This window comes from Gymnoscopelus braueri, assembly GCF_963280865.1.
Source record: "Gymnoscopelus braueri genome assembly, chromosome: 9".
In the NCBI taxonomy this organism is placed as follows: domain Eukaryota; kingdom Metazoa; phylum Chordata; class Actinopteri; order Myctophiformes; family Myctophidae; genus Gymnoscopelus; species Gymnoscopelus braueri.
The window spans coordinates 15,761,221-16,049,578 of record NC_137610.1 but is presented as its reverse complement, the minus strand read 5'-3'; the positions used below and the strand labels follow the sequence as shown (position 1 = coordinate 16,049,578).

Genomic DNA, 288,358 nt, shown 5'->3' with positions numbered 1-288,358 from the left:
AAGTGAAGTAGAAGAAGTTCGGTTATGTGGATTCTGTCTATACCTACAATTTCAGGAGTGTCTTTATGAATGTAAAACATACTGAAGATAACGTGTTAGAATTAATCTCACTGAACCAGTTCAAGGTACGTACAAGTCAGGCTACAGCTGAATGTGAAACCATTCACTAGTCATATTCAGCTATCAGACCAACATATCTGACTGAAATATCTCAATTAGACTTGGTGATGTCATAATAATAATCATTAGTTCACAGTAAAGTCTTCAGTGCTGATTTACCTCTGAGTGTACAAATGTAAGGGTCCATTTGGTTACATTTGTACACACTCTTGGAGTTACAAGTAATATGTTCCCTTCCCTCTTCTTTTTCTGAAAAAACGGACTCAAAACCACTTATGCTTCAAAAGCCATTATAGGCAGCAAAATGAGCATACATCTCAACTGCAGACACTATTTCATTTTACAAAAGTTTTTTTTTTTTTAATTTTTGTGTACATACATTTTGATTGGCGATTCATTTTACAGTGTATAGCAGAATAGTGCCCTACGTCATTGGAAGAACTGCCATCAATGTTCACAGTGTTAGATTAACATTTATACCATGGTAGGTAGGTACTGTAAGTGGAAACATGAAAGAAATGCCTTCATAAGAACAGTCTTTTGAAGGACATTTTCTTTTCATTTCCATTCATATCGATATATACATTTTTCCACTCTTGTTTATACCATGTTAAACAGAGAGTTAATTTGATCTATTAATCATATATTTATTTACAAACAATAAAATAATTTGACAAACATGTCTACAAATTACCACAATTTTTGTGAAAATACAGGGAAAGTGTTCCAAAATATATTTACAGCATTTAATACAGCTAATTCTGAATCTAACACAGCTATTGAATGAGGAAAAATAGATAAACTAAAGTAGATGAGGACAACCATGTCTTTTTGATCGACCAGAGGATCAGAATGGGCTATTGAGTCAATCAAAAACATCCATTCACACCGTACGACAAAACAATCACACTCAGGCTTGGCGGTTCACTGGTTTCAATGTGAAACCCAATGAATCATAGGGGAGTGGCGCAGCACAAATTAACATGAATGGCCCTGGCTGCATATCAATGGGATGTGTAACCTGTTGGCATACTGTCTTTATTAGGCTACTACTACTTTGAAACCATCGCTATTTATCTTTCTAGGTAAAGACATGCATGTGATGATCTACACACTAGTCATTCAAAGTCAAGCTGAAGATGAACTGTTCAACTGTTAATCAGTAACAGTTCTGAAATTGACTGACTTTTGGTTTTTGTTTCATTAATATTGAAGTCCAGTAATACCTGCTTGGATTATTTATTATATTTTATTAGCAGTGCAATATACAGTATTTATTCTGTGGTGTCATGTTGTCAAATAAACTGAGAATCTGTCCTCTTTCTTTAGTAATCTAGAATTTTAATATCAAGTAGCCAGTAGCCACATTTTGAATTGTATATGAAAGAATATAATGTGTTATCATCAGTATTTTTAAATGATTAATTATCTATCCCATTATTGTTTGACATGCATAACACTTTTCTCCTCAGATAGTCAGAATTTATCTCATATCTTTATTATTCATATTCAATTATTGTCTCATTATTATTCTAATTAGCAGTCTATAAGCCTGTTAGACAATGGGTGATCACACCAGCCCCGGAAAACAGTGATGTTGTGCCCAAAAAGGTTGCCCACCCCTGAACTAATGATGCCAACATTGGAGATGATGACAAAGGAATGTGGGTTATACTAAACACTTAACTAAACTAAGAAGTAATTTAAATTGCTCAGAAGAGACAAAACACTGCTATACTGTAATTCCAATGGCTATACATAATCACGATGATTACATTTCTATTTGTTATATACGTATATGAATATGTGATTCTATTCACTCTCCATGTAACTGTGCTGGTAACAGTATTCAATCCTCAGTGTCTGTGGCCTCCAGGAGGTTAACACTGTCCACAGGCACAGATGATGTCATGATCAAGAATCCGATACTAGATATCAGCAATGCAATCTGTAATTGAAAACACTGACCTTCCAGCTCTCTACCGTGGCAAAGTTGCACGTGACAAACAATAATAATTGTGTTGGCCAATATGAAAGATGCTGTAATGAGGGGCATCTTTGTCGTGTCATATATGGAGACTATAACCTATACCCAACCATCAGAGGCTGTGTGAGCATTATTATGGCAGCTTTGTAATTTGGAAGACCATAAAGTACCTCAACCTTGCCTATTATCAACATTAATTAATTATATATGTAATTGTGTGTGTGTGTGTGTGTGTGTGTGTGTGTGTGTGTGTGTGTGTGTGTGTGTGTGTGTGTGTGTGTGTGTGTGTGTGTGTGTGTGTGTGTGTGTGTGTGTGTGTGTGTGTGTGTGTGTGTGTGTGTGTGTGTTTGTTTCATTTAGGTGTGTTAACATGTGCAGAAACACCTGAATAAAACAAACCCACAAATAATGTTATCACCTTCAGCTGCATTTACCTGTCAATGTGGCCAGTGTGAAAATGGTTCTTTACTGACATGGAGTGTGACAACAATTCTACACTGAGTGTTCCAGTGGAAAAGGGGCTTTAGATAGTATCCTATGTGCCTATAGCCTACATAGTTTCGATAAAATTAAGTTCTTTGTGTCTCTTTTGAGAGAGACAGACACATACTTTAACAAAATAAAGAGTCACTCAAAGGGATTCATTCATATGAATATGATAGATAAAAACCTTACAAAAACAAACTTGAACAAAGTCTTCAATCAAACATTTTTTGTTAAGCTATCTACTAAGCTGTGGCATTCACACAATGTTAAACAAAGTGTGGGGACACTTTGTCCAGTCAATATGTGCACACAGTAGGCTGCCTATTGTGCCTGTTTCTGTTTTAGTCAGTTTACAACGTACAGATGCCATATCGTTTCTGGTTGATTCAAGACTCAAGATTCAAGAGGGTTTATTTGTCACTCACTCATACAGGTTCAAGCAGGGAAATGTTGTGGCATGTTCCATGTGGGAATTTAAATGAGGTTGTTATCTAAATGGGGTGATTTACATTTCTGAGCCATTTTTGTCAGATTTGTTATTTGTGGTCCTTTTGTATTTATTTATTTTGTGGCGGAAACTATTTTTTAAATTTTAAACAGTGTCAAAAGAGTCTGCTCTCCATAAAGACCAAAATCCCTATCATTGGTGAAAGTAAAGTAAAATAGTGTAGCAACACTGGTTGATTAGAAGCCAGGACATGATTTATGGAAGAACATATTGACCATTTACATGCAATTCAGTTTTCATTGTCTTGAGCTGAAATTTTGAAAGTGGGCTCTTGACATAAATGTCTGAAACTGCACCACATACAGATACAGATTGTAAATATCAGTGTCCCCATCGCATCACATCCCATCACATTCATTGTTGTTTAAAGACTATCAAGAAAGACTATGGGAAGATATTGGCTATAGCACCAGTTTTACTAGGCCTACGAGCAAGCTGTGCTAGGACGTGAATTATTTTTGGCAGGACCAGCAGGGCCAGCCCTATAGTATAGACGGCCATTTTAACTGACTGTGTGACCGACCGACTGACTGACTGACTGTGTGATGAAGTTACAGCATTGTCTTCTGATTACCCTAACAATGCACTAGCCAATTGCAGACCAATCATCACTCCAGGCTATGGGATGTAGTCTATCCTCGGTTGGTTAAACAACTGACTTGCTAATTCCAGATCAGTCGTCCCTCCAAATTCAATAATGTTTGATAGATTTTTATTTCCCATGAGCTAAATACAGATTGTGATTTCCTGCTGAAATCAATCAACCTGAATAAATTCCACACATATTAATACAAAACTACCTTGTTAGTTCAATTTTGTTGACAAAGACATCTATATGGAAATAACCCTAATGAAATGTAAACATGAATAACCCTAATAACCTTTAATAGACATTGACAGAGTGGTTTTGTAAAATTTGCATTACATTTAATCATTACATTAGGATTACATTTATTAATTTGAATACAGATACAATAATATAATGAAAAGAAAACAAGACAGGGAGGCCTTGAGGCTTGTGAGGTGTGCCTGGCCATGCCATTCACTAGGTGAGCGAGTGCCTGCTCACCTAGTGAGCGGGCTGATGGCCTTGCGGCTTGCGCATTAAAAAGCATGGCTTTTGAGTTGGCAAACTGTGGTGAATAGAATAGGTTATCACATGTTTCAAAATTGCGAGTGAAACAAAACGAGTACTCCCCTGTCCCCAACACAATCTTAAAAGACTAGGGTCCTAGAAATGTGGTCCTAAATTTGCAGCTGTTGCACGAACCCCCTACTCCTTCTATCACTATCAGTCTTCTTTTAGCTTAAATGTCAACAGGGCCATGAAACAGTCTGGGGTGTATTTGCCTGGGCTGTAGCTCTGCCTATGCTCCGGGTCTGTAGCCTCAGCTTAGCAGCTGGTCACATGTTGTAATGTACACACCAAGCTGCCACCTCTTCCTGTGGAAGTTATTTGGTGACTTCTCATTTGCAAGGAAACGTTCTATCTCCTGGTAGGAATGTTCCTTGATAGCAATGTTGTTAAGTTACAGTACATTTATTAAGTCAACCTACTGTAGAAATGTTGCATTTTGCATCATGTGACTAATTCCTACTGTACCGGAGGTGATTGTTCTGGGCATGAAAGTGCACATAGAACAGCGATTAGCTATTACTGCATTACAAAATATATAATGTTTGAATTTATTGTGAAGAAATAAATGGTTTTAAACAAATGCATGACTTTTTAAAGGCATGCAAGGGCAGGCAGGCCTGCCTTGTATTCAAGTGATTAAAAAAGACAGCAAGGCCTTGAGGCTTGTGAGGTGCTCCTGAGCAGCCAATGGCCTCGCACTTCCACAAGTGCGCTATTCGAGTTGGCAAGCAGTCGTGGGCAAAATAGGTTATCACCTGTTTCGAAATGTTACATGTGACACGAAACGAGTGCTCCCTTAACCCTAAACACAAAAATAAATGGGTCTACTCTGCAAGCCTGCAGATGGACCATACCCCCTTGGTCATCCACATCACTAGGTGGTGTTGGTGTCGCAAAAAAGTAGGGTCCTGGAAATGTGGTGCTAGGAGTGTGATGCTTAAACTGTGGTCTCCAATACTGCAAGAACCCCCTACTGCAAATTTGATGCAGCTTGTGCCTTCGAGCCTACATTCAACAAGTCTTTCACAAACGTGGCACCAATCAAGCCTCTTGTTCAACAAATGAACAGACCAACATGTTAACTTCGTGGATCATGTTTTTGAGTTTTTGTTTTCATTTTTTATTTGTTTTTATTTAGCTGAAGAAGGCTGAAGCCACGGCTAAGCAAGTTCAAATGAAATAAACCATTAAAATGATTTGGGATTTGATATGGGATATTCTACACACAGCCAAATGTTGATGCTACCTTGGAATTTTGCCAAATCAAGGTACCACATAACTAGAAAGGGTCGCTCAATGGAGTGCATATCTCAGCCAGCACCAGGCAGGGTGTAACTCAGTGTGGAATTCAATATTTTGGCAGGAGTGATGCATTCTGATTGGATCAGGCATGCTTTGATCTGATTTGGGAATTGGGAAAGACTGATGGTGGTTCAGCAGATCGGTGGGATAGTGATTCTGATATTACGAATTCACAAAATTTGAAAAAAAAAGAATATTTACACTGATTGGTGCAGTGGTTTGTGAAATTTGCCTTGGACAGACAGACAGACAGACAGACAGACAGACAGTTGAAAACATAATCTCCCTCAAAATGATGGTGCCTAAACTCACCCCTTAGGCACTACACGTTTTGATCTTATTGTTGTCTCCGCCAGGCCGAAAGGCATGGCGAGAGTATGTTTTACATCCGTCCGTGTGTCCGTGTGTCCGTCCGTCATTCTGTCATTTTGTGTACAGCTAATCTCTGGCACCGTTGGCTTGATCGCAGAGAAACTGTGCACACACACTCCCTGGATGCCAGAGCAGAACCTCTGCCCCAAATTTTTCACATGGGCCTGTTATAGCGCCACCAGGAGGCCGCTTTTTGCAATTTTGACAGTACTCCTACAGATTTTATCCAAACATCACGCAATTCAGTACACAGTATCTCTATAGTCATGTAATCAACACGGATCTGTCCAATTTTCCATATTCTATCCTGATTGGCTAAGGTTGGCTTCCAAAGTTTGCAGGATTGCTCCGTTTTCAACAAAATGCCTCAGATCATGAACGCAGCTTGCGATTTCCATGAGATTTCACACGCACATTCCCACTAGGCCGAGGAATAAATGCCACTTGAAATGTTTCAAATCAGCCTCATGGTGGCGCTATAAAAGGCCGATTTGTGTTTTGAACTATAGCTGCACCGATCTGCGTGAAACTTTGCACGCACACTCCCTAGAGGCCAAGGAAAAACATCTGCCCTGCTTTTTTCACATTTGCCTTTCGTAGCGCCACCAGGAGGCCGACTTATGTAAAACCAATGTTTTGATTTAATCCTTCAGAATGTATCCAAATTTCACGCAAAGCGGTACACATGATCTCTATAGTCATGTGATCAAGATGGATCTGTTTAATTTTTCATATTCCATCCTGATTGGCTAACATTGACATCTAAAGTTTGCAGGAGTGGCCCGTTTTGAACAAAATGCCACAAATCATGAACGCAGCGTCCGATTGCGGTGACACTTTGCACGCACATTCGCACTACGTTGAAGAACAAATAACACTCTTTTAACATTGCCCTATTATAGGGCCACCAGGAGGCCGATTTTTGCAACACTTTTCTTTTTTATATTACTCCTACAAATGTTATCTAATCATGCAAATCGGTACCCATTATCTCTATAGTCAAGTGATCAAGATGGTTCTGTCCGATTTTTCATATTCCATCCATCCTGATTGGCAAATTCTGAACATTGCTGCCCCACAATAACCTACCTGACCTGGCGGAGACCTGTGCTCCGAGGAGCACTTTTTCTAGTTTTTAATCTTTTTTAATCTTGTGTTATTTTCTTTTGTTGATCTTTTTTATGTAAAGCACTTTGGGTTGCATTTGATGTCATGAAAGGTGCTATAAAAATAATGTTTATTATTATCATTATTACAATGTAAAAAGGTACCCACCTAGGAAGTTTCCTTGCCAAAGACAGAGCCTTGGTATGCACCTGAGGCACCCAATATTGCCATTCTTTCCCCTTTTGACGAAAAGGAAAGGGGCTTTGGGTCTTTGGGCGGAGATATGCACTCCACTGGTTTGCCAATTGTTCAGTCCTTTTATGTGGATTATTGTAGAGACACAGCGCTGGACAGTTACTAGTTACATAGAGTAAGTAATCTTACCAAATTATTAATTTCCCCATTAAGCTGAAATGGGGTTTGATTGACTTCCCTAATTGGCTAACAAATGGACTGCACACTCACTGTCTGCTAGGTCTACTCTGATGCTTTGTGTAAAGTTATGATTAAAGATAACAGGCTTAGAATTTTTTATACTCGTGGGCCCATCACTTGTCACTAATGTCACTTTGATGTAATGACAGGGCATTACATCACTTTTTTAATGCCAACAGTTCCAAGACCGCCATTAGGGCAGGTACAATTGCCCTCCATGTTCCCACTGCTGAGACTACTGGTCACGACCGACTACTATATATGATGAATTCAATGAGATCTTACAGTATGCATATATATATCTTCTACGCCAAAATAACAAATGACCGCACACTCACTGTCTGCTATATACCCATACAGTGTATGTACAATATGTATACCCATACAGTGTATGTACAATATATATATATATAATATATATATATATATGTATGTATGTATGTATGTATGTATATATATATATATATATATATATATATATATATATATACACACACACACACGTATATATGTGTATGTGTATGTATATATGTGTATGCCCCCCAAACAAACCGTGCCCTAAAAATGTTGGCCTTGTGTGTGCCATTCTGCAATTGTGTTCAGAGGCAATTTGTTGGAATGGCCAGCCAGAGAGAGAGAGAGAGAGAGAGAGAGAGAGAGAGAGGAGAGAGAGAGAGAGAGAGAGAGAGAGAGAGAGAGAGAGAGAGAGAGAAGAGAGAGAGAGAGAGAGAGAGAGAGAGAGAGAGAGAGAGAGAGAGAGAGAGAGAGAGAGAGAGAGAGAGAGAGAGAGAGAGAGAGAGAGAGAGAGAGAGAGAGAGAGAGAGAGAGAGAGAGAGAGTGTGTGTGTGTGTGTGTGTGTGTGTGTGTGTGTGTGTGTGTGTGTGTGTGTGTGTGTGTGTGTGTGTGTGTGTGTGTGTGTGCGCGCGCTTACCTAACCCTGTTTTTGCCACCTTCCTAAAATCACAGATGTAATCACATGAACCTGGATTTAGGAATTGGAATTTCATGTAGTGTGAGGTTTAACATCCCCATCTCGTCTGGGAATTCTTCTGATTGAGGCTTCATTATTACAAGCTGTCAGAAACATTCCCAGCCTGCTGAAAATACATTTGTGGGGTGGTCACAGCTTTTGTACAGTTGTAGTTCTCATCCAGGACATATTTGATTGATTGATTGAAATTTTTATTAGGCAAAAGAATGTAAAACAACACAGTTACATTTATAATGCTTTTGTCTAAAAGGTCCGGCCAAAAAAGTCCTTGCGGACTTGTTTCCGTTGGGGTCCTTGAGTTAATTTCATAGACATATATAGTAGCAACCAAACAGTTCAAAAATCAACATGAAAATACAGATAATACAGAAAAAATACCACTATGTACCAAAAAAAAGCATTTAAAAAATACATGTACAAAAAAAGGGGGGGGAAGCATGGAAAAATAAAAATTATATACAAAAAAAGCATGAGGAAATACAAAATATGTACAAAAAAGAGGAGGGGGGGGGGTCGTCTGTCTACAGGGAAACTGGTACTAGCTCCTCTTTTGGCCTCCAGAAAGATGGGTTTTTAGGGCTGTTTTGAATGAGCCCAGCGAACTGCATTTTTTGAGGGATGGGGTTAGACTATTCCATTCCTTGGTGGCTGTGCTATAGAAGGAGAATTTGCCCATGTTTGTTTTATGGGTGGGTGGTACCAGATTGTTGTTTACGCTCCCTCTAGTTTCGTGGCTGTGGGTGTCACTAACTTTTTCGAGGTATTTATACAGATATGCGGGTATAGGGGGCATATCGGGCAAATCTGCATTTACAATTTTGAAGACCAGACCCATTTTTAGTTGTTTAACCCTGTCTTCCACCCTGAGCCAGCCTAGGCTGGCAAATTGAGTGGGAGAGAGGTGGGTCATGGGCCCCAGTCCCCATATACGATATGACGATATTCTCCAGATCAGTGGCAACGAATTCAAGACAAAAGTCTACTTTTAGGACAGATTCATTAGATTTTTAACCATACTATTAGCCAAAGCCAGCCCCATAGACCATATTCACACGGCGGCCATATTGCCATTAAGTCAATGAAATGCCACCCCAGTTGCCACCCCAGTTGCCACAGCAACGCAATGTTAAATTCCAAAATGACCGCTGTGTGAATATGGACTATATCGAGTGGTTTGCTGTTTACCAGTGTTGCCATGTCTGCTTATAATAAGCGACTTTGGGCTTGTTTCTAAAGTGTAGTTGCTTATTTGGACTTAACCTAATGTTTTTTAAACCAGTAGTTCCCACATCTTTCATGTCAAGTTCCCCCAGATTAATATGTATTTGTCTGCGGACCCCCATCTGAAAATACCCCCATACAAGATTTGTGTTAAAATGTTTCAAAACATATTCCATTTTTTTCCCCAATATATATTTAAAAAAAGCAGATCTACAAGCTCACAACATGTTGCGATGTGATGCGTTGCGTTGTGAGCTTGTAGATCTGCTATTTTCAAATATCCGCTGTAAAGTGGTAAAACCTAGCCTATAGTTGTTTCTTTTGGGCTTGTTTTCATAGACGTGGCCGCTTGTTTCTCTTGCAAAATCTGGCAACACACTGATTACCTGCATTACACCTGCAGCCTGCTATAGGGAGGAAGTGAACAGATATTGAACTAGAAAAAGTGCTCCTCGGAGCACAGGTCTCCGCCAGGTCAGGTAGGTTATTGTGGGCCAACAATGTTCGGAATTCGCCAATCAGTATGGAATATGAAAAATCGGACAGAACCATCTTGATCACTTGACTATAGAGATAATGGGTACCTATTTGCATGATGATTGGACAACATTTGTAGGAGTAATACAAAAAAGAAAAGTGTTGAAAAAATCGGCCTCCTGGTGGCGCTATAATAGGCCAATGTTAAAGGGTGGCATTTGTTCTTCAACATAGTGCGAATGTGCGTGCAAAGTGTCACCTCAATCGGACGCTGCATTCATGATTTGTGGCATTTTGTTCAAAACGGGCCACTTCTGCAAACTTTAGATGTCAATGTTAGCCAATCAGGATGAAATATGAAAAATCAAACAGTTCCATCTTGATCACATGACTATAGAGATCATGTGTACCGATTTGTGTGAAATTTGGATAAAATCTGAAGGCTTAATATCCAAAAATGTGTTTTACATAAGTTGGCCTCCTGGTGGCGCTATAAAAGGCAAATGTAAAAAATGCAGGGCAGATGTTTTTCCTTGGCCTCTAGGGAGTGTGCATGCAAAGTTTCACGCAGATCGGTGCAGTTATAGTTAAAAACACAAATCAGCCTTTATAGCGTCACCATGAGGCTGATTTGAAAAATGTCAAGTGGCATTTCTTCCTCGGCCTAGTGGGAATGTGTTTGTGAAATTTCACGGAAATCGCAAGCTGCGTTCATGATTTGAGGCATTGTGTTCAAAACGGACCAATCCTGCAAATTTTGGAAACCAACCTTAGCCAATGAGGATGGAATATGGCAAATCGGACAGATCCGTGTTGATCACATGACTATAGAGATACTGTGTACCGATTTGCATGACGTTTGGATAAAATCTGTAGGAATAATATTAAAAAATGGGTTTTGCACAAATCGGCCTCCAGGTGGCGCTATAACAGGCCCATGTGAAAAAATGGAGGCAGAGGTTCTGAATTGGCATCCAGGGAGTTTGTGTGCACAGTTTCGCAGCGACCGGGCCAACGGTGCCGGAGATGCTAACACACGGACAGGACACACACACGGACGGACGGACGGACGGACGGACAGGGGGTAAAACATACTCTCTCTGCCCTGGAGAAGGGCCAAGAATAAGGTGAATAAATAAAGTGTATTATTATTATACTGTATGTCTGAGTCATAGTGTTGGGGGCTTGGTCAGAGTACCCATTGTACCCGTCTGTCTGTGTCCCTTTTGTGCCCATATATGGAGATGTCTGTTTCTGTCTGTCTACGTCTACGTCTACCTGTGTCCCTTTTATGCTCATGGAGATATCTGTTTCTGTCAGTCCTTCGTGCTTGTACCTTTATGCCCATATATGGAGATCCCTGATGTCATCAGTATATGCCCATATTGGAATGCCCATATATGGGCATATTGGTTGGATCGGCGGTTCTGGACAACTGGATATCCGCACTACTCGACGGCGGGCACCGCACTATGCATGGGCATGCCTACCTTTTGTGCCCATATATGGAGCTGACTGATTTGTTTGCAGCTGATGCCATGACGACACATTGAGGTTAGACAACACACTCCAATTTCAATATAGGTAAATATAGATAAAATCAATCAAAACATTGGTAATCACGTGGTCTAGGTCTAGGACACTCCAAAATCGGATTGTATGGGATACCCAAAAATATGCCGTTGGTCGGGCTCAGCTTGAGGTTGCTTACTCATCCTCTTCCTAGCTAAGGTAGCCTCTTGTCAGAAAATCCATTGTCCAAAGAAGCAACAGCAGTGAGTCAGTCATTCTGACAAGCAGGTTCTAGCTGTCTGCAGGGAAGTAACATTAATTCAAGAGCAATATGCTGCCACAACTAAAGGTATAGTTCTGGTTTAAAAAAAAACAAACCTAAAAAAAAACCCCAACTATATATGATTGATCTTAAAACTTGTTTTAGTTCATCCAAAAAGCCCTTGTTCTTTTTGTGCTATCAGGGGAAAAAGCATTTGTCAAGCAATGCTAGTTCAAATCAATAGGGCTTAAAACGGTTTCTATTATACGTAAACGTTTTTCTGAGGGTTTGCATTAGCTGAGATCAAGTGTTAGCTAATAAATGTGTGAAAATGGCACACTGCCATTTTTTTTCTCTCTCAAAATGTTTAATTTAGGTTTCGAGACTAAATTACTTATGGATTATGTCAAATTGTCACGCAATAATTACAATTTGGCCTACAATATCTGGTTGAGAATGGATTGTTTATGAGGCATTAAGCTGTTAGAAAATGTTCTGGAAATTGTGTTTCAAGTGGACTTTTAGTTCTAATTAAATTATAGAATGCCTTAATTTACTTTCAGCTTCTTTTCTGGTTTGACACATTCATTGTAATTTTATGGTCAAAGCTTTAGGATAAAAATAGTCTTGACAGTCGCATAATTGACTGTATCGACTGTTATGGTTTAAAACCGCCGGTTGTCATCTAAAAACTAACCCGGATATGCAACTCCACTCATCAGAAATATGTTGTCAGTCATCACATTATGAAGTGTGTGTATTTTCCTTAAAAGCCTGTGAGTACCAATAACATCTGAAACGATGTACCTGTATCAAATGAGCACATTTGCCACATTTGCAAGCTATCCTGTATTAAAATTGGCAGGCGGGCGGGCGGACTGACCGCGGACTGACCACGGCCACTTCACTCTGACTCAGACATAACCATAAACAAACCCGATACAGCCATATATACTGTAGGCAGGACCACGGCCACGTCAATGACTCAGAAATAACATAAACAAACGTGATACGGTCATATGTCACTAAGACTCAGACATAACCAAATAAACCTGACACGGCCATATATATAGGCATATATGGAGATCCGGTTGTCCAGAACCACATATCTGACCGATATCTGATATATATATATATATATATATATATACACATACACACACACTGATCCAACGAATATGCCCATACGTATATGGGCATACTGATGACATCAGGGATCTCTGACTGACAGTTACAGAGATCAGGTTCATGATTAACCTGACTCCGTCAAATGGAAGAAGCTTGTGACACACATTTTGTTTCACAGCCTACTTCCATCTGAGACTCCGGTAGCAGAATCGATGACAAACAGCGTTTAATTTTTTCAAGATACTTTGCAGGTGATTGGATGATCCCGCCCCTAGCAGCCGCTGATTGGTTCGCAAACACAGCGACCGGGCAGCTCTACTCCCTGTGCAATCCCAGACTCCTTCCTGAAATCAAATGCAAATGAGATTTCCGGAGGGAGATTTGGGGGGTTTACCAGGCTAGTTCATGATGGCATTTTGTGCAAAACAGGCCACCCCCACAAACTTTGGAAGCCAATCATAGTCAATCGGAATGGAATATGAGAGATGTGACAGATACGGCTTGATCACATGACTGCATAGATAATGTATCATGGTGGTGCTATAACTGGCCGATTTGCCCCAAAAGATTTGGGTGGAGATTCTCCCTTGGCCTACTGGGAGTGTGCATGCAAAGTTTCCTGCCGATTGGTCCAGTGATGCTTGTAGCATGTCATGCAAAACGGGCCCCTCCAGCAAACTTTGAAAGCCTCGTGATAGAAGAATCTGATAAATCTGACAGATACAGGTCACATGATTACAGAGATAATGTGTACCAATTCGAGTGAGGTTTGGACAAAATCGGTAGGACTTTAGTAGCAAAAACTGTTTTGCAAAGAAAACGCAACAGGGCGGAAAACTTGTCAGGTGGGAATTTATGACCTATGGTTGTTGCTAAGTGTTATAGGCCAATTTGTATTTGAAAAATGTATGGTGTCATTTCTTCCTTGGCCTAGTGGGAATGTTCGTGCAAAGTTTCAAGGCAATCGGACACTACGCTGCGTTCATGATTTGAGGCATTTTGTTCAAAACGGGCCATTGCTGCAAACTTTGGAAGCCAATCTTAGACAATCAGGATGGAATATGAAAAATCGGGCCGATCCGTTTTGATCACATGACTATAGAGATATGTGTACAGATTTGCATAATGTTTGGACAAAATCTGTACGAGTAAAATCTAAATTTTTGTTTTGCAAAAATCTGCCTCCTGGTAGCGCTATAACAGGCTAATGCGAAACATTTGGGGCAGAGGTTCTGCCCTGACATCCAGGGAGTGTGTGGGCACAGTTTCGAGTCGGGCCAACGGTGCCGGAGATTAGCTGTATGCGCGCACGCACGCACGCACGCACGCACGCACACACACACACACACACACACACACACACACACACACACACACACACACACACACACACACACACACACACACACACACACACACACACACACACACACACACACACACACACACACACACACACACACACACACACACACACACACACACACACACACACACACACACACACAGGTCTCCGCCAGGTCAGGTAGGTTATTGTGGCCTCCTGGTGGCGCTATAATAGGCCAATGTGAAAAGGGTGGCATTTCTTCCTCGGCCTAGTGGGAATGTGCGTGCATTCATGATTTGAGGCATTTTGTTGCAAAAATGTGTTTTGCTAAAGTAGACCTGCTGGTGGCACTATAACAGGGCAATGTGAAAAGGGTGGCATTTCTTCCGCGGCCTAGTGGGAATGTGCGTGCAAATTTTCACGGAAATCGCAAGCTGCTTTCATGATTTGAGACATTTTGTTCAAAACTGACCAATCCTGCTAATTTTGGAAGCCAACCTTAGCCAATCAGGATGGAATATGAAATATCGGACAGATGCGTCTTGATCACATGACTATAGAGATACTGTGTACCGATTTGCGTGATGTTTGGATAAAATCTGAAGGATTAATATCCAAAAATGTTATTGACATAAGTCGGCCTCCTGGTGGCGCTGTAAAAAGCAGATGTGAAAAATGCAGTAAAGGTGTTTTTCCTTGGCCTCTAGGGAGTATGCGTGCAAAGTTTCACGCAGATCGGTGCAGTTATAGTAAAAAATGCAAATTGGCCTGTTATAGCGCCACCATGAGGCTGATTTGAAAAGTTTTAAGTGGCATTTCTTCCTCGGCCTAGTGGGAATGTGCGTGTGCAATTTTATGGAAATGGCAAGCTGCGTTCATGATTTGAGGCAGTTTGTTCAAAACTAACCAATCCTGCAAACTTTGGAAGCCAACCTTAGCCAATGAGAATGGAATATGGGAAATTGAACAGATCCGGGTTGATCACATGACTATAGAGATACTGTGTACCGATTTGCATGACGTTTAATTGAAAGCTGTAGGAGAAATGGGAAAAAAAATTGTTTTGCACACATCGGCCTCCAGGTGGTGCTATAACAGGCCCATGTGAAAAATGTGGGGCAGAGGTTCTGAATTGGCATCCAGGGAGTGTGTGTGCACAGTTGTGCAGCGACCGGGCCAACGGTGCCAGAGATTAGCTGCTAACACACAGACAGGACGGACACACACACACACACACACACACACACACACACACACACACACACACACACACACACACACACACACACACACACACACACACACACACACACACACACACGGACGGACAGGGGGCAAAACATACTCTCTCGCCATGCCTTTCGGCCTGGCGGAGACAACAAGAGACACCATCAATAAATATGAAATAACATGGTATAGGCTATGTTCTCTTATTTGATGTTTCAGACAATTAACCACATCATTTTATTTCATTTCTTTTACATAACACTTTTACAGAAACTTCATGTTAACCCATTTCATTGTGCAAAAGGTGTTTAGACTTAGGCCTATGTAGTAAAAGAAAATGTTGTTGTTTGCAGCCCTCTAGATGACCAGCCCATGACCCGCTTACAAATTCTCATTCCAGCAATTCTGCATAGTGTCTATCTCCATGCCAGTGGTTCTCAAATATTCTCATGTCAAGGACCCCCAATTAATACATATTCTGAAAATATTTTGTGCCAGGACCCCATACAAGATTTGTGTTCAGTTGTTTCCAAGATTTTTACAAGCTCACAAGTTCACAACATATCGCATTGCAAATTCGTGAGCTTAGATCTGCAAATTGCCTCTGTATTTAACGTTGAAGAGTTTCAACTGATTTTGATGATATATTAACTCATTTAGCTGGGGACCCCCTGGAACCTCCTCAAGGACCCCTGGGGGTCCCCTGACCCCACTTTGAGACCCCTTGCTCCATGAAATACATTCTCCTGCCAGAAGGGGGTACCGTGCACCCATTCCTGATTGGAAGAAATGTGCTGAAAATCATGAGCTATGTTAAAAAGTTGTCAAAATGTCCCATCTACCATTTTTATGCAAATTAGCGCTGCCATTATATTTTCTATTTTCACTATATCTCAACCAATATTGCACTTAACTGAACAAATTAGGTGTCTAGACCTAAGTTTTGAGGGTCAAGGATCATAATGAAACTATTCTTAAAGTGATCGCATGTACCTGTGGCATGTTGGTGTGCAAATCAGTGCTGCACATCAAATTAATAATTTCTTTCATACCAATTATTATTATGCAAATAGTTTTTTTCCTTCTGTAAAATAAATGTATTGCATGTTTTCTTACAATCATATGTACATCTCGATGCATTGATAAAGATCACAGAGACTATTCATGGGTTTTAAGATTTTCTATTTATTATTTGCAACTGTTAAATGATAAGTGATTGTTTGTCACCAATGCTGTAAAGGAGGGGGGTTTTGTCCATGTTTAAGAGTACTCTTGAGTTAAAATGTGAATGAATTGGCGCCTGGAAAATGTATTTGAATTTGTTGGTAAAGGATCATTTTTATGTAGGTAAATAACTCATGGGCCATGAGTAGCTTTGTGAGTTAATTGATTACCAATTACAGTTCATTTTCTAATGGTACGATCCACCTGGTATAAAGGGCAGGTTGGGATATGTGATGTTTAGATTTGAGTTTGGCTGGCAACAGACAACAGCCAGGGGAGAGAGCTGCAGGGCCTTGGTTAGAAGGTTAAACCTGGTAGCCTAAGCACTGCCTGAGTTTGTTTTTTCTTTTTGTCTGCAGTTTTCAAGTCTACATTTGGATGTCTTTTTTATTTTTTATTTTATTCGGTTAACCTATGAATTTTGCCTAGGCCTGCACTGTAAATACTGTACAGGATGTTGTTGTTTTTTGGGAGAAATAAATATACCCAAACTACATTCTGGACAACTTCACAATGAGCTGCTCTTGTCTGTGCATAGCAGGTCACCACTCACTATGAAGAGAGCATGTGGGTGGGAGGTGAACTTGTGCTGGTCAATGGCTTCTTTCAGATTGATTTCTGACCCTGATTGAGCAACAAGTAGTATTTGAGCAAACAGGGACCTGTCATCCTTCAATTACACCACCTGATCAACTTTTCCTGCACTCTTCACTCTTTCACATCTTCTGTGACAGAGGGAGGTTGACTGGAGCCAGTCACAACATGGGATCCCCCAGTCCTAGCCACCATTAAACAACTCATCAAATATGCCTGCAAGAAGACCTGTTCTTGGAGGTCTTAGAATCAACTGCTCTGAGATGTGCCTTTGTGGAGCAGATGGAAGAGGTGTGTGGAAATGTCAGCCAGGGACATCTGGTGGGCATCGATGATGACTAGGAAGATGGAGATGCATTTAATAGTACTTATTTTTGTTTGGATGTTGATAATTGGTCTTAATTTATTGTTTTCTTATATGCATACTATGGAGTTTATTGCTACTACAATGAAATTAATCAGTGACTATTTTTCACATTCTTTATTTTTCATCATTTTAATTTTTACATAATGGATACAAATGAGACAGAGTCTAAGATCATCTTGATGAGTTGAGGGAAAAAAAGTATATTTTGCATAATGTTTGCACATTATGCTAATGAGGAAAGGTTTCATGACTGCACCATGGTAATAGATACATTTTTGGACATCACAAACATGGACTTATACTCTTAGATCACCTTTCAAAGTTAATGCTATATATAGCCATTTGACTTTCTAGGAACCCCAAGAATGAAAATGTATCGCTCGACAAACATTTACAAAAGTTATGGCCACCACAATTTGATGGAGCCCGCCTGAAAAGTATGCATGACCAGGGAGTCATTTGTTACTAAAAAATCACACCCTGTGTGAAGTGGGCGGTGTCTTCCTAGCTAACCACAATACTGAATGGAGTCAACCAATGATGTACAAAAAATAAATAACTATATAACTAAATAACTATAAATATATTTATTGAAACACTCTTTATGAAAGTCATATTCCGATGTACAATGGTTAAAAATAATAATAATTAATTGTTATATATTTGCAGTCGATCAATCTGCAGTCTGCAATCTGCAGTCGATCAATCAATTTGCAGTCGATCAATCATGTACAAAGTACAAATAAATACATTTATTGAAACACTCTTTATGATGGACAAAACCATAACTTAAAAAAAACTGATTATGTTTTTTTTTAAGTTATGGTTGCTTATATAGGGCTATGCACATGTGTCATGTGACACTGGCCAATCACAGTCCTGAATAGATTGTGATTGGCCAATCACAGCGCAGGATAATTGTACAAATTTCCGAACCTCACTTTTAGGGGCGGTTTCACTGCCCAAGATATTTGTACATTTTTCCAAATCTCACTTATAGGGGCGGTTTCACCGCCCAAAACTAATAGTTGGAATGGATTTGTGGATTCCCCCAAAAACCCCTAATTAGACATCCCACAAGCTCATATTGGCCAATTTGTATTTTTCCAGTCTTTCGCTCACCCCACCCTCCTAATATGCGAGGGGACCGTGTTTTTTCGATCACTTTTTTCATTTATTTTTGGGCGGTGAAACCGCCCCTATATGTGAGGTTTGACATCGACATTCGCTGCACTGTGATTGGCCACCATACCCCCCCACCCATTGCACCCCCCCAACCCTGCGCTGTGATTGGCCACCATTGTACCCCCCTAACCCTGCACCGTGATTGGCCAATCACAGTCTATTCAGGACTGTGATTGGCTAGTGAAACATGACACATGTGCATAGCCCTATAAATAGGACTATGCACTTAAAAAAAACACATTTATGGTTTTTTTTAAGTTAGGGGTGTACTTTTTTCATTTATTTTTGGGCGGTGAAACCGCCCCTATATGTGAGGTTTGACATCGACATTCGCTGCACTGTGATTGGCCACCATACCCCCCCACCCATTGCACCCCCCCAACCCTGCGCTGTGATTGGCCACCATTGTACCCCCCTAACCCTGCACCGTGATTGGCCAATCACAGTCTATTCAGGACTGTGATTGGCTAGTGAAACATGACACATGTGCATAGCCCTATAAATAGGACTATGCACTTAAAAAAAACACATTTATGGTTTTTTTTAAGTTAGGGGTGTACAATGGTTGGTCCACAATATTACTTTTCTTTAAGTGAACTTCCAAGTGGGCGGTGTGGTCACATGACCACTGTGACCACACCGCCCAATTCACACTGGGTGTGATTTTTGGGCGGTGAAACCGGCCCTATATGTGAGGTTTGGACATCGACACCCATTGCACCCCCCCAACCCTGCGCTGTGATTGGCCACCAGTGTACCCCCCTAACCCTGCACCGTGATTGGCCAATCACAGTCTATTCAGGACTGTGATTGGCTAGTGAAACATGACACATGTGCATAGCCCTATAAATAGGACTATGCACTTAAAAAAACTGGGTTTTTGGGCGGTGAAACCGCCCCTATATATGTGAGGTTTGGATATTTGCACACCAAATCCTGCGCTGTGATTGGCCACCAGTGTACCCCCCTAACCCTGCACCGTGATTGGCCAATCACAGTCTATTCAGGACTGTGATTGGCTAGGGAAACATGACACATGTGCATACCACTTTAAAAAAACACATTTATGTTTTTTTTTTACTTTCTAGGAACCCCAAGAATGAAAAAAAACACATTTATGTTTTTTTTTAAGTGAATCACACATTGTGGGTGGAAAGGGTATTAAAAAAAACACATTATTCTTTTAAGTGAGCTTCCATCACCGTGATGACCACTGTTAAATAACAACAGTGACATAGTGCTCCAATTCCACATGCTGTGATTGGCTAGTGAGACATATGATGAAATTAATCTAAAACCACTTTGATGTGACACTAGTATATTTAACTTAGATGCTGTCCATTTCGTGAGAACAGTAAAAAAGAACTCAAAGATCACTATGGCTGAATGAGAAAAGGGAAAACCGATATTGAGAAGAAAATAGAAAGTCTTCCTAGAAATGGCCCTTTCAGATCAAAGGATATATCAGAAAAGGTTAAAGACAGAATTGTGACAAAGCACAGATCTGGCCAAGGTTACAAAAGAATTTCAGCTAAACTTAAGATTTCTAAGAACACAGTTACCAACATAATCCGTAAATGGAAGAGACGAGCCTTGGTGGGAAACGTAAAGAAGAACCCAAAAATCGCTATGTTTGAAATGGAAAAGATCAAAGGGTATTCCAGAAGAGCTCAAAGACAGAATTGTGGCAAAGCACAGATCTGGCCAAACTTACAAAAGAATTGCCGCTGCAGTTAAGATTTCTAAGAACACAGTGGCCACGATAATCCGTAAATGGAAGATGTTTGAGAAAAGCAAGAGTCTTCCTAGAAGTGGTGATTTGGACTTACACAACAACAGAGGCTAAAAAACTTCAAAACCACTGTCAAATATGGCCCAATATTTCCATGCTGCTGTTGTGAACAAATGATGTTTGACAAAGGAGTTTCCATATGTGAGGTTTGCACCCCCCAATCCTGCGCTGTGATTGGCCACCAGTGTACCCCCCTAACCCTGCACCGTGATTGGCCAATCACAGTCTATTCAGGACTGTGATTGGCTAGTGAAACATGACACATGTGCATAGTCCTATAAATAGGACTATGCACTTAAAAAAAACACATTTATGTTTTTTTTTTAGTGAATCACACATTGTGGATGGATTGGTTGAGTCCATTCAGTATTGTGATTAGCTAGCAAGACACCGCCCACTTCACACTGGGTGTGATTTTTTTTAAAGTTAGGGGTGTACAATGGTTGGTCCACAATATTACTTTTCTTTAAGTGAACTTCCATCACTGTGATGACCACTGTGGCCCACTTCACACTGGGTGTGATTTTTTATATTATTTTTGGAAAATGAAAACAATTAAATACAATAATTTGTTTTAATAAGATAAGTGAAAAAAAAAATATATATAATATAGATAATCGAAAAAAACACGGCCCCTCGCGTATTAGGAGGGCGGGGTGAGTCACCAGAACTAAGGACGGGTGTTTTTGATAAATCTAACATGGTTAAAATGGAGTTTGAAGTTATAATGGGTTTGTATAGGAAGGGGGCGTGTCTGATAAAATGAATATCATATATCTAAATACTGAATCAAGCAACTCTGGTCTGGGGGGCTCACAAAAGCCTGAGTAGATGATAAAATGACCCAAAGTTTTTTTGAAAGTGAAATATCCCTTTAAGTGAAATATTGTCTGAGATTTATTTAACATTGATTTGATTGATTTTCTATTAATATGCATACAAATGGTAGATGGCACATGTTGTCAACTTTTTAACATAGACATCATCATCATTCACCAATCATCATTTTAAGATTTCCCCCCCCCAATCAGAAAACAGTGAAACGCTGATTAGAAGTATATTTCCTGGAGGTGCATGATACCCCCTTCTTCCCACTAGACTATACTCATCATATTTCACTGCTTGCTCAATAGTGAGAATGTGTAGCTCCATTCAGCTGCAACACTCCTTGGCTCTAAATTGTTTTCAGGTATTGTATACAGTTCATTGTCAAATGCAGGTTCTTTCAAACCAGCCTTGAATCATTGTGTTACTGCTATAGACCATATTACCATTAGTATATTTGTTTGCACTGTGCTTTACAGTATATTTTTGCAAAGAAAATATTTGCACATCCACTTCGCTCAGATGCAGGTGCGTTGAACAGTGACAAATGAAGCAATCATGAACAAACATTCATGAACAAAAATCCCGCACTCTGCTCTTGCTCAGCAGCATCAGCTTTATTCAAATTGACACAACGTTTTGGTCCCTCTGGACCTTCATCAAGATTCAAGAGTGTCTTAAAGTGTCTTTGCTTGACAGTATATAAAATATAGCTTTAACCACTTAAACCCTACATATTTCATTGATCAGGGTGACAGGGTCTCTAGGGGTCTATACTGATCATCACCTCATTTCCTTCTCCGCAAATAGCCGATCAAGCTCACAATGCACAGTATTTCAATGCATTTTTTTGTGGAATTCTCACCTATTATGACATGCCCAGAGTCGGGGCACAAGGGTTCATGTGGATAACAACATTTACTATTACTGCTGAATGCTTTGATTAAAGGACCTGAAGTGTGTGATGGCTACTGTATGAGTGTTATAGTAACTTAAACTATTGTCTTTAACACTTTTATGAATGGAACAAATGGGCAGGAGCATTTATTGTTTTCGTCCCATTAAAAAGGCTTTAATGGGTTCATGTGTTCTTGTTATAGTAGTTTAAGAAGGAAGAACATAATGGAGTTCAAGCATTGTTATCTTGCATCTCTAAATTATTTTGTACACAGTGGTGATCTCATATGGAATCTAATGTTTTTTCTACGTTAAAATTATGTTTTGCTGCCTTTGCAGGTGGCCTAATTAGTTGACAATTAGCTCCTATACGTAGATGTAACACCCTAGATTTGAACCAAACATCTACGCAAGTCAAGAGGGAATTCCCCCTTTGCTTCAACTCCAACTTCAATTTCTTTATTATCACAGGTTTACAGGGGTAAAAAAGTGGGTGAAATTATTTTTCGTAGCTCCCATAATAGGCCAGGGGGATATTAGGAGGCTTTTGGGCTGAGCTTCAGGCTGAGCTACTCTGCTACAACAGTAATTGTTGACATTGAAGATGACATTCAGTCCAATTTGACTAATGATTTGTAATTCTGCTCCTACCTAGTGCATTTGTTTTATTCAAAAGCCTATGTCATCCATCACCAAAGATCTTAAAGGTTCTATGACATTCATTTTCACTTTTTTAATGTTTTTTTGGGGCTTTTATGACCTCAATTACACCCAAAAAACATTCAGTGGATTTTCTGTGGTCTGGGGTTTTCTGAATAATTAGGCTGAAAAGTAATCTGAGCTTGGCCCTTCGGCAGTGAAGTCACAGCCCATTAATCCCGCCCTCTCTCCTCCTAGCCCCTCCCCTCCCCTATCCTTTCCTTTGGGGGGGGGGGGGGCGGAGCAGAGGCGATGATTGACAGGCAAAATCCCTCAACAGCGACACCCGCAGGCAAAGATTTATTTTTTCATTGCAGTTGAAAAGGCTTTAGAAATGTGAGAGAAAAACACCTGCCATGGATCAATGGAGTGGAATTTTTTGTTAAAACTTTTTATACACGTATGAAGGACCATGACAAAGACTTTTAATGTGTGGTAAAACTGAACGTCATGAAACCTTTAAGAATAATATTATAGTTAACAGTTGGGTAACATTTATTCTTAAATGTGGGTAAAATACAAATTTTAAATGGGATTAATAATGTTGTCCTTAAATTAATCAATGATGTACCATACCAAATAAATCCCTCAGAGTTCACTTCTCATTAGACATGCAGAAACCCACCAACTTTTAAAGAGTTGAGGTCTTCTTCTCTGTTAAACCTCATCCTTACTGTACAACCCCAACTGCTGGCCAGCAAAGATGGATCAATAGGTTAACACAATTATGATTCTGTAGATAAATTATTTTCTTATAAATTGCATCTAGCAAGTGAAGTTTTTCCCTGTCCTCTCATTACCCAGAATTATTTGTACTGGAGCTCCACAGAGTTGTGTTTTGTCACCAATTGTATACACCCTGTAGTGTGCCCTAATAAATTATTAGCACTTGTGCTCCACAGGGTTGTGTGTTGTGGTTTCACCAATTGTATACACCCTGTAGTGTAAACTAATGAATGTCAAGACTCTGCCTTGGCCCATGCACTTCTTAAGTATATGGGTGACATTATGTGATGGCATTAGCGTTCCAAATTAAACATCCCTGACTGCTTTTGAGAGTGGTGCCACTGGTGCACTGCACAGGCAATTATCTGCAAGTGAATGTTAAAAACAAAACGAAAGAAATGGTCATAGGTTTTAGACGGAAAAGGTGAGATGTCCCTCTTACTCAGATCAATAATGAGCCAGTTAAAACAGTATCATTGTATACTGTATCTTGGTCATTGACAATCAACATATTTAACCGCATGAACCCAGTCTGGGGCCCATGGGCATATCATAATAGGTGAACATTTGGCAAAATAGCCAATCTACAAGTTATTTTCTGCGGATTTGGTGTACAGGTAAAAAAAAAAGAAAAAAGGATAGGGCCCAGTATAGGCCCAGTATAGACCACTGGTCAACAAAGTATAGGGTTTAGTGGTTAAGTGATTATGCAACAGATGAGGTAAAACAAATACAATGGCTGTTTTAGACAGAGCGAAGGATTTTAAAGTTGTTTTACTGTACATCCGTGCTACCTAGTGTTTTGTCCTTTTGCCTATGTGTACTTGGAAAGGACTGGCCGAGTTGCAGTGCATGATCGAAACAGCTAGCAAAATCATTGCCATTTATCAGTTATTAGCTACCAATCATTACCCTGCCTTGTTTTCAAATGATCAAATCCTTAATGACCAGCCTCATCCTCTCCACCAAAAAAAATCAGCTTAACATGGTGGTCAAGACTCAAGACTCAAGAGGTAGAATAATAGAGCAAAAAGTCAGAACAAGGTACCACAACTCATTGGTTCCCTCATCCATCAAATATCCAAATATTGGTTTACTGGATAATGGTGGTAGCTTAGACAGTGCAGTATTATAATTGGAAGAGTGCAATATTATAATGGTGGTGAAAGGATAGTGCAATATTTAGAATGAGAGAGTGCAATATCATGTACTAGACTGTTGCCAATCTCGTGTTTCAGGTAATATGTCTGTTGTGTTTACCAGCATGTTTTCCATGTTATGTTATCTGAGCTATTGATTGCTGTCTGCCATCATGTCCTATTTTAACTTCTCTTTGACCTCATGAATTTTCTCTTACGTGGGGATAATGAAGTTGATCTTGACTACATCAATTACTCAAAGTTTATGTTGCAGTAAGCCAGAATGTCTGACTAAGTGGTTCCCATTAAGTCCTTGAAAATGATGTTAACTGACTAGGTTGATTAATAGTAAGGTGAGGGGTGAGAGCATTGTGCCTCATGTTTCCTCCATTCCAAATCCCACAAGTTTTGATTATGACGTATCATTTGAAGGCCAAACCTGTTCCAAACAAGAAAGAAGTAGGGTTAAAATCTCACTTGGAGTGAGACACAGGGACATGACTAGCTACTCTCACTCCATAGTCTTCAATTTTTCATGCATGAAATCCCAAACTGGCGCTCGGGTGGGCACAGTGGCAAAGTGCCTGCCCACCACCACGGAGCTTGTGGGGTCAAATCCATCGTTTTGCATCCGGCTTTGTCGAGCGTCTACACGAACACAATTGGCCTGTGTTCGGGAAAGGGAAGCCGGACGGGATGGTTATAGGCTAATTGTCATTGCACGTAATCCTACGGGCTGGGGAGGCACCTGTCAGCAGGGAATGATTGGGCGGGAGGAGTAGGACGAAGGCTCTATGTCCTCCCGGTGGGGGCTCCTCACTGGTAGGTGAGTCAGTAGGTGACAACACACATGTGTGTGGGGAGGAATCAATTGGCATAACATAATAGTAGGGGAGAAAAAAGGGGTAAAAAAGCAAAAAATAAATCCCAAATCCCCCATCGAGAACTACATAGTTTAATTTATTTTGCATTTACCCTAGTGAGCTGCGGCGTTCCTCAAGGAAGCATACTGGGACCTTTATTGTTCCTAATATATGTGAACGACATGACATAAGGCATCAGCATGTGACTACAATTTGTTCTTGTTCACGGATGACTCTGCACTCCTGGTCTCTAGACTCTGGCAAGGATAAATTGCAGGTTGAAAAAGCCCTTAGCTCTGAGATCGGTAAAATCTGCACCTGGCTTGCTGATAACAAACTATCATTACACCTGGGTAAAACTGAATCCATTCTCTTTGGGTCCAGAATTTACCTCTGCAAAGCCAAAGACTTCACGGTCAAAGTGGGTGGCAATGTTATCACAAGAAAAGAAGAAATTACCTACCTGGGTTGTATTTTAGAGGAAAATCTTTCCAGTGAAAAAATGGCAACCAAAGTAATCAAGAAAGTCAACCAAAGAACAAGTTTTTTTAACAGGATCTCCTCGTTGGTCATTAGGAATACACTGAGGATATTAGCTGGAGCACTCATCCAACTTTGACCATGCATTTACCTCATGGTAGCACCACAAAGGCATTAAAAACAAGGCTTCAGACATCCCATCCCAAAACAGACAAGTCAGGTTACTAGACCTGCTTGGCCTCACACCTAGAAATCACCTAACCCCTGCTCATTATGTTAGGGTGGGATGGCTCAGGGTAGAGGACAAAGTACAGCAACTTGTAATGGGCCTGGTCTTCAAGATATACTACAGAGACACCCATGTACCTGTCAAACTACTTCAATAAGTTAAAGACAAACACCAGAGGGAGCTCCACTGATCTTGTTCAACCCAGATTCGGCACAAACAAGGGGTTAAATTAGTTATACATAGTATAGTATAGTAGCTATGCCACCAGTATGTGGAATGCCCAAACAGACATAAAAAAGTGTGACTCCTTCCTAACCCTCCTTCAAAACCGCCATAAAAGAGTACCTACAGTATCTGCAATTTGTAACTGGTCCCAGTAAAAAGTCTAAGCTTAACACCAGAAATGCCCCACCCCCACCCCTCAACTGTTTACTGTACATATCTTTCTTTTTTATTACTACTAGTAGCCTATTGATTATGTTTAGCACATACTTGTATATTATTGTTTCGTTTGTCTTAATCTTAATGTCTCGATGAATTGAATACACAGGACCACAATGGAAATAAGCCCATATGGGCTTTTTGTGTTATCCCTTTAGCACCATTTGTATAATCGTACCATTGTACCTTTTTCGCAAACTGTTAATAAAGTATCAATCAATCAAAAACCTTTTTGGTCTATTATTGGTCGATAGGTAGGCCTATATGATCTCAATCTCTAATGGAGAATCCTACAACTACACCCAGGTTTGAAAGAACACAACTTCTTTATATCACAAAGACACTCTGCATTGACATACATTACATAAACGTGTCATATGTTTTAGAATATGCGAAATTGGGTTGTACATTGACAGTTTGGGACAATGCAATAATTTGCGAATAAAGAACCAAAGAAACATTTTGGTGGGCCTCTCTGAACATGTATTTCATAAAGTGTCCATGAGATGGCACTAGTGCTTTGTTGAAAATATTGTAGACCACCCACATCATGTGCATTTGTGGGTGTGTGTATACTGTGTATAGTGATGTGTGTGCAAGCCTGTGAGAGTGCATGTGCCATACCCACTTCCCTCCTCTTATCTTAATAGGTTAATTAATTGGTGGTAAGTGGTACAGTCAGATCACTACAGGATTTCAAATGAGTTTTGGGGGTACTGTATCAAATGCCTAATTGGTGCTAAAAGTTTTCTTTTCCTTTTCCAAATATGTGAACTGTAAGCTTGTGAAATGTTATAGCCTAGCGCTATGGATCAGAGGGAGCTAGCCCTAGGCCTAGGGCCTAGGCTATTGACTTACTACAACTAAAACTATATTATAGTTATAAATGTTGGTATTTTGAGTGCTGTTGCTAAAGGCAGAATTAAAACTTTCACACGTACAGCCTACTATCCAGATTTTGCGAGTTTAATATCGACCTAGCTGTAGAATACAACTCTCGTAGACGTATTTATGATTCTGACGTTTTCAATCTACGAGAGTTTTGGGTTCACCCCATGGACACAGGAACTTTCAGCACTATACCCCGTAGACACTCCAAACATGTACAAATTGAAAATAAAGGTGCTTACCCCCAGGCCCAAAATGTTAACTCTCGCTACGGGGTAGTAGTTTAATGTAATAATCCATATCTTTCAATAAAGAAGTGTTTTAATACCGTCTATGGCCGAACGCCATTTTTTCACCCTCGTTTACTTCCTGTTTACATTGAGTGTAATTCCGGGTTTCACCAGATGGGCGCGTCACTACCGCCCATTGGGAACTTTGATTGATTGATTGAAAATTTTATTAGGCAAAAGAATGTAAAACAACACAGTTACATTTATAATGCTTTTGTCTAAAACTTCCGACAGAATCGGCCACAGAATCGGCCACAGACGGCATTAAAACACTTATTTATTGAAAGATAATAATATCGACGTCCTTGTTAAGGAGTCGAGAATGCAGGTGCACTGTCCTTAGCCCTAGAATGACTGTGATCTTACATACATTTCAAGTATTCCAAATACACAGTCATAGATCTCTCTCGGTCCGCCACTGTGTAGTGCCCATCTGCGCGGCCATAAAAGTGCTCTAAACTCCGTCTGTACTCACCCAATAATTAATTCCTAAGACGTCTAGTCATATTTTGTCCTCTACTTTCATATCCATGTGAAAGTTCTGCCAGAAAACGTGTGTTTAGTCAAATATCTCCACTTATTCACGAGCTGCACACGGACGAGTTCTGTGCGACGCGAGGGGCCAGGAATGATTGCAGCACTGAATATACGTAACTTCCATAAGGACGCACAAATGTTTGGGACACACAATTGGCAGGTGATGATTCATTACCCCGCACCAATCACAAGCACCTGTCAATTGTGTGTCCCAAACATTTGTGCGTCCTTATGGAAGTTACGTATATTCAGTGCTGCAATCATTTCTGGCCCCTCGCGTCGCACAGAACTCGTCCGTGTGCAGCTCGTGAATAAGTGGAGATATTTGACTAAACACACGTTTTCTGGCAGAACTTTCACATGGATATGAAAGTAGAGGACAAAATATGACTAGACGTCTTAGGAATTAATTATTGGGTGAGTACAGACGGAGTTTAGAGCACTTTTATGGCCGCGCAGATGGGCACTACACAGTGGCGGACCGAGAGAGATCTATGACTGTGTATTTGGAATACTTGAAATGTATGTAAGATCACAGTCATTCTAGGGCTACACTGTCCTGTAATTAAATGAAAAGGGTAATTCAACTACATTGTTCCCTTTCTGAAATAGGCTAATGAAAGGTGTTGGCTGTGCAGTGTTTCTGACAGTTAATTGTTTGTAGCCTAATCGGTGGCAGCTATTGTTGTAGGTCAGGTTATTGTGATATTCACTGTGTTGTCATTATGAACAAAACTCCATTTAAGGTATGGAAACCAGAGAGAAGTGGAAACACCTGTCTCCACTTAAGTGGAACTGACTTATAGCTTAAAGTAATGAGGCAATACGCACTGAACAACGAATCCATCTTTCTCGGACAGGTCCCAGAGATTGCCCTCTGTCTGAACTGGACTCAGATGACCACTAGAGGGAACCCTTACCCCCATCACAAGACAACATACAAGCTCATTTGAAGGTAATGCATCATCAGCTTACTCATTTCTCATACAGGCTAATCGACTCTGAATACAAGGAAACTGATGAAAGCATAATTTTGAATTAATATAATCGTGGGCAAAAATACTAAAATAGTCAAACTAGATATAGGCTACACATCTTTTTTCCCCTATGCCTATAGAAAACCATAGCACACCATGATTTGCAGTTTTTTGATCCCCCATGGTAAAAAAGGAAAAAAGAAAGAAAAAAATCACTGTATTACATGTAGTCTGTCCTGGATTAAAGCGTGGAAAAGTCAAGTCACAGCTTCACACTCGAATCATCCTAATCGATTTATCCACAATTCAAGGGCAGAGCATTACCGCTTTCCTCCAAATCTAGTGAGTCACAGAGCAGCTCTGTGGGTTTTATGATTGATGTGAGGGAGCAGACTTTGGTGTACATAAGATACTGTTGAGATGGACACTGAACAGATGAAGGCTGTTAGACGTAGAAAACCGCATTGGTCTCCCTTACACACGAGATAGATACCGCTTTCCATAAATGTGAAAATAAAACTTGATGGTAGAATAGGAGACATGAGATTTCTTTTTCTTTTTTGTGCTACAGAGTTCAAAGTGCAATGCATGCACTATGCAAACTACATACTCCTCCTGATGATAAAGCGCAAAGGAAATATTTAATATCGTCACTGTCAGGTAGAAACCTTGTATGTCCAAAAGGTTACGTTTACTCAGGAAATGGAAAAAATAAGCTGTGTTCCAATGGATCTAATGTAGTTATTGTTTAGTCCCCAGCTCTTGTTGTAAAAATAGCTGATCTACAAGCTGTACCTTGTAGATCGGCTATTTTTGCTACTTTTGTGTGACATTGTAGTATGAAGAATATGGCATTAATTTACAAAATAAATTTATATAATAAAAATTTGAAATGTGGAGAGATACAGGGTTTCCGCCCGACAGCAACTATATGCTACAAGGGCAAGCTGTCCATGTATTATCACCCATTTAATCCTCACTACTGGTCTGGGCCTGGGCTAATATTACTCACAACACGGCTGTCTGGGGATTGTGTTGTGCTGTGTGATGTCATGGCCCACAGCTCCCAGCTGTGCAGGTGTAGACCTGTCCTGGCTTGTGTTGTTGATTTACTCACATGTTCACTGGAGAACGTCAGGGTTAGAATCCACCAGCCTAGTGCACTGGTGTAAAGTAACTAAGTACATTTACTCAAGTACTGTACTTAAGTAAAATGTTTAGGTAAATTTTTACATACTTCTACTCCACTACATGCATCTCAGAGGCAAATATTGTACTTTTTACTCCACTACAAAACATTTTTAAACTTAAGTTACTAGATACTTTGCAGATTTAGATTATTACAAAACATACAGTTAAGCACGATTTTATGCTTCGGCTTTTCGAAAATAGCAGATCTACAAACTCATTTTTACTCAAGTAACGTTGAATGCAGGCCTTTCACTTGTAACTGATTTATATTGTGTTATTATTCCTACTTTCCTTAAGTAAAACATCTGAGTACTTCTTCCACCACTGGCCCAGTGCATTATTTATGAGCAGGGCCTTGGCTTTGAATACACACATGGGGGCTATAGGCTAATGAACCGGCAGGGGAAGTTGTTTGACTCAGGGGTAAAATAAACTTTAACCACTTAAGGCCTATAGATACGTTGTCATACAACAATAGTGAAAATAGCAGATCTACAAGCTCACATAATGACGCTGTGCGTTGCAATGCAATGCAATGCATTGTGAGCTTGTAGAATGGCATTTTTGTCTACGCCAGGCCGAAGGCTGGCCAAGACTATGTTTTGCTCCCTGTCCGTTCATCCGTGTGTCCGTCCGTCTGCGAGCAGCTAATCTCCAGCACCGTTGGCCCAATCGCAGCGAAACTGTGCACACACATTCCCTGCATGCCAGAATGTCTCAGATTGGCCTTTTATGGCGCCACCAGGAGGCCGATTTTTGCAAAACACATTCTTTGATATTACTCCTACAGATTCACGTTTTTACCTATAACTGCACCGATCTGCGACTGCGTGAAATTTTGCACGCACACTCCCTAGATGCCAAGGAAAAACCTCTGCCCTGCATTTTTCATTTATAGCGTTTTTCTAGCATGCACAATTTTCAAGTCAGCCTCACGGTGGCGCTATAACAGGCCGATTTTTGTTTTAACGTATAATTGCACCGATCTGTGTAATAATGTGTATGTGCATCTGCCTTTTATAGCGCCACCAGGAGGCCACCTTATGTAAAACAATTTTTAAAATATTACTCTTTCAGATTTTATCCAAATTTCACGCAAATCGGTACACATGATCTCTATAGTCATGTGATCAAGACGGGATCTTTCATATTCCATCGTTATTGGCTAAGATTGACATCTAAAGTTTGCAGGAGTGGCCCGTTTTGAACAAAATGCCACAAATCATGAACGCAGTGTCTGATTGTGGTGAAACTTTGCACGCACATTCGTACTACGCTGAGGAAAAAATGCCACCCTTTTAAAATTGCCCTATTATTGCGCCACCAGGAGGCCGTTTTTTGCAAAACCTTTTTAAAATATTACTCCTACAAATTTTGCATCTCAAATCATGCAATCTCAGGTGATCAAGATTTTTCATATACCATACTGATTGGCGAATTTCCAAATATTGCCCACAATGACCTACCTGACCTCAGTGACCTGGCAGAGACCTGTGCTCCGAGGAGCACTTTTTCTAGTTTTTCATGTAGAGAGGACAATTGTTTACTTTTCTGTTACCATTATTTATCTATTTTGTAGTTTTGTGGTAGTTCTTGTTTGTCCAAGCAGTAGTGGAGTAGAAATGAACAAATAAACGTAATGTATGTTCTATTTGACTCTGACCGAAACAGATTAGAATACAATATGAAGGAATATGAGGAATTGAAACAAATGCTATTTTAACTTCAAGTAATCAGACACAAATTAATTTTGGGTGGAACACCACTGGTTGGTTACCCTAAGATCCTTTGTGTCTGAATTCTATATTAGCATGCCTTGTTAGTTTTAGAAATAATTTTGAATTCTCCCAATTTGAGTCAGCCTGAGAAATATGCAAGTATGAGTCTGGTTGTATTTTCCAGGCTGGTAAAACAAAACGTCTGGATGAAAAATGTTAGCTTTTGTTTCCCATATGGTACCTGACTTTGGCTGGTGTACTCCTGTAATTAAATGGCAGAACATGGCACTTACACTGTCAGGATTAGTGTTTGTACCATGGGGCCACAACTTCTTTGCCCCTCTGGTATTGTATATCACTACTTTGGACAGGAGCACCCACAAAATAATCTTAGTATAGAGTTAAAAGCTTTGTTCACTGCTACCTTTGACCGCAGACAAGTCTTTACAGCTAAACTTCACCACAGTTTGAGAACAGCTGTCCTTCAGCATCTTACTGTGTGCATGTCTGTTTTTCAGGTATAACAGCTTTTCAGGTACACAAGACATTCTTTAGACTTCAAAATGGACCATCCTATAAATCTGTATGCTTTGTGAATTTTATATCATCTTATGCAAACCATGTGGTTTAGCCCACACTTTACAATGTACGGTGGTATCTGTTTTTAATCTTGCTTTGTCTTTTGGGTACATGTGTAAATTGAAGGTCATATAATAGTTTATGTAATTTGTGGATCAAGGGCTTGAAATCACCTAGGATATCTCAATTTATTGTTTTTGGGGCATGTTAATAGAAATGATTAATATTTTATTGCATTTACAGTTGTCTTTCAACACTCCTTGCTTTTATATGAAATGCAATTGCAAGGTCTCTCGTTACAAGCTTTGACTTGACTTCTGTGGTGACAAGCCAAGTAACAGACACTAAGCTTTTGTCTATACCCTTCTGATTTAATCTAGCACCTGTTTGCCTATGAAAAGCTTCAAGAAGGGCTCTTTGATATAGGGGCTGTGTGTGTGTGTGTGTGTGTGTGTGTGTGTGTGTGTGTGTGTGTGTGTGTGTGTGTGTGTGTGCGTGTGTGCGTGTGCGTGCAGCTCGCGTGCATGTCTCCGCTTAATCCACCATTGCTAGATCCCATGTTATCAGTTAAAGGATAGGCATCAACTAATCCATGCTACAGGGGTGGCCATTCGTCTTAGATTTTTTTGTGAATATATCACTTAAGATAGTATAGAATAGCTATAGGGACACTCAACATGGTTTAAGCGTGTCACCTCAAAGGCAGTTTTAAATTTCATTTCACTTTTTGCCTGTTTGCTATCGTTTTTAAATGTGATTTATAAAGAATAGACTATTTGACTATTTAGAGCCGCTGCCGTGCTAAAAGCATGCTTTTTTAGACTTTGAGTGCTCTCTGCATTTGTCACAGAGAGACTAGAAGATCCATACAGGGGCTAAATATAGAACAAAACCAACCATTGAGATCACATTATGTATGTGTCATGGTCCTTGACTTCTTTTTATTTCTCCTTTCCACATTAAATATTCCAGGCATCAGCGTTATTGAAGCCCTTTGTCAAAAAATCTGTCTTGTGAAAAGCCTTTGCCCTCGTGGATTGATTAGATCTGGATGAATTTTCACTTTATTTGGTTATATATAAAGCATACGCTTTATATATAACCAAATATGTTCCCATTGGGTTTTAATGCACAGTGCATATAGAAAAGGATTGTTGTGCTAGCCTGTAGCTCACTTTCCAACAACACTCACAGTGCTGTGCCATTGCAGCCTGTTTGCAGCAGGGTGTATGATAGAAGTGTGTGTGTGCATGGCATAGTGGAATAGTGCATTAGAATGATATGAGACTGCACATATAGCCTACAAAAGTGGGCGCAATGTGCTTGGGTGTGAGTCGCTGGCATTCTCTCTCAACTCACATTTTTCTCTTAGAACAACTTGAGCATGCTTAATTTGAACCTGCAGGTGTGAGCTTTGTGGGGACATGAAACCGTTAGAATCCTAATTGCTTGGAGTGTGCCACGGCATGGGTTAAGTACAGCTGGGCAATTAACCGAAAATATATCAAAACTGATATTTAGAACCAATAACCGACTTAGAATATCGTATATATTTTATATATAAACCAATTGACAATGCAGCACAATAATTTGATTTTTTTTTAAATAATCCATTAAATCGATCAGTATGAATGGTGGCGCACAGAAATTGTAAAAATAGTTAAAATGGTTAAATGGTTAAAATTTTCACTATTGCTTTTAAATAATCGTTCTTCAATCATAATTGAGGCAAAAGTAATCGTGATATTAAATTATATTTATATCGCCCACTGCCCAGCCCTAGGCTGAAGTATGTGTGTGCTATGTGCTTCAACTGATGTACAAATCTAAGTGCATGAAGATCATTTCCATGCAAGTACACGATAATTGGAAATCAGAATATATTCTGTAAATTTTTTGCACATGTCTCCAGTGATATTGCAATAAACCATTTCACTGGCTATCGATGTTGAGCACACAGGCGAGCTTTCCCTCCTTAAATAGATTAATCATAACTACTCTATAGGCTACAAATAGGCTGGCTCTCCAGTCTCCACATCAAAGGACAGGAGTTATATTACATATTTATCATTCTATTTGATCTTGCACTGGAAATTGCAATTCTAGCATGAACATACACTTTATATAGGAATATTTTCTCAAATGTTGTATTTTGCTTAAGATAAGAAACAGATCCTTGCTGGCTTGCATAGCAAATAAAAATAATTTGTGGCTATGTTTGTGGTTTTGCAACATGATTAGGGCTTGGCGATATGGACAAAATCTAATATCACTATAACTTTGACCAAATACTTATCGACATTGTGACAATAATATAAATTTTCTTTTTTCCCCCCAAACTTTTCAGGGTTGTTAGGGACAAATCTATTCTCTCTGTCAGGAGTAAGTAATGATTTTCTTCTCTGCAACGTACTAATGCTTAATTTAGGCCTTGTTTACAACTGTGCTGAGAAAAGCAGATCTACAAGTTTAGATTGGCTGGACTTTCAGTGTGCAATACCACTCTACGGTGAAGTATAAATCAGGCTTAAACCTTGTAGGTGTCTTCTCATCGTGAATGTTTTGTCTGAACTATGCTTTTCAGCTCTGTAGTGAAATATCAGCACGCAGTGGACAGTGCAGTTTAAGTGCAGAAACCGTCAGTATGTGGTGGTCTCATAGTGTGATCAGGGGCGTAGCCACGGGTGGGAATAGGTAGGCCTGGCCCACCCATTTGGTTTTTCTGCCCACCCCAAAAAAAAAATTAAAGAAAAAAATTATAACTTTAGGCTATTTTTTAGTTTAAATTTTTTTGCGCGCGCTGTACTGTGCGCTGTACTGTACTGTGCCCGGACACACATGCACACGCGCTGCACGCTACGCTAGCCGAGACCCAGCCTTGGCTAGCGCTCTGGCTACGCCACTGAGTGTGATGCTTTCTTGTCAGGGGTGTGACCGGGTAGGACATCTAGGTAGGTTAAATAACAGTCATACTGTAAACTAACTTACCGTTGCTGTCAGTCTACAGTACCTCAGTCTTAATTTAACCACTTAAGCCCTATTTCATACTTCATCTTGAGACTGTCTCTCTCAAAAATGGGAAAAATAGCAATTCAGGTGTCAGTAAGTAAGAGTAACAGTAAAGGCGGTTACGCACCGGCGAATGTGCGAATATACGCAAAATTCGGACTCGTTCCGAATAATTAAAAGACGCTTTTTCGCTTCGCTTTTCCGCTTTTTCGCGCCATGTACGCTTGCATTGACTTTATAAGGTTTTAAAAAAAAGCGTATTATTCGCACGAAAAAATCGCCCCGGTGTGTAAGGACCTTTAGAGTGAAACACAGGAGTGGTAAATGTACGTGTAAAGGTCCCCCCACTCCAGTAGTAGAACATGGGAGCGTTAAATGGATTAGCCACTATTCATTGTTGTTTTCAGAGCCCAGCTACAAAAACGTTTGTGCTTCAATTATGATCTAATTTGACATTGTTCTTGAGCAGGAGCAGAGCAAGGAATGTAATGAGTACTGAGATGGGCACAGTGACAGGTGTCGTGGAATTCTGGATCAATCAGCAATCGATGAGGCACATAGGAGTCGAGACAATATTCTAGGTGGTGATGGTTTATGCTTTATGTACATGAAATCATGGTCAGAAGTACATTAACACTCATGTCAGTGGTACGGTAGTTCTGCCTTGAGCACAGGGGACAGAGATCCTAGTCATACAAACTGAACCATAACAAGATAGGCTGTACCAAAACAATAGCTATTAGGCCTAGTGGAGACAAGCTCTTACAAGCTCTTACAAGCTGTCAAATATAATGTATTGTGGAAGTATTATAAGTGATGGTAAAATATAAAGGTTAGATATAAGCAGCCATATAATTTCTTCCTCACAGGGTTCAGTCTGGAGTGTCCCAGGTGAGGAAAGACCCCAACCAAAAGTCAAAAGAGATTCTTCTGGCTACTTTAAAAGTGTAAGAAATCAACTCAGACTCATGTTTTCTAACATACAAAACAACTCTAATATTGTGAAAATAAGACATTAACTGGCTGGCGTACTGTTCTGGGAGGAGGTGACCCCCAGAAAGGGGGTGGTGGTAAAAAAATAATTAATCTTATCAATTTCTCATAGTTTGGACAAAAATCCTACGGGAGTACACCTCGTACCGCACTATATGGTCATGAATTGTGGGTCATGACCGAAAATAATAAGATTGCTGATACAAGTGGCCAAAATTCGTTTTCTCAGATGGGTGGCCGGCCTCTCCCATGGAGATAGGTTGAGAAGTTCAGTCATCCGCGAGAGACTCGAAGTAGAACCGCTGCTCCTTCACTTGGAAAGGAGCCAACTTAGGTGGCTCGGGCATCTAGTACGGATGCCTCCCGAGTGTCTCCCTAGGGAGTTCCTCGCTGTACGTCCCACTGTGAAGAGACCCCCTGGCAGACCAAGGACCAGATGAGGGGGATTATATCTCCACAAGCTCTGGCCTTGGAACGCCCTCGGTCCCCCTGGAGGAAGTGGCTAATGTTGCTCGGGAAAGGGTCTGGAGCTCTCTGCTGGAACTGTTGCCCCCACGACCCGATTCTGGATAAGCGGTTGAAGATGGATTGATGGATAGAGCAGAGGTGTATGTTGGAGAATTTTGTCATATACTGTAGGCATATATGACATGCTAATGCAGCATTATCACCAGAGTGACGGGCAGGTGTGGCAGCTTAATACATAAAATGGCGACTGGGATGTTAGGACCATAAAACTCACAATACACAAGCACACCACCTGTGGCAGGATACTTGACTTTTGCCAGGTTGAGTGTGCCTGAGGTTTGGTCAGACAGAGAGTGCTGTCTGTTCTGATCTGAGCATAGCCCTGTAAATGGATATCTGCTTTAACCTATAGCAACCAGCCACTAAAAGGGGAATCCCTCCAAGTTTCTGCACTTCTACTGGTCTCAGTCTGACTGAAACCCCCATCACAAAGACCTTCCAGGTCAATGATACTCAACAGGCCTGCACTGTGCCACTTGTCAAGTTGTGCTGCAGGCCTAATTCTCTGCTTTGATGATATACTCCATCACTTCAAAAGATATCATTTTCATTCTTTGTAATGCGTGGTGCCTTAGCAAAATTCCTTTTTATTTGTAATTCACAGACTGCATTGTTCATCATCGCTTTGTATTTACCCTCCAGCAAAGACATGAATGTGTGTAATACCAAATACACATTTTGCATGCTTGAAAAACTAAATAGAACTGTCATGAAATTACAATAAAAGGATGACATTGTAGTAGATTTGGTTTTCGCCATGAAATGGCAATTCAGCATTTCTGTGAATGCTGAAAGGCCGCATGAAAATGGGCTATCGCATCCTTACCCTCAGTATGTTATTTTCCCCTCTTTGTCATGTCAGAATAAAGCATACAAAAGCATTAAAATGTAAAAAAAAAAAGAAGAAAAAAAAGACTGCACAAATGCTGAATCATCTCCCCACATGTTATATGAGTAGAACAACATGAAACAACCTTCTTGGATTTCTCGAGACTTAACTTTGATTGTAGTTGTAACCCAAGGTTACTCTGAGGTCAATGTCATCTGATAATGAGGTGTTGTATTTCACAGCCTACATGTCATGATTCTCCTGTGCCCGTATCTTGAAAGCAGGTCATGATGGATGTTGCTAAGTAAACAGGGGTTCTATGCACTGCTTTGGCTTTGAAGTGGGCTCCTCAGAAGCACTTATGTAGATGTTGTGTATCGTTATTACTTACACTCTCTTGATGCGTTTGTTTTATGGGTTTTGAGGGCTTTTCTGCTTACTTTTGTCATGTTGGTACTTTCTTTGTACTTATCTGTAGGTTGGTATTACCATGCTGGTAAACACCACCACTATGCACCGATGTGGAACCACAGCTCCACTCGATCTGGGCACTTAAAAAGATCATAACAGAAATAGTGCATAGATGCTGTATTGAACCTGTCACTGCTTTCTTTTAGGATATAAAACAACTCATTGTAACCCTGATTGGGTCATGCAGCTGGATGCTTACGTGGCCTTTAATGTATAGTCAACCATTGTGTACGATTGTCAGCTTGAGAGCCACTTAAGTCATAGAAGTGGCAACATCAAAGCTTTTAGAAATACTTGACTCACCTTCTGCTCACGTACTGTAAATAATTCTTCAAGTGGAGTAGTAGTATCAGCAAATCACACCAGAAACGTACTCCCTCATGTGCAGTGGAAAACGTCTTTGATTCTGTTGTTTCTTGTGCACATGGTGCTGTAAATATATGCGGCATGCCACATTGCTTCTGCCTTTGACTTACACCTCAATTTTTGGGGGGAAAGCAGTTTTAACCATACAATGAAATGTGCTGAAGTGCACACACCTTTAATGGCACTCATTTCCATCATGTCCAAGAGGAGTGATAGCACAGCAAACTATCAAACTCATTAATGTGTACAAGGCACTTTGCTGATTACAGAGAACTTTGAATTATAGCAATCAGAATTGTGGTATTGATGGATTAATCAAACTGAGCAGTGGTGTGGAGCGAACGCAGAACGCAGCACAAATCGTTAGCCTAACTGGTGATACAAACACAATTGACACAAGAAATGAATTGTCCCACTTCTCTCCATGCTCACAAAGGGTCGCAGCGTGACATGTTGTGAGCTTGTAGATCAGATATTTTCGGTGCGCACAGCATGCTCTACTCTACTGTGAAAGAGGCGACCCGCTTCTTTCCAAAACCACACGTCTAACAACCATAACAGCAGCAACCTTTTCTTAACATACTAGGATTAATGAAGGATTAAAGGTAGGGTAAGTGATATTTTTTGGTTAAAACAAAAAGTATTTTGTTAAACGGTTAAAGCACTATATTCTGATAGTAATCATTGCTATAGTGTGTTTGTTCAGTAACAGGAGTCTCCCCGTCTCTCCAGCTCTTTAATAAACAGAAAATACATTTTCCGGTAGGTGTCAAAATCTCAGGAGAAAGTACCCATTTTTAAGCTTCATTTTTATAGTGTTCCAGTTCCAATTTTGCCTGCTCATTTCTTAGTGTCATCACTTCCAATTTCACTTGATTAATCTATATCCTGATTGAGTTCTCTATCCTGATTGGATCAAATTCGAAATGAAACTGAAACGAAAATGCATTTTCTGTTTTATAAAGAACTGGAGAGACAAGGAGACTCCTTTTACTGAACAAACACTCTATAGCAATGAGTACTATCAGAATATAGAGCTATTTAACACTTATTTTAACCAAAGAAAATCACTTACCCTACCTTTAGTGCTTGAATGAAATGCCACCTCAATTGTTGAACATGAGTGTTCAGATCAAATGAATTTTGATTGCAATCAATGTGTTGATTATTTGTTTGGATTAGGCGCCTGGCTTCACAATGTGCTGCGCTTCCAAAATAACAAAAAACACCTGCGCTGCTGTCAATTTGCCCCAGTGCAACAGATAAGAAAAGCTCCAAGTTCGTCTTAAGTTGGATCGCAGAGTCTGTGTGGGAAGATAGCTTTGCGTATGTGCCCAGAACACGCCTCATATCAACACACCTCTACGCACAAACTCAGCACACAGCGGTATGTAGACAATCTAGATAACGCCGGCGCAAGACGCTATAATAAGTTCTAGCACATAGCGCCGGTCACAGAAGACGTATCCGAGTCTTGTAGAAATCGGGGGGGGGGGGGGGGGGGGGAGCGAGCCGCCGCGAGCATCCGTTCTATAGTAGTGGGCAGTTGAATGTAGGTGTTTTTGCCAAAAAGCAACAGAAACAGAGGAAAAGCCTTTCTTCCAGATCGAATTACAACGAAGAGAACAGGCTGTTTGTTTTGCGATCACGTGACCCGCTGCTCCTCTCCTTCTCTGGGAGCCAAACGGTGACCCATAGGCGAGCGAACAGCGCCATCTAGTGGAAAACCACTGAAAACACGAAATCTGGTCATTCTCGTCATTGGCAAGCTGCGCCTAAGCAAAATATGACATAATTGGCAGTCAAAGAGTTAAGTTACACCATTGGTCGGCCCGGCAGTGTGTTTATGTTTCCCCATTGGCTGTTGTTTTTTCAAAATGATTCCACGCAAACAGTTTCCTAAAAATCTGTTTATACTGACTCCACAATCTTCAATTATGCTTGCAGGGGTCTACATTACAGTACAATTGCATCATCAGAATCAGTTTATAGCGGTTCCACTCAGCTCATTCATTCCAAACTAAAACTATTCCACTAAGAACAGAATATATTTCAAATCTTCCATGGTGCCTCTGGCTTGGCCCGGGCGCTCCAACGAACACAATTGGTCATGTTCAAGTGTTGGAAGCTGGTTGGGGAGGGCGATCTCTGTTGCTTCACTAGTAGACTGAGAGAACGAGCCCAATCGATGGTCTTGAAGGGCGGATCCAAACCCAGCCGCCCGGATTCGTGCGGGGCTTCCTATTGCTTCACCAATCTATGTCCCCGCCTCCCCTCCCCTCCCCCCTCCCCCCTCCCCCCCCCCCGGCCTGTGCACGGAGCACGCTGACGTCACCAAATTTAGAGCGACGCCCCTCTGCACTCTGATTGGTTAGGAGATAACAAGGTCCTAAGACCATCGTTCCTGCATGGCTCTCCCAGGCTTTTTTTCTTTTGTAACAAAAAAAAAGCATGGGTTTCCGAGGCTACTTCAATAGTGACTCCTATACAGATTGTTTGGGGCACCAGCTCAGGAGGGAGCAGAAATGGTAAGGATTGCATGTTCCTCCATAGTAATTATGCCATGCAGTGGCATTATTGAACCCGCAGGGCTAAAGGGAGTGTGAAGATGGGGGAGCTCAACTTAGAAAGCATCACTGTGGAGTGTGGGCTCATCCAGACAGTCATCTCAGCTAATCCTAGCAGGTTGAGTCCTGCGTTGTCCAAATCCATTTTGATCCGTTGTCAAAATAAATTTTCTCAGATGATGCATCGTTGAGCGATTCCAGTAAACACCGGAGATGCTCAACACGGGAGGTGTTGAGCGTTGGACAAGGCCCTTGTCCAACAGATGGTCAGAAAATAGAGCGGCCAGCCTAGAGCTCATCATGCACCACTTTGACACATTCCTCTGTCTCTGTGTCAAAAAGCATTCATCTGATGAGTCACAGAGGTACAGTAGGCTTTGTTGTCATCTGATGTCTCTGAGGTCCTCCTGCATTGTCTTACATGACAAACAACAGTTCTGTAAACTATTTTGTTTGCAAACTGTAAATGGACATTGTATAACAGAAATAACAGTCCTTTCAAAAATCTTCACATGAGATTATCGATGTCAAATACTCAGTTCAATTTGATGGGCAACAGTTGTACCCATTGACAAAGTACCCATACCTGTCTGTCTGTCTGCGAAGTCACTCACTCACCAGGTTTCGTAAATTTATAGAAGGACAATATCACAATTTAGATGATCCGCTGTGGTGACCCCGGTGGGAATTAGCCGAAAGAAGAAGATATCACAATTTAACACTTTTATAAAAAAAATATGTTAACCACACATGTCATCATTATTTTGGACACATTAAAAAGAAAAAAAAATGCAGATATGCAAGCTCACAATGGATCACGACTTCTTGTCAGCTTGTAGATCGACTATTTTCGCTTCTTGTCTAGTATACAGGGCTTAATGGGTTAAATCAAACCAAATACTCAACGGTGCAAATACTCAAGAAATGGGTCTTAGTTACATTAATAGGTTCAGAATTTTCGTATTCAGTAACTGTCACGTAAGTCAACTCGGCTTATTATCCTGACCACATTATCAAGCTTGCTCAAGAAGAAGCACAAGGGTAGGCTCATATCACGTAGAGTGTAATCAATTGGCTTCAAAACGTCTGGTATTGTCCTCCCATGTGCCATTAAATTAATAAATATGTTGGGTTTTCAGGTAATAATGGGCTGAGTAATGTGCAGGTTCATATCATATTCCAGCTTGAAACCCCTAAATGCACACATACTGTAAGTGCATGTAGATGCATGTTTATGGGAGTTTGATAAAACCAGACAAACCATTGTCTAGTTTTGACAAACCCAGCCCTAACATTACACACCTGGTATATCTGCAGAGCAGAGTGTTTTTGTTTTCATTTGGAAGGAGGAAAGAAAAAAAGAAAGAAAGATATATTTAAAAAAACATTATTTGACATGTGCTCGTGTCAAATAATGCATCTGAAAAGTCTTTATAGCTCTACCACACATAAACTACTCTTCATAAATACGTATTGACTATATGGCATACAGGCATCTGAATGGCTCTTACTCCGCTGTTCTTATAGAATTGTATAAGTTATTTTTTGGGTTGTTTGTTTAATGGGCTGAAAAAAATAATGCACTCTTGGGCTGAACTTGAGACCAAACAATGCTCATCTTCGTGTTTTCCGTTTGTGGTATTGTTGTCAGTGGTACTTTATTGCAGTGTTCTACTGCACACTAATGAGCCTTCTTTTCCTCTCTGTAACCCTCTCATCTCTGTTACAGTTCTTTGAACAGACTCATTTGTTGCAGTCCAGCCTCGGTCCCTGAGTGAATGTCTCTATTTAAAAAGAAAACACTGAGAGGTCGGCCTTATGCCCTTGCATGTTTCTTGCAGCTGCATCTAGTTCTAAATGCTAAAAGGGAAGCTACAGGATTTGTTTTATTTATTCTTTGCTTTTATGCTCATTGTCAGTGGTCTCCGACTGATGAATACCGTATGTTGGCTTGGATGATCACATTTTATATTTGTCTTTGCTTCACAAAGACAAATTCAGGTGACTCAACTAACCGTGACAAGGTGTTCATCCTTTATAAGGCCTTTGACTGATTCAGATTGAACATTAACAATTGGCTATTTACTGTGTGAGTATATCTGGGCAGGTAAAGATAGATTGTGTAAGCTTTCTGTTTGTGCTAAAAAATTTGACTGCATTAATCTATGTGCATCACATTTATTTTGTCAGTGTCATACAGTCAGACCATCCAAAGAAATTGGTTTGATTTTTGCTAAGCTATTTGATTGCTTTGCCAAGACCAATAGTCTTATTGTTGGCTTATACAGCACAACGGCAAAAACTTTGCTGTCGTAGGACATGCACGTAAATTATAAGACGTGATAGTGAAGCCTTGAATTTTAAATAAACTAGAACCTGTAATAGCCTGTTTCCTCGCCCCTCCCGTTTGTATGCGCGAGCTGGCGAAAACTTCTGGGAACTCAGATTAGTAATAGCCTATTTCTTATGCATTATAAACTATTCACAGAATCATAAATACATTTCATACTAAGATACACAATATCTTAAAGTTTCATTCCGGTGGTTTTGTGTGTCATAAAGCTAAGCATTTTGTCAGAAGTTCAGAATACTTGTACTCAAGCCTTTAGCGAGCTTGTTTCATTACCACTACAGAATATGTAATATTTTTCATAAGCCCAGAGTGCCAATGACGTCGCCGACGTCATACTTCTTTTAATTTAAAAAAAAATGTTTTTTTTTTTTTTTTTTTTAACAAATGTTCAGAACCCAAGATATCATGATTTGAAGATTTGCTGCTCCATTCACTTCTTGTTTAACTTCTTACTGAAAAAGGCTGTATCTCGGCTCCTAAGCACTTTTTTTTTACAATGTATTTTTGGCCTTGGCACAGGGGTGATAAAGCCAGAAATAAGTTAGGCACTGAATGAGTTTTAATTTAAGATAAAGCTATATTTATATTGACAGCATCAGTCATATGTAAAAATGTTCTAAAATCCCTGCTGGTTCTGGCTATATGCCATTTATAACCGCATATGAATTTATCTAGGAAACAGCCAGTGAGCCATAGGCTAACACCATTGATATATTCAGTCACATTGCTTGTGCAGTGCCTGTACATGAGAGTGTCCAGTGCCAAAAGATGTGCCCCCTCTGTCACAGGGCTGCCAGTTTTGCTTAGTGCACATCACCCAATAACATGCCCCGCAGCTGGACGTGTGACTCAGAATGACAGGATCGATAATAAGCCCCTCTCGCTGTGTGAATTGCACGCCCGTTCTCTGCTAGTCAGAGGTCCAAGACGACACGCTAGAGGTCAGATCTGGATGTGACACGGGACCCATCTGTTTTCCAATGTGAGGAAGCGGACAGTGGTTTCTTTTAATGGCCGCATTGAGAAGAGCATGTCAGCTTAAATAAATCCCATCTTTGCATCGGACCGTGTGGTATGTGCCTTAGGAAGTAGGCTTAAACTATAGAAGTGTTCCCGCTTATTTAATGTCTCTGAAATTTCCTTCATTGTCTGGCATTGGGAAGGCCTTGGTAACAACTCAAACCTCTGGGGATTAAAACTGTTGTTGCGTCCCCCACACCGCCTGTGTAGTTGCCTGGGAATGTTAACAGTTGTCACGTACCTCCACACCCCTTTGAGGGTCTGCCACGCGACCTAGTGGCAGGTCCATGTTGTCTGATCTATAGCCTGCTTTCTGGGCTGAGCTAAGTTTAGAGATCTGCAGAGAGAAGTGACCTGAGAGGATTTCTGTGGCCGGTGCCAGAGAAATGGACGCCTCTGGTTTCTGTAGTGGCCGTGTCCCTTGCCTGCTCTGGTCAGTGTATTATTAGGCCTGGCACGGTACGAAAGTACACACACACACACACACACACACTCACACTCACACTCACACTCACACTCACACTCACACACACACTCACACTCACACACACACACACACACCCCTCAGACACACACACCCCTCAGTCCCAGGGTAAACCTCAGCTGACTGATGAGGACTGCTGTTGTTCTGGACACTGTAAGATCCTGTATTCATTAAAAAGTTGACCCTTACGAGTTAAATTAACACTCAGGATTAGTGATGTTTGGGTAAAGTTCCTGTCCATGGCTGGGTTTTTGATTCCTCTGCGTTGCCTCTGCCAGGTTCTCCAATGATCACAGTTGCCCATGATCACAATAGTGTGTTGCGTCACTGCACTAGCGACTCCTACAGGTTGGTCGGGCCGCCTGTTCAGCTGCATGGGAGCAGAACTGGGAGAGACGTGGTTGTCAACACTCTCCCCAGACCAAACAGTAGGGCTTGACCATGACAGGGACTATACAAACATTGGCAACAACTAAATTGGGGAGATTAAAAAATATAAATATATTGCAGACAGTGTATGCAGCATGAAAACAAGTCATCAGTCATCAGTTTATTTCTGGAGAGTTTATGGGAAGGGGAAATGTTATTTGAAAACTTGACTTGCTACAGCCATATGATTGTATCATATGGGAGATGTTACAATGTAGGTATTTAGCAGATACTCTTAAAATGCAGCAGTGTTAGGGCAAGCGGTCAAGTAGATGCCAAGAAAACAAGTAAAAATTTGCTAGTTTCTTGCCAAAGTAACTTGGATAGCAGCAGGTAAACCTAGCATCTGTCTAAATAACATACTTAGCATCTCTACAAGCAAAGTGACATACATAGCCTATTTGAACAAGTAACCAACATACGCACATCTGGATAACATAACTGGCACCTACAGTATCTAGGCAACAAGTACTGATAGAAGAGGTTCTAGGCCAGGGGTGAGATGGATAAAATAAGAAAATAAATTCAGGTGTCATAGCAGCAACCGAATAGAATGGACCTTAAATCCACAGACCCCCATGCACTGCTCCAAGCCGGGCGCTCCATTGCCGAGTCCCCATTCTGTGAATTTTTTTTTGTTTACAAACATTTACATTGTTCTCAATGCAGCCAGCCGCTTGCTGGGAGAGAGGCAAAAACACGTTCCAAAATAACTATATACAAAAAATACTATGCACGCAAACCGTCTGCCAAGCATGGCCAGGCGGTTAAGAGTTGTGTAGCCTGGTTCCAGACGAATCTGCCATTGCAAAAAAATTGCAGTGATATTGTCTGGCCATGCGAGGCTAGGAGTTGTGTAGGAGAAAAAGGAAAAGATTGAAATAAGAAGAAAAAGAAACCTGTCACGCTAACTCCAGCACGACAGCCTCTGAGGGTGCGTGTGTAGATGAACAAGTTTGAAACACAGGTGAGGCACGAGTAAGAGTAACAATCAAAAAAGTCAAACCAAATAAAACTCACACTGTCTATGACAACAGTCTGTCAACCTATTGGATGTGCTGGTGAGCACAACGAAGCTTGACCCCCATATCAGAGCTTAAAACTGGCACTGTCTGTTCTGTTCTTTTGGGATTACTGACTCCTGTTTTGAATCTGGCAAAACTGGCACTGTCTGTTCTTTTGGAATATAGACTCCGGCTTTTACTCTGGTGCACTTGCACATGGACTACTAAGATGTGCACTACAGAACCTTGACAGATACATGTTAAAGGAAAATGTTCTGTTTAATAAATCGATACAGTTGGATCGTTTCAAATCGATGCACCGATGCAATTACTGTATCATTATGGCACTAATGTTAACTCTTTCACTGCCAGACTTATTTCAGAATGTGTTGTCCCATTGCCAGGAAAAAGGTGCATTTTTCCTCTGTTTGTTTTTTAACATTGAAGTGAATGGAGCAGCAATTTTTTGGATAGCGTTATCTCCTAGTTCCTTTGAGATAAACCCCCCCAAAAAAATACCAAAAAAATCAGAAAAATTCAAAAAAAAAAAAATTCATTTTTTTTTTTTTTTCATATTTTCGTCTTTCCGTCATTGGCCATGATAGCCATAGAGCCATCGGACGGGAATTCCCGTCCGGGGCAGTCAAAGAGTTAAGGATAACTGATGAGAGACTTGTATTCATTCATACATTGCTGATAGACTGTATATTAATTAATATATTCATTGTTGATAGACTGTATGTGTAGTCATTCATACATTTTGAAGGCCTGTTTACACTGTACATATATTAATTTTCATGTTCACTGTTTATAGTCTCATACGTATATCGATTCATATATTCATAGGTGATAGATGCATATTAATGCATATATTCACTGCTGAGAGACATTTAGACTGTATTCTATATATTTATTGATAGACTGTACCATGTTAACTCATTCAGAGACCCAGTGCAGATGTCTAGTAGCAATCTATTACTGTGTTTCACTGTCACAGTGTTGCTGCTATGACACTTGATTTCCCCCCGGGATCAATAATGATTTATCTTAATGATTGTCTGAATGAATATACAGTATGTACAGTCTATCAACAATTAATATGTATGAATATAGTATGTACACTTGTACAGTCTCAACAGTTATCCTAACAAGCAATATGTCAATGTTAGGCATTCCACTTGTCTGTGTGCAAGAGTCCACATGCAGGAGTGCAACAGTCCACATCAACAAGGCAATAGTCAGTGGACACTGGACAGTGAAGGTTTTAAGTCTTACTGTAAGTTCTGGATCATATTTGCATGTAGGGGGTGCAATGTCCTTTGTCACCTTGTAGGTCATCACCACGAGCAGCATATATGGAAGCCAGTGGAGGGAGCACAGTATTGGGAAGACATGATGAACATTTTGGGTGGTTGAAGACCAGGCATGCTGCCACATTTTGCATCAGTTTTAGAGGTTTGAGAGCGCAGGCAGACCAGCAAGCAGAGTTGCAGAACCACGATCTGACCGATAAGCCCATATATAGGCATATGTGGAGATCCGGTCGTCCAGATCCACATACCCGACTGCTATGCCCATACAGTATATGGTCATGCGCATGTGTTGGACGGACCAACTTCAAACGCAGTGCGTGGATCAGCAAGGACTCGAGGAAGTGCGTTGCCCAGCGTTGAGTCGTTTGGATAAGCGGTTGTCCAGAACCACCGATCTGACCGATATCTCCATATATAGGCATATACTGTATGGAGATCCATGTGTCCAGAACCGCAGATCCAACTGATATGTCCATATATGGACATATCAGAGATCCAAACAGGGATCTCCTTATATGGGCATAAAAGGGACACAGACAGACAGATACAGAGATCTCCATATATGGGCACAAAAGGGACACGACAGACAGGTACAAGGGGTATTGCATAATAGGGTGTGGCATGCCAACTTGTATGGTTCCCAAGTAGATCGGTGCCGGTCTAGCATAATGAACAGGAATTAGGTGTTGTGTCTAAATCATGTCTCATCAATGTCTCCCCTTATGCATCAAAACAACATTTGCCTAGTACCTAGTCTCTATGGTGTGGCAGCAATACTTCAGGAAATGGGAAATTCGGCTGATGAAAACATCAATTTTCTGTGACAAATTATGACTCAGTCAGACAAGAGCTAAATGTAAAGTAACAAAATAGACCAAACTTAAGCACTCCTTTGACGCCTGGTGTCACTGGATGATAACTGCAGCTTTTACTTTAAACTCTGTTTGGTTCATTTTAGGACAGCACAGCATGGGAAAGAGCCCAGCAACGCACAACATACCCTCATCTCAACTCAGCCGTGGCTCCGAAACTAATCCTGAGTGACTACAGTATGTACTGGTGCCTGCACCGCTGCACTGTTGCATGCATCAAACACTGAAACTTTTATGAAATGACCTGGGATGGACCACTGACGAAAGTGTTATGCTAAAACGCAGTGATCCCATCTCAATTCTGACAGTTTCCTCCTACTGCTTACATGCTGCTTTTAAGAAGGTTCTGTCAGCGTTTCATATTTCCACAAACCACTAACAGATCACTGAATTTTATTTCCACAAACCACTAACGGATCACTGAATTGTATTCTCTTTATATTATTGTATAAAGAGCATTGACAGTGACCTATTGTAAATAGTCGTAGTTTGCACAGTTACTTTTAAATGCATTTTGAAAGTGTTCATATATTTTTATCAGTGGGGTGGCAGTAGCTGAGTGGGTCGAGAGGCACCAGAAGGCGTCCAGGCTGTATCAGAGTGTCCCTGAGCAAGACTCTTGAACCCGGCCTGCTCCCCGGCTGCTGTATTAATAGTGCCCACTGCTCCTAATCGTTAGGATGGTCAAATGTATAGTGACAAATATCCCAACAACAAAAAATTGACTAAATTATTATTTATGTTGTTTATATTAAATGGTGCATTTATATTTATTACTTTATATTACTGTCCTTTTGAAAATTACTAGACTACAGATACTCTAATCTTCAGTGAAGTATTTTTTATCCATGTTCATAATGTAGAGCTTTGACTTCTTAACAAATATAAAATATCACTTACACCTCCTTTAATTCATGTACTCCTTGTGAATCAAAAAACGTATGCCGCCTATGCTACGTATTTATAATTCATAGCATCCAAGCTTGTGTATGAAATGAGATGCGCTGGCATTTATTACCATGCTTAATCATATTTAGCTGAGTGCAGTAGACATGAAAATTGAGATTATGTCCCCAACTGATTGATTGTCTAACTGTGTCCCAGTGTTGCACTGGGAGATGTCACTCAGCATACCTTCCACTGCAGGGCTGGTAATGAAGCCCAGTCCTCTTCTAGTCCTCTGAGGACACTCATACATACGCAGCAGTATCCCTATGGGCAGGATCTGTCTTCATCATGCTCATACATACGTAATATTTAACAATACAGTATAGTATGGCTGGGCAATTAACCAAAATATATCAAAACCGACCTTCAGAACCAATAACCAACTCAATCTTAAATAATCGAGCTTTTTTTTCCTTATGTATCAGCAAATCAACACAAATAACATAATATAATAATAGTTAAAATAGTTGATCTGCAAGCTCACAACATGTCACTTCGCGACACGTTGTGAGCTTGTATATCGGCTATTTTCACTATTTAAAAAAAAGTTCATTAATTGTAATCGAGGCAAATAATCTTAATATTGATTTCAAGTCATATCGCCCCGCCCTACTAGCAAATATACATTAAGTGCCTGTGATATACTGTAGATCGGATGTCAGCCAGTTGGTATGGATACCTACAGTATGTGCCATGCGTACAAGCTCTCCTCCCCCTCCTTCCTGTCTCTCTCCAGTCTCTACTGTATCTGTCTCTAAAAGCAGAAACGACTTAAAATAATCTTAAAGCTACTGTGATACATGCAGAGATGTGTTCATGCTCAGCGCATGTGCCCTCGGATCTTTAGTGTGTCTAATCCTCAAGGTCGCATAGAGGGGGCTGATTATTCGTTATTTTATCAGAATCACAGCCTGTCATTAGAAGCGCGGCAGACAGGCGTGTGCAGCAAATAAACGGGTTGGCAATGTGCTTACAGTTCAGTGCGCCCCTTGGCATACCTGCTCTTTAACTCCAGCCCTCAAATTACCACTGCTCATCTTAGACAGAGACAAAAAAACAGAATAATGTGTAGTTTGGGGAAGGAGGTGTCATTGAGAAGAGCAGGCGAGGGCTGCTGCTGCATACAGAGGGGGGATGTTTTAATCTTACCTCGGGGACGACTGCACTCGCCTTAATACTGAGGTGAAATCAGGTGAAATGTACTCTCAGAAAGTGTTATATAAGTTATAAGTGAACTAAAGCCAGTCTGGTCTGTGTTGCTGGTTGAAGGACAAGTGTAACAGCAAATGTCATACTAGTATGAGCTTCTTTTCGTTGTTGCAAGGACAGGGTAACATAGCCACTGTATGAGTGAAGAAGATCTTCTCACATTCACATTACCCCCAAACTCCATACAGCATACATTTTTGGAAGCAGAAGTTATAAGATTAGTTTTTGGATTCGTTGGTGTTTAAATGCAAACTCAAATCGCCTGTGCTACAGGGACACTTGCAGCCCCGTGATGAAACTGAAACATTTTTATATTTGATATTTCCTCGTACGACGGAGCATAAATTGGGCACGACGGTGCTTATTGTAATGAGTCTCTCTTTTGTTTGCTCGGACTGTGGTGACAACCAGAGTGTTTCTTGGGGGGACGAGAGTGGTACCTGAATGGATAGGTGAACATAATCACCTTGTTGCCGGGTAACGTAGAACATGACACTACAGTGAGAGTGGGCGGGGGAGGTGACTGGACAGGTAGTGCAGTAACATAAGAGCCTACTGCAGATTACCTGTAGCTCAGCAGCAGAGGGGGAGGTGATAATGAGCTCATGTAGCTCCACAATAGAGTCATTATTTTCCACAAAGAGTAACAGTTATGTTGTTTTTTTCATGTGTCACGCCTGGGTTGAAAATGCATCTAAATACAAATTCTGCTGTTATTGCTGTGCTAACCTTGCCACTGATATATAAAGACTTTAGAAAACACTACGGGGTGGTGGAGAAGAGCTTTGAGGCCGTTTGGCATATCTAAAGAGGCTTTATGCATTCGACTAAAATGTAAAAGATCTTTATACATGCAGATTTGAGATACAATACTTCTCTTTTGCACACCTACTGAAATGGACAGGTGTGTCGGAGTAATGAATTTGAGAAGAGCAAAAAGGAGTCCCGCACACTGGCTTCACTTTAAAACAAAAATAGTTTAAAGGGTAAGACCACTTTGGTAGAGGTTTGGGTTGTGTATTTACCTTGCCATGATGGTGGACCAAAGGTGGACAAGAAATCAAAAATAATTGCTCCATTGATTAGAAATTGATAATTCAAAATATGCTCCTCATTGACTTACATTGTACGGTAAAACAGCTCTCAAAGTCACTCTTTTAGCACATAAACAAACACAAACAAAGTTGATTCAGACAATATAGAACATCACCAAACCCAGTACTGTTTGTTTTTTTAATAAAAATGTCAACTTCCTGTTGATTTTGCTATTTTTATTAAGAAGAAAACCCGGACTGGATCCGTGGATCCGGATCCGGATCTTCAAATAGTAAAATCAGCAGGAGGTTGACATTTTTATAAAAAAAATAAACAGTACTGGGTTTGGTGATGTTCTATATTGTCTGAATTAGCTTTGATTGTGTTCGTTTACGTGCTAAAATAGTGACTTTGAGAGCTGTTTCAGCGTACAATGTAAGTCAATGAGGAGCATACTTTGGAGTTACATCATGGCAAGGTAAATACACAACACAAACCTCTACCAAAGTGGTCTTGCCCTTTAACGCAGATACAATGTTTCGGTCGCTAGGACCTTCATCGGGCATGTTATCAATTTAAATGAAAAACTAACTTAACATGTAATCAGTTTTGTCTTATTGTCTCATTTATCAGAACAAATTATACTGCGCTGTGGTGCTGTGCGCACACCAGTGAGTGCTTGGAAATATCTGTCGTTAAGTCCTCTGGTTGGGGAGCGAGTTATTAATGTTTATTATGTGATATCTTTAGCTAGCCTACTGTAACACATGTCCAAATACCTCTGTACTATGAAGGGATTGTGAATGCCCTCCATTGCACCAGCACTTCTTCAGAGCAGCTGACTCCATGGTCCCTCAGATCTTCGGAGGCAACGGGGGGTCATGTCCGTTGCCTTTCATAGTACTCTTCACATTCTGACTGTGGTGAAAGGACTTTTAAGGCATGGTGCCAAGGGTGGGGCTCTGTTATCTCCCGGCTTAAGTCACAGCGTATGCTGGGGATTACGACTACCATTCCAAGGCAACGGCGGCAGTAAGGTGCAACTGCTGCCTTTTACTGACAGCAACATCTGCACCGAATGCCTTCCACTAAACTAGAGGGTATTAAATTAAAAGCAATAGCCAAATACATCCTTGATAACTTCGCATATCATGCCTTTTTTATTCATATTTATACTTTAGATACATTAAATAAACTAATATCCTTAGTTTAGGCAGTTGCAGGATACACAGTAACAACTATTTGATGTGCCTGAGAGCCAAGGTTCAGTAATGGCCCTGTTTCAAGCTAAATGACTACTGTATATGTGAGCGATTTAAAGAACAAGGGCATTCGAGCCCGAGGGACGGAGAATAACAATGCAATGGGTCATGGGTTACCAAGTATCTCACTAGGTCATATTTGAGTTGTCCGTGGCGCAAAAACACGTTTCCTTATCCCGTGATGAAGGTCAAATGTCTGTAGCTCTCTAACCCACTTGCATGTTCTCTGCATATCTGAAGTGGAAGTTAGCTCATTTAGGCCTAAGATTTATATCCAGCATTGTGGTGTTTTGACGTCGTCTTGGAACTACATGTTACTGGTATAATAGAAAGAACCCAGAAAAAGAGACCAGTTTATCAGTAATATATGTAGCTCAGTCTGTCTAATCTATGTAGCTGACAGAGCTAAAAGCATTATGCTCAAACCTCAACCAATTAACCCCCGTTACAGAACTTGGTCATATAATTGTGTGCTAAATATATTTAATGCATCGTATTGATGCTATTGCTGTCCGGCAGAAACCAGCTAACTCAATTTTTCCGCGTTTGCATTTTTTTGCTATTGAACACCCTTTACGTCTGTGTGTTGATTAAAAAAATATTGAACCAATGAAAAGTATTAAAAAGCGCTTCTGACAAAACCTGCTAACTCCATTGGATCCTCAAACTTTCTGCTAAACCAGCCCACCAAAGTCCACCAAAGGGGGTAGAGTTAGGTGGTTTTGCTGACTCCAGGCTCCATCCCCTTTTGACCTCCAACCTCATTGTGAGCTTGGAGGTCCATTCAGCTGTTCTTAATCAATGATGGACAAAACCTCCTAACTCCTCTTTTTGTTTTGTTTTTGTCATTTCCTGAAAAATGAACATTTTGGAGTTAGCTGGTTTCTGTCGGACAGCAGAGATATACTTTGTGTTTGTACACATCCCTCATCATTATTTTATATTTATTGGAGTGTCACCTATGCCCTAATATTATTTATATTTTAAGCCAATAATTATATTTTATCATTCATATGAATGTATCCTATAAAATGTTGTGTTTTAATTAAAAAAAAAAAAATATATATATATATATATATATATATATATATATATATATATTACATTTTTTATAATCACAAGGTTATATATCAATATAAAGACTATAAAAATATTACTAGCCAGAACAACATCATTTTATTTTGATATACCACATATTTGATTTGTCACGGGTACAACACAAACCTACTGCTATATATTGCCTTAATAAAGCTATGAAAATAGTTTTACTTCATCCTTTGAGATTTGTTTTTGCCCATCTTAGTCAACAAAACAAAGTTATTGTATTTAAAATATTTGCGTTACCCTGAATGACACATATCAGTATACAGCCCATAGATATTGATTAAATGTGATTCCTTCAGCAATAATAATTATGGGCCTATGAACTATTATTGTCTCCGCCAGGCCGAAAGGCATGGCGAGAGAGTATGTTTTGCCCCCTGTCCGTCCGTCCGTGTGTCCGTCCGTGTGTCCGTGTGTCCGTCATTCTGTCATTTTGTGTCCAGCTAATCTCCGGCACCGTTGGCTTGATCACAGCGAAACTGTGCACACACACTCCCTGGATGCCAGAGCAGAACCTCTGCCCCAAATCTTTCAAATTAGCCTTTTATAGCGCCACCAGGAGGCCGCTTTTTGCAAAACACATTTCTTGACAGTACTCTTACAGATTTTATCCAAACATCACGCAAATCAGTACACAGTATCTCTATAGTCATGTAATCAACACGGATCTGTCCAATTTTCCATATTTCATTCTGATTGGCTAAGGTTGGCTTCCAAAGTTTGCAGGATTGCTCCGTTTTCAACAAAATGCCTCAAATCATGAACGCAGGTTGCGATTTCCGTGAGATTTCACACGCACATTCCCACTAGGCCAAGGAAGAAATGGCACTTGAAAATGTTCAAATCAGCCTCATGGTGGCGCTATAAATGGACGATTTGTGTTTTTAACTATAACTGCACCGATCTGCATGAAACTTTGCACGCACACTCCCTAAAGGCCAAGGAAAAACAACTGCCCTGCATTTTTCACATTTGCCTTTCATAGCGCCACCAGGAGGCCGACTTATGTAAAACTATTTTTTTGATATTAAGCCTTCAGAATGTATCCAAATTTCACACACATCGATACACATGATCTCTATAGTCATGTGATCACGATGGATCTTTTAAAATTTTCATATTCCATCCTGATTGGCTAACATTGACATCTAAAGTTTGCAGGAGTGGCCCGTTTTGAACAAAATGCCACAAATCATGAATGCAGCGTCCGATTGTGGTGACACTTTGCACGCACATTCGCACTACATTGAAGAACAAATGCCACCCTTTTAACATTGCCCTATTATAGCGCCACCATGAGGCCAATTTTGCAACACTTTTCTTTTTTATATTGCTCCTACAAATTCAAACATCATGCAAATCGGTACACATATAGTCAAGTGATCAAGATGGTTCCGTCCAATTTTTCATATTCCATCCTGATTGGCTAATTCCGAACATTGCTGCCCCACAATAACCTACCTGACCTGGCGGAGACCTGTGCTCCGAGGAGCACTTTTTCTAGTTACTATTCTTTTTCTTTTACCTGTTAATCAGTTATGAAAATGTGCAAAATAACAGGATAAGATGTTCAAAATGTGCAGGCTAGCTGAACTTGCTTCCATACTAGAGAGAAATGGCCATACAATACACACATAATGGAGATGGGTTTGACTGCAATTGTCACTTGAGGAACAGTTTAATTCATATATGACCAGTATTAACTCGGCATTCAACATTTAGAACACATCATTAATTAAATAAATCCTCAAATATTGTGCAGAAAACTGTAGCTCATAATTGATCAAAACCTTGATAGGTTAAATCAAGTTTAAAATACTTAAATGTAAACTTGTAGAGAGACTTTTTTTTTCATGGTGCCCCAAATGTGAAGCAGCTATTAACTAGTTAATTTAGTAATCAGTTTGAATTCATAATTATTCCAATATAACTGTATCTTCAGCTTTGATTTAAAAGAACAGCGTTACACTATACAGTAACAGCAAAACAATGAGTGGGAAAAAAAACAAAGCCATACTGATAATACAATGTTGCATGTACAGTATTGCAACTGTAATGTCTTTGTCACCTGCACATCTGGTTCATCATGGGAGAAGATGTCATATCGAGGGTACATCAGCATGGTTGATTGTTCTTGTCTGCTCAAGGGCCCTGCCAATCACCTACTGTATGACCTTTTAATCAAGGAAATGTTCCCTGCGGTTCCACAGCTGGGATGCTATTGTCAAGTGTGATCAATCAGCGCCATGCATCATGGTTGAACACTTCTTACTCCATGTGTGAAATCTGGGGCACTCATTGACATTTAACCCCAAAGTCCTTATTTCAAAGTATTAGCCAAATAGATTGCTTCTGAAACACATACTTGTAAGCTAGGTTGTAATGTGTCACGGCTGAAAAGCTAAAACTATTTGTCTTTCAGCACCTATATTTATAAATATATTCCAAACTAGAAAATGCTCTCAGTAGAGACGAGGTGGACTTCTGCCAAAGAGACAGCTTGTCCGTAAAGTGTTGTGGTGCATTTAAAAGGTTACATTTAATATTATTATTATAATAAAACAAGATTTGTTCATGGGTTGAAATATTGTTATATCTGTTTATTAGAGTATTGAATTTAATATAATTATCATTCAAAGAAGTGTAAGGGGATTGACTGGCAAATCAGCGGCTATGGAGGACAATGTATGTGACCCTACATGGCCTAGTGCAGACATTTGAAAAAGCTGAAGTGGCCTTGACTGGGATGCAACTGTCCAAGTTCAATGACACTTCACATTGTGTGTGACCCTATATGGCCAAGAGCAGACATTTGCAAAAGCAGAAGTGGCCTTGAACTGTCCAAGTTCAATGACACTCCACAAGGCCCCCTTCAGGAATTGGAGTACTGGAAGTGGGGGTGATCCGGGGAGGTCGGCCGTCAGTCGATGTGAAAAGTTCATTAGTTTTTTACTTGTCCCGTCATAAAACCTTTCCTCCATATTCAGAAGTTTCTGTATGTGACTATCTGTGATGATAGGCCACTATCGAGACCCTTTTAGCCAGCTGTACTGAAAAGTTAATTGGGTCTTACTTGGCCCATAACAAATCTTTCCACAAAGATTTGTGCATATCCATTCATAACCTTTTTGAGCTATGCTACTAGCGGACAGACAAACGGACGGGGACAAAAACATTTACCTAGATAATAACACCTGAACATGGGCATTCATAAGATTTACATGGAACATTTTCATCTTTAATTTGGTTAAATATTGAAGTGTTAATATTTGTGTGGTAATATACTGTAGAAACAAATCCACCCTGAAATTGTTTTTGGAATTATATACTGTATCGAGCTGTGTTAAGTAACCTTACTTCTAATCATCTTCTCTACACTTGTACTTGCTTTATAGAGGATACATTACTGGTATTACATGTACTGTATGCATAATGAGAACATTCATGAATGTGTGTGTAGCTCTTTATCTCTTGCTCTGGATCTAAGGAAGCATTATACTGAAAGTTTCAAATGATCAAGTGTTACTACATTTTCATTTGATTCTTATAAAAGACTTAGCTTTAATATCACATTTATATTGTGTTGTATTGCTGTGGTTGTATGAAACAGCTGAAATGGCTTATTGTCCAAGTGCTGTGGCCTGTCTTCATTAGGATCTCATGTCAAGGTCATCTTCTCATCTTTCTCAATACAGTCATTGTTTTTTCTCTCTCTCTGTCCCTGCAATGACATACTGGAATCTATTTGCAACTTTGTAATTGAACAATTCCTTCAGAAAGAGATTTTATTGCTGTGGGAAATAGAATGAGAGACTGTACTGTAGCAATAATATTTCAATGCTGCTGTCCCCTGCGGTCATAAGGGTTCAACCAATTTGTATTAGCAAAGGTCAGGTCCATCTGGAGTGCTGTTTACATTCTGGGGTAGCCTCCCTCCTCTGCGGTTGTAACAGTGAAGAATAGAGTCACACACTGGAAATCTACAAGAACTGTGTGCATTCCAGACAACCTACAACACTGCATGTTTGGAATGTTCTATGTTCCGTGTTGCAAAATGTCATACAAAAGAGTTGTTGGATTGATTTTCTCCCTTGTCTGTCACACTTGTTACGTTTTTCACAGGGCACACAGCGCTCCTTTATTCCGTACCGTTCTGTATGGGCGGATTGCAACTGAGATGATAATGTTGCTGTGTTTGCAAAGATCACTTCTGTCACTTATTGTATGATGTTGGATCTGTATATGAACCCCTTAAGTTAATTAGTTGCTTTTTGTAGTCTAGTGTAGTAATACTAGTGTTGAAATGATGTCACAAGGCAATGAGATATGGCATTATTATTTTACAAAGGGGTGACTCTTTGTTTTTGGAGTTATACTGTAGGTTGCAAAGATGGCCATTGTCAGTTTTCTGTGATCATTTGAGGGTCGAGGATCAGTCCTGTAGCTTGTCATCAGGGCTACAATTAAAGGTCTGTGTACAGTCTCAAATTGCTGCACTCATAAACGGGTGGCTGCTGTTAACAAGACTGCATTTGAAACTGTTAACCTTCCATTTGGACTTGACTGACAAGACATGCTGTGACATCTGCCCTTCAAGCAGAGGGTAGCCCTCCAATTTCGTATGCATCTCTTGTCCACCCATGCTAGTCTGATTTACATTGGATACTTCTATCTGAAAACCTCTGTCAACCTGCATATTTTTGGAGGTTGACAAAAGTTAAATTAAAATATATATTTTATTAATAATTATAATAATATGTATTATTATTATTATTTATTATCATTATTAGTATTATTACCGGTACTTGTAGGGTAGTCTAACCTATTTGCTTTGTGTAACATGTAGCATATGAGGATGAGAATGCAATAGAGAGACAGTACCTTTACAAATGGCATTCAGACCTCATTAGATTTAAATGACATTTTGCACATACTGTAGATCTACAATGTAGCACAGGGTAACCCATGTTTTGAGCAAGAGGTTAGTTGCATACAGGTGAGTGGAGCGATGAGCACAGAACTTAACCACATGAACCCTAGCGTCCCTAATACTATTCTGGGCATGTCAGAATGTACATTCAGTGAAAATAGCTCATGAAGAGACTTGGTATGGAGGGGAAAAAGGAGGGGACCTAATATAGACCCTTGGGGGACAACAATGTGCATATGTTTTAACACCTACAGTAAGCCTTAACTTCTGTTCAAAGGTATTATCAGTCAGTCCCCCTAGTGAATCAGCGTGACAGGAATCGGAGGCCAATGCTTCTGTATCTTCGTGTGTGTGTGTGCGCGTGCGTGCGTGCGTAAGGACGTACAGTATGCACTCTGCCTATAACAGCTGGCTGTGACTGGGAGATGAAAAAAGCAGCTATTTTATGCCGCTTTGACTAAATGTGCTGTGTCAGGCCCTCCCCAACATGCACTCACCCTCCCTCTCAGTTTGGTTTTGTGAACATATCAGGCCAGTTCACTAAGGCGTGTCTCGAAGACTGCATGTATGTGCTTGGTGGTTGTGTGTATGCATTTGTGAGGCTCATGCTTAAGCTCCGGTGGTTCTGATTTCTCCTTGCTGCGGGCTTTGTTGACATTGTTGTCGGTGCCGGTGATCTGTGGTCTTTCAGTGTGTGGGTGGTAAAGAGCTGACCACTAGGAAAACAAAACTACCACGTCTGGCCCATTGTGGCTGGTCGCTCCGTCCCAGACAAAGTGGCAGACATAGGCCTATTTCTAGAGTGAACCTTATTATGACAGGCGGATTTAACTGTAATCGATTGATTCTCTATTAATTCTATAACGCTTTCTCAAACGCTGTAAGGGATCTGAATTGACCTTATTTAAAGGTTGAATATAAGCACGCTATATGAAGATATGTAAAGGTTGAATATAAGCACGCTATATGAAGATATGTAAAGGTTGAATATAAGCACGCTATATGAAGATATTTAAAGGTTGAATGTAAGCACGCTATATGAATATCAGTAAGCAAAGGCTCTGTCTCTCTATTTCTCTTTCTCACACACACACACACACACAAACACAAACTAGCTTTGCCCTTGGGACATTAGTCATTAGATCTCGTCCACATCATCATGCGAGTATCAATGGTGACATTAAGCCGCAGTGACGGTACAATGCTAGTAGCATTTAGGTTAATCATTAAGTGGGCTCAGCTGTAGCCACTGAGAGCATTTTACTATTATCAGATCATAAATATTGCACTCCTTCTTGTGTACACATTTCGGGGAGCTCATCGGTGACAGAGAGAGTGCTGTTATACGGAGCACCTCCCCTTCCCGGTTCATTCCTCTCACCCACCCTCTTCCACAGGAGAAGCCTATGATGTAATGTGCCTGCTGCTGATAGAGCAATCCCCCTCTCCTCCTTTTGATTCTTTCCCCTCCCCTTCCGACTTGCTATTGCTGCTGCTGCTGGTGGCAGTGGTAGTGGATGAGCCCATGTGTGTGTGTGTGCGAGAGTGTGTGTGTGAGTGTGTGTGTGTGTGTGTGTGTGTGAGTGTGTGTGAGTGTGTGTGAGTGAGCGTGTGTGGGGTGCTGCTACAGCTGCAACCCCGGGCATCTCTGGGATCCCTGCAGAGCTTCTGTTCTTCTGTCACCACTCGACTGAAGGCTGACGCTACTGAGCACCGCAAGACCTTGTCCTCTCTGCTGTTGAAGGTAATTCTACTGGCTTATGACAAAGGAGATGCATTGTAAAATAGGGATTAGAGAAGGGACAGCTAAATGGCAAGACAGAGAGGGAGAGAGGGAGAGAGAGGCTGAGTGTCCAAGATAGCTGCTGAGAGAATTGGTCTGGTCGTGTCGGTGAAAGCTTGTGGTCGCCACGGCGCTGGGAGTCATGGCAATAGATGAATTTGGCTTCCCGTGGCGAGTGTGAGTGTGTGCATGCAGCATGGTGTTGGTTTCCATGGTAAATATGGGATGGATTCCCGGGCTGGCTCAGGGGTAAATTCAACGCGTCTCATAGGGAGCTTCAGTCAGTGTTTCCTTTTCACCTAAGCAGATTTCATAGATTACAGGAAAAAAAAAATCCTGCTCAATTATGTTAAACATAATTACGTAATCGTTTTTTAAATTACCATTCTTGTCAGTTATTGTGTAACAATGTTATCTCACTTTCTTGATTACTCATTGGGATGTTTCACTTTCATTTCTGACTTCTGAGAAAACTGGGCGTGCACAAGGACGATGATGTAGCCTACTTCAGGAATACAGTGTGCATTACAGAATACAGATGTTTGACTATAAATATATATATTTTCTACGTTATTATTAGTATTTAGTTTTTTACAAAACATTATTTGACATGTGCTCATGTCAAATAATGCCTCTGAAAAGTATTTGTAGCTCTACCCTACATAACCTCACCTACATCATCTATTGTTTTTGCTTTGGATGAAATGGTTGCTTAACCTTAACTCTTGTACTTTGTCTGATGCTGGATTAATATTTTATGTCTGCCCCACATGCAGATGTGGTCATAACTAATTCATTTTGATTTCCCTGCCCAATACAGTATATTTAGTTTTTTTAAATCAAGAATGCCATCACTGACTTGCAACCATTCAGTGTCACATTTTATTACACCCATTCACCTCATTAAGGGCTTTTTTGTGAGGATGTTCCATGTATATGCTATGGAGCGCAACGTTTACCTCTGCTGTAACTGTGGGCAGATGAACTAACACATTCCCATTAGTCTCCAAGTGAACAGAAGGAAGGCGTGAATGTTGAAGCCCTTTGTGGTCTCGATTTATGGGGGGGAGAGCAACTGTCTGCTTTGATTGGTCAGGGAATACCATGTGATGCTTTAGGGTCATTTCATGATTTCCCCATAGGGAAGAGGTCATGTTTACAGTGAAGGTAATTGGCTCTTTGAGACACAGCAGACACAGTACATATTATCCTTGCAGCAATTTTTTCTTCTGTACTTGCTGGTGAGCAGACAAGCGAAGCCATGGCATGTGTTTAACAAATGTAAATTGCAAAGCTAAAATTAAAAAACAAGTCTCCCTGTTGGCATGTTGACCTTCAGAAGTGTTAGACAAAATGCCATTAACAGGATTACACCAAGAGTAACACATTCTCAAGCGAGGCAAGGACTAGGCTACAGTATTGTGGAAATATTCTACTGACACATTACTTGGTATGCAAGTTCTGAGGTCTTTGACACCTACAGTATTTGACACTTGCGTATCCTCAGAGATTTTCTAACCGGAAAGGTTTGCTCGCCATGGATTTCATCTGAATATACTGTAGTATATAGATGGAAATCATCTCTGGAATACAGAAATCAAGACTACATCTAGGCCTGTCTTGGAAACAGAATAAAATGTTTTGGTTTATTAAATTATTGTACAAACAGAACAAGGAGAGGCCACTTTGTTATACCTTGAATCATACAATTCCATTTTTGAATTTGCCGCCTCATTAACCAAAGTGAAAATAAGTCAATTACCACCTTATTTACTATATGTGGCTGGAAGTAGAGACTTCCATTTCCTGCAGAACAGCCAGGCAGGGTGTCTTAGGTAATCAGTCCTTCATAAGCGCTGACCTCATCTGATCACAGCGACACTAACCCTCACCTGAGAGTAAAGTCCCCCGAGAGAACTGTCTGGGAATAGGCCCTAGCAAGCAGTAATTGCATTGACAGGGAGAAAAGAAATCATTTCCTCTGAGTCACTGTTAAACACTTAAGCCCTATATACTTTGTCATATAGGACAAATTGTGAAAATAGCTTATCGAGATCTGCATTTGTGCTATTTTTACATTTTTTGAATATCGAACTTTTAAAAAATGTATACATTTCTTTTTCCTTTAATGGCAGACCCAAAATAGGGATGCCAGTTTAAAGTACCTTTTCTTGGAAAAGGTATACAGAACCACATTCATGTTACATCATTGATTTGAGCTCTTTCAGATGATGGACATTGCTGGACTGCAGTATCAAATTACAAACAATTTGCTTGATTGATTTCCCTCCCCTATTGGACAGAGGAGTCATGTGATACTGGCACCTGCTGATGGGAGGGGGAGGGAGAGGGATTGCCGCTGAAGTAGAACAGACATGAAAGTTGACGCCTTGCCATCTTCAACACGCACACAGGCAGGCCACCTGAGGAGCGTACGAGCTGTTCCCCCTCTCTGTAGCACAGCTGAATGTTAAACTGACTCACTTGACTTGGAGCTGTGCCTTTGGTTTGGCTCCGTTACGAGGATTTTTTTTCCTTTCCTCCCTGCAAATGTTAGGATTGGCTAGTCCTAAATGGTGGTACAAATAAATACTTCTGTTATTTAAACACACTGTAGAGGCAGAACAGATACGACGGCGACAGACAGGAAGAGATAACCGCAAATGAAGAACGGAAGTTACAAGGGAATGGTTCTGTGAATTCCTAGAGGACTGTAGACTGATGACATGACATATTCACTATTAGTCACGCTGGGTTGAAACAGAATGTAAGATTCAATGCGACCATCTGATGTAGTGAACACACATGACTGGCAAGTGCTGGGAAGTGCACTGTTGTGGTGAGTAATAGTAATTGGAGGGTTACAGTGGGACGAGTACACATACGCTAAGCACTCCAATGAAAAGGATGAGGCTGAGTCACAAACATTATCACAAAGTGCTCGTACACAGTCTCCTGGGATGGGGCATTGGCATCACACTGCCTTGCCAGAGGGCACACCGGTTCTGCCTTAAAGCCACAGCATCAGGGATACGGGATAATGCTTATGTCTTTAGAGAATATTTGTTCTGTATGCTGTTATTCCCAAGTCTAATTTATACATTGGCGTACGACTACGTCTCTCGTAAGCGCCTTTTCATTAAAACAAGACCTAGTATAATAATGTCGTGGCTTCCCTGTGGATCTCTTGACGTCAGGGGTGATACTAGAGTCTATGGGGGCCCTAGGTGAACATTTCCAGGGGGGACTTCAACTTGCGTGCTGAGCCTTTTGGGGCCCTTGAGGCCTTTCTGGGGGCCTTTTTTATACCAGAGGTTCGGGGCCCTCACACCTATGTTGCACTGCCGATCCGACCAATATGCCCATATATGGAGATATCTGTATCTGTCAGTCCATGTCCCTTTTATGCCCATATATGGAGATTGCTGATGTCATCAGTATATGCCCATATACGGGCATGCCCCCTTTTGTGCCCATATATGACTTATTTGTTTGCGCCTGATGCCATGACGACACATTGAGGTTAGACAACACACTCCATATTTGGGTGTAGCTGCTTTGGGAACTCCTTATATGGTTATGGCTGAGTCATAGTGACATGAGCGTGACGTGGTCCGCCGGTCCTCCCTTAAGCCAATTTTAATATAATATTATTGAGCGCGGTTATAACTTCGCACCAGAAAAGTATACATTAGATACATTAGCCTACATGTCTTATAACTGCCTGGTTTGCCTGCTGGGAATGAGCGACTCTACTTGACATCATTTTGATGATGTTAAATTGATTGCATCAGTAATTGCCCAAATATGGAGGGCAGGTGGTTCTGAGATTACAAATTCACAATATTCCCACGAAAAAAGTATTCACAATATCAATTACCCAGGTTGTACTTCCTTATCTTACTGGCAGCATGCCCAGGAAATGTAGTACTGATAAGTCCTGTGGTTTGCAAAATGAACCACAGACAGACAGACTGACACTCAAACAAATTCTTCGACCCAGGCGGCTCGCCCGATCCACGCTGTAGAAATGTAAATATACTGGTGAAGTACCGCGTTATCAGAGTACTTGGAGCGGAGGCCATTCTGGAGACATATGGTACTCCATATTCGGGACGGCTGACCTCTTCAGCCGTCGACAGCCAGTACCTGTTTGGGGAAGTGATGTCATATCAGTCATCTCCATATTTGGGCATAAAGAGAGAGATAAATACATAGATTATTGGAATTAATTCATTAATAAGTGAGGCAGTCATACAAAGGTCGGGCCAAAGACTGAATCTGACAAAGCACCGTGTCATCATTTCATCACCCAGACGGAACATTGACCTCTCCACTCCACCTGGTTGTCTGACTTCAGTCATCTGAGAAGGGCACTCTGGATCATGAGGGATGACGTAGGTGTACACCTCTCAGCATGCTCAACTTGTAGTTCTCTTTTGCCCCAAAAATGAGTCACTCTTGCTTCAACAGGGTGACACAATTCCACTCCTGCTGGTACTTTTCCGGACAGCTGATTCACCTGTCAGAGGTAATGAGCAATTTCACGTTGAATTTCTGAAGTGGTACCAATGATGATCGTTACCACTGGGGGGAGTGGGCGGGGGGGGGATAATCTTGCTTGATGTCTACAGTTTCTTGCATAGTCAAATTATTATACAGTCCAAGTCATAATATTTCTACTAACTGATGTATAGGAGTAGGCTAATAACCTCAAATTAGTTTCCGGGGCTGGAAGTGTTTGTCACATTGAGAGAATATAGACACATCTAACACAAGGGCAAGGACAAATCTACTGTAAGTACGAAGACATGGAGTGACCTTGACTTCTGACTATATGGTATCGCCTAAAGACTTAGGCGATACCAAACATAGATTTTGTTTTCCCAGTGTGTGTTTTCTTTTCCTTCTGAATGAATTTACTTGGAAGGTTGAAAAGAGTCCGTCACTGTGTAACTGGTATAATGTTGCTGGTACTATGTAACTGGTACTACTGTGTAGCTGGTATTAGTCTGTAACTGGTATTACTGTGTTGCTGGTAGGGCTGGGCGATATGACTTCAAATCAATTTCATTTAAAACATTTGCCTCGATTTCGATTAATTCATGTTTTTTTTTTTTAATAGTGTAAATACTGTAACAGATCTACAAGCTCACAACGCTATTTTCACTATTTTGGTAAGCCACCATTGTAGAACAAAGTATAACACAGGGTTAAGTAGTTAATCAGAATAATCAATTATTTACCAAAAGGGTAGCACTTTATATTAACTATACACTATAAAGCATTAGTTAAGCATTAGTAAATGCTTAATTCCTCATGAACTAATCATTAGTAAAGCATTATTCATACATTACTAAGCATTAGTAAACACAGTTATAAATGTTTCAACTATACACTATTAAGTATTAGTTAAGCACTAGTAAAACACTTAATTCATCATTAATTCATCATTTGTATAGCATTATTCATCCATTACTAAGCATTAGTAAACACAGTTATAAACCTTTCAACTATACACAATTTACAATTAGTTAAGCATTAGTAATTACTTAATTCATCATGAATTCATCATTTATATAGCATTAATAATACATTAATACGTGTTTGTAAACACAGTTATAAGCGTTTTATTGCCCATTGATAACCTAATCTTTAATGTGCTTAATGATTGTATTCTCATACTTTGTAAATGATAGATTCAACATTTATAAATAGGTATTATATCAATTTACAAACCAGTTATTTACGAGTTGTTAATGGTTCATACGATCATTTAGAAAGTCTAGGTAAACACCATATACAAACCACTTGGATGTATATTTATGCGGACATTTGTACATGGTTAATGAGTGTGTTAATAAATGTCTTATAAACACTTATTCATACTCAATGAATGATTTATTAAGGTAGTTACTACTTGTTAGTTAAGTATTTTGTGTGAGCCCATCTAAAGTGAGGACTATCTATGCCTTATAAAGCATTTATGAATGAGATAGCGTGAGCCCATCTAAAGTGAGGACTATCTATGCCTTATAAAGCGTTTATAAATTAGATAGAAGCAGTGATATAGAAAATGCCGATATTTATTGCAACAATTGAGACAGAACATGGCCCGTGCAGTGTAAAAATAAAATGAACATGCTTGTGCTGTATGAAAATAAACAATAAACAATCTGCTATGCAATAAACATGTAAACATGGCTGATAAATTAAATAAACATTTTACGTTATGAAAAGAAACAATCTGCTATGCTACAAACATGTAAACATGGCTGATGAATTAAATAAACATTGTACTTTATGAAAATAAACAATAAACAATCTGCTATGCAATAAACATGTAAACATGGCTGATAAATTAAATAAACATTTTACTTTATGAAAAGAAACAATCTGCTATGCTACAAACATGTAAACATGGCTGAAAAATGTAATAAACATTCTTGTACTGTATGAAAAAAAACATTCTGTGTTCTGCCTTCACTATGCATATAGCCACCCTTGCAGAGCTAGGCAGACAGTAAAAAAAAAAATCTGTTTGGAGGCAAAGTCTTGTTTTGGGTTTCTTCTTTAAATTATCTTCTTTGGTTTTTCTTATTTGTAGAACAGCAATGACATGGAAAACACATTGAATTGATTTGTTAAAATATGTACTGAATAATGTTTTCCACAGTAAATATGTTAACTTTTTAACAATGCTTTAAAAGAAATTAATTAACTTGCAAACATGAATTAAGCAGCTAAACATTCACACAGTTGCAATGATATGAAATTAACATGTACATAAACACATCCCTGATTGTGCTGGAAATAATAATATGCAAATCTCTCCCAATATGCACAAATAAATCACTTGAGTGAAAATAAAAAGACAACATTGCTCCCTATAATGGCATTACAGCATTAGCTCAGAGCAGAATAGCCTATAAGCTAAGATGACACACAACAGCCTGCATCCTAATGGCTAACAGGCTAACAGGCTAGGCCATATGACTGGTACTGATTAGCAACAAACATGACGTTTTTACCACAGACAGAATACACAGTTGGGCTGTGAAAAAGGTACTAGCAGTCATGTTTCATCATTACTGAGACAATACATCACAAGGACAGTACTTACAGACACAGCTGCACATAGCTTTGCTGTATGCTAAACAGGAAGTGAATGCATACTGCAGGTGTTGCCAGATTTTGCAAAAAAAAACAAGCGGCTAAGTCTTTGAAAAAAAGCAAGCAACTAGGCTCAGTTTTACCACTTTACATCTGCAATTTGAAAATAGCAGATCAACAAGCTCACAATGTGTCTCATCAAGACCCGTTGTGAGCTTCTAGGCCACACCATGAATTTTCATGATTTTTTTTTTGGGGTGGGGGGTATTTTTTGGGCTCCCCAGTGTCTCTTGTACCCCAAAAAATATTTTTTTTTAACATTCAGTCATTCATTCTCATTTCAGAGATTTTCAGAATGGGCGTGTCTGAACAGGCCATTTCAGAATGGCAAGGCAAGTGACATCACTTGCCTTGCCATTGCATTGATGATGGCCAGACAGAATTGCTCAGTAGCCCCCCCCCTGCCCAAAAGGACATTTTGGTATTGCAGCTGAAAAAGCTTGGAATGACAGACTGTCAGATTGTGAGAAAAAATATCTGGATGTTTTTTAGGCTTACAACCTGTTTAAAACGTATTAGGGGGCAATATTTATATATAATATATATTTTTTAAATTCATGGTGTGGCCCCTTTAAAAAAAACATTAGAAAGCAAGCCCAATTAAGCAACTACACTTAAAAAAAAAAGCCCCAAATTGTTTATTATAAGCAGACATGGCAACACTGGTAAACAGGAAACTCATTGATATGGGGCTCCCCAACTCCCTACTCCCCTACCTGGCCACGCCCACAGTGGACAATGTAATAAACAATTTGGGGCTTTTTTAAAAATGTAGTTGCTTAATTGGGCTTGCTTTCTAATGTTTTTTTTTTAAATCAGTGGTTCCCATATTTTTTCATGGAAAGGAAAAATATTTTTTGAAAATATTTTACTTTTTTTCCCAATATTTTTTGAAAATTACAGATCTACAAGCTCACAACGTGTCATGATGTGACACATTGTGTGCTTGTTGATCTGCTATTTTCAAATGGCCGATAGTTGGTAAAACTGAGCCTAGTTGCTTGCTTCTTTTGGGCTTGTTTTCAAAGACCTGGCCGCTTGTTTTTTTTGCTAAATCTGGCAACACCTGCACTATGCATTCACTTCCTGTTTAGCATACAGCAAAGCTATGTGCAGCTGTGTCTGTAAGTACTGTCCTTGTGATGTATTGTCTCAGTAATGATGAAACATGATTGCTAGTACCTTTTTCACAGCCCAACTGTGTATTCTGTCTGTGGTAAAAACGTCATGTTTGTTGCTAATCAGTACCAGTCAGCCTGTTAGCCTGTTAGCCATTAGGCTGCAGGCTGCTGTGTGTCATGTTAGCTTATAGGCTATTCTGCTCTGAGCTAATGCTGTAATGCCATTATAGGGAGCAATGTTGTCTTTTTATTTTCACTCAAGTGATTTATTTGTGAATATTGGGAGAGATTTGCATATCATTATTTCCAGCAAAATCAGGGATGTGTTTATGTACATGTACATGTTAATTTCATATCATTGCAACTGTGTGAATGTTTAGCTGCTTAAGTCATGTTTGCAAGTTAATTCATTTCTTTAAAAGCATTGTTAAAAAGTTAAAATATTTACTGTGGAAACCCTATTCAGTACACATTTTAACAAATCCATTCTATGTGCATTTCATGTCATTGCTGTTCTACAAATAAGAAAAACCAAAGAAGATAATTTAAAGAAGAAACCCAAAACAAGCCTTTTTTTTAACCTTCTGATGTTAACTGTCTGCCTAGCTCTGCAAGGGTGGCTATACCCATAGCGAAGGCAGAACCCAGATTTATTTTTTCATACAGTACAAGAATGTTTATTACATTTTTCAGCCATGTTTACATGTTTATAGCATAGCAGATTCTGTATGGTTTATTTTCATAAAGTACAATAATGTTTACTTAATGTATCAGCCATGTTTACATGTTTATAGCATAGCAGATTGTTTATTGTTTATTTTCATAAAGTACAATGTTTATTTAATTCATCAGCCATGTTTACATGTTTATAGCATAGCAGATTGTTTATCGTTTATTTTCATAAAGTACAATGTTTATTTAATTTATGAGACATGTTTACATGTTTATAGCATAGCAGATTGTTTATTGTTTATTTTCATGAAGTCAAATGTTTATTTAATTTATCAGCCATGTGTACACGTTTATAGCATTGCATATTGTTTGTTTATTTTCATACAGCACAATAATGTTAATTTTATTTTTACACTGCAAGGGCCATGTTCTGTCTCAATTGTTGCAATAAATATTGGCATTTTCTATATCACTGCTTCTATCTCATTTATAAATGCTTTATAAGGCATAGATAGTCCTCACTTTAGATGGGCTCACGCTATCTCATTTATAAATGCTTTATAAGGCATAGATAGCCCTCACTTTAGATGGGCTCACGCAAAATACTTAACTAACAAGTAGTAACTACCTTAATAAATCATTCATTGAGTATGAATAAGTGTTTATAAGACATTTATTAACACTCACTAATCATGTACAAATGTCCGCATAAATATACAACCAAGTGGTTTGTATATGGTGTTTACTTAGACTTTCTAAATGATCGTATGAACCATTAACAACTCATAAATAACTGGTTTGTAAATTGATATAATACCTATTTATAAATGTTGAATCTATCATTTACAAAGTATGAGAATACAATCATTAAGCACATTAAAGATTAGGTTATCAATGGGCAAAAAAACGCTTATAACTGTGTTTACAAACGCTTATTAATGTATTATTAATGCTATGTAAATGATGAATTCATGATGAATAAAGTACTTACTTGCTATATAAATGATGAATTCATGATGAATTAAGTACTTACTAATGCTTAACTAATTGTAAATCGTGTTTAGTTGAAAGGTTTATAACTGTGTTTACTAATACTTAGTAATGTATGAATAATGTTATACAAATGATGAATTAATGATGAATTACGTTTTTTACTAGTGCTTAACTAATACTTAATAGTGTATAGTTGCAACATTTATAACTGTGTTTACTAATGCTTGGTAATGTATGAATAATGCTTTACTAATGATGAGTTCATGAGGAATTAAGCATTTACTAATGCTTAACTAATGCTTTATAGTGTATAGTTATTATAAAGTGCTACCAAAAAAAGGTGTGTTTTCTTGTCGATATTGATTGTATATAAAATAATTATTGGTAAAATATCGGTTTTGATATATTTTCGGATAATTGCCCAACCCTAGTTGTTGGTATTGTGTAACTCAGTAACTGGACTGTGTAAATGGAACTAATGTGTAACTGGTATTGTGTAACTGGTACTACACAGTGTAGCTTCTTCTTTTTTAACCATTTGCAGAACTGAAACGTGCACTGCTGACCATGGCTGTTAACTCTCCTACAATTCACAGTCTGTTTGAGGATGGCTGTATTTTTAACATCTAGTGCTCGCTGCCCTTAGCACTGTAAACATACCAAGCACTCAGCGCCGTCTGGAACATGCAACAGTGTTTCCTCTGCTTCTGGATAGAGAGAAAAGAGATCCAGTGTTCTACAGAGAGGTGTAGTTATTCTGTAGACCAGTGGCTCTCAAACATGTCAAGGACCCCCAAATTGATACTGTATGTATCTGATATGCAGACGCCCATCTAAGAATACTTTGTGCAAGGGACCCCTACAAGAGAAGATTAAAATGTTCAACATTTTTCTAACTTTTTCAAGATTTGTAAAAAAAAAAAGCATCTTAAATAGCAGATCTAGTTCACAACGCGTCACAAATCCTGACTGTTAATTTATAAATGAACACTGAGATTTTACTGTGACATGAGCTGCTGCAGGAAGGGAGTGAGTCTGAGGTTTGTTTACCTTCTAGCACATTTGCAGTTCAATATGAAAAAATAAGATCAAATAGTTTGACTGACAGGGTCAATGTGTTACAGTAGGTACAATGTTAATGTGGGAATTATTGCATACTGATGACATAGCAAAATAGCCATTTGAGCACAGAAGTGATAACATTAAGCAGCAAGCGGAGCTCAATTATTGTCTTATTGGCACTGTCAACCTCAGCTATTCTAAGTAGCAAAGCCTTGCTATCTTGTGTGTCCATTAAGCTAACATGTTTAACATGAGGGCTTATCTCAGCACAGTAATTCCTAGACTGTCCCCATTTATATAGAAGGACCTGTCAGCGCTTCTGGTGGTGGCTGTGTGTGAGTAAAGCCTGATTTATACTTCGTCGCATGACAAGTGTCGCTCACCGAACATGGCTGTGTCATTTTGAGACCGGTCATATATTATGGGGTCACAAGCAATAAAGAGAGACCGGTCTTCCTCTGTTTGACTAGTCTGAGCCATGTGTTTAGATGTGAGAGGTTCACTGTGCTCTATGGACTGTTTACACAGTGTCGTCTGCATGGCATTTGGCAGGTGGCCTGACTCAACGAGAGAATGGTTTACCGATACAAGACAGTGGGTTTCCGATGGGGACAGGGCAGTCTGGACTGCAGAATGTCAGAACTTGGCTAAGGAGGCTCTGTGAGGCCTCGGTGTGCGGATCTCGGGTGACAGTCCGCAAAGAATCTCGACTCCATACTCCCTCACCCAGATGCTGCGAGTCGACATTCCGATTCCCGACACCTCAAAACGTGGCATTCCGTCTCTGCCTCTTTAGCTGTGCCTAGCTGTGACGTATATAATTAGCACCTGCTATTTTAGAGAGAGGCGTCCCCGTCTCACATCCCTGCTCTCATCACACCCCTTTCTCGTGGTACCGTGATGATCTTTCTTTGAAAAAGCATATTCAGTTATATTCTAATTCCATATCATGACCATTATGATGCAGTCATAATATGCCATTGCATCATGGCCCATTCACAATTGCAAACATCCTACACTATCCTGGGATAGTGTACACTGTTTTAAACCAAAATACATTAGTATATAGGATTATGGTGCTTTATATTATAATGACCCATACAAATGGTTACGGATAAATGTTAATACAGTAGATGTAAATTAAAGTGCACTTGTGTAAATGAACTGGTTCTTGCCAGCCCGTGTGTGTCACACACCTTCAGGTTCTGCATATACAGTATTAGCTAGCAGGTTGAAGGTATGTGTGTTATAGGGAGGTAATGAATGAATGCCCCCAGAGCTAAATACACAGCAACATCTTCTGTGTTAACTCTCAGCTATACAGATAGTTAGATTTGTGTATAGACATAAGTAAACTTCCCGCGGTTGTATATCCACATCTGCCTAACTGCCTTAATTGCTCTCGCTCACCCCCTTTCCTTCTCTCCCCCCCCTCCCTCTCTCTCTCTCTCTCTCTCTCTCTCTCTGTGTGTGTGTGTATGTGTGTGTGTGAGGGGTGGGGCTAGACAGCAGAGAGTGGCCAGAGGCAAGCAGCACTATGACAGTGTGTCAGAGCGAGCTAGAGAGAGAGAGCGGACTCACACACGCACAGTGCAGGCAGCGAGAGCTTTAAAAGCTGTCACCTCTATTTTGGATAAGCAACTGGCTCTTTTTGGGAGGGAATATTCCATCTCAAGTCGTACAAAAGGAAAGATTGTTTAATGGCATATCTGAAGAGAATTCTGTCTTGAACCTGTGCGGGACAGACTGAGTAAGTACTCCCGGTATAGAAGCTACCCTTGTGTTCATTATCTATGCTGTGCCTTGGCTATTATTAATCATTGATGTGATGGCGTTGGAGTTCTGGTTACCTAGTGAAAATCATGCTACTGTGGTCTCTCATTTTGCTGTTGAAATATGCTAAACTTTTTCTTATGGCTAAAGGCAGTATGAGGTTTGTTGTTGATCTTTCTAAACCAGGGCAGAGTGTGTGAGTTCATGTGAGACAGCCCTCCTTTCTCTCTCCCTCTAAGTCTTTATCACAAGGTGATACCAGGCAGGGGGGTGATTAAATACTGTGTGTGTGTGTGTGTGTGTGTGTGTGTGTGTGTGTGTGTGTGTGTGTGTGTGTGTGTGTGTGTGTGTGTGTGTGTGTGTGTGTGTGTGTGTGTGTGTGTGTGTGTGTGTGTGTGTGTGTGTGTGTGTGTGTGTGTGTGTGTGAGAGTGTGAGAGTGAGAGAGAGAGAGAGAGACAGCTTGTGAGTGCGTGTAGCTACCCTTGCATTAAGAGATATTGGCTTTGGACTTATTTTCTGTGGAAACACAGCTATTTACCTGGGTGTGTGCACACTTTAAGACCTGCTGGCTTGTGTGTGAGGCTGAGCACCTCTGCTAATACAGAATAGCAGTGGCTTTTCCAACTGAATCTGACGTCTCATTCTGCAGCTCATTTAAGCCAGTGCACGACCCATGAGCAATGAGCGTGAGTGCCTGGGGCCTCTCCGTCCACACACAGGAGTGAACCAATGTGGCAGCCAGTGCACGCACATCCTATCCAGTGTTATCTGCTTATTATAACTGACTTTGCGCTTGTTTTTTCTGTAAAGTCGCTTGTAAATATTGGTAGCTGCGGGTTGTGTTTTTTTAGTTTTTTTTGGCTTGTTTTTAAAGTGTAGTTGCTTATTTGGGCTTGCTTCCTAATGTTGTTTAAACCAGTGGTAACCATATTTCTTCATGTCAAGGACCCCCAGATTAAATATGTAATTGTCCACAGACCCCCCCTCATCTGAAAATATGTTGTGCCAGGGACCTCCATACAAGATTTGTGTTGTTAAAATGTTTCAAAAAAATATTCAAAATGTTTTTTCAAGATTCTTTGGAAAATAGCAGATCTACAAGCTCACCCGATGCATTTAGGTTCAAAGTGCTCGTTTGGCCTAATATTTGCTTCTTTTGGGCTTGTTTTCACAGACCTGGTTGCTTATTTCTCTCGCTTCTCAATCTGGCGCACTGATCCTATCCCAGCTAGGAAACTTTCCATGAACTCTGAAGCCTGAACTAATCATACTTTGTCGCACGACTGTGCTTGCTTGCTGAAAATAACACATTTTTCGTGTCCTGTTTTTACCTTGAAAATCTAATTTGTTTTGGCAAGGAGATATACATTATGCTTTAGGTTTGCAGTTTGAAGTTGGATTCAAAATCAATTTACTTCTCTTGGCAATTGGCTGTGTGCAGCTTTATGAGTGAACCTGCGGTGAAGGTTTGTGATTGCGATGCTAGCAAAGGGTTGATGATGTGAGTCTGGCGGTGGGGGCAGACGCAGGGCAAAAAGGCTTCAGGTGTCTGTGTGTGAAATTCAAACCTCCCACCCTCCTCTGCTGCCAACAGCATTGTGACCAATGCCTGCCAAAGATGTGTGGGAGGTAGTTACTCTATCAGTGGTTACTAAATAGAGACCATAATGGATACTGTATTAGGTTTATAAAGAGTTCAGCAAAACATTATTGTCCCATTTGTTTTGTGATTCGATAGGATTTGACTTAACAGCTTTTACTTGCTTTCTCCTCAGCATAGTATGTATGATACAGTATGCACCGCACGATGATTGAATATGTTTTCTCTTTTATTGCCTCATTACAATAATAATAAGGTTTTATCATTTGATTGTTTTATGTTGTCCATTCAGAGGCACCTGTCAGTACTGTATGTCAAGTGGGCAATCAAAGTCATTGTCTTATATGACCCCAGGAACGTGAAGGCCAGCCTATCTGATACTGTGGGTGTTGTCTATCCTGTCTAGCGTGCAGTCGGACAGCTGGATGTGAGAGATAACCCTCCCAACCAAGCTTTAACACACACACACACACACACACACACACACACACACACACACACACACACACACACACACACACACATTTAGCTGATCAACAAACACCCATTTATTACAACATTGTAATAAAGAGGAGCTTTCATGGGTTATGCATTATTTATTTATTTCCCCCGTAAAAGAGCGGGACTTTCTCTCCAAGTAAGGAGGCGGAATAATGGACAGTTCTATCTCAGAGAGAATCTCGGAAAGAACAGAGACAATACTGTTTTTAGACTTTGTTACATACATGGTGATTCCTCTCTCTGTTGTAGATTTCCAAGGAGAAAAGCCTGGCTTTTGCTGATGACCTTGCTCCGGTGTTTTCTTTTGGTTTGATCCACAAAGAAAACAGCTGGCTACAGCATTCTGGGTAGCGGGGCCTTGACAATGAGCTGCCTGTATGATGCTGTCAGAATGAGTTTGGCGTGTTGGTAAAGGATGGTGCCTATTATATCAATAGCTGAAATCCAGACCCCATCAAGATAATATTAACAGTCATGAGAGGGAAATGAAAATATCCCGTTTATGATGCGTCATGACCTGGAAAAGGTACTTCCGTTGGATTTGTTGAGTTGTTGTAGGAAACGTCTAGTCTGATTAATGTGCACCAAGTTTGGCATAAGCAACCTTGATGCCTTGTCTGCATTCCATGTCATTGTTTGTAGATAATACCTTCAGGGAAGCCTAATTAGCACTGCTGCTTAACTAATTTCACCACCACTGAATCACTGCCTCTCAATGAAACACAATGTCACTGTTGTACTGCTGTGAATGATATATCACCACTGTTGAGAAAGATCAGCAAAGAGAAACTATGCTTCTGGGTTATGAAGCAAGAGTCCGAGTGAAAGCAACAGACAACCTGACTTGACTTTTTCTAAAGAAAAGAAAGAGAAAGAAAGAAAGAAAGAAAGAAAGAAAGAAAGAAGAGAACAAATGCATGACACTGCTGTATCACAGCATAATCCCTTACCCTGGCCCCATGAGCACATGTTTCCAATCATTGTCAGCATAACCCAGGGGCATTTACTCCGCATTAGACTTCATCTGTTTATATAGGCAGGTTGACTAACCAATCCACCCCCCCCCACCCCACCCTAGTTGTGTGTTTGTGTGTGAGAGAGAGAGAGAGAGAGAAGTATTTGTAAACATGCTTGCTTGTACTTGCGTACAGTACATGTGTGCTAGCGATTATCCTCATAGGCTGGTTGTCTGATGTGTCATGTGTGCATTGCTGTCAATTAGATCACAATTCAGTCATGCAATACGTTCTGGTAGTGAAATCAAGGGATGTATATAAACTTCAGTAACAATAGCGTATCACCTCAAAAGACCCATTTGCTCAAGTTCATTGAAGTGCCAAAGTATGGCCAACTAAATTTTCCTGGCCCCAGATGTGAGATTTAAGTCCTAGTCATTCTGGAGAACACTGGCTTCAAAGGATGAACAGATTAGAGGAATAGATTGAAGAATCAGCTACTGTCAAATAAATAAAATAGAATCTAAATTTTGTATGGCTGTTTTATGCAGCCATAATGTGGTACATTTTGTTAAGTTGTGTTTAAAAGGTGTCTGTAAAATCTCATGTGATCACAGACAAAAAGGGTTTGCGGCAGTCATTATTTTATTCATAACATACCATTCATTGATGACGTCTTTTGAATCGACTGTCTACGCTGTGGCAGTGGAACTTAGCGTAGGGTCAGAGTGTCACATGCAGTGAGAGAGCTTTTGTGTCTCGGTGGCGACCAAAGCGAGTAAGAAAAGGGTTAATATTTGAGACGATAGGGTAGGGGGTGGGCGTGGGCTGTCCACTGGAGTGGCCAGCCACTTGTAACCTGAAGGTTAAACACAGGCCTTCAGGGAGTTCTTTTACTGTGTACTCACTGATGGGAACTCTGTAAACATGCATTCTGGGAGCACAGCAGTTGCCTATGTCTTTTCCCAGTCCAGCACAGTGCCATGACGTGGGAAATGACTGTGGACATGGAAGGGGGCCAGATCTTTGTGTTTGCTGTGGCGTCTCAAAGAGCCCTCACATCTGCCTTTTAGCCCCTATAAGACGTGCACAAAAACAGCACATACGTACAAGATGCCTCAGCAGCGTGCTTGACATTTTCTGCGCAGGTCCTTATTTTAACTGTACACAAGTCTGTGGAATGGCTTCGGGAAGACGTGGGGTATGTTTACACGCGCGTCAGCGTTTCTCATGTGCTCGGTGTGTGTGAGAACCGCAAGATTGTCTTTTTGGTGGAGGGCGCGGTGTTCGTCACCCTTTACTTCACACCTGTTCCTCTTGCATGTCCATGTTACGCGCATTATATACGCTTCTATTTTAAACAGTAGCCGACACTGGAATGTGGACATCCATCCACATGCCTCTTCCCAACGCTGGACCAGAGCTAAAAGAGGGTACGCGCCCCGTCACGTACCTCAGCGACTGTGTAGGAGGTTTTTCGTTAGCCGGCATGGATTTGTTTGTGTGCTTCCTGTCATGAGTAACGAGAGCAGGGCTGATTAATGGAATCAGCCTTCAGCCCAGCTTCAGTTAGCAGCCTGCCCCCCCCATCGCATGCCAGCCCACCCCCCCACCTCCCCCTGCTGTGATTTGATATCTCTGAGCATTCCAGGTTGTGCCCTTTACTCTACTAATGGCGCTACTGACCTGCTCAGACATTCCAACTGCAGGCCGCTGATCACACACTTCTAATTGCTTCACTACAAAAACAAGCCAAGCTTTCGTCTAGTCTCACTTGCATCATAAAGTGATGAACTTTCTGAATAGGGACATCCTGACATTTCATGGTGCGTGCGCATGCACACAGACACTGCACGCGCACACACACACACACACACACACACACACACACACACACACACACACACACACACACACACACACACACACACACACACACACACACAGAGTTTCATATTCAGCTGCTAGTGTAGGGTCCCCCCAACACATGGCACTCCGTTTACAGATACGCTTACTCTCAAAGGACAACAATGGAAATGAGCTCTTGAGCTTTATAGTTTTATCCTTGTGAAGTTGTGACAGATATACAGTTATGTAATTGTGCATATGCATTGTCTCAATAAAGATGTCAATCATTCAATCAATCAATCAATCAATCCTCCTATTGGCTTTGTACATGCATAGTGGAGAGTGTTGGGATGTATGTTTCTCCATTTAGCCTGCTGACAGTTGTAAATCAGAAATGTGCAAAGGAGGAATGAAAGATGCTGGTGTTTTACCACTTTCAACTTGGCATCCCTATTTTGGGCATGTCATTAAAGGATTTTTTTTTTTTTAGAATTAAAAAAAAATCCTAAATAGCGAAAATAGCTGATTTACAAGTTCACAACGTGTTGCATGGCATTGGTGACACATTGTGACGCATGACTTAAGTCATGCAAAGATAAAATCCAAAATCATTAGGTAGTGCAGGTAACTTACACTATATAGTGTGTGTAAGAGCAGGAGTGTGCAAGAGCAGGACTGTGCAGATTTTGTTCTCCCTGGCCACTTATTTTAATTGTCACCAAGTATGAAAACACAACATGTGCTTCTCTGCTTGTCTCTCCGGGTGAGCATGATGCGGGCCAGAGCTGGAATGTTTTACAACCGCTCGCCCCCAAAGTCAAAGGCTTTGCCAACTCTTCCTTTCTTATGGTAATGGGGGCAAGACTTGACTTTAGTTACCCTTGAGTTACTAGGTTATAGCATATGACAGCATATGACCCAGTTATAGCAATATAGTCTGCAGACGTTCGTCTTCCTGCACACCAAAAGATCTACTGAACCATTCTTCCCCCTACATTTACAGACTCATCTCTTCTTTCTTTTTTTTACGATTTGATAGCAGACTGTATCTTTTCGCTGATACTTGTGCTTCTAATGCCCGACATAAAGACAGAGAGGGAGGTTAAATGTAATAGGGCCCAGGGTAGGATAAGACAGCAGCGGTCCAAAGGCTTCCTGCAGCAGAGCACACTGTGTGCGCCAGGCCTAGCAGTAAGGCTGGCAGGGCAGATGTTTTTAGGTGAGAGGCACAGTAGATAGTGCAGTCTGAATAATTCATCAGGTTGGATCGAAGATGTGATATATTAAGACACAGGGCGAGACTTCCTGTGGCCCTTTCCCGTGCTTTCTCTGTGGTGTTGAGGGGCTGCAGGGCTCAAATCCCCGCGTCTTCCCTTTCTTCCTGGCACTCGTCCACCGGCATCTGGGCAGTCTGGAAGACGGTTATAGATACTCTGCTTCTGGGTCTATAGAGAGGGCCTCCAGACATCTGGAGGGGCCGAAGCTGCTTAGCATGCAGGTATCTGCTCACAGGAACTATCACCGTTGTTCCTTTGCTCTTTCTCTGTACGGCTTCCAGAGTCAACCTGGTCTAATTTGCTCAGGTAACAGGGTCCATTCATATCCAGGGATGCTGTAGCATGTGTTACTGTCTGTCAACATGAATATGTGCCATATGAAAGCCAGCCTTCCACAGACTAGTTGGAGGAGGTGTGATATGGTCCATTTCAAGTTCATTTGACAACAAACCACTTTTGACTAACTTCTCTGGAAAACATATTCAGACCGTTTTGGATGTCTTTGTGCAGAAGACGGTATTCATTCAGGCCAGTATGCAGAAGGACTCTATAATTGTGAGTACTTCATGAGGATACTTTGAGAGATTGTGATGTTTGTGTCTGAATCTTGTCCTTTTGAGATTCATATTTGCCTACTTTCGCTCCTGCCGATGAGTTGGTTTACTTTGGGTTAAGCACAAAGTCTGGTGTTTATTCAGAGCCCACTCAAGGCCCCACACAGTCTCCTTACATCTTTATAGCCATCAAATCCAGGAGAATTTAGTGTATTTGATGAATTAACCCATGATGAGTACAACGATAAATCATGTCTGGAATATATAAAGATTCTAAGAATAAGAGTAGAACTAGGATTAGTGACCAAGTCACTCAAGCACATAAACATTATGGTTTTAAGACATGAAGAGATATGAGGTCAAGCCCTCCTTCAATTTAACAGTTTCATATTGGAAAAAACTGCATGTTGGGGAATAGCATTGCATCAGCACACTGTGGCTCGACTTGCTCCTCCAGCCCCTAAGTTGTGAAAGTAGGTGAATGTGTGTGAGGCCACGCTATGTGGGCTCTGATATCACAATGAAGAGGCTCAGCTTTCCTCTTAACAGATCATTTCACCTCCATCGCTCTGTGACATCGGCACCCACCTACGCGCATCCAGCCGCAGGGACTGCTGCACTGTGTGGACATGTCAAGGCTCTGACTGGCTCTCGAAGTGCACTTGTGTGTGTGTGTGTGTGTGTGTGTGTGTGTGTGTGTGTGTGTGTGTGTGTGTGTGTGTGTGTGTGTGTGTGTGTGTGTGTGTGAGTATCTTTCACTGCATGAAAAGAGGTTATGAAGAAGTGCTTTATGGGTACTTTTGAAGATCACAGGTACATTAAATGCCTGATAGAAGAAAGCTGCCAAGCACTTGCCGTAATGAGATTTTTGCATTTTACCTCACACAAGCCTCACATACTAGAGTACTAATTCACCACGTCTTCATACTGATAGTTAAACAAAGCATGTGACATAAGATATCTGCCCGTATACCTGCAGCCAGCTGCACTGAACTCTGTCATCTGATAGGCTGCTAATCCCCTTATTATGCCTGTCTGGTTAAATAGAGCAGTCAGTCAGCCTTTAAATCACCAGCCAACAGATCAATGTAAACTCCATAACTTTACAGAGTTCACGGCTCTGTATGGAATGACGGAAATTACAAGGAGATGTTCCAAAACATTGTGTTAACTTAAAAGGCCTAAAATGGGTGATATATCAGCATGATAAATTGGAGTTGCATGCATGAAATGTTAATAGTCTGTGATACAGGACCCATGGCTTGGCCAGGACAGGTTGAGAGCTTGAGTGACGGGAACTCATCTCCCCCCGTATGGTTTGTGAATAAGGCTGCCCTCATAGGTCAAATCTGGTTGTCTAGGACTTAGGATGTCAATGACTGGAATTTACCCTAAATATCTGCATTGTAAAGGATTCAGAACATGGCTTGCATAACTGGGATACCGATGCCAGCGAAGTGACTCTTGAAGATTCGGGATAAGGAATGTGCAGCCGGCTATTGATCTTGACTAAGTGAGGTCACTGCATGTGGGGGGCGGCTGCCCCAAAGTCAGACCCCACATGAAGGGGACAGCCCCTCCCATGCAGGGGAGGGGCCGGGGGGGGGGCAGTTTGGCTGCTGCTTGATATCATCCCTCCACAAATGTATGTCGGGACTGTAGCCAGAGGAGAGGAAACAGCCCGTACAACCACAGGCGTAATCATGACAAGAAAGTCTCTCCATGTTTGTTGCCCCAGGATCAGTTGTACAGTAGACATTATGACAGTAGTATGACATTTGCATATTCTTATCACTGTGAAGTGATTCAGTGAACCCGATTTGGAGGAGAATTATCAGACAGACAATCTTTTGCACTCTCACATGCTTTAGAATTCTCTCAAAATGCTTAGAGAGCATTTTATGCCATCAGCGGCACAAAACACAGCCTATTAATATGCTGAGCACGGAGCAACAGGGAGAGACGCTTCAATTTAATGGCACCTTCAGGTTTGTTAATATCGGTCCTATGTTATATGAGCAGTACCGTATGTAAACAATAACCCTCCATTGACTATACACCACACAATAATTGCACATAATAAACCCCTCAAAAGATGCTTCACAGGAACAGTTATAGAACATACACAGTTATACAAAAATATGAGATTAGTTAGGACTATAGAATCTTAATGTGACAATCTTAATGTTCACATGCCACTTCAGGTGGGTAATCAGGATCCATGCCTGTATGTCTTCAAGCTCACAACGCTTTTCGCTGCACCACGTTGTGAGCTGGTAGATCGGCTATTTTCGGGCAAGCAACTAAGTATAACTTAGGCTTCAATCTCTGAGCCGTACAAGAGTGTCAGTCACAGTTGGAACAAGCGGAACTGTTCTAGTTTGTAGAACTAGAAGGTTCCTGCTCAGTCTCTTCCTGGTATCGGGTTGAAGAAGTGCCATTGAGTCAGACTCTGAACCCCTAACTGCTCCCTCTGCCCTCAGTGTGTCATGGGTGAACAATTTGAGTGGCCGTAAGACTAGAAAAGCACTATATAACTGCAGTCCATCTGCAATACAAATAGAATATTGTTGTAGACTTCCCAATGTGCTCTGTGTGTCGACAAATCTCTCTGCGCTGGAAAATCACTGCCAGGCTTGCCAGCCCACGTTAAACTGTTTGTTTTATGTTGAGGGCAGCGATTTTCTGACAAACATATTCGGAAGTGTTATTTCAGATTTCCACATGTCCACATCACAATATATGAGGATTCAGGTTAAATATTGGTGAAGGTGTCCTCTACAGTGTCCATTTACTCAAGAGAGTATTCAAATGTACCCTTATAGGTCGATTTGGTTCCATTTGTGTACTCTCTGAGTTAACCAATTCAATCCGGGAACGCATCTGTGTCATTTTACATTTTAGCTATAGCCATTATTTTATACTTTGGCTATTCAAAAATAGCAGATATACAAGCTACAGTATGAGCTTGTAGATCTGCTATTTTTGAAAAATCATGAACATTTGTGGATTTTGGGTGGTCCTTGACGTGAAAAAGTTTGAGAACCACGGATATTATAGCAACACGCGGTTTTCAGAAAACTAGATGCGTTCGCGGATTGATTGGGTTAAATGAACACTATGGATTTTGCTGTGTAAGTAAGGGACGTCTGTGGTCTGTGTCATTGATGAGCAGATCTTCCTGAGCCTTTTTTCAGTGTCACACAGTGATGGATGTGCTCAGCCCGCTGCCCAGTGGCCAGTGGGGATGTGTTGGTGGAAAAGCCTCTAAGCTACTGGAATGCGTGCAGCCCCTTGCTGGGGACAGCCACGCTGCTTTGTTTACAGCATTGCAAGAATGCCACAACCATCCTAATCGATTTCGAGGCAGACAAAAGGTTTCAATGCTTTTTTTAGTGGTGTGAATAGAATCCATGACTCGGCATGGGGAAGAAATGGGAACATAGCCGAGGCCCTTTATTAATTCAAATGAACTATAAATATTTGCTTACTGTGTAGTCATACTTTTTATCAGGCCAAATTCCTATTTTTAACATGCACTCTAATCCACAGTTTGGGGTAACTAATGCTTTAAGAACTAACTTAAGTCAGGTCTTTGTTTTGCTTTTTGCTTTTTTTCCCCAGGTGTTATATGCCTGTTGATCTATTTTTGACCTCTCTTTTTCTAAATAAATAAAAAACTAAAGTACAAAATAGTCATTATATGCTGAAGGTTAACACTCGTGTGCATTATTTTGACAAAGGAAAATGTTTGCATAAGAAAGGTTTGATGTTTAACTTGTTATTTACTTAAGAACACTGTTCAATACAAAATCTGCTTTTAAAGGCAGATGTTATAGTTAGATTACAGCAGTATTTATATACACTGTAATTACAGTAAAGTAAGGCATTTTAATATAACAATATTCCAGCAATAGCTACAACATTCTGTAGATGGCTTCTGTTGACTTGCAGTACCACATATCAAGTCAACACAGCAGCAAAACAGGAACAAGAGATAAGGTTTTGCAGTGTTATCACCTCTCAACCCTATCAGGGTCAATATTTCACAATGGTGAATGCAGAAGGAATTATTGGGTGAGATAAATCCAAGCAAGTGGGGGCATTTGGAAAAGCAACAAGTGTTTCAACAGGCCTGACCTACTTACAGCAGCCAGACCTTCAACAAATCCTCACCTGTGACGTTGGGATCCCTCATAAAAACATCAGCGCATGATATCTTTAACAGTGCACAGAAAAGATGAACCTTCAGGAACACAATTACATTTAACTTGCGAGCTTGCAAGTATGGCTTAGGATTTTCAGTCCTTGTTTATCTTTCAGTATGTAGCATGTGCAAATCTGAAGTGGCATTATAAACCTGCTGGAAAATATCCCAAGGCCTTTGTCTGTGACCCTACAAGGTTATATAAAGGAAAGTGTGAAGTCAGTGGCCTGGGTAACTAGTGAAAGCCCCGATCCCACTTATGCCATGGAAAATAGAAATGGAAAGACAACCCCATACTGTCTCAATGCCATATGTGAACCTCATCATATGCACATCTCATCATCACTAGCCCACGATATGGCACTTGGCGACGGAAAGTCCGTAGAAATGGCTGTGGGAGATAGTGGTCTTTTTCCTAGCGCCTCCTTCCTGTCCCAGTACTGCATGTTAAGCATAATGTGAAGTGCTAATTGCGGTGACTGCATGTGGAGCGTCTCTGACAGCTCCGGCAGCCAGGAGCCTTAACAGAGTCTTCTGATGGAAGTGTTTTGACTCTTCTGGCAGCTGTTAGCGGGGGGGGGACTTGCACTTACAGTACTTGCAAGTGATGTTGTCAAATTCTTCATCACGTCCAGAGAAAGGGAATGATCATTTATATTATATTCACTACTAGACTCAAGTGACTAGAGTCTAGTGACGGGTAACACTCCCAACTGGAATCGTTCCAGCGGGCATCGGTCTAGATTGCGAATGTTACCTGTTGGGAATGCTTGCCCCTCCGGTTATGCAATAGCCGTTGTACCCATTGTACCCATTGTCAGAGTACTTAGTGCAGTACCCATTATCATAGTAACTGAAGGCCAGCTTAAACGTCAGTACTATGGGCATAGCGGTCGGTTCAAGGCTTCTGCACAACTGCTGATCCAACCGACTTCATACATTGCACTCCCTACAGCCCTTTTCGATACGCATGTCGAGTTTGAAGTTGATCGGCCAGCAGGTTCTCGAGATACACGATGGACAGTTACACACACACTCAGAGATTTGCATAATTTATAGGAATTTCACTTAAAACAAAATACACAAAGTGATGTGCAATATGTTGTTGGTTAAAGTCGTTTTTTATTCTATACAAACTACCATAATTGCATAAATAAAAACACTTGAAATTAACAACCTGGACTCGCTCATCAGTCAAATCTTTTTCAAAACATTGCTTTGACAGTTTAACTGTACGTCAGCATTACTTATTCTCACTGCAGAGCCTCCGGCATTGGCAGCATTTAAGTATGGGAGCAATTGTAGAGTAAGCAGTAGGCTTAATATCCTCCTAGTATTCACATTTCACTGATATGCAAGCAAATGTCAGGGTAAATTATTTCCCCCAGAAAAATGGAAATAAATTCCCAGGAAGACACAAATCACAAATAGTAATAATGAGTTGAAAATTTTATTATTGATATTATAGACATTAAGATAGTCTCTGTTCAATTAAGCATTTGTAACTCCAAGGTTACATTTGTATACTCTCTGAGTTTAACTAACACTCAGGATTTTACAGCATATGACTCGTTATCATGTGCCGAAAATAGCAGACCTACAAGCTCACATCGCGACCCGTTGTGAGCTTGTAGGTCTGCTATTTTCAGCGTGCGACTCATAAATCAGGCTTTACTGTGCAATATTCAGTCTTATGATACACTTGACTTGAGTGTACCTACTTTTTCCAGGAAATGGACTGATGAGGTGAATCCAGGCTAAAGACATTTTCTGTATTGATTAGGAGCGATGTAGATGAAGGCAGAGAGACATCATAAAGGATTTTTATGATGTCTGATGTTTATTATTTTATTTAAAAAAAATAGACTTGATTTGCTAGATGTACTAACTTTCATTCTGAAGCCTCGAACACGGTTCCTTTTTAAAGTTTCATTCTTTAGTATTTAGTTTTTTACCTGCATTTGTCTGAAAGGTAAATCTCAATGTTGAGGTGTTGCTGAGTGTATCAAAGGAGAAGGAAGGGGAGTCTCTGTTTCTTTTGAAGTATTGTCCGTGCTATATACGAGGGAGGGCAGTTAAATGAATCATTTCTGTTCCCTTTTAAAACCTACAGAACACCCATTCCACCCAAGAGGATTGTCACCAATGCTATTAATCCCCCGGGGGGGGTTCTCTTCTGGACTTCCCATGCTGCTGACCTCACAGCATTGTTCTCACACCATCATTGAATGCTTTATCAACGAAAACAAAAAGATCTGAATTTCATTTTTGTTTTATATGTTACGAGGCAGACATTTAGGCCTCAGGTGTCATGGGTATAGGTGTTCCTCTCCACAATACAGGGTGTGATGAGAGGAAACTGCACTGTGGAATAGAAATAGGCCACTTCAGCTTGATCAACAGGGCAGGCTACTTCCCAGAAGTAGATCAACTTACACTGGTGTTAAACTAAACTAAACTGAGTCTAAAAGATGGACCCGTAAGGGTTACATTTTACATTCTGGAGGTTGAATTGGCACCCAGGAATTTGCTAAGTGCAAGCTTCTTATTCCACTTCTTCTTGTCAATCCCTCCGTGTTTACTGTGGCATGAAACTTTATTCATGACAACACATGAAAGGTTTTGATTTGGGTTTATACTCTCTCTGAAGTGTTTTGACAGGGAGATTTGGCTCTAGTACCAGGAAGAAAAACAAAAAGAAGCTGCAAAGTTACTCATACACTGGCGAGCCAGTTAAATGCACTAGACAGAACTGCTTCAAGTAATAAAGATCTCATTGCGACTCTGAAAAGGGACATCCGTCGGGTGAGATTAGCTGCTCCGGTGGGACGTCCGTGCCCACACAAGAACCAGAGAAGAATACATTTGAGTTGGATGTTAACAGAGGAGCCTTTGCCAGCAGCGATGTGAAAGCCTTTTTGCTTATTGTTGCATTTCACAGAAGTGGGAAAAATCCACTTGCTGTTTCAGGTCACTCCCCCCCCGCCCCCCATGCACTATTAACACTTTTGGTGCCTGTCTGAATAAGAGGTGCGCCTTCACCCACCTCTGCCCTGATAGTGATAGGCCTGTCGGCAGACCGTACGCAGCTACTTTACATTTCATCAGTGAGCTGCTTCTGCTGGCTCCACATCTGTTATGGAAATTTGCACAGAGGAGAAATGGAATGAAATGGAATATCGTTTCAAATATTTTCACTACTGAGTGCTGGTTGATTTTGGGCTCTTGTGAGGTTTCAGAGACGGAGGTGATGAGATGTTCCCGTCCACTTTCACAGCCATATATTACATTAATCTATCACTACACTTGCAGTGGCTGATGGCTTCAAATTTGAGACATTTCTATCTAGTCAGCGCTTGTGATTAAATTAACCTCTGACCATGTGTCAGAAGCCCCAATGGTAAAGCGAGCTTGATGAATTTAACCCCCCTAAACCTTAAGTTCAAAATGTCCCCTATCTCTGTTCAATAGTTTAATAAGATTTTAATTAGGCAATTAAAAGTCTTTGAAATAGCATATGGTCATAATTACAGCTGGGCAGTTCACTCAGGGATGAATGAGCCATTAATTACTCCTAGCTGGGTCTGGGGACTCGCCTTAAAATGGGCCGAGCAAGAAAGACGCAGGAAAGGTTTTTTCTTTTCTTTTTTTCTCAGTCACCTAATCACAAATACAGGCTATAGAATTTCCATATTATGGGAGGGACTGGAGAATCACTCAAACAGGAATGGCAATGTGGCTTAGTGAGGGCAGTGCCTAAAAGACATTGAAAATATGTTGAAATTACAGAAACTTTCTTTGTCATTTTAGTCACTTTGTCACCGATACTTGAAGCTCTGCAGTGGAGTCACTTCCACACTGCAAGCTCCTATCTGACTCACAGATAGGTATCTTTAGAATTGGGTGAATGGTTGCGAAAGAAGAACCTGAGCGTGGGTGAGCGACCGCGTCCACACTTCCGCTCTGACATGCCAGTGAATCAGTCACTCCATCCAAATGTGCTCCCTTGCTCTCCCATTAAAGCCCCTCCTGACAGATGACATCTTCCACATCTCACATCTGCTCCACACTTCTGAGGGGTCCTTCAGCAGGCGAGGAGTGGCAGAGGGAGGTGTTGATCCCAGGTTGAAGGCCACATCTGGGAGCATGTGGCCTAGGGGGCCTGCGCAGGTGGCGTGACGTAGGTGGCCGGTTTGTGAGTGTTTACAGGTGGTTCGTAGAAGGCAGCATAGGCATGCCAAGAGGCCTTATTTATCACTCGACAGTTTTCTGGTCAATGGGCAACAGTGTGTGTGGAATCCAGCCTTGACCCGTCCCTCTTTACTCAAATGACAAACCCTAATGGCCATGCCACCTGCTTCTGCAGTGTAAGCAGCGCTGTTATATATACACATACATACGTACGTATGTACGCACACACGCACACACGTATATATACTGTGTGTGTGTGTGTGTGTGTGTGTGTGTGTGTGCGTGTGCGTGCGTGCGTGTCAATGTTACTCCCAGAGACTTATAAGTAGCAATGCCAGTGCTGTCACTTTTTTCCATTCAGTGATGTACTATAGGCTACTGTGTACTGTTTTATACCAGCTGTATTACAGGAACTAACTGATAGAGTGGGGTTGGGAATTTCCCTGTTTGGTTAAAATGAAGCTTACTTCCTTTTACTGTGTCCGACTCCTCTTTGAGCCATTCTTACATTGTAGGAGAGATACAAATCCAAAGGTTTATGCTGAAATGTACATTACCTCTCTTCAGAAGGTTTGAAAGCCTTTAAAACTGAACACACTTTACTTTGCTGGAATGTGTAATTCTGTTTAGTTAAGGAGTCATATCTTTAAATTGGCAGGAAGGTGGTAAGAGATGGATGTTTCTAAGTCACTTAGGAGGAACTCAAAGCTTGTTGGAAAGACACAGTGTTCCTTCAAATGTGCTCGTCTTCACAGCCCTGCTAACTTATGGGTCTGTTTTATCGCAGCCATGTGTGAATGAAGCAGTTCATCAGGTGTGTTGGCTTCTCTTTTTATTCCTAGGCAGAGCTTTACACACGGAGAGGAAGCAACAATCACTTGATTCATGGTTTGCCTCTCCCCAATTAATTCTTCGCCCCGCACGAACGGTCAAAAGTGTTGCTGTTACTCATGCAAACGATGGGAGAAAGCCCCTTTGCACCCTCACTGAAAAAGTGAGTAATAATAGTGCCAGTCCAGTGTCAGTCCTTTAGGCCAGTGGTTCTCAAACAGTGTGCCGAGACACGCTGGTGTGCCGTGAGACAACTCCAGATGTGCCTTGGGGTTTTGTGACAACCACTCATTATTGCAAATTCTGTATATGCAAGTTAATATTATGAATTATCTTTTGATTTACTATATGATTACTTTGTGCAAAGGCAAATTCTATATATTTTCTTTCAGTCTGGCGTCCCTATTTTGGGAATGTCTTTATAGGTGAAAAGTTTAAAGTTTATTTAATGTATTTGTTATTATTTTGACTATTATACACATTTTCAAAAATGGCAAAAGTAGCAGATCTACAAGCTCACAACGTGTCGCAGTGCATTGTGAGTTTGTAGATCGGCTAGTTTCACTATGAATACTGGCGTGCCTTGAAATTTTGACTTGTCCTTGGTGTGCCTTGGAAACAAAACGTTTGAAGACGCTCTACCCCCACCCGTCAGTGTGAGAGATGGCAATACGCCTAATACTTCCTACTGGGACTGGTGATTTTATGTAGAAGCAAAACAAAACAAAAAAAAACATTGGGTTTTAACCAGAAATTTCGCTTTCAGCATTTTAAAGGTCCAATTAGTTCCATTTGTACTCTCTGTGTTTTAACAAAAAAATGTCACTTTCAGCACCTATAAAGGTCCATTTAGTTCCATTTGTACACTCTCAGAGTTAAAGGAACACTCAGGATTTTACAGTGTAGTCAATAAAGGGATGATTCAGTACGTTGCTTATGCACCATGGAGGAGAGAGCAGTGGAGTGCAGAGTTGCATATAGATTGTGTCGCGGTCAGAGGGGCCCTTGTTCTCTCTTTCACACAGAGTTGATCTCTCTGCGCGGCTCCGTTCATTTTCAGCTTTATGCTATGCTAAAAAATGTCTCTTTTTCTGTATGTCACACCAACCCAAAATGTATGTGCTGCTGTCCTCGGTACCTGTTGGTAAAGTGGGGCACGACTCCAAATAGTTTTCCCACAAATATGTCTGTAAGCGCGTACAGGCTTCCCTCTCTGTTGGTGGGACATCTATCCACCACGGTTTGGACCTCTGCACCAGCCACCTGCCAGCACTGGCCCCTGAAAGCCCATTGGCTGCTGGTCAAGCACATATCTAGCCTTTGAGTTTGGAGTCTTTGTGGCTCTGAAATCATAAACTCATCTGCCACCACATTCATTTGCCTTCATCATAGTGATCATAGGCATTTTAATGAATATCCATGGAATACCAGGGATAGGCTACTGTATGTACATGATGCACTGTGGCAGATGTTTTTCTTTAAACCTATATACAGGTTTCATATCAGTGATGATGGCTGACTGAGAGTCAGAAATGTCGTGACAGAACCCCCAAAATACTCTTGCTTCACTCGCTAACTCGTGCCATTGATTGGCAAACCTCACATGTAACCAAACCTCCATCTTGGTTGTATTTAAAGAGCTGCTCCCAACCGTGGCATCTGTAATAGAATCACATCATAAAAGCCATGTCTGTATTAAGTTACTGTATCTTCTTCTGTCTCTTACTACGCTCAGTCACATAAGTGCTTACAACATAAATACATCATTATCATTGAGGCTAATGCACAGCATGTGTGGAGGTTTTCTTTCAAATATGTTTTAATTGTTTAATTGCTTATCACTGATTCTAATGGTTCTACTGTAGCATACTGTATCTGAAGCAGCACAGAGATCTCTTTAACAGGGTTCTGTGGTCTGTAGGCCCTTTTACTGTAGTTCCATAATTCCCTTACCACGAAAGCCTTAAATCACTACATCCTAGTTTCTTAATGAGTTTTAAGGGAGTTTATAATTGAAAGCAGACTACAAAGGCTTTTATGCTCTGCAGAAACCAAAGCATCTTATAATGTGATCAATTGTAATTATACACACATTTCTTGGCTGTCAGAAATCTAACAAAGCTGCCAACTTGTGTTAAGAGGTACATTTGTTTGTTTTTTTATGTTGCTTGTGAGCTGCATGTTAGCCAGTTTCAGTGTCAAAATTGGACAACAGCTCTGACTATTCCTGTAAACATGAGCCTTTAATTGCAGGCACATTATTCCAAGCAATCTGTTTTCTTTTCATTTCTGTGTACCTGAGTGTACACAATCCTCAGTGTTAATTTAACTCTGAGAGTGTACAAATGGATACATTAACACTGACGATTTTACTTTGTAGTATTGTGCATGGAGCCATGGACAAAGTTTATTCTGGATACAATATTGTTAATGATTACTACAATGATATCGCTGGTTTATTCCTCTAAACAGAAAGTGAAAGCAACCCCCTGCAACCTCTGGAATGATAGTAATGTTTAGTGAAAAGGTCAGCTGGAGACCCACAGACAAAGAAATCAGCTTTGGGGTTGTATCCTCCCATGGCATTTCTTTACTCAAGCTTTCAAATATAATACGTTGTGATCATTATGTGGCTAGAGGATTATTTGTTTTTGTCAAGATAGAGTCTAGACAATTTTTTTCTGAGTCGTGAGCTCATTTAAACTGCTGCCAATCGGCCAACTGTGTAGTGCTTGAACAGTAACAGCAAATATGCAGTTGTATCTTTGTCAGCAGAGTATTGTAACTGAATGATTCTTACAAAGTACTTTTCCAGCATACATAGAGGAACTGTGAAAGCTTTATTATACTGTATACTAATCTGAATGAATGTTCTATTGTGTGTCCTTGCAGGTCCCAGCTAAGAGCCTGCAGCGTGTGCATATGGAGGAATATTTGCGGAGGCCGGCAGTCCAGGGAGGCTCATTCTGAGGTCACAGGTCGTCATTCCGAGCCCGGTGTCGTCTGCAGCCCTGGAGGAGTGCCTCAGCTTGGCTTTCACAACAGTGCACAGGTCTCCCATTCAGGGAGCACCGGACCTACAGGAAAAGACCTAGTGAAAACAAACACGGGCCAGAGAAAGGCGCTCTTCATGAACTCCCCAAAACCCTGAAAGGCAAACACTGTTGCCAAGGAGACATGAGGACAGTGAGCATGGCCCGGCTCTGTCTCCCAGCCATCAGCATGCTGCTGGTCGGCTTCATTCACGTGGCGGTCGCCGAAGACGACGTCACTCCACGCCTCAGCTTCTCCTACAGTAAGTTCAGTTCAGGTTCTCCTCTGCAGAACAGGCCCCGGTGTGGTTGGCAAACGACCACAATCTGGACTGCTAATTTAACTGTGTCAAAATGGACTGGTAGGGTACATTTTTACACTCAGGGTTAAAAGTAACACACACATAGCTAGACGATCAGAGATCTCTACCTACTAGTGATGTGCGGGTCGGGTTTTTTCATGACCCGCCCCGCCACGGAACCCAACCCGCCTCAACCCGCCCCGCGAACCCATATATAAATCTATGGTCGGCCCGCTCATCACTACTACCTACTGATACATCTGGGGAAATCTAACATATGGGCTAGAACAGTGGTGAGAACGGCCGCTGACAATGAATGACCAATGACCTCCCTATGAATGAATGACCACCCTCAAGTCTTTGCATTGTTTCTGCAATGCTTTTATGTTTTTAATTTCTGAATAGTTTCCACCCAGTTTTAACCCATACATTGAATTATTGATGTCACCACACACAGTAGGGCGGAGATCTCTGATCGTCGAGCAACGGTAGAACTAGTAGTTTTTGCTCCTCCGGGTAGCTCATAAGGAGAAACCCCAGCATTCCTTGGATGTCGGAGAAGGACGAGCGAGAGGCCTCCTTGTTTACCCTGACATTGTGTCCGCTCCACTGACCTGCAGTACGTCTGCGGATCATCCGTTTACTGGAGCGTAAGGGAGCACGCTCTTATAATTGTTATTCATCTATAAATAAAGTGTGGCTTTGAGGTGGCCCCAGCTCGGCCACGGTGATCAGAGCTAAGGAGGTGCCCGGGGCTGCGTGCGTGCCGGGGCTTTGTGAGATGCTTGACATGGACGGCAGGGTGTGGTGAAGTGTTGACAAACACATAAACAAGAGCCAGGGCTGTTCTTTTCTGGGCCCTGGCTCTGTGAAGTCTCTCTGGGAGACACGGAGGTTGGCAGCACAGCATTCACATAGCTGCACACTGATGATGACCCTTAGCTGTTGCGTTTAAACAGCAACCGTTTGACTTTTAATGTGTTCATACCATCGTTGTCAGGCAGAAACCTGTCCAAAACGTTACTTCAGTATGGTAAAAATAACCTCTGTTCCAGTAATTATTATTTAGTCAAAAGCTCTTGTTACTACTTTCGTTGGTTAAATATTTACAAAACCCACAGAGAGACTTAAGTACTTTAACTTGGTGTCTCTATTTTGAGCATGTCATTGTAGGTGAGAAGTTAACAAAAGAAATAAGCCAGATCTACTGGCTTGTGAGCTTGTAGGTCAGCTATTTTCCCTATTTTGTGTGACACTGTCATACGACCAAGTATAAAATAGGCTGTTAATTTTATTTATTTTTAAACATAAAAAGATGAATTAGGGAGATGACATAATGCATTTGTGTATTCAACCAGATACACCAAGATGCTTCTTTATTTGTATTTTGAGGTCCTGCCTGTACTGTAGATCTAATTATGTAACTCACATCAGTGTTCTCATTCATGAACTCGAAAACCTTTTCAGAAAGTGTCCATTCCAAAAGGTGAAAGATTCATAATAGTTCATAATAGAGTGTTTTGTTTTGTCTGTGTGTCTAGACTATAATGGTAAGAAATCCAACTAAATCCATACTATGAATGGCGTTTCCATTGGGCTGGCTCCGTCAAGTACTCACAGGTCACCCCTAATCACTAAATGAACAGGGGCATTGTGCTGTGCCTTACTCAGTACAATGTGACACAGACGTCACCAGCACTGGGAGTAATTGCTCCTTTACAATCTGCATTATATCTATTTGTAGGTGAGTTATGTGGACATGTTCTCTCGATACTAACTTGAGCCTTGGAATGCAGAGTAACCCAAATGAATGATGAGATTACATTTTTTTTCAAATGTGTTAGATATCTGTATCGTTAATAAAGCCATTGCTGTGCATGTGATATTTTACACTCCGGTTAGATTCGCTGATAGTTTACACACAGAAGACAAATGCAATGGATTGCTGTGCACGGCATTAGTGTCAAGTATTGATTTTTTAATTTGCCATACAATTAATCACATGTGACAACAAGGCTTTAAAGAAGAGGGGTTGGGTTTAATTATTTTTTTCTAGCATGCTCAATCTATGTGCTCCATCAGTTCTCGTGTTTACTGATGAACCCACAGCACCGCAGGTCGAGGTTGCAGAAAACAAAGCATAATGATGGATTATTATGCCAATGCAGGCTTGCAGTGATTGAACTGTGACTCACGTTTTGGGCATCATTATAGTCTTAAAATACGGGGAAGGGGGGCTCAATCAGTGCAATGCTAGTCCTATCTATCTAGATTGGGATAAGCCAAGCGGTGCTCCTTGGGGCTGTGGGCGAGCATGCATCCAAATGGGTCAGTCATCTTGCATGTCTGAGCCTGCAGCCTCTCCCTCACATAGGATCTTTATACCAACAGGTAATCTCTCTCACCTGCCAGCCTCTACAAAGCTCACAGCTTGGCCCCGGTGGAGCGTTCCACAATAGCACACACCATCAATCACTCACTGAAAAGACCCTTCACATTCACACTCCTCCTCGTTCTGACGGGAAGATTTGCTTTCAGGGCGCGTTGCCGGTGTTGAGCGCGGTGATAAAACATGTCAAATGCATATGTGACAAGCTTAGATGACTTTATGTAGACGAAAATAACCTACCTTTTTCTCTAGTAGTCTATTTTAGTATGGTTTTAACCCATTAAGATCTGAGGCCGAGTCTACAAATGCCTTCTAAATCAACTTTTCCAAGATTTTTCCAAAAAAAACAAAAATAGCAAATGTACAAGCTCGCGCTGAGCTTGTACATCTGCTATTTTTGAATAGCCAACGCTAAAATCTGAAATGACACGCTTTCCCGGTTTTAATGGGTTAAGAGCTAGCTAACCTCATTTTTACCTGGCTTTATATAGAGCCACTATAGTAAAATTTGCTGTAACTTTCGCCGTGCTGATGAGCTCTGCCTTTTTCCATGCATGGGAAATGATTGACTTTACAGAAGCAGTTACGCTCTGTCAGTCGTAAAGCGTCTGAGCGCTTGGTTTTACAGGAAGTATACAAGCTTATCAATATCATGGTTACAGTGATATCCAGTTGACTAGCTGTCTGATGAGGCATTAAATCTGACAAGGGAGCTGTGTGGCTCAGGTGATAGACTAAGGGTACAAATGACCCCTGCAGGCCTAGGCCTGTGTCACGAAGACCTGAAGTGACAATCTATATTAGACTGGTAAGGAAGCAGTTTTATGCCACAAAAGCCAGCTTTACTACACAGCAAAATTCCCTTACAGGTCAATTTTCACACTCTCAGAGTTAAACTAATGCTCTGGATTCTTTCTGTTTACCATGGGGACGTTAGCTTGTTTCCGTGGTGACAGGAGTTGCCGTGGGATGGTAACGTCCGTTCTGCTACACTGACATTTTCCAGCCTCCCGCAGAAGGGCTTTGTCACATTGTGTTTACTGTATCGCCGCTGTGGGACTCAGAGACCTGAACTTTATGCCGTAAAAACGACCCCCCCGCACACACACCACCCCCTCGCCGCAGGCTCTCTGTGTCTTCTCTGGATGTCTGTTAGCTCGATGCGCTGCGTGCCTTTAATGTCAGTGAAGTGGGCAGGCCAGTCGTTTCCCCCTCGTCCCCAGCGGCGGCAACATTTTCCTGGACAGATTTCCCCTCCCCTCCTCTTTCTCTGCCTCGCGGTCCCTCGGTCCCTGCCTCGCCTTAATGAAGAGGGTAATCTGCCATGAATAATGAATGGGGATTTGTGTGTGTTATGGTGTGAACGCTCGTCTGGTTCTCATTATGCGCCTATCAGGGTGGATCATGGGTTCGGGGAAGAGAGCCTACATCTGCTTTTCTGTCCTGTGCTTTGTTCCTGGTTTTAATGTGGACCATGCTGGCTGGCTTAGTGCGTTACATTGCAATTTTAAAGGCGCACCTACAGTATAAGCGTTTTACGTCGTCTCTCCTGGCTCGTCCGTTTATCCCCTTGTTAAACATTATGAATGTGGTCAGTCATGCTATAATTTGGTTTAGGAGCCATCCCTGCAGCCGCTCGACACGTACAGCGTTATTAATCTGAGCAAGTGAGTGCAGGCTACTTGCATCAGCCACTCTCAAGTAATGGAGAATGACGGTGACACTAAGTGAGACAGCATTTGTTTAAAGCTTAACAGAAGAGCTATACGTATGCTTTGTTTTAATTGTACGTAGACTGTATGGTAGTGGGAGATCTCTCTGGCCTCAGGGTTGTTGTAGACATGCAACTATAGGCCACAGACGATGGGTTGTCGATGAGTATTAGGCAGTATGAAAAGTGATCTCCGAAAAGTGTACCACAGCGTGATGAGCGCGGCTCATAGTTATGTAAATACGGAAGAAACATAGTTTGTAAATAGACAATTCTTTCATTTGTTTTAGAATTTTTCCACCTATAATGGCCCAAAATAGGTATGCCAGGTTGAAAGTGGTTATGTGAGGTGACGATGATGATGTTGTTGTGTGTGATGCCATCATATCTACCATATATCAAGTTTCTGTCACTGACTCTCGTCTAGGGCTCATGAAAGGACAGACTATACTGCTGTGATGTGGCAGTGTTCACTAGACCCACTGTCTCCAGTCCAGCAGAGAATAAACTATAAATCACGCTCAACAGACCCTGTAAAAACACTCCCATGGGCTCTCACACTCGTTTCCAAGGTATCGTGGGGACATCCTCAGTGTCGTTCGGCTGCTAAGCAAGCACGCAGCATGAATCCACGCCAGTCAAGTAGACGCCCTGTGCAGTGCTTGGCCCATGGGGACGATGTGTACATGAGGTCATGGCATATGGCTGATGCTTCCGACCTGTTCGCACAGGAGGAGAGAGGGTCACGCCGAGGTCCTGGGGAGGCAGCCGGCTGGTTTGCATTATTGTCCTCCATATTGCGGTTGAACCGTGGGTCGGCTCCATGTGACTCCCCGACCGAGAGGTCTCGATGGCAGAGCAACATTCCCCTCGCTCGTGGAAGTGGGCTCCAGTATAGCTGAGGTGCACACTCGTCTATAAACTTCTGGGCTTGTGCAGCACTTGGAAACTACCGCTTTCCTTAAATGAACAGTTTAATTTCATTCCCTCTCCCAATAAACGTTTCCATGGTAAGCTTAATGGTAAGTTTCGTCAGTTTCCCCAACATTTATATGCCCATCTTTGTGGCACTAATCTTGTGGCACTAACCTCCCAATGTCTGTTTTCCGAAGTTGAACTTAGAATTGAGGGCATTCTCGGCATCACCATGGTGCTTGCATCAGGCTGCCAGTGGAGACAATATCCTGCTAACAAGAGAAAGCCTCAGCACTTACCAATACAAACAGCAGGCTCACAGCTTGCCTAATGAATCTCCTGGTGAATCACCCCTCCTGGCCTGTTATCTTAATGCAATCCAGATGCCTCTCTGTCCCTGCGCTTCCCAGGTTGAGTTGCCTTGCACTAATATACATTCAGGAGCTTCGAATATCCAGTGCAATATGACTCAGGCTAATTACGTTAGCACTCTAGCACGGCCTTGTCCCCATCCTGCTGCCATCGGACAATGTGACAATCGCTGGAGCTCTGACACTGACCCGGTCAGGCTTCCTTCAGTATATCTGTGGACTGCTGTTTCTCAACAGAGGGCCGTTGATCACGGCCTTCTAGAACCATATTGTAACATCCGAGTCTTTGAAGAAGTACTGTGTGTGACATGGACAGTCAATCAGCCTTATTATATCCTATCTTAAAATGGAAAATTGGAAAAGTTGGAAAAGTGTTCTTTTCCAACTTTGTCTTCACCTCTCCAGACCTTGAATATAACAAGGGCAACCTAGAGTTGTGCATAATTGACAGATACTGTAACCCTCTTGGCCTTGACCTTTTACCAACAAATTGCACCACAGGTCAGATACTGGAGTTAGAGATCTAATATATGAAGCTCATGGCCTTGTGTTTTGACTTAATGATGAGGCTGTACTATAGTGTTTTGAGTCATTGCAGACATACATGTATACATTACATACTGTACGTACATGCCTTTTTGCCGGAATCACACCTCTCACACGGTAACATTTTTGCTATGCTAGTATTCATGTTTCTATACTGTTGCTTCAGTGTAGTGCACTAATTCACTAGACACATTCCTCATTATGTGCAAACATGCCAGCTAATGAAAAAAATCTGATTCTAGTGATTCAAGGGCATTTGTGACCAAGAAAGCCACAAGAGAACCTAGGTTGATCTGTAAAGCTGAGAGGAGCACGGTAAAACAACCAAGACCTAATAATCTGCTTAGAGCTGACAGTAGATCACCTAGAATCTAGATCAATTGTACAGTATAGCCCAACTAGACCTACACTAGGGCCTGATATAATGAACCTCACATAACCTGTTAGGCCTTGTCAAATCCTAGCTAGTTTATATAACCCACCAAGCACAGTATAATGATCTTTTTTTACCACTTTAACCCTGGTGTCTATACTTTGGGCATGTCTTTCTTTGTACATTTCATTATGCGTTGTGAACTTAAAGAATGGCTATTTTTGAAATAAAGGTAGATGTTCAAAAGAAAAAATGTAAGCTGCAATCCGTTCATATTCTATCCAAGATTCTGATTTTTACTGTTCAGCTATACCAGAGCGCTCATTAGGAAAGGTGAGATATTTCCCTTAGAATTTCATGCAATACCTAGTCAAATGTCTCAATAGAAGAGCAGGGGAGACCACATCTAACCACCACAGTTGTTTTAGTTATATTTTACTCACATTCTCTACCATACAGATGGGTTCAAATAACATATTGTTCAAACAAAAAAGTGATACTTTAACATTTCTGAAAATGTTTCCTTTTGGAAAGCATAGTTCCTGTCTTGAATCTTCTCTCATGTCCCTTTTCAGATGAGAATGTAGGTCATGTTTATGGACAGAAGACTGGAAATGGGGCATGAGACATCTCTTAAAGACGTCCCATCAGATTTCTATAGCATGCCCTCGCACTCTCAAAGAGAGATGGGTATTTTTTCCAGGTCACCTACTGGTGGAGCATGACAGGCACTAATCTTTTTCGGCACTAGACAGACAGCGTTAGCTTATTGCCACAGTGAGGAGCTGTCATTTATTGCTGATGATGTCACGCAAGGCTCTTTGTTACTCTGCGTGCCTTGTTTTGGGAGAACAACGAGCTCTCTAATATGAATGGACAGAATCTGGCCCTGTTGTAAGAGGAGTTTGCTACACAGAACACTGGCAATTTGCCGCTCAGTGATGTGCATAAGAGATAATTAGATTTATTTATACATTTTCTGCTTCTGTTTCCTTGTAGTTCTGCATATTTTAAGTAAGAACGTGTGTCTTTTAATGAGATGTGCGACGTTCAGGCTGTCAGAGCCGATACAAACGGCCGCCTCCCGAGGAAGGGCACTGATTGAATCGTTCTGTTGTAGTTGCCTCATAAAATTAGGCACTTAGATGTTCCACAAGGAGGGACAGATTGCGCTACATTTGCCTTTCAGGGGGGATGCTCCATGCTTTTAATTAACTGTACTTTTTTGGACTAAAACCCATCGGGAACTCCACTGCGACAGAACGTGGAGGGTTCCCTTAAAGCAGAGTCTAGGAAGGGCGGCGTATTACAATCCATTTAGCAGTGTCATTTGCAGAAATGACATTTAATTGCATAATGACGGTAATGATCTTATATTGCTTACAGCTGCGCGAGGTCGAAGCAACCGCTGTGTGCTCTGTTCGAAGCACTTCATGTGACCGTGGAACTCTGGAGTCACAGAGGAAATACTCTGAGCCACACAAAAGCTGCTCTCTATATCACTGCAGGATGTGGGATCACAGGCCTGGGAACCTCGATACGATGAGAGCCCTGGCACGTGCGTGTGCGTGCACAGACATAGGCGCGTGCGCGGCGGCACACAAATACTGGAGAGGTGTAATTGGCAAGATAGTCAAGAGGAGGTTTAAATAGCACTGTACTCAGTACTGGCCTGAGTGAAGTACTGGAGGTGTCTGAAAGCTGTAGCTGATAGTCACTCTGTTGGATTTGGACCCAGGTGACTCTTAACACTTGTTTAAGGCAATAACTACCCACTGCCATCTCAGCACTATTTCTTATTTTGTGTCAAAACATGGACAAAACTGTAAACTGTCAACCTTGATAATAATTGACCATTTTGCTTCTTACATCAGGTTTTGGACATTCAGCCTTGTGATCAGTCTCTAGAATTGTGTCACTACTCAAACCTTGTCCCCAAATAACTTGCCTCTCTTTGTTCATCACTGACTCTGTGGGCCTCAATAATAAGAGTTTCCCAGTGAGACCGTGAGTGACAAACTGCCGCGAAGTGCTGTAGCTAGCACAATTGAACACTTGTGCACATACTGTAGGCCTTTGAGAGGAGGCGGGGGCCCCCGACACGACGAGGATAAACCAGCTATGATATGTTGCATCTATCTGGTTTATCCCTGCTGCCCACTTGGCTGCCCTCTCACTGACACCCCCACTGTATGGCTCCAGCAGACACTACCCACTCTTACACACTACTGTACCGCTCCAGCAGACACACTCTTACACTCTCTTAAGTGCCGTCTCTGAAGTACAAGCCTGTCGGTTTTCCCTCGTCCAGCTGTACGCCACAGCATTTTCTGGGGCTGCGTTGTCATGGGATAGCCCCAAGGAATCAACGTCAGATGGTCAAACGACAATAGAATGGTTTCTTTGAGAGAATGTGGTGTGTGTGTGGAGGGGGTTCAAATGGGATACACACACATCCTGGTAATGGTGACCTGGGGTAACTGTCTGTACAGAGGGTGACATGCAGCAGTTACCCCATCCTGGCTTTGTCATTTGTGGTCCCTGGAATATGAATGTCTTATTATGTCTTTTTGCTCATTCATGGCTGAATTGCCTATTTGGGATCAATCTGGTTGAAATGGAGGTCAACAATAAAAAAAATCACATTGCTGTCTATTTCTGTGCCAGAAACTATCACAGCATCAGATTATCTATTGGGAATAGATCAAAAATATATATATTGGCAGTTTGAGTTTTTCCATGAGTCTTTATTTTCTATTATCCTAATGTATAGCTTAAATTTTCACATTTTTGGATTCTGTACAGTATGTGTATATCGCACATGTATCCAATATATTGAGTTATTGATAAATGTAAATAATATATTGGCTTGTGTTATAATATACTATACTATACTGATTCTCCTTACAAACATGAGCGAAAATGTTTTTTTTCCTCTCTCTAAATTAGTCATTGTCCATTTTTATTGTCCCCACCATGTTTATAGTCTCCGTCACTGCCAACCCAACTGTTTGGTCTGTGGACTGTGTAGACAACCACATGTCTCCTCTGATACACATGGGGCCCTATTTAAACGGCATGGTGCAAGTGCATTTAGGGTGTGTCCAAGTCCAATTTTGCTAGTTATACAGTGCATTACCTGGGCGCAATGCAAGGCGCAAGTTGCAAATGGGTTGTTTTTAATCTTTTAATTAAGCACGGGTGTGTTTTGGACATAAAGTAACATGAATTAAACCAATCAGTGTGTCATCTCCCATTACCTCTAAGAACCAGGTGCACCTGGTTCACCAGCGCATTGTTGTTTAACGACTTATACCCTATACAGTACTTAGTTGACCCCCCCAGGGCTCTATAGTTGGTCCGCTCCTTTTTCCCCTCTACACCAAATGTCTTTGCTGAATATACATTAGGCAAAAATAGCCGATTTACAAGCTTGTAGATAAACTATTTTTACAGAATGTTTGCTCATTTTCTATGTCCAAAATAGGGACACCAGGGTTCATGTGGTAAAATTGTGGATTCAGCAAGTTGGAGGACAAACAAACAGTATTTTGCTTCGGAAACGGGTCTGCTCGTGTGCCAAGAGTTTTCTTATGAATGGAAAGTAGTTGACAAGATTCAGACATTATGAAAACCATTCACTTCATACGGAGCAACTTGTCTTTCATATTTATGTCTTTTCTGTCTTTCGAACGGATTTCTGAGGCATGCTTCCTCTCTCAATCACAGGGAACATGATGGCGAAACATGATATAATACATACAGTTGTGGTGATATTGAAGACTTCACAATAGCCTAGACTTTGAGTGGAACACGGTATTGCGGACAAATAAATCTAAACGGGGGAGATGATTAATGTTTGCCTTAAGTTCTGAATGGAAAGATTCATACCGTTTCAAGCCCTCATGGATCTCTTTAATGATACACAATTACTGGCCCTATTGTTTTTCTGCGTCAGCCGTGGTTGCTGAGTACGACGTCGGTGGTGATCTGACTCCTGAGAGTAATTGTGTAGATATCCTCCCCTCACAAACCCCCTGAAAGCCTTTGTTTTGGTTCAAGCTCTGGCCTTTGTCTCCGTCTGTGTAAATCACCGTTAAATTTGCCCAGGGCTCTGAAGGAGGAGAAAAGCTCTCGTTATACTTTGTTGTGCGCGGGTGTCGCAAACGGCAAATACAAGCTCTACAAGCTCTCCAAGCTCACAACGGGTCGCACTGTGAACTTGTAGATCTGCTATGAATCAGTGCGCGACACCCGTTTGCAACCAAGTATAAATCAAGCGAAAGAACACAGCCATGATGCGGCACTCGATTCATCCTTTAATCACAGAGACAGGGAGAAAGGGCCCCAGTGGGTCGTTGCTACAGTATGTAGAGAAGAGCCTCTTGTGGTTTTGCAGACAGATTTAACCATAATAAGGCCCCCTGTTGCTGTGGCGATGTGCAGCTATTAGTGTGTTGTTTTCCCAAGGGGGAGGAAGTCTCTGAGCCTCCTGCATATGCCCTCTGTGAGGCCGGGTTACATTAGGTCACATGGTTCTGCAGGTATAATACTGTTTACTGTACTTATTACCTCTAGAATCTAATTACAGTCTCAGATTGATACCATGGTCTGTAGTTTATTCTTCACCTGGCCCAAATGTCAGTTCTTCACCTTCACAAAGATTTAATTTAACTCTGAGTCTGAGTGCATAAATTATGGGGCCTCCCATTAGTCCTCCCATTAGCCAATTTTAATATAGGATATAGTACCTTTACTAGAAGAATAAACCCCTTGAGATGCATCATCTCTTTATCGAGGGGGTCCTTGTGTACCCTGCTTCACTTTTGGCTCTTTTCGACTACAATAACTGTGCCGTGTATTTCACGGGTTCTGTTTTTCTTTTTTTCCCATATGCTTTGGTTTGGTTTCAGATAAGGTTTTGCCAAACCTAATTTGGGCCCTGCTCAGTTCCCAGGAGGTAGTACTTGCCTGAGTTGTGGGAACCCAGAACATGTACTTTCAAATGTTTCAAAAACAATGAAAATAGCTGATCTACAAGCTCACATCACGTAGCGATGTGGCGTGTTGTGAGCTTGTACACCTGCTATCTTCACTTTTTTATTCAGGGGTGGTATATAATTTAAACAATTGAAATGTAGGTGGACCTAACTATACACACATCGACAATGTCTCCTGTGGTAAAAGTAAAAACCCGCACACCAACGATGGTAAAGACATCTTTATTTCAAATAGGTTAGACGTTTGTGGATCTTTTGAAGATCCACACCCGATCAAAACGTTGTCTAACGTATTTCAAATAAAGACATCGTTACCAACATTGGTACCTACCTTTTTAATTTAATTGACTCTAGGCCAGCCTTTTTCATGTCAAGGACCCCCAAAATGTATTTGGCCACGGACCCCCCATGTGAAAATATTAAAAATAAGATTTGTGTTAAAAAATACACCCTGGAAACCCCCCCCTCCCCCAAAGAACCCCTGGGGGTCCCCGGACGGTCGGACCCCACTTTGAGAAGCACTGCTCTAGGCTGTGTGACTATAGAGCTTTAAGGCAATCATGAAGTGAGACTGGATGTTTTGACAGCAGGCTTTAGGAAGCAGTGAGAGGCTCTGAAGTGTGTCAGTGTGTTGAGAGGACAGACATCCTTTTAGGGAGAGACTGCTTGCTTCCTCCACTTCCCTCTCTCTGTGTTGAACGGAAGCGCGGTGATGAAAGACGTCTGACTGGACACACACACACACACACACACACACACACACACACACACACACACACACACACACACACACACACACACACACACACCGGAGAGAGGGAATCAAGGTTAACATAATAAAAAAATCTAATGCTAGTCGGTATAGTTGTCATGGGAACGGGAAAACAGGCCCAAGGAACCTGGTTGATAATGACACACTGCGTTGGTGTCTCGATTAGCAAAGAACATCTGTGTCCCTGCTGTACAGTTGCGTTTTGTGACCACACACACACACACACACACACACACACACACACACACACACACACACACACACACACACACACACACACACACACACACACACACTGCACATATAATGAGTGCGTTTGCACATATTTGCATGCACCCAGACATGTGTGTGTGTGTGTGTGTGTGTGTGTGTGTGTGTGTGCGTACGTGCACACACACATACATACACCATACTGTACATCTGTACAGCACCACATACAATGAACACACAGACACACGAGGAATTAGCATAATTTCCTGAGTTGGCACCGTTCCAGTAATCGTGTGTCTCCTCTTGTCTGTGCTCTCATCATCTCCAGATGCAAAGGAAAGAACAGCCAAGCATTTCTCGGTCAATGGGGTCTCCAACTTCACCTCCCTCCTCCTCAGTAAAGAAGATAACATGCTGTATGTGGGAGCAAGGGAGGTCCTCTTTGCTCTCAATCTCACTGATATCAGCATAGCCAAGCTACAAAGACACGTAAGTATGCGCAAGTGTCTGTACTGTATATACAGTATGTCTGCATAGTTCATGCATATCGTCGCTGTCGGCTGGAAACCTTGTATGTCCAAAAACTGTGACTTTTCAGGAAATGGAATTAACCTGGGTTCCAATGCATCAAGTGTAGGTATTATTTAGTCACAGGTTCTTGTTAATATTTTTCATTGGTTAAATATGTATAAATCCCACTGACACACTTAACCACTTTTACTTTCACTTAAAAATGTAAAAATCTAAAATAGCAAAAATACCAGATCTACAAGCTCACTACACGTTCTATCGTTACGAGCTTGCAGATCAGCTATTTTTGCTACTTTTGTATGACACTATAGTATGACAAAGTAGGGCAATCATTTACAGAAAAAACAGTTTAGATGTTAGATACGGAGATACAAGGTTTCCACCCGACAGTGACAATATACAGTATGTACTGTGTATATATATATACATATATATACACACACACACACACATAAACATATACACATACAGTATATCACCCCCACAGGTGCAATGTTAATATGACAAGGCGCAGCACGCAGGTTTATTCTTCTGTGACTCAAACCCTTTCCCCTCCTGCAGCTAACATGGAGCACTCCAGAGAGGAACAGAGACGAGTGCAGCTTCAAAGGCAAAAACTTGCAGGCAAGTGAACTGCTGGTGTAGAAACTCATGTAGCCGAGTTCACTTGGCCCACATAGCATTGACAGGCCCAGCTACCTGTTGGCTGGGCCTGAAGGTTATCCTCACCTGTTTGCAGGCTGACCTTTGTTTAGTTTTTTTGGTGTGTGTGTGTGTGTGTGTGTGTGTGTGTGTGTGTGTGTGTGTGTGTGTGTGTGTGTGTGTGTGTGTCCAAATGGAGCTGCTGGATGTCATAGCACTGATGTCATAAATGACTTACATCATAGACTGGCCTCGTACTGTACTTTAGGCTTATTCCACCCACGCAATAATCCAACCCAGGCAACACTGGGTACCCAGCTAGTACTAAGATAAACTGTACCATATTACTTGGCCATTTTTATTTAGCAAGATGTAGTTGTAGGAATAGCATCAGTTTGATGTGTGGTTGATTCATATTATAAGTAAGAGAGGGTATGAAGACAACTGGTTGTCACTGTCATGTTTAATTTTAATATGAATATTTGTCTACTGCTCTAAAACTCTGACGATTATTACTGTTGAATGTTCTACGTAACCAACTATCTGCAACTCTATGCAAACTTATAGATCCGCTGAATGCTAGTTTATACCCCTATGGACCAAATATGTGAAAATGCTAATAATGTATCTAGAGACTTGAGCTGTATGTATGTGTGTGTATGCGTTTCCTTTTTGTATAAAAATAAATATTAAAAAATAAAACAATAATAATAATAGGTAAGAGAGGGGAAGCGGATGGAGGCTCATAGGGCTGAGATGTTGATGAGATCAGCCTAATCCATCAAGTGGACCTCCCAGCCTATTTGGAGAAAATGTATTACAGTCATGTGATTTGGAAATGCACTTAACCACTTCATAGGACGACAGTGCCACGTGAAAATAGCCATTCTATCAGCTCAAAACGTGTCGCATTACGATGCGTTGTGACCATGTGCATCTGGTATTTTTGCTATTTTTGAAAATGCTGACATAATAATGACATTGACTATAAAGATATGCCCAAAATAGGAATGCCAGGGTGAAATTGGTTTAAAATGGTAGAAGGGCAGCCCCTATTTCATCTGAGTATCTCTGACGAATGTGTGAAGTGGATAAGGGTGTTCAGAGTCATCATTCTGTTGTTGTTCTCTCTCCCGTGTTTCCAACACAGACGGACTGTTTCAACTACATCAAGATCTTGCTGCATGTGAACAGCACTCATCTCTACGTGTGCGGAACGTATGCCTTCAGTCCCATCTGTGCATACATAGTAAGTGTGCAATGTGACACAGCTTTGCCTGATGGGGTGACATTGTATTTCATTTGTTTATGCGTAAATGTTTTTTATGTGTATTTTTATTATTGTATGTAATCCCTATATGCAACTCCGCCCCCTGTATACTCGAATGTCAGGACCACAATGGAAATATTAAGCTCTTGGCCTTTTTAATGTCATTCATTTGACTACTGTGTGCAATCAAATGTTTGTACATACAGTAATGCTTTTCTGTCAATAAAAAAGTCAATCTGATTGATTGACTTTTTTCAATTAATGCTTTAAATGCAGCTCCACCGTGTATTCTGAACCAGAGAGAGAGAGAGAGAGAGTGTGAGTGTGTGCAGGGAGAACTCAGCATTGTCAAGCAAGACGTGCAGCTTGTGGTGGATGAATTGAACTGTTGTGCTCAGATCTTTTTTTTTCTTCCCAAGGACTATCCAATGTGTCTCCTTGAAGGCTGCATATTTTCCACTTTGGAATATTAACAGCCGCAGTCGACATATACTGTTAGTTGTTCCTCCTGATCCCCTTTGCTTTACTTGGATATGAGACAGAGAACACTTAGGGAATGGAGAGACCCGTTGTTAGCACAGGGGCTCTGACCCAGAGTTCCAGGTACTTCTGAGCTCCCTTAGTTGGAGCACTGGCTGAGGCTCTGCCCACACAGACAGAACCAGCAGTCTTAAATTGAATCAGTCGGACAATAAGATTTCACTGTGGAAAATCGAGTCAGACAAAGCACAGTACAGCGGTTTGCAGTCTTTTCATCACTCTATCAAGGCCTTTTATTATGTCCCACAATAATTGACAAACATACAAGCACGACCTGAGCTTGAACCATAACCCAAGAGAGTCTGAACCACCCCTTCATTTGGGTCAGGATGCTTAAGTGGGCCAAGTGGCCAAAGGATTGTGGTCAAGTGTACTGTAAGTTTCAACTGTACTTTTCAACTAAGATCTGTGTGTGTGTGTGTGTGTGTGTGTGTGTGTGTGTGTGTGTGTGTGTGTGTGTGTGTGTGTGTGTGTGTGTGTGTGTGTGTGTGTGTGTGTGTGTGTGTGTGTGTGTGTGTGTGTGTGTGTGTGTGTGTGTGTGTGTGTGTGTTCTTTCCTTGCATGTGTGTGCATGATTTCCAGAACACAACAGACTTCTCTCTCGTGAGGAGCCAGACCGGGGAAATTGTTACAGAGGATGGACGCAGCCGTTGTCCTTTCAACCCTGATTACAAGTCCACCGCCATTATGGCTGGTAGGTCGAACACACCCTATAAGATGTCAGGAATTTCTAGAAATAAAACCTCTTTAGGGAGCTCTGTGGAAATCTAGTAACGTACTGTAACTGGATACAGGTGATTGGCATTAATTCCGAGTTCATGTTTTTCACTGGATACAAACAAACAGAGATACAGCTTCTGGATCACATTAGCGTGCATGACGCAGACAGAGGCCCATCCTGTGTTGGTAAACAGAGTATGATTAACCCTGGTTCTCCTGTGTTTGTTGCAGATGGAGAGCTGTATGCTGGTACAGTCAGTAATTTCCAAGGAAATGAACCCATCATTTACAAGAGCCTCGGTCAAGGAACGGCTCTAAAAACAGAAAACTCGCTGAACTGGCTACAAGGTAATGCTCCACGGTCACATGGCTGCAATACAGTATGTGTACGTCTTACACAACTATACAGGCAGTGATAGTTTCTCCCAAATAAGCCATAGTTAAATGTCAATCAGCTGTACCCAAGTGAAAAAAAAATGTATTTTTTTTGTGCTAAAGTATACTTTTAGCACAATAAGTATGTTAATTATCAATTTGAACTTTTGTCAAAGCATACTAACAATGCATTTTTGCAAAAATATATTTAGCAAATATAATCAGAGTGCATTCAAAAATATATTTCTACAATACACATTAAATGTCAACATGAATTAATTTGTCATTTAGCACATTTGTTAAAAGTGAACTAAACAAAAATATATATTTAATTCAATAAAAATGTACTTTTCAAAAGTCTATTCATATACTGTTTAATTTTAGTTTAACTTAAGTACATTTAATGTTAAATATATTTTTAATTATTATATTTTAAGTGCTTTTAAAGTATATTCATAGCTAATTATCCTCAATATGCACTTATTTTAAGATATACTATAATATACTAATTAAAAGTATACTTTTCACAAAAACTATTTAAAATATGTTCAAGTATATATTTTTGTAAGTATGTTAATGCCTATTGTATTGAAATCTCACTCAAGTACTACTTCGTAAAAGTGCACTTTTCATCAGTGCATTTATAGTATAAGGCTGGAAAAATATACTGAAAAAGCATTATACTTAATGTTTGCTTTAGTATACTTTATAAGTATACTATTTATGAATATGTTCTCGGATGCTATTAGTAATATACTTCTTAACATTATACTTGTAATATACTTGTTTTAAAGTGGATTCAATATATATTTCTACAAAGCACATTAAATACTAACATAAATTAATTTGTAATTTAGCATTTAAAAAAAAAAGTTCACTAATGTGCTAATACATTTTGAATGCACTTTAAAACAAGTATATTACAAGTATAATTTTAAGAAGTACATTACTCCTGGATGCTATTAGTAATATACTTCTTAACATTATACTTGTAATATACTTGTTTTAAAGTGCATTTAATATATATTTCTACAAAGCACATTAGTAAACTTAAAAAGAAATGTGCTAAATTACAAATAAATGTATGTTAGTATTTAATGTGCTTTGTAGAAATATATATTGAATGCACTTTAAAACAAGTATATTACAAGTATAATATTAAGAAGTACATTACTCCTGGATGCTATTAGTAATATACTTCTTAACATTATACTTGTAATATACTTGTTTTAAAGTGCATTTAATATATATTTCTACAAAGCACATTAGTAAACTTAAAAAGAAATGTGCTAAATTACAAATTAATTTATGTTAGTATTTAATGTGCTTTGTAGAAATATATATTGAATGCACTTTAAAACAAGTATATTACAAGTATAATATTAAGAAGTATATTACTAATAGCATCCAGGAACATATTCAAAATAGTATACTTAAAAAGTATACTAAAGCAAACTTTAAGTATAATGCTTTTTCGGTATATTCTTTCAGCCTTATACTATAAATGCACTAAAGAAAAGTGTACTTTTAGGAAGTAGTACTTAAGTGAAACTTCAATAAAATAGACTTTAACATACTTACAAAAATATATACTTGAACATATTTTAAATAGTTTTTGTGAAAAGTATACTTTTAATAAGCATATTATAGTATATCTTAAAATAAATGCATATTGAGGATAATCTACTATAAATATACTGTAAAAGCACATATACTATAATAATTTAAAATATATTTAACATTAAATGTACTTAAGTTAAACAAAAATTAAACATTATATGAATACACTTTTGAAAAGCACATTTTAATTTAATCAAATATATATATATATATACTTTAATTACAATACTTACAGTATCTGAAGTACACTTTTGCTGATGTCATTAAAGTATACTATCATTACATTTATGGTGGCTAGAGGAAGTCCATTTCCCAGCATGCGCCCCAGTGCAAGCTGGGAAATGTGTGTTATTGTTCCTATTTGTGTTATTATTTGAATATGGGAATGCGTAGTGGGGTTATGCTATGGGTCATTGATTTTAGTGTTTTGTTGTGGTGCTATTTGGTGATTTATGGTATTTTATGTAATTTGTTAGTAAAACCATGAGTGTAAATGTCTGTTTGTTTAGTCAGTCTCTCTCCCCTTTTCCCATCCTTGCATATAACGTGAGTGTGTTGTTGATGGTTGCACCAACCGAGAATTGTCATGGCTCTTACAGACAACTAAACCACAAGCCTCCACGTTAAATTGCTCTTCCATTCGTGTAGGTTAATTTTGAAAACATATTAAATTTCATTTCTCAGAAGTATATTGAATATACTCATTTGTACTTTTTATAAAATTCAATTTAAATGATGTTGTTTGGAAACATTTAAGTTGTACTTAATATACTAAAAGTTGCACTAAAGATATGCTAAAACATATCATTCATATACTTTTATGTACTTTTGCCCCCCAAAAAATACAATTTAATTACAAATATACTTACAGTATCTCAAGTACACTTTTGCTGATGATCATTAAAGTATACTATCATTACATTTATAGTGCAATACCAATACATATCGATTACTAAATAACTATATACTGAGTATATAGAAATTATGTTTAAAATATACTATCAATGTATTACAAAAATATTTGGAGTATAAAATAAATGAATTTGAAGTATGTTTTTAATAGTTTCAAGTATACTATCAATTTATTTCAAATATACTAGGAGTGTTAAAACAATTAATTTGAAGTATGCTTTTAATAGTTTCAAGTATACTATCAATGTATTACAAATATAATTTGAGTATTAAATATATGCATTTGAAGTATGCTTTTAATAGTTGCAAGTATACTATCAATTCATTACTAATGTACTTGGAGTGTTAAAACAATGAATTTTAAGTATAATTTTAAAAGTTTCAAGTACATTATTAATGTAATAATAATGTAGTTAAACTATGACAATAATGTGCTAAAATATACTTTCGACGTAATAATAGTATATTTTACATTCACTAACTGTGTACTTTTAGTTAATTTGAGTTGTAGTTTAAATGCATTATTATCCCAAATTTAAATTGTGTTATTTTGGAAAGACTTAAGTTGTACTTAGTATATTAAAAGTTGAACTAAAGATATTCTGAAACATATCTGTAATATACTTTTATGTACTTTCCCCTCCCAAAAAAATACAATTTAATTACAAATATACTTATAGTATCTGAAGTACAGTTTTGCTGATGTCATTAAAGTGTACTATCATTCAATTTATAGTGTATTACCAATACATATCAAGTACTAAATAAATAAATATAGAGTACATAGCAATTATGCTTAAAATATACTTTCAATGTAATAATAGTATATTCTAAATTAACTAACTGTACATTTAGTTAAATTGAGTTGTAGTTTAAATACATTATTATTACATTGAAAGTATATTTTAGCACATTTGGATTGTAGTTTAAATACTTTATTATTAAATTGATAGTATACTTGAAACTATTAAAAGTATACTTCAAATTCATTTATTTTATACTCCAAGTACATTTGTAATACATTGATTGTATATTTTAGGTATAATTGCTATATACTCTATATATATTTATTTAGTACTTGATATGTATTTGTAATGCACTATAAATGTAATGAAAGTATACTTCAGCAATTGTACTTCAGATAAGTACATTTGTAATTAAATTGTATTTTTTTGGGGGGGGAAAGTACATAAAAGTATATTAAAGATATGTTTTAGCATATATTTAGTTCAACTTTTAATATACTAAGTACTACTTAAGTCTTTCCAAAATAAGACAATTTAAATGTAATTTATAAAAAGTACAAAAATAGTATATTAAGTATACTTCTGAAAAATATATTTAGTATATTTTTTTTTCACTTGGGTAACTATGATGAAATTAATTGATGCTGTTGAAATAGCTCTTCTACACAGTAATATACTCTCAGAGTTAAATGAACATTGACTATTTTACTGTGCAGGACTTGCCCTCGTGCTGCTGATAGCAGAATTCCTCCTGCTATTTGCCAGTTGCATGGAGTATTTTGACGTCACGGGGAATAGGGACTTCTCTGCCCCCCTGGGCATGAGCTGACATCTAAAACCATTGTGTTTACTCTTTCAGACCCGGCCTTTGTGGGCTCTGCCTACATACAGGAGAGCCTGCCCAAGGGCAACCCAGTGGGTGATGATGATAAGATTTACTTCTTCTTCAGCGAAGCAGGGAAGGAGTTTGATTTCTTTGACAACACCATCGTGTCACGCATTGCTCGCGTGTGCAAGGTGAGCTATGCCTCGGTGGATACCGTTCAACTAAGGGTAGAACATGGGTCTGTTACTCCTCTCGAACAAGACATGGTAACCATTCTGCCCATCACTATTCTGTCATAGACAGATAAATTGCATTTGTGTGTTTGGGCATCTGCTGTGTGTATAAGCATGTGTCTGTGTGTGCATGCGTGCGTGAGGTAAATAGAGAAAAGACAGACAGGGAGGAGGATGTGTGCGTGTTTATATTCTCACATAGCATGCGCTGCTGAACAGCTGTATGTGTTTTATTTAGGGTGGTGCAGCATGCAGTCTTTTTGGCCTGACGCAGGATCTCTCATTACAGAAAAACATTCCTCTCGCGTGTTTTCCTCTGCCCGAGCCCTCTCCACCAGATCCACTCCACCCTCTATTCTTATCATATTTCACCAAATATTAGCATTCAGACAGGATTCACAAACGGCTCGGGATGACTGCACCACCAGACCCTTTGCACATAGATGGATTACCACAACATTGTGTATATACAGTTATACTGTATACATATTCAGTGCTTTTAAATTTGAGAATTTCTTATATTATTGGCTGCTGATTGTTTGCTCTGCAAAGATTGTAAATGATCATCAATATCCTGAAGGTCTTGATAATCAGATTGTCACAGAATGTCACACACGAGATGGTGACATTGCCTCATCTACCGCAGCCCAAGGAGAGTGACAAACACTCACTGACAGTTTAATGCACACCTCCCTCTTTGCTTTGAATTCCTCAATTGTGTCTGCTGGCGACGCAGGCTGCCTTGTAACATCAAAGACACCTTTCTTCATAGCTGTTTCTTTTTATTTCTTTTTTTACTTTTTTACTTTTTCATTTTACACTTTGACAGATTCCACTGAAGAGCTGCAGCTGTGAGGGTTATGAGAAGTTGTGGTATGACTCACTGGGCTTTGCAGCCAGATCATAACAAACATATTGGAAGCACCAGAGCCCTTCATCACCCTTAATTAGAACTATCAATAGAGCCAGGGGCAACACAGTTTTAGTAACAAATGTGATTTCAGAATTTCCCCTGCAACGTGTTTTTAGATCTGCTGTTTTAGAAAATGTGAATACTTTCTAAAATTAAAGTCATCTCTAGTAGCAGATCTGTTTAGTGTCTGTCTATGGTCTATGGTCTGTTAGAACTGCAATTCCCAGAATTCTGTTCGAAACAAAACCACGGAAATACCTCTCCAAAATGGATGCTGCAGGGTCCTAGTGCTGAATATGTTTTGGCAAGCAACAACGTTGCCAGAAGCAGTATGCAATAACTTTAAACTAAATACATTTCCGGTGCATGCGTCATTAGGCATGAGTGTCAGGGGCAGACAAGTGTGACTAAAAATTGTGTTTAGAGTAGTCAAAAAACACATGAATGGTTACTGTGAAAAATATACCAGTGAAAGATATCAAATCTTATTGGAAAAAGTCACACAGTAGGAGTTTTTGAAGTTATTCACCTATAATGACTGAAAAAGAGAACTGATAAGTGACATGATTTACAATGTCCAGTATTTTCCGTATTGATCTCACACGCACGCACGCACGCGCACACACACACACACACACACACACACACACACACATGCAGTAAAAACGCGAGTGTTGATTTGACTCACTTTTTGTATGTACAAGCAGACGGCCAGTGCCCACAGAATGTAGAGAAGTGGCTGGGCTGTCCCCAGGTGTTTCTCCTGACAGTTACCCTGCTGTCAGAAGCAGGCAGGACATCAGACATAAACCCCCAGGAAGATGGTGGAGCCCAACTGTCAATCACAGCCATAATTCACAGTCAGAAAGCAGGCTCAGTGTGTTGAATACATCTCTGGCTCTTTTCTATTTACACACTGCAGTACACTGATACAGTACATTTGATCTGAGGCAGAGATTCTCAACCCTTTTTCATTTCAAGGCTCCTCAGTTTGATATGTATTACGGACACGGATACCCGTTGAAACCTTTTTTCTTTTTTTAATCTCGGGGACCCCAATCTACAGTACACTGTAAAATTCTCAGTGTTTATTTAACCCATATATTAACCTGTGTAACCACTTAAACCATTATTTTATACTTTGGCTATTGTTTTTAAATTGTGAAAATGTGTGCAAATCTTTGAATATACATCTTTTTTTTTACTCAAATCTTTGCTTCTGGGGGTCCATGGAACAAAATATTTTCAGTTGGGGGGTCCGCGGCCAATTACATATCATTTTGGGTGGTCCTTGACATGAAAAGGTTTGAGAACCACTGATATAGAAACAATAGTTTATCAGAAAACTGTTAACAGAATCCCCAGAAGCAAAGATTTGAGTTACAAATGTTCACTTTAAAAAAGAACATATATTCAATTCAAGTTTAAGTGGTTAACTCTGAGTGTGTACAAATGGAACCAAATTTATCTCTCAGAGTTACATACGTATTAACGTCCATTTGGACTTCTGGTGGTCCCCGGACCCCACGTTGAGAAACGGTGATCTTTCTAAGGTACGGTAGCTTTGCAATTCAGAAAGTTAAAGAAACATCGGTGTCCCTTTAAAGTACTGTACATGTCTTGTTTAGAACATTCTAAGTATAGTGGCTTATAAATCACTACCGTGTCATAACACATTATGAGCGTGGTTCTACTGTAGTAAATATGATTATGCTCATAAAATAATATACATGGAACATATTTATGCTTGGCATGAGATATACTGTAGCTAAACAAGATGTGGTCCAATAACGGCATGGCTTCGTGTGGACCTCAGAGACTTCACGTGGCAAACCTGTGACATTATCTATGATGTAATCTATGACATACAGTATGACTCCATGTTTTGGCAAGGTTTCAGCTCAATCTGACATTATAAAATTAAAGTTATTATCGCATGAAGGTACTTCCTTGGCTTGCTGGCAGCGGGCACAAGGAATTTAGTGTTGAGTGATTTGTCCTGTGGTTTGCGAGATTAACCTCAAGACAAACACAGTAAAAATGTAGTGTACATAAATTGTTTTGGTACAGAATACTATGGCTCACAAAGGAAAATGACAAACAAAGTGACACTCCTCCTGTAAAAGCTTTTGATCTGGTTGGAGTATTGAAATGAATACAAAATAGAATAAACAAATTAGCTGTGACATAAAATACAATGACAGTAAAAAAGGATGGAAATTGCAGCAGAGGTCAGATGGCGTCACTTAGTTGGAGTTATATAAGGAACAGTGATATTTACACAAATCAATTATTATCTTCGGTTCAAGCCTATCTTTCTCCTTCCTAATCCAGCGTTTGACTCATGGTCGTTGCTGCAGCTCTGTTGTTCACTCAGGTGTTTAGTACACAAGTTCCACTTCATTGAGGCTTGCTGTGGAATCATAAACAGTGTTTTGGGGCAAAACAAAGCATATAACGCTCCCATGGAACCTATTGTTCATGTTCCCAGAATTGAGCCCTAATACCTGCTTCTTCATGGGTTTTTCAACAGCCTTTGGGGCTGTTCAGTGGATGCCCTCATGGGGTTAATGAGCGGGAGGGATTGGCCACAATTATTCCACAGTACGTTTATGTACAGCGTGGCACTAAATCGTAAAGTTCTGTTCGGGCAGAAGGAGCAGAGAATGTATGTTGCTCATTAACACTTTACCTGCCAATCACGAGTATAACCGTTGATGAAAAATACACCCGTTTACTGCCAAAGTCTGCCATCCACGAGTATAACCCTTTTTAACATAGGAATTTGGTTTGAAGGAAAAGGGGGCTCCGGCCCAGTGAGCGGGCGCGTGCGTGAACGGTGTACTACAAGCACTGGCGTGCGTTACTGTGCGCCTGCCCTCGTCTGTCAGCGGCAGGATGACGGAGTTGAGCAACAGCTGTGACAGACTGCCTGATCACGGTTTCGCAGACATCTCACACACACACACACACACACACACACACACACACTCTACACACACTACACACACTACACACACACACTCACTTCCAACACACATACACATACGCACACCTCCTGCTCTGTCCGTCTCCTCCTTGCAGCAGATACATTAGCAGCTCTTTTGAAGGTGTAACCTACTGTATGTAGCTGTCATAGCTTGTTCTACATTCAAACTAGTTACTAGTTACTGTTTTCTCTGACCACTTTTGGCCTTTATTTCACACAGAGGACTCATTTTTTATTCATTCATTTTCTAAGAAGAAATCTGCTCAGATGTTCTTTGAAGGAAGACCACTCACATGTTTTGGTGTTGTGAGGACAGCTGCATTTTGGGCCCACAAAATTACTTCAACAAATTTACATTTATCCTAAAAGGCAACCACCTCCATTCCTCAACTGTACAACAGTATCCAGCAGCTTCAATTTATCCACATAGAACCAGAGATATCACGATCCAAAGATTTCTAGCTCCATTCACTCCTTGGTTAACTTATTACTTTAAAATCCTGTATCTCGGCTCCTGTGTAAAAAAAAATTAAACACTGGCACTGGGGGAAGTAAAATAAAAAAAAACCTCTGGCAGGGAATGTGTTAACTGGCTCTCCTGCTACAGAAAGTAATGGTTCAGAAGCTCAGCATCAGTCACGTGTCATTTCCCTTTCCATCCTAGGCTGTCATTTCCTCTGATAGATGCAATACTAAAAGAGAACACAAATGATGCTACATGTTGTAGACTTGTTTTTTTTGTGTAGTCTTGCTTACTTACTGTAGTCTTTCGCTTTGATACGCATGTTTTTAAAACTACTTATCAGCTGTTTAGTTCTCTTCAGATCTATGCTTGACAAACATTGGAGTAATTGCTGCCATGGACTGAGTGCAAACAGACGGTAGATACACGGTTGATCATCCTCCCTTCTAATCCAATGTCCTTTCATAAAGAAAACAGGCACTTATTTATGGCTGATGTAGGAATAACGTTCAGCGTCACCTAATGTAGCCTTAAGGCCCATAATTCCCAGTGAAATATAACTTAGGTTCATGTTTAGCATTCATGGCCCATATGCAATCACTCTCTCATTGAGGCTCCATGATGTAGTTAGCCCCCATTCTTTTAAAGGTTTCTCATTGGAAGAGAGCATGAGAGCGAGGCTGTGTCCCACAGACTAGTGGGCAGGCTGGTGCCAAAGGCACCAGAGAAGTAGTGTCAGTGAAAAAGCATTGTCTAAGAGCAGTGCCCTTTTTCCATTTTCTTTTAAAAGCATTTGCCCTTCCCAATGCCTGTAATGTTTTGTATACAAGCCAGGTTCCAACCGCGCATACTGTTTCCTTTTCCTAGAAGTCTACTGCGTTAAGTGATATCTATGGGCACAGTCTGTTTTGCTTGCCATGGTTTTCCCTTTGGGAGGCAATTTTTTTCAATCAAGTCAATTCATACAGCTGTACTGTACTTTATGGCAATTTAAGTGCTCTTTGTTTATGGTCACAATGAGGGGGACTGATCATAGAAATGCCCAGCATATGTCCGATGCTGTATTTTTGCATAGAGATTTTAAACTACAGAGATTATGCAGTTCTCAGCAGTGACAGTTCGACTACAGACAGGTGTCAACGTTGTGTGCTTGCACCCTCTGCTGGTTAGATTGAGAGCGGCCCCTTTAAAGATGACTTTTATTTCTGTTGCAGGGTGACCAAGGAGGGGAAAGAGTCCTGCAAAAGAAATGGACCACGTTTCTTAAGGCCCAGCTGTTGTGCTCTCTGCCTGACGATGGCTTCCCCTTCAACATCATCCAGGACATGTTTGTCTTGACACCCAGCCCTGAAGACTGGAAGTCCACTGTGTTCTACGGAGTATTCACGTCTCAGTGGTGAGCTCTCTACACTTAAATCCATTTCACAGACGTGAAATGTAATGGCATTTAATAGGTTTGTATTCAGGAAAGGTAAAAAAGAAAGAAAGAAAAAAGAATAGCTCCTTATCTGCAGTATATCAGGGTTATAAAATTCTTCTCAAACAAAGAAGTGTTTCACATGATGAATGGGTCACTCTACAATAGGACCTGAGTCACATTTTGTCCTGTTTAATTCAACTTTCATTCTAACATACCAAGCAGAATAAAAGGGGAATATGTAAGAGATAACGCACAGCGAGATGTTGTGATATTGGAAGATAATGGACAAGGCAGAGGCGAATTGCCTCCACCAAGTACATTTTCTTAATTAAATCAGAGCACCTTATCATGCATTATCGCACATTATTGTGCCCCGATATCCTGCTAGCCAATCAGAAATAAGTATTTTCCATGGCCGTTGTATGCAGAGCCAATGCTAAGACGATGCTTTATGTCTTCAAAGGTATAAAGGGGCGTCAGGTAGCTCTGCTGTGTGTTCCTTCACCATGGACCAGGTGGAGAAGGCTTTCAACGGCCGTTACCGGGAAGTGAACCGGGAGACCCAGCAGTGGTACACCTACAACCACCCTGTCCCTGAGCCCCGACCTGGAGCGGTGAGTTACTGTCCTCTGCTGGGCAAACCGAACAGTTACTGCTGGTGACAGTAATGAGAAAAATGTAACTTTAGTCTGCCATGTGTGGTGCAAGATTGTGTTTCCTCCTGCTCATCAGCCACGTCCTCAATCTTTGCTGAAGATCAGTGCTCGAGCAGCTATCTGTCCCCCCAACCCCCCCCCCCATTCCCGTAAGACTCTGATTCTTATCGTTGTGTCGCTGCTTTCATTTCCTGGCAGGTTTATCACAGGCCAATCAATCGAAATCGCACAAACATATAACCCATTGATGAGACAGCGGAGATGGGCAGGAGGTTGTAGCTATATACTATTGCCATTGGTAGTGTTATTCTGTCATGAGAATGTGTGAGAATAAAGGGTGTGTTGCCTCCACAGTGCATCACTAACGCTGCCAGAGAGCAGAACATCCCATCGTCGCTCCACATGCCTGACAAGGTGCTGAACTTCGTCAAAGACCACTTCCTGATGGACAGCGTGATACGAAGTCAGCCTCTCCTGCTGAAGCGCAACGTGCGCTACACGCAGATTGCTGTCCACCGCGTCCAGGCCATGCACAAAGCCTACAATGTGCTCTTCATCGGCACAGGTGGGGAACTTTAAAGCACCCTCCTGGCCAATTCATCACCACCCCTGTGATCGCATTTTATATGTCTTTGCAGCTCTTTACAAAACATATCTCACCTTTTGTAGATGAAGGGAAGATTCACAAAGCAATCAACGTGAAGAACAAAATGCACATAATTGAGGAGATGGTGCTCTTCCCTGATTCCCAACCGGTGCAACACATTGAGCTGGACTCTGAGAAGGTATGTTGCCCTGATAATTTCTGGAAGTGTTCTCATAGTGGGAAGTAATAACAAGCCCACTAAATGCCTTTATTGGCAGCTTAGGGATTCCATGAGCCATGAAGAGCTGCCGCCTAAAGGCGGCTCTCACGTCCATCGAGATAATTACATGCAACGTTCTCTCTGGGGAGCAACAAACAGATGGGCTTTAAACAGCATGTGAGACTTTATGAATGTTGCCCTCTCTAAACTCTGCTCTGTTACGCAGTTCACCCCTTAGCTTATTGTGCAAAAGACATGAAACTAATGGAATTGGTTTTTTTTTTAAATCTGTTTATTGTAGTTTTTTTCCTCTCACACAGGCAATTTACAGAGATTGAAATCAGGATTTGCACAGATAAAGAAAAAATACAAGACACATGAAAACTAATGGAATTGTATTGAGGAAAAAGTTTAGTGTAACGTATTGAGATCGAGGCCAGTTCTGGACATGATGGGATGAAAATAGTAACCCCAATGACTGTATCTGGGACACCTTTCTTTCCCTTCCCCCTTCCCTGGTCATCCGTCCTCCACAGGGCCAGCTTTACGTTTCCACTTTCTCTGGCCTGGTGGAGGTCCCAGTGGCTAACTGCACAAACTATCAGAGCTGTGGGGAGTGTGTGCTCTCCAGGGACCCGTACTGTGCCTGGACCGGGAGGCAATGTATGGATGTCAGACAGGCTCCACCTGGCAGGTGTGTACATCCTCTGCACAGCACTTTACACACAGGATAATGTACAGTACTGTACGACCGAGCAGAGAGATGGTCTTAAAGCAGTGGTTCTCAAACATTTTCATGTTAAGGACCCCAAAATTGGTATGTATTTGGCTGCAGAGCCCCAAATAAGAGAAGTTATTCCAAGTTCTTTGACAATCTTTCATGGTTTTTCAACATGTTTAAAATAATAGCAGATCTAAAAGCTGCATTGATTGCAGCTATTTTTGAATAGTCTAAGTATAAAATAGAATTAGAGTGGTTAAACTGTTCCTTATTTTGTGGGGAGGGCCCTGGAACACCCCCAATGGACCCCACTTTGAGAACTCTAGAGAACTCTGGAAAGCCCATTGTTCTAATAAAAATGTATGCATTTTCAGTCACTGGCAGCAGGATGTCGATGATGCGGACACATCAGCTATTTGTAACAAGACAGTGCCCAGCCCGCGGCTTGCTAAACCCCCACCTACAAGTAAGTCACAAAACAACTGTATGGATTCTTCCCATGTGCTGCATTTGAATTTACCTCTTGATTACACATTTATTTCATGTGTCGTCGCATAAAAGTTTTTGTTTGTTTTGTTCTGTTCTTTCAGGAATGTCTTCATGTCAGGTGATCATTATACCCGCCAACACGTTCAAAGTGTTGCCTTGCAAGCTACGCTCCAACTTGGCTGAGAGGAGGTGGGAGTACAGCGAGACTTCGGGCCACTTCCATTACCCCAGCCCTGAGGGGGGCCTGGTTGTCGTGGCTCAGGCCGACAGACAGGACACGTACGAGTGCTGGTCAGTGGAAGAGGGCTTCAGACAACTGTTGGCCAACTACTGCGTGAGGGGCGAGGCCAAACAGGAGAGCACCACCCTGACGGGTCGATCGCGCACCCCACAAGTCCCACAGGAGGAGCCCATTTTGCCAGGGGAGGCGCGCTCGCCGCAGATCAACACCAAGACCTACTGGAACGAGCTCATCGTGGTGTGTGCCCTCCTTGCTTTCTCCCTGGTCGTTTTCTCCTTGTTTGTGGTCTATAGAAACCGGGACCGCATGAAGTCCATGCTCAAGGAGGGGGAGTGTCCAAACATACAGCAGAAGAAGCCCAAGATAGTAGGGAAGCCTGCAGAGAACCTGCCACTCAACGGCAACGCGGTGCCAGTATCTGTCCCTGATCATAAGGGCTACCAGACCCTTAATGACAACTATATCTGCAGCACGCCTCCACATGAGTGCTCCTCACCAGAAAACAGCAAGAGTTTTACAGAGTCAGAGAAAAGGCCTCTGAACTTGAAAGAGAGCCATGTAGAGATCTCTCCTACATGCCCGCGGCCCCGGGTGAGACTGGGCTCAGAGATTAAAGACTCCATTGTGTGAGGACAGCTTTTGATAAACTGTGAACTGTAAAATGTAAACTGAATTGAAAAGAGTGCACTTGCTGAAAAGAAAAAAAGAAAAACTTAAACGAGGGAATACTGAAAGGCGTCGGACTCTTCACGGAGTGACATTTCATTACACAGATTTTGCACTTTGTCTCTTTTTGTTCCTGACGCTGTGGTCCGTGTACATTTCCTGCATTCTTTTTGATGCTCCCCCTCTTTCTCCAGTGCACTAGAAGCACAACTAAAAAAAGAACAGTTCCAGTTTGCCTTCAGATGTTTTTTGGAAGCATTTGTATTGTACTCACGGAGGGAATGTAACATACATTTACGTGGAAGTGATGAAGCTCTATTGCCCCTCTATGACTCAGTGATGCAAGTTCACAGCGTTACCACTCAGTCCGTCCAAATGATCTACAGGTAACGTGTTGAAAAATTGCGGGATTTTCTTTGTTTCCACTGAGTTCGGACCTACGGTTTAGTTTTTTTCCCCCCATGTGCATCATCTTATAAGACCGTGTCTTTTACTGAGCCTATGCACAGTGTGCTGTACTGTCGGTAGGCAAACATTCGCACACACCCAAAGTCACTACTTATTGGCAGGTAAAAAGAAAAAAGGTATTTTTATAAACCACTGTGTGTACATCCATTCTAGTATACCCAATGCTTAGACTTGAATACATCATGGCGTTCAAATACGAGGTCAGAAAGAAACAGGGACCACTGGCTAGGATTACTTTAGTGATGTTTTCTTTGTTTTAGTTTTTTTGGCTCGACTAGACTCCATCACTCCAATCAAAAGAAAAATAAATGTATGCCCACATGTATTTTCTTAGTATATCGCCGCTGTCGGGCAGAAACCTTTTATGACTGTTACGTTTCAGGAAACGTAAAAAATAAGCTGTGTTCCAAATGGATCCAATGTAGTTATTGTTTAGTCCCCAGCTCTTGTTAATACTTTGCATTGGTTAAATATTTATAAACACACAGTCAGACTTAACAACTTTCAACCTGGCGTCCCTATATTGGGCATGGCATTATTAGTGAAACGAAAAATCTTTAAAAATTGATCAAAAATGGCAAAAATAGCAAATCTACAATCTCACAACGGCTCGCATCGCGATGCGCTGTGAGCTCGTAGATTGTCTATTTTTTCTACTTTGCGCAACACTGTCATATGATGAAGTATATAATAAAGCATGAATTTATGGAAAAACATAAAAAGTGGATGGAAAAAATGCGGAGATACAAGGTTTTCTGCCCAACTGTGACGATATCCCATAATGAGTAGACATGTTTAGGGTTGAATCTATATTCAACAGGGTTTGAGTTCACCAGTGTGATGAATGGAACCCCCCCCCCCCCCATTCCAGGTATTACTATGCTGTTCCTCATGAAACAGGCAGACTATGCAAAGCAAATAATGTGAAGTGAGGTGAACAACCCTCACCTTGAGAGACTGTGTGAAGCACAAAGGTGTCAGCGCTGTTCATTACTGAGGATCAGAGGCATTACACACACGCGCACACACATACACACACATGTGCGCACGTGCACGCACATGCATAAGTATGCAAGTGATTTTAGCCATTCTTGTGTTATCAGGCAAAGGAAAATAATGGACATTCTGAAAGCCTGACATCCAAAATCAGATGATAAAAGATGAGGGTCCACTCCAGACACAAACCTTTTACAGACAGAACCATGAATCAAGGCTGAATATATTTTCAGTAGTTTGTTCACAAAGAAATCTTGGCTATATGAGAGCCAGTATGGTACTCGGCACGCTGATTATGTCACAATACAGACCACTAATATTTTAGGTGTTCATTTATCTCACTACATGAATTAATATTGGATTCATTTTTCTAGACTTACATTTTCAACATACAATATGAACCGTTTTGAATATCTGTAAACGGAGGTATCTGGTTTCAATGACACCTGACTGCAGAGTAAAATCCTGAGTGCAAGTTAGTCTTAAAGTGTAAAAATTTACCCTTACGGGAGCGTGCAACCTGGATTGTGTGAATGAATGAATTAATGAATGAAGAAATATAACCAGATTTTTTTAAGAACCAAAAAACAGATTGATCAAATAGTCAACAACTCTCTCATTCTGACATTCTAAATTGGCATAATACGTGCTTTCTGATTATGATTAGAATCTGTCCACTATCCATCTTTACAGTTTAAGACAATGAATTTCATCACACAGTCCAACATGTGCTAGCTAGCCGATACAACAATATATTGTTGTACATAGGGTTTCAAAGCATTTTTCAACTAAATGCAATTATATTAAAGTCTCATTTCGTCTTTGTTAAACGTGGTTAGCAAAATAACAATTTCAAACAAAACAAACAAACATGCACAAAGGCGTATCGTTTAACTCAGAATGCATTCGTTTTGCACATGAAATTGGAAAGCCTTAGTTCTGAGCCGGTTCTGTATTTGGTGACACGTCTGCTGTTTGGGAAAATCCACAATGCCTTTAAGCAAAACATAATCAAGAGACGTGCCTCTTGGAATACTAATGTTTGTTACAAGTAACCTATAATAACCAGGTGGTAGCACAGTTGAATCGCATACTATATATGACACAATTGACCATATAGCAAAACAGCAGTGAGCAAATTTTGTCAGTAATGTATGTGTTGGAAAAAGTTATTTTTGTGGCTTCAACTTTAGTCAGGGGTAATGTTTATTCTTTACGGTATAGCACACAAGTATAACCACTGGCTGTATTGTTTTTAAAGCACAGTACTGAGATACAGTTCATGTAAATGGCAATACATACTGGCTCTGTAGAGATATCAAAGACTGGACTGTACTCAGTCATGTATGGAAGTGGCTGAGGCGGTGTTTGATTTGTGGGGGCGTTTTCTTAAGCACTTAAACCCCATTTACTCCTTTGTACAAATAGCAAAAATAGCCAAATAAGCTCACAGCGTGTTGCAGCACAACACATGAGTTTATAGATGTGCTATTGTAGCTATTTTTTAATTGTTTATTGACAGATTCAGACAAATTTGCCCAAAATAGGGATGCCAGGGTTAATGTGGTTAACATAGCCTACATTTTTGTATTAAATTGTTAAATTGTGATATATATAGACAGTCTACATTTTCCAAAAGGAAATGCAAATGTATTCAGTCTGAACAGAAACAGGGATAAAACATAATCCCCACCGGCGATCAAAATGAATGACCAGAGGGGGAATATCAAAAGCAGAAGCATGGATCCCCCCCACCACCCACCCACCCACACACTTCCTTCCAGCGAACACACAAAATAAGACACAAACCGTACTTTTCTTTTTTTTTAAGACTGTTAATAAAAAATAAAGGGCAGCTTTTAGTGATATGGTTGTTGGAACAATAATACATTTGCCAAGTGCAAAACAATAAACATGGTAGTGATTTAGTACAATATGTGCAGGTCATTATTTTATTTGATCGCAAATCTGAACAAGTTTATGGTTCATGAAATGCATAAATGGTCCGAATGCCAATTATTGCTGAGTTGCAGTGTCATCTGTTAAAACCACTATGGTCAAGCCTGCTATCTTTGACACTGCAAAGTTGCTCAGACTCTTGTCAACATGTATTGTAAGTAAGACAGTTTTTATGTAAAGTTGTTTTGTAAATTGAGCTGCCAATGTAAAAAAAAAAAAAAAGATTGTGAATTGTATTTTTTGTATCATACATCACTACTGTTTTGTTTTTCTTTTATATTGTATTGTATATAAAAGCACTTTATTTTAATTTTTCAAATAAAGATCAAACGGATACATTTTTATTTGGATGGTTCATGATTATTTGGTGATATCTTGTCAAAGATATCCCACCATTCCCACTGAACATAAGTGTGTCTATACTGGGTTAAGGTTTGCATCGGACACTGATGGCCATGCTAAAAATAAGCGTAGGTCTGGGAGGATGTTCATGTTTCTTATGATCTGCACATTCAAATATAAAAATTTGCAAGTTGAGCCTGTTATCAAACATTCCTAGTGAATAGTTAACAGTAAAACTATGTCAACAATTGTATTGCAGACAACAGGCTATAGAGGCTACTGACAGAGTTCATTAGGATTCAACCTGGTTGAAATCTCATTTGAAGGGCATTAGAAATAAAATTAATAAAATTGACACGTTATCAATATTAAAAAACGCCACATGCAGTAGGTAAATGAACTTTACCATAGGTAAAGTTCAGCTCTCAATAGATAATTAAAAAGTACTAGCCTGTTAAAATTTCACTCATGGGTGTAGTTGGTAACAGTGGTAAACAGTTCAACAGTTGTCATAAAGCCCACACATGCACACACCTTAAAGGTAAATATACTGTAACAGAGAACTTTATAGGCATCTTTGAAATAATGTATTGACCAAGTGCGTTACAGGGCAGAGGTGGAAAAAGTACTAACATGTTTTACTTAAGTATAAGTATCAATAATGCAATGTAGAAATACTCTGTTACAAGTAAAAGTCCGGAATTCAAAATTTACTTGAGTAAAAGTACTAAAGTATTGGCATCAAAACATACTTAAAGTACCAAAGGTAGAGAGTACTCATTAAGTTTTCAAATGTATAAAATGTATACAAATCTTTTGAAATGTGGGCTGAAGTGGTTAATGTATGTTTTGTAAATAATAATCAAAACCTACAAAGTACAGTAACTAGTAACTAAGGTTTTCAAATTTGCAATGGAGTAAAAGTATAATATTTGCCTCGGGATGTAGTAGAGTAGAATTAAAAGTACTGAAAATTTAAGATACTCTAGTAAAGTAAAAAATACCTCAGAATTGTACTTAAGTACAGTACTTGAGCACATACATAGTTACTTTACACCACTGGGTATAGGCTACAGCAACTCTAAATTGATGACAGGACATAATCAACCTAAAATGTTGGTGGCTAGCTACATACTATAAGGTATCACAGAAATTCAAATGACAATAATGAACCAAAAACAGCATGGCATGATGACTGTATCACACAGTAAGCTATGATAAGTAGAGTTATTTAGTCAGATGGTAGGCCTACACCTACACGCCCTTGGTAAACTGCGACCAAGTGAGCCAAGAATCCATGGTCAAGCCAGTTGGCATTTGTATTTGGTTGCACGTCTATTGGAGTAATTACGGCAGGATACATACATTATAACAGAGCAAGACCCAAAATGTAATAGTCCATTATAACTCTATGGTAGCAGTGTCAGTAGCATGATGATTGATTGATTGATTGATGTAGTTTATTTAGAAAGACATGAGAATAGTACATGACAGTACATAACAGTACATGGAAGTACAAATTCACAATACAAGGTCTACTAAACTGGAAACCCTCATTAAGCATTACGCTTGTTTAAGATGAGAACCCCATGCACACAAATCATGATGAAATATAAGAGGCAGGCAGATATACACACTATTACACAGAATGTCATACAATCAGCTTTCAGGTTACTGGTATGACGAGAGAAAAAAAAATATATATATATATACAAAAGAGGAAAATGAAGGAGGGGGGGGGGGGGTAGGGAGGGGTAGGTTAAGACTTAGACAGGGGCCATTTTCGAATTGCAGCCTCCTGAAGGTGTATCTTTAGGGCAGTTTTGAAAGTGAGTAGGGTTTTACACTCCTTTACTCCTTTTGGTAGGGCATTCCACATTTTTGATGAATAGCATGAGAACGAGTTCATACCCTTAGTTGAGCCAAATCTGGGTTGAACATGATCAGTGGAGCTGCCTCTGGTGTTATGATCATGGACTTCATTAACATTTTTGAAGTATTTTGACAAATACAGGGGGATCCCAATGTTGTGGTGTATCTTGAAGACCAGGCCCATAGCAAGTTGCTGTACTCTGTCCTCAACCCTAAGCCATCCAATCCTAGCAAAATGAGCAGGGGTTAGATGGGTTCTGTGATTGAGGCCAAGAAGTAGCCTTACAAGTTTGTTTTGGGATGTTTGGAGCCTTGTTTTTAAGGCCTTGGAGGTGTTGTGATACCATGAAGTGCATGCATAATCATAATGACCTTGAATGAGGGCCCCTGCAAGAATCTTCAGAGTATTCTTACTGACTAGGTGATCAATACTCCACAAATAGCGTGTTGTTCGGTTGACATTTTTGATCACTTTTTCGGCGTTTTTGTTACCAGAGAGGTTTGCCTCCAAGATGGAGCCCAGGTAGGTAATTTCATCCTTTCTTTTGATGACATTATCACCCACTTTGATCGTGAAACTCTCTGCCTTGCTAAGGTTAGGACTGGACCCAAAGAGGATGGATTCAGTTTTACCCAGGTGTAATGAAAGTTTGTTGTGATGATGTCTTGTCACATAAATTCAAAATAACTTATGAAATGTTAGCCTACATATGGTGTTGTTTGTTTAGTTTTATATATTATTACAAAATATCTGTGGCAAAACAGTTAATTAAACCAATATGCCACCACAGTTAGTCCAGTGCTTGTTTTGGGGTTGATATTTCATGTAGTATGTACTAGTGTAGCAGTAGTGCCTGATGACCAAAAGCTTAATATCTCCCTCAGTCAAGGGGGAATTCACCTTTAGGCTAGTGATTAAGATGTTGGCTTTCCCCATGGGAGACTCTGGTCCGAATCCTGGGCGTTACACAAGGCTACAGTAAATTGTTAAGACCATTATATATTATATCAACCCATGTCCCTCTGCACTGTAGCAATTAGTGCACCTGGGGCTGTTTCATGCTTAGCCTGTCAAAGTAGTGCAAAGTAACTAAGTACATTTACTCAAGTACTGTTCTTAAGTTTTACTTTAGGCCTTTCAGGTGTTCCAATACACACTAATGGTGTTTATTGGTCACCCATACCACTGTGGCCGCAAGTTCGCACGGGTCTGCTCTTTCAAGCTCCGCACGCACGCACGCACGCACGCACGCACGCACGCACGCACGCACGCACGCACACACGCACACACACACACACAGTACTTTTTATACAATTATTTTTTGTCTGAAAGCGAGCCCACATTGTTTCTTCAGGAACAATATTTTCTATTTTTAACTTGATGTTTTTGTGAAAAAGGTCCTTTTGCACACCTACTGGACAGTTGTGTAGGAGCAGTCAACCAGTGCATGAGACAGGAAAAAATGGGAATCCTGCACCCTGTCTTCACTTACAGCAAAAAGGTATTTTATTAGGCTACAACATTAGGGAACGAAACGTTGTAAGTATGCTAGTTATTTAATGATCTTTACAAGTTATTTTGACTTTTGAGCCATTGAGATAGAAATGGCTCTGCATGGCCCCAGTGTATTTTTTTTTTATCTATCACAAATCTTTATTTATAACAATTATGACATACAATACGATACAATACAATACAATACAATACAATACAATTGTAACAAAGAAGTTATTAATACAACAATACAGCAACATCAGAGCCAGGGGGATTTACAAACAGAAAACATTAGCCTAAAGAGTGAACACAAAAGGACAGTTCTTGTAGCTTTCTTTTTTTTTGTCATAAATTGTTTTAATGTAGGCTACTGCTTGGCTTCAATCTCAAACACAATGAAAGAAGGTTTGGAATGACTAAATTTGGATTTATGTATAATTAATTATGTTTACCTCATTATTACTATTATTATTGAAGCCAAACAGTACATTTCGCCAGTAAAGACCAAAGTCCAGAGTCAACATTATGAACAATATACAGAGGTAGGCTACATCCTTCCAAAACGTGTTAGTGTGGGTACAATTCCAAAATAAGTGCAACATTGTCTCTGGGTACATTTCACACAAAGCCCCAGTATACTGTATTACTCTCCTGCTCCCACAGCTACGTGTCTAACATAGGCCCCTATTTACACCAATAGACGCGCAACGACAATACAAACGACAGGTGACCGCAGTTTCAGACCGCGACGTGGCTGGCCAATCAATGGGTCGTGTTTCCTGTGCGTGTTTAATTGAGGCTCTGATATTGGGTTTTCATTGACATTTTGAATGACTGCCCCAGGCAGGCATACATACCAACACCCGTTAAGTACAAGGATACCATCACCTGGTTCTCACGGTCACTGGCGATACAGGAGATCTATGCACAAGAAAGGCTTGCTTATTTCCTTATCCGTGTGATCGGCCTAAATGTTTTGTTTTTATTAGTTTTTATTTTATTTTTATTTTATGAAAATGGAGAGACCCAGCCTTCAAAGACTGTTTTCAGCGTGCGATGTGAATAAGTCTGGAGTGATCGAATACGAGGACTTCACGGTCGTTTGCCGAGAGCTCAGTGTCTCCGAGAGTGAGATGAAAACTTTGTTCAACAAGTTCGACGCGGATCAAAACGGATACATCAATTACAACAACTTTTCGTCGAGGTTCCAGGAGGTTTCCGAGACCCTGGACCTGGCATCCTTCGGTGCTTCTCAGATCCAAGACCAAGGCTCCCCGTGGGACGAGTTTCTGAGCAAAGTCGACGGTGCAGTTCTTCTCCCCGAAAGGTAAGTCACCGTCATAATGCCTATTGGCTATAATTATGTGCAGACTGCAGAGAGCCCTAGATTGGCTGTGATATTACGTACATGTCATGTATTCCACTAGCCTTGGATCACAAGATGGTCATGACCGTCTTGGATGATCTTCAAAATAGTGTTTGCACTTTGCCCCTTTTTGGTACGCATATCTACATAAAGTAAACGTTCAGATTTCAAATATAAAGTGCTTACCCCATGGCCACGGATGTTACAATTATGCACGGCCCCTCAGAAGTACCCGTATCTTCTGTATTGTTCAATAAAAAGTAATTTAATCCGATCGGTGGCTAATTTCTCATAGTTATACTATATCAGGCTCAGTGCAATATACCTCCCAACCGATAGGGTCGCGTAGTTGAAAGCATTGTGGAGAAAATACGAAGAAAATGGCCACCGATCGGATTAAAATGCCTTTTATTAAACAATACGGAAGATACGGGTACTTCTGAGGGCCCGTACAGAATTTTAACATCCGTGGCCATGGGGTAAGCTCTGTATATTTGAAATCTGAACGTTTAAGTAGATGTACGGACCAAAAAGGGAGACAGGGCAAACACTATTTTGAAGATCATCCATGACTGTCATATAATATGACAGTCAGTCATATGACAGTCAGTCATTGTAATCAGGGCTAGTATTCCACATAAACAGCCATAGATCACCCCAGCGAGAGCAGCATACAATTAGACCTAATGGGGATCACCTGGGGCACACAGTTGACAGTTGCGTTGCCATTGGCGTGCATTGCAGAGAATTATGTGCATGTAAATGTCGTGGCAAAAGTGGAGATATTTTACCAGAGCCTTCTATTGGCTCTGTTTTTTTCCCCACTAAACACACGTTTTCTGCTAGAACTTTCAAATGGATATGATACATATGGTATGGCTGTATATTGTGGAAGGATACAGGAAGGGTGGGCACCAAAACATTCTGGGCACTTGTTGATACTGGGCACCTTGGAAGAGTGGGCACCAAAACAGAGTGGGCACCAGGCCTTTGAAGAGTGGGCATTAGGGGAAATGTGGGCACCAGGCCTCGGAAGAGTGGGCACAAGGGAAATTTGGGCACCAAAACATAGTGGGTTCTAGACCTCGGAAGAGTGGGCACTAGGGGAAATCCAGGCACCAAAACCGGAATACTTTGAAGTCTGGCATGCATATTATTATACTTATTATATATTATATTTATATTAATTTGAGGTTACGGTTAGGCATAGTTTTACTGTGGTTAGGATTAAGGTTTGGGTTAGGCATATTTGACTAAAAGGTGCCCAGTCTGCCTACTTTGTATTGGTGCCCACATTTCCCTAGTGCCCAGTCTTCCGAGGCCTGGTGCCCACTATTTCTGGTGTCCACTCTTCTCGAGTGCCCAGTCTTTCCAAAAAATGGTGCCCAGATTTCCCTATTTCCCACCCATCCTGTATTATAATGGAATACATGAAATGTGTGCAAAATCACAGCCATTCTAGGGCTAATATGAGCATAGGTTCCCAAGCTGGCAGGTGCAAACTTCTTTTTCTCCTTTCTGTACTTCAGCTATTCATTTATTTGCTGTACTAATCTACTCCTAATTTATAGTCTTAAGGATCAGTTGGCTGATTTGTATCAGACCCTCCAGTCCTCCGCAAATATCGATATGCTCCAGCAGTACGAGGAAGTTGTCCACGCCCTCATAGGAGAAAGCATGGATCACAGCATGGAGAGAGAACAGCTGGAAAGCTGTTTAAAGAGGTAAGAATATATCTGAGTTCTCGAAGCGCTGCTTAATTAGCGGGTCAGGGTTACATTATCGAAGTACAGTTCCTCTGTCTGTACAGTGTATGTTGGGGTCCAGTCTGGCTACCATTGGGGTAGATTCAGAAGAGCATAATAATGCTCTCTGTGATGTCATTTCACATGCTTTAGTCTTTCCATAACCTGGTTTATTGTCGAGGACAGCATTTTTTTGTTGTTAAGAAATGTCAACAGACAAATCATCTACTCTCAAGAGCAAATTATCCCACATAATGGCATAGACCACAAAATGTGACAGCCTTTGGTTTTACATACATATAGCCAGAGGGTTTGTTTATCTACACAAAGTTGTGGCCCTCAATAATGCAACCTGCAGGCTTCTCCCTTGCCATCTGAAACTATTCACTTGGCATAATATGTGAGTTCTAGTTTTTGCTCTTTCTTCCACTTAAAGGACCACTTCACCCCGTTTTCAACCTATCTTCATATAATTGGTCCTCACTAATGCTCATTATAAGACGGAAGCATTTATGTCTATTGTCTACTCACTCGTCTCAGAGGAGGGCTGTGATTGATAATGTAAAGATTTATTTTTGATTAATGCAAGAAGAATGGCTTCTATTTTCAGCACACTAACTTTCAAGGAAGAGCAAGGCCTTAGTTTCTATTGGCTTGTCATCCCCATCGAGGATGTCATTGGTAGGCAGGTTTCTGAACCGTCCATAGCCCACCAATGAGACATAGTGTGAGTAGGTGGAAATTGCACCATCTTATAATGAATATTAGTAAGGACTAATTATATGAAAATAAGGTTGAAAATGAGTGAGGCGATGATCCTTTAGTTTAAACCAAAGTGCTTTTATAAATATATATTATATAAATAAATCAGATGGTAGATTGATACAAGACGATAATAGATCAGTTTGTATAGTAGGGTTGGCTAGGATGACTGAATGACCTCTTTTAAGGGTCAGACATGTGTTGTTAACTTAAAAATTATATTAAATATATGACACAAATGATCTTGAATAGGCTGCAGATATACAGTCAGCAAAGCATATTTTTTATAATTGCACATACACAATAGTAGATCAATTGTTGGAATTTGTGGTGCAATTGGCCATTAAAAACTCTATTTATCTATACAACTGATACAAAGGGTGATTACAACTTGGATGGCAAATATTGGGGGTTTCATGGATCTAGTATAATAATAGTAATAGTATGTCATTGTCTATTCACAGTTTGGGCCATTTATATTGCACACAAATATGGGCTATTTAAATTCTGTATTTCTTGACATTTTCTCCAAAGTCATTCAAACATCACCAAACTTACCTGAATAACTGAGTCAATGTTGACTAAACACCATTGCGTGGTTTATAAGTCATGGGAGGGGTTTGTGTCTGGGATATTTTCTGCTTCACTAAAGCACAAGGGACAAGTGACATTCCACACTCAAGGAAGTAATTATGAACACTGCCTGTTCCTTCTTATTTTACGTAGAAACCCTGAAAGTATTCCCGTTGTAGGCCGGTATTGCCTCTAATTTCACACATACAGTAAGTAGTTTTAGTAGCAGTTTATTTCGGTTCTTTAAACATAACATGGATGTCTGTGTGTGTGTGTGTGTGTGTGTGCTGTGTGTGTATATATAAGGTATACTGTATATATGTATGGGGAACAGGGGAACAGTCTGTCTCGCAGTTCCCCTGCGAAATCTGTTTTCTGAAGACAGTCCCTCCCTTGGTGCTGTCATCTGACGAGAGCGGGGAGTGGTACAACTACACTGTGTGTGAGCTCCTGCTCAACTCAGTAGATATGAAATGTATGTCTTAACAAACAGTAGTTGTTTTGTATTGTGTCTTAGTTCAATTATGATAGATTGACTGATTAATTTAAACCTCTTGAAGTCGTGTTGGTGAGGCGGGGGGGGGGGGGGGGGGGGGTAATTTATCCTTACATCTCAAACGTTTGTTGTTGGACAGTTGGACTTGGTCTGCTTTAGGTTGAAGGTACACATTAAATCACAGGTCTATGACCCTAACAGAGCAGAGGACATGAACAGTAGCCAGCTGGCTGAAATGGAAGATGACATGCAACAGCAACTTTCCACACTAGAAGAAAGGGTGAGAGAAGAGGTGAGTTGAATGTATTTATTAGTGACATGCCAAGTTGTTAATACAGAGCAAAATCATTGTACACTCCTGTTGTTCACTCTCAGTGTTAAATCAACTATGAGGATTTTACTGTGTAGTGTAGTAGTGTACTGAACCAGTCATTAGCAGTTTGTATTAAGAAAATTGCATTTTAATATGTATAAAATGACAATGGCAGTTGTATATTGAAGTATAGTATTTGAGGAAATTACTTTATTTCTTTCCTAAGTGAAATGAGGGGCACTTAATAACCCTGCAGCATTCTTTCCTGCTTCTTGAGAGTTACCTAGACATTTAGGACACAGCAGCTGGTTCCATTTCTCACAAAGGGCCTCTCTGTAAAGTTAGATGAAAGCCCCTGTTCTAAGCTTGTGTCAGTGGGCAATTCTATCTCCTTGGGTTTCATGTTTGTAGGAGCGTAAGAGAATGGAGGGAATCATGGCCACCATGCAGAGGAAACATGAAAATGAGGTTTCGGACCTTCATACTGCTTTAGACAGGGTGTTAAAGGTAAGGTTTACACAACCAATAAAGCAATTTCATGTCTATTTTTTCCAGACAAAACAAATGTCTTTACTCTGTTTTAAGTGTAGCAAAGAAATTATTTGAGACGACATAATGATTCTGAAGAGATGCTATGTTGTCTTCCAGCATTTAGAAATACAGGCTTATCCACAGTAACCCAATTAATATGCTGATTTAATAATGTGGTCATTAAAATTTTTATACTCAAGAACCAAGAGGAATCTGAACTCAACCGCTCAAGAGAGGATGTTGACGGCTTGAACAAACGTATCACTGAGCTTACACTGGTAGGTAATGTTGGGAATAGTTACTTAGGCTATGAAATTCTACTGGATGAATACTAATGCACTTACAGTACTGTAGTGTAGATAAACGTTCTAGTTATTTTTGCTGTCGGTCTCCTCAGGAAAATGAGCAGTTGCGGAGCTCTCTGATCAAAGCACATACGAGCATCTCCATTCTGCATTCAGAGCTGGATAAGCTGAAGAATATGTATGGAGATCAAAAAGTTCAGCATGAAAGGTAAGGTGCCATCTTAAGGCCATACTCATTTCAAGTCTATTCACATAGTAAACCCCATTGCTTTAGGGCATTAAATATACAGTAAATACAGCTCTGTAATAAATTAAGAGACCACTCCACACTTTTCTTAACTCAGCACCTCTACATGTATGGCAGCCATTCCATTCCATTGTGACTCTGTGCATACTGTAACTGTAGTTCAGTTTTCCAGAAGGTCCCGGGTCAGCAACAGATTTAAGTTGGAAACGCAGTACACCTTCATATGTGTTTCCGGTTCAAATCTGCTGCTGAGCCAAGCAAATGAAGCTATGAGAAACTGATCCGGAACAGGAAATATTTATGCCACCTTCTGGAAACAAAATCAAAAGATCAAACAGAACTGGCAAATCAACCTTATGAGAGCTACAGTAAAGTACTGTAACTAATCACTCTCACATTCTAACAAACAAACAAACAAATCAAAGAACAAGCACAGTCTTGGATGTGTGGCCGGTTGAGAGACGAAAAGACAGATGATGCCCAGTCGTCTTATATACAGACATGCAAAAGTGTCACTGTTCAGCTACAGTCACCTTTTTTAACCCAAATAGGGCAATTGTGTGACACCTGACCCGAAAGAAAACATCATGTTGTCACCTTTTTCACCTCAGGGCTGTTTGCATGCCTGTATATAGCTGATCAGCCAATCAGCAGCCCCACCAATTATCTCCGTGGAGTGGCACTGATACATTTGCATACAGCAGCACACAAACACACATCCATTCAATCCAAAATACAATATAAACAACATTATAACACAATTACGACCATAGTTGTTGGTTTTATTTTGCAGAGAGAGCGATGACCTGAAGAGGATGGTGTTGGAATACCAGTCTTACTCTAGTCAAGTTGAAATTCTACAGTAAGTCTTAAAAAGTTTTACATTTCTTCTGTTTTAGTTGATTACTTTCTTTCAAATACACAGACCTGAGTCAAGGTGCAAATTATTCAATGCAAATGATTGAGAACATTTGTTTGGCACGTTTTGTGTGCATCAGTAATGATAATAGACAATGAGTGTCAGAGAAAAGTATGCAATCAGACCACAATCTATATAGACCACACCCTCTGTATGACAGTAAACATGTTTGTGCAGTAAAGTACAAAAGATCAGCGACAGATGTTTTTCTATTTCCTGAAACGTCTTGTCAGGGAAATGAACAAAACGCTGTATGACAGCAATGATGGGCTGCGTTCTGTATTAGCCAGTGAAACGATGGCAACCAAAAGGAGGGTAAGTCTATTCATCTATTCAATAACACATTACATGTTGCCTATAAAAATGAGGACTTGCCTATACAAATGAAGTAATTGATCATGTTCACTTGAACATCATGACCTGCGTTATCTACCAAACAGTTGTCTCCTCAAAATGAAATCCCATCCAGAAGAATGAAGCCCCTTCGAGAAAGTACACTCATCCACAGCAGGTACTGTATGACCATGTTCCCTGTCGTCTGTTAAATGTGATTTGAACTTGAAGCCAGTTTCACAAATTCTGTAATTGATGTGTGTTCCTGTGCTGTGCAGTCCAAAGACGACTGGCGATAAAGCAGGCTACTCCCACGTGGACAGCTGGGCCGATAGGTATCTGGACAGTGGAGTTAACATACCAATGGACAGTGGAGTTAACATACCAATGGACACTGGCACTGCTGAAAACTCAGGCAGCGATTATGACAGCGATGACAGCAGAGAAACAGTGGAAACTGTTCACCACAGTTATTCATGTGTCCCCTCTGATGTGGAGGTCAGGTCAACCAACCACCATGCTTACTCATTTATGATGCTATGGTACTAGCGTTGATCTTTAACCTCACTGTCTCTGATAGATATTCGATGTGAAATCAGAGGCTACTGTGTCAGTGGCTCCAAGCAAAACCAGCTCTTTTGCATCATCAATAAGAAGACGTTTGTCTGCTTTCTCTTCCATGAAGGTAGCAGCAGTTTTTTATTCTATACATATTGTATGTATTGTGGATGTTCTTATCTTTGACAACAGACTTTTATGACTTGTGACATGACTTATGACAAACCTAACATGACATATGACAAAACTAACAGTTTATTGCATAATGGTGCTGTGTATTTGTATTTTTATGATGATACTGCTATTTGAAGTGGGTGCACTACAGTCTACTCAACATGTCAATGGATTCTGAACACAATGACAATTAACATCTTATCTAATCTTGTCTTAATACTGTTATGTAAGATAACTTAATTCCGCATGCATTTGGGTAATTTGTTGTATCCTTGCTACAAAGCCAAGTGAAACGGACATTGAAGAGGATGAGGGACCCACTCTGATCCCGATGTACCGCCTGGTTTTAGCTGGAGATGCAGGGGCTGGAAAGTCCAGCTTCCTGATGAGGTTGACTCTTAATGAGTTCAGAGGAGATATGCAGACAACACTGGGTGAGTGAAACAGTGCATTGGATTACATACATGGCTTTAGAAGCAAAATCGACGCTCCCAGGTGATGGGAGGTAATTTCATTGGACAGAGTTGCACATTTTTGTCTGTGGCACGAGTAGTAATGTTTAATAAAACTACAACAAGTTTACCTCTCTTAGTAGCGGGACCTGTGTGTTCTGTGTTTGCATGTATCATTCAGTGCGAGTGAGCACGCATCATCATCATAGAGTTGTGTGCTTCTCGCATCAGGGAAGTTGCGCGTCAGAGAGAGACTACCGGTACATTTATTTGGTGTCGGGCTCGAGCTAATAAATTGATTTAAGTCAATGTCGGGCTTGGGTGGGGGTTTTGGGCCCGTGCAGGGCTCTAGCAGTATTACATATGTTATGTTCACTGAACAAAACGTATTGATGCAATGTTTTCAGATGCTAAGTTATTATAATTCTAAAATGTTTCATAACTGTTTCTCAGGCGTTGATTTCCAAATCAAGAAGATGCTGGTGGATGGAGAAAAAACTAGCCTGCAGATATGGGATACAGCTGGACAAGAGAGGTAATCATTTTAATGGGGTTATTAACTCTCTCAGTGCCAAGCCCCGAGTTATCCTGAGTTTCTTCTGAATGCCCTCAGTGCCAGAACGAAAAATCCAGAGTAAAAAAAAAAAAAAGGAAAAAAATGTTCAGAACCCAAGATATCATTATCTGAAGATTTGCAGCTCCATCCACTCTTTGTTTAACTTCTAACTGAAAAAGGCTGTATCTCGCTTCCTGCTTAAAAAAAAAAAATTGCTGGCACAGTTCGCAATAATGTTTTTATTTCATTGGCACTGAGAGAGTTAAGGAAGTAACAGCAACATATGGGCCTTGTTGCTGATCCGTGTTAATTCAAAACCGGATTCAAATAACAATAGAAGCAACCACATGCTTTCAAGTTGTAATGTCGTTTTCCTGGTACTGTAGGTTCCGCAGCATTGCCAGGTCCTATTTCCGCAAAGCTCATGGTGTCTTACTGCTCTACGATGTTACTTCAGAGAGCAGTTTCCTCAATGTCAGAGCATGGGTGGATCAGATCCAGGTAACTCTGGTGACTGTGAACAGCAGTTAACCCATTTAGACCGGGAACCCCTATACGTAACTATACCTTACAATCCGGGAAGCCCTTTTGGGGTTGTTGTTGCTATGTACAGTATATAGCATACGTTTTTTGTAATTTTTGAATAAATATGTATTCAGGATTTAGCCAGGATTTAGAAGGTGTTTTTCGAATCGGCCTCAGGTCTAAATGGGTTAAATGTGCCTTAAGTGATTATTTTTTAAATCAGTTCAATAACTCTATATTCGCATAGCTGTCATTGCTATACAGTAGTCTTTGTTCAACGGCTCTAGTAAACAGAAAAAAAGAATGTAGGTCCGTATACCAATTTCATCCAATTAGGATAGAGAACAGAAATCACACAGGATACAGTGTGAAAGTGAAGTGATAAAATAAAAAAGATGACCATACACAGTTGTATGGTCAAATGGAACACAAGCTGATAAATGATCTTTATGGGGTTCTCTCTCCTCATTGGAAGAAATGTGCAACCCACCTGAAAATGTATTCTGTTAATAAAGAGCTGGAGAGACAGAGAGACCCCTGTTATTGAACAAACTATAGCAGTGATTACTATAGGAATATAGAGATTAACATTTGAACAAAATACGTTGTTTTAACAAAAAAAATATGAATGGAGTCAACAGCACCTTTTTGTTTGTACAGGACTCAACAGATGAGCAAATCCCAATGTGCGTTATTGGGAACAAAGTGGACCTAAGAGAAGAGTTACCAGAGGGGAGCTGTGTTAGCAGTGTGCATGGAGAGAAGTTAGCCAAGGTGCATTTCTCTGTTATCCTTGAACAAAACCTATTCAGCGGAATGCCTCGTCTCCCTATCAGTGTCTGAATCATTTGAAGGTAATCATGCATATCCATCCTTTGTTTGCAGGCATATGGGGCCTTGTTCTGTGAGACTAGTGCCAAAGAGGGGACAAACATAGTTGAGGCTGTTCTCCACCTAGCAAGGTAAGAGCCCAATGACAAAGCTTGTCTTTCGGTATCATTAAAGGTGGCCTATTATGCTTTTCCTTATTTTCTGTCATATTACATTGTTGAATGTTCATATTAAAGGGGAAGGAGCTAAAATGGCATGTTTCGGTAAGGCTAAAATTAGGGTCTGCATAAAGAGTATAAGTATAAGATAAATATGAGTTTTCTTTGAAACTGTAAATCATGCTAAGCTTATTAAGTGGATTGAGTCCCAGAATAAAAATATAATGGCTGGAAATGAGCATATTAGGCTGCCTTTAAATTCACCATAATGAAACTATTTTCTTTTCATACTACAGAGCAGTGAAGAAAAATTTTAAAGTGAGACGTGAGTCCGACTCGCAGGTCAAGTTGAGTCCAAATAATTCAAAGAAGGCTCTGAATGCTTGCTGCGGATTATAGGCATGCATGTCAACAAACGTTACTGTCTGGGATGGAGCAAAGAAGAAACAATCTTTTTTTATAAATACATTCCAGTGTTGCCCATTGCTATGGTTATTTTCTATACACATATTCTATACTTTTTTTTTTTAACTCTCTTGGACATTTTAGATTATTTTTGAACAATGAAGAGAACAGTCAATGCATTTAACAGAAAATATGTTTTAATTTCAAAGATTTGTATTTAGTTGTATTGTAATTGTAATGTAAATTTTAATAATTTTAATAAAAACCTTTTCCAAGCTTTGATGCTATTGAGATTCCATCATTCCTTATTTCCGCCATCACTACTTATTTAATGTTACATGGGGCCTTAGACAAAGTATCCACAACTATGTTGTTCTTTTTCATCTTTCTTATGCTGTTTTTTCCTGTGTACTAACGCAGACAGGAAGATTATCATTCACTGGTGCGCTCTGTGCCTGTGACACATAAGGCTTTAAAAAAGTAGGCCTACCCCTGTCATGACCCAAAAAAAAACTAATAACCCCAGTCCCCGGAAACAAAAGAACGTCGAGCACGACTACCAAAATACACAATGTCAAGCCAGTAAATATAGCCTCCCCTATAAGCTGCCTATCCAGAACTGATCAAGAACTAAACTTTAGTCTTCAGGGGCTAATTGTGGCAGGTATTTACACACTATACCCTTGTGTAGCAAAAGTGACCAGGGCCATGCTCCCGAGCCAAGCTCTAACCACTTTCACCCCACTCAAATTTTTCAAAGCATACAAGTCCCACTGGGGAAACACGGTACCACCTATCAGGGTCAGTTTCCCCTTTATTTAAAAACTAAATAAATAAAACAACTGCAGTTTCCAACAAAGCAGAGAAACATACTGCCAAACACAAATAAACCGAAACACTGTTCTGTGGCCAAGCCCCAGCATAGTGTGGCCCAGGTGGAAGAAAGAGCAAGGGGCATTTAAATGCTCTGAGGAGACACTAGCCATGTGTCTCCAATCACCTGATCACCTACATCGACCAACCAGCACACTGCTATAGAAGACAGGCAAACACAACTTAAACCGCATATACTTTGTTAACTGGCATCCCCCAGGAGTCTATACTAGTCATCCTCCTTTTTTCCATCTACACCAAATCAATTTCTCGAAAATAGCCAATCACAAGCTCACCACACGCTGCAACACAACGTGTTGTGAGCTTGTAATAGTGACGCTAGGGTTCATCTGGTTAATTGAAATGTCCTGCTAAGCAACATTTAAATCATTTCAGAAATGTCTATTTACTTGCCTCTTAAAAAATGTGGGGGAAAAATAATGACAAGTTGGTTTTTCAATCAATCTTTTTATTGGGCGTCACTGTAAGCAATAAGTCATTACAGCTGCAACACATTTACTTCTCTGTTTCTGTTGAACACTGGACAATGTTTTTCCCTGCTGTTTTGGATTCTTCTGGGCTTATGAGCTACAGTGGAATGGCAGATGGTGGAAAGAATTTGCAATTAATTTTGCCATATGTTTTTATCAGATTAGTTGCATCTTTTTTTATGTGGGATGATGATGTGGGGATTGTGATTGTACTGGGATTTTTGCTCAAATTGTGACTGTTGCCCTAGTCATCAAATTAGTAAAAGTTTGTTTCAGTTGGTTTTTAGTTTTAAACTTGGTTTCCAGAAAATATTGCACAAGGGTCAACCTGTTCATACTGTAAATGTGTATACTGCTGTCTTGATTCTTTGACGAGCACTTGATAAACTAAAAACAGTCTCATAATGAAGATCATTATTCTACTACACTTTGTTACTCTCACATAAAAACTTGGGAGATCAGCACCACCGTGGCCTTTGTGCAGTGCATGCCATGTTTTTCCGCTTCAGTTATTTTATTGCATAACCTGGAGGTGAAGAAGATACTTCCTTTTTGTTGGTGATGTGATGTCAGTTTCTTGCTGTCAGAATGACTGATGTCACTAAGCTGCCCAAGGCCACCACCAAAGCTCCAAGCAGAAACGTCCATGACATTGCCTAAAACACAAAACAACAGTCAAAACAATCTATACATAAACAACTGGTTTGTCTTTTAAACTGAACTGAATGAAAGGCATTTCTTACTCTGCTAAAGCTATGAATTGGCTTGGCTTACAGGTGGCTTGACTGGCTTCTTTTTGGATGGGATCAGAAACGGTGCAATATTCTCTCCAAGAATCTGGGCAGGTTTAGGTTTCCATTTCTGGGTCTCACAGCCTCCGGATTGCCTTTTGACGAGTTTAGACAACTCAACATGGATTGCCTTAGGTGAAAAAGACAAAACATCTAAAAAACAAGTGACCTTCAAAGCACTTCTGTCTAAATACCTTCATCTCATTACAAAGTTTACTTAAAACAGGATCTTTACATGTGAGACTGTAATATTGAAGTTGTCCATTAGATGGCAGCAGAAGTCTTATTATAAATACATGCTGCATATTCTTAGGTAGGCCAAATGACTTAAACTCAGTGTAAGCTTCAACAAACAGAAAACAAACTTAACATATTCGTTATCTATTTAAAAGTTACATTTCACTGCATGCTCTACTGTAAAGTGCTCAACATCAAACTTAAAATTGTTAGGGTGGAGAATTAAACTCATCATGCATTGATTGTATAATGTAGCAGAATCAACTCAGGCAATATATTGCGGTTATTATTAGACAACGTATCTGTTGAATCTTTTCCCCCTGCCATCAGATTCACACCGTAGACCAGTACCTTCTCACAGTGCAGCTAAATTAAGTTTCTGTAAAGGATTTTATCCGCCATCGAGACAAGGGTGTAATTACCAAGCCAGCAGATATTTTAGTTTTGTCTAGACTAGACAAGACTAGACGTATGGCAGATAATAGCACTGTGCACTTTAGGTCTGCTCGAGAGGAGCAGAGGCAACAGTGGGTCGACAAGAGTTAATGCCATGGTTATGTGTTGTATGTAAATTATCTTATATCTCACAATGTTTGGCCATTTCAACCAACAACAGTAGGTTGGATCAATGAGTGAATTATCATGTCAAGCAAAAGCCTCTGAGGTTAATGTGACAATTGCTGTTATGATTAACCATTCTCCATAGTAAGACAGCAAGATAAGTGTTGTTCATTAGTCAATGTAGAGTATAAAGACAGCCGTAATAGTTCTATTTATTATCACCTTCTTTGCAGTATGAGACTGCAGCGACCCTTCTATCTACTGTCAGGGACATTATTTAGTTGATGTCTGGGTCATACGAGGTGCAGGGCTTTCCAGACAACTCTAATCAGTGTGGTCAGGTGGAGTATCTGGCAGACTCCACTACCCACACAAGCAAGACGGAACAGGTCCTCAAAGGAGCCCGAGTTGTAATACACTAAGATCATAGGAATTGCCAGTGTGATGAATGTGTTTATATGGGTTTGTGAGTTGTCCAAATTTCAACTAACATGCTCAGTCAGTACACAGGTCTTGCATGGTTGTTTTCTTGTTGGTTAGATAGCATTCAAAGCATCTTTGCAGAATTGCATGAAGTGAAAACACAAATTAGTCCCTTACCATTAATTTGGGGTGTCAGGAGATGGGCCTCCCTATTGACTTTAGGGAGCTATTTTAGAATGACCTTTGCTCTCTGTGTGTGTGTGTGTGTGTGTGTGTGTGTGAGGTATGGTTGGGTTTCACAGGCTGTCTTTGGTAGGGAAACACAGGTGGTGACGAAAGGACAGACATGCTCACCCATATAGAGTCTCACCTTAGTGGCAGGCTCCAGTTTCAAGGCCTTTTTAAGTAGCTCCATTGCCTCTTTATTCTCACCCTTGTCTGACAGCATCTGAAAAAGAGATGGCAATGCACCCATAAATCTGACAATAAAGATAAACAGATGGCAGTGATCAGGAACCTCAATAACGTGCCACGCCAAAATAAAAGTAAACTTACTGTGTGAGTGGTCACATGAATCTTCCTTGGAATAATAATAATACAGTTTATTTGATATTAACTAATTGAACCCTAGCTTCCCAATTCTGGGGCGAACATTCAGAGAAAATAGATCTGCAAGCTCACAATGTGTCATATTGCGACGCATTGTGAGCTTGTAGATAAGCTATTTTGCTGAATGAATTTGGTGTATAGGGAAATACTGGCGGACCTAGAGCCCTGGGGAAGCCCAGTCAACTTAAGTATATAGGGTTAAAGTGGCTGAAGCTCATGACCTGAAAACCATAATCTTGGGTTGCAACCGTTTTTGTTGCGTTTACCACCAATAGGAAATCCAAAGGGAAGTGGCCTCACCTTTCCTGTCCTGAACAAGGCCTTGACGTTGTTAGGCTCCAGGAACAGCACATCCCGGCTGGTGTTCAGTGCATCTTCGTACTGTTCCAGTTTGAGCTGAGCGGCGGCTAGATTGTTCAGACTCTTCACTCTGTAGTCCCTCACCTCCTCCTCTTCCGCCACCGCCAACACACCGACATTGTTGCCATCTACAAGAACACAGGGCCACACAAGACTCTCACACCTCCTGCCACTTTGTCACGGATATTTCCTGTCCTACATTGTCCTCTCTACCGTTTAGTGACTGAGGCGTAATGTCGAACAGAAAACAGGTGAAAGCGAATGGGATGGATCAGGTATTTGATGTATCGTAGGGGAGGAGTGAAGGCTGTGTGCATTCTTCTTTTTCTTGCGTTTGAAATGTATTCTGTGACGGAGGTGCCGTATCAGTTGCTCCTCTGGGATGGTTTGTTACGTCAACACCTAAAGTGCGAGTCATTAGTTTTGTGTTGAAGAGGAAATGCTGTTTGAAGATTCCCGTTATATCCTTTTAAGGATGGAGCATATAACGGGAATCTTCAAACTAGAGACGTAAGTAATTCTAGACCGTTTGAGTGGACTGTAATGGTTTCCATGGCAACGGCCATCCTAATGGGATTATACGGAAATTGGCACCTATTGTAGGCTACCTGTCATTTTCTGTTCAGTTACCATATATGATGTTCAGATTCCTTAATGACAGAGTTGAACAGCTTAAGAAGAGACAATTTCTTTTTTTTTAAAGTGCGTGTGGGGGGAGGTGTTGCATGGTTATAGGATCTTTTTACTGTGCATGGTGGGTTTAAATATCTATTGATTATAAAATAATTTATTGTAAAATAAATGCAACAGACCTGAAAGCAAGAGTCACATGTTACTGTCCGTGCGGAATTATTTCTCACCGGTTGCCTCCCCACCCACTTAAACACATGAACCTGATGGCCCTGGTCTCATCCTTCCTTCTTAAGTACCGCCGAATATTCAGCCATTGGTCCATCATCATTGACACATTATGAACCAGTCCATGCTCCACTCCGCCATGCTCCCCTCTTGGGGTGACAGCGCCATCTCCTTAATTAAAGTAATTAATGAGGTGGAAATAATACGAAAGCTGATTAGCTTTGATTTTCATTAGAATTATGCTAAAACATTTATGGCGGCTGTCACGCTGCATTGAGAGATGTGGCTCTGCATTGTGGTGGCGTGATTAGTGAATGTCAGAGAGAGAGAGAGCCGTTATGTCAGAGCTGAAAAAGTTGAAAAAGAAGTGGCTATGAAAGTTTGTGTGTGTGTATGTAGTCTATACAGTATTTTTTTTAAAACATCATTAATGTTTTGTCCTGATGAAGGTCAGAAACGTAGTTTACAGAATACTTTTTTTTTGTTGCAAGTTCCAGACAGTGTGCAGGACATCTCTCTTGATATCAATTTTGGACCATTCGTTTGGACCTTCCTTGTTGCCATACACACCTGTTGTCAACCTTTGAGGTGTGCATCGGCCTTCTTTTCAAGTTTAAATAGTATTAATGAAAAAACGTCCCACATACTGTCTTCAGGGCCATTCCCACTGCGCTCTATAACTATAACTATAGAAATATAGTTTTAAAATCGTTCTAAGTCAAGTGGATGGCAGAGTTCACACCAGCTATTAAAAAAATACAATGGTGAACGATATAGTTATAGTTATCTTTATAGTTATAGTGCTCAGTGTGACTGGCGCTTTCAGCCTCGTTCCCAACCTTTTCTCATCTTGCTTACTGTAAATCGCTCTGGATTAAGAGCGTCTGCTGAATGCCTAAATTGTAAATTGTAGAGGAGAAAAGCCTGGTTCCGAGTCGACCTAATGCAGATCTGTAAAGCCTCAGCGAAGCTTCCGTCAAATTCCAGTACTTCCGTTTAGACGCTCAACCGGCTAGGTCTCACCCAGCGTGGTCTTCACTTACACAACAAAATGTTTTCGGTCAACTGACCTTCATCATACGTGCAAATACCTGATGAAGGACTGTTGACTGAAATGTGTTTTTCTTAATTCACGTTTTGCTGTAAGTGAAGACAGTGTGCAGGACTTTTGTCCTCTTCTCTATGCTGGCTGTTCACTCCTACACACCATGGTGCACTATAGGCCTTTATTTATAAAGTACTGTCAACTGCCATGATGAATGTCTGGCATAATTAAAAATGTTTGTGTAAAATAAACCTTAGATGTCTATGGTCAGTTACCTTTGGTGCATGGGATTAGTACACCCAGAGCCATGCAATAGGCTCTTGCAGCCATGCTGTACGCTTCCCTCTGAAAATAAAAGTTCCCTCGCTCTCGCTTCTGGTTGCCAATGCGGATGCGGTCGGGTATGGGCAGAGTCAGGGGGTCTGGTTTGTCTCGGATGTGCAGGAGCTGGAGCTGGTAGAGTAGAGGTGCCCAGGGTGGAATATCAGGCTCCCTGCCAAACACAAACAAACACACATGACACACACTCATACATAACTAATAACATCATGGGGAAGTGAGGGAAAACATGTATATTTAAATATCAGCATTAGGAGTACATGTTGTTACATATGCCGGAGTGCCTGCCAGGTACACTTATTATATTATTCATCATACAAGAGCAACACAAGGGACAGGTGCACTTTAGATGTTTAGAATTATCTCATAGCATTTGGAAAGTGTACATGTAAATCAATTAATTGAAAATAACTTCATGATACGATTACTTCTAAATAAGAAGATTGGGTAAAAAAGCCAGGCAACCAATTTCAAGGTCTTGTAAAGCAATTACGTTTAGAAATAGAGATCAAGTAATACTGAGGATTTTGCAGTGTGGAAGACAAGGCAGAGGCCTTTAAGCAAGTAGTAATGGGGTGCAGATTATATACTTTATTGTCCCTGTGGAGAAACGTGTGCTCTGCATTTGATCCATCCTGGAGCAGTGAGCAGCCACAGTGCAGGAGACCAACTCCAGTTGGAATTGCTTCCCCTTCTTAAAATGCAGGTTCAGATATGGGCCCACGATCTGCTATAAGTCCTCCCAGGCCACAGTACAACAATACGAAGAAGCCACCCTATATAGTAGGGGGTACTAAGCACAAAAAATGGCCAAATCGTTACGCGGCGGATAAAAGCATGACATTTTATACAGATGTCCCTTGGGTCATCCTTAAACATCCTAGAAGGGGTGCCCAAAAAAATCTTAAACAGGAAGTGAGTTATGGACAAAATTCAAAATGGCCACCTAAACTATTGACCGTTGACTCAAAAGACACCAAAAGAATCTTCAAAAAGCATAACATTTGGCACATATGTCCCTTGGGTCATCCTAAGACATCCTAGAAGGGGTGCCCAAAGGAATCTGAAACAGGAAGTGAGTTATTGACTAAATTGAAAATGGCCGCCTAGTGTTGTCGATTGACTCAAAAGACAACTAAATAATCTCATAAAAGCATACAATTTGGCACACATGTCCTTTTGGTCATCCTAAGACATCCTAGAAGGGGTGCCCCAAAAAATCTGAAGCAAGAACTGAGTTATTGACTAAATTGAAAATGGCCGCCTACAGTGTTATCTATTGACTCAAAAGACAACTAAAGAATCTCATAAAAGCATACAATTTGGCATACATGTCCCTTGGGTCATCCCAAGAAATCCCAGAAGGGGTGCCCAAAAAAATCTTAAACAGGAAGTGAGTCATTGACAAAATTGAAAATGACCGCCTACAGTGTTGTCGATTGACTCAAAACACAACTAAAGAATCTCATAAAAGTATACAATTTGGCATACATGTCCCTTGGGTCATCCTAAGACATCCTAGAAGGGGTGCCTGAAATTATCTGAAACAGGAAGTGAGTTATTGACTACATTTAAAATGGCCGTGTACAGTGTTGACAGATGATGCAAAACACACTCATAAAAAATTCTCATAAAAGCATGAAATTTGGTACAAATGTCCCTTGGGTGATCTGAATGCATCCTAAGGGGTGCCAAAAAAAGTTTTAATAGTCTCTCAATGGAAAACACTCCTCCCACACGGGCTGCACTGCTACAATATTCAAATCGAGCAGCCAATCTGGCATTTGGTCCAGAAGCCTGAAAGCTATGCAATCTCTACCATCTCCTGACAAATATGGATGGATTAAAGTCGCTGATTCGTGGACACCTTTATGGACACTCTTGCCAGAGGCTGCTTAAGTTTGTAGAGAACTCAAGTGTGGCTGCAAAGCTGAGCCCTTCTGTTCGAGAAAGTGTAGATGCCGGGATGCTGGGTTACCTTGCAGAGCATTATGCCAATGTGCTGGTAATTGCGAAATGGCACACATGAATACATGTAGTTACTAAACACTAATCACAAAAAAACAGTAATGATCAAGAAGAAAATACATGAGAAGATAGTGTAAAACAAGCAAGAAGATGTAGAGTGCAAAATAAATAAGATGCAGAAAGTAAAATAAGAATATGCAGAGTAAGATAAGATGCAGAGTAAAATAAATAAGAATATGCAGAGAGTTAGATAAATAAAGAAGATTCAAAGAGTACAATAAAAAATAATGCAGAAAGTAAAATAAATAAGTGATGTAGAAATGAAAACAGAAGGTAGACTACAAAATACGGCAGGTTATGCACTGCATAACCTGTCGTATTGAGTCTGCATAATATGCAGACTGCCATGGTCAACTGTTTAAACAGCCATTTAGAATTTCTTCAACATGGTCCCTTCCTAAAAAGTTTAATAAACAAGCAAACAAACAAATAAATAACCCCTTCTAGGATATGTTAAGAAGCACTCAATGTACGTACCAAATTATACACTTTTATGACGTCCCTTTATGTTTTCTTTTGTGTCAACTGCTTTAGGCGGTCACTTCCTGTTTAAAACCTTTTTGGGCACCCCTTGTAGAATGCGTTCAGATCACCCAAGGGACATTTGTACCACATTTCATGCTTTTATGAGATTCTTTAGGTATCTTGCATCATCTTTCAACACTGTAGGCGGCCATTTTAAATTTAGTCAATAACTCACTTTCTGTTTCAGATTATTTTGGGCACCCCTTCTAGGATGTGTTAGGATGACCCAAGGGACATATGTGCCAAATTGTATGCTTTTTGGAGATTCTATAGGCTTTTTGAGTCAATCGCCAACACTGTAGGCGGCCATTTTCAATTTAGTCAATAACTCACTTCCTGTTGAAGACTTTTTTGGGCACCCCTTCTAGGATGTCTTAGGATGACCCAAGGGACATGTGTGACACATTTTATACTTTTTGGAGATTCTTTAGTTGTCTTTTGAGTCAATCGACAACACTAGGCGGCCATTTTCAATTTGGTCAATAACTCACTTCCTGTTTCAGATTTTTTTGGGCACCCCTTCTAGGATGTCTTAGGATGACCCAAGGGACATGTGTGCCACATTTTATGCTTTTTGGAGATTCTTTTGGTGTCTTTTGAGTCAACGGTCAACAGTTTAGGTGGCCATTTTGGATTTTGTCCATAACTCACTTCCTGTTTAAGATTTTTTTGGGCACCCCTTCTAGGATGTTTTAGGATGACCCAAGGGACATCTGTATCAAATGTCATGCTTTTATCCGCCGCGTAACGATTTTTCACTTAGTGCCCCCTACTAATAAAACAAGTAGTGAAGCCAATAGCCGATATTCAAGCTCACAGTGCATTGAATCGTGATGCATTGTGAGCTTGTAAATCGGCTATTTTCACCTATAATGACATGCTCAGAATAGGGACCCAGGGTTAATTAAAGGGATATTTCACTTTCAACTCAAAACTTTGGGTGATTTTATCATCCACTCAGGCTTTTGTGAGCCCCCCAGACCATTTTTAAGTTGCTTGATTCAGTATTTAGATATATGATATTCATTTTATCAGACACGCCCCCTTCTTATACAAACCCATTATAACTTCAAACTCCATTTTAACCATGTTAGATTTATCAAAAACACCCGTCCTTGGTTCTGGTGACTCACCCCGCCCTCCTAATACACGAGGGGTTTTTCTTTTATTGTATTACATTTTTTTCATTTTCCAAAAATAATATTAAAAATAAATGAAAAAAAATATCGAAAAAACACGGCCCCCTCGCATATTAGGATGGCGGGGTGAGTCACCAAAACCAAGGACGGGTGTTTTTGATGAATCTAACATGTTAAAAATGGAGTTTGAAGTTATAATGGGTTTGTATAGGAAGGGGGCGTGTCTGATAAAATGAATATCAAATATCTAAATACTGAATCAAGCAACTTAAAAACAGTCTGGGGGGCTCACAAAAGCCTGAGTAGATGATAAAATGACCCAAAGTTTTTTTGAAAGTTAAATATCCCTTTAACTGGGTAGGCTGCTACAGGGCAAGGCTGCTGAAATCTTGATCACTCAAAAAACCAACAACAACAAATCCAAAAACTCACGAGATATCAAGATTCAGACTAGCCGACAGACTGATAAATGATGCATAATGTTTTTCAATGTGGTATATTCCTGTTTATTTAGGCTACACCTGTAAGACATCCGTTCCCTCTCAGGACAAAGCAGGTTCAATAAAGTATTATAATATACCAAGGCAGTAACAGTTTAGGGGCTTGTGAACTTAAACGCGTTATTCAAGTCCCTTTAAGCAGGCAAGAAATGTAAACTGGTGTACCTGTGAGCCATGAACGGCCTCAGCTTTACTCAAGAATCACTGAGAAGGAAAGTTAATTTAGTTTCCAAGCATCCGGCCTCTGCGACCACATGACACACAATGGGGCATTATCAGCACTACCTCTGTGGCGGCTCTTATTCCTGTGTGTGTGTGTGTGTGTGTGTGTGTGTGTGTGTGTGTGTGTGTGTGTGTGTGTGTGTGTGTGTGTGTGTGTGTGTGTGTGTGTGTGTGTGTGTGTGTGTGTGTGTGTGTGTGTGTGTGTGTGTGCGTGCGCGTGCGAGGACGGTGAAATGATCTTCGATTTGCATTACGTTTTTTAAAAGTTAAACTCTGCTTTACCGTATGCTAGAATTGTAAAACAAGTGTCAGACGCCATAGTAGAAACAAACAGACGGTCTAAAAATCGACCATGGATGCAGTGTTGGACCACACTTAGCCTGTTTAGCCCCCGTTCCATTTAATGCCAGTGCCAGTCTGGTGCAAGGTGATAGCAGCTACGGTGAGTTGTGTCAAATCATGAATTATTCAACCTGGCTGTGTCAATGACACAATTTATGTCTGTCTAACAGAATTAGCGTAGCCTACCCCCACAGTCGGTGGGAGGCTGCATCAGCAGGTGGAATCGGGTTACCCTTTCACCTCTCCTCCCTGGGGACTGCATCCGCTGGACCACACACTCAAAGGACCACAATGGACATAAGCTCTCCAACGTTATTGTGTTTTATTCTTTTGACAGATACAATTATATGTTTATGCATATGCATTTGTCAGTAAAGATATCAATCAATCAATCATCAATCAATCAATCAATTGTAGTATGCACAGGAATTGCAAACCAGAGCCCCCACACACACACACACACACACACACACACACACACACACACACACACACACACACACACACACACACACACACACACACACACCTTGCCTCCACCCTCCGAAAAAGTTACGTCAATACAGCCTGTTTGGCCACCTCTTATACACTTGCTGTCCCTCTTTAGTACTAAATCCACTTTATTGGAACAATAATGAATTAACCTCACAGGAGGAGTCACCAATCAGCCAACTGCACACCCTGCAGCCTCTCAAACCTGATGGGATACAACAAAGAACTAATGCATAGTTACTTGGATTGTAACTGTAATGTAATCACTGTAATCCCTTAGACTAGTTACTGGGGAAAGTAATAATACAGTACTGTATATTACCCAAAACTGGTTTACACACAAGGCGCTTCATTTAGCAGTAGAAGCCTGTCACATCTATTTGTGACGGCACCACTTGTTGCTGTATCTGTGCCCTTTCGCATCTGACTCTTAACAGTTTATATGGATCAAAGATCCACCTAGAGTTAGCTCGGTTGTGTAATGGGTGAGCATATACGTCCACTTTAGAAGACTGTAAACACTTGGCCTGGGATATGTTGGGTAACATGATGAGTGTTTCTATATGAGGCCTTGTAAGGATGAGAGACTAATCCTGTTTCTTCCTCCTTAGTAGGTTTTCCCAGGTCGTGACATTGCATGCATGTGAATACTCAAGTGGTTTGCTTTGCTCACTTGTTATTCTTTTTCTTTGCTGCTGTTATCTGGCAGTATTTCACAATATTCCAAAGGCTACATGTTATGTAACCGTGTGCTCCATCTAACAACAATGCATACAGTGTATACTGTCATCCTACTGGTTGAGGCCAGATCCAACCACTCCCAGTGCCTATAGGGATTCCACTGGCCCCGTTTCTGAATGAGGACTCGATCAGTCAACCCTGAGGAAATCACTTGGCTGCATTCTTTAGAGAAAGTTAGCCTCGCATCCCCTTGGATCACTGTGACTCTGAGACACGCTTTTTATTGAGACTGATGTTGTTATCACAGCAGCTGTTACTTAATGAAACATGCACTCCCTGTCACCCATGCCACTCTGATGTTACCGTGGCTGCTGTGCTATGTCGATGTGACAGCTTACAGAGATCGTCACAGCAGTTTTAGTTCACTTAATTTATTTCATGATGGAACAACGGAACCATAGAATGTGTGCACACCGCATCAAAAGCAAAACATCTTACATATTATTCTTAGTTTACATGTGGTTGTATTTTTATTTGTAAAATGTCACAGAAGCATAATACAAAGGGTACAAATTAAGCTTGTGTGCAATGATTTAAAAAAAATTGCCTTCATCTGATGGATCAGATTGGGTAGAATAATGCAATGCATCACCATTTAAATTTAAGCTAAGACTTGAAAGTAAGTGAGGTTATATCAGGTCTCAGAATGAAAATGTATACCACTTAAACTGCATTTTGGATGCCAAATATTTGAAAAGGCATAAACCATGTCCATTATGTCATTCTAGACATATGTCATTATTTTATTTCATGTCGCTGGACAGGGAGAGGGAAGGCTACACACTCCCACTTTGCTGGCCATGAGTCACATAGGAATACATCAGATGAGAGGTGATGAGTCATTTCTTATTCAGGTACGGCTACATCAAGGCTAGCAAATAGGACCAGATGGGGAACATTCAATCAATTCAAAATCATTGATGTGTTCTCAAATATAAGTAATTAAAGTCACAGACACAGGCACACACACACACACACACACACACACACACACACACACACACACACACACACACACACACACACACACACACACACACACACACACACACACACACACACACACACACACACACACACACACACTTGGATCTAAGGTTGAGGTCATGTCTGATTCAAAGTGATGTCTCACAAAAGCAGCCAATCATCCTCTTGCAGTATTGGACCAGGTGACCTTTGAAGCACATTATCATTAAGCTGAGCTTGGTGCCTGGATGGTAAGCATGCCACTGCATACACTAACTGCTAGGCCTATATTGAACACAATACATGCTTGTATGTGTTTGTAATTATGGACAGATTGGACACTATGTGGAGCGGATGCGCCATTGTCACAAACTCTAAGAAAAACAGGTAGCATTGGAGTGCTGTCAAGTGTAATTTGAGAGGGAATTGTGCTGACAGATCTATATGGTTTATGGTGTCAAGAAGGTCATTAGTGATTGGCACCACACAGAAACACTCCTGCATCGAGCCCAGCCAATGAGCCCCCAGGGTCTGATTAGAGCAGACAGGAAACGCACAGCCAGACTGATCAGTGGGACAAAGTCATCTCCCACCATAACTCAGCTCCATGCCCTTCCAGTGAAACCTGAATCTGGAACCTCAGTCCAGTTAATGTCCTAAAACTAGGCTGAACTGCTCCTCTCTCTCCTCTCTTTCTTGTCCCCCCCCCCCCTCTCAGTGAAAGAACTGAGTGTTCTTTCACTCAGGGTAGTGTTGTCATCCACACAAATATTAAATTACAATGCTTTGTTGGGATTGAGCCCCGAGTTACTAAACTTGGAATGCTAGCCAAAAGTCAGTCAAATATTCAAAAATAAAATCATCATCCAGTTGTATTGATAATCACAGCCTTATTTCAAGCTTAGATGTTAGCTAATTTGAAGTGAATTCACAATTTTAGAACTTCCACAATAACTTGGGAATTAAAATGTACAGTATTTGCTCTGTTGATAGGAACAAACCATAAAACAGCTTTATATACATAAAAAAAGGATACTCTTTTCTAGTATTGTCATTTTGCAAGAATGAAATTAGCCCTCTAGTAACCATCTGACCCCAGAGTACTGCTTACGTCGTACGGCTAAGTACGTGCTCAGTAGGCTACACAGATAGACTACAGCAAGAGCTTTAGAAGTGGGAGAAAGCCCATGGGAAGAAAGGGGCTAAGCTGGGTTAAATACTGGAGACATCAACATTAGACAAGTATTAGCTGAGACAGCGCGTCTGTCGGCAGTGAGAGGGACCAATTTAAGAAAGCCAATCCAAGTAGAGCTATACAGATCTACAGTAGGCCTATATACTGGTATCTGCTCCGCACACAATGATTTATCCCAGGCAGAGAGCGTTGACGAAATTAACTTTTTTTTTAAATGCACTCAACCAAATAAGCCATGAAGTCTGTTATTTATTTTTTCCGTCCATGAGTCAATAATCCTGTTTAACCTTGTTTTCTAGCATTGGGTTCCCCCCCGGTCTGAACATCATGGCGTATAGCAAAAGAGAACTGTATCTGTGGATTGGCAGAAAATCGAATGTTAACCAAGGTATTCTGAAATATCTCCTGTCTAATCTCTCACTGTAGGTTCTTAGGTCTCAAGAATCAAGAATCACTTTATTTGTCACTTTTCCCAAGAACTTACATACATAAAGAAAATGAAATACCATTCCCCCTCAGTCACTTGCAGTGCAACATAAAACATTAAGCCTATCTAAGAAACATAAAAGACCAAAACTAAAAACACAGTATAAATAAACATTAAAAAAAACCAATATGTATGACGTGCATGTCCATCTGTAGTGCTAAAGGCCTCATGATGTATGATGCCTACTTTACTATCTGCCAGGCTGATCAGTTGGATGTTTTTTGTAGTTGTTGTAAAATGCAGTAATGTATAGAGAAGCATCTTGTTACAAATTAATCATTGGTCAAAAATTTGATGATCATTGGGGTTATGTTTATTGTAAGGGAAATATTCTCACTCTCTTTTCAAATAATATTTCTTAAATGTAAGTTTTGTCCAAGTTGAACTTCATGTGGCCAGTCTATGAGGATAGTCATCTGTGACATATATATGACCTATGAGTCATGACTCCATATTTGGGCAAGGTTTCAGCCAGATTCAACCACAATACACATCCAAAAATGTTAAATATTTCAATATATATAAAACGTGGCCTAGTGGCAGCATGAACAAGAAATTAGGCACTGATCGGTTTGCGAGATTAGTCCCGGACAAACACACACACACACACACAAACACGCACACACACTTTTCCATCTTGTGCTCTTCTGTTATGAATTTAACGGTTCTCACTTAAACTAAATAAAGACGTCTGCTTTGTCTCCCCTCCTCATATCACCCTTTTTGGCGTGCATGTATTCATGGCTGACCAATCTGACTCACGCACTGCTGCAAAGCAAACTTCCTCATTAATGTTTATGGCACTCACTGCAGATGACTCACTTCGTGTTATCTGCCATGAGGACACCTTTGCCGCTCTGAATGGAAGGAAAAAAGACAGTAGCGCCTTTGACGTCATGCTCTTCATTTTATCACAACCCCTAAGTGATGGAGAGGCCAGCAGTGTACCTCATAGCAGTTGCTATGGCGATAACTGGCCAGTATGTTCATGTTGATGATAAATGCGAATTGTATGCTAATAGAGTGCCGGAAGATGTGTTCGTTTGCTCGTTGTCCTTACCGCGGTGATAAACAGATCAACTGCTTTGTTGGTTGTCTGTGTTTTCATTTGGGTGGACACACCAACGCAGCCACACAAAGGAGCTTAGCTTTAATCCTTGCCTCTGTGAATCGTCACAGCTGTTTTTCCTCCCCTTATGCCACACCGGTTAATTTGTTGCAAAAAAGAAAAGAAAAAGAGAAGCACCCCAGGTACTGCTTATGATTTTAGGACCAAACAGCCTGTCGGCTGTATTCAGCGCTGCTGCTGCCTCAGGTTTGTGTTTACTGTTTGTCTGGGTTGTAGGGGTGTGGGGGATCCAGCAGGGATCAAGGGTAGCCACTGCCTACAGCCTGGGGGTTGAGCTCTTCAAACGTCCCCCATAATCTTCAGCAGGCCTTTCCTCAGCCTGTTAAAATGAATCCAATCACAGCCCTGTGCCTATCTTCTGACTCCGAGGGTGTAGAGGGTTTATTAAGGGTAGCATCGTTCCAGTGGGACTATTAGTGAAGAACCAGTCTGTTGAACCACAACTAGCATCATGGTGCAGGTTAACCCATTAAGACCCGGGCCGATTCTTCAAATGTCTTCTAAATCCTAACAGTTTTCTGAAAAACTTATGTTGCTATATCAGTGGTTCTCAAATGTTTTCATGTCAAGGACCCCCCGAAATTATGTGAGTTTGGCCGTGGACCCCCATCTCTAAATATTTTCTTCCAGGGACCCCCCATAGGCAAAGATTTGAGTTAAAATGTTCGCTGTTAGCAGATCTACAAGCTCATAGCGCGGCACAAAGTGACGTGCTATGAGCTTGTAGATCTGCTATTTTTGAATAGCCAACGTATAAAATAATGGTTAAAGTCGTTAAAATCTAAAATGACTTGCTTGATGCTTTCCCGTTTTTAATGGGTTAAAGGTTGGGTTATGCTAGATAGGACAAGAGCCAATAGACTGACCAGACGAGTCTGCTTTGAGGGTGTGAATAAATCTGTCATGTCATACAATGTTGTTAATACCAGAACTGTGTTACTGCCTGGGCTATAGAAACTTGAGCATTTATCCAAGATCACTGGCGAGGCCACATGACATGATGTGGTATCACCACAACAACACACCATTACCACAACTTAAGTCAGCATTCTAAATATTCCAATAAAAACCTGAATTTAATTTTGCATCATGCCCAGTTGTTGTTACAAATCCCTCAACAACTAACCCTAACCCTCAAAGGCTCAAAGTTTGTACAGTATGTCAACGAAAGGTGGGAAAGAGAACAATGGATCTAATAGAAAGGTATTATCAGAGCCAATCATCAGTGTCAGTCATCCTTATCTCATTGCAGGATTGAACCTCAACTCATTATCAATTAGTTTGCACAAGCAGAGGTTTCTGCTGCGGTATGCAAGCTGTAGTCAAGGGTTAAGTCTTATTCAGTTCAAGGGACAGAGGGTTTAGTTCAGAAAATTCTTTTAAAGGTCCAATGGTACAACTTCAGTTAAACAGCAATGACAGCCAGGCTCCTTCCTTGCGTAGATGTTACGTCTTACAATCATACAAACTGAATTGCGGCAGTTTTGGATTTCAGTTTTGAACTTCAAAGCCTCCTAGACCTGGGAGCCAAAAGCTAGAATTTTTGAAAGATGAAAGTCTTGCACTTAATTCCTTTTCTGTTATAGCTCAACAAACTTCATTGCCAGCTTAAATGGAAACCTGAGATCTATACGTAAATATAGCAGGATAGGATTATAAAGGTATCATTATCAATACACTGACTGTAAAATGATTACTTTGTAGTTATTATATTTACATACATACACACATTTTTATGTAATCAATTTAGATGTATGAATTAATGTACACTGAACAAAAAAGAAAAAGAAAAGGGGAGCTGTGCAAAAAAGAAAAGACCAGTAAATGTTTAAAGTGACAGGGCAGATGAATCATGGTTGCAGCTTGCCTCCGTTAAACCCTCTTTTTGTAGATTTGTGGGACAGTGTAACAGACGTTCGTGAACACAAGCTGGTCAGTCCTTCATAAATGACATTCTGGGAGGATAATAAATGTCAGGAAGATAGATATTAATCCAAAATTCATTTCCTCAAAGTACAACCTGTCACAGACACGTGTGCTAAAAACAAGATAACCAGTGCAGGGGAAAATGGCAATCAAAGAAATGTCACCAGTTCTGGAATATTGCTTTTACAACAAACGGTCATCAGTTATCACACCACGCAGAATCTCTGACTAAACTGATTAACTACGGAAATGTTATGCAAAACGCATTAGCCTATAATTTGATCATGTGTGGACTTGTGCTTCCACGTGTTGCTGTCACGTCTTAGTTTGGGCATTCTACACACTTTAAACCCAAGGATCTAAAGTACGAGCCCGTATATGAGGAAGTGCTGGACTTTATCAACCAAGCATATGAGACTGACGAGCTGTCCGAGTTGTGGCATAAAATGATCATTGTTCCAGTACCAAAGTCAGGTGACCTCACCAGCTTGATCCTCAACCATCTTAGACCTCCAGCTGAGAAATTCACAGAATGACCCAAAGCAGTCGGGCAGATAGCGGCTTTGAGGAGTATACTGGAAGGCCTCACATAGCGGAACCTGTGATCACTTTTATTAATTTCTATTTAAAAAAATTGACACCATATAGCTCACTCAATAGCGTGGTCTTTCACACTCCCCCCTGATGGCCATGAGGAAGTATGAACCTGGTGCTCTGCCTGTATTTCTCTGGAGGAGGAAAGTTGTGGCACAGGGTCACACTAATAATCACAGAGAGAACTTCAGAAGCAGCCATAGGCAATCAGCCAGTTGGTTAATTTATACTTTCTTGTCAGATCAGGTGGCTTGTGGAAAAACGTTCCGATTTTCACCTGAACAGCATGACGTGTTGAAATGTTCTAATTTTCACCTGAACACCGTGAAGCAGTTAATACCTATCTTAACCTAAACCGTGCTGTGCCCTTAGAATGACTGTAGCTTTCCCTCAACACAAAACATTGTACGCAAAACACAGAATATCCTTCGTCATGTTAGGAAAATGAATCATTACATAGGAATAGGAATCATTACTGCTGTCTAGCTAGCGTGTTCATGGGTATGAGACAGTGGAGGCCATACTAATAACAATGACAGCTATATGGATAATCTCCAAACCTTAAAATACATCTGGTTTTGATTTTGCAGTCTTTAGAGGCACTCGAGGCTGCCAGTGATTATTGTGAAGTAGTGCGTCTTCTAAAAATCTTGTGTGTGTGTGTGTGCGTGCGTGTGTGCGTGCGTGCGTGCGTGTGCGTGTATACATGTGTGCTTGCGGTACGCTATGTGAGCAGAGTGCCTGCGATCTTATGACGAGGCGCTGACGTCTCTCTGGGATGAGTCATGCTCCACGTCTCCAGTGACGAGCGAGAGGCTTGGATACATGGACCCCCACAGCCGTGGCTGCTCTGCTGTGAGTCTTCTGTCTCCAGGCTGAGGCTCCCAGGCAGCCCAGGTCACCTGGCTATGCTCTGTTACTGTATACTGGTGTTATGTTCTGTACTAGTGTTATGGTTTGCATACTGGTGTGTGATACATTCAACATGTTGCCTCTCAGATAAAGACCAGAACTCTGCAAAGTTGCCATTGTGTGTGTGTGTGTGTGTGTGTGTGTGTGTGTGTGTGTGTGTGTGTGTGTGTGTGTGTGTGTGTGTGTGTGTGTGTGTGTGTGTGTGTGTGTGTGTGTGTGTGTGTGTGTGTGTGTGTGTGTGTGTGTGTGTGTGTGTGTGTGTGTGTGTGTGTGTGTGCGCACACGCGTGCATGACACGTGCGCCGTTTGCCTGCCTTCACATGCAATAAATGTGTGTGTGTGTGTCTGTGCAGCTTTCGTGCAACAACAGCTGGCCTCTCCACTCTCCCATCTGCTTCCATTATGCTGGTGGTACAAACAGGCAAAAGGCATACAGTACAGGAGCAGGAGATGTGTTCATGGGTTGCGCTGCAACTATTTGTCTGTCATCACCAGGCAGAAACATTATGGAAAAGGTGTGTTCTAGGTAGGTCTGTCTAAGACTTCAAGCATAATAAGAAGTGACCTGTGGCTACAAATTAAGCGTGGGACTGGGTGGCCCTGAAAGTGAATGGGTCCCAGAACCAGCTTCTGTGGATACAGAGAAAAACAGAGATGACTGGATCCAGCTATGAATACAAAGACCCACGCTCAAATGCAGGAGTGGCAGTGGAACTTGTGGAAGGTTTAGAAGCGCTTCAAAAAGCATTTTCACGCAAGTTATAAAGCACAAGCGTATTTGTTGGGACATGAAATCATGCATCGCTTGTTACTATTGTACACTTGAATTACTGAGACTACAAATAAATCAAAGTCCACTGACTTTTGGCAGAAGCTTCTAGCAAAATGGTTCATGATGATAGTCCAGCTAGAATAGTTATGCATGTTGCGTGTTATTGTTACATGTTGGGACTACAGATGAAAATTAGTGTCCTTGCTAACTCATATGACATATTTACACTGCATTCCAACGCTACTGCTGTAGTTTTGTTTCTGTGTTCATTAATATGTACTGTTCTGTGACCGTCCAAATAAACAAATAAAGTAGGCCAGATATTGGGACAACAGAGTTATATGCACAATTTATGCTACCCTAAAAGGCACATGACAGCCCACTGGCAGTTTGCCAAAAGGCACCTGAATGACTATCAGACCATGAGAAGCTAAATCCTCTGGTCTGATGAAATGAAGATTTAACTATTTGGCCACAATTCCCAACAGCATGTATACAGACGGACTGGAAGACTAGTCAGGATAGAGGTAACTGGGTGGGGATATGGGCTAATTTTAGTACTTTGGTAACACTTACTATGCATCCCATGTCTATACATTCCACTGTTTCTCAACCAATGGTCCACGAGACTACTAGTGGTCCATGGCATAATTAGGCCTGCAGGTGGTCCATGGGGAAATGTTCTAAAATGTAATCTCATAAATAAAAATTAAAAATTAGTTAAATGTATTAAAATATCCATCAAAGTCCATCAAATGTAAGAAAATATTTGAGTTAATAGGTGTGGTGTGGGAGATAAAGATCAAAATTAGATAATGACTGTCAAGGTCTTTATTTAATTTGTTGCACAATACTACGTTCAACAAATTATATCAATTCCAGGCTTAATTTAACTGAAATATGGGAGTGGTCCAGAGCTCAAAAAAAGATTGAGCATGAGAACCACTGATCTATTCCTATCCCACGGTTACCATTATTCCATTCTCTTACTTTATCCAACCTCCCATTAAACTCATGTTAACTGATATACTGATTTGTATCTTATGTATAAGTGAGCAGACACATGTGATTATATGGGCAAATTTCCTAATAATAATAACTCAATCAGGCAATCTGGATTCTAACTCCCTTTTCTGAAGAAATTTCTAGCAACTGACGACATTGATGCGTCATCATAGGTCACCAAGTCATTTAGTTCACTGTTCCGTGGAAGAAAATACATTTTAAAAGCATGGTCAAGGACTACATGCAATACCTTCACGGGACAGTAACCAGTGGTCCACAGACCACCTGTTGAAAACCCCTGTTTAAATAGAGCATCTCTGGAGAGACCTGAAGATGGCTGTGTACACTCCCCATCCAACCTGGCTGAGCTTGAACGACTCTGCCAAGAATGGGAGAAATTTCCAAAAGAAAGGTGTGCCAAGCTTGCAAGCTCATTCCCAAGAAGACTTCATTGGTGCCACAGGTGCTTTAACCAAGCACTAAGTGAAGGGACTGAATACATACTGTATGTAAATTATATTTCAGTCTTTTATTTTTTTATTATTAGGTTAGGTTATTCATGTATAAAAATACCAGAATCTTATTTTTTGCTTTGTAATTGTGGAGTATTGAGTGTAGATTGAAGTGGGGGGAAATTAATTGATTCCACTTTAAGACGTCTGAAACATAAAAGGTCTGAAAGCAGGGCCGGCCGCTGCCATAAGCAACATAAGCGGTCGCTTAGGGCCACAACCACTAGGGGGCCACAAAAAAAAAGAAAAGAAAAAGACCTTTTTTTTTTTTTTTTTTACTTTCATATTGTAATTATGTCATGTATCTCCTATCCAACAACTAGCGTTATTATTTTAGTATGCAATAAAAAATAACAATGATTTTATAATGGGGTGTTTTGGGGGGGGGGGCCACCCCAAAAAATCTTGCTTAGGGCCACGAAAATCCTAGGGCCGGCCCTGTCTGAAAGGGTCTGAAAACCTTCCCTATGCACTGTATATGAGGGAGATCTTGGGAAAAATAGACACATTGGATACTGAAAGATGCATTTTGTGCTGCCCTATTCTTTGCTTGGTTTAGTAATGCCTCTCTTATAGGCTGTGCAGTGTACACAGCAGGGGTGGATGATTTGAGAGAATGGCATAGATGGGAAAGGCAGCTATAGGGCAGTGGTTCTCAAACTTTTCCATGTCAAGGAGGACCCCCCCGAATTCATATGTATTTGGCTGCAGTGCAGACCCCCATCTGAAAAGACTTTGTGCCCCCATACACAAGATTTGTGTTGTGCTGATATATATATACATCATATAGTGTTAAAGTGGTTAAAAAGATTTTGATTCTATTAACTCATTTTGCTGTGGACCCCCTGGAACCCCCTCAAAGACCCCTGCGGGTCCCCGGAACCCACGTTGAGAACCACTGTTGTAGGGTAGTTGGATCGAAGCTGGAGTGGACTGTGGCATCTCACGTGTATTCCTCCGGGTCTCTCTGCGACTCTACGCCCTTCCACATGGCTGTGGTTAGACAGCACAATACAGACAGAAAGCGGCCATCTCTGAACAATGTGCGATTGTCCCTCTATGACCCTCTATGTTCCGTCACAAACAGCTTGATTTTGGACGGGAATATGTGACAGTGACTCAGATAGGGGGAAGGGTGAGGGTGGGCTGGGGTGACTGGTAGAGGTATAGGGGGTTGGGGGGATGTTTGTATAAAGGACAACATCAGCCTCTTTGACCTAGCTGGAACCCACCAGGAGATTATTGTTTATCTTCTTTTGAAATTATTATTTTTGGCTGTTTAAAAACGGCTTAAGGGGTAATCCTGTCGATATGATGGAGCCTAAGCGATTTCTGTAATGTTAGCAAGGATGATGAAATCGTGTGACATATGAAAATGATCTCTCCTCTCATATTGTCGGCAACCGTGTACCGCCATATTTCATCCTTTTTCTTTTTTCATAAATCAATGCTATTGAAATTGGTTCACATCTGTCTGTATGATGCTACAAATATTTAACCAGTGATAAGTATTACCAAGAGCCTGTGGCTAATACTAATTGGATCCATTGGAACACCTGTTGTGTAAGAGCCTGTGGCTAGACATTTACCCTGTAACTCTGTGAGAGGTCAAAAGCAACCCATGGTCCACTCAAGGAATATGTCTGGAATGGCCGTTCAATCAATCTAAATTGGCCAATAGGTTTTCATATAGGGGGAACTGAGTTTAGTTCGATTCAACGCTGGATGCAAAGTGACTATAACCACAGAAAAACAAAATCAGGCAAATGTTAGGGGGATTAAGTCATGTTTCTGTGGGTGTGACGCCCATGATATATGCTACCATACAGTCTGTGCGCTGTATGCAGACAAAATAAATTTACTATACGAGCACTACCACAGAAGGAAATATAGCCTACCGCTCCTTTCAAACAGCCAACCAGAATGCTCTATTGGCTAGTGCGTTGTTGAGCCAACTGGCCAACCGATGCTGTAACTTCATTACTCAATCAGTTAAGGTCAGCCCAAGTGTATTGGGCCCAAGTGTATTGGGCTGACCTGCTGGTCCAGCCAAAAATACTAAAGCAGAAGTTCACATTGAGGGTGGTACCATTATTACAGCCGGGGGCCGGCTGTGTTGACTACAGAGATAAGCCTGCAAGCAGGAGAGGAAAAAGGTAAACATCCAGAGATTAGTTGAGGCACATGCACTGGTCAAACACTCGATCGAGAGACGAACACATGTCAGAGTGACATTAAATCTAGTCTTAAAGTATAAAAAGGATACTATTTTCAAGACAATGTGAACATGCAGAGTCTGCTGCACTGCAGCAAGCAGGAGAACACATGCTGAGAACCTGTGTGTCGTGATCTTTATCTCGACTGTACAGTATGTGTCATGGTTGTCTGTGCACGTTGGTGTACTCCTGGAGCATGTGGTCTGGGTGTGGCTTCTAGTTGGCCTGCTGCGGGTGTGCCAGGAAAGCTACAAACAGAGGCCAAAATCTTTTTTTTTTTCAAACGAAAGAAGAAAAACGTAAACCCCAGGCGTTCAATTGCAGGTTTGCTCAAGACTGCTGCTGCAATCTCTTACAGTGTTATGGTAAACAGAAGAAAGAAAGAAAAAAAGAAAAGCCTCCTCATGTCTGCTCGTACCCTCTTCTGTCAACTTTAACCTTAAAGTTAGAGTGAAATCTTGCACTCTAACAGTTGTGTGTTAGAGTGAAATCTTGCACTCTAACAGTTGTGTGTGAAAAGTCAGCGTACAGTTTGTATTGCTGGTGTGTCATGGGGGATGAGTCACACAACCATGGGCTCAGAGAGCTATTCTACGTGATCACCCTCACACATCCAGATTAACCTCCCCTGGTGTGTGCAAGCATGCATGTGTAGGTGCGTGTGTTTCTGTCTTTCTCTCTTCCCTCTGTCTCGACACTGAGGGGGGAGGCATCAGTAAAGGAATGGAGATTTGCATAAAAGCAAGGAAAGACATGTATTATTCCCTAGTGTTCCAATGATTTAGTGTCCCTTTAAATGTCCTTCTTGCAAGTATTTCATGAGGCATAAAGCAGAACTTCAAGTTCCAGGCAGTACAGGTTAACACTTACACTGGTGATAAGAGCTAGATTATTATGCAACAAGGAGAAGCACAGAGCGCACACGTGTCTGTCTGTCTGTCTGTCTGTGTGTGCGTGCGTGCGTGCGTGTGTGTGTGCGTGCGTGCGTGCGTGCGTGCGTGCGTGCGCGCGTGCGTGCGTGCGTGTGCATTTGTGCATTTGTTCATGCGTGTGTGTTTTGTGCACGCACGCACGCACGCACGCACGCACGCACGCACGCACGCACGCACACACACACACACACACACACACACACACACACACACACACACAAACAAGCACATACTGTATGTGCTTGTACTCACTTACTCACACACACACACACACACACACACACACACACACACACACACACACACACACACACACACACACACACACACACACATACTGTGCACACTCACTTATGAAAATCGTAGTAAGCACTTTACTAGTGCCAGAGAACAAGTTCGAGCTAGTTATTTTCTCCTGTCACTTCTTGTTCTTCAAGTCTTGGGGAGGTGTAACAGAGTAACTCTGCCTATAGCCCAGAAGTCTAATATCACCCTTGCCTTTTGGAAGAGCAGTAGACGTTTGTTTTCCCATGTGGGTGACCTGGGTTTGAATCCAGGTGGTTACAGTGGAACAGGACACATCCAGTCTATTTCCTTGTTGTTGGAAGGGATAGAGAGAGAGAGAGGGAGATGCCATATTTTTGGCGAAGCCCAAAGTAACCCTCACGCATCATTAGAAATCATCTCATTCATCACATTTCAGAGTTCACTCTCTTTAACATGTTGCCAGGTTGATCTATGGGTGTATTTGTTTGCATGCCTTTCTCTCTTGAGAATGCCACTGTTATCTTAAACAGCTGCATTCCCAGCGGGATATGGGTGTGTCTCAGACACTGCGAGGATAGGCTTCCACATTTGCCGGCCTGGCGGCCTCCATAACAGTGTCAACAAAGGAATGTAATCTAATTAATCTAAATACAGGTGAACATCACACACTATCCAATATTGCACAGTTGTCACATAACAGAGCAACATAATCTAATTAAATTATGCACACTGTCCAACACAGGCCACTGACTTGATAGGGTTTGCTTTTTAAAAAGAAAAGAAAAAGAAAACCCGAAAGGGGAAAATTTTCTTAGTCACTTAAAGGAGAATTTTGGACTAAAGTTTTCTTACCTTTTCTATGACGTTATGATATCTTAGGATGAATGGTACAGTAGAAAAAATTCATAACTCCACCCCTGAGCCGCCACAGCTTAAAAGGTGCGCGGATAGGCCTTAGGTTAGATCACATATTTTAATAGTTTTTTTTTAAGTTTTTTTGGGTGACGTTCATAGTGACAGAACACTAAAAAAAAAACAGAAGTCTCGCTAGACGAGATTAAAATCTCGAGATTTCAATCTCGTCTAGCGAGACTTCTGTTTTTTCTTTTTCTTTTTTGGGACAGTGTTTTGTCACTATGAACGTCAGATCTAAAAAAATAAATAAAAAAAAAGAATCTTCATATGACAAATAGACTCCAGGGTTAGTGTGGTTAACATTTAATTTAATTTTATTATTGTTACATGATTTTATCAAACATAAATATCAAACATATCAGACAGTCAAAATTTCCCAAAAGGAAATGTATTTAATTCAGTCTGACCAGAAACAGGGATCAAACAGATCCCCAATGGTGATAAACAAGAACGACCAGGGGGAGTATCAAAATCAGAGGCATTAATTCCCCCCATAACCCTCAGCAAATCAAACACTGGGTAATGACCATCATCCAACAAGGGAAATGTTCAGCCGACATACATTGGCATGAATTGAAGTTTCACTTTTCTGAAAACACGCTCTCACTCAACCCTGTGGGTAGTCGTCAAGGCTTGGGTAGCCATTTGAGTAGGCTCTTCCCCTGGGGCCTACTGCACCCTCCTCCTTCAGTCAAACTTGTTTGTTGTTATTCCTAACTCAGAAAGTCACTGCGATAGCCCTGGCCTGTATGGAACACACACGGCTATCAAAGTGACTCCACCATGTCTCGCAGTCGAAAGGTTTAGTGTAGATATGTAATTACATGTTGTTGTGTAGTATTTCATCATAAACACAACTCCCACAAGGCACATTGCTAAAACAGCTGAATTGCATTCTGGGTTCACACTGTCCATCTGGGCTGGGATCATTGAACAATTCGACATATCCCAGTGGCCTAGTAAACAGCACTCCAACATGCGTCACTGAGGAGTTTCACTCCTCTGCCAAGAACAGAAGTCTTTGCCAAAAATGATAGCAGTGCAGTACCTTCACTATGAGGCGCACCAGGCCATGAGCGGCTGTTTATACTATACACAGCATGCCCATGTAGCCTTAAGAGCCTACCATGTTAAAACATAGAAGCCTTTAATTTTGTATGTAGTATATTTCATGCAACGTCAAGACAACACAAAATGCATTCATGATGTGGCTCTTATGTTTAGCCTATTTCCTTTTACGTTTGTGGCCAGTGTGGCCTTGAGACCCAGCAGAATCCAGGTCCACCAAGAGGAAGTGCTGAGGTTATAAATGAGGAAGCTCACAGTGAAAATTAAAAACTGGTTTGACACAGTAACCCAAGTGTACTGTATGATGTTGAAAAGCAAACCCCAGTCTGTGAAAAAGCCTGCGGCCAAACAGCAGTGAGGCCTTCTGAGGTGGTACAGAACATCACAAAGGTGTCCAATCAAATCTAAAATGTTGCTTGGCTAATTGTCTGCTGCTACGACTGCCTCATGCAAAGCCCTTCCATAACTGTATACTGTTTTATTTTGTACTGTATTATTGCTTCTTAATTCTTTGCATGTGACAACATACTTGGCAAAAAATGAAGGTTTCACGATTTCAAGCAGAGCTGTGGCTGCCAACACCCACTGTAGATCTATGCTATTCAATTAAATACGTTTACAGGCCAGTAGGCTTGTGCAACTGTACATTTTCTTTATTTTCAATTAAATTGTATTCTTATTCCTTCTCTTTCATCTGTAGTTTTAAGCGCTGATTATTGCCTTCGCCAGGCTTGGAGGCAAAGCCTATGGACACCGCTGGAATGATTGGTGTCAAACTTTGCATGCACACTTTCAGTAGGCCAAGGAAGACACTCCACCTCAAATAAGTTAGTTCAAATCGCCCTCATCATGGTGGAGCTTTACATTTTAGTCTATAGTCTATATTTTAGTCCCCATAGTTTCCACCATTTAGCATTTTCTTCAAAACACTTTTTGCCACTAAAGCTAGCTCCCTCGTGGGGGCTACCCTGGACGGGGTGGAGGAGGTGATAAACGTGCATATAGCGAGGAAGTATGGACGCTGTTATGGACAACCACCCCTTCACTTGGAGATTGTGGGAAGGTTTAGCAGCAGGGGTAATGATAGATTCATCTTCCCCTCGGGGACAACCAATAGACTTAGACAGTCCTTTGTGCCGCCAGCTATGAAGATGTATAACGAGGCACACGATGGTCGCTCAGCTTAACTCAGTAGGCTAAGACTAATTGCTCGGAAACAAGCAGTTCAGTGCAGTGTGGACACTATTAGACATGCTTACTGTGCATGCTCTTACATTTTCCTTTGTCTTGCATTATGCAAGAACTGCCGAGGGTGCATAGTGTTGTGTATCGTGTATGTTGCATATTTTATTAATATTTTTTGCCAACTTACTGATGGTGTTGTTTGACTGTGATGTGTTTCTATCATGCTGTATCTACGGTACTTTTTTATTGCCCTGTATCTATTTTAACTGCTATACTGTCTTTGGTGAAAGGCTTCCCAGATTACCCCTAACCTGAGGTAACTTTCTGTGTTGCCTGCCTGTCTTAATTTGTATTTATTTTTTACCTCGAGTGAAACAGTGGAGAATCTCAAAACAACATTTTAAAGGAGTAAATAAAGATGCTGAGTTCAGTTGTTTAAAGGGATATTTCACTTTCAAAAAAACTTTCGGTCATTTTATCGTCTACTCAAGCTTTTGTGAGCACCCCAGACAGTTTTGAAGTTGCTTGATTAAGTATTTAGATATTTGATATTCATTTTATCAGACACGCCCCCTTCCTATACAAACCCATTATAACTTCAAACTCCATTTTTAACATGTTAGATTCATCAAAAACACCCGTCCTTGGTTCTGGTGACTAACTGTGCGCCCTCCTAATACGCGAGGGGGCCGTGTTTTTTCGATTACTTTTTTCATTTATTTTATTTAATTATTTTATTGTATTTTGTATTTTTATTGTATAAAATATTAAAAATAAACGAAAACAATCATCAAAAAAACACGGCCCCCTCACATATTACGAGGGCAGGGTGAGTCTCCAGAACCAAGGACGGGTGTTTTTGATGAATCTAGTTTGAAGTTATAATGGGTTTGTATAGGAAGGGGGCGTGTCTGATAAAATGAATATCAAATATCTAAATACTGAATTAAGCAACTTAAAAACGGTCTGTGGGGCCCACAAAAGCCTGAGTAGACGATAAAATGACCAAACTTTTTGACCAAACTTTTTTTTTAAAGTGAAATATCCCTTTAAGTGCATGTACCAGTAACAAGGTTGTACAATTAGGGGCTATATTCCCCTGGTTACACATTGTTTCTGGCGCAAGTCATGTGGTTGACAGTGTCTATTCACATTGTTAATGTTGGCGTTGTAGAGGGTTGAGGGAGGTGGTCCCCTCATGGCTCCTGGGGTTGTTTGTGGGCGTTGAAGCTGTGCCTGTCCAGATATTCACAGATATAGGTCTGCTTGGATTTCTTGTAAATTACTTGCCAACTGAAGGGGATTTGGTCCATGTCCCAGCATGAACCCTCTAGCCGCATCTCAGACTGTATGGGGTTGACGCATGCTTCTTGCGTCAGAAACAGACAGTATGACAGAGAAGTTGCTCCCATTTCATTTCTCTATTCCCCATTGCTACCAGTTCTGACAGGACAAATGTGTTCCTTACAGCCAATTTAGTCACAACCACCTTGCCGCTCAATCAATCAGGTAAATTGTGGTTCCTGACGATTCCTTCCTCTCAGGGGGTTCTATTAGCTATGTACTCACATTATTCATATTTAGCTAAATCCACAACAACACAGCATGTATCAGATGTAATAGTTAGTGGGCCCATCACCTGTGGTGGACAGTAACGAAGTACATTTACTTGATATGTATTTTTTGATGAAAACAAGTAGGCTACTCCAGTACTTTAACAACTTGACAGAGCAATTTTCACTTGTAGTGTATAGTAATATTTGACCCGGAGCTACACTTTGACTCTGTGAACTGAGGTTGAGTACTTTGTCCACCACTAGTACACTAGTGCAGTGATGAATCAATCAGGTCGTCTACCGGGTATTGTGTACTGCTCAGACAAGTAACTGTGAAATGCCGTTAGAAGACACACTGTGGCTGCTTGCTACAGGTGACTGACAGAGTTCAATCATTGTATCCATCAGAGGAGAGTGTAATGAAATTGCCCCTCCTCGTCTCATTTAAATGGCACAGACACTCTGATAAGAGACATGTCATTTAAATCAGTGGTTCTCAAATGTTTTCATGTCAAGGACCCCTACTATAAATTGATATTTATTTGGCTGCCGACTGCCATCTGAATTTTTTTTTCGCTAGGGACCCCCATAAGAGATGTTGCAAAGTTGTTGAAATCTTACGATTTTTCGAAAACAGCAAATCTACAAGATCGCAAAGTGTCTCACCATGATGGGTTGTGAGCTTGTAGATCGGCAAATTTTTATTAGCTTAAGTATAAATATGGTTAAAGTAGTTGCAGTAGTAATTGTTTTGAGTAAAGTATTTTGTTCTTAGAGTACAACTAGGGGAACAAACAACCTCAGTGTGTCGCTAGCCTTTATATAGCTGGCATGGTGCCCAGATTGTCTACCTTAGGGGCGAGGTTAAATTTGACTCCACGGTATACAACCCTAATCAACTGCATCAAAACAATCATTAACTGAGCTCCTGCTGTTTCTCTCTCTCTCTCTCTCTCTCTCTCTCTCTCTCTCTCTCTCTCTCTCTACTACACACACACACACACACACACACACACACACACACACACACACACACACACACACACACACACACACACACACACACACACACACACACACACACACACACACACTGTGACTCACCACAAGGCCACAGAGATTTCTTCTTCTACTCACACCTCCCACCTAAATCACCCATCAGCACCTCTCTCACTTCCATCTCTCTCTCTCTCTCTCTCTCTCTCTCTCTCTCTCTCTCTCTCTCTCTCCCCCACACACACACACACACACACCCAACCAGATTTAACAACCACTGTGACCTCTCTCTGGAGCACCATAATACAAACAAGACTTCACACGCACGCACGCACATTGCACGCATGCACACTACATAGTAGACCCCAAGACCACGAAGAACCACACACATCACACTGACCCTGACGAAAAAACAGAAGACCACAAAACAAGTACATACGTATGACGTGCTCAAAATACGCTGTTGTCTGTCTTGGGGCATCAGATGTTGTATACATTCCGGCAGTGGTGGAAAGTAACTAAGTACATTTACTTAAGTACTGTACTTAAGTACAATTTTGAGGTATTTGTACTTTACTTGAGTATTTCCAATTTCCAATACTTTTACTTCTACTCCACTACATATCGGGTCCAAATATTGTACTTTTACTCCACTACAATTATTTGAAAACTTTAGTTACTAGTTACTTTGCAGATAGAAATTATTACATTATAAAATAGACATTCACCACTTTAGCCCTATTTTATACCTAGGCTATTTGAAAATAGCCGATCTACAAGCTCACAACGCGTCACAAAGCGACGTGTTGTGAGCTTGTAGATCTGCTATTTTCAAACATTTTAGTACTTTTACTTTTGGTACTTTAAGTACATTTTGATATCAATACTTTTGTACTTTTACTCAAGTGAATTTTGATTTCCGGACTTTTAATTGTAACGGATTACTCCTACATTGCAGTATTGATACTTTTACTTAAGTAAAACATTTGAGTACTTTTTCCACCACTGCATTCCGGGATGTAAAGTATGACTTCTAAAGTTAGTGCTGGGGAATTATGCTTTCATGTTGTACACACAAGCATGCAGGCTGAAGCCTAATTCATACTTTGTCCTACCATGAAAATAAACAATTTTCAAGCGAGAATAACCAACACCATGCATTAGTTATTTTCGGTGAGCAATGCTCAGTGAGCAAAGTATGAATGAGGCTAAAGTGGCATAATGTAGGGTAAACATGCTTCTGGGCACCTTGGAATGACCGATATTTCATTCATTCTGTGTGTTCTATACATGGATCACCCTGTGGTTGCTGCCAAGCGGTTGGTTGGCATCTCCACTGCTTCTACATTTCCACCACTTGTGGTCAAATGAAACTCAGCCTTTTATAGCTCACAACGCATCGCGACGTGTTATGAGCTTGCAGATCAGTTCTTTTTGCTACTTTTGCTTGACACTATTGTACGACAAAGTAGGGCATTAATTTACGAAAACAAACATAAGAAGTTGAAACGTGGAGATACAAGGTTTCTGCCCGACAGCAACGATGTGATATGTCTGGGTGCAAGTGACTTTTTTTTTTTCTGGCTACAGATGTCCAGACTCCAGATGTAATTGTTTATGATGCATCAGTTGATCCGGAAATACGTGATTGAACCGCACTTGTCCTCAAAGGACCAGTCTTTAGTGCTGTGGCACTAATCCTGGCACTGGTGAAAGTCTGAGTAACAAAATAACAAATACAATGTACATTTGATCTATAACAATATCTTATGTAATAATTGGAAAACGTCTGTGCAATAACATTATTTATGATCCCAACAAATTATGATGCATGTTCTACATCTCATCTATGTTGGGTGGAAACCATTATGTCCAAATCTGTTACTTTCCGGAATCAAATTCAAAAGTATCAAAAATAGCAGATCTACTAGCGCAAAACGCATCGCTTCACGCCGAGTTTCGATCTTGCAGATCTGCTATTTTTTATACTTTTGTGTGACGCTGTAGTATGATCACATAGGGCATTAATTTACGAAAAAACACAAAACGTTAAAATATGGAGATGAGAGGTTTCTGCCTGACAGCAACGATATGACATGGCAACCCCTAAAAACTAGATGACCAATCCTTTTTATACAGTGGGAAACTGAAATCTCATCCTCACAATGTGTTCATGTTATCTCCAGGTAAGCACAAAATAGAAAACACTAGAACACATTTTTTGGGTAGCAACAAACCAGACTCCTTTCCGTTTACACTGCCTCTTTTAATGGCACCGGCGTTATAAACCTAAGCCATTGGCTGTAATATGAGCACTGGGCTGGGAGGTGTTGGCCCCTGGCCACCTCTGAATGGCGTTTGGGGGGAGGCCATCTGCTCCTGTTTATGGTTCATTAACCCTGCTACTGAAGATAACCAGGCTGCCCCCACAGCAACAGGTACAAAAGCCCTGGGCCTCTTACAGAGTGATGATAGATGAGAGATACTTTTTGAAATCAGGGTGATAAATGAGCAAATCTGGAATTCTAGTTTAATCCATTAAGACCTGAGGCCGATTCTACAAATGGCTTCTAATTCCTAACAGTTTTTTATAAAAACTTATGTTGCTATAATATCAGTGGTTCTCAAACTTTTTCATGTCAAAGACCCCCAAAATTATATGTATTTGGCCGCCGACCCCCACCCAAAAATATTTTGTTCCAGGGACCTCCCCAGAAGCAAAGATTTGAGTTAAAAATGTTTCCTTTAAAAAAAAAAATATATATATATATATATATATATATATATATATATATATATATATATATATATATATATATATATATATATTCAAAGATTTGCACAAAATAGCAGATCTACAAGCTCATAGCGCTGCACTCGGTGCCGCGCTATTAGCTTGTATATCTGCTATTTTTCAATAGCCAAAGTATAAAATAATGGTTTAAGTGGTTACATAGATGCTTTCCCAGTTTGAGTTGGATAAGCATCCTCCCCAGGCTTGTAACATCATTAACAGTCCTCAGATTTACAAACTGGTGGATATTATGCCAAAGCAGCTGTTGCTGGATGGATGGTTCCATGCCACAGTGTTTTGCGAAGGCAAGTGGTAAGCATCCCTACCTTCCAAGATGTCCATAGGCAAACTGTGAATCTGCCAGCAGTAATGCAATCTCGTCCCTCTGCATAGATATGGCACACTCCTCCAGGGCCTGCAGGTTTTGAACAGCATGGCATCACTCACTACTCAGTGGACATTGTTGTATTTGCACACAGTTATTGAACAGCGGTCTCATTCTCTGCACGTTGAATCCGAACTTGCCCTGTACATTTTGCTGTTGGTATAGTGTGATCTATACACATAATTTTGCTCACCTTTAATTATAAACATGTCATTCTTATATCGTTGCTGTTGGCCCGGAAACCTTGTACCGTATGTCCAAAACCGTATCTTTTCAAGATTTGAAAGAAAATGGATCCAATGTGGTTGTTTTTAGGCACACGCTCTCGTGCCATTGGTAAAATATTTATAAAACACACAGACAAACCTGACCACTTTCAACCTGGCATCCCTATTTTGGTCATGTCATTATAGGCTTGCAGATCGGCTACTTTCGAATTTTTTTTTAATGTTTGCCAGACCCAAGGGGTCGGGGCTTACATGAGGCTTTGTACCTGTTTCGTCCATACATGGGCATGGTCACTTTGTCCTCCGGCCCCAGACAAAAAAAAATCTGTCCCCTTTCGTCACGAACTATTCATGACATCATTATTATGTCACAAGTATGTAATTAAGTAAAGCTCATTCTGGGTCTGGCAGAACCAGGTCTCCTGGTCTTGTTTTAAAATGACAATGAAAAAGTAACAGTTTTGGACATACGAGGTTTCCGCCCGACTGCGACAGTACTCACTTAATTGGTTTATTTAGCCAGACACAGGTGAGCTGGAGGAACCTGCTCAGCTGTTGAGAAGGTTGAGAGGTTAAAAGCCCTCACCTGATTTACGTCTCCATCTCCTATGACAAAGACCAGCTTGCAGTCTCTCTCCACCACAGTGCGGTCCTCCACGACGCCTTGCATTTTTACAGTGACCTCCTGACCCCAGGCGGGGTGCAAGGCATCTGGAAGGCCAGGCTTCAGCACCTTCTTCCTTAACAGCCGCTCATCTGGATGAGGAGCAGGAAAGGAAGGTCATGTTGTGGAAACAATGTCAATCTGTTAACAAGTCGTTTGTTTGTTTGTTGGTTGTTGTTGTTGTTTTCTTGCAGATCTGAGACGACCACTGAAAGTGACTGCTACTGTCTTGGTTCTAATGTCAAATAGCGAATTAACCACTTAAGCCCTATATACTTTGTTGTATGGCAAATAGCGAAAATAGCCAATCTACAAGCTTACGCGTCGCAACACATTGTGAGCCTGTTAATCTGCTACTTTTCCTGTTTTGGAAAATTTACGAACGTTTCTGAAAATTGCACATTTTGAAAGATGTTTTAAATTGTTTGGACTTTTACGTATATATATATATTTTTTTTTTAAATGTCCCCAATGTACCCAAAATGTGCCCAATGTAAATTCCGTTGCTAAGCAAATAGACATGGGCACGTACCAAAATGTGTATACAGTATCCTGACTCCAGGTACAACATGCATAAATGATGTATAGCATATTTGTGTATCACAGGCTTACCTGTGATGTCCTCCCAGTTTTCTGTCACGAACAGCTCCTCAAATGTAGAGGAAGTCCACTCTTCTGTCTCATACTCTGGGAACAGATTCTCCGCGGAGCTGTCCCTTTCCTCATCCACAGCCTCTGCTATAGATGGGTCAACAAATCGGACTGTCTTCCAACTGTTTCTCTTCTCAAGCGTCTTCCCATCCTCGCGAGGAAGGCCAAGGGAGCTCTTTGTCCCAGTGCATTCACTCCCTCCACATTGTCTCTCAGGTTCGTCCTCCTTGTTCCTGTATGCCTCCTCGTGCTCCTGTACGGACTCACAAGTCTGCTCTTTCTCTGTTCCGTCGTCTTTGTCGGCAGGCCCAGAAATGGCCCTCACCTCAGCCTCAGTAGACTCCCCAACGGGCTCGTTAGTTTCTTCACAACATGCGTCTGTCTCCATTTCACCATCGGGAGCGAGAGGCATCATCCGGGGGAGCCTCCGAGAGGGATGATCCTTCTTCTCCAAACTATCTCTTATGAACGTTGGTTGTAAATAAAATCTTTACCCCTGCTGTTTAATTAAAAACCCAAAAGTATCTTCATCCATAAAAGACACCATATGATATTAATAAAATAAAAAAGAGCATCCAGTCCACGTGGTGTTTGATTAAATCCACCTTCCAAATGTATCCCTAAATACTAGCTTCATCTACAATTAGTTTGAAGCTTGGTCTAGCCTCGGAGAGTGCAGAGTTGCTGCACTTTGACCTCCTCTCTGCTCCTCGGCAAGCATCCTACTTAGCCTCCATTCCGGGAAAGGAATGGGAGCGACGAGAAAATGACCAATGTAAAGAAATTGTACACCGCGACGAAGCACTCTCAGTCAGCAGGCTTGTGGGGTGTTAATCTGCAGGATTAGAAGAGCAAAACCAAATCTGCAGTCTGTAAGCTTCTTAATGAGTTCATCGCACTGACCCATAATGCAGTTTACCAATAAGATCTCAGGAGCTGCAGTCTCTACTCTCTATTGCTTAATGTATACGCTGTTGTGTGATTTTTGTTTGTAGTTTGACCATGTCACTCTGTGAGTGCGTCAGTGAGTCCACAAGTCTCATAGAACAACAGTGGTGACCTGTTGACCCCTGAGTTGTCGTCCACCAGATTACCCAGTTACATTTACTTTTCTTGAGTACTAATACTTAAGTAAAGTGTTTTTTTGTGTGTTCTTTCTTTCTTTTTTGGTAAGCTTACGGCTTTCACTTCGCTACATTTCAAATAGAAATATTGTACTTTTGACTCCACTACATTTCTAGGAAGGACTCTTGGGACCCAAACTTACAAAAATATATTATGAATGAATTACTTAAGCCCTATTTCAAGTATAGGCCGATAGTCAATCTATTAGCTCACATGGGTTGCAGCACGACGTGTCACTTATGTACATTCTCTGAGTTACAAATGCATACAAATGCATAAATTAACACTGAGGCTTTTACTGTGTAAGAGGATTTTAATATACTAAGCAAAAGCAATGCACTTTCATTCACATAATCCCTTTGCATGTTAAAAGTAACAACAACAGATGTTGAAGATTGTATATTATTATGCATGGTATGATTTACGCAGCATGGTCTAATTGAACAATTAGATAATATATTCCAACAAACAGGTTTGTCAAGGCTTGCGACATATTGGTTGGTTGGGAGTGGTGAGCAGGCAGGCCTCAGTCTGTTTGTGGTTTCTCACTGTTAGCTGTGAATATTTCATTTGAAAGATTTAGAACAAATAACAAAGAAGGACCCTCATAAACACCTTTAGAAATGTTGTAAAACATACTTGTTTGTGTAAGTATCTGCAAACTCATCTCTTTGTTTATAAACTACTAAAATCATATTAATTGTTCATGGTATTTTGGTGCGTGCGTGTGCACACACAAACATGCATGCATGTGCTTGCATGTGTGTTATTATATGCAGATTATTTGTCCTTCCAGTTTGTAGTAGTGTATTTGACTTGCAGATAGACATGGAGCTTTTAGAAACATTTCTCCCTCCCTATCATAGTCAATATCACAGTTTAGTTTTACAAAATACAAATCACTGCCTATTTTGTCTTAAACGTCCAATATTACAGATTTATATAGTGATTTCCTAATACTCAAAGTCACTTTACAAAAAAGATAGAAAAATAAACTTAAAGGAGAAGTACATTTGAATGTGACACAATCAGTACAGTCGACTGGGATTTGAGATTATACTGCATATTTGGGCCTTGTCATTAGGAGGATGTGAGGCATTTTAAAAAGTTCTAATTCAGTTTTCAATGAAAGACTTTGTAAACTCTCTGCAGTAGATGAAACTAGGACCTCAACAATAGTTGAGCATTTCTTTAATAGCCAACTACACATTTAGAAAGTATTAAAACAATGTAATAATTAAAAACCAATAAGGTCTCCAGTCCCACAGTGTCCCTCAGTGCAGCTTAAGACCATGCTTTCTTTTTGCTATCATTAAATCACTCTCTGTTATTGCCTGCGGCAGGCCGGCGACTATGTTTTCACCCCTGTCCGTCTGTGTGTGTGTGTCCGTGTGTATGCCTTTTTCTCCCAAATGTAGTCATTATGCCAATTCATTCCACCCCACACACATTTATGTGTTGTCAGTTGTCACTGCTGTTGTATCCTTCTGACTCATCTGCCAGTGAGGAGCCCCCAACGGGAGGACGTCCTACTCCTCCAGCCCAACACTCCCTGCTGACAGATGCAACCGCAGTCCATAGCAGTATGTGCAGGGCGCCAGTTGGCCTAGCGGTCCAGGCGCATACCACATAATATGTATAGACTCTAATGCAGCCTGACGGCGTGTCGCGGGTTCGAATCCCGATCCCGACGACCTGGGTGTCACTCCCAGTCTCTCTCTCCTTGTTTCCTGTCTATCATCGCCCTCCCCGCCCAGCTTCCTTACCCTGAACATGTGCCAATTGTGTTCGTATAGACGCTCAACCAAGCCGGATGCACCGCGGTGGATTTAAACCCCCAACCTCTGTGGTGGTGGGCAAGGACTTTACCACTGCTACCTGAGTGCACAGTCTATATCTCTGTTTAAAGGAGTAGTTTGCCCCAAAAAAATCGTATTTTCTATCAATTATACACCCCACGAAGCCTTAATTCATGGAGATTTTTTCAGAGAATATATTTTTTGGGGTGAACTACTGTGTTTCTGATTACATCACCAGGAGATGAGGAGTAGTTTGATTACATCACCAGGAGATGAGGAGTAGTTGATTACATCACCAGGAGATGAGGAGTAGTTGATTACATCACCAGGAGATGAGGAGTAGTTTTCCCCAAAAAAAACTTATTTTCTATCAATTACACACCCCACGAAGCCTTAATTCATGGAGATTTTTTCAGAGAATATATTTTTTTGGGTGAACTACTGTGTTTTTGATTACATCACCAGGAGGACATAAATGAGGATATAACTATACTTCCAAGGACAAATAAGTTGCACAATGGTTTGAATAGTGTTGGTGGGTGGGGGGGTTGTGTTATCATTCCTGCATACATTATTAAGGCATTGCAAGACATTGTAAAGACACCAGTCTTCATGTTTCAAATCAATGGCAGATCAATGAATCTTCATTTGGCCAAGCGTAAAAAACGAAGTAAATGTGAAGAATATACAAAGAACACGCCGAAAAGAGAGACATTATGTCACTGTAAATGGGGACAACTTCATAATAGGATGGAAAATAAGAGATATAACACAAGTTTTCACCTGGGCATGAGCAGAATAAAGTTAAACATTAAAAATGGATGATGTATTATCTCAATTAAATATGAATAATGGCCTGAAGCAATAAAAAGAATTGCTGGGACATACTTTGTTGTCTTCAAAGACTACAATGTTCAGCATCAAATGAAGAATTGCAGACCTGAAAATGATTTAGGCACTTGTTTTTTTAAGCTCTTGACATTCATCCTCATGCAAAGCCAAGCTTGATAGTAGATTAATTGTACACAGATTGAGTAATTGTTTATTAAACCAAATATTTTCATACTTAATGATTTTGTTTGAGTTTTCAATTCACTTTAATGTTATTTAAATGCTAACAACAACAACCTGTTATTTATTTTACCATACGTTTTCTTTTATCAACAATACTTAATACTGAATTATGATTACTGACCAAATCTCTGTGAAAATGCTTGTACTGTTTACCATAGTTAGATGAAAGTCATCATATTGCCATATGTTAAAACTCTCCATTATTGAGACAGACAGCTCTTTAATCCAAAGCCAAAGCATCTTGTCTGTGAGGGGATTAAGACTTAATTAACCCACATTTGATATTTTGCATCATTGACTCATCCACTTCATCTGTTTAAATAGTTCTAATCCTGAAATTTGTTTCAAATTTGCTATTATACATATTTCTTACTCGTGAATGAGAATGTTTTCCCACCATCATTGGATGACAAATGGCAAAATGTGTGTGCGTGTGTGTGTGTGTGCGTGCGTGCGTGCGTGCGTGCGTGTGTGCGTGCGTGCGTGCGTGCGTGCGTGACCGGACATTTAATAGGACACATTCAATATTCATGTAAAATAACAGACGTTTCATTAAATATATATATTGTCTCAAGGCTATCATGTTTATCTATTAGGTCTGTAAACTTTTGAATGAACAACACATGTCTAGTTAACACATATTCTGCTTCTACAAATGAGTCGCTCTATGACAGTGGTTCTCAATGTGGGGTCCAGCCCAGGGACCCTCAGGCTTCCTTGGGGGGGTTCCAAATGGACCCATTAAATGTCTGTAACTCTGAGAGTGTACAAATGGAATTTGTACACTCTCAGAGTCATGGGGGTCCTTGAAATTAAAAGGTTTGAGAACCACTGACCTATGACACAAGATTAGTTACTAATAAAAAAGGCCATGATAAAATGCTAAACTTTGTGGCTAGCATGCGTGTGTGTGTGTGTGTGTGTGTGTGTGTGTGTGTGTGTGTGTGTGTGTGTGTGTGTATGTGTGTGTGTGTGTGTGTGTGTGTGTGTGTGTGTGTGTGTGTGTGTGTGTGTGTGTGTGTGTGTGTGTGTGTGTGTGTGTGTGTGTGTGTGTGTGTGTGCGTGCGTGCGTGCGTGCGTGCGTTCGTGTGTGAGTGTGGATTAATTAATTAATTAATTAATTAATTAATATTTGAATGAATGAATGAATATTTGAATGGATGAATATTTTATGTCCGGACAATTTCCTGACCAATCCCACATGGGATTATCAGACACATCAATTAAATCAAAAAGAAAAACATAAACATTCCAGTGTATATTAAGCCAGCAACTCATAATACAACCTGATTTTGAACAAGACACATACATACAGTACATACATTCATATAGACCTGTAGTGCACATAGCTATATACAGTAAAGAGAAATGAAAGTTCATCTATTATTATAAGTCATCTATTAAAATGTGTGTGCGTGTGCATGTATGCGCGCATACATGCGTGCGTGTGACGTGTCAGAACAACGATGTGTGCGTGTGCAACACGCACGTACGGCACCAGTAAACTCCGCCCACAGGTCCTCGTGACGTTTCACGGAGAATGTCGCCAACAACTCCCTTCAGTAGTAGAGATGGCAGCGCTGAGGCAGGAGCATCGCTATGGACTCAGCTGTGTTGGGAAAATCAACAAAAACAGCCCGAATAAGACCCTCTACCACGTGAAGCTCACTGACACTGCGATCCGCACGCTGGAAGCCTATCAGAACCTCAAGGTAAAGGCAACAGAATGTGACTGCGTTTCGTTTGAAGACTTGTTTTTGTTTAGATCATAATCTAAAATTGTGAGAACTGTAAAAAAAAAAAAATAGATATGTATTTTGAAAAATAGCTCACGAAAAAAAGCTCACAACGCGACGCGTTGTGAGCTTGTAGATCTGCTATTTTCAAAAATATTTTGAAAATGTTTTAACAACACAAATCTGATACGCGGGGGTCCCTGGCACAGAAAAAAAATTGGAAAACGGGACACTTCTACACCTTGAAAAGTTCCGATCAGTTGAAATACTCAGCACCGTTTGAACTAAAGTGTCATCCAGAATAACGTGGTGGTCTTGTTATATGTAGGCTAATATATTCATGTTGTCTGAGACAGTTATACACAGGACGGGACGTCAGGCGGAGCTTGATTTATTATCATAGTCTGTGATGAATGAACGGAATTTGTTAAAGTAGCCTTGATAAAATCTTATTTTGATCTTAAACAGATGTAGAGTATTCGAATTAATGCTTAAATAGCCCATTTATATATATAAAAAATAAAACGTAGGCTATTCAAGTTCGTATAAGAAGTGTTTATGATTTTACTCTCGACATTAATAAAGCCTGAAACAGTCACTCGTGATCTGATGCCTAGTTTGCCTACAGTAGTTTATTATAAGCTATCGGCGAAAAATATTGTCAGTCATTATAGGCTCACCCGTCAGGTAATGAATGTCTACTACAGTGGCTATGGAATCACTTTGGATATTCTATGTAGACAAACTCTGTTTATTTTTTTCTGAACTATTTTGCGTGTCAGCAACAATACTCCCACAGTTGTTGTTAAATCCTACTTTTGTGAGTCTTCTCTGACAGTCACTAAAGCCTATAAATATCCCCCTACAGTTTAGTTGCTTTAAATGTCAGCAGCTGTACCACAGAGAATGGGAGCTGTGGACCAGTGTTGCCAGGTTTTGAGAGAGAAATAAGCAACCAGGTCTAGGAAAACAAGCTCAAAAGAAGAAACTATGCTACACGAGCCCTTTAAACCTATTTAAAAATTCCGTTGTGAGCTTGTAGATCTGCAAATCTTGTATGGGGTCTGCAGGAAAATACATATTGGCTATTCATTTGGAGTCCTTGACTTGAAAATGTTTGTGAACCACTGGTTTAAACAACCCCAAAATAAGCAACTACACTTTAGAAACAAGCAACAACAAAAACGCAACCCACAACTACCAATATTTACAAGCACCTTCACAGAAAAACAAGCCTAAAGTAGCTTATAATAAGCAGACATGGCAACCCTGAATGGGAGCTGTGGACATGGGTTCGGTAGTTTACAGTCTACAGCCCAACAGAACTCTGGTTGCTTATTGGGTGGTGTGGGGCACACTACAGCAAGTTGTTGCTGGGCTCTTGTCAGTGTTGCCAGGTTTTGTGAGAGAAATAAGAAACCAGGTCTATGGAAACAAGCCCAAGAGAAGTGACTATAGGCCACATGAGCACTTTAAACCATGCATCAGCTATTAAAAAAACTCTTGCAATAAAATGTGTAATATTTGGGATGTTTTTGAAACATTCTAACAACACAAATGCTCCCTGGCTCAAAGCATTTTCATGAAAATATTTGAGAACCACTGGTTTAAATAATAATACAAAAAATTGGAAGCAAGCCTAAATAAGCAAGTACACCTGCCCAAACAAGCCCAAAAAAACGCAACCACCAATTTTTACAAGCAACTTTACTACACAAAAAGTAGCTTATAATAAGTGGACTTGGCAACCCTGACATCAAGTTGTTGCTGGGCTCTTGTGCATTGTTTTTGCCCTTTAGCCCGCCCAGTTCCAAAGCTCATTGGTCCGTCAGGCAGGGTAAAACTTCTGTGCTGTTTTGCTCCAATCAGAGTGCTGGACAACTTCCTTCAGGCCAAAACACAGGATAGGTTACCCCACTGAATTATTCATCCTCCTCACTAGGCAAACCCTGGGGTACAATTGTCAAGGGCTACCAAATAAGAAGTTATCAGCATGAGTGTTTCTGTTTCATCGATAGGTTTTCGTCACAAACATGGCTTTTAAAAATGTACAAATGGATCCAAATTCAAATGCTTAGGAGGAAATGCCTTGGGTCCATCACCACTGTCACTTGCAGATAATAGGCCTTATCTCTCAACCACTCTCTGACCTCAAAAGTAGACAATACATTTTTAAAACGATATTTCGGCTTTGTCAACAGATGAAAGATATTTCGGTCTTCAGATGAAAGAAAGACGTCCCTTTTCGATCACAATCTCAAACCAGGCACATTATGTTGCCACTGTTATATAAGGAATTTGGTATTTTCAGTTTCAGCTTTACAAAGGAGGGAACACAGGTTTCAACCAGCCACTGTACAGGGCTTATAGAAAGTGCTTGTTTACACAGATATAATTGGTCCTAGAATTAGCTTAGGCTGCCCTTTGGGATCTGTTGCAACCTTTACCCGTTTCAACGGGAAATAAACAGAAAAATGGAGGAGGGGGTTTGGCTTTGTAAACCCCCCACACACACACACACACACACACACACACACACACACACACACACACACACACACACACACACACACACACACACACACCTTGAACTGACGGCAAGGTTTTCTACTAGATTGATTAGATCAGATTCCACTGAACAATGGTGCCTGAACAAAATGAGCCATTAGGGCAATGCCTGATTGAAAATATCAGGTAATGTGATGTTTCACTTTTACAAGGGGTATTTACACTGAGCTGGTGTTGTCAGAATAAACCCTGTTGTGTTTACCTTACAGTCTAGGGCTCTTATTTGATCTAACGTATTATCAATTAAAAACTGTCTACAACATATTAACTGCCTATCTGATTGACAAACACTCTTCTACCATATTACAAATCCAAATCCATTAATGTTAAATGTTAACCAATTTCTCTCTCTCTCCGCAGGGATCACTACCAAATCAGCCAGCAATTTGCTTCAAGGGGAGCCAGGGGGTAAGATGAATGTGTTTTGCATGCTCTTCCTAAGGCTTCAGAAATTGAATGCTTTAATTAGTTCTGATTTTGTGTGTGCAGACATGACTGTCCCTCTACATTTTTCATTTGATTCCTAAGGCATCTGATAGGCAGCTGCGTATATCTGATGTTAAGCCTTGTGAGACTGCAAATGTTGTGATATTGTGGAGTTCTTCTCATGTTATATAGTTATATGCTATATAAGTGAAAAGCCTCAACAATCCGCACAGGGAATTTGGTTATTGTAAATGCATGTGTGATTATTTTCTCAGTACCCTCGACCATGAGTAGTGCAGGTTTTTCCTGGGGAGCAGTGGGGTAGGGAGGCTGTAGTACATGGTTTGCTCAACCCGAATGCTTAGCATCAAATATCCTTGATTGTGAACATAAGGAGGGGGACATAATCTACAAAAACACTTGGCAGTAAAATGGAGAGGACATTCCTGTGAATTGCCAGTGAAGAAAGATGCCTGTGTCCAGCCAGATTAGCCCAGCCACTACTACACCCTCCCCAGCTCAAGCCCTGCTAGGCTATCGCACATTTGCCACACAATCGGCCCTGTCTAAAAGGAGCTGCTCTAATCCCTGCAAGAGCCGATTGCACCGACGAAAGTGACTTTGCGCTGTACAAAAGTGCTGGGCCTGTGTGCTAACATGGGCCCTGGAAGCCCTGGTAGTCAGGGTACATTATACCCCCAGGCCACTGGCCAGGTTACTGGGTCAGGCTTGCAACTGGGCAGGCTTTGTTCAGAGAGGGGGAGGTGTGGTGGTAAGTGAGGTGGCGAGCCACAGGGATCTCCCATGTCCCCGTGCTTGTTGTCTCAGTACAGTCATGAAAGATCTGAAACACAGGAAATTATGGGTTCCTTTTCCCCACATATCTTGACGCTGATGAGCCTACAGGAACCAAATATGTTCCAAACAGTCGGACCTAATGCAAAATGGGCGATGCATATTATGCTTATGAACGATTGCGGACATTCAGCTAAACAGCATTATGTCTGTACAATTTAAGTATGCTTTAATCATTGAATAGGATTTGGTGATTATATCTTGGCTGGCACATTACATATTCAAATTGCTATGTGGAATTCAAGCATGCCCCTCCCTCACACACAAACACACCCATCCACCCCCTGTGTGTGACAATGGTCCCTGGGCTGGACGGCTGGGCTTTAATGAGATAGTTGCAGCCGTTGGTGGGGGAAAGCAGACTTAGCCGTTGGTTGGGGGAGGATGCTGGTGAACGTGGAAGTATGGAGAGCAACTAACATAACGGACATCAAGTCTATACTTGTGTCCAATTTGGAGGGCCCTTGTACTATACTTGGACAAAAAAAAGTGGAGGCATTCCCCAGCATTTTATTCTCATGCAATTCTAAGGTGCTTATTTGTTAAAAAACGAACTTGGAGGGGGGAGGGGTCACAGTATGAGGTCAAATGCAGTGCCGAGCGGCCTGCTCATGGACAAGTGGCGGTTATAGAGCTGACAATAAAGGCCATCAAGAAGCCACACTCGGGTCTTCTGATCCAGTTTTTTTTATATCCCGTCACTTTTCCTGTGTGGAGGCACCTCCGGAGCCATGAAGCCAAAGGCGTCCCTCAAACTGCTCTCTTGGCACTGCTCCAGGACTCAACGTTGTCAGTGCTCCAATCGAGAAATGGCATACTGAGGTTTTTGAGCTGGGTTTATTTTTTTGTCTCAGACCTTGCAATTCACGCTACTCCTGTAAATTGTGAGTTTCTAATCAAAAACTATAGGCAATGCCCCCGGCCTCCCTCTGGAACCAGTGTTGAAGGAAGGAAAGTGTAAAAAAAAGTCACACAAACTAAAAAACAACAACAAAGGTTTACTCAGTTGTAGCATGCGTACAATCCCTCATGAGGCAGGCAAAAGCTGAATTCAAAGTCTGCATGTTTACACTGCAAGAATATCTTGAATCAGTGAATAGGACAACCGATCCAGGGTCCCTAGGCAGGTCACATGAACATTTGAACTTAATTTTGACTTGCACATGACTGACAGTCAGGAAATAAATGCCAATTAGAACATCTTAGATACTGTGTATAATACCCCCCTTTCACACATACACATACATACTTACGCACGCACGCACGCACGCACGCACGGACACACACACACACACACTTACTAATTTAACCAGAATATTGGATTCAAAAGGACATTGGAGAAAAGTGATAATTAATTAGTTAGACTGCGCAGGAAAAGAGAAGACATAATCCCGGCGGTACAAGTTGAGAGTGAGATAGGGTGATGCAACTGTAAAGAAATAAGAGAAGGAAAGATAAATCATTTTCACTATTCATAAAAGCTGCCAGTTGAAAAAAAAAACAGGTCTGCATTACTTTGAAATCATCACCAGGGACTGAGAAATATATTCGGTGCAGGTTTAGAGTTCCCATGGCCAGGAATTTCACATGCTGCTGCTTATTTTCCTTAAGGGCTGGCAACACATACTGTAGTCCTTGCTGGCATGTTCTATATCCATTTAGTAATACATTAATTTCATAGTACTTCTTATACGCAGAACCAAGCAACAGGAAACATTTATAAGCATTAAAATAACCAGGTAACAATTTACATTATTTGTTTCTTATTTAAAAAAAAATATATTGTCACGTGAATATATTGCCCAGTTTTAGGGCATATTATCCTGTAAAGAGAGATTGGTTATGCCATGTAAATACTGTATTTTCGTATTTTATTGTAAAAAATCTGTCGAGATATTTCTTTGAGTTATTGACTATTTCACCTTTAAATAATCATATAATAACGAGCAACCTGCACTTTGTTATTGTGGCTGTCTTAAGAGACGATGCTTTTGATTAATATCACTGCTGTGTTAATGATTTGACAATGGAGTCACTTCTTCTTCCATTCATCAATAGTGAATTGCAACGTTCCAAGCCAATGAAAGGATGTTTCTCTGTCTGTGTCCTTGTCTATATTTATATGCACAGCTGCTGGGTTAAGGCAGTGGTGCTTCAGAGGCGGGGGAATGTAGCAGCCCTTTTAGAGATTATTCTCATGAGGACTGTGAAGGCTCGGCTTCCCGTGCCCTCCCCCTCCTCCTGTCTGCCCCCCTGATTATTGTGCCATTTCACCCCGTGCCTTGGCTGAATCCTTGGGAGACATCAGGACCTCTATCTTACACATGGCTGCTTTTGGTCTAACCCCCATCATCACAGCGCTTTGCCTCCCACTGAAAATAAGCTTGTGTGTGTGTGTGTGTGTGTGTGTGTGTGTGTGTGTGTGTGTGTGTGTGTGTGTGTGTGTGTGTGTGTGTGTGTGTGTGTGTGTGTGTGTGTGTGTGTGTGTGTGTGTGTGTGTGTGTGTGTGTGTGTGTGTGTGTGTGTGTGTGTGTGTGTGTGTGTTTTTGCACATGCACACCCACCAGGGTGGGATTTTTTTCCTTCTTCTTCTGGAAGCTTATTAGAATAACAATAAAAGGAATGCGGTCAGAGAGCAGTCATCTTCCAGTGTGCGTGGGGGGAGTTGTCCCACGTGTGTCTGAAAGGGCACACGCCACTCTATTCATCCAGATGTGTCAAGCGAGGCAAAAGTCCCGGTGTGCCCTGCCCATCTGAGGCCCACTGTTTTCACGGAAGGGCAGTTTGGCTGCAGGATTTTTTAGATTGCCTTATTTTAGGAACAGACCTCATGAGATCCTGAAGCCGGGGCAAAAGTACTCTGAAGTCAGCTCCTCTGTCATTATGGCATACTGTAGTTTCAAACAAGGACTTGCCATGGATATTATTGTGACGACCAGGGCACTTAAAGCCAATTTTACACTTACAGGAAGTGTAGACAAAGTGTGTAGACAAAGCAAAGTGTTGTAGCTGATCAGAATGAAAATAATGTCTAATGTGGTTATGAAGGCGTTCATAGAGGTTTTATTCTTGGGACTGCCAGTATAATGGTCATCCCTGTTGAAGTGCACTTGAGCAAGACACAGACTCCCTACCTGTCCCAGGGAGAGGGATTCCACTACAATAAGAAACCTGCACAACTATTCAGGCTAAATTCTGTCTGCCAACCAGGAAGTTGAGACCTTAAAACATTGAGGTGATGTTAAGGAGGGTTAGTAAACAACCTGTGATACTAGATTATGTGTCATTCAATGGAAGGTGTCTGTGACCTTAAAAGAAGAATGCAAATATGATCTGCTGGCGGTGGCTCCGAAGAAGTCTTCCTGCAACATTGATTCTTTCCGGTATTAAAAACTCAGCACAACAGGATACAAGCAACATTGGCACTGCAAAATAAACAGGAGTATATGGACATGTGGTCAGATAGATAGATAGATGGATGTATAGACATTATTGATTGCCTACAGTACAAATACGATTCTCAATCTATCATCTCAAATCAAAGATTGAAATGCACTGATGATTGGGATCACAATTAATCGTGAACAAAGAATAGCGATTGTGTGTGTTATGTGTTTGACCATGTGAGCATTCAGAGTTTGTTATTGAGCAGGGCTTATCTCCTTCCTCGGTGTGCCTTGGACGTACACGTCACTTCCTGGTGCATGTTTTGGATTTGGTCTGGTTCCTCTTGAGTTTGCCTGTAAGTTCATCAGCTTTGGATATGTTTTCCGATACACAATATGTGAATTGTTAAAGGATTACAGACGGCCAGGGCCAGTAATGGAAGTATAGCCCAATGTTCCCAAGTGGATCAGGATCACTGCATTGCAAACGACTTGGAATTACAGAGAAAAAGTGTCGTTATCTCAGCTCATTTTTGTCTGCTGAAGCAATCTCCATGCAAAGACATCCATGAAAATTTTTGGAAAATGTAGTACAAACAATAGTAATAAAGTAAAAAAAAGAAAAGATAGTGTTTTAGAATGTCATGTCTCAGTTTACAATCCTCACATGTTCCTTCTCTCAATATACTGTTACCAATGCTATGCAAATGAGAACAGAAGGGTGTTTTGTTTTAGTCTTGCAGGATCTAAGGGTTTCCCCACATCCATTGATTTTGAAAGGGCTTTGAATATGTTGAGATGGTAAGAGAAAGCACTGGTTCATACTGCTCTGCTTGAGTCTGCTATCATCTGTTGTTTAACTTGTTTTAACATGGGGGACATTTAAAACATGACCAGCAAGTGGGTGTCTCCATGTTCAGCAGAGAGGGAGTCACCCCTAGGAGGGGAGATGGGGGAGGCTGGAGAGTGTTTGTGGAGGTTGACAGATTAGCCCCGGCTCCTTGGAGAAGACTGATCTTGCTTGGCATGAGAGGCAATACCTTGGGGGATGCTCGACAATTGCCCATCCCCACATCCCCACACTGCTCCCGTCAAAAAATACCCAACCCCCAACCTCTGCTTCCCCAGTCCCAACCCCCATCAATGGGTTGGATAGACTTTATCACATCCACCCTCACTAAAAGCATGATTTAGAGCCAAAGAGGCGATCTCACATATGTGTTCACAACAAATGAGTCACTGTGGAATCATAGATCACATTGTAAACAGTGGTGGGGATAATAAATAGCCATAATTAATGTAGCCGTGTGTCTCCCTGAGGCACTGGTTGTCGACATCACGTTCATCTGCCCCTGTCACTGAAACGTTGCCTTCCTTTCGATTGACACTTGTGTGCTTTTTATTGACAGAATAATGGCTCAGTGTGTGGAGTCCATTAGAGAAATTACAGCGTCACGTCCCTCTGTGCTTGCCGTGGCGACTAATAACATAATATAACAACATGTTTGGGAGGTCAGATGCAATAACATAACAGCATGTTTTGGTGGATAGATACATACACTGCCCCCCCCCCCCCCTTCTCCCTTCATTGCTGAGTCGCTTAGCAATGTTTAGCACATTCCAGGGAGAGGATTGTGAAGGGGCTATCCCTCCCTCATGCACAGGCTTGAGGGAGGCATTAACACCCCCCCACCCCACCCCCACCCAATCAACACGCTGCCACTGCCACACTGTTCATGAATAATCCAGGCGGGCCGATGGACCTGCTGCGCTCAGCTCTGCGGGGGGAAAGACACTAGAAACAAAAGATGGACATCACAGCCAGTGCTGTGCTGGGCTGAGATGAGAAGACAATGGTAGCTGCACTGTAAAAGCCTGAGGAATGATTTAACTCTGAGAATGTAAAATGGATCAGTTTGTGGTAATTCTTTACACACACAGGGTTAAATTAACAGTCAGAATTTCACAGTGCAGTGTCAGTACAGACACAGCCTTCAGAGTAAATCACATATCCAGGCGCCTGCTCCCATCGCAGAGCTGCCACGCCAAATACCAGAGCCGGGAACTCTGCCTCCTCACTCACGTTTGCAGAGCGAAAAAAAGACAAAAAAGGGTGAGAGATAGAAAGGCCAGCCTCTCATCTTTCCTGGCAAATGTGTTTTGCCAACCTGCTGCAGAAGAAAAGAGAAAAGTAGATCTACTAAAAGAGATCTATCTCTTTTTAGTGAAAACATTTTCCCCCAAATCTCACACCAAACAGGAGTCGTACTGTAAGAAAGTGCTGTTTCAATCAATCAATCAAAGATGAGTAGATTCAGCACTTTCGTGGGGGTTGGAAGTTGAACGCGGAGTTCAAGTTTTCCATGGACATCACCGAAAGTGCCCTTTGTCCACGTCCCACGGTGGGAGCTCCCCGCTGCCAAGTTTTTCCGTTCCAGTCCAGTTCACACCTTACAACAGCCTGAAAGTATTTGACATCTCCAAACACACACGGGGCTGAGGGCAGCAGATGTGGCTGGGCTCGGGCCACAGAGGTGGTTATTGTATCTGCCATGGCGCTCTGTGGGGGGCACTGCTGCCATGGTGCTGCTGACGACAGCACTTTACAGTGTGCAATTAATTATTGTAATGTATCTTTGTTATTTTTATTTACTGTTATTGCTATTATTGTTTACTGCTATTTGCTATTTTGTCTTGTTGCTGCAATTTCAAGGTCCCAAAACCCAATCATTTCACCCTTGTATAGCTGTGCATGGGATGTAAATTCAATCTCAAATCTTGATTAGTTTGACTCGTATGATGCTACTGTACTGTACTGACAGTACTGTTATTCCTGCACCCTTTTTGCTGTATCTCATTCTTGACCACTTTGAACCTGGCATCCATGTCATCCCATCCATGTCATTATAGGCTAATTTTTTTTTCTTCAGAAATAGCTAAAATAACAGATCTACAAGCTCACAACACGTCACATCGGGATGCAAGGTGGGCTTGTAAATCGGCTATTTCACTATTATATAGTGCTTAAATGTTTAAGACAATTCATTGACCATATTCATAAACTGGTGGCCAATTTATTCTTTCATCACTATTCATATATTCACTATTCTTATTAGTTGATCCTTTGCTAAGGATTACTTATGCTTAATTTATGCTAGCATAAACCAGGCTACACAGAACTCATTATACTCTCAGTAACACACATACTGTACATGACTAGTTTTATTTTTGAAATATTTAATCATATCTGAAGAAGAAGTGAAAGGTGAACTTGAATCAGAGCATTGGTCTGTAACTATAATATCAGTGTCATGATGTTTACTCCGAACATTACAAACACTGCAAATAAAAGTGTTTGCTGCTTTTAAGCATATAATATTTTACTGTCACACTCTCAGTAATGTCACTTTACATTTACATAATGCTTCTTTTGGAAAAGAACACCATGCATCCTATCTTGTTTGTATGTTTTTATTTTGTGGCATATACCCCGTTGTTTACATAATCCATACTGGAGAGATAGGAAACCATCAGTTTGTGTGTGACGTAACACTGTTTGACTGATAGTAGTTTGTGTTGGTTGAAGTCGGGTCCAGAGCTCCAGCTGTGGTTTGGCTTTGGAGATGTTTGACCTTAGTCCCCTGCATGTGACCTGTTGGAGCCAAATTGGGAGATGAAAAAAGGCTCTGCAAACACAGTGCCTGGGGCAAAGCCCGGGCACCCCCTGGGCCCTGGGGAGAGCCGACCCAGACTGGAACCTCTATGTGAGTCAGCGGCTCTATGGAAATTAACACCGCCTCTCTGACTGATAGTAGCTTCTAGATGACTAAACCTGCCAGCGTGGGCAGGGTTAGGAGGGGTGGGGGTTCAGACAGTGGTCACAGCACAACTGAAAAAGCCAGGAGTAGATTTCATCAGGTCGGGGAGAGATGATCATATGGCTCACTGTGGATTAAGTCACTGACATGACAAGTCATGGTAACTTCCTGCAATGATTGCACATTGCACTAATGACTTGTCACATGGAAATGCAGAACCCCGTTGCATTGCGAGAACTGAAGTCCAAACTAAACCTTCAAATAGCGCTTTTAACCGTTGAATGGACATTTCTCCTGCTCAAACGAGGCTTTTTAGTATAAGAGTACCCCTGTGTTTCCAAGATCTTTTCGTACTGCTCTTGCCTCTTTTTAAAAAAGCAGCTGTGTTTACCGTTTTGAGGGGAGACAGGCTCTCTCCGTTAAGAGCAGAGAGCTGGGAATTAATGGGTTAAGTGACATATGGTTATGAAGATGGAGAAGCCGGCTGTGCCTAAAACGGGGCCAAACCCTGAACGGTCTGACCTGAGTGACATTGATTAGAATTAGAATGTGAAGTGTGCAGAGTGGCATGGATGGGGGTGACAGGCAAATCTAACGCTTGACTGGAGTGGGGGTGGGGGGAGGGTGTTCCCCACTGCAGGCACACAGTGAAAAGGGAGGGGGTGTCATGGCAATATGGGAGGCAGGGGGGGTATGTTTACGTTGGCCTTTTGGGGGGTACCACAATTGCGACGCTCAAGACTGTAAATCCTTGGATTGCAGTGTTGCCGGCGGGCCAAGCCAGCATTTGTTTAGCAGTATTCTCATTTAAAATACAAGGGGAAAAAAATGTATTGTTGTCTGTTGCAATGTTGCATGCTGTGCCTATGACCTACTTCCGCAACCTCTTTTTTGCCGACTTGTTGCTTCTAATTCTGGTCAAGGCAGCCACCACTTACGACAGTGTCTTGAAGTAAAGGGTCTTGAGGACATGGCTCGTCTGTTGGTCCTGTTCACTTGATGCTTTTTTGGTTGATCGTGGTTAATTAGCGGAAAGGGCAAGCAGACATGTATGCGACTCTGCCTTTGCCACGTCATGTGACCGGCTGGACATAAATAGGTCAAAATATATACAGTCAGTTTAATGTCTCAAGTGTGCACGGCCTTGTGGATTGCCTTACACATTTGTGTTGAGATGGGTGGGCTGATGGGGGGTAGGGTGAATGGCAAGCTCTCTTGGGTTCAGTAAGGGGAGGAGGGGTGTGGAACGAGGAGTTGTTCATTGGCTCCACGCTGCAAAAAAAAAGAAGAATTATTTCTTTCCTGCATGACTGGGCATTTGTGACAGCTAGAGTCCTGCCCGGCCACATCTGCCAGGGGCGCTCTGCTCGTTGCCAAACAGCCAGTAATCCATCACTTAGCGCTGCAAACTGAAGAAGCAGTTTCAATTCCGATTGAACGGCATTTGCTTGTCTTGGAACACATGCAGTAAAAAAGATAACTTGGTGTAGAGGGCTTTGTCCTTTTTGGCTTAATCTTATACCCTGTTTTCTGTGGCAACATAATGATAAAAGAAGCAGATTCTCTCCATTTGCAAACAAAGCACTGAAAATATAGTAGAGCGATATGCAATGCTACTCGTCAGTGTGTGACAGCATCCTTGTTTTAAAGGGATTGGTGATAATCATTAGCACTGCCCTGAATCTAGAACATGGTATCAACAAAAGGTACCAAACGGTCAAACTGTTCAAAAATTTTCAGGGCTGCAACACAGCTGCAGGGTCCGTTTACCAATATGTTTTAAAGGACGTGCTTTACCTGTTGGTTAATGACTTTCTACGTTGAAATGGCATTCTAGTGGAACTAGGTTTTCAGGTCATTTTATGTAACAGGGTTTGCGACACAGACAGACGGCACCCCTCCAGCTTGTTTGTCGCCATGGAAGCGCCGACAGTACACAACAGAGGCTGTGTGCCTAGTATAAGCATTGGTGTGCATATGGCTATGGTGGTGGGCCTATCAGGCTGGCTCCACCCATGGCTGTCTGCAGGTCATCATCTCTGACCTGGGAGGTCCCATGTGGCCTCTGTGATTGGCTTAACGTGGCGTCTATTTAGGTCACTTTTTTTTTTAGTTAGGAAAGTAGAGAGGACAATCAGTCAAGCTTGCTTTCTTCGGTTTCAATAAAAGGAGGAGCCAGTTCACTTTATCCAGTGTTATTTATTTATTTTGTTTTCCTTTAGCTTCAGTGAGATCAGGCTATATCTGGTATATCTGATAAAATGTGCTCACTTTGTAATTCATCACTCATAGAGCAATAACACAGAGACAACACTGACAGATAGATGAACAGTATCTATGTCAGAGGGTGGTACACTGAATACTGTAGCTGATTAATAATTACCTGGAGCGGCAAATTAATTGTGTAAGTCATAAGCGAGTAAAAAGCAGCCCAAAACACTCTTGGGGAGTTAAATTAACAATGATGATTTTGGTGTGCAAATGCCAGATTCCAACTTTTGGATGAAGTGCATTTGTTCACTAATAAGAACAATACAGTGAGTGGTGACAGTCATGTCTCGGTTCAAATGGAACATTTGAGTGTTGTGTATGGACATAATTACGCTACCAGAGTTGAACAAATCAAGACTGGACTTGCGTGTTGTTTGTTGAGCTATCTCAGGGGAAAAGAAAACAGAATTCTGTTCCCGGACGTGCTGTGTACATCGTTGTTTCTCCCAGGATGTTTATTCGAGCACAGAGTGTAACTCAACAAACGAGATTAATTCTAGAAGACGGACGTATCGTTCAGCTGGAATCAGCTGGAATCAGCAGAGGAACACTGACTGTACAGCAGATACTGCAGTATCATCACTGTAACATTAAAGCACAGCTTTATCATTTTGAGCCAAACCCGTTTGAACGTGCTCCTACAACTTCAGGCCAACATAGCTACACAACACAATCACATTAGTGGCTGGGCAATTAACTGAAAATATATCAAAACCGATATTTAGAACCAATACCCCACATAATCCTGCTCATATAGGTTAAGAGAAGCAGGTTTTTTCCTTTTTTCCCCCTTGTATATCAACAAATCAACACGAAAAATATCTAATCAATTTTCCATAATCGACTAAATCAATTAGCCTGATTAACCACTTAACCCTGTACTCACGAATGTGACGAGTTGTGAGCTTATAGATCTGCTATTTACTGAGCACGATATCAGCATGCAACTAAGTATAACTGAGGCTTCAGTTAAAAAGAAAAAGAAAGACGCATTGCAATTCCCCAAATGTATCTAACGATGTCATGCTCTTTGCTTTCTTCCCCCTGACAGTACGTTAAGATCCCAGCGCCGTCCCCTGAGGCTCCGGACGCACTCCGGGTCTTCTCCTTCTACTTGTCCAGCGACAGCAAAGACAAACCTCAGGCCAGCTTCGACGCCATTCACCAATATGTCTCAGGGTGAGCAGTAGTGTGCCTCACTGTTTTCACAGTCAGCCCGCAGATGGAATTCACGGCAACTTTGGGGTGTCAGATTCAGACCGCAGGGCCTCCTAGACAGTGGCCTCTCTCTTCGATATACTCACAATTGCCAATTCAAGCTGCCCGAATCCCCCCCCCCTCATGTCCCATGTGACCTGAAGCAACAACAGAAAGTATATTACCCTGCTATTTTTATTTACATCCTGGCCCGTTAACTCTTTTGCGTTTGCGTTTGTTAGTGTTCTGACCAGTGGTGGAAAGTACATTTACTCAAGTACTGTACATTTACTCAAATATTGTCCTTGTAATTGCTACAATTATTTGACAGCTTTAGTTACTTGTTAATTTACAGATTTAAATTATTAATACAAAACATGCATTAACCATTGACACATTTTGGAAGTAAAAAGTACTTAAGTATTTTGAAGCCAATACTGTTGTACGTTTAGTAAAGTAAAATACAGGTTTAAATACAGAGCTTTTACTTGTAACAGAGTATCTTTATCTTGCGGTATTGCTTCTTTCACTTAAATTAAAACCGGGAAAGCATCTGTGTAATTTTAGAATTTAGCGTTGGCTATTAAAAAAAAATAGCAGATATACAAGCTCACAGCACGTCACTTTGTGCCGCGCTGCAAGCTTGTACATCTGCTATTTTTGAACATTTGTGAAAAAAAATTTGCTTGAAAAATGTTGAATCATTTAGAATTATGAAAACGTTTGAGAACTACTGATCTGATCTGAACTATCTGCCTCAGGTCTTAAGTCAAATAAAAAAAAACACTGAGTACTTCTTCCACCGCTGGTTGTGACTTAGGCATTTCACAACTTCTAATACGCGGCGGCTGACTCGCCAGCCACGCTGCACCTGACCTCAGAGGTGCGGGCAGAAAATAACTGAGAACAGTGAGGTAGTATTTGTGGTGAATGATGCGGGGTCAAAGGGTTTGCTGCGGGGTTACATTAGTGCTGCTTTATTTGGCCTGCTACTCAGAGGAGTCTTTTAGTCCTCACAATTACTCACTTATGTAACGCAGATCTCATGCTTCACATTCTATACTCCAGCATTTATACGACTGGAACGTCCATATAGACACAAGTCATTTAGATGGAGCCCTGACAAATGGAATTATGACAGACTCTTCTAGACCAGTGCTTCTCAAACTCCTTCCTGTCAAGGACCCCCAAATTGATATTTATTTGGCCACGGACCTCCGTCTGAAAATGTTTTGTGCCAGGGACACCCAGAAGAGAAGATTTGCTTAAAAACATTCAAAACTTTCTCAAGATTTATTTTTGTTTAATTGCAGATGTACATTCAAAAAGTGCGAGCCACTTTTTGAATAACCAACGTATAAAACATGGATGAAGTGGTTAAAATTATTGTGATGCTGTATTAACACATTTTGCTTTATTAACACATGTTTCTGGGGACCCCCTGGAACCCCCCAACCACCCCCAGGGGTCCTCGAGGGGGTTCCAGGGGGTCCCCAGCAAAATGTGTTAATATAGCATCAACATTTTTTGATGAAATCATAGTTAATTTAGCATCAACATCATCCATATACAAAGGTGCATCAGCTATTTTCAAATAATCATGCTTTTCCTTTTTTTTGTGTGGAATATTTTTGATAGATCCCTGGCATTGTAAAACTGAAAAAACAGCAGCCACACACTCAAAACTGTGCAGATAACCCTGGCATAAAATATTTTCGGATGGTGTTCCGCGGCAAAATAAATATGATTTTGGGAGTCCTTGAAATGAAAACCTTTGAGAACCACTGATCTAAGACGTATGTTTTACAAGTGGCTAATACTGAGTTTCCCAAACGGTGGGCCAAGTAGACCTGTCACAATCATGCATAATTATCATAATCGCTTCCATGTTGAGTATTTTTCATACATTTTCAAATATCTTCAAAAAATTTATCGTAAATAGCCGCTCTACAAGCTTACAACGTTCCACAATGCGAAGCGTTGTGAGCTTGTAGATAGACTATTTACACTATTCTTTTGAAAGTGTCAGTCATTGCAATAAGCCAAACAGAATTTTGTATTTGTATGTGCCAATGTTAAATGCCAAAAACACAATCAAATCCTTAATCGTAATTATTAGTTTGACAGTTAATCGTCAAGTAAAAGTTCATGATCCCCGAGTGGTGAAACACACTGGGTGCTCTGAGACAGGTCCAGATGTGCCGTTGGATTTTGTAACAGTCAACAAACATTATTATTGCTATACAAGCAACTACAAACAACTACGGTATACAAAAAGTTATTTACTATATCAGTACTTTTGCCAGTATAGAGGCAAATTCTATACCCTAAAACAGTGGTTCTCAAACTTTATCATGTAATGGACCCCCAAATTGACACTTATTAGCCCGCAGACCCCCATTTGAAAAGATATGCCAGGGATCCCCATAAGAGAAGATTTTTACTGCTCTAGCAGTGATTCTCAACCAATTTCAAGGACCCCCTGTTTGACATGCATTAGAGGCTACGGACGCCCATTTAATCTCTGGGACCCCAATTTATATTGTAAAATCAATGTTGATTTAACTCTGAGAGAGTGTGCAAATGGAACCAAATGGACCCTAACCTGTCCATTTGGTTCCATTTGTACACTCTCAGAGTTACAGTGTCCATTTGGTTCCTAACTATCCATAATTTAGCTGGGGACCCCCTGGAACTCCCTCAAGGACCCCTGGGGGTCCCCGGACCCCACTTTGAGAATCAAATGCCCTAAAAAGATGCCACATGATGCGCAAGTGAGACTCATAGATTGTTCCTTGTGTTCTCTTCAACCGACAGGGAGGGCAGGGAGCACCTGGAGGGCCAGGGCAGCATTCAGGACAAGATCACAGTGTGTGCCACAGACGACTCCTACCAGATGACACGGGAGAGAATGTCTCAGGTGGAGAAAGACATCTGGAGCCGTTCGGCCATCGAGATCAAGCCAGGGCCAAGTACGTTTTTTACCGCTACTTAAATACTATATTGTCGCTGACGGTCAGAAACCTCTTATCTCCGTATTTTAACATTTTGTGTTTATTTTCGTAAATTAACGCCCTACTTGATCATACTACAGCGTCACACGAAAGCATCAGAAGTAGCAGATATACAAGCTCGAAACTTGAGCTTGTAGATCTGTAGCCTGGTAAACCCTCCCTCCGGAAATCTCATTTCTATTTGATTCCAGGAGTGAGTCTGGCCTGATAGCCCATTGTGGGGGTTTCTAGTGAAATTACCAGCTAACCGAGCCTATCAGCGTCGTCGCACATCGTTCTGTGATTGACAGCAACAGTTGGCCAATCAGGTGGCGAGTTCGAGTGAGCCCAAAACACGAACGGCAGCCATCTTTTTCTTGTCCACTATATTCTCCGCTATTTTTTTTACTTCAAAAAGCTCTCTAACTTCTATTTTGAGGCACGGAATTTACTTATAAGATATCGTTTGGATAGAATTTACTTGTTTAACTTCATATATGTGGTCAATTAATTATGACAAAGCCTATTTAAAAATAAAAATTTAGAGAACCGGTAGGGGTGGGCAGTGACACCCATGTATCCGAATAAGGCAACCCATTTTGGGCATGAACGTCTCAAAAGTCCCGTTGCGTCACATTAGACTGGTGAACTGCTGATTGGCTGAAGGGGAAAAATTATCATTGGCTGAAGGGGTTGTCAGTCAACTGTATTACTCCCGCCCAACTCCAGCCCGCAGCCAATATTGCAGAATGGGCGATCAGGCCAGACTCACTCCTGGAATCAAATAGAAATGAGATTTCCGGAGGGAGGGTTTACCAGGCTAGTAGATCTGCTGCTTTAGCTATTTTTGAAGTAACAGTTTCGGACATACGATGTTCCCACCCGACGGCGACGATATACTGTATATCGTTGCAGTCAGGCGGAAACCTTGTATCTCCATATATCATCTTTTTATGTTTTTTTTCTTCTTAAATTAATGCCCTATTCTATACTTTGTTGGTATGACAGTTCTACACAAAAGTAGTTAAAATAGGCCCGGACCGCTGGCCTAGTGGTCCGGGCACTTAGGCTCCAATGTAGCCTGACAGCGCGTCGCGGGTTCGAGTCCCAATTCCGACGGCCTTTGCTGCATGTCACTCCCCATCTCTCTCTCCTCGTTTTATGTCTTAACTTCACTTCTCTATCAATAAAGGCATAAAAACTCCATAAATAAGTAGTAGTAAATAAAGTAGTTAAAATAGCTAATCTACAAGCTTACAAGGTGTCGCGATGCGAAGCGTTGTGAGCTTGTAGATCAGCTATTTTTTAGAAAGAATTTACTTGTTTATACATTTTGTATACATTTTATAACATTTTGCCTGTCCCAAAATAGGGACAACAGGTTAAAAATGGTTAAGTCTGTCTGTAGATTTTGTAAATATTCCCCGTTTCCTGAAAAGTAACGGTTTTATGTTAGTGCCTGACAGCTACAATATACTGTATGTAACATGAACCTACATGAGATAATAACCTTTTTATTTAGAAGTTTAACTAGAGGATAAGCCTTTTACCACACACACCAGTGTTTTTTCTAATTCATTGCTTCTCACCATTTCATCCTGCTGATAATTGCCATATGGCGTGGAAGTTATCACATAATTGATCAAAGTGTCGGTCTGCAATTATTCATGCAGGAGGGATGCCCCCTTTTCTTGTAATTTTACCTTCATTTTGACCAGATTGCTCAGGCACCGTGCCAGCTTGCCTGCCAGCACCATTAATGTGATTGAGTTTGCCAGAAGTATGCAATAACAAGTCTCATGCTGAGTAGATGAAGTTTTGCCTAAGAGTTTAATTACTTCAGCAGGGATTCAATTATATTTCATTTCTTGAAATTCTGCAATTTATGTCTAACATTTGTACTTAACCTTGGTTACTGGGTGTCAGACCTGAGGCTTTTCTCCGACTAATTTGTTTTTCTCACTGCCAACCACTTGCTATCCCATGGTTTTAGTGTAATTATCTTTTGAGTGGAACACACTATCTTTTTTAAATGATTTAGTCTGGCGGATTCATGACATTTATAGCTCCCCTGTGAACTGACATGTTTGTGTAGATTATATTTTATGCATGGAAACATGCTGTGCAGAACGTCACGGCATTGTAACAGTAATAGTAATTGCTGCACAAGTCAAATTATGCAGATCTTGAAACCAGTTTCTCCAGTGTACTGTACGTGCCATGCTCTGTTCCTGAAATTACCTCTTAAGTTCTGTCACGGTCTGCTAACTCTTTGAAAGAGAAATGACAGAGGCTGGTTAGAAACATGCTGTCAAACATGGCCTTTAAGTGTACAGACGTAGTCTTATTTACTGACACTGAGGCCTGTAGGTACTTGGTAAAGAGAGGTGAACTGCCAGGCTGTTAAAGTCCCTAGGCAATGCAGAACAACACATACAATAAACCTTAGTGGTGACTGACACTCTTCCTGTGTTATAATGATGCTATACTAGCAAATAACAATAATGGGTTGCAGAGTAGAGACATGTTGACAGAGAAAAGCATTTTATTTAAGGGAAAAGAGAGTAGTCACTGACATACAGCAGGAAAATGGGAATTTGGACGCATGTCTTCGGATCAAGGTCCTGGCAAACTGTGGACCCTCCTAGATATTTGTTATATAATAGAGTTAATTATTCACACACATTAACCCCAAAGCCATCTCCTGTTCTTCTTTTTCATTGCTCAAAGACCACTTCAATTATCTAAAGTAGGCCTCCAATGTCATGGCAAAAATTGCAGTAAAGATACCTTGACAGTTTAAAACCTCCCCAAAGCTGCTTCATTCAACTTTCAACAATGTCTCTAGTTGCTGCATGTTTGAAACTCACAAAGTAATGCAAAGAGAATGTCAGTACAAGCTCCTGAAAGTTTTGTATATTTGGCTGTCAATCAGGGCATGCGCCAATAGGTATTTAGCAAAGTGGAAAGACTGTCTTTAATGCGTACTGTATGAGGCTTACAATATGACAGGCCTCACAAAGTTCTGATTTGTCACATTTTGCATGTAATAGCACTTCTTCCCACTGTCATGAAAGAAAACTATGAAAATGAAACTGTCACTTTCGCTGAGCGACAGAGTCGCGTGACAATGTGTAAATTAGGCTTCATAAGACTGCATTTAAAAAAGGACACAAATCATGAACAATGTCTGTACTGTAAGGCTATAATTATGCTATACAGCTACTCCTAAACTAGTATAGTTTATATGCTTACATTCCTTTGTGTAAAGCAGAAGCTATATGATATACTACATCCTCCCTGTAAAGAGACTCTGCTCCTATGGCAACCTTCAAAGTATGGCTTAAAGTTATAATGAGATTAAGGTCGGCAGATAGCTATATGCACCGTGGTGCCCTGCCTGTCTGGGTCCGGCTGAATTAGCACTGCAGTGGGAAGAAAGGGCCTCTCTGTGTTAGCTGCTTTGGTTTCCATGCTCCTCTGTTTACTCAGCAGTAAGCTTACCCTACTGTCAACCCCTTTCACAGTGTTCCACTCACAGTAACACAGTCTCGACACACCAGCACTCAAGTGCATGAGCGCACAGGGTAGCTCCAGCTATTGCCAAATGTATGTTTTAAACACTTAAGCCCTTATTTCAGAAATAGCTAAAACGCGTAGCATCACAAACGTTTTCGTCTATAATGTCATGCCCAAAATAGGGACGCCAGGTTGAAGGTAGTTGAACAGAGATTTCCCCCCTGCGTCTGCAAGGAGGTGCCGTGCTTGTCTCCTCTGTGTTTGCATACTGTATTTGATGAAGATTGAGAGATAATGGTGAAGCTGAAAGTGTGTTGCCTTCTTTTTCTTGAGTATGAGTTTAATCTTCCAAAATCCAAGCCCTGGTTTATATGTGGCCTGGGGACTGGATCGGGGTGGTGTGTTGGCTGGCTATTCAAGGGACAGTCTGTGTATTTCAATCCTAGTCGTCAGACTATAATCCCTTTGCGTATCCTCAAACCTAATTCATACACGGCTTGAAAATAAATGATGACTATGCACTCACAAGTTATTATATTATAAACTATTAACTAATATATACTATCATTGATCAAAGAAGTCTCCCCAGGAAGTTGGTTGAAAATTGCATCGTCACACCAAAACAATCTTGATCTTCCCCTTTGTGTTCTTGTTTTCATTATTCTGCACTGTAATTTTACTCTCTTCATTTTCTGTTTTATTTCTATTTTGTTACTTTATTTTGCCGTCTTCAAATGGCCTTTTATAATGTGTTTATTATGCTCTGTGTCTTGATGTCTTTTGTAAAACACTTGAAATGTGCTATACAAATAAACTTGCTTTGCTTTGCCTTGTCGAACTCAGGTAAATTTGTGAAGGTGCAGAGGAAGCATGGCCCAGCGTTGAGCGTGGACGGCAGTAACAAGCACTCCCCCAGCCACAAGAGGAGCACGGCTCCCAGCTCTGTGGCCCACAGGCCGCTGAGGGAACGCATCATTCACCTTCTGGCCTTAAAACCCTACAGGAAACCTGAGCTGCTACTGTGGTTGGAGAGAGAGAAGGCCAGTCTAAAGGACAAGGCTGACCTGACCTCAGTTCTGGACGAGGTGAGACATCTGGCACGTTGCTGTCATCGTAGCTGGCTAGTGTTGAACCACTTAAAACCCTCAATACTTAGTCAATCTGACCTGAGTAGGCTCTGTACTTGATTCGCTCTTTTTTCACTCTGCACTAAATCTCTTCGCCGAAAGTAGCCGATCTAAAAGCTCACAACGCGTCGCATTGCAATGCATTGTGACTGTGAGCTTGTAGATCATATATTTTTGGCGAATGTTCCCCCCAGAATAGGGATGCTACGGTTCAAGTGTTTAAATGTGGAGAAGTTGGGAGCAGGAGCTGAAACACAGATTCATGTGTACATCATGATGGATTTGATTTGTCTAATCCTCCTTTGAAATATATGATTAGTTATATTTTGTAATCATCACATCACATAAGTATGACTGAGACCAGTGGATGAAAGGGTAAAAAAAAATGCATTGGTTTTTTAAAAGTGGGCTACACTCCTGGGCTTCACTCTGGAAACACAGAATAGTCATTTACTGCCACAAGCGAAAAACTGTGATCTAAATGGCTGATCTCAAGTAAGTTTATCTGAGTTGTATTTCCTGCACTCGGTTATGTTTGAAAGTACCACCGCAGTCGTCAAGGGGAGACTGTGCCGACGCTGGTAGCTGTAATTAGGGATGTGCTTTAATTATCTTTGGAGGAGAAGATTGTGTTTTGACAGGAGAGGGGTGGGGAGTCTCCAGCTGGGCTGACTGTTCTATGAAAAGAAGATGGTTTCAGAATATGTATTCTGGGTAGATTCAGTTCAGCATGTGATAAATTCACAAAAGTTAAAACGGTATAAGTAGATATAAAGTGCTTTTTTTCACATGACAATAGATTTATTATGGTCACAAAAAAACGACGTCTTCTTTACTTGTTTAAGATGAGTTTAAGGCATGTGATACTTTTACTATGGTTATTCTCACTCAAATATCTGTTGTATTCAGCTATTTATGTGGAGCAATTCTTTTCCAGGTTGCTAAATTGAGCCCTAAGGACCAAAGCTTCACTCTAAAGGATGAGTTCTACAGGCATGTCCAGAAGGATTGGCCTGGCTATCTAGAGGAGGAGAAGCAACTCATCCAGAGGCTGCTGGCCAGGTTGGTCTGATTTCCATTATTCCATTATTTATCTCTCCAGCGATCATACTCATGTGGATTACTCATTATCAGTTTTTGAACTCGTCATGACGTGGTGGTGGTGGTGATGGTGAGTTATTCTTTTGATAGATACAGTGTCGAGAGACAGGAAAACGGAGAGTCTGGTCTGGCCGGCCGAGAATCGAACTGGGATCTCACTGTCAGGCATTAGAGCCCACGTGGTATGTGCCCTAACCACTCGGCTATCGGGTCGCCCCAATGTGGAGGTGTTTGGTTTCATGTGGTAAACTTGGAAACCTGTAACAAAAACGTTTCTTTCACACTTTCTTTAAAGGGACTACACCATGAATTTTAACTTTTTCTTATTTTTTGTGTTTTTGGTCTCCCCTACCTCTCTTCTATCCCCAAAAATACCCCAGTTTGAACACTCAGGCTTTCACAGCAAATCTGGGGTTTTCTGTAAATTGGTCTTGTTTTTTTTTACTTTTTTTTTTACTTTTTCCACACAGAACCAGGAGATAACATGCATACAAACTGGCTCAATAGCGCCCTGTGCCAAACAGGACAATGTGGTATTGCAGGTGAAAGTGCTTTATAAGCCAGAGAGAAGTTAGTTGGAATGAGTATATCTGAGGCTTGATTTAGGCTCAAACCTTTTGAAAAACGCTTCAGGGACATAAACAATATGATATTAAATGTAATTATTATTTTTTAAATTCATGGTGTAGTCCCTTTAACACTGCAGATATCTGCGAGGAGACAATACGGGGAAATGGCCCTCACAGGAGGATTGATGCATTTTGACAATGTGCTGGCATTAATATGGCCAGGTGACTGGATTAATATAGGAGTCCAGTGTGATCACAGTGAAAGGCGAGCTACTAAATGACCACTTCTCTGCACTGATGAATCTGTTAATAGCCACATCAAAGCAGGGGGAAAATATTCACTGCATGGTGTTGCCAAATAGCATTAGCACAGACAGGAGGCTCAGAGTAGCAGGGGCTGAGCTGTTCAGGATGAAAGCCGTCCCTCTGTACTGTATGTGTGCTGTGCTCTACCTGGCAGTAAACACTCTGGCCGCGTGCTTCGTAAACGTTTTGGAAGAACTGCAAACCCAGCTGATTGCACAGCATTTTCATTTTACAACCCACTCTCCGATACAAAAAAATAACAAAAAACGAAGAGGCTCAAAATGGATGTTATCAAAATGTTCTGCTACATATGAACAGGATATATAATGCTTTTCATTAGTGTGGAACATTTCCTCCTGTAGCTGATTCCAAAGGACAGAATATATTTTATTGCTTTTTACTGGATCCTTATCATTTCTATCTGGCTGCCTATTCAGTAAGCTTTATATCAACAATATCCTGAACCGTAGAGGAGCTTAGAACAGATTCCATTGATCATGTGGTTGAAAGCGTTGTTTGAGTCCACTGGGAGGAACGACTAGTCTCGGGGTCTAGTGAGGTCTGGATGAGGAAGGAGCTGTAGGAAGCAGATTGCCAGAGGAGAGGGTTTGGCCCTGCGGAGCCTGCATCTGTTACTATTGTTCTGCTCAGTGCATTGGATACCACTCAGTCTTTATGGCTGCAATGGGATTGAACGCCTTTGACTGCTATTTTAGTTTTTATTTGGTATGCTAAAAGAAAATGTGTCAGTATCAAAACATTTTTGAACTGAGCCAGGGCGCTCTCTGGAAGGCATGTCATTGCGATGGATTATTCACCGTTTACTCGTAAAATGCATACAACTGTCAGAATGAACTCCATGGCCCACATAAATTGCTGCTCATCTTTTACAGCTCTTCTGCAGTAGGCGTTCAGTCTAACATAGGCCTATTAATAAATAAGAATAACTGGCTCACTGAAGGCGATATGTTTGTTTCTGCAGGAAACTTCAGCCACTCCACAGTAGCCAATTGAAGAGTCTCCAGTCCAACCATTCATTCCACAAAACCCCTGGGGATTCTCCTTCACAACTTAGCCCTGCCAAGAGTCTCTCTGCGGTAAATATTCACCTCAAATGAATTATACCTTGAAGTTCTACCTCGCTATTGCTTTCGCACAAAACAGAGAATTGTTTGCAGCTTTCCTCTGCTGATATAGACTGCTTTAGAGTGTTATTTCTGATTGATCTTTCAATAACAAAAGTGATCACGTCGTCCAGCAGCCTGTGACTAAATACACTTCAGCGAGTAAGGAAAGTAAAGTTAATTGGTGTGGCACCATCTGTTTTGTATTTATTGAAGTGCTAGAGGCAGTGGCGACTCTTCTACTTCAGAAATCAAGTTACAACTTTTCTATGTAAAATAACATAACGTCTTATGTTACAACTTGTGAGCCTTTATTTAAAAAAAAATCCTCAAATTGAATAATCACTTGCTTTATTTTGTAGAAACGCCCAGTGCCCTCTGACCCTTCCAGTTGTCAGACCCCTAAGAAACAAAGACTACTAGACCAGAGTTTACCTCTGCAGTCTCCTTCCAATGGAGACCATGGCCCCAATGGGACCCGTACCCCTTCCAGTGGAGACCATGGCCCCAATGGGACCCGTACCCCTTCCAATGGAGACCATGGCCCCAATGGCACCCGTACCCCTTCCAATGGAGACCATGGCTCCAATGGCACCCGTACCCCTTCCAATGGAGACCATGGCTCCAATGGGACCCGTACCCCTTCCAATGGAGACCATGGCGCCAATGGGATCTGTACCCCCTCTAGTCAAGGAAACACTAGTGTACAGACGAAAACTGAGTTTGAAAGAACCCACAATCACATCCAGGGGAGCCCGAATGGCCTCTATTTGCGGCACAAAGTCCATGGCTCATCAAATATTCCCAAACTGGAGAGAATGGAGCCCACCCCTGCAGCCCCAAGTCCCAAGGCGCCACAGACTGAGACCTCCGTTTGCACTGACCAGCTTGCCAATGGCCAGCATAAAAAGAAGAGGTCCAAAAAGCACAAGGAGAAAGAACGAGAGCGCTTAAAACCAGACTGGATTGAGACCAGCCCGGATCTGAAGCAAAACCAGGAAAATATCAACGGTAAATACAAATCAAAAGTTAAGAAGTTAATTACTCAGGTTTGTCTCACAGCCTATTTGACTGCAACAAATCCCCAAAATGTTCTTTGTTCTGGTCGTGATGTTAACGGCTTCTGTCTAGTAAATGTACAAGTACAAAGTGAAATGTTCTATTAATGTAGGTGAACCACAGTGAAACGTTTTCACGTTGCAGCGTGTTGTTCGGTACTAGTAAAAAAAAAAGTACCGGCCCTCTACTCTGTTGATGATTGACTGTGGAACAGCTGGGTGACCTCTGGTCCAGCGAGTCAGCAGGCAGCGTTGCCTCTCACTCCGAGCCTCTGGCGTCACCACTTTCCTCGGAGCAGGTCTCTTATCAGGGACAGTGATAAACGATTCCATCAGCCTTGATATGATGGGAGCTTTATCACCTTTGTATTGGCCAATTGCTTTAACCTTTCTCCCCCCCCCCTCTTTGTGTGTGTTTATCCACAGACCAGGACAGGGCTAAAACACCTGTCACTTGCACGTTAGCTGAGGAGCTGCCTGACTATTTGATGTAAGTACAAAACCCCATTTGGCCATGCTTTGTAGGTTCCTCACCGCAACGCTTGCTTTCTGAATAAAGCCTAATTACCTAAGTGACCTCTGAGCTCGTAGGTCGGCTATTTTCAGTGTGCGACACCGAAGTGTAAATCGGGTTTAAGACTCCCAGATCCAGAAGGCATTTCTGAAACCTGTTCAAACAATCCACCAGTTTGTGATAAAGTCTAAAGGTTGCAGCCTTAGTTATTTTTGACCCCATTTGTTGCTGAGATGATTCAGGTTAGCGGCCACCTACTCTTAACGTATTTTGGTTAAGAAAGGATTGTCCCAAAAGGCTTAGGTTTTACATTCAGGAGAGTCGCATACATTGTGAAAATGGAAGAAAAACAAATGTCTAAAAGGGCCGTCACACATAGTAATAACAAAGCTTCACAGAGAATGACTCAGAAAACAAATGATCTAATGTCTTACATTTTTACATCTGGACAACACATCACACTGTTGAATCCTTGACGTGTCACAGGCTGTTCATGCCACCAATCTGTGTCGCCATCTACTGGACAGACTAGCAAACAGCATTGCCTTGTGAATTTCAGGTCACATTGCTTCAAGAGACAAGCGCAAGCCCAAGGATTTACAAAAATTACAGTTATCCGGAATGTTTTCTTAATTTTATGAATGGTTCTTTTTTTCAGAAAATACAATGCCATAACAGCATTGGAGCAGCGTCAACAGTATAAGGAGGACTTCTGTGCTGAGTACGATGAGTACAGAGCTCTTCATGACCGGATTGGTACTATCACAGAGATGTTTGTACAGCTGGGCTCAAAGATCAACAGTTTGTCTCCGGGGACAGAAGAGTACAAGGTACTTACTGGGCCAGGAACTGATGCCAGCTCTATTTTCAACACAAGCACTGATGTGTTTTGCAACACAGATGTGTTTTTTGCTAACAATTGTTTTCTTTTAATGTGTACAGCTTATGGAGGACCAAATATTACAAAAGTACAGAAAATATAAGAAAGTAAGAATATTTTGTATTACCTTAAAAAACAATTCAGTATCCCACAGCTGTGTTTACAAATCCCCACATTGCTAACTTGGTTCTCCCTTCCTCTTTGTAGAAGTTTCCTGGGTATCGGGAAGAGAAGAAGAGATGTGAGTACCTGCATCTGAAACTGTCACATATCAAAGGCCTGATCCTGGACTATGACCGAACGCAGGCACCGTCCTCACCCTCACCAGGGTGGAATGTGATTGGACCAAAAGACTCTACAACACGGACCAAATGACTGGCCAGCTGGAGTGTTAAGGACTTTGTATACAAGCTGAAACACTATTCACTTTACTCCTCTTGAGTGTTCATGGAATCAAGGAGCAAGGTTCTCTTTTCAAAAGTGGGCCCAGAGACCACCAACTCGTGATCAAATGACGCCCTTTAACCACTTAAACCCTATACATGGTTGACCGGAGTCCCTCACGGCTCTATACTAGTGACCTTTCTGTTTTCACTCTACACTAACTATCTTTGCTGAAAATAGCAGATCTACAAGCTCACAACGCGCCGCATTCGCGACGCGTTGTGAGCAGGTAGATCTGCTATTTTCCTGCGAAAGGTTTCCTCAGAATACGGATGCTGGGGTTTAAGTGGTTAATACAATAGTTTTGATTGTTATTGGAGTGGCTGGACATTGTTCTGCTGTAAAATGGTGAGGTGATGCAGTGAAAGCCAAATCCTTTTTTTATTCTAAAATGCAAAATAGATGTAAATTCTCCTGCCCGCATACTTTGTAAGTATGTAATTTGCCAGGACAAAAAAGGAGCATATTGATTTGATGGTACAATCATAGCAGAAAACAGATGTTACTAAAGTCTTTATATTTAAGTACAAAGTACTTTGCTTATTAATTGTTTTTCATGGTACAAACATAAATAATGAGATAATACCTTAATTCAATAAAATAAGGAAATCCCATAAAAACACGACTGCTCTGACCATGTAATAACAGCCTGGGGAAAATACCACTTATTTTCCTTTCACTTAACACCTGGGACTTCTGGAAGCTACTAGAAAATTACGTCCATTCTATAGAAATAAAAGGCTTCAAAATGTAATTCTAATGCATAACGTTATCATGAAATTCAGTGACATTCATAGAGCACAATGTGTCTGGTTAGAACCACTATCATCAGTTTCTGATGATGGTGAGCAGTGAGTTGTAACATGTAGTCCAGAAAACTGCTCTTTCAAATACCATTCTGATAGTTTCAGGATAGATATTTAGCTAAACTTTGCATAAGCAGTGCTATTTTCCACACCAACACTTAGCCTTCCTGGAATCGACTTTACATTATGTAATGGGAAAATACTGGTTTGTTTAGATGCTATTTTAATAACTTCACCTATGTCATGGTACATGTGACATAGCCTACCAGAAGGCCAGAAAATGTGTCAAACAAAAAGTGAATAAGCATCAGACAGCCACCAGAGAGCAGTGTGTGTCAGAATGCTTCCGAGGCGGTTAGTGCTAGATTGGATGTGCCAGAGGGAGATGCTCCTTTTGTTTCATTCTCAACTGAATAAAGAGTGGTTTCGCATGCATTAGGGCTGGGGCAGTTAACCGAAAATATATCAAAACTGATATTTAGAACCAATAACCGACTTGGAATAGGTTTTTAACCTGTTTTGGACATTGCATTCACGCAGGATGTTGAGTGAAGCAAAATGAGCACTCCCCTGTCCCTGACACGCCCAGATTCCTCCCTCTTAGTCACACATGGTCAAACTCACCGTCTCTTGTCATCGATTCCAGCGACGGAAGTTAGATATTTTATCGTCTGGTTACTGGTTGTGGTAGAGATGCCTTTCATAAAAACGGAATTGTGAAACTTAACAACTTTGGTACCATGGCATGGACAGCCAAATCAATGCTACTTGTGAGTTTTCATTTCACTTTAAGCTGTCGTGGCTTGAAAAAAACTATAGGGACCAGATTCAATGATCCTTTCAAGCAAACACAACTTTTGTCTTAATGATGGGTTAAATGGAATAATGAAGCTATGCCTTAATATGCCTGATACACATTTCTTTGACTCAGATACCCTTGTTCTGAAATGTACTTAATCTCAATTTTGTTCATCTGCACAGTCAAAAGTGTTTTAAGACAATTTTTTAAATGTCTTTGTTATTAGTTTGAAGGAATGCTGAATTTAAGTTAATGGATTTTTTTTTAGTACTGCAAATGTTATCTCATCTGTGTTGACTTTATTTTTTTTGTTCATGTAAGTCTTAATCATGTTGTGTCATAGATACATTTTATTTCTTAATGTAACATAATCTGTTAGATAATCATGAGCAGAAAAGGAATTTATTTTAAATGATTGTTCAGTCCTATCAAACACCACTATCTGTCTAAAGCCAGAATGATTTCATTGTTTTACACATAAGAAACATGTGCTGGACTCCTCCAACAGGTCTTAGATCAATGTGATCTTCTTATCAAATATTTATTTTCTGTTCTTGACCAAATTGCATGTTTGCAACTGTGGTATTCTGGCTCCTTTCGTTTGACACATATTCATGAAGAATATTGATTAGGGCTGGGTATTGATATAATGCCTATCAGAACCATTTGAGGTTAACAGTATAAAGTTCAAGCATCAGGTATTTAAAAAAAAATATAATTTATAAACTTCACTATCAACAGACTGGTCTCAGAACATATCCTCAGAGTCGGGCGCAAACCTTGACCGTTACTTTTCAGGAAAGGAAAGAAAACAACCTGTATTCCAATAGTTATTTATCACAAGTTATTTTTTCATTGCTTAAAGGAGGAGTTCACCCAAAAAATTACATATTTTCTATCAATTACACACCCCACGAAGCCTTGATTTCATGGATTTATTTTAGTTTTTGTGGCATTCCTAAGACAATAATTTGATGACCGTGTGTATTTCCGGTAGGAGACACAAATAATCTACTTTGTGTCTCCTACCGGATACATTAGCCGGTAGGAGACGGGAATCAAATTATTAGCTTAGGAATGCGACAAAAACAAAAAATAATCCATGGATTCAAGGCTTCATAGGGTGTGCAATTGATAGAAAATAAGTAATTTTTTGGGTGAACTCCTCCTTTAAATATTTATAGAACCCTCAGACACTTTCAACCTGGTGACCCTATTTTGACCATGTCATTATAGGAGAACATTTTCTAAAATACTTTAGCGTGATACTATCATATGGGGCATTAATTTATGAAAACAAGATTCAATATGGAGATACAGTACAAGGTTTGTGCCTGACTATGACAATATGTGTACTGTTCCCCTGTGTGCAGTATTGGACTGGCCTGGTTTTCCAGAAAGCATCTTATTATTAGGATGATGATGCAACACTATGCTTCTGAGAAACCTGGGCTGTGGGGGGTAATCAAGTGCTATTTGTGATAAACGTGTGTTTTCCTGTTTCAACTACTGTAGGTGCCTTTTAGGAAGGAAAGCAGAGCTAAATGGAGTTTACCCATCATTGTTTTTCTGGAAAACCCATGGGTCTACAGTATTTCCACCTTCACCTTTCATGCCATAAAGTAGTATTGGTAGTGTTCACAGAACAAGGTTTACGATTCACAGATCATCCAGCCTCATTTCAGATTGTGATTACAATGTTCAGTATTTTCCAGTTCTCATAATAATGGCTTTTTTTTGTTTGTTAGAGAGATGGGAGGTTTTCCAGGACACCAATTGTGTCAAAGTGGCATTGAATTGGTTTGCGTGTGCATACATGTAAATGTCATTATTTCACGGTGTTCGGGTATCACAGGGTAGAGTTCCTGTCCACCACTGTGGAGGCAGGAGTTTGATTCCCCCAGGTACCCCAAACAATCAAAAAAAAGTTATGATTTTGATGAGTGGACCCTAAATAATGTTTTCACTTTCAATCCCTTCTTTCAAATTGTATTTCATTCCGGTGCGCTTACCTTATGTTTTGGTATCGGGAAAGCAATGTCTCACTAGAAATGTGAAATGAAATGTTGTGTCTAGTTTAACTAAGTCACTGCAATTGATCTACCTAGGAGAACAAATTTCTGTAACTATTTATTGCTTTTTATGTGTTTGTTCTTTTTGGGGTTCTTTCTTTGCACAGTTTATTCTTTTCACAAGCAAAACTCGAAGTATGGTGAAAGGGAAATGGAATATATATTTTTGCAGTTTTTGATGGTGGATGCTTTATAACAAATCCATCCTCTTGAGAAATGCTTACATGCAAAAAGCGTTTTCTTGTCTCAGTAAAATTGACAAATAAAAGCTCTTTACATGTCTGATTTTGACCATGTACAATGTTTCCACAAGAGGGCAGTGTTGATCCAGCTGTAAATTGAAGGGCAATTTTAAAAGTTAAAACCTATGCTTGCAGTGGTTTCTCAGTGGTGGAAAAAGTACTCACATTTTTTACTTAAGTAAAAGTATCAATACCAGTTTTTGTTGAAAACTCCTGCTGAGATGAAATGATCATTGTACCTTTCCATAGAGAGGACTCTACTGAGCATGTGCAGAAGAAGTCTCATCCCTCTAGCGTGTTTCTGATTAGAATGATTGAGTGTGTTACATTTTGCCCCCTGTTACTTTTGACCCCGGTCTCCCCTACATAGGGCTGTAGTGGGTAATGTATGTTTTGTAATAATAATCAAAATCTACAAAGTTACTAAAGTTTTCAAATAATTGTAGGGGAGTGAAAGCATAATATTTGCCTCTGAGATGTAGTGGAGTAGAAGTACTGAAAATTGGAAATACTCCAGTAAAGTCAGTAAAGTAGCCTACTTTACACCAGTGGTTTCTCAGCTGTTTTCATTAAGCCTCGTTAAATAACCCACTTGTTGCCTGAAGCAGCAGGCATACGTGTTGAAAATAATCCACTGCGCGATTAAATAAATAGGCCTACTCTAATCTAAAATCACAAAGGATTTCCATCAACCCTCTCTCTCAAATCAAGGAATAATGCAAGTTGGTTGTTGGTGGTGGTGGTGGAGAATGACAACAGCAAAACTAAAGAGGTTTGTGTCTGACATATATTTGAACTGTAGTGTTGATATGACTTTTTATTACTCCACTAGTCTAATATCCTCTGAGAAGTTAATTATAGCATTTAACTGCTTAGCAGTGGTGTAAAGTAATTAAGTAAATTTACTCAAGTACTGTACTTAAGAACGATTTTGAGGTATTTTTTATTTTACTGGAGTCTTTCCAATTTTCAGTACTTTTACTTCTACTCCACTACATCTCAGAGGCAAATATTGTAGGCTACTTTTACTCTACTACAATTAAAAAATACATTTGAACATTTTAGTTACTAGTTACCCTAATATACATTTCGGCCATTTGAAAATAGCCTATCTACAAGCTCACAGTGCGTTGTGATGCAAGGCATTGTGAGCTTGTAGATCTGCTATTCTCAAAAGATTTTTATACATTTGAAAAAATTGTGAAATGGGACATTCTGCATAAGTACTTTCTACTTTAAGTACATTTTGATACCAATACTTTTGTACTTTTACTCAAGTAAATTTTTAATTCCAGTATTGATACTTTTACTTAAGTAAAAAAAATGTAATACTTTTTCCACCACTGGAGTAACCAACACCCATCATTGCAGTTTTATTTGCTTAATTGTAGAAAACTTTCGCAAATGTTCACCATTAGAAAGCATTTGCAAATGTTCACCTTGATTCACAGGTTGACATGATTCACAGGTAGCCTACTACAATGTAACAATATTGTGTATTGGATACATATTCTGCAGGCTTTTGAGGACTGAAGTCTGATCATTTACCAATGGAGGATGATAATGATGATCACAAGGACCATGATACTGACACCAGGAAATAGCATCACAAATAATATTATCACAAATATTAGGCTTGTCTGATCATTTATGGGTTATGCAGTAATGTAGTTTTCACAAACGTAAACTATCTGAAATACACAAGGGCATTTCCACAAGGCTTCATTCACTAGTTGCAGCAAGGTGATATGAAGTCTGTATTTCAGATACATGTATTTATACTGCCCAGTGCCCATCTTTGACTAATGCGAACAATCACAATTCTTTGTTGTATTGGACAGATTTTTGGGTGTATTTGCGCCCAAAATGGGTGCACTCTGGAACCCTGCTTTTTCTGTAGTTGTATAGTATAGTGTTTTGACAACATAGAACAGTGTGGAGATTTTATTATATATATATATTATATTATTATAGAACAGAAGCCGTTAGGTAAATTGGTACATGGGTAGAACTTCTGTCCTCTATTGGTAGGTCATCATAGCGACAGGGACAAACGCTGGTGCAAAACATACCCTCCTTGGCAGAGGTAATAAAAACATGAACAGAATTAGGAAGATACAATATATTAAGACTTTATTTCAAAAATACTCTGTTACACACGCTACATGTTACACACGCTACATATTACAGACACATGTATTAAGGCTCTTTAATTTAGGAAAACCGGATTTGCATAGATTTTATTTTGCCACAGGATTGTGAGCACAACCTTTTCCATCATACTCTTTTCATTAATAACAATGAAGCTACAATCCAGAATTCATTTAATATAACAATTGTATCCAACCTGTATGTTAATACAATATTACTATCATATCTGCAGTGGTTGGAGGTGGTCTCCCTACTTTTCCATTAAGAAATTTGGTGTCGGGAATAAAACCTACAGGTTGACAAATAGCCCTGCCTGAAGTGCCTAAGCCCAATATCTCCCCTCGCCAAGCAGGGATTCCCTCTTGGATGAGCGGTACATATTTGGTTCCCCCTTAGGGGGCGAACCAGGTTTGAATCCCAGGTGCATAAAACAAACATGTGTTTTTATTCCAGGCTGGGTGTTTACAGTACAGACAATGGCTGTATCGATGGCAGCGCCACGCAAATAAATAAATGTCCTTTACTGAGCCAAATTTCAAAGCTGTTTTGGCTTGTAGTTTTTTCAGTACTTGATCCTTGTGAAGCAGACAGGTGACCCGGGTGAACAGTCGACTAAGAAATACAGGAATTGTAAAATGATTAGGCCATCCAGGCAACTATACACAGTGTCAACTGGTTAAACGTATGAATTAGTAAGCAGGCCCACACAATGACAACTGCTATCAATTTTCTCATCTTCTCATTAACCTACTTTATATGTTCCACACTGAAAAAAAAAAAAAAAAAATCAGACATAGCTACAGTAAATATAAACAAACAGTGCAGAGCCATGGTAGAAAGTAGAGATTTGAATGGCTCTTTTGGACAAATATATGATCCCATTAATTTGATCAGATCCCTAAACCATAGTCAAAAATACAGTACAATGTAAAAATTGTAGACATTCCAAACACTGCTGTATGAAAACAACTTGCTCATTAAAGAAGTGAGTTGAGTAAAACTACTGGACAACATGCACGTTTGGCTATTTCAGTGCAGCTTGGTGTAAAAGTTAAATGCCAAAATCTTAGACTAGTTGGTAGAAGTGCTGGTAATGTCGAACCTAACAAAGGCTTTCCAGCCATTCTGCACAAATGCAGTACAGGATCCCAATAAAAACATGTATTCCAATACAACTTTGAACCCTGGTCATCATGGTTTGATTTTTAACTTGGGCTGCATGAGGGTCATTATCCCTAGTAGTGAAGACATCAGACCACAAAAGCCCACCACTCCTGCATTTGTCTGGTATATACCCAACCTGTCCAATGGAATGAACAGATCGCAAATATTCTTCAACGTGTCCAAGGCAACGGCAGGGCGGCTTTTTAGGCTCTCAATCAGCACGAAAAGAAAAGCATCGAGTGGTGGAAAAATCACCTCAGCAACCTCAGGATTGTCACTGAGGTGCCGATCGATTTTCTGCTGAAAGCGTTTATCCCTCGTCCTCTGCACCATCAACTGGGAGATCACGTAAACATCTCTGGTCAGGTTCATAACTAGAGAGATGAAGTAGCAGCGAGAAGCGTTCAGGCTCCAGCGGTCCTTGTCGATGTCACGGATGAGACCGACATTTCTGGCCCAAAGTACATTGTCACAGATGAAGTAGAGGGCACGGTTAACATTGGCCACTGTAAGGCACAGGCACAGCACTGGGTCAGAGAGCTGCACGGTTCGCTTGGCAGCCTCAATGGAATGCACTGTGTTCCCCAGCCTGAACACTAAAACAAAAGCACAGGACATCAGAGCAATTGTCAATTGAATTGGAAATGTGAGATGAAATAAGTGTTAATTTATGTTCTCTAAGATGAAGAGTTAGCAACAATAAACATCCAATTAAAACAACACTAAAAGAGAGAAGACAAGCACAGGACATCAGAGAAATTGTCAATTTAATTAGAAATGTCTGATGAAAGGATTCATCAGACATTCATCTTATCCAAGATTTTGCAACTGTGGTCATCTTGTGGCACATTCTGTCCCAATAACAAGATTTTGCAACTGTGGTCATCTTGTGGCACATTCTGTCCCAATAACCTGTCACCCACTTTCAGGACCCTCCCCGTAGCCCGCAGTTGCTCAATTGCAAGCAGCGTATTATCTACCCGCGATTTATCAGACCATTCATTGGGTGTTATCAAGACATACTGACCTACCGACGGAGATGACTTAAATAGTTCAGTTTCGGTTTTGGTTTTGGTTTCGGACCATGACGGAGGCGCGCAGTCTCAGGCGAACTGGAACCCCGTGAAGGACCACCGAGGGAGCTAAAGCGAGTTGCCGTCCTGAACGGTGTGACGTTCGCCTGAGCCTACTCAGCGCCGTTGGAGTTATGTACTGATAGGCACAGAATCGTAAATAATGTTGTGGGGACTGCTCCGCCTCCAAGTAGGTCAGTAGCTCCTGATTACGCCCAATGAATGGTCTGACAAATCGCGGGTAGGTCAGTATATCGCCTACTCGTCGCCTACTCGCCCATTCAATGGTCTGATAAAACGTGATAATCTCCCATTCAATGCATTGATAGCATTCGAAGCCGGTGCCGAGGCACAGAATCTTAAATCATGTTTTGGGGCGAGAATTTGCCCCAACTGCCACTCAAAGTGACAACTGGCCAAATCACACGTCTTTTCCGGGACTTGTCAGAATCTAGTTATATAAAACTATCACACCTGCGAGCACTATGTCGCTTCCTGAGTCTTGGGACGGTCCGCTTCGACTCACCGATTGGAAAAGCAACATCTGTCTCGAGCATTTATCTGCTTCAAATGGGCGTATAGAACGCATAGACGCAAGGTGTGCGCGACACACGGAAAGATGCGCAAGACCATCAAACCACGCCATTCCCATTGAAACGCATTGGCAGAATCCACCCTCATAGGTAGAATTAAAGTGCGGTGTGACCATGCCCGATACACTTTATTCAAAAGGTCTCCTTTGCATTTTGAAAATGCTATTCAGACTGTAACTAAACAACTTCCTAAATTCAATATTGCAGCTGCATGCTAGAAGCCAGCAGACAAATGTACATCTCTTCTTGCGGAGTCTGCCACTTCAACAAATTGCAGGAGGAGTTTACAGCACCATCTGAAACATCTTCTCCGGAGCATTTGTATGCTGTATCCACTCATCCGGCCCCTTTTTACAGGGTGTGAGAAGTGTCTCACTCCACTGCTAACAGCCTACCAAGCTCAGCAGAATCCAAGAGGCCACTCCTTCATACAAGCATATCAGCAATCCAGGAGATTGCAGGTATGCAGGATTTTTTTTTAAATAACATTAGCAGTGAAAGCAAAGGGGCTCTGCACTTTGTTCCACCTCTCTACAATTTCCCATGTGCCATGTCCATGTACTATTGAATAGACAACAAGCACATGTCCTTTGAATTCTCCACATTTTATTAAATTATACGAAAAAAAAAGCATAGTAGGCCCACACACAGTAAAATCCTCAGCGCTGTTATTTAATTTTATTTGATCAAATTGTAACTCTTAAGAGTGGGTTGCATTCTCACTCAAGAGTTGAGTCAACTACTCACATTTCCGTCCAGAACTCATGTGTGATTCCAGACTGTGGAGTTTGGTTGCCAGCTCCTTTCTCTCTGAATTGTTCCGGAGTAAATATTTGGACAATGCACAGGCATACTGGGTCGCCCTGGAAAAATTATAAATAATACAAAATTACACCTCATTATTAAGAGTGGTGTAAAGTAAGTACATTTACTCAAGTACTGTACTTTACTGGAGTATTTCCATTTTTTTTTTCTGCTACTGCACTACATCTCAGAGACAAATATTGTACACTACAATTATTTGAAAACTTTAGTTACTAGTTACTTTGTAGATTTTGATTATTATTACAAAACAAACATTAACCACTTCAGCCATATACATTTCGGCCATTTGAAAATAGCCAATCCACAAGTAGATCGGCTATTTTCAAAAGATTTTATACATTTGAAAAGTTGTGAAATGGGACATTCTGCACGAGTACTTTTACTTTTGGTACTTTAAGTATACTTTGATGCCAATACTTTTGTACTAAAACTCAATACATTTTGAATTCCGGACTTTAACCATTTCTACATTGCAGTATTGATACTTTTACAATAAAATAAAATAAAGTGTACTTTTTATACCACTGATTACACATCTATCTTTAGCTAACGATGTTAGCACCATCACAGCAGCTAACGATACTCAACAGCACAGTGAAGTTGTAGAAAAACCGCTGATATACAAAGATAGCGTCAACAGACACTTGAATGAACGTTACCTGAATATACGGTCCCGCCCTTGACTTTGATTAGAGAATTTAATATAGGAGTCCATGGTGGATTCCTCTTAGAACAACTTGTTCTAGTTGGGAGGAGAGAGAGACTGCAGCTCAACGGTGGAACAAGTGAACCTCCTGCAACAGTAAATATAACTGTCCTGGTTTTAAGTACTGTTGCTCAGTGGCACTTTACACGAACAGATAAATAATATATCAGTGAAACAAATCCCTGTCCTGACTGACTCTAACGATACACGAGATGTACAGTAGATGTAGGCTAAGTACAGATAATGTGGGCAGCTCGTTTCTCCACGGAATGTTTAGCGGACGGAACGGTGGTGGTGTTTAGCGGACGGACCAGTACGTCTTCTTGCTTTACATGGGCAGTGTTGCCATGTCCGCTTATTATAAGCGAACTTGGGCTTGTTTTTCTGCGAAGTTGCAATTTGTAAACATTGGTGGTTTTGGATTGTTTCTAAAGTGTCGTTGCTTATTTAGGCTTGTCCCCCCCCCCCCCAAAAAAAAAATGATTTTATTTAAACCAGTGGTCCTCAAATATTTTCATGTCATGGACCCCCAAATGTACGTATTTTTGTCCCTAAAACCCATCTGAAAATGTTTTGTGCCAGGGAGCCCGGACCAGATTGTGTTGTTAGAATGTTTCAAAAATATTCAAAATATTCACATTTAATTTAAAGATTTTTTTTTAAATAGCAGATCTATAAGCCAGCTCGCAACGCGCGTTGTGAGCTTGTAGATCGGCTATTTTCAAATAGGTTTAAAGTTCTAATTTGGCCTATTTAGGCTTGTTTTCCTAAACCTGGTTGGTTGGTTGCTTCTTTCTCAGGCAAAATCTGGCAACTGGTCTGAGAAGCTTGACCTTTGACTGAGAAACGTATCTAAGAGATACAGTTTATATACCTGCTAGTCACTGACCCTGTACAGTGATAGTCCACTTCATAATTAGCAAAGTTTGAATCCTTACTCTCCCTTCAAAACCGCTCTTAAAGAGCACTGTGGCTGAAAATTGTAACTGGCCCCTGTAAAAAGTCCAAGCTTCACCAGAAATCCGCCCCACCCCCAGAACTGTTTACTGTACATATATATATTTTTTTATTGCTACTCGTTTATATGATGTTTTTGCATAGTATTGTATATTTGTCTGTCATTAAATGTGTTGATGAATTGAATACACAGGACCCAATGGAAACAAGCGATACTGCTTTCTTGGGTTTTACTCCTTTTAGCAGACCTTGAACTGTACTTTCTGTGCTTTTTTTTTTGCATACCGTATCAATCAAAAGTAAAAACAACAGCCTGTTTTTTCACATGATGGATTTGAGATTGGCTTCCCAAGGTTATTTGGTGGAGTTTCAAAATAAATGAATGGATGAAAGATTGAATCAATTAATTAATCGCTGACTATTAATTTACAAACGCACTTGATAGGTAGCCAAGGGGCACGGAGGTTGATGCACCTGCTGCTGCCAATGGCAGACTGCTATGCTTGATCCAGGAGAGGAGAGCCACAGGGTGGCGCTCTGGTGTTGCAGTTTAACACCTGTCTCTCTAATCATTGACCAGCGTTTGATTCGCCCTTGGGCTTGCCTGGCTCTAGGCCAGGGGTTCTCAACCTGTGGGTCGGGACCACCATTAAAAATAAGGTTGGGACCCCCACATGATTTTGGGGGGGGTCCCCAGATGACAGGCAAGTGACAATTTGAGGACTTTTAAGACCTTTTCAATACTGTGGTATCTGAAAACCACAGACTTAAAGATTCTACTGCACTTTTGTAGTTGCCAACAACGCCATATTGTAGATAGTTTGTTGTTCCAGTGGTGAGTATGAAGGGTTGTAGAATGAATTTGAGTCTTCACTAGTCAGTGAGGTTTCTTGCATCCAGTTTATTCAGAGTACAAACAGCTCTCCATCTCCACAGCCTCACGGCCTGGAGAGGCACACACACTAAGTCACATTTCAGTATGGTCTTTATAGCATTGAATAAGTGGGTGGGGGTCAGCCTTCAAAGGTAATATTGTAGATAGTTTGTTGTTCCAGTGGTGAGTATGAAGGGTTGTAGAATGAATTTGAGTCTTCACTAGTCAGTGAGGTTTCTTGCATCCAGTTTATTCAGAGTACAAACAGCTCTCCATCTCCACAGCCTCACGGCCTGGAGAGGCACACACACTAAGTCACATTTCAGTATGGTCTTTATAGCATTGAATAAGTGGGTGGGGGTCAGCCTTCAAAGGTAAGACCCCACCCCCTGGCCGAATACATTTGCAACTATATAGGCCAGGAAGGGGGGATGGCTACACATGCCTAGTTCTCCTGTCTCCCAGGTAAGACAAAGAAAATGCTAAGCGTACCCCACACCCCGCTCAGACCAACCGGCACCTCTCTGTCTGAATCCACTCTTCTGTCTGTAGGCTCCCTGTGAAATATGGCTTTAGATTTGCATCCATGTTTATGAAATATACATCAATACCTTTAAAAAAAGTATCAATACTGCATTGTAGAAATACGGTTACAAGTTAAAGTCCGGAATTCTAAATTTACTTGAGCAAAAGTACAAAAGTATTGGTATCAAAATGTACTTAAAGTACCAAAAGTAGAAAGTACTCATTATGCAGAAGGTCCTATTTCACAAGTTTTGGAGTAAAAGTACAATATTTGCCTCTGAGATGTAGTGGAGTAGAAGTAAAAGTACTGAAAATTGGAAATACTCCAGTTAAGTAAGTAAACTCAGGTACAGTACTTGAGTAAATGTACTTAGTTACTTTACACCACTGGCTCTAGGAGTGTCCATTTGCAAAAATGAAGTTAAACACCTTTTAACCTTACTAAGCAGAAGTACTTTGAACGTACCCTTTTAACTCTAACTTATTGTTCATGAAGGAATAGCACAGATGACAAATGAAACTGTCCCCCGTTTTTTCACACATAAAAAACTTTGACTTGAGCTTTTCTTTTTCCTACTTATCCTCAAGTCCTTAGTCCACTTTTCTTTATCTTATCTCACTGAATGTTCCCTTTATTTTATAACACCTGTCTCGTGGCCTGGTGGGTTGGGAAGTGGGTGCGCTTTGTGGGTGGGAATGTATGTGTGTTTTGTTATATTGTTTGTGAATACATTTTTTTAATTTATTTTTTATACATACAGTACAGGGTCTTAAACTGCAAAGGTCATTAACCACTTAAGCCCACTTGATATTTTCTCATATGACAGTTGCACATGATACCATGTCACATGATACTGACTGACATGATACTAACCACGATACTGACATGATACTGACCAGATGCTGACTATGATACTGACATGATACTGACCATGATACTGACATCATGTCAGTATCATGGTCAGTATCATGTCAGTGACATGAATTGACCATGATACTGACCATGATACCGACTTGATACTAACATAATACTGACCATGATATGGGGACACAATGACCAATACTAGCCTGGTTCCAGACGAATCTGCCTTTGCAAAATTGCATCGCACTTTAGCCCTCGGCAGATTAGGTCTGGCCCCCCTCAATAGAGATTTCGTTTCTCTCCCTCCGAAGTCGTGAGGGACCAATCAGGGCCCAGTATCCAAATGTGGGCGGGCTTATCACCTTATTTGGAGCAATGATGTACAAGGAAGCACTGCTCTGATTGGTTCGTACAAGGAAGCACTGCTCTGATTGGTTTAGGTCTAACCAATAGAGTCCGTTTGGATCTTTTTGTAACCGCCCCTTGGAAAAAAATCTATTGTTGATAGGGACCAGACTAATATCCACGCAGTGTGTCGTGTGATAAGGTCTGGCCACGCGAGGCTAGACCAATACCTTATTGACATTATGACCAGTGCTATGGAAACACAATAACCAGTACCATATATAGACAATATGACTAGTACCATGAAATCCCTGTCACAGTGCTGTGAGAGGGGTCTGATGTCACAGGGGCTGACATCAGGGCCACAGGAATGTACGTGTGGGCATATAGCCTTAGAGGAGAAAGAAGTATATTTTGTTATTCTGTTATGTTTTCTACAATCTGGAATGATTTTCTTCCCCCTTTGTTTTTGCCTCTTGGGGCACTACCTCCTTTTTGTGTAGAAACAGGAATTTGGTTTGGCTCCTCCCCTTTCTTAGTCCACTTCCTCCTGGGTGCTTATTGATTGATTGATTGATGTACTTTATTTAGTAAGACATGAGAACAGCAGTACATGGAAGTACAAATTCACAATACAAGGTCTACTAAACTGGAAGACTCATTAAGCACTGAGCTGTTTAAGATTAGATCCCCATGCACTATTATTCCCACTAACACTACATGTTTTAGGCAGTGGTGCTGACACATTCTGCTGTCAGCACCACCACCACCACCATCTCTGTCTTGAGAGATTGTTTTTTATGAATAGGACCCTGTGGAAAGCAAGGCAATATATTGATATGTTTGTGTGCAGAAAAATCATCCATCCATCCTTTGTTGCAACAATTCATCTACTGTACCTAAATAGTTAGATGGCTTATATAATGTCTGTGAGAACCCAATAACTAGGCCAGTAGTAGAGTAAGTTTGTCTTTACTGTTCAACTGCAAACGTTACAAGCTGGAGCTCCATTCAACTGTTGTAAATTTCTTTTTGTACACAGGGCACCATTGAAAAAGAGACCCTGGTCTCAATGGATTTCCCTGAAATAAAGGTTTCAATCAATCAAAAACTGAATACAGGCAAGCACACTCAAGTAAGACTCTCCCCCCCCCAGCCCAGCACTTAAAGGAACAGAGACTACTTACACCAATAGCCAACAACAATACCTGTGTGTAGTTAATACACAACACCCCTTTACCCCAGTTAGACCAACAAACAAAAGTCAAAAAAACTAACTGTGTGTTAGTAAATACACAATAGCTTAAATCCTTGTTTTAATGTGTACATCAGGTTGTTGTTTTTATCCTTTATTTAACCAGGGTAAAATCACAGCTAGAGCTCTATGGTCCAGTCATCCTTACCTAATCAGGCAAGAGGCAATCATAATCTAATTGACACCACATGTCAACATAGAGTTTACAATCTTTTTTCACAGAGGGATAATTATTTTATGAGGATGGGTGCACTCATCTCCTTGACTGGTCACCTAATAGCCTCAAAATTGTTACGTTATCTATTCATGAGTCATCTTCATTTCTCTCTATGAAAGAGGAAACACTATCCCACCCACTTCAGAATCAGAATCAGAATCAGTTTTATTGTCACATCACAGGTTTACAAGGTAAAGAAGTGGGTGAAATTCGTTTTTGTACATCGTTCCCATCGCAACGTTAATTTCCATAGAAAGAAGAGGGGGGGGGGGGGGAGAAGAAGAGGGGTGGGGGGCAAGTGGGAAGGAGATCAAAACAAGAGAGCAACAGAAGGCCAGACAAGTTATCTACATATTTACAAAGTACCTGAGATAATAAAAAACTAAGGTGCCTGAGCATAGCAGCAATGTATGTATACTGTGCATGTTATACTTATACTGTGCATGATATACATATGGACGTTAAGGTGCTTAGAGAAAAAAAGAGCACAATAAAAAGACAACAAAAAAGTCAGTGCGTTATACATGGGATTAAGGTGCAAAAAGGTCAGTGCGTGTCCACCTAGGGTGGACTGACCCTAGTATAATCCGCAAGTAGCTCCATGAGGGAGTGCAGCAAAAAAGTCATTTGTACCTGGTGTAGTCCACAGGTGTGTCCGAGGGGGAGCTAAGTCCAAGTCATTGTCCCTGGTATAATCCACAGGTGTGTTCAGGAAGAGCCAGAAAGGTTTTGCACCGCCTGCTGTCAGGCTGCTGAACAAGGCTTATGCCTCGTTCAGCATCCTGACAGCAGCCGGATTAAAACTACACCAGAACCTGGTGGTGGAACTCTTGATACTGCGGTAGAGCCCCTTGCCCGGTCGCGGTCGTTGTAGGGGTTTGAACAGTCTGTGACTTGGGTGGTGCTTGTCCTTGATGATGCGCTTGGCTTTGACCACGCACCGCTTTTTGTACAGTTCCTGGAGCGCTGGGAGCTCGATTCCCATTATCCGCTCTGCCGATCGCACTACTCGCTGTAGGCTGATCTTTTCTCGGGCAGTGCAGTTCCCGTACCAGGCCGTGACACAGCCTGTTAGGATGCCTTCAACCGAACTGTTGTAATACAGCCTGAGGATGCGACGTCCTACTCCGAGCTTCTTCAGGCGGCGGAGCCAGTACAGTCGCTGCTGAGCCTTTTTTTTCACGTGTGTGGTGTGCGTCTCCCATTTGAGGTCCTCCTCGATGTGTACTCCGAGGAACTTGAACTCGCTGACCCTTTCCACTGCAGCACCGTCGATGAGGATGGGCGCATGGTCTCTCCGCAGCCTCCTGAAGTCCACGATCAGTTCTTTGGTCTTGTCGACGTTAATGATTTCGAACATCATTAATAAAAAAACAAATAGAATACAAAACTGTAGAAAAAAAACAAAACAACAATGTCCGAAAAGGAGTAGGATGAAGTCTAAAACTTATAAACTCCTACCCCCTTTTTCACTAGCAATTTTCACATTTTTTTGAAAAAAATTAATGTATTCACATCTAAACATCTCCACTGCATGTTAAAAAGAAAATATAAAAATAGAACAATAAAAAATAACCGCAGTAATAACAGAGATACAATAAAATTAAAATAAAACCAACCCTACTAGTAGTTACTCTATCTACATAGGTCAACATGGCCCCTCCTCAACCAAATATCTCCTAAATATGACACATTTATAAATCTTCTTGAAGTGATTCAAATTTGGACTTTGCTGAACCTCCAAACTCAGTCCATTCCACAATTTCACTCCATGAACTGAAATGCACATACTTTTCAAGGTTGAACTAACACAATGCATTTTTAGATTAAGTTCTCGTCTTAAATTGTAACCCCCCTCTCTGTCACCAAACATTTTTTGTATGTTACCTGGCAACAGTTTGTTTCTCGCTCTGAACATGATTAGTGAGGTCTTATATTCAACAAGGTCCATGAACTTCATGGCATGTGATTTTGAAAATAGTATATTAGTGTGATCTAGATAGCCTACCTTGTTAACTATTCTAATGGCTCTTTTTTGCAGAATGCATAATGGTTTTAGATTTCCTTTATAAGTGTTACCCCAAATCTCTACACAATAATTGAGATATGGTAGTATAAGTGAGCAATATAAAATATGAAGTGATTTATGATCCAAAATGTGTTTTGTTTTCCCCAGAATTGCAATGCTCCGTGCTAGCTTGCTTCTTACATAACTTATATGGGGTTTCCAGCAGATTTTGTGGTTCAGTAATACACCCAGAAATTTATTTTCATATACCCTTTCAATGTTAACATTATCTATCATCATTTGTACTTGTATATCTATTTTACGGTTTCCAAATAACATAAGCTTAGTTTTGCTCGAATTTAGTGATAATTTATTTATATCAAACCAATGTTTTAGTTTATTCATTTCTGTTGTGGTGACCTCCAAAAGCTGCTGTAGATTTTCCCCTGAACAAAATGCATTGGTATCATCTGCAAATAAAACAAATTTCAACATATTTGACACACTACATATATCATTGATGTATAAAATAAACAGTATTGGGCCTAACACTGACCCCTGTGGGACTCCACAAGTAATGTCGGCCAATGATGATTTATAGTCCCCCATTTGAACAAACTGTTGCCTGTGTTGCATGTAACTTTTCACCCAGTTTAACGCCACCCCCCTTATACCATACCTTTCCATTTTTTTAATTAATATTTCATGATTAATGGTGTCAAAGGCTTTTTTCAAATCTATAAATACTCCCAAAACATATTTATGACTATCAATACAGTTAGTGATCTCTTCTGTTAACTCCATCAGTGCCATTGCTGTTGACCTGTTCGCTCTGAAACCGTATTGACTGTCTGTCAGAATTTTATGATTTTCAATGAAATTATCTAATCTCACAATAAACAATTTTTCCAATATTTTAGAGAATTGGCAAAGCAAGGATATCGGCCTATAATTGGTGAAGTGATGTTTTTCCCCGGCTTTATATACCGGAATAACTTTGGCAACCTTCATTTTCTGTGGAAATGAACCAGTTGTCAAAGATAAATTACAGATGTAGGTTAGTGGGTCTATAATACATTTTACTTCATAATTTTTACTTTACTTTACTGCATAATAATAATTCATTTTACTGCATTTTACTGCTTTTATTTTATTTTATTTTATTTTTGTTTGCTTTATTGTTGAATTGGTTCTAACTGTAATTGTATTCTTGCTCTGTAAAGCACTTTGAGCTGCATTTCATGTCATGAAAGGTGCTATACAAATAAAGTTTATTATTATTATTATTATTATTATTATTATTATAATACAGTCAATTACTTTCTTGATTAATATCATATCAATTCCATTACAATCGGTAGATGACTTGTTCTTACACTTACTGACAATTTCTATAATTTCTTTTCCCTCTACAGCTTTCAAATCAATTGAGTTAAGATTTCTAGTAATGTTCCCCTCAGCATCCCCACCATTACCTGTGACATTTATGTTCTCAGCCAAGTTTGGCCCTATATTTATGAAGAAATTGTTAAAGCCACCAACCACCTCATTCATGTTGTTTAGAGACCTCTCATTGTCAATAAAATATTCAGGGTATTTTCTACTATTTGAACCATTTCTGATAATACCATTCAATATCTTCCATAAGCCCTTAATATTGTTTTTGTTATTCTCTAGTAATTTAGTATAATATTCTTTCTTGCGTGTCCTCATAATATTAGTTAATTTATTTTTGTATTTCTTATATTTATGTTCGGCCTCTACAGTTCTTAGTTTTAAAAATTGTTTATAAAGAGTGTTCTTTTTTTTACAAGCATTTTGCAGTCCTTTTGTAATCCATGGCCTGCTGGTATGGTTTTGGTTTTGCCTGCCATTGCATTTTTTTATTGGACAGTTTTTGTTGTATAATGACTTAAAAGTTTCAAGAAAAGTTTCATAGGCTTTGTCGATGTCCCTTTCTTCATGAAGGTTAATCCAATTTTGTTCCAGTAAATCATTTCTAAATGCATCAATGTATTGCTCTGTTCTTATTCTCCTGTATTTAATTGTATGGTCCTCTTTTCCTTTCACACAGTCACAGTCATGTATCACAAAAACTGGCAGATGGTCACTGATGTCGTTTATGAGCAGTCCACTCACTAAACTGTTCTCCATGTAATTTGTAAATATATTATCTATTAATGTGGCACTTTGCACTGTTATCCTACTTGGTTTAGTGATCAAAGGATATAAACTCAAACTATACATTGTATTAATAAATTCCTCTGTCATTCTATGTTTATTAGGATTTAATAAGTCTATGTTGAAGTCCCCACAGATGAATGTAACCTTCTGATTGGTACTGGCAAATAACACCTCCATACTGTCCTTGAATTTTTCAATGCTTGAGTCTGGTACTCTATACACACAACTGCAAATTATATTTTTTTGTTTTTCCATGCAAATCTCTACTGTGATACATTCCATCAAGTCATCAATAGTTGTTGTCATGCTCTGAACAACCTTGTAATTGAGGCTATTTTCAATATATAGGGCCACACCACCTCCTCTTTTCCCCCTTCTATTCATATAATTGAGCTCATATCCATTCAGCTCAAAATCAAAACCCCTCTCAGGGCAGAGCCAGGTTTCAGATAATGCAATGATATTGAATGATTTTTTGAATTTATTTAAGTAGTCTTTGATACCTTGGTAATTGGCATACAAACTTCTACTATTGAAGTGAATAATAGATATTCCATGGTCTGGCTTAACATTCAAGTCATTGTACTTTTCATCGGTGTAGTAGCAACATGTGTTGTTTAAATGGTCAAAGAAGTTATTGTCCGGATCAATGTCTTGTTCAAGTTCCTGCATATTAATTTGTCAGTCAATGCATGATTCATTGTCTATGGGTTATAATTACCTTGGTGGAGTCACTGGTATTTGTCCAGCTCATCCATTTCTCTGATTACCAACACTTTGGCCTCCTCCGGTGACCCATTCAACTTGATACAAACCTTGCAGTTTGCAGTCCATGTTGACTGAATTTTTCCCTGCTTTCTCAGAAAGCGTGCATTTCTGGCAATGTCTGCATTTTTCTTAGTTAAATGCTCGTTCACATACACATCTGACCCCTTCAGCTTCCTTCCTTGTCTGAGCAGTGCATTCTTATGCTTCCTATTAGTGAATCGGATTATTATAGCTGGTTTGTCTGCATTGTTTCTCCGAGGGAGAGGATGGCACGCCTCGATGTCGTTGTTATTGACTGAAATGCCTTTGTTGTTGAAGAATGCAATCACCGGTTGTTCGATGGAATCCTGGTCGGGCTCGGTGGGTTCACCGCTGGTTGCTGTTGAAACCGCCCGGGCATATGACCGAGGCCTGGTCTGCAACCCGCTGACAACAACATCATTTATGCGGGAGTACTGCTCCAGGTCTGCCACTCGGCATTCCAGGACAACCATCATCTTGTCCTTCTCGGCACATTGCTTCTTAAGTTCTTTAATTTCACCCACCATGTCCAGTATCAACTTCTGCTGCTTGGAAATAGTTGAAATTTCACCAGACATAAAGTTCAGTGATTTCTTTATCTCCTCCAACTCCTCGTCCATAACTGCATTGCTCTTCAATCTTGGTGGCATTTTGTTTGTTGCAGAATTACCTGGCAGCTGCTGTTAGCCCAGTGGAGCCTGGTGTTTGCCTGGGCCTGGTGTTGGCCTGGGCCTGTCCCAGTGGCTGCTGCTGGCCTGGTGGAGCCTGGTGGTAGATGGCTGCTGCTGGCCTGGTGGAGCCTGGTGGTAGATGGCTGCTGCTGGCCTGGTGGAGCCTGGTGGTAGATGGCTGCTGCTGGCCTGGTGGAGCCTGGTGGTAGATGGCTGCTGCTGGCCTGGTGGAGCCTGGTGGTAGATGGCTGCTGCTGGCCTGGTGGAGCCTGGTGGTAGATGGCTGCTGCTGGCCTGGTGGAGCCTGGTGATAGATGGCTGCTGCTGGCCAGGTGGAGCCTGGTGGTAGATGGCTGCTGCTGGCCTGGTGGAGCCTGGTGATAGATGGCTGCTGCTGGCCAGGTGGAGCCTGGTGGTAGATGGCTGCTGCTGGCCTGGTGGTAGATGGCTGCTGCGGCCTGGTGAAGCCTGGTGGTAGATGGCTGCTGCAAGGCCTGGTGGAGCCTGGAGCAACAGGCTATAGGCCTAGGCCTCACCCAACAAGTAGAACTTGGCAACTTGGGCTAAGTCCAAATGTCAGGCTCAAAATCACCTTTTGGTCCAAAAGCTTTACTTTGTGTGTTATGAGGAACACACAAACTTACAATCCACTAGTATAACTTTGAAAGAAGAAATACTTAGGATTGTTCCTTGCAGAGCTCTGCTGCCTCACTGCTGCTCTGCTGCCTCTCTCTGCTCCATTACTCTGCTCTGCATTACAATATCCAAAAATGAAGCTTGTTGTCCATGTGCGAGAGGACGGTGTGGAGAGCCATGGCACTTTGTTAATACTTGACACAGTTCTCTGTACCATTATTAAAGTACCATACATTACATGTCATAATATCATACATAAAAACATAGACCATTTTCATCATGATACTGACAACATATTTAGTGATATAGTTTGCAATTTCAGTAAGAACATGACATGCACTGACACCAAATCTGACACCACATAAGTATTCGCTTACTCACGTTCACTCACGTTTGAAATGTACCTTTACATTTACAGAATATTTCAGTATTGTTTTGCTGTGGAATGGCAGATCTTGAGGTCAGTTCGGCAAAGTAAATTGAGAATATTCTTTATCTTTTTCCCTAAATCATCCCGTGGGCTGCCAGTTTGTCTCCCTTTCACCTACAGTATCCCCACTACAATAAACTGCATGCATTCAAGAGTTTAGCAGCTCTTTCATATTGTCTGTAGCCTACTTAGTATAGTGTAGAGTGTTAATGTGAACAAGGCCGTAATTGTATCACATTTGACTTGCAATTATCTTGAGGTATTGCACACTCTATTTGTCCTTTAATAAATAATTCAATATCAAACTCACAACAATAAAATATCAATGCACAGTAAAGTGCTGGGTGTGTAATTATTGTGAGTTTCAGTCTGAATATTGTTTAGTTTGTCGACTACGCCACTTTTGTTATAGAGGAGAGTCCCCTTTAAATACACCTTTACTTCTACAGGCTTTCACAGGTTCGAGTTACTGGTAAGTTTCAATACTTTGGTTTTGAGAACACACACTTTAGAAAATTCCCCTGAGAAACTGGACACGGATGCAAAATGTATCAAAAAGGTAAGTATATTTATTGGTCCCTAATACAGTGGCTTCTGTGCCTTAAAAACAATCAAAATAACACTATACTAATAAAACCTAACTAAAACACAACAAAGTAATTTACACAACAACTATAAAATGAATTATAAAGTTGTGCAAATTACGCAGGGCTTGGTCAACAGGTTTGCAATTAGCAGGGGTTTCTGTGCAACAATACTTCATAAGAAAAGTGCTGTGCCAATAAAGTGCTTTGAGATACTCAACACGTTTCGTTTCAGGGGGAAATGCTGCATGTCCATATATGGGGGTAAGTAGGAAGAGGGTTTATGCCAGTCGTCTTTGTCTTCTTTTCTTCTTCTCTCCTTCTGCAATGATAGAAACTATGACCAGTTCACTGTGCATTGGTAAAGTACATGCGCGTTTTCACAGTTGGTGGTTTATACAAGGATGAACGTTGCATGGATCGGTACTTACTGACAGGCCAGGCTTTTACACCTGGCGCTGAGTAGGTTGCGTATGCAACGTTTATCACCACTCTCCGTCTCAGCGCTCCTTTTATGGTCTGGTCTCGGTTCGTATGGTCCTCTGTTTATGGTCTGGTCTCGCTCTCTCTTCCTCCCCTTCGGTTCGATCGTTCCTCCCTCTTGGCTCATAGATAGGTACACCTCGGCTTCCAACTGCTTGGTGGCTGGTGTAACTCGCTCAAGTTCCCTCACTTTATTCCGGGGCTCTCATACAACCTCCTCCTCTGCTTCCTATCTCCGTCTGACCCTCCTTCTCTCTGGGCTCTGCTTCTGCTTTCAACTGTCCCGCCTCCTCTTTTATACCTGTCAAAACCACACCTCTCTCTTCCTTCATTTGTCCGTGGTGACATAATGTCTGGGGACATTGGCCATGACCGTGGCCTTGGGCGGGACCTCGTGACCACCTCTCTGCCACTGAATGTCTCTCAATGAGTGAACCAAGGGACCGGGGGAAAACAATTGTAACCCAATACAGTGCAAAACGGTTGTACAAAAATAATAAGATGGTGGTTAAATGAGCAAATAATTATACATTAAGCACCAATAAAAACATTTACAAAAGTTTTAAGAACCCCCGTTTCACCTTTGTCACATTCCCCCCTACTTTTCCGTTGGCAGTCCCTGACAACTGGTTCTAATCGTCATGTCCATACCTCTCAGGTGGCTGTCCTAGGTTCGCTCTTCCAGAGCGTCGCGGACCTTCAGGTTCCCTAGGACCAGGAAAAAACCCTATATAAGGCGGCCATACAGGTCCCACCGGTTCTGACACTGGGGCAGGTGCGGGGCTCTCCATCGGGGACCTGGGGGCTATACACACTTTTAATGCATTCCTATGGATCGTTTTATCTCGCCCTCCTTTCTCAGGTCGGATCCTATATACTAACCCCGCATCCCCCACCCTCTCCAACACCACAAAAGGTTCTGGGTCCCACCATGGGCCCAGTTTACCTTGTCCCTGGCGGTTCCTGTTTCGCACCCATACTCTCTCTCCAGGCAATAGCGGTGGCATGCCAGCTCGGCGGTCATAAACCTGTTTACGCTGTGCTGCTATATTTACCATTTTTTTCTCTGCTGTCCTATACGCTGTGGCCATTCGTTTCTGATGATCCTGCACCCAATCTCCCACTCCCATTCGATTCTGTGACAGCGGTACTCCTAATGCTACATCTACCGGACGCCTCAGATGGCGACCGAACATTAAGAACGCAGGGGCATAGCCTGTACAGGGTCCCCACGGTCATGAAATTCCTGGAAATATTTTGAAATTGAAAAAAAGAAAATCCAGTACTGGAAAAGTTTGGGAATTGATCAAAGGTCCTGGAATTTATCAAGGGTCCTGGAAAAATATTTGGCTATGCATTGTTTTTGGCTATTGATTTTGTTAATACAAAACATTTTCATAAACATGTATAACATTACAAGAAATATGTAACATAAGTAGTTTTTCGCTGAACGGGCTGTGTGATGGCATATATTATTTAAATAAAATAAGTCATACGGATGCCATAATGAGTCTTCCAGTGAGCTATGCCCTAATTTTGCACGAAATTTTGAATGAAATTGTACTATTCTATATTCTATGCTTTATTTTTGCTACACTGCCTATCTTTGGGCATTCTACATAGGAGTAAGAGACACATTATTGCGCTGAATGATTGTTATATAGGCATGGAAATTGGGCAAAATATTCTGGAAAAGTTTTGGAAATTCATTGCTAAAAATGTGTGGGGACCCTGCCTGTAGCACTATGTTCAGTATTGTTATAAGCATGTACTAACTCAGGTAGGTGTTCATTCCATCTTCCTTGGCGATCAGTATCTAAAGAGCGCAACATGTTCAACAGGGTTTGGTTAAACCTCTCCACCCCCCCATTACCAGCTGGGTGGTAAGGGGTGGTGCGACTCTTAGTAATACCGTAAGTATGACACAATTGCTGCATTAATTCAGATTCAAAATTTGGGCCTCTGTCAGAGTGGAAACGAGCCGGGCAGCCAAAGGGCTGGATAATATGTGTCCAAAGCGCACGGACAGTCGTGGGCGCTGTTTGGTCACGCGTTGGAATAGCCCAACTGTACCGAGTAAACAAATCGGTTGCTACAAGAATATTCTGCCATGCATCATTAGGTCTACCTAATGTGAGGAAATCAATAGCCACTACCTCCATAGGATACGACACTTTAAATGGCTGTAAGGGGGCCCTCGGTTCTAACCTGTCCTTCAGTAGGCTGAAGGCGACACAACCTCGCTGGAACTGGCGCACCGCCCCCTCCATGCCCGGCCAGTAGAACCGGCGCCGAAGCTGCGCCAAAGTCCGGTCTAACCCGGCGTGTGCCGCGGCCACATGGAGTCCTTTCCACACCTCCTCTCGTCGCGCTCCTGGACAAACAAGTTGTGAGTATGTTTCTTGTGTATGTTGATCAGTCACTTGCCTATATAACACATTGTCTCGTATGCGTAACCTGTCCCATTGTCGCAGCAGCTGTCTGGCTTCCCGTGACCAACCCTTCTTCTCCATAAGGGTAGGCAGCCTCCTCCGCTCTACACAACTCCTCACCATTTGGATGTCTGGATCCCGATCCTGTGCTTCCCGCCACTCAGCTCCAGCCCACCCATCCTCCCTAGCCACCGGCGTCAACTCCACCACGGCCACTCCTACAGGTTGAACAGGGAATCTAGACAGGGCATCTGCATTTGCATTGTTTTTTCCAGGTCGGTACTTTATGTCGTATGTGAACGATGCTAATTGGGCCGCCCAGCGCTGTTCCACAGCGCCTAATCGAGCTGTTTGAAGATGCGCAACGGGGTATACATATACATTGTCAATATACATTGTCTGTATATATTGTAAACTGAGCGCCGGTTAAATAATCCTTAAATTTTTCTGTCACGGCCCATTTAAGGGCCAAGAGCTCTAACTTAAAGGAACTATAATTTGCATCATTTTGCTCGGTCGGGTGTAGACTTCGGCTGGCGTAGGCAATCACTCGTTCCTGGCCATCCTGGACCTGCGCCAGAACCGCACCGAGCCCACGGCCACTCGCATCAGTATATACCACAAAAGGCTGGTCATAATCTGCGTAAGCCAGTATTGGAGCCTGCGTGAGGGCAGTTTTTAGAGCATTAAACGAATTTTGGCATTCAGGGGACCACACTATTTTACACTGGTGGGACTTGACATCATTTGGGATTCCGATTAACAAACTATTTAGTGGCCTAGCTATAGCAGCAAACGAGGACACAAAGCGGCGATAATACCCGGCCAGACCTAGAAAAGCGCGGACCTCACGGACAGTCGAGGGTGGGGACCAATCTCTTACCGCCGCCACCTTTTCAGGGTCCGGTCGCACTCCCTCCTTGTCTACAACATGGCCCAAGAATTTTACCTCCTTTTGGAGGAGCTTGCATTTGTCCAAACGCAACTTCAGTCCGTGTCTCCACAACCGCTCGAAGACCTGGTCAAGGTGCTGCATGTGAGAGGAGAAGTCAGGTGAATAAACAATAATGTCATCAAGGTACACTAATAACGATTCTGTCACCTGGCCACTCAAACATCGCTGCATTAGTCTTTGGAAGGTTGCGGGGGCGTTACATAACCCAAACGGCATCCGCTGGAATTCGAACAGTCCTAGGGGGGTGGTGAACGCTGTCTTCTCCCGATCCCGAGGGTCCATGCCCACCTGCCAATACCCGCTAGCCAGGTCGAGTGTGGAGAACCACTGGGCTTTGGTCAGGCTCGTTAAGGTCTCCTCGATCCGAGGTAAGGGGAAAGCATCTTTGTGGGTTACTGCATTCAGTTTTCGGTAGTCGACGCAGAAACGCCAGCTACCATCTTTTTTCTTCACCAGGACAATGGGCGCTGCCCATGGACTGCAACTTTCTTTTATCACTCCCTTGTCCAGCATGTCACTCAGTAGAGTCTTCATTTCTCTGTACATGGAGGGCGGCAGCGGTCGGTGCCTCTCACGAATGGGTGCCGCGTCTCCAGTCGGTATTTGGTGCTGTACAACGTCCGTCTGCCCGAAATCCTCATCATGGACTGCAAACACCTTCTTCCATTTACACATCATCGCATGCAGCTCCTTCCTCTGCTGTTCAGGTAAGTCATCTCGTCGGGTCAACTCCTCCATCTCCTCAGGTAAGGTCTTCACTGGTCCATCGTCTTCTATGCTCACCAGGGACACTTCCACTGCTCCATCGGTTCCCAGGGACAGGTTCAGGTCTCGTCTCCCGCGGACGTCGGCCTCCTCCACCGGATACAGCTTCCCTAATTTTTGATATCGGCCCACGGACAGGCTATACGAGTGGGGGTTGCAGATGCGCACTGGGACTCGACCATTACGCACGGTGACCAACGCTCGGGCCACTCCCAGCTCCTTCCCTTCCGGTATGGCCTCCATCAGGGCCTCGTATTCTGCTCCATTTGGTCCTTTCCATGCACGGCCCCATACTACTAATTCACTGCGGGCGGGGACTCGGATTCTCCGCCGGCCGACAGGCCACACATAGCCCAACGCTCCATCTTCGTGGGTTACGGCTTCCACCCTCCTACAGGCGGCGAAGGCTTCTCTCCATGGCGTCCTCTCCTGTTGGCATGGAAACACAGACCTCCCAGGTAATTTGAATAGTGCGTGCCACACGGCGTGGACCACATTCATTCCAATTATCAGCGGCTGGATACAATGTTCATCTTTCACAATTACTATTCCTCTTCCAGGTATCTTCAGTCCTTCTAATTCTAAATCGAATATGGCATAGCCAGAGTATGGTAAATCGAGACCATTCGCTGCCCGTAGGCTAAACACCAGAGGCCCATTTTCCATCTTTTCTTGTGAGAACTTTTCGTTAAACAAACTCTGTTGCATCAGCGTTACTTGGGACCCCGTATCTAATAAACCCCGCAATTTGACTCCCCCCATCATTATCCCAATTGTCGGACATTCCCCAATAAACACTTCATTGGCCCTTAACTTTTTCAGTGAACGTTGCACCTCTGCCCCCCGGACCTCGGCGACAGGGCGTACTAGTTTAACTGAGCTCGATCGGATCTACAGAACCTCGCTATATGACCAGCCTGCCCACACTGTCCACATATCGGCCTACCTCCTTCATCCCATTCATAGCGCTGAGAGGCCGTGTACCGTCGTTCAGGTGGGGGCGGAGTGCGAGATCGTGCGTCAGCGGTGCCAGTGCGGAGGAGCGGTCTGATTTCTTTCATGAGTTCCTGCGTGAATCCTTGCATTTGGGTTTTAACGTCGTCCATGATTTCCTGTTTTAACTTTTCTCTCCAAGCGGGGTCCTGAGAGGGTTTGGGGACAGAAATAGGATTAACAGCGTGGCACATTATTTCAGTAGTTCCATGTTCAGCATCTAACAGACAGGCTTCTTCGCGCAGCGCAGCAAAATCTTCATCAGGGTGTCGTCGAGCATATACTTTTAAGGCTTGGCCCAGAGGGCCCTCAGCCAAGCCCATAATAAACTGATCACGAAGAATGGCATCGGAGGGAGCGGTGCCTGAGTCGTGTCGCCGCAGCCCACAAAACAGCTCTCTAAGTCTCAGGATATAGGTTTGTACATTCTCTCCTGCACGCTGTGCGCACCCATAAAATAAAGAGCGCATTTCTGCGACTGAAACAGTTTCTTTATATAAAGTGTCTAAGTATGTAAAGATTTTTGCCACTGTGTCACGTTCGCCATCATCAACCACACTAATTTGCCGTTTAGCTTCGTTCGTGAGTGTTTTGATTACAATAGCAACTTTTTTTTACTTCTGTTAGTTCCTGGGTACTTAATAATCCTTTGATCTGCTCTTTCCATTCCTTATATCTACTCTCACCTTCTGTACCACCAAAAGTGGGCAACCACGGGGCACCGGGATACACTGGCATCATCATCATTATAAAGCAAAAACAAAACACAAAAATAACAAAATAACAGTACAGTTTCTCTTAAGGGTTTTTTTCTGTGTGTTCTCAACCAGTCCTGCCGCGCTACGCCAAATATGTGAACAAGGCCGTAATTGTATCACATTTGACTTGCAATTATCTTGAGGTATTGCACACTCTATTTGTCCTTTAATAAATAATTCAATATCAAACTCACAACAATAAAATATCAATGCACAGTAAAGTGCTGGGTGCGTAATTATTGTGAGTTTCAGTCTGAATATTGTTTAGTTTGTCGACTACGCCACTTTTGTTATAGAGGAGAGTCCCCTTTAAATACACCTTTACTTCTACAGGCTTTCACAGGTTCGAGTTACTGGTAAGTTTCAATACTTTGGTTTTGAGAACACACACTTTAGAAAATTCCCCTGAGAAACTGGACACGGATGCAAAATGTATCAAAAAGGTAAGTATATTTATTGGTCCCTAATACAGTGGCTTCTGTGCCTTAAAAACAATCAAAATAACACTACACTAATAAAACCTAACTAAAACACAACAAAGTAATTTACACAACAACTATAAAATGAATTATAAAGTTGTGCAAATTACGCAGGGCTTGGTCAACAGGTTTGCAATTAGCAGGGGTTTCTGTGCAACAATACTTCATAAGAAAAGTGCTGTGCCAATAAAGTGCTTTGAGATACTCAACACGTTTCGTTTCAGGGGGAAATGCTGCATGTCCATATATGGGGGTAAGTAGGAAGAGGGTTTATGCCAGTCGTCTTTGTCTTCTTTTCTTCTTCTCTCCTTCTGCAATGATAGAAACTATGACCAGTTCACTGTGCATTGGTAAAGTACATGCGCGTTTTCACAGTTGGTGGTTTATACAAGGATGAACGTTGCATGGATCGGTACTTACTGACAGGCCAGGCTTTTACACCTGGCGCTGAGTAGGTTGCGTATGCAACGTTTATCACCACTCTCCGTCTCAGCGCTCCTTTTATGGTCTGGTCTCGGTTCGTATGGTCCTCTGTTTATGGTCTGGTCTCGCTCTCTCTTCCTCCCCTTCGGTTCGATCGTTCCTCCCTCTTGGCTCATAGATAGGTACACCTCGGCTTCCAACTGCTTGGTGGCTGGTGTAACTCGCTCAAGTTCCCTCACTTTATTCCGGGGCTCTCCTCCTCTGCTTCCTATCTCCGTCTGACCCTCCTTCTCTCTGGGCTCTGCTTCTGCTTTCAACTGTCCCGCCTCCTCTTTTATACCTGTCAAAACCACACCTCTCTCTTCCTTCATTTGTCCGTGGTGACATAATGTCTGGGGACATTGGCCATGACCGTGGCCTTGGGCGGGACCTCGTGACCACCTCTCTGCCACTGAATGTCTCTCAATGAGTGAACCAAGGGACCGGGGGAAAACAATTGTAACCCAATACAGTGCAAAACGGTTGTACAAAAATAATAAGATGGTGGTTAAATGAGCAAATAATTATACATTAAGCACCAATAAAAACATTTACAAAAGTTTTAAGAACCCCCGTTTCACCTTTGTCACATTAACGTGTATTTGGGTGGTAGTGCTGGGATAATTGACTATAGCCTATTACCTCAAGAGGTAGGGGGGGCTCTTCCTGACTTTGTTTCTTTAAGCTCTACTGTGGGTAAGGTGTCAGTAGTGTGTCAGTACTTATATAATGAATGCACAGAGACAGAAAGTGAGTTCATATAGAGTTCATGCATCTGACAAACATTACATGTGATAATATAAATAAAGAAGCCTTGGAATTTAAGGACATGGTCATCATTGACTCAATGAACAGAACAAATGTAATGCAAGTGCTTTGGATAAAGATGTTATAGAAATGCAGACCATGTACCTCATTGATTTGCTATGCACTACATTCTGTAAGCTGCAGCTTCATTCTTCACGGCACTTGCCTCTGTAGAGCAGATCATTAGGGTAATAATACATGCCATCTGTTATTCTTTCCATGGGCCTATGCTGGAAGAATAACCACTGCCCATGGTGCTACAAATTTGTTTATTAATCTTGTATTGGTGACCTGCTCAACAGAAATTAGTTAGATGTCAATTACGCACAGCTGTATATCATTTTATATCAAACGTTCGCCGTTCAGCTATTTTCAGGTTTCACCAGATTTCAATGAAGCAGAGTCTGGTTTTCAACTTTTATTGGGTCAGGTTAAATATAAATAATATGAAGACATTATACACTACATATCGTTGCTGTCGGGCAGAAACCAACTAATTCCATTTTGACGCTTTTGCATTTTTTCCCCATAAATCAGTGCCATTGAACACCCTTTACGTCTGTGTGTTGGTAAAAAAAATTGAACCAATGAAATATTTAACCAATGAAAAGTATTAAAAAGCGCTTCTGACAAAACCAGCCAACTCCATTGGATCCTCAAAATTTCTGCTAAACCAGCTAACTCCACCAAAGGGGGGGTGGAGTTGGCTGGTTTTGCTGACTCCAGGCTCCACCCCCTTTTGACCTCCAATTATACTTAAGTACAGTACTTGCATAAATGTACTTAGTTACTTTCCACCACTGTCCATAGCATTACGCCTCCGAGACAATCAACCCAATTGTGAGCTTGGAGGTCCATTCTTATCAATGATGAACAAAACCTCCTAACTCCACTTTTTGTTTGTTTTTGTCATTTCCTTTAAAATAAACATTTTGGAGTTAGCTGGTTTCTGATACAGAGATATACTGTATCAACAGCTTTGTTTTTGTTTCACCTGGAGGCTCAAAGGCTTATAAATAATTGATGGATTACCATAAGCAGGGAATCAACATTTTGAGTAGCTTTGGATGTGATTTCAAAGTGGTTATTTCTGCAAGGCAAAACTGTCTATTAGCAGAATGATATCATTAGTCACAATGTATTCTGTACTCTGCCCACGTCTGTGAAGTATCATGTGTCATGAAGGGGAAATTCAGCTCTTGAAAGGGAACAAAGTCTGCAACACTGGTTATTTCTCAGCTCCACTCCACAGCAACGTTTCGATCCTACTGGATCTTCTTCAGGGAACTTCCAAAAATTCCTGAAGAAGATCCAGTAGGACCGAAATGTTGAAGCAACTAGAAAAAGTGCTCCTCGGAGCACAGGTCTCCGCCAGGTCAGGTAGGTTATTGTGGTCTCCTGGTTGCGCTACAATAGGCCAATGTGAAAAGGGTGCCATTTCTTCTTAGGCCTTGCACGGCAATCGGCCGCTGCATTTATGATTTGAGGCATTTTGCTAAAAAAAATGTTTTGCTATATTAGACCTCCTGGTGGCGCTATAACAGGCCAATGTTAAAAGGGTGGCATTTGTTCGTCAACGTAGTGCGAATGTGCGTGCAAAGTTTCACCGCAATTGGACGCAGCGTTCATGATTTGCAACATTTTGTTCAAAACGGGCCACTCCTGCAAACTGTCAATGTCAATCTTAGCCAATGAGGATGGAATATGAAAAATCTAACAGATCCGTCTTGATCACATGACTATAGAGAGCATGTGTACCGATTTGCGTGAAATTTGGATAAAATCTGAAGGAGTAATATCCAAAAATGTGTTTTATATAAGTTGGCCTCCTGGTGGCGCTACAAAAGGCAGATGTGAAAAATGCAGGGCAAAGGTTTTTCCCTGGCCTCTAGGGAGTGTGCATACAAAGTTGTACACAGATTGGTGCAGTTATAGATAAAAACACGAATCGGCCTGTAATAGCGCCACCATGAGGCTGATTTGAACATTTTCAAGTGGCATTTCTTCCTCTGCCTAGTGAGAATGTACGTGCAAAATGTCACGGAAATTGCATGCTGTGTTCATAATTTGAGGCATTTTGTTAAAAACGGAGCACTCCTGCAAACTTTGTAAGCCATTTTTAACCAATCAGGATGGAATATGAAAAATCTGAAAAACGATTTTCGTTTAATGACTATAGAGATACTGTGTACCAATTCGCGTGACGTTTGGACAAAATCTATAGGAGCACTGTCAAAAAATGTGTTTTGCAAAAAGCGGCCTCCTGGTGGCGCTATAACAGGCCCATGTAAAACATTTGGGGCAGAGGTTTTGAATTGGCATCCAGGGAGTGTGTGTGCACAGTTTCACTGCGATCAAGCCAACGGAGCCAGAGATTAGCTGGTCACAGACGGGACAGACAGACGGACGGACGGACGGACGGACGGACGGACGGGGTGCAAAACATACTCTCTCGCCATGCTTTACGGCCTGGCGGAGACAATAAACAAGTGGAGCTTTGAAATAACCATTGTTGCGGACTTGATTCCCTTTCAAGAACTGATTTTCCCTTGCGTCATGAATTATGACCCCTATCTGCTTGACCCAGTACACGCATGTGGTGAATCACTCATCTACGTAAGCATATTGATATCCGTGATGACCACTTTATCAGAGAGACTGACGTCTGTGCACAATGATACGAGATGCATGTTCTATTCTATCCATTCTGTTCTTTTTCATATCTTCTGGTCACGTCATGTGTCCACTGTCCAATACTGTATATATTCTCTATGTGTATATTAAACTCCGGAACATGTAGTATGATACTGCCTGGTGCTGCCTGGTGTTATCTTGTTCTCCGCTCAACTGAAACATCCCTCACCACCCTTAGTTAGATAGACTCTTAAGGGACTGCATGGTTCGTCAACCGAAATCACATCACCGTGCAGGATCAATAAAGGTCAATCTATCAGAGAACTGATCATTGCTCATCTAAAAACCCACATGTTCCCTTTATTCCTTTTCTGTTGCATCGCTGTTTGTCCAGCACCTGGGTGAGATTGGATGTGCATGCACTATCGCCTTTGTAAATGCAGTTCTTGAACATCATTCTGTCTGCATGGCATGATTGTCTCGGAGGCGTAATGCTATGGACAGTGGTGGAAAGTAACTAAGTACATTTATGCAAGTACTGTACTTAAGTATAATTTCGAGTTACAGTACTTTTACTTTACTTGAGTATTTCAGTTTTTCAGTACTTTATATTTCTACTCCACTACATGGCGAGTATTGTACCTTTTACTCCACTAACTTTACACAACAAACTTTAGCTACTTTGCTACACAGCCTTCAAATCCAGCCCTACAGTATATTGCGCTGATCAGAGCAATGGTCACTGAGTTGTGGCCATTTGATATTTTTTTGGTGTGACTATTTTCATGGCAGACCTCTAGCTCGAACAGTGCCTGTGGCCGCCAGGGCCCCTGATGTGGCTATTCTGATGGCAGACCCCTGAACAGTGTTTGTGGCAAGCTTGGTGCGGATCGGAGCAACGGTGTGCCTAGCAGGTCCGGGTGTAATGTTTGTGACCACGGCCGGTTCACCCACCCTCTAGGCAATTTTAATATAGGATTACAAAAGATACATTCACCAATTAAGCCCTATTTTATACATGGGCTTTTCAAAAATAGCCGACGCTTGTAGATCTGTTTTTTTAAAAGGGTTTGATACATTTTGAGGAAATGTGATACACACACATGCACGCGTGCGTGCACACACACACACACACACACACACACACACACACACACACACACACACACACACACACACACACACACACACACACACACACAGTATATAGTATATTTTGATGCTAATACGTTTGTACTTTACTGAAGTAAAATTCGGAATATAGGACTTTTACTTATTATTTCTTCTACAGTACATTGTGGTATTGCTACTTTTACGTAAGTAAAAAAAATAAGTCCTTGAAGTTCTTGCACCACTGGCTATGGAGAAAAACACATAACACAAGTAATTTATATGTGGTCTAACAAAAGGTTTTTCTTATCACTCTGCAAGATGTTGGCAGATTTCAGGAGCAGTCTGTGTTTGTCTTCTGCCCTGATGCCATGGTCACTGTGTGTCACAAAGCTGAGCTGAGCTGTTAGAGAAACAAGATGATTGTGTGGGATTTTGGAGAGGGTAAACGTCAAAGAAAATGTATTCATTCAACCTTTATTTATTTTCTCGGAAATGCATTGAGGGCAGATGAGCCCTCATTTTCAATGATGCCGAGAATACAGAAGGCAGAAACAGAGTAATAATATTGAAATAAGAACAGCAGAATAAAACAAGTTGTGTACTGTGAAAACAAGCAAAGAACAGTGTATGAAAACAATAATAAAGACCCCTTAATTAAAACAATGACAATTTAAAACAAGATTAACGAGCAGGTTTCTAAGTTGCCCCAGTGAGATCATGGAGTCAATATTTAAAGTGCATTGTAACTCATTCTCGTTTAAATGCTGCATTTGTTTGGGTAAGTTTGTGTACATGTTGAGTCATTTTAAAGCCTGGAACCAAGCCATCCAGGCTCCTGGTGAATCTTGACCATAAAACATTAAAATAATGTATATAAATATTTTCGGAAATCTCTATGGGAAAAAGTAATGGGATTTCTATCTGTGGCACCTTAAACAATGCCCGCCACTGCTATGCCCCATAGTGGCACAAATAAAATGGTTTTATGCGACAATGACGGTTCTTGTTGTTATACTATTCCAAAATCTGGAATTTAGGTCGCGTTATTTTATTATAATTATTTTTAACAATGTAAATGCTAGGGAACGATGCAAGTTGGGAACAATGCCCGTGTAATACCCGTTGTACCCGTTGTCCCCGTTGTCAGAGTACCTGTTGTAAGGGCCCGTACACACTGCAGGAGATTGGGTCCGATATTGCTGTCACCGACCTTTTTTGGCGCTCGCCGACAAAACCTCCCGATCTGACACAGATCGGCCTTTGATCGGCGAGCTAATGCTCGCTGTGTGTAAAAGGCTCCGCGAGACGATATGGCCGCGATTATCCGCTCTGCGACGGCTTTCCGACCGTTTTCAGATAACTACCCTGTTAGATATTCAGCTATGTCGCCGACTAGACATCTCACAGTATCATACAGTATGAAAGGGGTCTGCGAGGAGATCCACGCTACAGCCAATGAGAGCACATTACAGCCACCGTGGCCAGGGGAGCTTCGCTGGATCTGACCACAACAAACAGTCCCTACTGCAATATTATCGTCCAGTCCTGTATTAAGTTAACATTATAAAACAAAATGAGAGAGTGAGCGAGCCTGGTGGGCTGTTTATTTTAGAGGAATTGTACAGAGAGAGAGAGAGAGAGAGAGACAGACAGACAGAGAGTGAGAGCGAGAGCGAGCTCTGTGTGTGTGTGTGTGTGTGTGTGTGTGTGTGTGTGTGTGTGCAGCATGTGCACGCTGTTTCTGAACAGCGTTGCCAGATGTTGCGAGAGAAATAAGCAACCAGGTCTATGAAAACAAGCCCAAGAAAAGGCCACTTGAGCACTTTAAACCTATTTACAAATACATTGGATATTTGAAAATAGCCGATCTACAAGCTCACAACGCGTCGCAGCTATTTTCAAAGAAAAATCTTGAGAAAATTGTGGAATATTTTCCAAATCCACACAAATCTTGTATGGGGGTCTATGATGGCACAACATATTTACAGAAGGGGGGTCTGCGGACAAATACATATTATGTGTTGTTTAAACCACTGGTTTAAACAACATTAGGAAACAAGGCCAAATAAGCAACTACACAAATAAGCCCAAAAAATGCACCCCGCAACAACCAATATTTACAAGCAACTCTACAGAAAAACAAGCCCAAAGTCGCTTATAATAAGCGGACATGGCAACGCTGTCACTGACCGCTTCTGCGCACTTGACGTGCGAGAGAGAGAGAGAGGGAGAGAAAGAGCGAGAGAGGGGGGAGAGGGAGAGGGAGAGAGGCATATCACGGGATACGTCGATTAAAATGAATTGGAATAAACTCAAATGTATGTATTGGGTCTGACTCTGGAGATAGCATCCTAGTGAACTATCCTACAGTGTGTCAGCCCTTGTCGGGGATCAATCCTGTTGTGAAGACCACAACGATATTATGACAGACGATTTCAAGAAATAAACTCCTGCAGTGTGTAATGCTTAACGATCAGATGACCCCCCGACCACTTAAAGGTCCTGCAGTCTGTACCTGCCTTAACCGTCTGTGTCCCTTTTTATGCCTATATGGAGATCTATGTATCTGTCTCTCTGTCTGCATTCCTTTTATGCCCATATATGGAGATCCTTGATGTCGTCAGTAATGCCTATATATGGGCATACCCATGTATGGGCATATTGGTCAGATCGGCAGACGGACATACATGTACATGTACAGAAATGTTGTGCATTTATTGTCAGATAGTTTTTATCTGACAGTAGTAGACAGTCAGTAGAAAAACATATTGGTAATAATATATTGGCTATAGTACTTTTTGTAGTTGCTGTTTTTTGATTTATCAATTGCATTAATTACATTCTGAGCACTTTCCAGGATTTGCATAAAAGTGTCCCATATTTCCCTTAATTTCTTAAATTTACCTCTGACCAGGCACAATGACATTTCCTAACCACATTGCCGGTGTAAGGCCATCCATATTTTTTCCACCTCAACGCAATTACCTCTTAGCCTGAAGAAGGCACGTATCAATCAATGGCCCTTTCTTATGACCTGGTTTAGATGCCTAAAATATAAAGAACAATTGCCTTAAGAGGAAAGAATCTATTGATAGTCTTGCATTTCAAGCAGCTTGGCATGTATCCTAACCTCATGGCAATTTTCATTTTTTGTGTGTGCATGTGCGCGTGCGTGCACACATACGCACACACAGGATATACAGTATATATATGTATATATATAAAACACACACACACACACACACACACACACACACACACACACACACACACACACACACACACACACACACACACACACACACACACACGTGTGTATATATATATAATCCTCACTAGCCCTCTATTAACATTCAAAGATGCTCTAAAGGAAAGGACATGAAAAGAAAGGAATTAAGATGGATAATATCTGTATTGTCTTTCCTTTTCATGTTCTTTCCTTTTCTTACCTTACCTAACTAATCTTTGAATTGACCCCATTGTTGGATGCCTCATTATTTCATCCTTATTTATCTGAAGTCAAGTGCACTTGAAGGTGAGGGGAACACACCTAGTTGATCCCCCAAAGGCTTCAGAAATGTTTTATAATTATGAATGTAGAACAGCTCTTTGCACATGAATATGTTTCCAGTTGATGTTTTATATTACTTCTATTTATGTTTTCTTTCTTTTGCAGATACAGGCTTCATGAATACCAGTCACAGAGCCTATCACTGATCTGCAGGTATACACACAGGAATGTATATTAAACTGATTTGTGTATGCTTGGAAGTCCAGCTGATGTTCTAGTCTTTCCGACAACTCAAATGTACTTGTCACATTCACCCATACTGCAACGGTGGAACATCATTACACATAAGCAGTACACATTCACACATCAACGGCGGAGGCAACCATGCGGCATCGACCTGCTCATCTGGAGCAGTTAGGGGGCAGATCCAGAGTCAGAATTTTACATGTGTTGATCGAGGATACACACCAATGTCATGTTTTATGTTTTAATTGTATTTTGTCTAATTTTGGTTTATCTTATGTTAGTGTTCTTTTTAATGTGTTTAATTTTAATTTTGTAATTTGTTATACTGTCTTAATGTAGTGTTTTTGTTATGGTTATGTTGGTATGGCTTTTTGGAAATGAGAGTATTTGTTAAGGGGATGTGGGAGGGGGGTGGAGGGAGGGTATGTGTGTATGTATGTATGTGTGTATGAGAGTGTTTTGATGTTGTCATTGTAAAAAATAAACACAATGTTAAAAAAAAAATAGATGTTCTAGCAGGATGGAGAAAACTAAGTCAAGACATTTTGCGTTAAGGCATGGCTTGGTGGTGACCTCCGTTCTAGGTCAAACCGGGTGGTTTGACCTAGAACATGAGCTGAGGGTATCAGTGCTTTCAGATCTGCTGGACAGTTGGAAGTGTGTTTAATGAAGTAATAGGTGTTCCAGCAACTGTTCTGTGATGTCCCAGCCTGGTAATAGTATAATTCTTTATGGCATAGTCCTCCTCATCCATACCAATGATCTTTGGTGCTTTTTTTTATGGATGATATCTGCCTAAGGATGTGAACAATTCATCCAGGAAATGCCACATATGAGTTGTATCCCTCAAACGATTTATTTCAGTTGCTTCAGGCACTCATGACATACTGTATATTGTAACAATTTTATCTCCGGCTTCTAATGTATCATTTATAATGTTCATATGATACATAAAATAATCCTACTGGATTCCTTTGAAAACCTTTGTGTACGGGCCAACCGCAGACGTGTGCACAAATCTCTGTTTACACCTGCAAAAAATATATAAATATCCTCGCAAGCTTTCTCTGGTCACATTGCTTGCAAGCCCAACAGTTATGTACAGCACTACACGTAATAGTCACTTGAAGCAATTCACCTGCTGAATCAAAATAAAAGCTCACGAACCAGAAAGAGAAGGCTCTTTTTATCCTGTGAAATTGTGAATTTCCATTAAACTGCAGCTTAAGCTGCAGATATCGTCTCGTGCCTATGGTGTTTGCATAAACACAACCCAAAGCAGCCGTGTTGCAAAATGCCCCACTGATGCAGCAACACAGTTGACCCACCAACTGCCGCCTTCCTTCTGTGGCTATTTAAATCTGTCGTCATATAGGACTTCTATATAAGAAAATAAATAATATAGATCTTTCTGTTGGTTCCTCTATAAAGAGATTCCATGACCGATTTGGTTCTCTATGTTGCTAGGAAACAGCTGCGTCTACAGCTCACTTCCATTCGGGTTTGTAGTTAAAGAAAACTTCAAGATCTGCGGCATCCAATTTATTTCAGGTAAATTAGTGAGTCTTATGACCTTTCTTACCAATTATCAGTGCTGTTAAATGAATTACCGCCGGGAATAAGATGTACCATGACATTATTCGTTAGACTGTACACATGCATCTTTATAAGCATATGTTCTGCAAAATGTAAATAGATATTTATACACACATACGGTACACATATGGATACCATTTAGAAGAAGGAACCATATACACAGCACCTTCAATGTTAGGACTTATGTACATACTTTGCAACAAATTATGCAATTTTTCTTCACCTTCTACTTAATGTTGTGTCATTGTTTTTATTGCTGCTACAATGTTGAGGAACCAAAACCAAATCATTTTACTCTTGTTTATTGTCTCCGCCAGGCCGAAAGGCATGGCGAGAGAGTATGTTTTACCCCCTGTCCGTCCGTGTGTCCGTGTGTCTGTGTGTCATTCTGTCTTCTGTCTGTGTACAGCTAATCTCCGCCACCGTTGGCTTGCTCACAGCGAAACTGTGCACACACACTCCCTGGATGCCAGAGCAGAACCTCTGCCCCAAATTTTTCACATGGGCCTGTTATAGTGCCACCAGGAGGCCGATTTGTGCAAAACACATTTCTTGACAGTACTCCTACAGATTTTATCCAAACATCACGCAAATCGGTACACAGTATCTCTATAGTCATAAAACTAAACGGGTCTTTCCGATTTTTCATATTCCATCCTGATTGGCTAAAATTGCCTTCCAAAGTTTGCAGGAGTACTCCGTTTTGAACAAAATGCCTCAAATCATGAAGACAGCATGCAATTTCTGTGAAATTTTGCGCGCACATTCCCACTAGGCAGAGGAAGAAATGCCACTTGAAAATTTTTAAATCAGCCTCATGATGGCGCTATAACATGCTGATTTGTGTTTTTACCTATAACTGCACCGATCTGTGTAAAACTTTGTATGCACACTCTCTGGAGGCCAAGGAAAAACCTTTGCCCTGCATTTTTCACATTTGCCTTTTATAGCACCACCAGTAGGCCGACATATGTAAAACACATTTCTGGATATTAAGCCTTCAGATTTTATCCAAATTTCACGCAAAATGGTACACATGATCTCTATAGTCATGTGATCAAGACGGATCTGTTTAATTTTTCATATTCCATCCTGATTGGCTAAAATTGGCATCTAAAGTTTGCAGGAGGGGCCTGTTTTGAACAAAATGCTGCAAATCATGAACGCCGATTGCAGTGAAACTTTACACGCACATTCGCACTACGTTGAGGAACAAATGCCACCCTTTTAACATTGCCCTATTATAGCGCCATCAGGAGGCTGATTTTTGCAACACTTTTCTTTTTTATATTGCTCCTACAAATGTTGTCCAAACATCATGCAAATCGGTACACATTATCTCTATAGTCAAGTGATCAAGATGGTTTCGTCCGATTTTTTGTATTCCATCCTGATTGGCGAATTCCAAACATTGCTGGCCCATAATAACCTACCTGACCTGGCGGAGACCTGAGCACTTTTTCTAGTTTGTATATAAGATGTAACAATAAAAGATAAACGTTTTATAATCTTCCAACATGGTCATGTGCAATAACTACTTCTCAAAGGTTAGCGATGTACCCGTCTACATTGTTAACCTTCTGTATGCCTCTGCTACCCCCCCCCCCCCCCCCCCCCACACACACACACACACACACAAAACATGGCCCTCAGATTACCACCACAATGGAAATAAGCTCTAAAGCTTATTTATGTTTTATCCTTTTGACAGATAGAGCCAGTATAAATATATAGTCATGTATATGCATTTTATGGAAATAAAAATATCAATCAGTCATCGACAGAATTAACCCATGCGTTTTTCTTTTTGCTCAACATAGTTTGTGCAATAATAACACTCACAGTAATTGCTGTCAATTTGGAACCACCCCTTACATGTTACCATGGAGACAAGTATGTGGTCACACACACACACACACACACACACACACACACACACACACACACACATTACATTTACATTACATTACAGTAATTTAGAAGACGCTTTTATCCAAAGCGACTTACAATAAATGCATTCAACATAGGTAGGGAACGAAACTACTAATCACCAGAAGTCCTAAGTGCATTTCCTGCAAAAACAAGCAACCAAGAGTATACCTAGCGCTAAGGTAAAAGTGCAATATATCAGCTACCTACTTTCTGAAACAGATAGATAGATAGGATAGATAGACAAAATAGCAAAATCAAATGAGCAAGAGCTAAAACAAATAAGTGTATCGACTAAACAAGATCCAGTAAAACCATACAACAACTAGAAAAAGTGCTCCTCGGAGCACAGGTCTCCGCCAGGTCAGGTAGGTTATTGTGGGGCAGCAATGTTCGGAATTAGCCAATCAGGATGGAATATGAAAAATTGGACGGAACCATCTTGATCACTTGACTATATGTGTACCGATTTGCATGATGTTTGAATTTGTAGGAGTAATATAAAAAAGAAAAGTGTTGCAAAATTGGCCTCCTGGTGGCGCTATAATAGGGCAATGTTAAAAGGGTGGCATTTGTTCTTCAATGTAGTGCGAATGTGTGTGCACAAGTGTCACCACAATCGGACGCTGAATTCATGATTTGTGGCATTTTGTTCAAAACGGGCCACTCCTGCAAACTTTAGATGTCAATGTTAGCCAATCAGGATGGAATATGAAAATTTTAAAAGATCCATCATGATCACATGACTATAGAGATCAAGTGTACCGATGTGCGTGAAATTTGGATACATTCTGAAGGCTCAATATCAAAAAATGTGTTTTACATAAGTCGGCCTCCTGGTGGCGCTATGAAAGGCAAATGTGAAAAATGCAGGTCAGTTGTTTTTCCTTGGCCTCTAGGGAGTGTGCGTGCAAAGTTTCATGCAGATCGGTGCAGTTATAGTTAAAAACACAAATCGTCCATTTATAGCGCCACCATGAGGCTGATTTGAACATTTTCAAGTGGCATTTCTTCCTCGGCCTAGTGGGAATGTGCGTGTGAAATCTCACGGAAATCGCAAGCTGCGTTCATGATTTGAGGCATTTTGTTGAAAACGGAGCAATCCTGCAAACTTTGGAAGCCAACCTTAGCCAATCAGGATGAAATATGGAAAATTGGACAGATCCGTGTTGATCACATGACTATAGAGATACTGTGTACTGATTTGCGTGAGGTTTGGATAAAATCTGTAGGAGTACTGTCAAGAAATGTGTTTTGCAAAAAGCGGCCTCCTGGTGGCGCTATAAAAGGCTAATTTGAAAAATTTGGGGCAGAGGTTCTGCTCTGGCATCCAGGGAGTGTGTGTGCACAGTTTCGCTGCGATCAAGCCAACGGTGCCGGAGATTAGCTGTACACAAAATGACAGAATGACGGACACACGGACGGACACACGGACGGACACACACACACACGGACGGACGGACAGGGGGCAAAACATACTCTCTCGCCATGCCTTTCGGCCTGGCGGAGACAATAAAACAAGAGTTCAAGAGGGCGGTTGAACACCAGACGAGCCGCAGCTTTCTGAACAAGCTCCAGAGGTCTGATGGCAGATGCCGGAGCACCAGCAAGGAGGGAGTTGCAGTAGTCCAGGCGGGAGATGACAAGAGCCTGGATGAGCACCTGGGCTGCCTTCTCCGTGAGGAAGGGGCGAATCCTCCTGATGTTGTAGAGGAGGAATCTGCAGGACTGTGTCACTGATGCGATGTTTGCCGAGAACAACAGTTGATCGTCCACCCAGATTCTTCGCAGTCCGAGTTGACGTCACCACAGCATTATCAATGGTGATGGCCATGTCTCGGTGTGCGCGCACACACACACACACACACACACACACACACACACACACACACACACACACACACACACACACACACACAAACTCTCTCTCTCTCTCTCTCTTACACTCACATTCATAATCCCATTCTCTCCATATATGAGTCAGGACTAAGTTTTCTTGAAAACAGAAAACAACAGCTTCTTCCCAGAACTGACAGCATGGATGGACTCATAACCTCATTCTCCTCCAAATACACACACACACACACACACACACACACACACACACACACACACACACACACACACACACACACACAAACTCTGTTCTCTTTGTTTATGATCCCCTCCCCTTATTGTCTCCGCCAGGCCGAAAGGCATGGCGAGAGAGTATGTTTTCGCCCCTGTCCGTCCGTCCGTCCGTGTGTCCGTGTGTCCGTCCGTGTGTCCTGTCTGTGTGTTACCACCAAATCTCAGGCACCGTTGGCCCGGTCACTGCGAAACTGTGCACACACACTCCCTGGATGCCAATTCAGAACCTCTGCCTCAAATTTTTCACATAGGCCTGTCATAGCGCCACCAGGAGGCCGATTTGTGCAAAACCCATTTTTCCCCATTACTCCTACAGTTTTTAACCAAACCTCATGCAAATCGGTACACAGTATCTCTATAGAGCGTCGCAGTTCCCGCCCACTTCCTGTTTTTTTTGGTGCCGGAAGAAAAAACTCAATGCATTTTTCCATTGACATTTCCAAAAATATTTATATCTATTAATTTAAGCCTCGAATCAAGCCATCACGAGATGACATGAATCATGACCATAAAACGTTTTTTTCTGTGATTTTTTTTAATTTTATATTTAATTATATGATATACTATATTTAATAAATACCCTTTGTTTTGCCGTTTTCAAAAAAAAATAATCACAGAATCAAACGTCATATGTCATGATGGCTTGATTCGAGGCTTAAATTAATAGATATAAATATTTTTGGAAATGTCAATGGAAAAATGCATTGAGTTTTTTCTTCCGGCACCAAATAAAACAGGAAGTGGGCGGGAACTGCGACGCTCTATAGTCATGTGATCAACCCTGATCTGTCCGATTTCCCATATTCCATCCTCATTGGCTAAGGTTACCATCCAAAGTTTGCAGGATTGGTCCGTTTTGAACAAACTGCCTCAAATCATGAACGCAGCTTGCCATTTCCATAAAATTGCACACGCACATTCCCACTAGACCGAGGAAGAAATGGCACTTAAAACTTTTCACATCAGCCTCATGGTGGCGCTATAACAGGCCGATTTGCATTTTTAACTATAACTGCACCGATCTGCGTGAAACTTTGCACGCCTACTCCCTAGAGGCCAAGGAAAAACATCTGCACTGCATTTTTCACATCTGCTTTTTACAGCGCCACCAGCAGGCCGACTTATGTCAAATACATTTTTGGATATTAATCCTTCAGATTTTATCCAAACATCACGCACATCGGTACAATGTATCTCTATAGTCATGTGATCAAGACGCATCTGTCAGATATTTCATATTCCATCCTGATTGGCTAAGGTTGACTTCCAAAGTTTGCAGGATTGGTCCGTTTTGAACACAATGTCTGAAATCATGAACGTGGCGTGCGATTTCCGTGAAAATTTGCACGCACATTCCCAGTAGGCCGAGGAAGAAATGCCACCCTTTTCACATTGGCCTATTATAGCGCCACCAGGAGGCCACAATAACTTACCTGACCTGGCGGAGACCTGTGCTCCGAGGAGCACTTTTTCTAGTTTTCATATTTTAATATTTTTTTCTTTAGATTTATTGTATGTACTATGGATATTTTTATTTGACAACAGACTATGATGACAACAGTGTTGCAATAACCAGAAGGGCGCGCGTTCCCAGTGGGCATCACCCCAGTTCACTCAAAATCCTCAAATTATCCCTCTCTTAAATAGAGGGGCAGTCAAATTCACCTGTCAATTGTGTGGGTTAATAATACATGTAGCCACAGAAGTTTAGGCAACACTGCAGGCTCTCAACAAAGGACAATGACAGATGCATGCTAATCCATCCATTTATTATTGTCCCTGAGAGTACAGAAGTGGTAAGGTGCAAAAAGGTCTGTGGCACTTCATCGAATGTCTTCCTTTCTTGTTCCTTGAAATCTGTCTGTCTAATCTATCTAGTATTGTCTCCTGTCATTATTTTATCATGTCATATAGGCTAGTACTGTATGACTGAATTGAGTTGATTGATTGATTGAATACTTTATTAACACGATTATTAACAGTACAGGAAGTACAGGAATGACCTGTTAAGTCTTTTCCCAGGCCAGCGCATTTGTCATCCAATTTTATGCACATTTCACAGTTAATAGATACACTGGTAAGACTAAAACAGAGATCTCCAAGTGCTTAACAACAATGGATGATGTTGAATGTCATGTCGTTTGAAGCAAATGTCCCAACATCATGCATACAGTATCTATTTGCCTTTCAAATAAGATACAATGCTGGGGTGATATGCATCATTGCCCATGACCTTTAGTTTATATATGTTTTTCTTTTTATGTTGTCATCTCCCTTGTATTGCTTCTTCTTCTTTAAGAGATCAAATAAAGAAAAAGAAAACCATTTTCGTTTTATGCCAGCCCAGGGTCTTACAAACTGGAGGACATACGTGGACACGACACGACAAGTTCAGAAATGTGCATTTTGCAATGTGTACACGAGGGCAGGATGCATAATAATGTCTGGTGCACATGTAATCTGGCTTGGATACTATCTGGTCACAAAGCACATTAATGTATAAGTAATATTATTTCGTTAAAGTAAGTGTTGAATACCTCTAGTAGTCATTACTATAGAGAGTTTGTTCAGAATTGGAGTCTCCCTGTCTCTCCAGCTCTGTAGAAAAACAGAAAATACATTTCATACAGGAAACAGGATAAGCAAGTGAAATTGGAAGTGGTTAAATAAATGCATTGGAAATGGAATGGTATAAAATTGGAGCTGTAGAGGTGGCGGGACAAACACTCTATAGCAATGATTATTATCAGAATATAGAGCTTTAACCTCTTAAAAAAAAATGTTTTAACCAAAGAATATCACTTACAGCACCTTCAATGTGTTCTTTTTTTGTTGGATTTGAGGCATTCTGTGATGGACAGATCACAGTTTCAAAAACTGTGATCATATTACTACATAATATAATCATCACGGTAATATCAGAGGAATGACCTGGAACCTGAACTCATTATTTCTTAACACAAATTGTTACACAGTCTCTGTCATGTGATAAACATGTATCATACAGATTTATTTTTATATACAAATTGGTTACATTTGGCTTCCAAAGTTTGCCGGAGTATACTATTTTACAAAACATTTAAAAAAATTGTAACCCAAATTTGCATATTGAGTGGTCTCACACACAGAGGCAAAAGCAATTTCATTAAGACCCATAAGGGTTGCCACATTTGTTGCAGAAGTATGTTTTTTTGTTTTTTTTGTGACAATGACTGTCAAACAGCTTTTTGATATTTCATACTGTTTGCCTGTAATTGCCGTCCACAATTAGTGAGAGGGGTCTATGTTTGCAAGTCACATCATATGGATCCAGAATGGCGTGGCTTCATATGGAGCTCTGTGGCCAGTCTGAGGTATGATTGAAATTCGGGCAATCTTTCATCCCGATATGAGCCCCATTGACTTCCATTATAAAAATGATATGTTACATATTTCAAAATTATCAAACAAATGCGTGGAGGTTCTAAGTTGACCTACAAGTGTGCAAAACTAATTTGGCACTGATCAGTCCAGCAGTTTGCGAGATTATCTTCGGACAAACACAAAGACTGACCCTTTTAGGCAGAGCCATGCTAACTAAACGTTCTATCATGAATGCAATACAAAATAACCCAAAATTGGAATCGCATGTTGAGGGGCCTCATATACAGTATAGACCACCTCCAAAAGCTTTCACTAATGACCATAGGGGGTAAATGGTAAATGGTGCATTTATATAGCGCTTTTATCCAAAGCACTTAGATTGTGCATTACATTCACCCATTCACACACACATTCATACACCGATGGCGGAGGAAACCATGCAAGGCACCAACCTGCTCATCGGGAGCAATTAGGGGTTCAGCGTCTTGCTCAAGAACATTTCGACACTAACTCATACAAATGCTACTTCCCCTCACAGTTTCCTAGGGTCCTGATGGCTGCAACCGGAGCGGGGTAGGCCACCCGGCCTGGTGGAGATATGCTCTCCATTGAGAACCCCTTTCTAGATTGATTCTGTAATAATTACATAATTAAATCATAACTACCTTATGAGCCCTTTCTCATAACTAACTAACTTACTTTAATGTGTTAACAATAATGCAATAACAGTGAAGCAGGAATGGACAAGACTGGTAGCATTTAGCCCATGTAGTCCACTGGGAGTTTTTTATGGTACCGTGTCTCAATGGAAGTGCTTAATGTGTGGTAAATGTACTGAGAGTAATGATCTTGAAATCTGATGTTTATGCAAAGCCACATCTGCTCTGGGTCACTGATTAGCATTTCATCATTGCTCAAGATGCACCTGTCATCCATATAATGGCACTGTTTACAAGGTTCACCAGCCGTGCCCTGTTCACTGGTGTAATTCAGAGTGACACTTGTTCCATACAAGTAAGATGAGCTTCTGTGATACTGTCACTGCAGAGATGAACTCTGTGATGTAGTCATCGAATGTGTTGCAACAGTACACATCAAGCCATTACTGTACGTTAAAAAAAAAAGAAGTCCTTGATGGAGAAGAAAAGTTAAAAACAAAAATCAATGGAGAAATCTTGCCTCAGGATGATATGGTTCAGCAAAATGTTCATGTTCATGTTCCATTCCATTTACAATAAGGTAAACAATAATGGAAATGACGTGTCCTGGTTCAATTAAGCCTTGAAATAATGGACGACACAGTGTTCAGGACATTTAGCTGGTGTAGTGCAATATGCGTACACATTATATTATTATATACATTATGCTTATAATACATTGTTCAGCCAAGAACTATCAACATTATTGGGATAAGGAAACCTTTAAGTCATGCTCTGAATATTAATTAGAACAATATGAATAAAACAAACAAAACATAAAATTCCAATTTTATAAATAGGATAATACAAGCTTAACCAAGCATGTACAACATGCTACACATGCCACCATTTAATTTCATTCAACCACTTAAACCCCAGCATCCATATAATGGGGAAAGCTTTCGCAGAAAATTGCAGATCGACAAGCTCACAACGTGCCGCGCTGCGCCCCGTTGTGAGCTTGTTGATCGGCTATTTTCAGTGAAACCTTTCCCCACAATAACAGAACACAGAAAAGACACAAATGTATTGCCCGAGGGACTCCGCTCAACCATATAGGCTTTAAGTGGTTAACCGTGTATTTGTCATACCAGACCAGTGCTCTTTGGGCCCTGGCCTACTTGGGGACCATGCAAGTCAGGAACAATCTAAATACAAATACCCATTTTACCTGTTGTCAGAGTAGTCTACTTGCTGTAGCCATTGTTAGAGCGAGGTACCCGCCATGCAGCACCGGCCAAACTTTGCAATACTCATACTTGTTGTACTAGTTGTAAGAGTACCCGTTGTACCCGTTCTTAGAGTACCCGGTGCAGTATCCACTACCATACGACAAATCAACTAAATATGGAGATATGGGGATTCCTTGTCAGAAACTGCAGACGACGGTTGGCCAATCAGGGAAGATCATCATGCTTTTTCGGGAAGTCGATCGGACGGACTTCCCACTCGGCATTGCACACCCCCAGGTCATTCTGGGGGACACACGCCAAGTTTGCTACGGTCGGATGGCGCCCGAGTTATGCCCGGGACAGACAGACAGACACACAGAGAGACAGAGATTCCATGAATTTATAGATATTTATAGATATAGATATATATCCCTGCCAGTGAATTAATTTAATTCAAACACATACTACCAACATTAAAATAGCCACCAACCTTTAAGAAACATCTTCCTTGTGGTAATGTAAAATGTTCGAGATACATTTGATAGAAATATCTGAAGCTCTTCCGAGTAACATGATATTGTTTACATATTTTCACAAATCACTCCTCTTTGCCCACTAGTTCATAAATACATGACTTTAACTATGGCTTATAATTAGTATAAATGCCAATTACAGAGTTAATTATTTTGGGAGTCTGATGGCACCATAAATTAGAAGATGTTCACAGCAGTGCACTAAAATCCCCTTCCTGGGCCTGTATAAATAAGATTCCCTCATTATTTTGCATTATAAGTCTGGGGCTATGATTGTTACTTTGATTAAGCCATTTTCCAATGTGAATGACTTGATGACTAAAAAGCATAATTGTGATTGCTCTTTCAATCTCCTGACATGCTGAGACAGTAGGTAATTACTGTGGTATAATGGAATTGAGTCAAATCATGCGGCAAATTATACTCAAACTCTTTATTCAGTTTATTTTTAACAGGGGCAATCATATTATGCACAACATCTTACTTGGAGCGAGATACATTATCATGCACAAATTACAGTTTGCCACCAAGTGTCTTTGAAATCACAAACACATACAGTACAAGAAAGGATATTGAACTAATTGTCTATCTGACATTACCAGTATCTGGTGGTCTAGTTTGTCTTTCTGGAATACTGTGATGACATGAAATCAGAACAGTTCTCAATATACAGTATAATACTTACACAAATAAAACATTGAATCAGTTGAGCACATTTTTGCACAAAGTCTCTCCAGCAGATATAGTAATATTGTAATGTGTTGCAATACACTATATAACACTAGATATAATTTCTCTTGGGTTAGTACCCTTGCATCAACACAACACCAAAGAGAATGCAGAATCAAAACATTCACAACATAGTACGCCAGTTCCCTTCAATAAAAGGCTCTTGTTATAACAAAAGTGTGCACTGTATTGCTGCATAAAACATCACAAACATTTTTATTCAGAAAATAATTCTGTGAGCAGAAATGTCCCTTGCAGCGGATGTACAGGAAAGCATCATTACATTTTACTTGACCAAAAAACGCTAAATTCACCAGTCTACCCCATACCAGATACATTTCTTTGACAAAGAACACACACACAGATACAGTTTGAATATAATAGAAACCAATACTTATAACAGAAGAACTCGACTGGCCTTTTTAGGTCATTGTTTCAAGTCATAGTATTTCAAAGTCAGTTTGGAGAATAACCAACATTTATCACAGACAACAGACAGGGCCATGCTTTTCAAATGATCAAGCATAAATAATGGCAGTAATGCTTAGGCTTATATCATGCTAACCGGGCCTATATGCCTTAGGTCACTGGGTCTCAATGTGGGGTCCAGGGTTACTGGATCTCAACATGGGGTCGGAGAACCCCCAGGAGTCCTTGGGGGGGTTCCAGGGGGTCCCGGGCTAAATAATTGATAGTTAGGAACCAAATGGACACTTACAGGTCCATTTGGTTCCATGTGTACACTCTCAGATTAAAACTGAGGATTTTACAGTGTAGATTGGGGTCTCAGAGATTATTTGCTCTCCTTTGTGTGTGCATTGTGGCTTCTGGCGACAGCCTGCCTCTGAGGAGAGAGCCGTGTCATTTGTAAGGTGGAGCACCTCAAAGAGCTTGAAAGGGATGTGTTATTTTCCAAATCTGTTCGCATTGTTGCATTTTGATAGCGCCCCTTAACGTGAATGGTGAACAGGCCATAAGTAATGGGGTCTAAACATGCACTGAAGAGACCAAAGATAAATAACATATGAGTAAGAGAATGAGACACGGTCTCCTCCATTTCATCAGGGAATAACCAGTACCACAGGCCCAGAAGATAGTATGGGGTCCAGCAGACGATGAATGATGTCACAATAACGATGCTCATCTTCAGAGTTCTCATACGAGCTTTGGGGATATTGTTGCGTGAGCGCCGGAGATGAACCCTGGACAGAACTGTAATGGACATAAATAAAAACAGACAAACGTAAATACTGTCTTTACCACAAGAGTGTCACTTCACAACATAATACTCACTCCTCATAGTTAAATTAACTTAATTTCCCCCCCCTGTATCAAATGTATAAAACATAAAGCAACCATTGCGCCTGCATATTAATAGAAGAAATGGAGACGTACGATTGCGTCTAGATATCTCCACCAAGATGCGTGTGTAGCAGAAGATCATGATGACCAGAGGAAGCAGAAAGAGACAGACAAACGTGAACATGTTATAGAGGGTCTCCTGCCAGCGCCTGACGAAACTCCCATGGGTGGTGCACTGGGTGAAGTTCTCAGGGACTGTGATGGTCACATTGTGAAATATAAACATCTGTGTGAAGACACAAGTATAGTTATTCTTAGCCATGGCTCTGAAATACATCAACAATCATTTTATTTATGGACTTTACAATTGAGCTTATTACTGTAATGGACAGACTGTATAGCCTAACTGTGTTCACTCCAGGGTTGAATAATGATTAAATATAGGATTTGCCAAAAGAAAATATTTCTTCATAAAGAGCCTTATCATGAGCCAGCAGAGGAATATTGTGATAGCTCATTAAGCTCAAGCCTCCAGAAATAGTATGATACTATGGTGGATGACAATAGAGCGGCTGCCTTGCTGTCAAATGTTTCTTTTCATGAACTGAGACGTTCAAATATTTTCTAATAATATTTTATATATCAGTGATACTGGATCTCAACATGGGGTCGGAGAACCCCCAGGAGTCCTTGGGGGGGGTTCCAGGGGGTCCCGAGCTAAATAATTGATAGTTAGGAACGTTGGAAAATGTTGGAAAAATCTGAATCAGGAGGGGCAGTTAGGGGTTAAGTGTCTTGCTCGAGGACACTTCGACACATTGCATTTGCTGCAGCTGGGAATCGAACCTGAGACCTTCTGCTTCCCAGGGGGGCTCTCTACTATTCAGCTAGGAATGGGTAGAGAGGAAACTATTTAATCAGCTTCACCTTTGTGGCAGTCATACACAGCCAAATTGGGAGAGTTGTTTTAACCATGAGAGCGTAAAATGGACCCAAATAACAAAAAAGAAAAAGCAGGATTTTACTGACAGTAAATGTAATGGAATTATCCCAATTTTGTCCCATTGCTCTAAACAAAATAAATGAACAACTAAAAAAACCCAACAGTGACCAATAATGGTGCATTCACACCAAATGTGTTGAGAATGCATCTAGACGCACCAGAGTCAGTACCCCATAGGCTCCAGTGCTGTATGCTGTAGTGTATCGCATTGTATGCCTCCTTGTTTTTGTTTGGCCGTAAATGTAATTGCGACCAAGTAATACACAATCTCATTTTACAGCTAAACAGCACAAAAATACATTAATGAAAACATTTACGGTAAGAAATAGGCAATGCGTTAACAGATCCACGATTCATATTTGATCGTTTGACCAGATCTGGAAAATAAAAAAAGCTCCTGTTGAGATCAAACCGGGCAGCAGCTATACGCACATGGCTAGCCACACAAACTCATTGCCAGTCAGACATCAGATGACCTGCAACAGTCATTGGAGATGGCAGGGTTTGAAGCAGCTAAACACACATGGCTAGCCACACAAACTCATTGCCAGTCAGCCATCAGATGACCTGCAACAGTTATTGGAAATGGCAGGGTTTGAAATCCTTTGGCAAGGAAAAGATTGCTCGTACAAGAGACTGTTGTTCATCTTAAGAATGTTTTGCTCAACATGTACCTTATCATACCTTGTTCTCATATGTCAGCAGTCGCTGTTCCCTCACTCACCAGCATGTTCATTTTCTTATTTTTGCTGTGATCACGCAGCTAGTAAGCAACTCTGTCGCTCATACCTTCCAAAAGTTTCAACGCCAGACAGAGATCTGTCACATCACACACTGGTTTCATTAGATGACAAAGACATCACATGTTTACAATTAGCTGTGGCCTGTTAGAATAGAATCAGGGAGGGACGCAATATCAGTGTAAAACTAAGAAATTCCAGTGCTTAATTACTATTATGGCAATAGTGGGGTTGTAAGAGCTAAATGGTCACATGTACACTTTTGTTACGATATTTCCCCAAGAGAGTATGTCAACTATGTCTAAGAGGTACAAGAGCTAGAGGTACAAGAGCTCTGATTGCTTTAAAACTAAAAACTAAAACTAAAAACATATAGGTCTACAGTAAGTGCTTTGGAATGTTGAATTTGTTTATATTCCGTATTCAAAATGTGTTTTTTATTAAATGGTCTGCTAATACACTTTACTTGTTGAATGACGTTTGTAGTGACTGTGACAGCAGCACAGTAACAGACTGTTTGATGATGCAGACTGGCAATCACTTGAAGTGTTTCACGCACTCAGGGCTTAGGACGAGCTTTTTCCCTGTGACTGTCGGAGCCCTGATCACGGACAAATAAATAAATAAACAAATACAAATTAAACTAACTAACTAAAACAATATTTTGTTTCTTACAATATAATTAACTTATGCAATGGAGAATGCAATGGAGGATAGCAAATTAATGAAGTGCTTAATTAATTTCCAGGTGTGCACATCAAAATAATTGTATCATCCCGGATCTTGAGATCCACATGGGAACGGCGTGGTGCCAATGTAGATTTGTGTGAGCAGTCTGAGACGTCAGCCATCTATGACGTCACTAGTCTATCTACTGTGGCAAACCAGGGGAAACTGAGCTGTCAACTGAGCTGTCAATCAAGCTCAGACTGGGGGAGGCGATAGAGGGAGTGTACTACCATGTCCAGGTTCTACAGCCACTACTAGGTAATTGGCACTAGATGCACCTGGAGTCCATCTAATAATCAATCAGCTGAACCTTTAACTCACTGGCAAAGAAGTAACATGGAGAGTCAGTTGGTGCCAGACAGCAGGGAGGCAACACCTCTTTAATTTCCAGCAAGAGTCTGGTAAGAAGAAGGACGTCGCAAGTCAACAGAGATCCCATACAGTAAGCCTAAGCTCAAGGACAAAGACCCCAGAAGGGAAGAACTTCAGTTATCGTTTTGACCCACCTCCCTTTTTCCCTAACCTTTTTTAAGACACTTTTTGTTATGCAAATTGAAATTTTGGGCAAGGTTGCAGCCAGATCAGATCCCATTTGACCTCATTAAAATGAAAGTTAAATATTTAAAAAAGCATAAAACCATATTTTATATCCTCTTGCATAGCCATGCAGTCATCACGCAACATCCAATCAAACCCAAATTGTTAAAGGAGAATTCCGGACAAATTAAGTGTTATCTTTGATGTCTCGTTACTCACCTACCGATGTGAAAAGTAGCGTTCTTTTTTTTCATATATTCCCCTGTCGTCATTTTTTAAACACCCTCCGTTGTTATAATGGGAGCGTGAGGGTTAGTGAAATTCGTCTATTATAACCGACGCAAAGTTGTTTTTTTCACTACTAGTATTCATAGTAGAGTCTCATGATAGTCAAACATGCGTTGAAACTATCTGCGAGGCTGCCGTCAATGGCGAACGATTTAACACTGGTTGCTTGTTACTTCCAGAACCTGGCAACTCGTGTTGCCAGATTCTGGAAACAAGCAACCAGTGTTAAATCGTTCGCCATTAACGGCAGGCTCGCAGGAATTTTCAGCGCATGTTTGACTATCATGAGACTCTACAATGAATCGTAGTAGAGAAAAAAATAACATTGCGTCGGTTATAATAGACGAACTTCACTAACCCTCACGCTCCCATTATAACAACGGAGGGTGTTTAAAAAATGACGACAGGGGAATATATGAAAAAAAAGAACGCTACTTTTCACATCGGTAGGTGAGTAACGAGACATCAAAGATAACACTTAATTTGTCCGGAATTCTCCTTTAAGGGGGCTCCACAAATGTGAACCAAAACTTGAACTATACAGTATCACTATTTCCCAATTCCCACACAGCTTCTTCGGGTCCTGACGGCTGCAACCTTGCAACTTACACAGGCCTGGGTAGGCCACCAGGCCTTTCTAAGTCATTGTGCAGATATCCATCCATTCATTAGGATAGCAAACTATATTGACAGGCTTAAAGAAGAACAGCAAAACATCCTTTGCAAGTAAGTAAGACTGCTGCCTATTTCAGATAACATGAATATTTGTTTTACCTTACCTGATGACCTGTGTCTGTGCCAACAGATTTTGAATACGCTTTTGGATTATTATTATTCATTACTCTTTTCTTGCTTCAAGCTGATCTGCAGTACATTGAGTTAGAGAATGTGAACCATGCCCTCTATCCCTGGTTTAGAGAAAATAATTGAACAGAGCGTTTGATGAAAACATCCAAATTGAGTGAAGGTTACACAGCAACATTCTGAGAATCATTTTAATTCTGAGATGCAGGATGCAGTGTACACAGCTCACCTTTACAAATGAGTGATTGGAATTTAATGAATTTGATACAATGCCCAGAGGGCTTTGGCTTAGCTTGGAGAGAACACAACATATCTTTTAACGCCACCCTTACCTGAGGGAGAGAAAGAATCACGCTCATTGTCCAGGCCACAGACAACATGACTTTGCTTCTCCTCTTGGCCTCGCTGATGCCCAGTGGATTTAGGATAGCCGACTGTCTATCTAAGCTGATGACCACTGTTACAAAGGCACAGGAGTACATCGCCACCAGTTTCAAGAACATCAACACTCTGCAGGCTGCGTCTCCCCCTTGCCACTGCACTGTGATGTTCCAGACAGCATCCACTGGCATTACAATGAAAGTAACTAGCAGATCGGCCACGGTAAGATTCATTATGAGTATCCGAACGTGAGATTTGCGCTTTCCGCCATGACCAGCAGCGTACAGTACAGCCAAGTTGCACACTGCTGACACAGCACAGAGAACAAAGGTGATAACCACTCTGACTTTGGCCGCTGTGGAGAAGGTGGGAAGCTGTTGCTCCTGTCCACTTGTGCTCCTGTTGCAGAACAAGGTGGGTCTCTCACAGCTGCCATTGACTGTTTGCTCCGTCATTTGATGAAACATAATGAATCCGGGGGAGGCTATGACATCCTGGCAGCACACAATAGGCTCGTAGTAGTGGTCATTACGCTCTCATTTCCCCCATCAGAGTTGCTGTTCAACAGCATGATGTAGAAGGAGAAAAACACACTGCGGAAAGAAACCGATTGGAGAATTAAATTGACACAAATGTAGTTTGAAATAGTACAAAGTCTAGTCAATGACTGTCATTAATGTAAGTGGTTGAATTGCTCTGAGGTGATGTTTTCTAACTTTGTCTGCAAACAGACCTTAGCTGCAGAGGAATGTTTTTTTTTCTGCAGCAGTGAAAAAACAGTGAATGTTATTGTGTAAAATGGATATGTGAATGCATACAGTATGATGATATTCACACAACTTGTCCAGTGTTGTCCTTTATAATGTAAACCAAAATAAACCATTAATTCATTCATATAGACATGACATTTTGACTTTAAAGGTAATTAAAGCCTATAGCCTATACCCACCCACATATTGATAGGTGTAAATGTACTTAGAAAATCGGAATACATAATTCTCATTCCAAAATAGCCTATTCATTGAAGATTTCACTCTGATCCTATACAGGCACTACTGTACATAAAAAGGATCCTACCAGGTATGCAATAGGATTCTAAGATGTGTGGCATTCACTAGCCTGATATGAAGTAAACAACAAGTGCAATCAATCCTAGACATGATTACAACAGAAAACAGAAAGGCTAAAAAAAATTGGTTGGATAACAGCCTAATTCATATAAAGAAAAAAAGTCTGGAATCATCCCAGCGTCTGCATTTGCAGTCTAAAGAGTTTATGCCTACTACTAAACTTTAAAATTCGACAATGTAGTCAAGTCCTTTAATAAAAAAATGAATTAAAAACATCCCTCAGAGATCCCGCTGGAGGATAAGCCCCTCGCAGCATCTCGTTTTCGAGGGGGTCCTCGCACAAAACAAGAAAACAATCCAACAACACAGAACAAAAACAAATCAAGGACAAACACATTAAGGCTCTTCCACCATCTCAAACCCCACTACGTCAGTATACTAGTATCCTTAGAAATTCTTAAAATGTAAACAAAATAAAATGTAAATACAATTTAAATAAAACAATCAATGCAAGTTAACAAACATGATGCCAATATAGGATCATCTTAAAAATAAAATATAAGTAATTCTATACAATCAGAAACAGGAACAGCTAGATGTAAGGAAATTAAAGTTGAGCAATTTTCCATGTAAAACCAACGGTTACTGAGTTACCTGAACCTGGTGGAAAGAAGAGCGTGTTTCCAGTGAGAAGCGTCCCTGCGGCTGTTGCTTCAGTCCAGTGTTGCCAGGTTTTGCGAGAGAAACAAGCAACCAGGTCTATGAAAACAAGTCCAAAAGAAGCAACTATGGGGCACATGAGCAATTTAAATCTATATTCATCAGCTATTTGAAAATAGCCGATCTACAAGCTCACACGTCGCGTTGAAACATTGGGGTCACAATTGCGTTGTGAGCTTGTAGATCTGCTATTTTCAAAGATAAATATTTAAAAAAAAGGTAAAATTGTGGTATATTTTCAAATCCACACAAATCTTGTATGGGGGTCTCTGGCACAAAATATTTTCAGAAGGGGGTGGGGGGGGTCTGCGGACAAATACAAATTTATTTGGGGGTCCTTGACATGAAAAACCACCGGTTTAAACAACATTTAGCCCAAATAAGCCACTACACTTTAAAAACAGCCCCCAAAAAAACGCAACCTGCAACTACCAATATTTACACCAGGTGGTGGCAAGGCCGACGGCTTCACAGTAAAAGTCGGTGACAATGTTATCACAAGAAAAGATGAAATTACATTTTAGAGGGAAATCTTTCCAGTGATTAAAATGGCAACTGAAGTAATCAAAAACGTCAACCAAAGAACAAGATTGTCGCGGCGTGATCACCGCTGATCCGAGCGGTAACGCGCGCGTGTGGACCGCTTACCGTCTGTCACGACCTTAACAGGGGCACTCATCCAAAGTCACTTCGGCAATACATGTACCTCATGGTACCATAGCACCACAAAGGCCTTAAAAACAAGGCTCCAGACATCCCTACATAAACTGGTCAGGCTCCTGCTTGTCCTTACATCTACAACTTATTCAATCTGGGAACCCATCGCCAAATAAAAAAGGGAAAACAGCACCCTCTGCTGTTTTTTACTCTTTCACTTAGCTCTGGGGGGAGCAAAATGGAGCACCCGTGCGCAAGGCAACCAGGGTTTTGGTCTGCCTTCAGCCTTTCACTTCCAGTGGTGCGACTATGTTTTCATTCCCACTAACAATATTTCTACACGGAACACTAACACCACTTCTCCCAGAGAACATGGATCGTTTTGGTTATAAGCCCACTTGTTTCTATGATGAAAGAGCAAGTTAAAATGTGAATATCTTTCTGTGGTTTTGTCTGCTCCGAGGACACTATTGTTAAATGAGTTTCGGTTTGTTTCTAGTGGGGAAGGATCGGCAGACACGCAAATCCCGGCCACTACATTTGATTGGGTAAAGCGCGGCCTGCTTCCTGATCTGAAGGCACGCCCACTTGTAGGCCAGTGCGTACGCGATATGACGAACCCCCCCGACAGATTCAAGTCGAGAGCAGAATCTGTTCTTGAGAGATTACAACTCATTTAACCCCTGCTCATTTTGCTAGGGTCGGATGGCTCAGGGTAGAGGACAGAGTACAGCAACTTGCAATGGGCCCCATGGTACAAGATAAGCTACACCACAAAGACACCCATGTACCTGTCAAACTACTTCCAAAACATCAATAACGTCCACAATCACCAGAGGGAGCTCCACTAATCACGTTAAACCCAGATTTGGCTCAAACAAGCAGTTAAATTTGTTCTCCTGCTATGCCACAAAAAATGTGGAACGCCCTACCAACTGTCGTAAAGGAATTGAGTGCAAAGGACCCCAATAGGCTTTCTTGGGTTTAAAATCCTTGCAGACCTTGTATTGAACTGAACTTTCCTGTGCTCCAACAAGCAACCTTACAGAATAAGCAGATGTGACTTATAGGGGCCGGAATGTGTTCTAAGAGGAGCATTCAATTTCATTGGTCCTCGTGCCTGCCCAATCAGCGAAAAGCAAGCCCTAAATCGCTTATAATAAGCAGACCTGGCAACACTGCTTCAGTCCCCTCCTTCCTGTTCTCCGACGCAAGCGATGATTGGCGGATTAAGAAACTATATAAGCGACAGCAGCGGTTGGTTCATTTTTCTAACAAGCACAATGGTCCTTGCAGCAGGGACGCGAGAGAGACGCAATCAATGCGCCGGCCGTAAACGCCTATAGAACAATAGCGCAAGAATGTAGGAATCTACAATCCCACCCAGCCATCAAGCCCTTATTGTTGTATGTGTGACCTTCCTTGTTCTACTCCACTACATCTCAGAGGCAAATATTGTACTTTTACTCCACTACAATTATTTGAAAACTTTATAGTAGTTAATTGTAGATTTGGATTAATATTACAAAACAAAACCACTTTCAGCCCATATGGCTATTTGAAAATAGCAGATCTACAAGCTTACAATGCTCACGAATCACATTTGAGGCATTGTGAGCTAGTAGATCTGCTATTTTCAAAAGATTTGTATGTATGTTACAGTATGATTGGAGAACCAGTACGATTGAAGAAGGCTCGCTCGTTTTTACCACCCACCCAGCAATTCTGTAGAAGCAACACTAGAGGGAGCCACAAGCCAGGCTTGTGCACAAGCATATATTGCCGCGACCACACACACACGTGCGCGCGTGTGTGACCGGCTTCGAGTGCTATCAATGCATTGAATGGGGAAATAGGCGAGTTTATTAGACCTTTCAATGGGCGAAATAGGCTACTACCTACCCGCGATTTATCAGACCATTCATTCAGGAGCTACTGACCTACTTGGAGGCGGAGCAGTCCGCACAACAATATTTACGATTCTGTGCCTATCGGTACATAACTCAAACGGCGCTGAGTAGGCACAGGCGAACGTCACACCGTTCAGGACGGCAACTCGGTCGCCTTAGCTCCCTCTGTGGTCCTTCACGGGGTGACAGTTCGCCTGTGACTGCGCGCCTCCGTCAGGGTCCAAAACCAAAAGCGAAACCTAAACTGAACTATTAAGTCATGTCAGTTGGTAGGTTAGTATGTCTTGATAACACCCAATGAATGGTCTGATAAATCGTGGGTAGGTAAGTAGGTCGCCTATTTCGCCCATTCAAAGGTCTAATAAACTCGCCTATTTCCCCATTCAATGCAGATAGCATTCGAATCAGGTGGACTGTTAAGATACTTTTATTGTGTTCTGCTGGCTTTTGTTTTAGTTTCTCCCTGACACACACACACACACACACACACACACACACACACACACACGGAGGAGGAGAAGGAGAAGCTCCTCCTCGCGAGCCTCGCTAATAAACCCTGTCTCGAAAAGCCCCGCATCGCCCCGAAGCCCCGTGCCTAAAAACGAGCGCTCTGTCTTCAATCGTACTGGTTCTCCAAACGTACTGTGACATGTATACATTGAAAACTGGAAATGGGACATTTTGTAAAATGAGTACTGGTACTCTAGAGTACCAAGTAAAAGTACTCTACATTTTTTAATTCTACATTGCATTGATACTTTTACTTAAGTAAAACATTTGAGGATGGGACACACTGAAGGATGGGTAGAGTGTTGTTAATTTTGTTTTATGGTCATTTAATTAATTAATTAGCTAAAAAAATCTTATGTACACTTTTGAGGTATGTTTTTACTTTACTGGAGTATTTCTAATTTTCAATACTTTTACCTTTACTCCACTACATGTCAGAGACATATATTGTACTTTTACTCCACTACAATTTTTTACATTTTTTAGTTACTTTGTAGATTTGGATTATTATTACAAAACACACTTCAGCCCAATGTAAGCTTTGGCTACAAGCTCGCAACGTGAGCTTGAACATCTGCTATTTTCAAAAGATTTTATACATTTGAAACCTGTGAAATGGGACATTCTGCATAATGAGTACTTTTATTTTTGGTATTTTAAGTAAGCTCCGGTCCATAGCGTTAGAAGGAGGAGAACTCCTTCTAACGCTATGGACCCGACCAGAGCTAACTTTAAGTATACTTTGATGCCAATACTTTTGTACTTTTACTCAAGTACATTTTGAATTCTGGTCTTTTACTTGTAACAGAGTATTTCTACGTTGCAGTATTGATACTTTTACTTAAGTAAAACGTGAGTATTTTTTCCACCACTGCTGCACAACCACAATGGTGCTTGGTGTGAAGAGGATCACTCAAGACGCTCATTAGGGCTATGATTAAATAGGCGGGCCTAATCATTTTAATATGAGGTTACTGCAACCTAGCCCTCAGCTCCCAAATAGGAGATTTTCAAGTAACATCGTTTCGTGAGCTTTGAGTAGCTAAATGAGGGTAAGTGGATTATTAAGCCTATTTTTATCACATAGAAAAATATTGCAAGATGAATGATCATGAATCGTTCCGTTTTAGAGGGGTGTTAAACACAAATACACATATACAGGCAAAATTCACCTACAGCATCACCATGCCCATACATCCCATTCCCATCCAAACAACCCACATAAAGTAAACAATAAATAAATTAGTAATGCCATTCAAATCATTGAATAATTAAAGGCCTTAGGCCATAAATAGCTATATTATAGATACAATAAATAAACAAATCAATAAATAAATAAACAAATGACAAAGAAATAATAATTTAAAATGAACACATAAAGAGAAAATGTAATGATAATAATAACTAGAAAAAGTGCTCCTCGGAGCCAGGTCAGGTAGGTTAGTGTGGGCCAGCAATGTTCAGAATTCGCCAATCTGGCTGGAATGTGAAAAATCAGGCGGATGGTACGGATCCGTCACTTAACTAAAGAGATCATTTGTACTGATTTGTGTGATGTTTGGACAACATTTGTAGGAGTAATATTTAAAAAAAATAGTTTTGTAAAAATCTGCCTCCTGGTGGCGCTATAATAGGGCAACGTAGAAAGGGTGGCATTTGTGGACAATCGGACGCTGTGTTCATGATTTGCAACATTTTGTTCAAAATGGGCCACTCCTGCAAACTTTAGATGTCAATCGTAGCCAATCAGGATGAAATATGAAAAATCTAACAGATCCGTCATGATCACACGAGTATAGAGATCATGTCTACCGATTTGCGTGAAATTTGGATAAAATTTTTGATAAAATTAAATCTGAAGGAGTAATATCAAAAAAATTGTTTTATATAAGTCGGCCTCCTGGTGGCACTATAAAGAGAGATGTGAAAAATGCAGGGGAAAGGTTTTTCCTTGGCCTCTAGGGAGTGCACAGATTGTAGGTAAAAACACGAATCGGCCTATTATAGCGCCACCATGAGGCTGATTTGAAAATTGTGGCATTTCTTCCTCTGCCTAGTGAGACTGTGCGTGCAAGATTTCACGGAAATTGCATGCTGTGTTCATGATTTGAGGCATTTTGGAAGCCATTTTAGCCAATCAGGATGGAATATGAAAAACCTGTTTCGTTTAATGACTATAGAGATACTGTGTACCGGTTCGCGTGACGTTTGGACAAAATATACAGGAGTACTGTCAAAATATGTGTTTTGCAAAAAGCGGCCTCCTGGTGGCGCTATAACAGGCCCATGTGAAAAATTTGGGGCAGAGGTTCTGAATTGGCATCCAGGGAGTGTGTGTGCACAGTTTCGCTGCGATCAAGCCAACGGTGCCAGAGATTAGCTGTCCACGGACGGACGGACGGACGGACGGACAGGGTGCAAAACATACTCTCTCGCCATGCCTTACGGCCTGGCGGAGACAATAAATATAGCTGCAAAGCTGCAATGGTGCCAAGCAATGACTGCAATACGCCATAGTTACAGGCAGCATGCGGTCAATCTGCTTCATATTACAACAGTGGTCTTTAAGGGTGCCTTAATACCATTGTAAGTTTGGGATAAAATCATGGTCGTTTGGCCTAAACCGGAAATCCAACTCCATCATTTTGGTTTTATGGGCCAATAATGGAGGGCCAGACTAAGCTTATGTCTGCTGATAAGCAATGTAGCCATCATTTTAGTGGTGTTAGGTGAAAACATTTGCAAACTATTCAGAGCTACTGGGCACACACCATGTTAGTTTATTGTTCACAACAAAGATATAAAGAGAAGAAATATAACTGCAAAAATGTATTGGTGGAACATTTTGCAGAATTTTTGCTAGTCTCTTGCATTACTCAAGCTATAAAACTAAAACAATCTATACCCTCAGTTGACTATCAATTGCTGCTGAGAATCTAGTAAATTTGACTAATTAAAATGTTGCTCGTCTTTGTGATTATCAACGAGGTGAGGTGAGGAAATTATGTTTTCTCTCCTGTCCGTCCGTACGTCTGTCTTTGTGTCAGTGTGTCTGTGAACAGCGAAAATGCCCCAAGAGCGCTTTTTTATATAAGTGCCAATTGATTTGGCCATTAATGTGGTAGTATGGTCAAGTGATGTGTCTCATGCAATGGCGATGCTTGATAATAATAACCGCCTGTGGTATGGATCATATTAATGCAGCATCTTCCTCCTCCCTGATTCTATCCGGTCTGTTTTATTGGTCCCCATGACTGTGAGATCTAGAGAGTACAGGACATTTTTAAAATCCTGTGTTCCATCTCTCAGATGTTGTTACGGCCAGGCGTATTTTGTTTTGTGTTCATTATTTAATATATATTATAGGTTATCAACTTGGTATATTTAAGTAATTTATATTATTTGGTATATTTTTGCATTGTTTGTATTTTGTATTATTTTATGTTTCTTGTTCTTGTTTTACAAGGTACAGAATGGATGTGCTGGTGAATGGTGGAGAGTTGGGTGTGGTGGTGAACGGGGAATGGGTGATAATTGGCAGATTGAATGCAGGCAGCGCTCCAGATTGCCAGAGCCAGTTTCTGCCTGTGGGGAATTGATCCCCTATTGATGGCCTCTGGTTCCCTGTGGCTTTGGGTCCAACCAGAGTATAGAAGAGAGAGTAACGTCACACTTTGATCTCGCCGCAAAGCGGGCCGCTACGGGCTATAGTTCCAAACATTGGAACTATCACATTGAGATAGACAGAGCACTTCCGCATTCCATTCTTACAATGGGAGTCAACTCTAGTGTCATAACTCTCTTATACGGCTCTGGGTCCAACTATCCAAAAGCTTCAGTTTGATTTGACAGCTCTGAAGATCGATAGCTGAGCAGCAACAGAGAGTCAATTCCTCTCATCCTCCAAGGCAACCTTTGTAACGTTTATTTGATTATTTTTGCTTATTTGCCTTTGTTAAACCTTTGCCTTTAGTAAACTTTGGCCAATTACTTGATCGAGTTGTGTGTTTGCCTTGAGTTCATTTCAGTTAGTTCTATTGTGCTTTGGTTAAGTTGTTCCCATGGTTACTTAGTTTCCTTCAAGCTTCAGTTATCACTGTATTGTGTTTGATTTAACCTTGTAAATATTAATTCCTTCACGTATAGGTTGGTGTTTGGTGCCTTTTGATTGGTAATCCCATACCCAACTAATAAATAGGAGGGTAAGTCGTTTTTTCTCTTCTTTTTTTTTCCATTAGCTTAGCAGGTGTTTTACTTATTGTAAACAAGCACCCTGAAGTCACTTGAAAAAAAGAAAATAAAAACAATTCAGTTTGAATTCAGCTCCATACTCCATTTCCATGTTGCCCTCTCTACCCTAGACAGGGGTCGTAGCAGATGTCGTTTTGGATTTTTCTAGGGAATTAAAATATCTTGGACATTAAATAAAAGACGGTGACATCCACCGACAGTAAAATATATCAGGCCAACATGCTCTTGAGGAAATGTTCTTTGTGTTCTGCAAAAGTAAAATGTGCACTGTTTAGAGCCTAAAGTCACCCCCTGTATACAACTCATCTCTGGAGTGAAACGCATTCAGAGGCTCAGAGTGGCATACAACTATGCCACGAGGCTGCTGCTCCGTGTCCCCCAAGTGGACACTGAGGCACCGTTGAGACTAGCCTTATATCAAGACTATCGTAGATGTATTTTATCAAGTCTGACTTGTACTTTCATATCTACGAGAGTCTTAGCGACCACCCCCCAGTTTGCCCTGGAATGTAAAGCCGTATTTCTCAAAACATGTACAAATGCAAAATATAAGGTGCTTACCTGCTTACCTGCTTGCCCCAAATGTTAAGGTGTCCGGAGTATTTGTGCAATGTATTAGTCCATATTTTTCAATAAAGAAGTGTTTTAATCCCGTCTGTGGCCGATTCTGTCGGAAGTTCCCAATGGGCGGTAGTGACGGGGCGCATACGGTGAATGCCGGAATTACACTCAATGTAAACAGGAAGTAAACGAGGGGGGGAAACTCCGGACACCTAGTTAACATTTGGGGCAAGCACCTTATATTTTGTACATGTTTGGAGAAATACAGGCTTTACTGGTGACTTTCCAGGGCAAACTGGGGGGGTGGCCGCTAAGACTCTTGTGGATATAAAAATGTAAAAATCTTGATCTAAGGCTATATTGAGACAATTTTATGCAGCACCTGAATGTGTCTCCAACAGCATCATAGTGGCTCTAACAAACCCTGTGAAAAGCTGCTACTGGGTCACACCCAGGCTTTGCAAGCACTGGCTCAGCAGCCTTAGGCTTATGTTGTATGTCTCTTATGTTGGTATGTCTAATGAAGTTTCATGGCTGTAGATCAAACGGGGCATGAGATATGCCTGTTCAGACATTGCATGTTTTAATTGATTGCTATGCCCCCATTTGGCCAATGGGAGTAAGATTAGTTTCTTGGCCGTTTGGCATGACCCTCTGCCATTCTACCAAATTTCGTAAAAAAAGAAAAGTGACTACACGGTTATACCAGAATTGCTAAAAACTGAATAATAATAAAACAAATACAATAGAGTGCCTACGCACTTCGTGCTTGACCCCCTAAAATATTAAAAAATAAATAATACTAACGATAATAATACAGTAACAAAAACCATAAATTGCAAATACGTTATTAAATGTCAGTACTCAACACACAATACATAATAAACCGACAAACAAAGACTTTGAAATCGAAAGACTAGAACAAATAAGTAAAAAAAACAAAACACTTGCATGCTGTTATATGAGATATAATGAAGTCTTTAGAGAGAGTCGGCAGATGATTCTGTCTGTTTAATTGCAATAAGTATGTGCTTTGCCTGCAGATTTGTTCTTGGGGGAAATGTTTGGGTTATCTGTAATTTTTCTGTATTTACACACACACACACACGCACACACACGCACACGCACACGCACACGCGCCCACACACACGCCCACGCCCACACACACACACACACACACACACACACACACAGTTCATTATAGAGATGTGATGATGTCGTTGATTGTCTTGAAATAAAAACTAACTGGGTGTTGCTAGGCATGTGTGCTAACCACATCTGTGTACACTTTGAATTTGCATCAAAACAGTCGCAGGCAATCTGCATAATATACATTTATTCATAAATAAAAATTTGATTTGTAGATGAGGTGTGATTTTGAAAGGGCTTTGTTCAGATAATCGATATCATGCACTTTGAAGTTAATTAAAAAAAATGATTACAATGCTACCAAGATACAGAAAACATGATATAGTTGACAAAACATGAAATTGATTTTGATCCCGCTCTGTTCCTGTTCATTTGTGAAGACAACCTGCTGTTGCTAGGCAGCGTTTGAATGCCCATAGTGACCAAAAAGTCAAAAGCTTGGTTTGAATGTTTCCCCTTAAAAACAGTGAAAATAGGTTGTTTTTAATTACTAGGGTGATGCCCGTTTGGAATGATGCCCATTGGCAACGCACTCCTTCAGTTATGCAATACCCGTTGTCAGCGTACCCACTGTACCCATTTTCAGAGTACTTAGTGCGGTACCCATTAGTAGGCTACTTGGAGTAGATACTACAGTATGACGTGACGTCATATTGATTAGACTTAGTATGACATCAGTAGTAAGACGTCATATTGAGGACATCAGGGATCTCTATATATGGGCATAAAAGGGCAGACAGACAGCCAGATATAGAGATCTCCATACATGGGTATAAAATGGACACATAAACAAGTAGAAAAAAGAACTCACATCCAGAGTTTAAAGTGCCAGGTGCAGGCAGGGCAGAAGCAAAAGTCGTAATTTATTGCCACCACATTGCGTGATGTTTCGAGCCTGGTGGCTTTTCCTCAGAAGTAAAATAGACACAGACACAGCACTGCCTAAGTCCTCGATACATATGCCAAGTTTGAAGCCGATCAGGCGGGAGTTCTCGAGATATGCTGGTGACAGACAGATGGTTTCGCAGACAGACGGATATTGAGGGTGTCTTTCATTTAGGTGTTACTGTGACAGCTCAAAACAGTGGGTTGCGCACATTCAGTTCGTTGCTGGTGCTGGACACAAAGTGACAGTTCAAAAGAATAAAAGTCTGCACAACAGCATCACTTTAAAACACAGAAAGAATTACATGGTACAACGTTTCGGCCACAGGTGGCCTTCATCAGGTGAAATTATTTGTGACCCACCTCTCTTATAGTAGTGGGTCACAACACCCGACCACGTGGCTTATAGGGCAGAAGAAGGTTACTTTGAACACCAATCTGTGAATGAATAATAACTATCGTGGATATCCCACCACATGACATACAAGTATAAAGACGTGTTTACTAGACCTTTTTAGCATGTTTAAATATTGTTCAAGTTTAAAAATGTTGTATGATTTTTGTCTCCGCCAGGCCGAAAGGCATGGCGAGAGTATGTTTTACCCCCTGTCCGTCCGTCCGTCCGTGTGTCCGTCCGTCTGTGTGTCCGTCCGTCCGTCCGTCTGCGAGTGGCTAATATCCGACACCGTTGGCCCGCTCGCTCCGAAACTGTGCACACACATTCCCTGGATGCCAATTCAGAACCTCTGCCCCAAATTGTTCACATAGCCCTGTTATAGCGCCACCAGGAGACCGATTTGTGCAAAACCCATTTACTCCTACAGATTTTATCCAAACGTCATGCAAATCGGTACACAGTATCTCTATAGTCATGTGATCAACACGGATCTGTCCGATTTTCCATATTCCATCCTCATTGGCTAAGATTGGCTTCCAAAGTTTGCAGGATTGGCCCGTTTTGAACAAAATGCCTCAAATCATGAACGCAGCTTGCGATTTCCGTGAATTTTCACACGCACATTCCCACTAGGCCGAGGAACAAATAGCACCCTTTTCACATTGGCCTGTTATAGCGCCACCAGCAGGTCTAATTTAGCAAAACACATTTTTGGAACAAAAGCCTCAAATCATGAATGCAGTGTCCGATTGCCGTGAAAGGCCTAAGAAGAAATGACACCCTTTTCACATTGGCCTATTATAGGGCCACCAGGAGGCCACAATAACGTACCTGACCTGGTGGAGACCTGTGCTCCGAGGAGCACTTTTTCTAGTTTTAAATGTTTTAGTACTACAGTGCTTGAGGCTTCGCAATCTGCTCAAGGAGTACAAAGAGTACATTGTACAATAATAATGGTGATGAAGAAAGTTCTAAAGGTACCTTACCCTGCACAGTTAGCCAATATATATATGGGACTGTTTGAAAACACATTCATATTGAACCCAGCGAACCAGTTCCATAAACAAGTGAAGTTTTACAAATGGTTCATAGATGACATCTTTATTGTATTTTCAGGCACACAACAGGACCTTTCCAGCTTCCATGACTACCTAAACAGCTGCAATGAGCACCTTCGCTTCACCGTGACCGCAGATGCGAGTGAAACTAACAGAGCAATCTGCTCGAGGAGCACAAAGAGGTGATGAAGAACTATAATAAAGGTACCTTTAGAGGCACACTAAAGGACAAGGAGGCAACGGTGTGTCCCATTTTGTTGAAGTGTCGGGCTACTGGGCTTTTGGGGTTGCTAGTTCTGATGTTGGATCTATGTTCGCTTATTAGTGTTTTTGAGGGCTCTGCTTGTTTGGCCAACATAGGAAAGACCACAAGGGCACTTCAGCATATAATACGACATTGAACAGGTGATAGTTCCTCTGATTTTAATTGCCTTGCCCGTGTGTGGGTGGTTGAAGGACTCACATCTGGAGGTGACGCTACACTGTGCACAAGAGCTGCATTTGAAATTGCCTGTGGGGATGCTGTCTAGGAATGTTAGAGGTCCAGGGTAGGTGCCCTTTTGTACACAATTTGTGGTGGTCCTTGATACGCTGACTTAAAAGCGTTATCAGAGTGAGCTGTTATCAGTGTATAAGCCAGTGTTTACCTAAAAAAAATCCTTTCCTAATGGTGAATAGGTTAAAAAACACTTGGGTCTTTTCATTTATTGTCTGTTCTTGGTACTGGAGCCTAATGTCCCAGACACTCTGTCTGGGAAATATGATTAATGACCCTTACAATAAATAGATAAATAAAATGGGTTGAAATAGGTTAAATCATCCTTCAATATAAATAAAGAACTGTCAAAAAAGTCCTCAAGTGACAATTAATTAATTCCATCATATTCCCTCACTACAGTAAAAGATGCACAGAAAACCCCTCAGATAAGTTCATCCAACCATTTCATTATATATCAGCTTGATTGACAGCAAGCTGTGGCCCAATCAGATGAGAGACGTTGCCCCAACCTGTCTGAACCAGTGCTCTGCAGGCTTGATGCCTGTGTGTGCAGAGACAGCAGGTGAATTTGGTGAAACCATTTCCAGTCAATCAGAGTGAGATAAGAGAGGAAAACTTCAGTTTAAGAAAACCATATACATGCTTTTTGGGTGCGTTCGGAAATATAGCACTGAGCGGTGAGCGCACTGGCCAATACAAACTAATAGGCGAGTGCGCTCGCGGTGCGCTTTTCCGAAGTAACGTAGGACGCGCAGCTAGACAACCACAACGCGGGAGGCGGGATATGGGAAGTGGGGAAGAGACTGGACAATTGACACCAGCACACACACAATTCTCTGCCTTGCAAGGAGCATTGCAGGACACACACACACACACACACACACACACACACACACACACACAGACACAGACACAGACACAGACACACACACACACTCTAAGGTTCAGACACTTTGTGTCTTTGGGACTATTCTGTAGCCACTTAGTGGTGTATGGGTTTATTGTCAGTGAATGTGTTTAGAGTTATTGTCCTGGGTATTGTAAATGATGAATGTGATATTTTTGTATTCAAATCCTAATTGAGTGATTGATTGAAATTAATTTGATATTAAACTGAAGTGGTTTAACTACTGCAACTACGGTAAGTTGTATACAGGTATTAGTCAGTCAGAGTAATTGGGTGCAGAAGCGCTCTGGTGGCGCAGTGGTAAGGTCACTGCCCACCACCACGGAGGTTGTGGGTTCGAACCCATCGTGGTGCGTCTGGCTTTGTCGAGCGTCTGGACTGCTCCATTCCAAGGGGTGTATTATAAATCTAAAACATTATAAATCCCTATACAGTTAATCCACATAAAAATATATTACAAACTTAAGAACTACAACAATCATGATTCTTTATCCTTTTTCCACACTATACTTGATGTGCCGTGGCAGTCCTGTCACTCTTGGTTCAATAAAACCCTAAAGTCCAGTTTATAGACGACATACACAGAAATTACCGTTCACCTGAGCAAGGCATCTTTATTGACAAACGAGGGAGATTCCCTCTATAATATGTGAATAAAAGAACAGCAAATTAATGATATTAAAACAATACGACCTGATATATCACGAAGGCAATTCGCTCCACATCAAAGTCTGCATGCAAACAAGCGTTCAGTTGAGCGCCTGGAGAATTCTGAGGTTATTATCTATTACATTCAGTATATCAAAGCTGTGGCTATCAAGGCCTGTCTTCTGACTGGACCGCTGCCTCAGTGCTCCACACTCTATAAAGTAAAGGTTGACGGCCCAAGGTTCCACAATGGACCATCATACTACAACATAGATATCAATAGCAAAAACGCATCACAACCCCCCTCTGACCTCCTGACTACCAATCTACTGAAACACACCAGGTACTGTTAAGCATTCAAACAAACTCAACAATAAAACCTCCAAACATACATATTGCACTCCATATTGTACTACGGTGAACTGTGCAAATTACTAAAAGTGCCAATGTGCTGTGCAAATATCATTCAGTAAATAAGGGTTATATCAAACATAAGTAACAGAGGACCTCTCTCTGTTACATTTCCTCCCTCCTCTCCAAGCTCCTCAATCGTCATGGTGCTCGGCAGGCTATGAGAGAATCTCAGTGACAACAGTCCTCTCCTCTCCAAGTTCCTCAATCTTCTGGCACTTGAACAGGACACTCACACACTTTCCCCCTCTCAGGCTATGGGAGGAGGAATGCATATACATATATTACCCCTCTCCTCAAGACTACAGGGACACTCGCACCCTTCCCCCCCCCCCTCCAAGCTCCTTAATCAACATGGGCTTGATAGAGGCTCTGGGAAACATCTTCACACTTTGTTGTAGTTTTCATTCACTTTGTTGTTGGTGTTCATTGTTCTTACTGTCCATTAAAACATATCTGGAGACAAAGGGAGCAACTTGGGCTCGCTCTGGGGTCTGGCACCCCTCCTCACCCTGGCATCCTCGCCAAGAGTCTCTGCAGGTGGAGCTGGCGTCGCATGGCCTCTCCACTGCACCTCTGCTCCCGACCAGATGACTCTTCGCCTAGCTGCTGGTCCATGGCCGCCTGCGTCCGGAGAAGACACCTCACCAGCCCCGCACCCCCTGGGCTAGCTCCTGCCATGGCTCCCAGGTCAGCTGATGAGCCCACTCCGGCATCCGGTGGCTCCTGCTCGTCTTTCTTCCTTGCAACTCTTTCCATGGCCTCTGTACTGTGCACGGGATCCCACTTCTGACACCACTTGTGAGAATGACCGGCTTAGCGGTTGGAATTAGTACAGAGGCATGGTATAGAGTTCAACCAGACGGTGTATTTATTCACCAAACCAATACAGATAACATTCAATCATTGTCACCACATTTACATGGTGGTGTCCAGCTTTCCACCCCTCCCCTCTCTTTGAGAACTGGCAGCTTTTTATACCAGCTGCAGCTAATGAGCCTGGACTGCTCCATTCCAAGGGGTGTATTATAAATCTAAAACATTATAAATACCTATACAGTTAATCAACATAAAAATATATTACAAACTCTTAACTTAAGAACCTAATTCTTTATCCTTTTTCCACACTATACTACAACATAAATATCAATAAGCAAAAACACATCAGAACCCCCCTCTGTCCTCCTGACTATGGTCCAGCCCAATCTACTAAAACACACCAGGTACTGTTAAGCATTCAATCAAACTCAACAATAAAACCTCACAACATGCATATAGACCGCCGAAGTCTGACGTCATTTACACATCCTTTGTTTGTCTACCTGGTTCGCAGTTTTCCACCCCCGTTCTGAATCCCATAGACGTTTTGAATATCGCGTCAAATAAGAACTGTGTTCCAAAAATAAACAAATGACCCCGGCGTGTTGACTCTTATGGATATGAAGCATCAACTGACGGTGAGAAAACGATAATGTTACTTCCGCCGAATTAGTTACATTTTCGCCAGAAACAGACTGTATCAAATATAAGTGACTGACTATCATAAACGATACAGAACCCCCTCCCTGACAATAACGCCGACACGCGGTGTTTATTTTTGGACCACAATTCTTATATGAGACGATTCTAAGATGACCCAATGTTATTCTCCATAGAGAAATTACTTCCGCAAACCTGGGGATGAACGAGTCACGTCAGGACTTCGGTGCTCTATTGCACTCCATATTGCACTAAGGTGAACTGTGCAAATTACTAAAAGTGCCAATGTGCTGTGCAAATATCATTCAATAAATAAGGGTTATATCAAACATAAGTAACAGAGGACCTCTCTCTGTTACAGTACCTGAAAATACAATAAAGATGTCATCTATGAACCGACTATGTGCCGAGGGGTCTATGAGCAAGACATGTAACCTATAACTCTTCCTCCCTGAGCTCTCATCTGAGCAGCCATTATCTGAGTGAAGCTGAAAACTGGATTCCCCCTGTGGGATTACCAGGTTCTCCCCATATCCCATTCCATTCCCCTTGTGCCAACGCATTCATTGCCCCAATCCAGACCGCAGGGGTGATTGATGACCGTGGGTGCCAAGTAATGGCTGTCGTGTAATGGCTGAGTACACGGGGACCCCATTTGAAACAAGCCATTAGGCTTTCATGGGCTTTTCAATCCTATTTAGTTGACCTTGTATTTAAACTGTACTTTATTGTGCTTTTTTCTGCAAACTTCTAAATAAAATATTCAATCAATCAATCAATCATCTTTGGTGGAAAGAACACAAATTCCCTCGTGTGAGCCGGTGGAAATTTAGATTGGTTTGTGTTTTTGGTTTATTATGTGATTTTGTGTTGAATTTTCCATGGTTTAATTTGTGCATGTTTTTGAGTGAGATTATTGTGATTATCGTTTTGATTAAGTGTGCCCTGCCTGCATGCTGGAGGACCTCGTCCGTGGTAGGCTGCCAGAGGATGGCCAGGTCGCAGGTGCGACGGCAAGGAGGCCGAGAGAGCCAGGGGAACAGACACACACGGCAGACCACCAGCAGAGATGGGTGCGTGAACAGCAAAGAAGAGGGACCAATATAGCATGGTGACCACACAACAGGACCAAATCGTGCCCTGTGGAGGACCCCTGAGAAGGAAGACGCGACCACAAGTATTGACGTGAAACCACCGCAGTGGCAGAGCATAATGCTCTGCCTTGCCGGTAAGTTCCAGATCCACTTTGTTGCTTGTAACACATGAATGTATGAATACTGACTGTAGAACACAACAAGAGTCTAATGAGCTGGTAAACCTGGTTTACTCGACTACTTTTTTGTTAGTTAAGTAATGTTACGCAGACAGCATCTGTGTAGGAGAGAGAGGAGAAAAAAGGAAAGATGCTGTCGGTTAACTGGACAAGTAAATGCACAGCAGCATTGTTACAAAGAAAAAAGCAATTATGCAGGCACAGATATGAGCTGCACAGCGTAAAATAAAGCCATCTGGATTCACACGGCACCAAACGTAGCCTTACAACATTGTTTTCAATGTTTTGTTGTTTATGCCCAGACCTCAAAACCGTGTCTGTGGTATTAGGCTTAGTAGAAGTCTCTGGCTCTGCTGAAGTTCCTCCTGGCTGTGATTCATTGTCCGTATCTGACAACAAAACAGAATCTGTTGTTGTGGTGTTTTTTTTTTTTTTTCTATAACTACTTGGTCCAGGTGAAAAAAAATCCGATATGCGTTCCCTCCACCAGGGGGGCTATAGCCCCATAGTTCCCCCGCCACTGCTGCCTGGCATCCAAGATGGCTGACATCTTGAAAATGACACATTTGCGGCAGTCTTTAGCGCACCTAGATGTACCAGAATCAATTGAAAAACCTTTGTATCAGTTTTTTGGAGTTTAAGTGATCTTGGATTCGCTCATTATACTCAATTTATGACAAAATGGTGACTCGTATCACTCGGCTTAAGGTAGAAATGGATTCAGCACATAAACTTTTTATAGACACATTAAGTACTTTTCCTCAAAAATGCTTACCATGTAATTTTCTAACGTTTTTTTTTCAATTTCTGGTCCTGACTTCAATACGACAGCTTGATTGTGTCTGCTCTGTGGTTGACCTATAGATTGTGGCTTCTGCCATATTCCATTATTGTTCTTCAATCTTCACTTCAATCAAAACAATCTTGGGTTTGATTCTTGGAAGCTCTCGTCCACATCTTTTAAGCAGGCCATTTACAAATTTGTAGTTCTAGCGGAGACAGTATTTGAAATTGAATTAGTCCACTTTCAAATGGTTTATTAAACAAAAATAGCATAGTTTTTTCACCTCATTCCAAATTCATTTTACCTAACTGTAATGCCAATAATTAAGTCCATAATTTAAGTGGCTTTTCCCTTCTATTTTAAACATGCCACTGTCTACCCCCTTTTAAAGAAGCCTTCTCTAGACCCTTCTATATTAAGTAATTTTAGACCCATCTCCAAGCTGCCTTTTTTATCAAAGATTTTAGAAAAAGTTGTCTCCACACAACTCATTTCCCATATGAAAAATAACTATATCTTTGAAGCATTTCAATCTAGTTTCCGCGCCCAACACAGCACGGAGACTGCCTTAGTTAAAGTCACAAATGACTTGTTGCTTGCAGCCGACAAAGGCCTGTACTCCATTTTAATTCTCGTGGACCTTAGTTCGGCATTTGATACAGTGGACCATGGTGTTCTGATCAGCCGTCTGAAAACCAATGTTGGTATCAGTGAAGTGGCTCTGGACTGGCTGTGCTC

At 40.9% G+C, this 288,358-nt stretch overlaps 5 protein-coding genes across 6 annotated transcripts; 3 read left to right on the top strand and 2 right to left on the bottom strand.

Moving 5' to 3' along the window:
• The first annotated feature begins 74,332 nt into the window (after window positions 1-74,332).
• On the top strand, window positions 74,333-127,677 carry sema4ba (sema domain, immunoglobulin domain (Ig), transmembrane domain (TM) and short cytoplasmic domain, (semaphorin) 4Ba). The gene is made up of 15 exons (XM_080438299.1): window positions 74,333-74,521; window positions 93,403-93,805; window positions 106,460-106,620; window positions 107,224-107,286; window positions 108,455-108,553; window positions 109,697-109,808; window positions 110,066-110,182; window positions 114,347-114,504; window positions 120,126-120,307; window positions 120,795-120,945; window positions 121,342-121,552; window positions 121,657-121,772; window positions 122,330-122,487; window positions 122,889-122,980; window positions 123,105-127,677. The coding sequence occupies exons 2-15, from the start codon at window positions 93,688-93,690 to the stop codon at window positions 123,872-123,874; spliced, it is 2,508 nt and encodes an 835-aa protein (XP_080294425.1). The 5' UTR covers window positions 74,333-74,521; window positions 93,403-93,687; the 3' UTR covers window positions 123,875-127,677.
• Window positions 127,678-131,840: 4,163 nt separating this feature from the next.
• On the top strand, window positions 131,841-142,571 carry rasef2 (RAS and EF-hand domain containing 2). Of its 2 annotated transcripts, XM_080437169.1 has the most exons (17): window positions 131,845-132,369; window positions 133,980-134,132; window positions 136,186-136,276; window positions 136,709-136,804; window positions 137,029-137,106; window positions 137,226-137,341; window positions 138,174-138,242; window positions 138,533-138,614; window positions 138,740-138,810; window positions 138,911-139,130; window positions 139,213-139,317; window positions 139,648-139,798; window positions 140,270-140,351; window positions 140,759-140,873; window positions 141,558-141,671; window positions 141,783-141,859; window positions 142,183-142,571. In XM_080437169.1, exons 1-17 carry the CDS (start codon window positions 132,053-132,055, stop codon window positions 142,283-142,285), a joined length of 2,040 nt encoding a protein of 679 aa, XP_080293295.1. In that variant the 5' UTR covers window positions 131,845-132,052; the 3' UTR covers window positions 142,286-142,571. The 2 variants fall into 2 exon arrangements, with proteins under 2 accessions (XP_080293296.1, XP_080293295.1); XM_080437170.1 differs by lacking the exons at window positions 140,759-140,873; window positions 141,558-141,671; window positions 141,783-141,859; window positions 142,183-142,571 and adding an exon at window positions 140,644-140,720 and having other exon boundaries at window positions 131,841-132,369; window positions 140,270-140,384.
• Window positions 142,572-144,224: 1,653 nt separating this feature from the next.
• Window positions 144,225-178,633, bottom strand: fkbp16 (FKBP prolyl isomerase 16; the record flags this gene model as incomplete). The annotated part of the gene is made up of 8 exons (XM_080438043.1): window positions 144,225-144,311; window positions 144,430-144,576; window positions 146,038-146,115; window positions 146,577-146,764; window positions 148,815-149,032; window positions 176,621-176,709; window positions 177,493-177,662; window positions 178,183-178,633. The coding sequence occupies 8 exons, from the start codon at window positions 178,631-178,633 to the stop codon at window positions 144,225-144,227; spliced, it is 1,428 nt and encodes a 475-aa protein (XP_080294169.1).
• Window positions 178,634-183,784: 5,151 nt separating this feature from the next.
• LOC308092715 (RNA polymerase II elongation factor ELL) lies at window positions 183,785-216,073 on the top strand. The gene is made up of 12 exons (XM_080438811.1): window positions 183,785-183,931; window positions 186,884-186,931; window positions 198,331-198,458; window positions 201,294-201,448; window positions 205,832-206,073; window positions 207,053-207,177; window positions 209,074-209,188; window positions 209,578-210,226; window positions 210,700-210,763; window positions 211,446-211,617; window positions 211,730-211,774; window positions 211,875-216,073. Exons 1-12 carry the CDS (start codon window positions 183,791-183,793, stop codon window positions 212,040-212,042), a joined length of 2,052 nt encoding a protein of 683 aa, XP_080294937.1. The 5' UTR covers window positions 183,785-183,790; the 3' UTR covers window positions 212,043-216,073.
• A 2,898-nt stretch (window positions 216,074-218,971) lies between these two features.
• Window positions 218,972-222,800, bottom strand: pex11a (peroxisomal biogenesis factor 11 alpha). Its single transcript, XM_080437081.1, has 3 exons — window positions 222,496-222,800; window positions 221,759-221,874; window positions 218,972-219,941 (listed from the first exon to the last, which is right to left on the bottom strand). The coding sequence occupies exons 1-3, from the start codon at window positions 222,549-222,551 to the stop codon at window positions 219,373-219,375; spliced, it is 741 nt and encodes a 246-aa protein (XP_080293207.1). The 5' UTR covers window positions 222,552-222,800; the 3' UTR covers window positions 218,972-219,372.
• Between the last annotated feature and the right edge of the window lie 65,558 nt (window positions 222,801-288,358).

Bases quoted from the DNA above. Each gene is read 5' to 3' on its own strand.
- sema4ba (XM_080438299.1), top strand. From the start codon at position 93,688: ATGAGGACAGTGAGCATGGCCCGGCTCTGTCTCCCAGCCATCAGCATG. The intron at 107,287-108,454 runs GCAAGTGAACTG...TTTCCAACACAG, and splicing joins TCAAAGGCAAAAACTTGCAG to ACGGACTGTTTCAACTACAT. The intron at 122,981-123,104 runs GTAAGTCACAAA...CTGTTCTTTCAG, and splicing joins TGCTAAACCCCCACCTACAA to GAATGTCTTCATGTCAGGTG.
- rasef2 (XM_080437169.1), top strand. From the start codon at position 132,053: ATGAAAATGGAGAGACCCAGCCTTCAAAGACTGTTTTCAGCGTGCGAT. The intron at 132,370-133,979 runs GTAAGTCACCGT...CCTAATTTATAG, and splicing joins GCAGTTCTTCTCCCCGAAAG to TCTTAAGGATCAGTTGGCTG. The intron at 139,799-140,269 runs GTGAGTGAAACA...ACTGTTTCTCAG, and splicing joins AGATATGCAGACAACACTGG to GCGTTGATTTCCAAATCAAG.
- LOC308092715 (XM_080438811.1), top strand. From the start codon at position 183,791: ATGGCAGCGCTGAGGCAGGAGCATCGCTATGGACTCAGCTGTGTTGGG. The intron at 198,459-201,293 runs GTGAGCAGTAGT...TTCAACCGACAG, and splicing joins ATTCACCAATATGTCTCAGG to GGAGGGCAGGGAGCACCTGG. The intron at 211,775-211,874 runs GTAAGAATATTT...TCCTCTTTGTAG, and splicing joins AGTACAGAAAATATAAGAAA to AAGTTTCCTGGGTATCGGGA.
- pex11a (XM_080437081.1), bottom strand. From the start codon at position 222,551: ATGGACTCCTATATTAAATTCTCTAATCAAAGTCAAGGGCGGGACCGT. The intron at 221,875-222,495 runs GTAACGTTCATT...TAATTTTTCCAG, and splicing joins GGGCGGGACCGTATATTCAG to GGCGACCCAGTATGCCTGTG. The intron at 219,942-221,758 runs GTGAGTAGTTGA...CTTTTGTTTTAG, and splicing joins CATGAGTTCTGGACGGAAAT to TGTTCAGGCTGGGGAACACA.